The 288,358-nt window shown below is 41.4% G+C and overlaps 8 protein-coding genes and 1 long non-coding RNA gene across 11 annotated transcripts; 2 read left to right on the forward strand and 7 right to left on the reverse strand.

Moving 5' to 3' along the window:
- Positions 1 to 41,683: 41,683 nt before the first annotated feature.
- Positions 41,684 to 88,898, reverse strand: LOC131196004 (vitamin D3 hydroxylase-associated protein-like). The gene is made up of 19 exons (XM_058178368.1): positions 88,825 to 88,898; positions 88,271 to 88,731; positions 80,051 to 80,118; positions 71,273 to 71,334; positions 70,322 to 70,587; positions 68,880 to 68,993; positions 66,784 to 66,927; positions 66,152 to 66,282; positions 64,267 to 64,473; positions 62,468 to 62,505; positions 62,035 to 62,159; positions 59,689 to 59,814; positions 57,583 to 57,680; positions 56,603 to 56,702; positions 54,223 to 54,266; positions 51,130 to 51,169; positions 50,813 to 50,921; positions 49,851 to 49,996; positions 41,684 to 43,213 (listed from the first exon to the last, which is right to left on the reverse strand). Exons 5-19 carry the CDS (start codon positions 70,550 to 70,552, stop codon positions 43,079 to 43,081), a joined length of 1,788 nt encoding a protein of 595 aa, XP_058034351.1. The 5' UTR covers positions 70,553 to 70,587; positions 71,273 to 71,334; positions 80,051 to 80,118; positions 88,271 to 88,731; positions 88,825 to 88,898; the 3' UTR covers positions 41,684 to 43,078.
- Positions 88,899 to 89,702: 804 nt separating this feature from the next.
- On the reverse strand, positions 89,703 to 144,850 carry LOC131195687 (vitamin D3 hydroxylase-associated protein-like). The gene is made up of 15 exons (XM_058177791.1): positions 144,116 to 144,850; positions 139,974 to 140,087; positions 135,009 to 135,149; positions 132,953 to 133,086; positions 126,437 to 126,643; positions 123,874 to 123,914; positions 123,044 to 123,168; positions 119,464 to 119,589; positions 118,330 to 118,427; positions 117,201 to 117,300; positions 112,829 to 112,872; positions 109,960 to 109,999; positions 96,589 to 96,697; positions 92,676 to 92,821; positions 89,703 to 91,206 (listed from the first exon to the last, which is right to left on the reverse strand). The coding sequence occupies exons 1-15, from the start codon at positions 144,323 to 144,325 to the stop codon at positions 91,072 to 91,074; spliced, it is 1,770 nt and encodes a 589-aa protein (XP_058033774.1). The 5' UTR covers positions 144,326 to 144,850; the 3' UTR covers positions 89,703 to 91,071.
- Positions 144,851 to 152,470: 7,620 nt separating this feature from the next.
- Positions 152,471 to 178,122, reverse strand: LOC131195221 (vitamin D3 hydroxylase-associated protein-like). Its single transcript, XM_058176976.1, has 15 exons — positions 177,565 to 178,122; positions 175,645 to 175,758; positions 169,606 to 169,749; positions 168,294 to 168,427; positions 166,241 to 166,447; positions 165,212 to 165,252; positions 162,155 to 162,279; positions 161,453 to 161,578; positions 159,634 to 159,731; positions 158,351 to 158,450; positions 158,082 to 158,125; positions 156,548 to 156,587; positions 154,680 to 154,788; positions 153,606 to 153,751; positions 152,471 to 153,514 (listed from the first exon to the last, which is right to left on the reverse strand). The coding sequence occupies exons 1-15, from the start codon at positions 177,772 to 177,774 to the stop codon at positions 153,386 to 153,388; spliced, it is 1,767 nt and encodes a 588-aa protein (XP_058032959.1). The 5' UTR covers positions 177,775 to 178,122; the 3' UTR covers positions 152,471 to 153,385.
- A 1,184-nt stretch (positions 178,123 to 179,306) lies between these two features.
- LOC131195223 (uncharacterized) lies at positions 179,307 to 195,269 on the forward strand. Its single transcript, XR_009154381.1, has 3 exons — positions 179,307 to 179,961; positions 188,207 to 188,300; positions 195,146 to 195,269. It is a non-coding gene; the product is annotated as an uncharacterized LOC131195223 (long non-coding RNA).
- LOC131195222 (fatty-acid amide hydrolase 1-like) lies at positions 181,163 to 208,190 on the reverse strand. The gene is made up of 15 exons (XM_058176977.1): positions 207,829 to 208,190; positions 204,596 to 204,709; positions 203,366 to 203,509; positions 199,835 to 199,968; positions 198,162 to 198,368; positions 197,240 to 197,280; positions 195,297 to 195,421; positions 194,163 to 194,288; positions 192,167 to 192,264; positions 187,687 to 187,786; positions 187,047 to 187,087; positions 184,772 to 184,811; positions 184,465 to 184,573; positions 183,314 to 183,459; positions 181,163 to 182,254 (listed from the first exon to the last, which is right to left on the reverse strand). The coding sequence occupies exons 1-15, from the start codon at positions 208,003 to 208,005 to the stop codon at positions 182,126 to 182,128; spliced, it is 1,731 nt and encodes a 576-aa protein (XP_058032960.1). The 5' UTR covers positions 208,006 to 208,190; the 3' UTR covers positions 181,163 to 182,125.
- Positions 208,191 to 220,331: 12,141 nt separating this feature from the next.
- Positions 220,332 to 229,755, reverse strand: NSUN4 (NOP2/Sun RNA methyltransferase 4). Its single transcript, XM_058178111.1, has 6 exons — positions 229,132 to 229,755; positions 227,161 to 227,549; positions 226,171 to 226,325; positions 224,548 to 224,702; positions 222,505 to 222,629; positions 220,332 to 220,992 (listed from the first exon to the last, which is right to left on the reverse strand). Exons 1-6 carry the CDS (start codon positions 229,246 to 229,248, stop codon positions 220,716 to 220,718), a joined length of 1,218 nt encoding a protein of 405 aa, XP_058034094.1. The 5' UTR covers positions 229,249 to 229,755; the 3' UTR covers positions 220,332 to 220,715.
- A 690-nt stretch (positions 229,756 to 230,445) lies between these two features.
- On the reverse strand, positions 230,446 to 235,647 carry LOC131194789 (cytochrome b-c1 complex subunit 6, mitochondrial). Its single transcript, XM_058176211.1, has 4 exons — positions 235,500 to 235,647; positions 233,931 to 233,960; positions 232,018 to 232,179; positions 230,446 to 230,657 (listed from the first exon to the last, which is right to left on the reverse strand). Exons 1-4 carry the CDS (start codon positions 235,548 to 235,550, stop codon positions 230,625 to 230,627), a joined length of 276 nt encoding a protein of 91 aa, XP_058032194.1. The 5' UTR covers positions 235,551 to 235,647; the 3' UTR covers positions 230,446 to 230,624.
- A 132-nt stretch (positions 235,648 to 235,779) lies between these two features.
- LRRC41 (leucine rich repeat containing 41) lies at positions 235,780 to 252,718 on the forward strand. 2 transcript variants are annotated; one of them, XM_058176207.1, is made up of 10 exons: positions 235,780 to 236,013; positions 236,915 to 237,001; positions 238,306 to 238,376; positions 242,089 to 243,292; positions 245,405 to 245,656; positions 246,437 to 246,601; positions 246,842 to 246,940; positions 247,467 to 247,589; positions 250,050 to 250,125; positions 251,452 to 252,718. In XM_058176207.1, the coding sequence occupies exons 1-10, from the start codon at positions 235,902 to 235,904 to the stop codon at positions 251,684 to 251,686; spliced, it is 2,424 nt and encodes an 807-aa protein (XP_058032190.1). In that variant the 5' UTR covers positions 235,780 to 235,901; the 3' UTR covers positions 251,687 to 252,718. The 2 variants fall into 2 exon arrangements, with proteins under 2 accessions (XP_058032190.1, XP_058032191.1); XM_058176208.1 differs by lacking the exon at positions 246,437 to 246,601.
- Positions 252,719 to 252,853: 135 nt separating this feature from the next.
- Positions 252,854 to 276,992, reverse strand: RAD54L (RAD54 like). Of its 2 annotated transcripts, XM_058176209.1 has the most exons (18): positions 276,533 to 276,992; positions 275,380 to 275,463; positions 274,785 to 274,904; positions 274,324 to 274,384; positions 272,515 to 272,650; positions 270,818 to 270,887; positions 269,387 to 269,675; positions 268,111 to 268,235; positions 265,283 to 265,433; positions 262,861 to 262,987; positions 261,015 to 261,089; positions 258,687 to 258,817; positions 256,519 to 256,629; positions 256,295 to 256,418; positions 256,024 to 256,102; positions 255,371 to 255,550; positions 254,360 to 254,523; positions 252,854 to 253,304 (listed from the first exon to the last, which is right to left on the reverse strand). In XM_058176209.1, exons 1-18 carry the CDS (start codon positions 276,533 to 276,535, stop codon positions 253,103 to 253,105), a joined length of 2,232 nt encoding a protein of 743 aa, XP_058032192.1. In that variant the 5' UTR covers positions 276,536 to 276,992; the 3' UTR covers positions 252,854 to 253,102. The 2 variants fall into 2 exon arrangements, with proteins under 2 accessions (XP_058032192.1, XP_058032193.1); XM_058176210.1 differs by lacking the exons at positions 274,324 to 274,384; positions 275,380 to 275,463; positions 276,533 to 276,992.
- Between the last annotated feature and the right edge of the window lie 11,366 nt (positions 276,993 to 288,358).

Raw genomic sequence — 288,358 nt, forward strand, 5'->3', positions numbered from 1 at the left:
ACATTCTATAAATCCTCCCCCCCCAGTGGTGGGATTCCAATAATTTAACAACCGGTTCTCTGCCCTAATGATTTCTTCCAACAACCAGTTCACCAAACTACTCAGAAAACCGGTTCTCCCGAAGTGGTGCAAACTGGCTGAATCCCACCACTGCTCCCCGCCGCTGTCTCATTCAGGAACATAATGCAATGTTTTTACATCTTGTAATTACTGAAGTATTTAATTATCGTCTTATGTCAAGGGCTTTGTAATTAAACTGAGCAAAAATTATGTTGCTCTGAAAGCTTTCAGTTATCAGAGAACATGCCACTCTCAAAATTACTTTAGCATTTCTCAGATTCAGTGCAGTAAAATTTTGATTTTGAAGAAGAAAAATAAATAATACAAAGAAAAATTAATGAATTGTAATGTAAATCAGAAAATGGATTTTAAATATATGACCAAATCCCTATGTCATAATCTGGTTTAAAAAATAATATGTTGTACCTTTTAAAAAATGTGAAGCATACATGAATGAAATCACAGATTTTGAGTCTGAAATTATATTCTTAATTTCTTCAGAGCACTTCTCATACTCCGTTTCAAAGCTCCATCTTGAAATTGAATTGGGCAGTACTTTGAATATGTGGTCCAAATTTAAGCCATTGGAATTCTCTTTACACCATTTATGTATCTGACGTCTAACCAGATTTTGAAAACAAATTGTGTTAAAATGCCACCATGTTCATACTAATAGGTAAGGGGGAGAAAGTTCTTAAGTTGTAGTGTATCCTTTTCAGGTGCTTCAGGAGATCATTCATTTCACATTATAGGGGAACATATTGCACTGTAATTTATTTTGTAATGGCTGCAAACGATAGCGGGAACCCCTGAAAAAGTGGGGGTGACAAAAGTAAGACTCTCATCATCTGCATTCAAATCAAGCTGTTCATTCTCTTATATAACCAATGGCTTCCACTCCATGAAGATATAATTAGCCTGGGCAGAGGTGAAGGAAGTTTTCCATTAAATAAAAGATTCTCTCTCCTTCAATATCACATACACAAACGTCTTAAGAGGCTGAAAGACAGAAGCTGAGAACAAAACTAAGCTATAACCCTCATCCCTGAAATATTAGTCTTTATGTGAAGATACCTGGTGAAATCCCTTTTGCAGTCTGAAGCAATTAAATTAACTTTTTATTTGACACCTTGTCCTGAACATTTTCACAACGAGGCTATGGGGGATATTGTTAAGCTTTGAACATATCTGCAGTTACTGTTTAAACTGCTCCTGTCCTTTGTTCCTATCTAAATCAGTCTAAATGAAACACATCTGGACTGAGACAGTTTTTGGGGTTTTTTTGCATTTATATCCCGCCCTTCTCCGAAGACTCAGGGCGGCTTACACAATGTCAAGCAATAGTCTTCATCCATTTGTATATTATATACAAAGTCAACTTATTGCCCCCAACAATCTGGTTTGGCCATTGTTTACAAGGAAGATTAGACTGCAGGCTTTTGTGACCTTAAATTGGACATTTCCATGTTGTTGTGCGCTCCTACCATTTCATTGAAGGAAAGCATTTGCCAATCACTCCATCTTTCTGTGCATTTTCATGTCTGTACATAGTTACATACAAATAAATACGTTTTTGTATATGTATATGCACACATACAAATATAAATACATATATAAATTTATATATACATATAAATTTATATATGTATATAAATAATCAAAATGCACATATAATTAGATTCAACACCCAGCTTCCAAAGTAAAATTCCTTGCTTGCCAACTGTTTTACACTATGGTAAGTACCAGTGTTTAAAAAGGTTGCTGTTTCATAACCCAGCAAAATGTTTTTGTCATTATTCTCTTTCCTTGATAGCTGAGGGCTTTAAAAATAAAAGCCCAGAGTTTCACTGTTTCATTATTCTTTTTCAATCCCTGGAAATAAATGAGAGAGAGAATAAAAAAGAACCATTGTTGCTATCAAAAAGAAAGAAATTGGTAATTAAAAACACACACATTTCTAATGGGTTTGGAACCAGCAAACTCTTATTTATCAAGCCAAGCTTTTAACCACCATGCTATCTGACTGGCACTGCTGGAAGTAATGTCTTTGATCAAGGCAAGTACTGTTTCAATTTGGAGGCATTTGTTTTCCTTTGCAAAGTAGCAAATGAAATGCTGGGGTTTGTCTACAAGGAATAAAAAGCCTTCCAGTTGAAACAGACAAGAGCACTTGGATGACATAAGAGGAAATGGCTACTTTCAAACCATAGCAGGAAAAGCCCCCTTGAGGTTCAAGGGCGGAGGTGAGTAAAGGCTGACATTATCCAGTTCCGACCTCAAAATGTTTGCTGTCCCATTGTGGGAACAAGCCATTGTGGGACAGCAGCCCCCAATCTTTCAGGCACCAGGGACCAGTTCCATGGAGAAAGTTTTTTTTCCACAGATCGGAGGGGGCATGGTTTTGTGTGTTGCCTGCATCCCACAGATGGGGTTTCGCTTGTTTGAGGAGCTCAGTTGCTGGCATGCCACAGACTGGTGCTGGTGCATGGACCAAATGTTGGGGACTCCTGCTTTACAACTCCCAGTATCCCATAGCTGACAGAAGTGATAGTTCAGTAGCAACTGGCGGGCTACAGGATTCCTATCCCCTTGTATACTAGGCCCAGATATAGATTTTAGTGAACTGAAATGACTAAAGATGTTGTCTTTCAAATATATTTTTCTTCGACAAAAAAGACTGCGATCCTTTCTGATCCAAACTGGAGGCTATCAAATTTTTTCAGATTATGTAATCTGTTAGCTGAAAGAAATACTCTCATACCTAGAACTTCTGAACAGAAAGTAAGGCTTTAGTGATAAAAGACTTTCTGTGTTCAAGTGATTCCGGCCCCCCTGCCCATTTTTTTGCTTAGTTTCTTGCGTAATCTCATCAAGTTCTTGTGAAACCTAAGATTTTGCAAAACAGAGTTTGAAAAATCCTGGGATCAGTCAGGTCTATCTCCCAGAAGTCACAATTCTGTTAAAACTTCCTGAAGCTACTTTGTACAGTTATATATAAGGTACAGAACTAAATAAATATCCTGCTTTTGGTGGTAAGTGGGAACTGCCTCTGGAGTTTGTATTCACTAAATAAATAAACTAAAAATTGTATTCACTAATAAATAAACTAAAAATTTCATCAAACTCCATATTGATTATATAAAATAGTTATATATAACAATTTAAAGCCGAGAAAAAAAATATGAATGCAGAATGTTTATTAGGCCCACCCAACTACTTTTGAAAAACTTGTGCTTTTTCTAAAGCAATTCAAATGCACAGAAAATGCAAATGGTTACTGATGTATTTTTTTTTTTGTAGTGGACAAAAAGGAGAAAACAAGTTTGAAGGATTGGTATTAAACTCTACATCACTGGAGCTAGGAAATTCAAGAGAAGTCACATTTGAGAATAAATCTTTCATAAACTGATCAGTTACTATTGATGCTTAAAAATCGTCTGTGGTTTAAAAGCCAGAATACATCAATCTGGATGTTGGGGAGCTGTTTGTAAAAAGGTGATTTACATTGCCTCTATAGATAGTCCTCAACTTATAACCACAACTGAGCCCAGCATTTCTGTTGCTAAATGAGACAATTGTTAAGGGAGTATTGCCCCATTTTACGATCTTTCTTGCATCGGTTGTTAAGTGGATCATGGCAGTTGTTAAGTTAGTAACATGTTTGTTAAGTGAATCTGGCTTCCCCGTTGATTTTGCTTGTCAGAAGGTTTCAAAAGGGGATCACATGATCTCAAGACACATCAACCGTCATAAATATGAACCAGTTGCCGAGCCCCTGAATTTTGATTATGTGACCATGGGGATGTTGCAAAGATTGTAAGTCTGAAAAATGGTCCTGTCACTTTTTTCACTGCCATTGTTACTTCGGATGGTCCCTAAATGAATGGTTGTAACTTGAGGACTACCTCTACCTAGCAACTTGACCGTTGAACTACTAATCAAAATCATGCATGTTGGCCATATCTAGATAAAGACCTAAACATTTAAGGGTGGAAAAAAAACCCTGATATAATTTTCTGTAAAATTTAAGCTATAATGTAACAGTTTTGTGTTGTAGGATACACTACCTGGCAATGCAAATATGTATAATATTTATTTATTCTCTGATAGTTTAAAATAAATACAATTGTATTCTTTTGAAGCAGGCTGCAGCATGACGCCATGTAACCAACTTGTGTCCGTCTTACTTTATGTAAAATGCCTGTTATCTTCAGATAATAAAAAAAATATGAGGAAAAATATGTTTCTTTGTTGTTTATCGAAACAAGATCAACATTGGAATAATTATTGAATTGCTTTCTTTTTTTTTTTTCAAATGGAAGATTAGAAACACCTAGATGACATTTTATTGTTTTGAAGAGTGATTTTATTCAAAGTATTTAAAAAATAAATAAACACATTCTCCAGTTCAGAATCAGAGTAAGAATGGCATTACTTGGGCTGTTGGATCTGACCCTGAATGTACATCATTAAAAAAAAAAAAAAAAAGGAAAAGGAAACCTAGTCATTCCATTCAAATTTTAAAAGTCGAAGTTTGGCATCTCAAGGATGGTAAGAATCAAAGTATTTACGACAATCTCAGACTGTTAAATTAAATAAAAATAAAATATTTTTAGTCAAACTAAAAGGATTAAACCCGTGAGATTGCCAAGAAGTTGCCTGAAAATTTGCAAGATTCCAAATGAGAAAATCAAAATTTTATGAGATTTGATCAACTTGGTCACAGTATATTAGGAAACTCACTAAAAATTATCAGTAGAACCAAGAGCAAAATTTGGGAACCTCTACTTAGAATGAAGAGATTTTAAATCTCTTTTCCCAATACATACAACCTGGAATCATGGTCCCTGCTTCCGTTAGTTCTTAACAGTGTGAAAAAAGGTTATATCCAAAATGGACCTTATTTTCCTGAAACGTTTTCTATTCCCGTATTTTAATTTAGGAAAATAATAATGATATAATAATTAAAATATTTTAAATCACATATATTGTAGCATTGGAAAGGTAAATTTATGGCCCTTTTGTTCAATGTATTGAAGACCTGATTATACTTGGCCACTTATGAGTACATATAGTTGTAGATTTTTTATGGACAAGTATAATGAAATATGAACTCATTTATACAGAATGCATTAGGTTAAAAAAGGGCCATAAATGTATCAAAATTATAAATGCTTTGAACAATATTTGTGTTAAATGAATACATGTAGAATTCATTGCAGTCAATTCCAATGCTACAATATATGTGATTTAAAATATTTTAATTATTATATCATTATTAGTTTCCTAAATTAAAATATGGGAATAGAAAAGGTTTCAGTAACTGTTTATTCTCATGACAGATCATATTATTTCTTCTTTCGTTGAATTTTTCACTTTTATTCACTATAGAACTTTTTATGTAATTTTTTCTTTTTGACGACGTATGTTTCTATCACTATTATTTTTGTGTTTTGCTCTTTTTTTGGTTACTAATTAAAAAGCAATAGAACAAAATTTAAATATCACATATTTTCCTCTAAAGAGGGGAAAAATCAGTATTTCCAAGTATGAACATTACACCTTTTTTCAAATAAAAAAAATGCAGTAAAACTTCCTTCTTTTTCTTCCTCAAGGAAAAAACAGTCCAGTTTTGAAAAACCACCTTTGAGACGTCTATGACTTGGATGACTGAGAATCTCCATAGGCAGTTAACATCTTTTCTTCATGCTTTCCTCAGCAGCTTGCATGTCTACTTTAACAAGCCATAGTGCAACTGCAAGAGAGCTAATTCTCTGAAGCATCATGCAGCTAGTGGTAATCTTCATTAGGAAGGAAGAAGAATGAGGGGGAAAGGTTTGTTCTCTCAGCTTGTGGGTTGGTTTCCAAACATTTCATTACCAGGCTAGATAACATCTTCAGCAGGCTGTGGGGGATGTCAGTGTTCTTCTGTTTATAAGGTCTTCATATTGTCAGTAGGTCTTGTGATGGGTCAGGTGTGGGTGTGTTAAGTGAGGGTCTTGTGATGGGGAAGTTACATCAGGTGAAGGTTATTGGGAGGTGAAATGCTGGTTGGGGGAGGCTTGCATAGGTTGCTTGAGGGTCAGTGCTGTCTCTGGTTGGCTGTGCAAGTGATTTGTATTCTGAGGGGTTCGTAGGCTGGTTTTAGGTTAATGTGTCTGTTGAAGGAATTGCTTGTGGAGTGCTAGACTTCAATCAACTCACCAGCATGGTGGGTGATAGCATGGCTGATGAGTTTTGTGTTGCTCCAGTTGAACTGGTGCTCTTTGGTGTCAGTGTGGAAAGGAAGAAGAATGGCCATCACAAACTCATCATGAGTCATGGTGGTGCAGTGATTAGAATGCAGTATTACAGGCTAACTCACCACTCATTGCCAGACTCAGTTTGCCATCCTTCAGCTGGTAAAATGAGGATCCAGATTGTTGGGGACAATACGCTGACTGTGTAAATTGCTAAGAGAGGGCTGTAAAGCACTGTGAAGTGGTATATAAATCTAAGTGCTATTGCTATGGAATTGAACTAGGAGTGGGGTGTGTATGCAAAATCTCATCTTTCTTTCTCTCTCAGCCCAACCTACCTCCCAGGGTTGTTCCTGTGGGAAAATAAAAGATCTAGTAATACAGTACATGAATCTAAGCTTGATTGATACAGACTGATCTAACCTTTACCTAAGATTCAGTTGTCTTCTCTCTAGCAATAAAAATGCACCTGAAGATAGAAGCAGCAATCACTTATTCCAGATTAGTGCATCATCAATAAGCACTGATGCTGGCTTCACCCAGCACATTGAATCACAAATTAGTCAGTCATATTTCAGCCTTGCATGCATATTTTTTAAAAAAGAAGAAAGCTTAGCCATGACATAAAATAATGTGAGTAGAAGACATTGCAGGTAAGCAGACAGTCAGCTAAAGTAATAGGCAGGTAGCAGGGAAGCCCTGGGGAGAAATCTGAATAAAGGCTATTTAGTTTACACTCTGCATGAGATTGTTTCACAACAGTCAATCCAAGTAATTGGATGTCCTTAGTAATATATGGAAATATTCCATAAGCATCAGTAAATGGGTACTGCATTAAATCTGTTTATTATAATTGTCTCTCATTTCCATCCCTGAGATTCTTTTATTCAATTTCTCCTGGCTAAAACTAAATAATTTTTGTGGTGCCATAAAGGTCAGGTAAATATATCTATTTACTAATGTTTCTCTAACTAGGCTGTTGGTGCAATCTGAGTAATTCCTTATTTTGTCAAACTTTGCACTGTTTCTATGAAATGCTTAGTGAATAACATCTTACACATTTCTTACCGAGTGCCAGATGCAATAATCATTTATCACCTTTATCTGCATCAAGTCCATTAAACTCCTGCTAGCTGCATTAACCACAAAGTAATCAACTTAAATTCATTTTGTATAGCAGTATTTTTTCTTAAATCAGCGGGAGCAGTCAATTCCTCATTTATGTTGAATGAATCCATGTTTCAGTTGCTGTCTTTTCCCATGTATGAATAGTAAATCTGGTGTTTCAAAAGATTAGGGGACATAGGGAATGCTTGCATGATTAGATTAGCAGCCCACTTTTAATCCCAAATTATACGCTAGAATGAACAATTAAAGTAAGAGGAAATCTAAATAAAAACAGCAACAATCAAAAGAAATAAGGGCATTTCAACTCAACAGCCAAAACCTGCACGCCCACAAAAAAAACCCTGCATGCATACATATATATATATATTTTCTTGCAGATTTTATAATCCATTGCGCGTCTGCAGATGTTAAATGAGACATATTCTCCAGTTTATTTTCTATTACCATATATAAAGCTACTTTTGTTTCATAGGGTGGGAACCAAGTATAATATAAATTAATAACTTTGTTCTTTCAGATGGCTATGGCAATTCTGGTAGATTGTTTTTATGTTATCACTGGAAAAGATTTCCAAATTTAGCTTGATACCAATAGTAAAATCCCACCTTATACTTCTGTGACGCTCATCATTCTAAACCGATATTTTGCAAATCGTTGCACATTATCTTCCTAGAATCTCATTATTATGTATAGACATCACAAGACTTTGAAACGAGACTAGAACATCTCAGTTTCACACCAATGTTGGTAACTCAACTGATTCATCAAATTTGTAAGTGTCCCTCTTCTAAAATCTGCTTGCCATAAGGATAGACTTGAAATCCTGGGCTTGGAAAACTTGGAACTCTGTCGCCTTCGACAAGACCTAAGTTTAACTCATAGAATCATCTATTGTAATGTCCTTCCTGTCAAAGACTACTTCAGCTTTAATTGCAATAATACTAGAGCAACCAATAGATTTAAACTTAATGTCAACCGCTTTAATCTAGATTGCAGAAAATATGACTTCTGTAACAGAATCATCAGTGCTTGGAATACTTTACCTGACTCTGTGGTCTCTTCTAAAAGCTTTAACCAAAAACTTTCTACTATTGACCTCACCCCATTCCTAAGAGGACCATAAGGGGCGTGCATAAGCACAGAAACGTGCCTACCGTTCCTGTCCTATTGTTTTTCTTTTCTTCTTCCTATATATATATATATATATGCTTATATCTTTATATAGTATATAACCTTTCTGTATGATACTTACATATATTGTTGTGACAAAAATAAATAAATAAAAATAAAAAAAAAAATAAAAAATATTCTTGGTCTGCAAGAACAAACCAGGAGGTTAGAATAGTTTTAAGGAGGCAATAGATTGAAATTAAACTGTGCCTCTGACCGTGGCTCTAGAAGAACAGAGGATCGTGTCATTCCAGCACAATTGTAGATCACCTCAATACACTTTATAATTGACATTGGTTTGTTCACCCCTTCATTGGTTATCCAAGGCCTGGAGCTGCTGCTAAAGATCAATATGATAGAAGGGCAGTGGAATCCTAGCTAGGTAGGTCTTGGAAATAGACAAACCAGCTGAGCAGCAAATGTATTATAACTAAACCTCAGTCCAGATCAATGACAGCATATATCTGCTCTTTCATGTGAGTATTTCTTCAGATAGGTATGCAAGACAATACAAGACTTTTCCTTGTAACTACATGCATTAAAGCAAAGACGTGTCACCAAGGTTTTTGTTTCTCATCTCTGCATGTACCTAGCCATCGCTCAAAAATACTTAGATAACATTTCCCCCTGCCAAGTCCTCATGATTTTATTCTCCCTGGCTTACACCTAAGTCAACTTAAAATCACTCCTATCTGTTCCAAGATTGTTAAAGAATCATCTCCATTTTAATAGGCAGAACTTTGCAATGGGAATAACCCGACATGCTTCAATAAGTTGCAGTCAGAAAGATGAAGGAGAATTAATGCTTTCAAACAGCCTCCTTGATGCTTAGGAAGTCTATTAAGGCAAGGCTATTTAAACAGGTTCTCATGGGAGTGGGGTACCTGTCTGTTATTCACTAAAGGAATCCAACCATTGCTGAGCTTTTATGCAAGCCTAAAGGGAAGATGCTGCTGCTTTAAGAAATTCACTCATGATTTTTAATAGATCTTTCCCATTCTCCAACATGGACCTGAGAAAGCCTTGACTCATTTAATAAGAAACAAAGAGATGCTGTGTATTCATGAGATTAAAAGCAGAAAAGGGGACAGGGATAGGGATCCAAAGGGGGACACACAGTGGTGGGCCACTGCCAGTTCAAACCGGTTCGGGCGAACTGGTAGTTCCGATGATTAGCTGGATCCGCCCACCTGCCCTTGCCCTATCCTGTCCTATATTTCCTTCTTTCTGGCTCAGCTGATTCACGCGGCACAGCTGATTTCCACACCTCTGCTGTTCTACTTACCAGGGCTGCCTTAGAAGGTAAGCAGCTGAGCTTCAAATTGCTGAATTTTGAACGCTGCGTGCAAGCGCGTTAGACGCACGTAAAGCCCACGCATGTGCACGGTCATAGAACCGGTTGTTAAACCTGTTGCAGCCCGCCACTGGAGACACACACACACACACACACACAAAGTCAAGATGGTGGCCAAAACCATGCAATCAAAGACCCATCACTTTTTTCCTGCATGGAACATATGACATATATAAAATCCAGGATTTTGATTGCATGGTCTTGGCACCATCATGCCTTTTTGGATTTCACTCCACCTCCAAGGACTTCCTTGTGGGAAGTCATGCTTTGTATTTTCTCTTCCTATTTTGTCTTCACGGCAGAACAATCATAAGTGAGGGTAAGGAAGGTGACACTGATGGAAATGTGAAAAAGCCATTATGAAACTGTTGAGGGTGGTGGTGGTGGAATATATCTGTTCTGTTTCCCTTCCCCCAATACTCCCAGCAAAGAGTCCGTCAGAGGCCTTCCTTTTTTTTCCCTTTTATTTACATAGATACATGTCCTGGCCACGTCTACCCACGGGCCTGCCAAGTTTCTGGAGATAACGAGGAAATTATAGATAAGGCCAGAATTACTCACGAATATATTCTTCCCTCCATGAAATAGTTAGCTCGCGCCAAATTCATTGCTTTGTCCGAGACAAAAAACCAGGAAGTCCCGCCTCCTATTTATAGTCTCTGCAGATGTCACTGCATGACAATTATGACTTGGCTTTGTCCCAACTCTTCCGCTGCTGCGCGCCGATCAAGCCTTCGTAATCTTGCGTCCCTCCAAAACTGTTCTTGGGGCGTTGCCAAATCAGAAGAAGGCCGGGAGAATCAGGCCTTGCCAGCCCCTCCCTTTGAGTGGGTGCCAGGGAGGAGAGGGCTCAAGAGAAGCAGGGCTTGCCAGGTCTTCTCCTCATTTTCTGAATCATCCGAGTCCAGGAGTCTGGGTCCAGGAACCTGGGTCACAACACTATCCTCACCGCAGGGCCCTTCCCCGGGCTGACGATCGGGATGCGGTCGGGCTGGGTTCTGCTCATGGAAGGCCTGCACCAGGTCAGGGGCATGAGCGTCGGAGGCATCTACCCAGGAGAAATCAGTCCCGTATCCCTTCCACGCGATCAAATATTGAAACGACCCTTTAGCCAGCGAGAGTCTCAGACGCTGTGGACTTCAGATTCCTCCGACCCGTCCTCGGCGACAGTGACGGGTGCTGTTGGGCACCGAAGGGGACTCGGTGTGGCCTCAGGAACCAGAAGGGACCGGTGAAAACGGGTGGATCCGCATGGATCGTGGCAGGGTCAGTCGGTAGGCTACCGGGTTGATGACTGCCTCGACAGGGAACGGGCCGATGAATCGGTGGTCCAACTTCTTTACCGGCGGTCGGACGGGAGGTGTTTGGTGGAGAGCCACACCGGTCTCCAACTGCCAGCGGGGCGTTGCCCGTCGGGAGCGGTCAGCGGACCGTTTGTAGTCCTCCTTTGCCCGATTCAGCTGCTGGCGTACCAACTGTTGGACCGCATGCAATTCCGTCAGGAAGGTCTGCGTTCGGGAACAGGAGAGTCGGTGGTGCCAGAGGGAAGAGCCGGATGGTACCCCACATTGGCAAAGAACGGGTCATCTGAGTAGAGGTGTGCTGAGAGTTGTTAAAAGCAAACTCCGCCAGAGACAGGTAGTCGGCCCAGTTGTCCTGTTGCTGGTTGATGAAGCAACGGAGATACTGTTCCAGTATACCGATGACCTTCTCTGTACCCCGTCGGTCTCCGGATGGTGCGATGACGACAGACATACCTGCACCTCCAACGCGCCATCAGGCTCTTCCAGAAGCGGGCTGTGAACTGAACTCCAGCGGTCCGAAACCACCCTGTCCGGTAGACCATGGAGGCGGAAGATGTGCTGCAGAAAGAGGCGGGCGTTTTGCGGCTGTGGGCAGTCCGCGGCATGGGATGAAGTGTGCCATCTTGGTGAGCATGTCCACCACCACCAGCACCGTGGTGAACCCAGAGGACGGCGGCAGGTCTGTCAGGAAATCCATAGAGATCGCCCCAGGGTCTGTCGGGTGTCGGCAAGGGCTGGAGGAGCCGGGAGGCCCCGTGGCGGTCTTGGCTTGCCGGCACGGCACGCAGGATGTCACGTAGGCATGTATATCATGCCGCACTGGGCCACCAAAAGGTCCGTGTCACCAGGTGGAGGGTCTTGAAGAACCCAAAATGTCCTGCTGCAGGGTTGTCGTGGCACTGGGTCATGACGAGGGCTCGGAGTGGTCCTGTGGGCACATATAATCGCCCAAACTTGAGTAAGTCCTCCTCCAAGGTCCAAGGAGACGTGGGGCCCACCTCCGCCTCCTTTGCTGCGACCAGGCGTCCTGGCGCTGCGCCTCGCACCTGGGCCCGCAAGTCCACTGGCTCCGTGCTGCGCCAAGGCTTCTGCCGGCAGCACTGTCCGTGGAGGAAGGGGTCCTTGGCGCAGAGGTACTCTGGCTTGGACAGGGCATCCGCCTCCGGTTGTGACCGCTGGGAATGTAGGTCACGCGGAAGTTGAACCGGCAAAACAACGACCACCGGATCTGCCGCTGGTTTAACTTCCGAGCTGTGGTGAGGTGCTCGAGATTCCGATGGTCCGCTCGACCTCCACCTGATGTCGGGCCCTCCAGATGGTGTCGCCAAGCCTCGAATGCAGCCTTGATAGCCAGCAACTCTTTTTCCCAGATAGTGTAGTTGCGCTCGGAAGGGTTGAGTTTCCGGGAGTAGTAAGCGCAGGGAAAAAGTGTGCCACCATTCGTCGGAGCCTGTAGCAGCACCGCTCCCAGAGCCACATTGGACGCGTCCGTTTCCACCACAAAAGGCCGGAGCGGGTCGGGGTGCCTCAGGACGGGTTCCGTGTGAAGGCTTTCTTGAGGGCTGTGAATGCTTCTTGCTGCGGGGACCCCACCGAATGCAACCTTCTTCCTGAGGAGCTGGGTAAGTGGAGCTGTCAGTGTGGCGAAGCCCGGATGAAGGTCCGTAGTAGTTGGCGAAGCCCAGTAGGCGCTGAACATCCTTCACCCGACGAGGGGCTTCCCAGCTACACAAAGCTTCTACTTTACATGGGTCCATGGCTATGCCCTCGGGCGAGATGATATGCCCGAGGAATTCTATGGAAGTCCGGAAGAAGACGCATTTCTCCAGCTTCGCATTGAGTTGTTGCTCCATAGCGTTGCAGAACCAGACTGACGTGTCGAAGGTGGCTTTCCTGGACCGGAGTAAATCAGGATGTCGTCAGGTAGATAACCACGAACCGATCCAACATGTCTCGAACACGCTGCTCATGAAGTGCTGAAAAACGGCGGGAGCATTGGTCAACCCAAATGGCATGACAGTGTATTCGTAGTGTCCGTATCGGGTGCCGAATGCCGTCTTCCATTCGTCTCCTTCTCGTATCCGCACCAGGTTGTAGGCCCCCCGGAGATCGAGCTTGGTGAAGGTCGTGGCCTCCCGCAACCTTTCCAGTAGCTCCGGGATGAGCGGCAGGGGGTAGCGATTCCGCACCGTAATGGCGTTTAGCCGGCGGTAATCACAGCATAGGCGCAAGTCCCCTGTCTTCTTCTTCACAAAGAGGACCGGGGCCGAGAGAGGGGACTTTGAAGGCCGGATGAACCCTCGGGCCAGGTTTTTGTCCAGGAAGTCCCTGAGGCGGCCAACTCGGGCTCCGACATGGAATACAGGCGCCCCACAGGCAGTGGTGCGCTGGGCAGAAGGTCCACGGGCAATCGTGGGGCCGATGCGGGGTAGTCGGTCCGCCTCCTTCTCGCTGAACACGCCGGGCGAAGTCCGTCAGCTCAGGAGGCAAGGTGATGGCAGCGGTGGGACGTTCTGGCCGGCACAGGTGTGGCGGATGTGATCGACGCACTGCAGACTCGGAAAGAGATGGCGTTCGCGACCAGGCCACCTGAGGATCGTGGGTCCGCCAGGCCAACCCAAGGACCAAGGGAAAATGAAGGTCCGCCATGACATAAAACTGGATCGCCTCCTCATGGTCCCCAATAGCCAGGCGCAAAGGCTGGGTGGCGAATTTAATGGGGCCGGACACCAGTTCTCGCCCATCAACTGTCTCTACCGCATCGGAGGGTCCACGGAACCACGGGACCGCAAACTGGGTCACAAAGGCCTGGTCCATAAAGTTTGTTGTGGCCCTGAGTCCACCAGCGCAGGCGCCAGGAGCCCGTCCGACTGGTTCCCCAACCATATCTGTGTGTCCAGAATCAGATGCCGAGGGGGCCCAGAGTCTACTTCCGCAACGTCCAGTGGGGGCTTAGTACGTGCCCAACCTAGGGTTTCCCCGAGGTTGGGCCTGCCCGCTTCCGATTGGTCACGCTGTGATTCGGGGACGGCGTGCGTGCCCCACTTCGCTTTCTGGGGCAAGAAGCGGCGGCCGGGCTCCCCACAGTACAGGCACAATCCCCTTGGCGCCCGGTTCCGCCTCCTGGGCTGTTAGGCGAGGTCTGGCCGCCCCAACTCCATGGGCTCTTCCGCAGCGGTTACAAAACGTGGGCGACCCTGGGTGCTGGTGGTGCAGGAAGTGGGGTGCAGATGTCGACGGAGGGTCCCGGGGTGCGACGGACGGTCGCCGTTGCAGACGGGCATCGAGGCGGAGACAAAGGGCACCAAGTTGTCGAGGGTCCGCGGCGCCCACGCCGGGCCAGCTCGTCTTGCAATTCCTCTGAGAGTCCCTCCTGAACGCTGGCCCACCAGCGCTGCATCATTCCAGTCAGAGTCCTGGCACAAAAGACGAAATTCGGCGATGTACTCCTGCAGGGGCGTTTCCTTGACGGAGTTCCTTAAGGCGCCTGGTTGCCGCCAGCATTCGAACGGGTCCTCATACATGGTGCGAGGTGCTGCCAAAACGCTGTTGGTCCGCCAGCAGGGGCTGTCCTGGAGCAAGAGGGCGTGGCCCATCGAGCAGCCGAGCCGGAAAGAAGGTTAATCACGAAGGCCACCTTAGCCCGGTCGTCTGGGAAATCCTCTGGCCTCACAGCCATGTAGAGCTGGCACTGTCCCAAGAAGGTCGGGAACATCTCTGGCTGCCCAGGAAACTTATCCCGCACGGTTATCGGGCACTTGCGGCGAGGAGGAGGAGTGGGAGGATGGGGGCTGCAGGCACATTCCTGGCAGCAAGTTGGCCTGCCAAGTGAGCCACTTGCTGCTGGAGCTGTTGATTAGCCGCTGTAGCTGCTCTAACTGCTGCTGTACCTGCTGCTGGTCCATCTTTGGTGGAAGATGTTTTAGTCAGGTCTTGGACAAAATGTTCTGTTTCCCTTCCCCCAATACTCCCAGCAAAGAGTCCGTCAGAGGCCTTCCTTTTTTTTTCCCTTTTATTTACATAGATACATGTCCTGGCCACGCCTACCCACGGGCCTGCCAAGTTTCTGGAGATAACGAGGAAATTATAGATAAGGCCAGAATTACTCACGAATATATTCTTCCCTCCATTGAAATAGTTAGCTCGCCAAATTCATTGCTTTGTCCGAGACAAAAACCAGGAAGTCCCGCCTCCTATTTATAGTCTCTGCAGATGTCACTGCATGACAATTATGACTTGGCTTTGTCCCAACTCTTCCGCTGCTGCGCACGTCGATCAAGCCTTCGTAATCTTGCGTCCCTCCAAAACTGTTCTTGGGGCGTTGCCAAATCAGAAGAAGGCCCGGGAGAATCAGGCCGTGCCAGCCCCTCCCTTTGAGTGGGTGCCAGGGAGGGAGAGGGCTCAAGAGAAACAGGGCTTGCCAGGTCTTCTCCCTCATTTTCTGAATCATCCGAGTCCAGGAGTCTGGGTCCAGGAACCTGGGTCACAACAATATCTTCAGTCCACAAGAGGCAGAAAATATGCAGAGCTCGGAGTTCCATCCCAGCACCAACGGGGCAATTGAACGAATCAATGCCATGGTGGAACGAACTCCCTAATTCAGATGAGTATATGAAAGAGAGGAAGAGAAGGAGGAGGAGGAGGAGGAGGAGGGGAGGAGGAGAAGGAGGAGGACAATCAGATTTGCAATATTAGTATCGCTACTCTCAATAAAAGTTGTTTAGCCTTTTTGGGGGAATTGATTTCCTGGTCTGGTTTACCTGGTGACAGTAGACAAATAAGTCTCTTTGGCCAAGTGTGGACTGAAATCTAAACTTCCCACTCCCATAACATTTTCTCTCCTCTTGAAGTGCAAGAAATAGCTTTGATGCAGAGTACTGGTTGATTTTTTTAAAAAAAGTAAATAATAGGATAATACTATATGTATTACATAGCGGCCACATATTTTAAGCACCTGAACTTTGTGGAAACTAGAAGTCCATTGTTTGCTACCTCTTGAATAAAATTCAAGGTGAAGGTTCTCTAGAAGCAAAGAACTAAAGTTTTTAAAAATTCTTTTGCTGCCATCTTGTGGACATCCAGATTTTTGCAGCAGTCCCTCTGCTACAGAGAAGGATCAGTTTTATTGTGTCCCATTGCTTGTTCCCTAGTCAGTTATGCTTATGCTTACACAATTTCAGACTAAAGTACACAGAAAGCGGGGGGTCTCTATGAATTCAAAACTCTTGCTTCCAAGTCAGGTTTATTTAGTTAAACTCCACTTGTTGCTAAAAATAATAGGAGCTATCAGTGATGAAATCCAAATTTTTTTACTACCGGTTCTGTGGGTGTGGCTTGGTGGGTGTGGCTTGGTGGGCGTGGCAGGGGAAGGATTGCAAAATCTCCATTCCCACCTCACTCCAGGGGAAGCATATTGCAAAATATCCATTCCCACTGCACTCTGGGGCCAGCCAGAGGTAGTATTTGACGGTTCCCCAAACTACTCAAAATTTCTGCTACCGGTTCTCCAGAACCTGCTGGATTTTCACCCCTGGGAGCTATAGTCAAATACCACATTGGAGAAGGCTACAGCAGAGCCAGAATATTCCTGCAGGGTCACACACAAGGAATACATCTGTAACCTTTCATAATGTTTGGAATTGTTTTGCTTTAACTCTTTGGTTTTTCTGTGTTCGTGCCAAATTACACTGATTGGTTGGTAGGGATTCCGACCAGTTCCCAACAATAAAAGCTCTCCAGATTGGCAGGATCTGCTTTCTGACAGGTTATTGCCTGTGCCAAATGAGACAGAAATGCGCATAATCTTGTAAAATGAAAGCCAAGGACAGACCTGTCCCTGTCTTAGATGAATAAGTATCCCATTACATTGAGGAATGACAGCCCCAGGCTATGATTATGCCACCATTATATTCAAAGCATCATGGTTTGTCAGACTGAATAAATTCTAGTAAAATAAAATAAAAAGCGTCCAATGTATAGCCAAGCATACAATCTGTTATTGTGCTTCGTATCTCCTGCTTGTTTTTACAGATTATTGGATAAAATAGCCTCATGTTTAAGCATGCATTCAGGCTGCCAAACCTTGTCTTAAAAAGACATAAATAACTCCAGGAACTCTATGAATTACAGTGGTCAAGAGTCAGCAGAAGGATGATCACAAAGCAGAGCAGCAGGAAACAATATTTAGGAATCATACATGTACAATAGTCTCCCCATTTTGTTTATGGTGAATTCCGCTGCCTCAGTGGCAGATGTGGCTGTTGCTGGTTTAATATGCTATACCAACAAGGGTAAAGATCAGAAAAAAATGGAAATGCTGTATCCTTCAAATTTAGCAGCCACAAAGTCACATTTCCTGGAATATTTCCAGGAGTAGACCTGGTTTACCTCTCTCTCCACCAGTTCATGGTTGGAAAAAGCCACCAGGATGATCTTGGCAGAGAGAACAGGGTCCCATTTGATAAATTGGGGTATTGTAATGTCCCAAAGGTGCTTTTTCAAAAGACAACTGGAGTTTTCCTTGAAGACTTTTCGCTTCTTATCCAAGAAGCTTCTTCAGTTCTGAGAGTCTTCTGACAGTCAAAACTGAAGAAGCTTCTTGGATGAGAAGCGAAACCTCTTCAAGGGAAAACAAAAACCCAAGTTGCCTTTGAAAAAGGACCTTTGGGACAACCATGACGTGGATGATTTAGAATCTCATAGGTATTGTAATGCCTTCTTCATAGGGCTGCCCTTAATAGCTTTATGAAGCTATAAAATATCTCAGCTCAAGTAACCATGGGCACTTCTCCTTGTATCTATAGGCTACCACCAGGGGTGGGCTTCAAAAATTTTAGCAAGGGGTTCTCTGCCTGGTTGCTGGGTGGGCATGGCCATGGTGGGCGTGGCCTACTCAGCCTTGGGGGGGAGGGCATTTTTGCCCTCCCCAAGCCTTCGTGCATGCCCTGCACTTACCTGCATCCAAAATGGGCCGTGTGGGGACTCCTGGGAGGGGCAGGGTGGGGTGTGCAGGGCCAGCCAGGAGTGGGATTTGAGGGTTCTTTGAACTGCACAGAATCTTAGCTAGAGGTTCTCCTGAACCCCTGCGAACCCCCAGCAGCCCACCCCTGGCTACCACAGAAACTGCACTTGTTGCCAGTTATCTTCCAAACTCAATTCAAGATTCTGATTGCCACTTTTAAAGCCCTTCATGATTCATAGTTTGGATTACTGCAGGATGGCCCCCCTCTCTCTACCTGCCTAATTGTTGTGGGCTGTTGTAGGATGGCTGTTCTCTCAGTCCCTTCACTCAAGGAGGGCCATCTTCTATACTAAAATGTTTTTGTTTTGTTTGTTACAGTTGAGTAAATATAACCTATGAAATGTGCAAAAAAACAACAACTCACGTTTTGAATGCATCCTTTCAGCTTCCTTCCAATCACTCCAAGGCCCCCAAAAGCAGCCAATGGGTATCTGCAAGAACTTCCACAAACCAAGATGGCAGCTCTGTGATCCAAGCCCTGCCCCTTTCATATCCATGCAAAACAGGACTTGGTGACATCTACACCAACTTGACTTTGTTGATTTCCCTTGGGGACACCTCTGGAACAGACTGCAATCATATTTTATGAACGAATCTCATTCAGTTTGATGAGGGGGGAGCCCTTCAGCTTCCCTCATTTTGTACTACCTACACCAGGGGTGTCCAAACTTGGCAACTTTAAGACTTGTGGACTTCAACTGTGGACGGCAAAGCTGGCTAAGGAATTCTGGGAGTTGAAGTCCACAAATGTTAAAGTTGCCAAGTTTGGACACGCCTGACCTAAACCAACAGCATTGCAGGAGAAAAGGTCATGACAAACTCTCCCTCTAAGGAATAGTCCGAATTAGAAGCAGGCAAGTTGCAAATGCCTGAAAAAAAATATTTGGTACAAATAACCCCAGAATTCTCCACCATCTCAAGCTGGAAAAGGTAACATATAAAAAGTAATTCTATCAAGAACAAGCCAGGGACGTAGGAGCTTCTTTTTTGGCGGAGGAGAATTTTTACAAAAATTGAAACTCTTTGTCTTCAACACAGCATTCATGTACTGGTTCTTACCAGCCCTCGACACCACCTTACTTGATAAATGGAAATATATTCACCAAAGCCAGAATAGTCAGAATCTTCTAACTTTTGCCCTTTTCCCGAAGGAGAGAACTTTGACGAGTGACTATCCCTACTCTTGCTCCCTTGCAATGCGAGAGGGAGGGGGAAAGGCAAAAATCCCTACTCTGACAAAAGAAACCTGAATTTCTATTCAAAGCTTGACAAGCGCTAGCTGAATACGATCCTAATCCCAATTCAACATTCTTCTTGCTGCTTGGCCTCCCCATTCAGGACTCAGTTCTTTTAACTGTCAGCCCAGGAAATCCCCCAAATGGAAGAACTGGGCAGATAAGAGATAACAATCAAGGGAAGCTGAGAAAGCTACAGTAATTTCATAGCACTTTGGGAAAGAAAAAATACACGGACAGTGGCGGAGGAAACAAATAGATGGCCTACAAGCATCTCCTCTCATGCTTCACCTATCACAACCCCAAATCTATTCTGGAAGCGTGTGCATTTTCAGAGCCATCTAGGATTGCAGTAATCTTTCATTTATTGTTATGGCCAGCACACAGAGAATGTCTGAGTTGGGAGTCAAGTTGCCACTTGCATCTTCTCAATGTTCTTTAACCACTATGGGACAAACAGAAATTCAGCAGGCTGATATATACCTTGTGCTTTTTTTTTTTTTTTTACAAAGAATAGTTTCTAATTGCTGAAGTTTAGCTTCTCACATAGAAATATTTTTAAAAATCCATAGGTATCTCCCAGTAAATTAATTTAAGAACCTTAATTTAGACCCATTTTTGTGATCCCATCAGTGTACAGGATCTAGTTCTTACGTTTGTATTCTAGTCTTCCTCAAAACCTTCCAGCAGGTTGGCTGGCTCAAGATCCACAGAGCGAGGGCTGCAGAATGAAGGCAAGGTTGAGAAATTCTGCTGGTACTTTTAACCTCTACTTTTCAAATTCTAGTGGATGTATAAAAGACAACCGCAAGGACGAAACCAAAGACTGTGTGAAAACATCCAAGGTATAACAGTCATTCATAATATCAAGAGGGCGATCAAGCCTCTGGAGTCACTGAATAATAGAATCCAGCTGTGTAACACTTTGATAGAAAAGCAGGATTAAACACATTTCCATTAATGTTGTGCACACTTACCGTATATACTCGAGTATAAGCCGAGTTTTTCAGCACGTTTTTTGTGCTGAAAAACGTCCCCTCGGCTTATACTCGGGTCTATACGGCTTATACTCGAGTTGTTGTTTTTTTTTAAGCCCCTCGGCTTATACTCGAGTATATACGGCTTATACTCGAGGTTTTTTTTTTTTCTTTTTTTCACATTTTATCGGACGGCGCGGGGAAGCCCTGCCGGTGCAGTGAGAGGGCGGGGCGGGGGAGCCGCCAGCCTTCTCAGCTGAGGGAGGGAGGGTTTCCCCAACCGGTAGTGTTGTGACCCAGGTTCCTGGACCCAGACTCCTGGACTCGGATGATTCAGAAAATGAGGGAGAAGACCTGGCAAGCCCTGCTTCTCTTGAGCCCTCTCCCTCCCTGGCACCCACTCAAAGGGAGGGGCCGGCAAGGCCTGATTCTCCCGGGCCTTCTTCTGATTTGGCAACGCCCCAAGAACAGTTTTGGAGGGACGCAAGATTACGAAGGCTTGATCGGCGTGCGCAGCAGCGGAAGAGTTGGGACAAAGCCAAGTCATAATTGTCATGCAGTGACATCTGCAGAGACTATAAATAGGAGGCGGGACTTCCTGGTTTTTTGTCTCGGACAAAGCAATGAATTTGGCGCGAGCTAATTCATGGAGGGAAGAATATATTCGTGAGTAATTCTGGCCTTATCTATAATTTCCTCGTTATCTCCAGAAACTTGGCAGGCCCGTGGGTAGACGTGGCCAGGACATGTATCTATGTAAATAAAAGGAAAAAAGGAAGGCCTCTGACGGACTCTTTGCTGGGAGTATTGGGGAAGGAAACAGAACATTTTGTCCGAGACCTGACTAAAACATCTTCCACCAAAGATGGATCAGCAGCAGGTACAGCAGCAGTTAGAGCAGCTACAGCGGCTAATCAACAGCTCCAGCAGCAAGTGGCTCACTTGGCAGGCCAACTTGCTGCCAGGAATGTGCCTGCAGCCCCCATCCTCCCACCTCCTCCTCGCCGCAGTGCCCGATAACCGTGCGGATAAGTTTTCTGGGCAGCCTGAGATGTTCCCGACCTTCTTGGGACAGTGCCAGCTCTACATGGCTATGAGGCCAGAGGATTTCCCAGACGACCGGGCTAAGGTGGCCTCGTGATTAACCTTCTTTCCGGCTCGGCTGCTCGATGGGCCACGCCCGCTTGCTCCAGGACAGCCCCTGCTGGCGGACCAACAGCGTTTTGGCAGCACCTCGCACCATGTATGAGGACCCGTTCAATGCTGGCGGCAACCAGGCGCCTTAAGGAACTCCGTCAAGGGAAACGCCCCTGCAGGAGTACATCGCTGAATTTCGTCTTTTGTGCCAGGACTCTGACTGGAATGATGCAGCGCTGGTGGACGCGTTCCAGGAGGGACTCTCAGAGGAATTGCAAGACGAGCTGGCCCGCGTGGAGGCGCCGCGGACCCTCGACAACTTGGTGCCCCTTTGTCTCCGCCTCGATGCCCGTCTGCAACGGCGACCGTCCCGTCGCACCCCCCGGGACCCTCCGTCGACATCTGCACCCCCACTTCCTGCACCACCAGAACCCAGGGTCGCCCCATGTTTTGTAACCGCTGCGGAAGAGCCCATGGAGTTGGGAGCGGCCAGACCTCGCCTAACAGCCCAGGAGCGGAACCGGGCGCCAAGGGGATTGTGCCTGTACTGTGGGGAGCCCGCCACTTCACTGCTTCTTGCCCCAGAAAGCGAAGTGGGGCACGACGCCGTCCCCGAATCACAGCGTGACCAATCGAAGCGGAGCAGGCCCGACTCGGGAAACCCTAGGTCGGGCACGCACTAAGCCCCACTGGACGCTATGGAAGTAGACTCTGGGCCCCTCGGCATCTGATTCTGGACACACGGATATGGTTGGGGAACCAGTCGGACGGGCTCCAGGCGCATGCGCTGGTGGACTCAGGGCCACAACAAACTTTATGGACCAGGCCTTTGTGACCCAGTTTGCGGTCCCGTGGTTCCGTGGACCCTCCGATGCGGGTAGAGACAATTGATGGACGAGAACTGGTGTCCGCCCCATTAAATTCGCCACCCAGCCTTTGCGCCTGGCTATTGGGGACCATGAGGAGGCGATCCAGTTTTATGTCACGGCGGACCTTCATTTTCCTTGGTCCTTGGGTTGGCCTGGCTTCGGACCCACGATCCTCAGGTGGCCTGGTCGCGAACGCCATCTCTTTCCCGAGTCTGCAGTGCGTCGATCACATCCGCCACACCTGTGCCGCCAGAACGTCCCCACCGCTGCCATCACCTTGCCTCCTGAGCTGACGGACTTCGCCCGGCGTGTTCAGCGAGAAGGAGGCGGACCGACTACCCCGCATCGGCCCTACGATTGCCCGTGGACCTTCTGCCCAACGCACCACTGCCTGTGGGACGCCTGTATTCCATGTCGGAGCCCGAGTTGGCCGCCTCAGGGACTTCCTGGACAAAAACCTGGCCCGAGGGTTCATCCGCCTTCAAAGTCCCTCTCTCGGCCCCGGTCCTCTTTGTGAAGAAGAAGACAGGGACTTGCGCCTATGCTGTGATTACCGCGGCTAAACGCCATTACGGTGCGGAATCGCTACCCCTGCCGCTCATCCCGGAGCTACTGGAAAGGTTGCGAGGCCACGATCTTCACCAAGCTCGATCTCCGGGGCCTACAACCTGGTGCGGATACGAGAAGGAGACGAATGGAAGACGGCATTCGCACCGATACGGACACTACGAATACACTGTCATGCCATTTGGGTTGACCAATGCTCCCGCCGTTTTTCAGCACTTCATGAACGACGTGTTCCGAGACATGTTGGATCGGTTCGTGGTTATCTACCTCGACGACATCCTGATTTACTCCCGGTCCAGGGAAAGCCACCTTCGACACGTCAGTCTGGTTCTGCAACGCTTGCGGGAGCAACAACTCAATGCGAAGCTGGAGAAATGCGTCTTCTTCCGGACTTCCATAGAATTCCTCGGCATATCATCTCGCCCGAGGCATAGCCATGGACCCTTGTAAAGTAGAAGCTTTGTGTAGCTGGGAAGCCCCTCGTCGGGTGAAGGATGTTCAGCGCCTACTGGGCTTCGCCAACTACTACCGGACCTTCATCCCGGGCTTCGCCACACTGACAGCTCCACTTACCCAGCTCCTCAGGAAGAAGGTTGCATTCTGGTGGGGTCCCCCGCAGCAAGAAGCATTCACAGCCCTCAAGAAAGCCTTCGTCACGGAACCCGTCCTGAGGCATCCCGACCCGCTCCGGCCTTTTGTGGTGGAAACGGACGCGTCCAATGTGGCTCTGGGAGCGGTGCTGCTACAGGCTCCGACGAATGGTGGCACACTTTTTCCCTGCGCTTACTACTCCCGGAAACTCAACCCTTCCGAGCGCAACTACACTATCTGGGAAAAGAGTTGCTGGCTATCAAGGCTGCATTCGAGGCTTGGCGACACCATCTGGAGGGCCCGACATCAGGTGGAGGTCGAGCGGACCATCGGAATCTCGAGCACCTCACCACAGCTCGGAAGTTAAACCAGCGGCAGATCCGGTGGTCATTGTTTTGCCCGGTTCAACTTCCGCGTGACCTACATTCCCAGCGGTCACAACCGGAGGGCGGATGCCCTGTCCGCAAGCCAGAGTACCTCTGCGCCAAGGACCCCTTCCTCCACGGACAGTGCTGCGGCAGAAGCCTTGGCCGCAGCACGGAGCCAGTGGACTTGCGGGCCCAGGTGCGAGGCGCAGCGCCAGGACGCCTGGTCGCAGCAAAGGAGAGCGGAGGTGGGCCCCACGCCTCCTTGGACCTTGGAGGAGGACTTACTCAAGTTTCGGGCGATTATATGTGCCCACAGGACCACTCCGAGCCCTCGTCATGACCCAGTGCCACGACAACCCTGCAGCAGGACATTTTGGGTTCTTCAAGACCCTCCACCTGGTGACACGGACCTTTGGTGGCCCGAGTGCGGCATGATATACATGCCTACGTGACATCCTGCGTACCGTGCCGGCAAGCCAAGACCGCCACGGGGCCCCTCCCGGCTCCTCCAACCCTTGCCGACACCCGACAGACCCTGGGGCGATCTCTATGGATTTCCTGACAGACCTGCCGCCGTCCTCTGGGTTCACCACGGTGCTGGTGGTGGTGGACATGCTCACCAAGATGGCACACTTCATCCCATGCCGCGGACTGCCCACAGCCGCAAAACGCCCGCCTCTTTCTGCAGCACATCTTCCGCCTCCATGGTCTACCGGACAGGGTGGTTTCGGACCGGAGTTCAGTTCACAGCCCGCTTCTGGAAGAGCCTGATGGCCGCGTTGGAGGTGCAGGTATGTCTGTCGTCATCGCACCATCCGGAGACCGACGGGGGTACAGAGAAGGTCATCGGTATACTGGAACAGTATCTCCGTTGCTTCATCAACCAGCAACAGGACAACTGGGCCGACTACCTGTCTCTGGCGGAGTTTGCTTTTAACAACTCTCAGCACACCTCTACTCAGATGACCCCGTTCTTTGCCAATGTGGGGTACCATCCGCGGCTCTTCCCTCTGGCACCACCGGACTCTCCTGTTCCCGAAACGCAGACCTTCCTGACGGAATTGCATGCGGTCCAACAGTTGGTACGCCAGCAGCTGAATCGGGCAAAGGAGGACTACAACGGTCCGCTGACCGCTCCCGACAGGCAACGCCCCGCTGGCAGTTGGAGACCGGTGTGGCTCTCCACCAAACACCTCCCGTCCGACCGGCCGGTAAAGAAGTTGGACCACCGATTCATCGGCCCGTTCCCTGTCGAGGCAGTCATCAACCCGGTAGCCTACCGACTGACCCTGCCACGATCCATGCGGATCCACCCCGTTTTTCACCGGTCCCTTCTGGTTCCTGAGGCCACACTGAGTCCCCTTCGGTGCCCAACAGCACCCGTCACTGTCGCCGAGGACGGGTCGGAGGAATACGAAGTCCACAGCGTACGAGACTCTCGCTGGCTAAAGGGTCGTTTCCAATATTTGATCGCGTGGAAGGGATATGGGACTGATTTCTCCTGGGTAGATGCCTCCGACATTCATGCCCCTGACCTGGTGCAGGCCTTCCATGAGCAAAACCCAGCCCGACCGCATCCCGATCGTCAGCCCCGGGGGAAGGGCCCTGCGGTGAGGGATAGTGTTGTGACCCAGGTTCCTGGACCCAGACTCCTGGACTCGGATGATTCAGAAAATGAGGGAGAAGACCTGGCAAGCCCTGCTTCTCTTGAGCCCTCTCCCTCCCTGGCACCCACTCAAAGGGAGGGGCCGGCAAGGCCTGATTCTCCCGGGCCTTCTTCTGATTTGGCAACGCCCCAAGAACAGTTTTGGAGGGACGCAAGATTACGAAGGCTTGATCGACGTGCGCAGCAGCGGAAGAGTTGGGACAAAGCCAAGTCATAATTGTCATGCAGTGACATCTGCAGAGACTATAAATAGGAGGCGGGACTTCCTGGTTTTTTGTCTCGGACAAAGCAATGAATTTGGCGCGAGCTAATTCATGGAGGGAAGAATATATTCGTGAGTAATTCTGGCCTTATCTATAATTTCCTCGTTATCTCCAGAAACTTGGCAGGCCCGTGGGTAGACGTGGCCAGGACATGTATCTATGTAAATAAAAGGAAAAAAAAAGGAAGGCCTCTGACGGACTCTTTGCTGGGAGTATTGGGGGAAGGGAAACAGAACAGGTAGGTGCCTCATTTCCCACCCTCGGCTTATACTCGAGTCCCCAGTTTACCCCAGTTTTTGGGGTAAAATTGGGGACCTCGGCTTATACTCGGATCGGCTTATATTCGAGTATATACGGTAAACAGTTATAACATCCAAGATGCGGTGACAGCTTTGGCATAACTTGTAGTCAAATATGAACATATCAGGAAGACTGTGTCATTCTTAATATATCATTTTAGGTTCTCTTTTTTGTTGAGCGCTTTCATCATTGAGCCCTACAATATGTTGACTCATTGGAATTCCCAGGGAAGAGCAAACTAGGCCTACAGTTTTTCTGCATTGCTCACCCACTTGGTGTAGTTTAAAGTCCCCACAAACTGGGGAGCAGCAGTTGTGATAGAAACTCAGCTCCTCCAGTAGAAATGCTTTATTTTAAGTGACATGTGAATGATGGCACCGTGGAATGTAGTCATCATCACCATCCTCTTTAACGAACCCATAATCCCTTGTGGGGTGGAATCTGGGCAACTGAATGGAGAGAGTGTTTACTGGCCAGATGCCCTTCCTGTCACCAAAGCAGAGGTTTTTTTTTTTCAGCAGAGATATACTCAGTGTGCCAGAGAGAGAAATATCTGCCTCTACCTAGGATCGAACTCAGCATCCTGATTAGGTGAGAGCTCCACCTCTAGACCACTGTACCACTCAGTGGCTAGACTGCAGTACTGTAGGCAAATTCTGCCCACAGCCTGGAGTTTGAACCTGACAGGGCTCAAGGTTGACTCAGACTTCCATCCTTCTGAGGTCAGTCAAATGAGGACCCAGTTTGTTGAGGGCACTATGCTGGTTCTGTAAACCACCCAGAGGTTGTTTAAACCTCTGGGTGGTTTAAGCCCTATGGAGGCAATATATAAATTTCAATGCTATTGCTACTTTTGCCCAAAACAGAGATGTAGCTGTCAGCCTTACTAGGTAGATTAGTCAGGAAAGATGGCCATATAAATTTCTGATTTATTTTAAAACTTCTTTAACAGATTCCCGCAAGTCTGAACCTACCATTCTCCTGCCGTTACCTTGCAAGCCCTACCTGAGCTTCTTGCTCTGTCCACTGTGCAGCTCACTCTTATCTGATAGTTTCCTAGACAGCATCTCCTTGCCTGGTCTCTCAAGGTCATTCTCACATACCATGACAGCAGCAGGTTAAAATATTGGTTATCTGCTAGATTTTTGCCCTCCTTCCAATGTATTATTATTATCTATAGGCAGGTAGTACTCTAAGAACAGAAGCTGTTTCCAGGGGCCGTGGTGGCTCAGGCTGTAAGATAGCCTGTTATTAAAACACAGCAGCCTGCAATTACTGCAGGCTCGAGTCCCACCAGGCCCAAGGTTGACTCAGCCTTCCATCCTTCATAAGGTAGGTAAAATGAGGACCCAGATTGTTGTGGGGGGGCAATAAGTTGACTTTGTAAATATACAAATAGAATGAGACTATTGCCTTACACACTGTAAGCCGCCCTGAGTCTTCGGAGAAGGGCAGGATATAAATGTAAATAAATAAATAAAGAAAGAAAGAAAGAAAGAAAGAATGGGATGCGTGACTATGTATTAGTGATACTAGCAATCTCACTTGCCCAATTTTTATATTTTAATAATTTTCTTAAATTTTATATCAGACTATTTCCAAGGTTGGAGTTAGACTTATATACTGCTCCGTAGTGTTTTATAGCACTCTCTAAGTCAGGGGTTTCCAACCTTGGCAACTTTAAGCTTGGAGGACTTCAACTCCCAGAATTCCCCAGCCAGCAAAGCTGCTCTAAGTGGCTTAAAGAGTCAGCACATTGCCTCCAACACTCTGGGTCCTTATTATACCGACCTTGGAGGGAAGGCTGAGTCAACCCTGAGCCAGTCAGGATCGAACTCCTGGCAGTGAGCAGAATTAGCCTGCAATACTGCATTCTAGCCACTGCGCCACCAGTAAATCTACTCTTCTAATCCCATCTCCACAGTTCTCAGAAACAAATAGCCCTGCGAAGGCTGCTTTTTCTTAACCTTCTGGAGTCTGAGTGTAGGAGCAATTGCTACTTTGAACAAGTGGGAATTGGCACTTCTATCTAACTTTCAGAAGAGCTGAGATACCGGTTCATTTTTTTTCTCTTTTAAAACTATTTTTTTGAAAGCGCTGTGCTAAAATGTCTCACAATACTTCCTGGAATGCCTTGGAAGTCAAAGATCCAGATGGCTTTAGCTAACCTTTTGAAGCCAGAGTGCAAATGTCCTTGGTTCTTATTGGCCCACATTTTCTAAGGCTGCAAGTAGCCCTATTAAAGCTATAACTGTCAGGTTCTAATTCATCTTTTTAATGGTGTAGACTGGAAGGAATAGAGCCTCCCACTGTGGTGTAATTTCACGCTGAGGAATCTGATGGGGTTCCCTGCAGTCTGATCCTTTATGGATCAGAAAGCTCACTTTCTCTTGAGCTGGAGAGCCCAGAGATTAGCTCTTTAACCCCTTTCATGCCAGAACAAGTCTGACTCTTGCTTTTGATGACTCCCCTACCCAATGGGCCTGCTCATGTGACTCCCCCCCCTTTTTTGGGTGAAAATGTTTATTTCCCAAAGAGCAGGAAGGCAGAATAGTTCTTAATTGTTTGGAGAAAGCAAGTAAAACAGTCAGCTAAACATAGCAGAAGATAAAATTACATTAAAATAATAACAGATGCAGCAATTGTCTGTTCATTTTTATGATTATATCTTCATTTTTCTGGGGCAAAAGGGAAATCCAGAACCCCATTGACTGTGAGAGAATAATCTGAGTTTCAGGTAGTGGCGGGATTCAAATAATTTAACAACCGGTTCTCTTCCCTAATGATTTCTTCCAACAACTAGTTCACCCAACCGCTCAGAAAGTTAACAACCGGTTCTCCCGAAGTGGTGCGAACTGGCTGAATCCCATCATTGGTTTCAGGTCTAAAAATGGCTCACAGTCTCAAGATATGTATCAAGGATAACCTTATATTGAAGCAAGATGTCTATGGAGATTCTGAGTCATCCAGGTGCTCCCAAAGGTGCTTTTTTTCGGAAGACAACTGAGCTTTCTTGGTTTTTGCTTGAAGACATTTCGCTTCTCATACAAGAAGTTTCTTCAGTTTGAACTGAAAAAAACTTCTGGATGAAAAGCGAAATGTCTTCGAGCAAAAACAAAGAAAGTCCAGTTGCCTTCTGAAAAAAGCACAGATGCTTTGAAATGCAAAAATAGGCACAAATAATTCCTTTCTTTATTATCATTCTATTTCTATTATTATCATTCTATCATCATTTACTATACCTGTCTGAGAAGCTGTTTGAAGTTTCTCTTAACCTTCCACTATAGTTCTATTAGATTTCTCCAAGCTTCCTTCCTTCCTTCCTTTCTTTCATAAGGAAGAAGAAACAAACAAGCAAACAAGGCTTAATTCTGGATTATTTTAGTAAAATGGAAATGGAAAACTAGAGGGATTCCTCCAGAAAATGCATGGTCTATGACAATAATAAAGATTTGATTTGATCAGATTTGCTGACTGATCTTTCACACTATCTCTGTAGTTTAAAATTAGATGGGAATATAATATATTATATTATTATATTATATTATATTATTATATATATTATATTATATAGAATAGAATAGAATTTTTATTGGCCAAGTGTGATTGGACACACAAGGAATTTGTCTTGGTGCATATGCTCTCAGTGTACATAAAAGAAAAGATACGTTCATCAAGGTACAACATTTACAGCACAATTGATGGTCAATATATCAATATAAATCATAAGGATTACCAGCAACAAAGTTACAGTCATACAGTCATAAGTGGAAAGAGATTGGTGATGGGAACTATGAAACGATTAATAGTAGTGCAGATTCAGTAAATAGTCTGACAGTGTTGAGGGAATTATTTGTTTAGCAGAGTGATGGTCTTTGGGAAAAAACTGTTCTTGTGTCTAGTTGTTCTGGTGTGCAGTGCTCTATAGCATCGTTTTGAGGGTAGGAGTTGAAACAGTTTATGTCCAGGATGCGAGGGATCTGCAAATATTTTCACAGCCCTCTTCTTGATTCGTGCAGTATTATATTATTATATTATTATTTATATTATTATTATGATTAATAATAATAATAAATCTCCAATGAAATCACACTGTTTAGTGCTATGAAGACCTCTTCATTCTGAATTTTTTTAAAAAAATATAAATTCATAGTAAGACTATAATTAATAACAGTAATGATTTTGCAATTCAGTGGCAAAGTATCATTTTATTACGATTAAAACATCTACAGATAGATTTGAGGTATCCATAATAAAATATTAGCTTAGAGGAATCTCATCCTTAACCCAGACTGTGATTATTTTTTTATCTTCAAAAGTTCTCATATTTGCACACTTTTTAATGTACGAAGACAATATTTCTACATAAGCATTTTTTTTTGCAAAAAATGCAAAATAATATGGGTTATTTAGACTAAGAAATTAATTTTGACTTCATTTTCATTGTGTGTGCATATGGGTTGAGTATTTTTTTGGGTATCTAGCCTAACACTTAATTCATATATATGTGTGTGTGTGTGTGTGTGTGTGTGTGTGTGTGTGTGTGTGTGTGTAGGTCTTTGGTTATTCGGGTTTTCTCCCACGTAAAATTGGAAGTGTCTTGGCGACGTTTCGACGAAGTCTCATTCGTCATCTTCAGGCTTCAGCTTCGTGCTTCTGGGAGCAATTCTGGAAGAGGCACGAAGCTGAAGCTTGAAGATGACGAATGAGACTTCGTTGAAACGTCGCCAAGACACTTCCAATTTTACGTGGGAGAAAACCCGAATAACCAAAGACCTACATACAAACACCCGCGAAAACCTCAGAAAATATATATATATAGGGGTGAAATCTAAAAATTTTCCCTACCGGTTCAGTGGGTGTGGCTTAATTGGTGGGCGTGGCTTGGTGGTCAGATGACTGGGTGGGCATGGCCAATAACAAATAATAAAAATAATAAAGTATAAAAAACAATAAAAGGTATCAAAAACCAACTTTCACACTTTACACACACACAACACAACACAACTGACTCACACACAATGTAAAAGCAGCTGCACTTCACACAGCCACAAAAAACTCAAAAACCAACTTTCACACTTTACACACACACAATACAACACAACTGACTCACACACGCACAAAATGCCACATACAGCTTTGTGAGATTTTGTGTTTGTGTAGTTACAGTGAAACACTACAGAAACACACCAAATCTCAGAAAGCTGCACAAATATTTTATTTTATTATTTTATTTTATTTTATTTTATTTTATTTTATTTTATTTTATTTTATTTTATTTTATTGTGGATTTCAAATCCCAGAGTTCCTCAGCCAGCAAACCAGGAAGTCAAAGCAAGCTTTTTTTCTTCTTCAGTAGCTGAAGAAAGCATGGTGTAATTATAGGTAAGTGAGGAGGGGGAATTGGCTGGGCATGGGTGGAGGCTCTTGTAAGTGGGGGCTGTTAAAAAGTGAGTTTAAAAGTCTGTGAGGATCAGGAAACTCCTCTGGGATTGCCAGAGGAGGCTTTTAAAACCTCGGTGGTTTTTTTCTTTTTTTTTTTCCCCTTCGGGTGAAGAGGGTTTTTTTAAAAAAACTTTTAAAGGGTTTTGATGATCTCTGCTCAGCCCCGCGATCCTCAGAGGGTTTTTTTTTTTAAACTTTTAAAGGCATGTTTCAGCTGAAGAAAAGCTTTTAAAAGTAAAAAAAAACCCTCTGCTGATGGTGTGGCTCAGCAGAGGCAGGGGGGCGGGGCCAGGGATTTTTGCTACCGGTCCTCCGAACCAACAGCTGCTATCGCTACCTAATCGGGCGAGCCGGTGCGAACTGGGAGCATTTCACCCCTGTATACACACACACAAAATGCCACATACAGCTTTGTGAGATTTTGTGTTTGTGTAGTTACAGTGAAACACTACAGAAACACACCAAATCTCAGAAAATATATATATATAGGGGTGAAATCTAAAAATTTTCCCTACCGGTTCAGTGGGTGTGGCTTAATTGGTGGGCGTGGCTTGGTGGTCAGATGACTGGGTGGGCATGGCCAATAACAAATAATAAAAATAATAAAGTATAAAAAACAATAAAAGGTATCAAAAACCAACTTTCACACTTTACACACACACAACACAACACAACTGACTCACACACAATGTAAAAGCAGCTGCACTTCACACAGCCACAAAAAACTCAAAAACCAACTTTCACACTTTACACACACACAATACAACACAACTGACTCACACACGCACAAAATGCCACATACAGCTTTGTGAGATTTTGTGTTTGTGTAGTTACAGTGAAACACTACAGAAACACACCAAATCTCAGAAAGCTGCACAAATATTTTATTTTATTATTTTATTTTATTTTATTTTATTTTATTTTATTTTATTTTATTTTATTTTATTTTATTGTGGATTTCAAATCCCAGAGTTCCTCAGCCAGCAAACCAGGAAGTCAAAGCAAGCTTTTTTTCTTCTTCAGTAGCTGAAGAAAGCATGGTGTAATTATAGGTAAGTGAGGAGGGGGAATTGGCTGGGCATGGGTGGAGGCTCTTGTAAGTGGGGGCTGTTAAAAAGTGAGTTTAAAAGTCTGTGAGGATCAGGAAACTCCTCTGGGATTGCCAGAGGAGGCTTTTAAAACCTCGGTGGTTTTTTTCTTTTTTTTTTTCCCCTTCGGGTGAAGAGGGTTTTTTTAAAAAAACTTTTAAAGGGTTTTGATGATCTCTGCTCAGCCCCGCGATCCTCAGAGGGTTTTTTTTTTTAAACTTTTAAAGGCATGTTTCAGCTGAAGAAAAGCTTTTAAAAGTAAAAAAAAACCCTCTGCTGATGGTGTGGCTCAGCAGAGGCAGGGGGGCGGGGCCAGGGATTTTTGCTACCGGTCCTCCGAACCAACAGCTGCTATCGCTACCTAATCGGGCGAGCCGGTGCGAACTGGGAGCATTTCACCCCTGTATACACACACACACACACACACACACACACACACACACACGAATTAAATGCCAGGCTAGATACACAAAAAAGTTACCCAACCCATATGGCTCACACGCTACATATATATTAAGTAGCAAAGAATCCATGAAGTCATGGACTCCTTTTAAGGAACCCAAAAATATGTCATCTGTTGAAATTATAAATAGTTTGCTAATTATTACTGCTTATTAAGCTAGGATAAAACAATCTGATAAAATGAGGCAACCATTCCTAATAGCGATGTTTGCTTTTGACAGCAAAGTACCGGTCCTGTAACCGAACTGATCAACTTTGAAGGCAATTGAAACAGGGTGTGAATTAGGCTACAGCTCAATTCTTCCAGATTCCAGTTCTTCTCTGAAATCCAGGATGGCTTCCAGAGGGCTAAATTAGGCGTCTCTTCTTTCAGAAGGACATTATTTTCATCAATCAATGCTTGCTAAGCATTTTGCTGCTTGCTGAGAGTTTCAGAAAGCTGTATCTTGCAGGCAAAGGTAAGATGCTTGCCTATGTGGCTTAGCCAGCTTTGCCACCGACTTTAGTCTCTATTTTGATAGGCTCTGAAATGGAAATCCAATAATATGTTAAGCAGAGAGAGTTCTCCTGAAAGACATTTTAAATCTCTTGGCTCATCATACCTGTCAAGGAAGGAAAAAAGATTGGGGAGGGGGGGCCATGAAGCCCTCGTGTGTCTTTTTCCCTATCAGGTCCTCTTTTAGGAGCTATAGCTTTACTCCCCTTTGGCAACCTACTCCTCCCTTCCATCTTGGGAAATGAGGACAGCAGCTCTGCATCCCATTGAATAATGAACATGTAAATAGGACGTGGGGCTTTTGAGTGGCATGACCCCTAAATCAGGAAGTTCTCCAAAGCAGCTACAGCAGGAATAAGACTTTATTCCCAGTGGTGAGAATAAGTGATAGGGAACTGAATGAGAGCAGCTCATGCAAATGCTTCCCGAATTAAGCTCCGTCTGAAGTGAGAAAGGATGGGTGATAAACACCCTCAGCTTTAAAATGGCAAAATATGCTTTGCAGGCATGAAGCTGGAGCAGTAACAAAAGAATCTCCTATAATATTGACAGCAAAAGCATTTCTAATGTGCTGGACCGTGGCTACCTAAACTGAAAAAAAGTCCATTAAAGAGCCCTAACTGTTATTTACACTTTCAAATCTTAAAACCATTAACAAAAGCCACTTAATTCAATTACTTTCTCAGGGCACCAACATTATAACATTATTGGAGCGATACTGGGTTACATATTGTGTGTGGATTGGGGGGGGGGATGCAAGTGGGTGGGGGGTTTCTCTCTCTCTCTCTCTCTCTTTCTCTCTCTCATTCTCTCTCTCTCCCCCCCCCAACTCATTCTCCGTTTTTACTTTTTATTTTTATTTTTTTTCCCTGTTGCTGCTGCATTGAACTAATGGGGTAGAGTGAAATAATGCCTGTCCCCATTGACAGGTTTATGAGAATTTAATAAAGCGTGGCATGGATAAAATGAGATATTACAAGGTCGCGCAAAGCTGATTGTCTCCGACACATCAGCATTTTTACAACCGGATATTGACAATTCCCAGTCTAATCACACCATTTGGCTGCAGAAAAGGAGTGCTTATTTTCGTCGCTGAGGAAGCTCCTGGGGTTTGTCCATTTTTATTTGGAACACAACAGTTGCTTTTTCTATATATATATATGAATCAGATTGTTTTCTGAAATTGGGCTTTTAACAACTCAGAAAGTGAATTTGAAACAACACTACAAAAAAAGCAGCCATTCTTTGTATCTTTAACAGAGCACACTTCTGGGTTGCAAAACTCAATGCAGGGTCTAGAACAGGTAAATCAGGCGACAGTCCTTAGGATATCCAACCCTGCTACTCGTCTGTAGTTAACTGTATGGCATTTCTATCAAGATACAACAATTTTTTTCATATATGCTAATATATAAATAGAGAAAAAGTACAGATAGTCCATAACTTCATTTAGTGACTGTTCAAAGTTAACAGTCACTAAATGAAGGGGGGCGGGTGATCAGCTGTGGCACGTGATCTTTTTTTTTTTAACTTTTAAAAGCATTTTTTATAACCTATAAAAAAATGCTTTTAAAAGTAAAAAAAGAGAGACTCTGACGATCGCGCAGCTCAGCTGTGATCGTCAGAACCTTTTTTTTTACTTTTAAAAACATTTTTTAAAAGAAGTGGCAAGCGGGCGACTGGGCGATTGGGTGGGCATGGGCGGGGGACAAGGGAGAGAGGGGAGCAGGGATTTTTGCTACAGGTTCTCTGAACCACCCGCCGCCATTGCTACCGGATCAGCCGTTCTGGTCCAAACCGGGAGCATTTCACCCCTGATATAAACCCAGATGTGACAGTATTGTGTCTTTCACTCCACTTGGTTTCCCACAATTCCACTAAATGTCAAGCAAAAATATCACAAAGGAACTCCTGCCAATGAGCATCATTTTTCAGTAATGATGCTTCAGTTACTATGCAGGAAGAGTCCCACATGGGATAAATTGCTAATTTTCGTCTTTTCTTAGAGCACCCACTATTTTGATGGATAATTTCAAACAAGTCTAATTCGCATGCAACTCTGAGTAGTAGCAAGTATGAGCTCTTTTTCTCTAATCCTGGTCAACCTTGCAATCTATACCTATTTTATTTAAAGAGGGAATATTTAGACTGTAAGCCATGTCAATCTATATAAAAAAAATGTAATTCAAGTGCTATCTATTTTCCCCCCCATATGTATCAAACTCATTCAGGAAGGCTTTTCTTCCTTTCCAAAAAAATCCAGATCAAACCAGATCCATAGTTCTAGATAGTTTCTTTTTATTTACAGCTCATTTGAAGTTTGGCAGCAATATCTAGAACATTAACAGCATGATTTGTATTTCATATCAGAAACTCAAGTTTGCCCCCAAGTCCGTTTTCTCTCTCTCTCTCTTTTTCTCTCCCCATCCCTCTTTCTCACTCTTTCTCTCCCTCCCTCCCTCTTCCTCTCTCTAAAAAAATCCCAAACTGTATTTTCTGGTTATATGAAATCAAATGACTGAAGTGGTCAATCAATGCTTGCTAGGCTGCTGCCCTCTAGCTGAGCTTTCTGTATATGAAGGAGAAAGAAATAGAATGGCTTTGTGTTTATCCCTGAAACATTTGTTTGTTTAACCTTTGGTTGCATGCAGGGGTGAAATGTTCCCGGTTCAGACCGGATCATCTGATCCGGTAGCGATGGCGGCAGATGATTTGGAGAACCGGTTGCAAAAATCCCTGGCCCCGCCCCTTGTCCCAGCTGAGTGGCGCAATAATCAGAGGGTTTTTTTTAACTTTTAAAAGCATTTTTTCTTCCGCTGAAAAAATGCTTTTAAAGTAAAAAAAAGCCTTTGATGATCGCGCGGCTCAGCTGGAATCATCAGAACCCTTTAAAGTTTTTTCTCTGCAACCTCTTTGGGCGAAGAGGTTGTTAAAACAATCCTTTTAACAGGTTCTGGCGATCAGGCAACTTCAGCTGGGATCGTCAGAGGAGCCTTTTAAAAGCTTTTTTTCCTCTGGAGATCCCAGCTGAGTTTCCTAATCATCACAGGCTTTTAAAATCATTTTTAACAACCTCTTACAAAAGCTCCTGCCCATGCCCACGCAATTGCCCGGTCCCCACTTATCTAATTGCTGCTTCTTTCAGGCTCGCTCCTGCCTTGCTTCAGCTGCTGCAATCAATTGCATCAGCTAGCAACTGAATCTGCCTCCCTGCAATCCATCTCATCGGTGAGCAACTCAATCTGCCTGCCTCCAATTGGGTAAGTAACTGGGAGGCTTTAAAAATAGTTAATTGGATTTTTTTATATATACAGCAATTTAAAGTTAAGGAAGTTTTAAATTAGGTGCTTTTATCAAAAAAATATAAATAAAATAAAATATTTTTGCAGCTTTCTGAGATTTGGTGTGTTTCTTAGTGTTTCACTCTAACTACACAAACACACAAAATCTCACAAAGCTTTATGTGACATTTTGTGTGTGAGAGTCAGTTGTATTGTTTTGTGTTGTGTGTGTGTAAAGTGTGAAAGTTGGTTTTTGGTACCTCTTATTGTTTTGTGTACTTTATTATTTTTATTATTTATTGTTATTGGCCACGCCCACGCAGTCACCTGACCACCAAACCATGCCCACTAATTATTTATTTATTTATTTATTTATTTATTTTTCAAATTTATATACCGCCCTATCTCCCTAAGGACTCAGGGCGGTTCACAGGCAGTTGAAATACATATAAATACAAATTAAAAACAACAATTAAAAAACTTATTCTATTGCCGAATTTAAAAAACAATATAAATAATAAAAAAACCCTTAAAACCAATAACTTTAAAATCTAATCCAGTCTAATTAAGCCACTTCCACAGAACCAGTAGGGAAAATTTTTAGATTTCACCCCTGGTTGCATGCATATAGACACTGTGAGAATGGAATAAATAGCAAGCACACGGCATTCATATAGCAGTGTTTCTCAACCTTGGCAACTTGAAGATATGTGGACATCAAGTCTCAGAATTCCCAACTAGAATTTCCAGGATTCCCTATCCATCCACTGGTGAGGGAATTCTGGGAGTTGAAGTCCACATATCTTCAGGATGGCAAGATTGAGAAACACTAACCTATGGAATGCAATGTATTCATCTTCTTTGCTGCAGTACAGGACACCTTGTACAGAAGTTGTACGAATGCCTCAATAAATGTCTTATTGGAACTTGGTAGTATTTTTTTTTAGTCCTGTCCCTAAGTCAGTTCTCGAAGCTGCACAGGTTCTCAGAGCTCTTTCAGAAGTTGTCACTGAATTATTTGTGAGGTGTCAGAAAGAGGAAAAGATAAATATGTAGGATGCAGATATATTGATTGTTCTTAGGCTGCTGATCTTCACTGGTATTGAACTAGCTAAGCAGGGTAAGAAATTAATAGTACTATGCTATCCATCCAGCTATTGAAATGTTTTGTTTTGTTTTGGTATACATGAAAAGCATTTGAAAGCCAATCTTCCCCCTCACCTTTATTGTAGAGAATCTTCTTCTTCTTCTTCTTCTTCTTCTTCTTCTTCTTCTTCTTCTTCTTCTTCTTCTTCTTCTTCTTCTTCTTCTTCTTCTTCTTCTTCTTCTTCTTCTCCTTCTTCCTCCTCCTCCTCCTCCTCCTCCTCCTCCTCCTCCTCCTCCTCCTCCGCATCTCAATCAACCTTCCATTCTAAAATCCTAAATTAGATTCTCCTTTTCACTTGTGCTTTATTAGTATATACAAAATATACTTTGTTCCGCCCCAAAGAGAATGAGTCTGTTTGCTCTGGTTTTAAGGCAAAGGGAGCCTCCCTTGGGCTTGTGGGATAATCAACTTCAGCATCAATAAGCTTTTCCAAAAGTAAATGACATGTATGTAAATGTTCTATAATAAACTGTCTCCACCCGTCTCTTGTATTCTTTGGAGGGGAGAGATTGGGGTAAACACAGTGCAGTGATGCTGCGCAACACATTTTTGCTGATGAATGCAGCCAATAATAACATAGTTTTATGTATCATTAATTCTTTTAGCATCCAAAACAATAAGTTTTTCTGAATACAGATAATGCAGTAATCACTCACAATTGCCAATAGAATTATCGGCATTCAGCTGTGTAAAACAACAGCTAGAATATGAGTTTTTAGCCTTTAAAAGGCAGCAAAAGGAAATAAATTCACCCTACTCTTTTAACACTCACATTAAATGCAAAGCTGCATCAAAGCCTAATCCCATGAGTTAATGTCTGGCTTTCAAGCATTGGATAGTGTAGCAAGCCACAGTTCAAACCACTTTGATGCAAAATAGCGGAGCTTATATATTTTTGAACTGCTGCCCCTGGTTTTCTAATAAAAAAGGAATTCTTTGAGTTTGACAAACAATATAGTGTAGCTTTCTCTAATTTGGTGCCATCTAATGGTGGATTTCAACTCTCACAATGTCAATCAATATAAACTACACATATTGCTTTCACTGATTTCTATACCGTAGATGAACAGATACCTGATACAAATCTCAAAGAGAGCAAAAGGCAAGTCAGCATTGCTATCCAAGCTTTTCAGTTACAGTACTTCAGTTTAGATCAATATGACAATATGATGCCTCTTGCGCTTGGGCAAATCTGCATTCTGATTCAAAGATAATGGGCTTTGCTGCAGTAAGACTACTATAATGTGCATAAAGAGAGTATCTTTGCCCCAGGAAAGCTCTAGATCGGGCAAGTCCTTCATGATGGTCAACCCAAATTATTTATAGGGGAAAACAGCCTTGCTAACAATAGGGCCACCAATCAATATGTGTCTTGAAGAGTTGTAGGGGTAGAAAATCTTCTCCAGGAGCCACACTAGATTTCAGAGAATGAATAATAAATTTGATTTCTGAAACTAACACTGGATTTCTGAAACTAACAAACTAAACCAAGTATAGTTTGATGAAAAGAAGAACTAGGGGTTACATGATAACTGTGTTCCAATATCTCATGGGCTGCCACAAAGAAGAAGGAGTCAAGCTATTCTCCAAAGCACCTGAGGGCAGGACAAGAAGCAATAGATGGAAACTGATCAAGGAGAGAAGCACCCTAGAAGAAGGAGAAATTTCCTGACAGAGCAATTAACCAGTGGAACAACTTGCCTCCAGAAGTTGTGAATACTGGAAGTTTTTCAGAAGAGATTGGATAACCTATCTATCTATCTATCTATCTATCTATCTATCTATCTATCTATCTATCTATCTATCTATCTATCTATCTATCTGTCTGTCTGTCTGAAAGAAAGGTTTTCAAAGGTTTATCAGTAATCTGCTTACACGAGAGGCCTTGGTTAGGAACAGTAAATAAAAAAGGAGGCTCTGGTTAGGAATAGTGCATAAAAATCCTACCAAACTGAAGCTGGAATGGGAATATCGAATTAGAATTACTTCAATAAATCTGATGAAATATTCTAGAAGGAAACTGAATTTGTCTCTTTTGCTGAAAATGCCATATTGGGCCATATTTTGCCTATGAAAGAAGCTTCTTCAGAGGCTATCAGTTTCTTGTAATCACATGTACCGTAATTTTTAACATTTTAGCATAGGTTTTTTTTTTAACTGTAGGGCTCTCTAGGGCTGGTGTATTGCTGTAAACAGTCAGAATAACGTTAAGCTGAACTTATTTGCTGTCGGTTTCTAATAGGAAGTTTATCTGTTAAAAATTTTCTCAGTGAAATTCACACAAATCAGTATATTGAGTCAGAATTCTATTCACACCTTGGATACAGAAGGAAATTGAGTTTCTCCAAGTCTGAGCCTGCTCAGAGTTCAGAAAGATTGATGTTGCCTTGGTGTCTTCCTTGGCCCAATTGAGCTTTCTATTCTGCCTGACTTTGAGATTAGCTAATAGTCTTTTACCATGAGATACAAATAAACTAGTATCAGATCTGGCTTGGAAGTGGACTATGGTTTATGATTGCTATCTCCCTCACACGTATTTAGATATCTGAAGACAGCCCAATCTTGTTTGATGTAAACATATGTAATCTAAAACCATGAATGATATGTAAAAGGATATATAAAACCATGTTCTTTGCCTCCTAAAATATGGAATTACATTTATAGATCAAGGACACCAGTTCTCAGTATGCTGTATTTCATTTGGGGTCTCTAGAAAACCAGAGCAGATCATTTATAAGATAATCCACAGGAATAACACCCAGTTGTACAAAATTGTGTAAGGAGGGCCCACACCTTGGCACTTATGTCTCCTGCTAGAATTACATAGTTTTGGGATGATTTGACTTTATCTTTAACATTGCCTTTTCTAGATTCACCCAAATATTAGGAAAACAGTGAGGAAGCACGTGGGGTGGCAGATATATTCAGTAGACATATTTCAGAGGATTTATATGGAAAAATTATTCTAAATAATTGGGAGAGTTATCTCCAAGAACTAATTCCAGTCCTTGCTAAACCCAACTCTGCCTTGGCAAGTGTAGTCAGTCCTCCTGATGTCCGCTCTTTAGCCTTGCAGGAATACATCAGGATCAAAATGAATCGTTTATTTATTTATTTGATTTCTATACCGCCCTTCTCCCGAAGGACTCAGGGCGGTGTACAGGCAAGAATAAAACAGATGGTACAATATACAAATTTAAAATGCAGTTAAAAAACTTATTTTAAAATTGGCCTGAGAAGTAAAATATATAATAAGCTAAAAAACCCCATTTAAAATTAATTTCTAAGAATTTAAAAATTTGTTAAAATCAATTTAAGCCAGCCCCGCGCGAATAAAAAGATGTGTCTTCAGTTCATGACGGAATGTCCAAGGTCAGGTATTTGGCGTAAACCGGGGAAGTTCGTTCCAGAGGTGGGAGCCCCAGAGAAGGACCTTCCCCTGGGGGCCGCCAGCCGACATTGCTTGGCGGACGGCACCCTGAGAAGTCCCTCTCTGTGAGAGCGTACGGGTCGGTGGGAGGCATGTGGTAACAGCAGGCGGTCCCGTAAGTACCCAGGCCCTAAGCCATGGAGCGCTTTAAAGGTAGTAACCAACACCTTAAAGTGCACTCGAAAGGCCACAGGTAGCCAGTGCAGTCTGCGCAGGAGCGGTGTTATATGGGAGCTACGCGGAGCTCCTTCTATCACCCGCGCAGCTGCATTCTGGACTAACTGAAATGTTTCCTCATTTGTAGTCCCCTATGTCTCCTGGAGTGCTATGAAATCAAGATTAAAGAAGAACTTCACCAGTCCTCATCGGTTACTTTGTTCTCCCAGCCAGCAATATTCCAAGTCAGTAACTGGATTGAATCCTTGCACTTAATATGATTGTGATTGGTAGAGTATTGGAATTGGAACATGAGTTTTTCAGTCATTCAATAGAAGTGATATTACCCCAAATTTAAAACCCACAAAATGCTACTGAATTCCTGGAAGCCTGCCATTCAGCCAAATAAGCCATCAATAGACACATAGAAATAAACCAATTTTACATACCATTCAAAAGAGACAACCAAGAAAGAAACAAAAAGACCAGAATACATCCTCTCTAGCAGCTTATCCCCAGATAAGCAAGGATTAACACCTCACAAACAATCAAGCAGAAAACAATACCCTAATCAAAGAACTACCAGAGAGAAAACCATACTCCACTGACACTAAGAGGAAAACTACTCCATACTGCATAACAGGAGGCAGATCTCACATTCCCTATCACTGATGATGTTACCTAGTCAGGTAATGAAATGTCTGGAAGCAAATAACTAAGAGAACACCAAGGATTCCACAAATAGGATACTAAATAACATCACATACTGTAGCAGTGTTGAACCTTGTGCATGTACAACTAACTGAGAGAAGATCCCCTCTATTGGTCAGAAGAAAAAAGATATTGAAGTGAAACCTTCTGAACTCATATAGTCTCCATCTCTAACTTAGAACCATTGGCTGTCTGGGTTCTCAATTATTTAAGGAGCCTACACAAATCAAGCAAAACTTCTAACCGATGTACAATTTGATCTTGGTATACTTTATATTGCAAGGAAAGTCTTTTAATTTCATTATTTTTTTCTATGCAGTGCAGATGAAGGATGGGAATATGGTAGAAGACAGAAAGCATGAATGTCCACCCATCCCTCTCCCGTAAAGGTGAATGAGTAGAAAGAGAAATGCCTCAGTTAGGCACATAAAATACAAAAAAAGAGGATCAGTGTTTCACGGCAATTTGCAATGGTGGATAATTCGTACAAAAGGTGACCCCTTTGACAGACCAATGAATATTCTGGGATCAAACTTGCGTCAGAGATTCCTTGATATTCTATCATTTTTATAAGTCCAGATGCACCCTTGATCTGCCAAATTGCTTATCAGGTTCAGATGGCTTTCTTATGTTGCTCTTTGTTGGACAGCATCTCGACTTCTTTCATGAACCGAAGGCATAATTCCTCCTGCCATGGTAAAGCTACACATTGAACTGCCACAGGAAGCCCAACAGCACCTTCTACTGCCTGAAAGAGATAGTGAAATAAGCAAAAGCATTCAGATAGCTCAGGTCCAAAGATCCAACCAAGCATTTTTGAATGTTGCAAAGTGATCTTGAGCAAGTATCCTTGCAATATGTTTCTTGTCTCAGGTAAGTTGTCAGAGGACTGCAACCTTTATTTCTCAGATTCCTGGTGAGACTATTAATAAAACTGTTTGCACCATGTGATTCTTTCTCTCGTATGCCTGCATACAACTGCTGCCTTGGAAGCCGATCATCCCAAAGATGTAAAATATAAGACAGGGGTGTCATGTCAATGTTAAGATTTGTGGACTTCAACTCCCAGAATTCCTCAGCCAGCAAAGCTGAGAGTTGGGAATCCACAAGTCTTCAATTCTGGGAGTTGAAGTCCACAAGTCTTAACATTGACAAGTTTGGACACCCCTGATATAAGAGATAAAAGACTCTTATAGAGTAGAAAAGTGAAAACTCACACTAACTCTTAACCTTAAGCAACCATCTTTAGTTTAATGACCAGGATAGATAAACTGTTAACCAAATAGTTGCTGCCCCCCTCACCCTCTCCAATTCATTAGATTTATTTAAAATGGATTTAAATCATTTTTTACCAAGATTTAAACCTGGCCTTGGGGGAAATATAGAAAAATATTCCTTCCCTAAAACATAATGGTTATAATCCTGGATTCTTAGATTAAGCCTTTCTTAACTTCCAATTCTCAACTTGCTTGATTTTTTCCCCCTCTCTTGCAAACAAGACAAGAATTTTCAATCCATGTATTCTACAGCTGAAAATAGATTTGCTCCCAAAAAATTCTCTTCATAGCTTTCCTCTGAATTTTTTCAGGGTAATTGTTCTTTATCCACATCAGGGGTGTCAAATTCATGTTGTCATGGTGGCATCACATGATGTATCGGGACTTTTTTTCTCCTTCGCTAAACTGGGCATGGGCGTGGCCAGCACGAGACTCATCCAGCCTGTAGGCCGGGAGTTTGACAGCCCTGATCTAGATTGATGACATTTTTGCGACTCAGGATCAATACTTTATGCCAGGGGTGTCAAACTTGATTCCATGGAGGGTTGTATCAGGGTTGTGTTTGACCTTGGAAGGCTGGGGTGTGTGGCCAGGGTGGTGGTAGTCATGGTGGGTGTGGCTGGGGTGGGTGTGGCCATGGTGGGTGTTTGACACAGACTCAAGATGCATTTTTTCCCTTCTCTTCTTTCTTTCCACAGTTCTTTACTATAACCATTTTCCTATCTCTTCTACCAGATATTACTGGCAAACATTTATTACTTATTCTTCATACTCCACTAAACTTTTCATTTCTAAATTTATACCCCATTGTTTAATAGCAAAATTGCTTTTCCAGGAAGAAAATCTATTTATACTTTATTCAACTAATAATAAAAATACAATAGCATAAATAAGATGATAAGATGATAAGATCTAACAGCAGAGGCCATATGCGGTCCCCCCACGAACTGTTTTAGCTGGGAGAGGCACTACGGGCTGATCCGTTGATATTTCCAGACCAGCCCTGCAGGCCAGATTTGAGCTCCCTGGGGGCTGGGTCCAGCCCACGAGCCTTGAATTTGACACCCCTGTTTTTTGGCAATGTATTTTTATTTATTTATTTTATTTATTTATTTTATTTATTTTATTCGATTTTTATACCGCCCTTCTCCCGAAGGACTCAGGGCGGTGTACAGCCATATAAAAAATCCACAATATACACATTAAAACAAGATTAAAACAAAACATATTACAAGGTGGCCAGAATTTAAAAGCAATTTAACAAACCTTAAAATATAAATTACCCCAATTAAAATTTAATAAAACTTTTAGGCCAGTCCCGCTTGAATAAATAGGTGCTTTTTCAGCTCACGGCGAAAAGTCCGAAGATCAGGCACTTGACGTAAACCAGGGGGAAGTTCGTTCCAGAGTGTAGGAGCTCCAACAGAGAAGGCCCTGCCCCTGGGAGCCGCCAGCCGACATTGTTTGGCGGACGGCACCCTGAGAAGGCCCTCTCTGTGTGAGCGTACGGGTCGGTGGGAGGCATGAGGTAACAGCAGGCGGTCCCGTAAGTACCCGGGCCCTAATATTATTTTCAGTAATATTAAGTCAATGTCTGACAATTTGCTCAAGTTATAGTTTTTGCCAAACTTCAATAAGAGAAGGTCTACTTCTACTTTGGAAGCAATATAGTTCATCTATTTGTGCAAGAAAAATAACTACAATCATCATGAATGTTTAGTGATTGACAAGCGCTGGGAAAATCAGGAAATCCAGGCAGTTCAAATGAATATAAAAGCTTATTGCAAGTTTAAGTTGTCTACAAGAGTCTGAACTACTAAGAGTCAAAGCAAATTGGTGGCAGATAAAAGTCAATGGAACTCAAGATGGGCTGGACTCCTGAGGGCATGAAGGTACTTGGGACCGATGGTACATTTGACCCACCCCCACCTTGGGCTCAGGCAGGTCATCTTCTACAGTTGTACTATATGGTATTATATCTTCTCATGCCATAATGTCTTCATGTACATTATTCATCCATACTCATCCCTTTTTGGGAAGACTACTTACACAAGAAATGCTAAATAAGATGATATTATAATTAGATCATACATATCCTTAATTTAACTGCTGTGACCCAGACCCAAGTAGGTAATAGGAAACTCAATCAGTGAAAAAACAAACAAACTTTATTTGAACAGCTGAGAATTACTTCATTCCCAGCATAGTTCAACTAAATTAAAGCAAATTCCTCCCAACACAAATTCCTCAGTCCTATCGATCCTAAGATGGCGCCGACGAAGGCTGCCTCGGTGAAATGCTCTCTAATTGTTTCTTTATTTCTAATTGTTCTCTGTGACTCACTACGGATTTCCTACTCACGAGACCATCTGCTAAAAATTAAGAAACATTTCTTTAAGGAGCAGCTTTCTTTAATCTCACCCCCGCCTGTCTTTACAAACACGGAGGAGATTCTAACACAGGAGGAGGCAATTCCCACGGAGCCATGGATTACTAAAAAAACCAAACGACGGAAACGAAGGAAAAGAGGTAAACGATCTGGGATCTTAAACAGATTAAGAAGTCGCATTAATACTCCTCTGCCTTCAATTTTCCTAACAAATATACGCTCACTTGCAAATAAGATGGATGAAATACTCCTCTTAAACAAATACTATTCTGATTTTCGCAATTCAACAGTCCTATGCTTCTCTGAAACCTGGTTAAATGAATCAATTGAAAATAGCAGCCTGAACATTCCAGGATTTCAAATTGAACGATCAGACAGGATTCCAGAAACATCTGGTAAAAAGAAAGGAGGAGGCTTATGCCTATATATTAATTCAACCTGGTGTCAAGATTTTAACATAATTTACAAATTCTGTGACAACAATTTAGAGACTCTAATTATCAACTGCAAACCTTACTATTCGCCTCGTGAATTTTCCTCATTTCTTCTAATTGCTGTTTATGTCCCACCACAAGCCTGTGTGAACAAGGCATTACGAACTCTAGCTGACCAAATCATGGAGGCTGAAGCCAAACACCCTGACTCACTGGCCATTGTTTTGGGAGATCTAAACAAGGCAAACTTAAGGAAAGAACTACCAAAATACTTTCAGCATGTCAATTGTCCCACCAGAGGCAAGAATACTCTAGACCACTGCTACACAACACTAAAAGATGCCTATCGGCCTTTACCACGTGCAGCTGTAGGACACTCTGATCATTGCATGATTCACCTTGTACCTGCTTACAGGCAAAGACTTAAAGCCATAAAACCAATAATTAAATCAGTGAAAACCTGGACGGAGGAATCAGAATTAAAGCTACAGGCATGTTTTGACTGCACTGATTGGAATATTTTTAAAGATACCTCTGCAGACCTGGATGAACTCACAGATACTGTAACATCATACGTCAGCTTCTGTGAAGACCTATGTGTACCTACAAGGAACTTGCTAATACACAGTAACAACAAACCTTGGTTTACACCTAAACTTAAGCAGCTACGACATTCCAAAGAGGAAGCCTACAGAAAAGGTGATAAAATGCTGTACAATCAGGCCAGAAATGCACTAACAAGGGAGATAAGAGCAGCAAAAAGAAGTTACTCTGAAAAGCTAAAGAATCAGTTTTCAGCAAATGAACCAGCAAACATGTGGAAAACTCTTAAAAATACCACCGGCTATGGCACCTCCTTCCCAGGCTGAAGGTAATCAACAACTGGCAGATGACCTGAATGAGTTTTACTGCAGGTTTGAAAGGAGACTACAGCCACCTATCTCCACAACACCCATCTCAGACACACCAACAACAGCCAAGCCTCCTACAACTGACCCCATTTCATTGGGTTCACAACCCCTAGTGATCACAGAAAAGGAAGTGCAGGACCTATTTCACAGACAAAAGCCAGGAAAAGCTCCAGGCCCAGACAAGATAACTCCTTCTTGCTTAAAAGTCTGTGCTGACCAATTGGCCCCCATCTTCACCCATATTTTCAATAAATCACTAGAGATGTTTTATGTTCCTTCTTGCTTCAAACGCTCTACCATCATCCCAGTGCCGAAGAAGCCCACCATCAAGGAACTGAATGACTACAGACCAGTTGCTTTAACATCTGTAGTCATGAAAACCTTTGAAAGGCTAGTGCTTTCCTACCTGAAAACCATCACGGATCCGCTGTTAGACCCCTCGCAATTTGCATACCGAGCAAATAGATCAACAGATGATGCTGTTAATATGGCTCTGCACTACATCCTACAACATCTTGAGTCTCCAAAGACCTATGCAAGGGTCCTTTTTGTAGACTTTAGTTCAGCATTCAATACCATCATTCCAGACATTCTTCTAACTAAGCTAAACCAGCTACAGGTACCGGAACAGACTTGTAAGTGGATCACAAGCTTCCTAACAAACAGGAAGCAGCAGGTGAAGCTAAGCAAGATCACATCAAATACCTGTACAATTAGCACAGGGCCCCCCCAAGGCTGTGTGCTCTCCCCACTTCTCTTCTCTCTGTATACCAATGACTGCATCTCCAATGATCCATCAGTTAAGCTACTGAAGTTTGCAGATGACACAACAGTGATTGGTCTCATTCGAGACAATGACGAATCCGCATATAGACGAGAGGTCGAACGACTAGCCTTGTGGTGCAACCAAAACAATCTGGAACTGAACACACTCAAAACCGTAGAAATGGTGGTAGACTTTAGGAGAAACCCTTCCATACTTCCACCTCTCACAATACTTGACAACACAGTATCAACAGTAGAAACCTTCAAATTTCTGGGTTCTATCATATCGCAAGATCTCAAATGGACAGCTAACATCAAAACATCATTAAAAAGGACAACAAAGAATGTTCTTTCTGCGCCAACTCAGTAAGCTCAAACTGCCCAAGGAGCTGCTGATCCAATTCTACAGAGGAATTATTGAGTCTGTCATTTGCACCTCTATAACTGTCTGGTTCGGTTCTGCAACCCAACAAGAAAACACAGACTTCAGAGGATAATTAGAACTGCAGAAAAAATAATTGCTACCAACTTGCCTTCCATTGAGGACCTGTATACTGCACGAATCAAGAAGAGGGCCGTGAAAATATTTGCAGATCCCTCGCATCCTGGACATAAACTGTTTCAACTCCTACCCTCAAAACGACGCTATAGAGCACTGCACACCAGAACAACTAGACACAAGAACAGTTTTTTCCCGAAGGCCATCACTCTGCTAAACAAATAATTCCCTCAACACTGTCAGACTATTTACTGAATCTGCACTACTATTAATCGTTTCATAGTTTCCATCGCCAATCTCTTTCCACTTATGACTGTATGACTATAACTTGTTGCTGGCAATCCTTATGATTTATATTGATATATTGATCATCAATTGTGTTGTAAATGTTGTACCTTGATGAACGTATCTTTTCTTGTATGTACACTGAGAGCATATGCACCAAGACAAATTCCTTGTGTGTCCAATCACACTTGGCCAATAAAAAAAAAAAAATTCTATTCTAAAAAAAAACCTTGGTCCAATTAGGCAAACTGCCAAAGTCCTTTCTTGGCAAACGTTCAGAAGTCACAGATACAAAAATAAATGCAAGAAGACGAGCTACCAATGTTGTTTTCTGGCAAAGCCCAAACGCCATTGCTGGTCTGTTTTAAGCCTTATGGGAGGGGCCAATCATTTCTTGACCGTACTCCTGAGACGTCCTCTTTGCTTGAGCTGCTCTTGCCTTTTGGCAGCTCTTCTCATGCGTGCATTAGGAACAGGCTCCTCCTGTTCCTCTGCCTCACTACTATCAGTCTCTGGAGGCTCTGGAGTCTGCACCTCACTTCCCAATGGCCCTGGCCTCACCTCATCACTGTCCGACTCTGTTGCCAGCTCCGCAGGCTGCTGGCAGACCCCAAAATTAACCTTTATTTTTAGCAATTTTGGGTAGTCATAGATTAATTCATTAGAATTTAGGAAAGTTTAGTTAATCTTATTTATTTATCCAATGGTAGCAGATAATTTTCAAAACCTAATATTAATTCTTTTGTGAAATCAAATGTCTTCATGATCTCAAATATTATTGATCCACAAATATTTGTGTAATACCTCTCCTGAGTTCATACAAACCTTTTTCAGGGTCCTATCCCAGGAATCACCATAGATTTCACAGTGTTGTGCCATCTCTTCTTCATCTGCTTCTGTAACTCTGGTGACTGGTACAACTCCAGCAGGGAAGTTCAAAACATTGTACAGCATGGTATAAGAGATAGCACCTAGGAAGGTAAACACGCAGAATGAAGAGTTAGGCAAAATTAGATGCCTTAGACCAGGGGTCTCCAACCTTGGCGACTTTAAGACTTATGGACTTCAACTCGCAGAATTCCTCAGCAAAGCTGGCTGAGGAATTCTGGGAGTTGAAGTCCACAAGTCTTAAAGTCACCAAGGTTGGAGATCCCTGCCTTAGACTCACTGAGAAGAGCCTAATGCTGGGAACGATTGAGGGCAAAAGAAGAATGGGATGACAGAAAATGAGGTGGCTGGATGGAGTCACTGAAGCAGTAGGCATGAGCTTAAATGGACTCCAGAGGATGGCAGAGGATAGGAAGGCCTGGAGGAACGTTGTCCATGGGTCAGACACAACTTCGCAACTAACAATAACAAAAGATGCCTTCTCCCCTTCCCAAACCCTTCTACTGGCATAATTTAGTTATATAAGGTAGAATTGACCAACTTTCTAAAATTTGTCTGTTCCATTTTTCTCTTGGTTTTGAAAGTTTACAGTGGGCAATGATGCTGCGGTCAGCTATGCTAGTCCATCCCATGGGCAGAAAAGTTCTCCTGAAACCAGATTTTAATCTTTCTGTGAGAATTACATGTAAGCTAGTATATTCCAATATAAGAATTGGGAAAATTTCTAGATCATTCTGATCAATAATATTATTCTGCTAAGAGAATGGCAAAACCAATCTCTTTGGGAGCAACCCTAGTTCGTCCACCTGTGCAAGATTAATTATTTGGTGGATGCTCCTGAAACTTGATATTTCTTAAATGTAATGAAAAGGTATACATTATGCCACAGTAAGGCTTACCAAGTATTTTTGAAGGATATCCAAGAAAGAAGGCAGGACCCATAACTGGACACAGGACAACATCAAGTTTGTTTTTTCTCCAATGCTCAATAAACTTTTTCTGATAGACCTGAGCCCAAACAGCAATAGTTGTTAAAGTCCTGACAAAATCTAGGCTTGATAAAATGTAGCTGAGTAGTTAAAAATGTGTTGAAAGCTAGCAAAGGTTGTTGCCAGATAGGAAAAATACAATCAACGTGATCTCTTATTGGAAGGATAGAATAAGGACAGAATAAGATTTGATTTTTAAATTTTATTATTACAACAAGTGCTTTTACCATCAATTCATTTTGGATCTCCCATAGATCCTTCACATTCCTGAAAAACAGAATATGTAACATGTAAGCCAAACCTTCTTAAAATATAACAGATTGCAATTCTGCTGAATAATCAAGATGATCATGTGTGTGCCTGAAACAAGACAAGTCTAGGGCCATATAGAGCATCATTTTGAAGAAGCAGGATAGGAAGCATATTGATGCTTTTGAGCTCTGATGTTGGAGAAGACTCTTGAGGATACTGTGCACAGCCAAAAAAACAAACCAATGGATCATCAAACTAATCAATCCAGAATTCTCATTAGAGGTACAAATAACCAGGCTCAGATTATCCTATTTCAGACATGTTATGAGAAACCTGGCAAAGGCTTTAATGCTGGGAAAAGTGAAAGGAAAAAGAGAAGAGGATAACTAGATGAATGGACTCAGTTACAATGACAATGGGTGCAGTGTTGGAACTGCTGAAAGACCAAGTTAGGGACAGATTGTTATGGAGAAAGTCTATCTACATGGTTGCTAGGAATTGAAAATGACTTGATGGCACACAACCAATGAGATAATCACAGATGTTATCAATTATGTCATAGAATAGAATTTTTATTGGCCAAGTGTGATTGGACACACAAGGAATTTGTCTTGGTGCATATGCTCTCAGTGTGCATAAAAGAAAAGATACGTTCATCAAGGTACAACATTTACAACACAATTGATGGTCAATATATCAATATAAATCATAAGGATTGCCAGCAACCAAGTTACAGTCATACAGTCATAAGTGGAAAGAGATTGATTATGGGAACGATGAAACGATTAATAGTAGTGCAGATTCAGTAAATAGTCTGACAGTGTTGAGGGAATTATTTGTTTAGCAGAGTGATGGCCTTCGGGAAAAAACTGTTCTTGTGTCTAGTTGTTCTGGTGTGCAGTGTTCTATAGCGTCGTTTTGAGGGTAGGGTTTGAAACAGTTTATGTCCAGGATGCGAGTGATCTGCAAATATTTTCACGGCCCTCTTCTTGATTCGTGCAGTATACAGGTCTTCAATGGAAGGCAGGTTGGTAGCAATTGTTTTTTCTGCAGTTCTAATTATCCTCTGAAGTCTGTGTTTTTCTTGTTGGGTTGCAGAACCAAACCAGACAGTTATAGAGGTGCAAATGACAGACTCAATAATTCCTCTGTAGAATTGGATCAGCAGCTCCTTGGGCAGTTTGAGCTTACTGAGTTGGCGCAGAAAGAACATTCTTTGTTGTCCTTTTTTAATGATGTTTTTGATATTAGCTGTCCATTTGAGATCTTGCGATATGATAGAACCTAGAAATTTGAAGGTTTCTACTGTTGATACTGTGTTGTCAAGTATTGTGAGAGGTGGAAGTATGGAAGGGTTTCTCCTAAAGTCTACCACCATTTCTACGGTTTTGAGTGTGTTCAGTTCCAGATTGTTTTGGTTGTACCACAAGGCTAGTCGTTCGACCTCTCGTCTATATGTGGATTCGTCATTGTCTCGAATGAGACCAATCACTGTTGTGTCATCTGCGAACTTCAGTAGCTTAACAGATGGATCATTGGAGATGCAGTCATTGGTATACAGAGAGAAGAGAAGTGGGGAGAGCACACAGCCTTGGGGGGGCCCTGTGCTAATTGTACAGGTATTTGATATGATCTTGCTTAGCTTCACCTGCTGCTTCCTGTTTGTTAGGAAGCTTGTGATCCACTTACAAGTCTGTTCCGGTACCTGTAGCTGGTTTAGCTTAGTTAGAAGAATGTCTGGAATGATGGTATTGAATGCTGAACTAAAGTCTACAAAAAGGACCCTTGCATAGGTCTTTGGAGACTCAAGATGTTGTAGGATGTAGTGCAGAGCCATATTAACAGCATCATCTGTTGATCTATTTGCTCGGTATGCAAATTGCAAGGGGTCTAACAGCGGATCTGTGATGGTTTTCAGGTAGGAAAGCACTAGCCTTTCAAATGTTTTCATGACTACAGATGTTAAAGCAACTGGTTTGTAGTCATTCAGTTCCTTGATGGTGGGCTTCTTCGGCACTGGGATGATGGTAGAGCGTTTGAAGCAAGAAGGAACATAACACATCTCTAGTGATTTATTGAAAATATGGGTGAAGATGGGGGCCAATTGGTCAGCACAGACTTTTAAGCAAGGAGTTATCTTGTCTGGGCCTGGAGCTTTTCCTGGCTTTTGTCTGTGAAATAGGTCCTGCACTTCCTTTTCTGTGATCACTAGGGGTTGTGAACCCAATGAAATGGGGTCAGTTGTAAGAGGCTTGGCTGTTGTTGGTGTGTCTGAGATGGGGGTTGTGGAGATAGGTGGCTGTAGTTTCCTTTCAAACCTGCAGTAAAACTTATTCAGGTCATCTGCCAGTTGTTGATTACCTTCAGCCTGGGAAGGAGGTTTGCCATAGTCGGTGGTATTTTTAAGAGTTTTCCACATGTTTGCTGGTTCATTTGCTGAAAACTGATTCTTTAGCTTTTCAGAGTAGCTTCTTTTGGCACATCACAATGCAAAAAGCACCTGATTTTCCCCCCCCAAATTAATACTTGGGCATAGTGCATAAGTAATGAATTTAATTGTATTATTCCTAAAAACCGCACTGCTGAACTGCTTTTTTTGTCTAGTACAAACTATTCACTAAGTCTGCATTACTATTACTATTAATCTTCTCATTGTTTCTATCATCCATCTCCTCCCACTTATGGATATATATATATAAATATACTGGTATGACTGTAACTTGATGCTGTATCTTTATGATTTATATTGATCATTTCCTAGTATGATTTCATTGCTTATTGGTACCCTATGACTATCATTAAGTGTTTTACCTTATGATTCTTGAGAATGTATCTTGTCTTTTTATGTACACTGAGAGCATATGTACCAAAGACAAATTCCTTGTGTGTCCAATCAGGAAATCTAATCTAATCTAATTTAATCTAATCTAATCTAATCTAATCTAATCTAATCTAATCTAAAGATCAATCCCAGTAAGACATTGAAGGGGCCAAATATAAAGTTTTTATAGTGTATCGGCTAAAAATCTCATTTCGGCACATTTGTAGGAATATAATTCTGCCATTACCTCACTCCGCACAATGCATTCAGCTGCCCAGCCAGTCGGGGAAACTTGAAAGAAAAACAGCCTTGAGTGAAAAATCCCAGATTCATTAGTACTATTGCATTTGGTTTAAAAATTATACAGAATTTCAAAAACCTGTTATCTCTGTTCTATAAGGTCTGCTGAAGATACACAATGTTATGTCTGTACAGTTGCAATTTCATCTTTAATTTAAGGAGACCATTATCTACAAGTCCTGAGGAGCAGAAATTCCAATCAGACAGACCTGCTGGCTATCAGAGCACTAATCAAACTACCGGTAGTGATTTGGGCAAACAAGAGGCCATATAACTGTAGGGTTTTTGCAACAATTCAGAAACAGCCCAGGACCTCTTCAGTCTCACTATTTCTTCATTTGGGCAGATAAATTGATAATGGCATTTTTTCTTCTTAACACTGCAGCTCTGCAGGGTCTGAGGGTATGTATAGGCCATTTCCCATTAGTGAGAATTTATGTCTCCCTTCTGGGGTCTTACTTCTGTGTCAAGGTGCAGCTCTCCACATACATGAGCATCATCTTTGTATCCCAGTCCAACCGTCTCCCATTCACCCACCCACCCCTTACTAGTATGTAAGGGGGCAATAAAAACATGCTTTCTTTTCCTTTAACAATTAATCAGTGGAACCACTTGCCTCCAGAAGTTGTGGGTGCTCCAACACTGGAGCTTTTTAAGAAGAGATTGGACAATGATATGTCTGAAATGGTATAAAGGTTTTCTGCTTCAGCAGGGGGTAAGACTAGAAGTCCTCCAAAGTCCTTTCCAACTCTGTTATTCTGTACGGAGTGGAGATTTTCATCATTCTGGGACAGGAATACTGCCTGCCTGATATTCTTTGCACTCTCTTTCTCAGATGAATGGGTTGTCTGCATGCTCTCATCATTTTGAGGCTTCAAAATGTTTTGAGATAAAGTGGAATGGAAATGATAATACAGAGATCTTGTGAAGGGTCTGTAGCAGGGGTGTCAAACTGGTGGTCCATGGGTCAGATGCATCCCGCCCAGGCCACGCACACCCCACCTCTACAAATGGGGGAATCGTCATGAAACGTCACATGACGGCAATATGATGTGGCGAGTTTGACACGCATGGCCTATAGGGCAGGGGTCTCCAACCATGACAACTTTAAGACTTGTGGACTTCAACTCCCAGAATTCCTCAGCCAGCTTTGCTGGCTGAGGAATTCTGGGAATTGAAGTCCACAAGTCTTAAAGTTGCCAAGGTTGAAGACCCCTGTTATAGGGAAATGCCTAAAGTAAAGAGTAAATGCTGCATGTCCTGAAGTATACAGATCTTTTGCCAGAACTCTTCAATTAACTACATCTAACACCTACTCCAGCATCATGTGACGTATCGGCACTTTTCCCCCCTTTGCTAAACTGGGTGTGGGCATGGCCAGCGCGTGACACATCCGGCCCGCGAGTTTGACAACCCTGTTCTACTCTATTCCAAAATTGCAGTTTGATTATGCAAACCATACTCCACCTTAATCGCTTGGGAAACTTCAAGATCTTCCTTACAGAGATCTACTAGTTTGAGAGACGGCTATCCTCACACTATCTACTTTCTACCTGCTCTTTTAGTTATCTATCAATTCAAATTCATTTTTATGACTGCCCAACTCACAAATCTGGTTTTGGGCAGCTAATAACATGTTAAAATAATAACTTTTTAAAAAATCGTTACCAAAGGATAAAAACCCAACAACGGTCACTGAGAATAAACCCAGACAAAACAAACGACAAAGATCTCTAGCTTTCCTTTCCCTGATTTAGGATGATAAAAATTGGCAGACCTGCCATTTATCTATAGGCAATCAATTCAAATCATTTTAATTACCAAAAGGAACTTCATGAATGCCTTCAGGCAGGGGTCTGCAAACCTGGCTCTTTTAAGACTTGTGGACTTCAACTCCCAGAGTCCCTCAGCCAGCAAAGCTGGCTGAGGAATTCTGGGAGCTGAAGTCCACAAGTCTTAAAAGAGCCAAGTTTGTAGACCCCTGCCTTAGGGAAATGGTCAGTTGAACATTCTCTTCAGAATATATTCAGTTTAAAATTTATGTTTCCCATGTTAATGGCGTTACTGGAGTACTGAGGCATTGCTTCATATTGCCCCTTTCGGGCATGTGATGTCACAATGAACACAGAAGGGGTGTGAGGTTTGCATTGTAATTTCTCAATTCCCTCAATCTGATCCCTTTTCCTTCCACCCCACCCCACCCCAATGCTGCTACTCACAATGCAAATATGTTTAAAGACACTTTTATTTCAGTTTTTATGCCCCAAAATACAATAATTCTATCACAAATTTGACCCCATACACACCTAAAGATATCTAAGACTCACCCAGATCTTGATGAACTTGGCCAAAACTTTCTTCACCAACGTTGGGATTTTAAGCACTTTCGCCAGGTCTTTCAAAGCTGGATCCACTATATCTTTTTGACTGACAGGCAATAGAGAAGGAAAGCAAGATTGGAAATTCTCTCTCTTTGTATATAAATGTATTTACCACAATCATTTACTCTAGCAAGAACTGATGTTGACCACTTTTACAGAGGAAATTGGACACTAAAGTTATCAAGGGCTGTTCTTGAACAGACAAGCAGATCAGCAATCTTTGCTAAAGTGACCAGATTTCAGCGATGGCAAAGCGGGACACCATTGGCCGGGGGGGGCTGCGCATGCGCGCTGAGTCTTGCCACCTGCCTGAAGGAGGAGGAGTGGCTGCTGCTTCTCCTCTCTTCCAGGCAGGCTCGGCTCTCCTCTCAGCTCTTCCAGGCAGGCTTGGCTCTCCTCGGCTCTCCTCTCGGTTCTTCTCTTCCTCTCGGGTGAAGTCAAGCGGCGTCTCTCCTCCCTCTCGCGCCCCCTTCTCCGCCACTCCCCCTTTTCCACCTCCTCCTCTTGCGTTGCCGCCTCCCATTTTCAGAATGGGAATGAAACAAAAAAAATCGGGACTTTTTGGAATTGCCGCGGGACACGGGACAAATTATTAAAAAGCGGGACTGTCCCACCAAAAGCGGGACGTCTGGTCACTATAATCTTTGCCCTTCTCCCCAACATTTGCTTAAAACATATGGAGTTGGCACACTATGTGGAAATTACATAGTCACGCAAGTAGCGATATACTTTCCCCGTAATAAGAAAAGGTTAATTCGCTGACATAATAAAGCAAATGGTAATGATGATGATACTACCATCATCTTCTGGAAAACAATGGCCTTATTTTAAAATGTGGTTGATCGAGAACACAGTAATATTGAGCAGTGTCCTTATTTGCTATTCACTCTTTAAATGTTCTTTAGCATTCTCAACAAACTACTTACAACAAGGCCGAAAGACTTGAGCCTCCATCTGCAAAAGCACTTTTCAGAAAAATTTCATCGACAACATAATCCACAGAAGGTGGGTTGAAGGGAACTAGCTGCAAATAACAAAGGGGGTTTTCAATTAAACCTCGAAGGTGCCAAGTAAATACAAGTCTAGATTAACAATTTTCCTGCATGTTATTTGTCCATTCAATATGGCTTTCTCTATACATGCATACACACACAAAGGGCTCCTCCCTGTGGTTGTTAGTGCTATTCACCAGATCTTCAGCTGACAAGAAAGTGCAAGCTGGCTGATCTGTCTTCCTAATCTGCCATTGGAAGGATGTCACCAATTGCTGATGTCCAATTAAGAGCAAATTAAGGAAAGGGATTGGTGGTTTCCCTCTGTCAATAAGCCAACAGCTGGCGGGAAAGCATCCACCAGTTACTCTTCATAACTGACTTGGATTTGGACCAGAGAAAAGCAAAGTATTTTTGAAAAATAAACCAGAGGATGTAATCAAGTGTTAGAAGTGGCTCCAGGATTTGCCCAAACTTCTGGCAACTGATTGCAAGGCTGTGAAAAGTGTCAAGAGGAGGAGGGGAAACTGAGACCACAGTCAGCCTGGAGAATAGCTCTCAGGTGTGACAAGAGAGTAGGAGAAGACTATTCTTGCTAGAGCTACAGTCTCAGAGAGAGGATTCCCAAGATAGTCAGAACTGGAAGGGGTGGCAGATCGTATCTGTTCTTTTCTCACTCCATTCAGTTGGGATGAGGAGAGATGGCTTTCCCCATCAGGTTTCTTAGTCCCTGAATCTCCCATCCTGAGAGCTGATTCTACAGGTCTCCAGGGTTCGACGGGGAGGGCAGGAGATATAGGGCACCTAAACCACCAGCAGCTGTCTGAAAATCAGCTGAGTGGCTGTAGAGCAGGGGTCTCTGAACTTGGTCCCTTTAAGACTTGTGGACTTCAACTCCCAGAGTCCCTCAGCCAGCAAAGCTGGCTGAGGAACTCTGGGAGTTGAAGTCCACAAGTCTTAAAGGGACCAAGTTCAGAGACCCCTGCTGTAGAGGGAACATTACACAATATCCCACTTTAGCACATGGTTCCATTGGCAGCTACTTTTTTTTTCATTTTTAAATATGGGCTTTTCATGTTTTAGCTGCTTTCAAACATGGTAGTTCTGCTAATTCAGAAGGGCCCCGAGCCTATGTTTAAAAGCAACCCATTAAGAGGGGATGTCAATTGTGGCCCAACCAAATGAATGGTCAGGAAAGCACACCATTCTCCACCACAACTAAAATGTATAGTTTCTTGGTTGCTTAAGGGACCAGTTTAAGTTGAATATGACATTACTGTGCCTCAGGTGATACAATGAAGACAGCATCATCAGGATACAGCAGAAAATGGGGGCCACTGGGTCATGTTTATGCGGTAGCCAGGTGAAATGCTACCGGTTCTGGGCGGTTTTTCCGAATTGATAGTAAAAAAATGCTTTAAAAGTTTTTTAAAAATCCGCCAATCACGCATCGCTCAGCTGATCTTCAGAACTTTTTTTTTTTACTTTTTAAAGCATTTTTAACTACCGGTTCCGGAGAACTGGCAGTTAAAAATGCTTTTAAAAGTAAAAAAAAATTCCAATTGCACGTCGCTCAGCTGATCTTCAGAACTTTTTTTTTTTACTTCTCCTGAACCGGTAGTTAAAAATGCTTTAAAAAGTAAAAAAATAATAATCAGGAAATCCAAAAGTGCGCATTTGGTGCAGACTGCACATGTGTGTGTGTGCAGTCCGGGATGCACTGCACATGCACATGCGGGGTGCACATCTGGCGTGCACCACACATGCGTGGGCAGTGAACCGGTGGTGATTGGCAAAGGATTTCACTGCTGAGCCAGGTTCATGTAACATCCCAAGTCACATTGCCTTCCAATTTATTCCCCTTCTATATTTTCTTTTTTCTTTATTTATCAAACATCACGAAGGAGCAAAAGACATATGCCTTTCACTTAGCCATGCCAAAAGGCACCCATCCTTATAGAAGCTCTCTGACTGTTCTGTATCAAACTATTTTACATGCAAATAAGTTGTACAGTAAACAGTAGTAGCAAAGATACACACTGTATGGCCAGCTTCTTGAAGAAGCTTCCTGGTTTCATCCACAGCCCTTCTCATGCAGGATGGGAGCAGGAAATAGCCATCTGTGTCATAATACCCAATTCGTAGAGGTGTAGAGCTTGAATAAATCTAGAAGGAAAAAAAAACACACACCCTTGGTTACTAAAATTAATGGCTTAAGCCAGAGGTCTTCAAACTTGGCGGCTTGAAGACTTGTGGACTTCGACTCCCAGAATTCTCCAGCCAGTGGCTGAAGAATTCTGGGAGTCGAAGTCCACAAGTCTTCAAGCCGCCAAGTTTGAAGACCTCTGGCTTAAGAGCTAGCTAGCATGAACTCTGTGATGGCATTTTTGATAAACAAATTGTTGTGATTGTCACACTGTTAGTGGAACTTGGCATGCCGAGGCTCACAGTGTTGCATGAGCTCTGGTTTTGGGGGTGGGGTACTTAGAACAATGGACGAGACTTTTAAGTATGCTTTAGCAAATTAACAGGAATTGACCATGACGATAATTCTCAGGTGGCACTACATTCTTCTTAAATTAAGAAATTTAAGTGAAGTAATTTTAATCTAATTAAATATAATGTAATTTTAATGTAATTTTAATATGTGATTTTTCTGGAAGGTGTTGACAGGGTGGTAAGCAAGTTGCCGCATATTGCTAGTTTTGATGACAGTGCCCAGTTTTGACTGAAACTTTCTCAAGAAATTTGAAAAATCTCACAATCTTTACAATGAATCCTGCTGTGACTTAACTTTTTTGTAATGTACGTAAATCGATGCAGTATTAAGAAACTGATTTAATGTCTTTTATTAGTTGACAGCTCTGTTACTGTGAAATGTTTAAAAATCAAGCACATCTTTGACCAAATTAGTGACATTCCTAATGGAAGAAATGGCTCTGGTTCAAGAAGCTTTGAAAAGCATGACAAAGGAGGATATATTTTCTCAAACTGGTGACTATTTATTAGCTATATTAATAATGTTTTTCCCAGGAGAAATTAAATAGACTCATCCTTCACTCACATGTATGTGTGTAGATATATAATCCCAAAATTGTTCTTTTTATTTTCCTTTTATTTTCCTTTTTGTTTTGTTTTTGTTTTGGGAAGGTTTATTTTTAGTGTGGATAGGGTCTGTTATATATATATACATATACATACATACATACATACATACATACATACATACATACATATATATATATATATATATATATATATATATATATATATATATGTAGGTCTTTGGTTATTCGGGTTTTCTCCCGCGTAAAATTGGAAGTGTCTTGGTGACGTTTCGACAAAGTCTCATTCGTCATCTTCAGGCTTCAGCTTCGTGCTTCTTGCTCCCAGAAGCACGGCTGAAGCCTGAAGGTGACGAATGAGACTTCGTCAAACGCCGCCAAGACACTTCTAATTTTACACGCGAGAAAACCCAATAACCAAAGACCTACATACACCAGCGAAACCTCAGAAAACATATATATATATATATATATATATATATATATATGTTTTCTGAGGTTTTCACAATCAAAATTCAAATCAAAATTCTGAGGTTTTCACAATCAAAATTCAGCAATCACACATTGCTCCCAGAAGCACGAAGCTGAAGCCTGAAGATGACGAATGAGACTTCGTCGAAACGTCGCCAAGACACTTCTAATTTTACACGCGAGAAAACCCGAACAACCAAAGACCTACATATATATATATGCATGCAAGTCTCGGCGTATTCGGGTCATTTCCCGTGTAAGGTTGAGAGTATCTTGGCGATGTTTTGATGAGGTCCCACTCGTCATCTTCAGGCTGATGCTTACGGCTGGTATAAATACTGGTGGGGAGGTGTGGAGTGCTGGCTTACATATATATATATATTTGTCAAGAACATACTAGTTAATATATATAACTATAGGCATGGACTGGATACATAAAATAGATACAAATAGAGCAGAGGTGGGTTTCAGCAGGTTCTGACCAGTTCTGGAGAACCAGTAGCAGAAATTTTGAATAGTTCAGAGAACCGGTAGTAAAAATTCTGACTGGCCCCGCCCTCATCTATTCTCTGTTCCCAGGTCCCAGCTGATTGGGAGGAATTGGGGATTTTGCAGTAACCTTTCCCTGCCATGCCCACTAAGCCACGTCCACCAAGTCATGCCATGCCCATTAAGCCATGCCCACAGAACCAGTAGTAAAAAAATTTGAAACCCACCACTGAAATAGAGGAAATATTAGGACAGGGACGGTAGGCCGCTGGTGCATATATATATATATATATATATATATGTCAAAATCATCAATTATCATCAGCAAAGGTCCTATATATAACCTTTTTTTAAAATTTACCTCTTCATTGAATGGCATAGGTGGCACAGTAGGATCCAGCTGGAACATGTAATCACATAAGAGAGCCTTCATGCATAGAGCAAGACTATCCACATCCTTTGCCATTGGTCCTATTGCTGCTAAAACTTGAGAAGATGAATATGTGTATCAAGTAATAGCAGATAGCTAATCCAGTTTTGGATTTATTGATCAAAAGCAAAATACGTGTCAAATTAAGACCACAACTTTGATGATCATGGCTTTGTTTAAATTGCTCTACATTCATTCTTTCTGAAAAATCATGTTATATTTCCAATTTCTTGTTCATATTTATATTTCAATTATTATCTCCCCAATATCTCTTGTTCTTCAGCTCAGATAGTCACTTTTCACATTCATTCTGAACTGATCTCTCACCCCTTTCCCACTTTCCACAAAAAAGGATGATATTTACTTAACATAAGATGAAAAGGCTCCTTTACTCCAGAAACACTGTAAAACAGAGAAATATAAAATGCAGATAATACACATGTATAACATACATTCACAAATAGCCTTTTGGAGGACCTTATCAACTGAATCATCACTCAGTGACAAATGTCAGTGGGTGTTCTTGTACAAGACACATTTGCTTATATCTTTTTTTATCTGTGTATGATCTTTGTTTAGAGCAATGTTTCTCAAGCTTGGCAATTTTAAGATCTGTGGATTTCAACTCTCAGAATTCCCAGCCATGTGTTAATGTCCACACATCTTGAAGTTGCCAAGTAGAAATATAAATGGAAGGAGAAAGAAAGGAAGGACTCATTACATACTTGAATTACATGTTACAATGTTTATATAATAATAATAATAATAATAATAATATTTTAATTTGTATACCGCCCTTCTCCCGAAGGACTCAGGGCGGTGAACAGGCAGATAAAATACAGACATACACAATAGTTAAAACAACCCTTAAAAAACTGATTTAAATTTGCCCAAAAATTAAAATAATATACACCCCCATAAAATTACAAAAATTTAAAAACCCATCAAATTCAATTAAAATTAAAGGTAAAAATCAAGCTAGTCCAGCCATACGAAATAAATAGGTTTTAAGTTCGTGGCGAAAGGTCCTAAGGTCAGGTAGTTGTCGAAGCCCGAGGGGAAGTTCATTCCACAGGGTCGGAGCCCCCACAGAGAAGGCCCTCCCCCTGGGGGCCGCCAGTCGACACTGTTTGGCTGACGGCACCCTGAGGAGTCCCTCTCTGTGGGAACGCACCGGACGATGGGAGATAGAGGCCGGCAGTAGACGGTCCCGTATGTAATTCTAGGGCAAAAACACTATTTTTCTGCAACTAAGTTTAGCATTTGGTTTCCTTAGAATGAAAGCATTTGCTAGAGCAGGGGTCTCCAACCTTGGCAACTTTAAGCCTGGAGGACTTCAACTCCCAGAATCTAGAGAAATGTTATCTCACATTTACACTGGATGTTCCTAGCACCCTAACAGGTGTTCCTTTCCCAGGGGAAAGTCTAAATCAGAATACATGATATCATTACTAAAATTTGTGAACATTGATCAAGCTATTTCATAATTTCTCCAAGATCACCAATATCTCCAACAGGTTTTTCAACAGAAATTGAATGGCAGGTTTTTTTGGGTTTTTTTAGTGATTTTGTAAACACAGCATTTCAACAGCAGATTATTCTATTAGATCAGTGATGGTGAACCTTTTTGGCATCGAGTGCCAAAAAGGTTGTGTGGAAACATCACACATGTGTGAGCACGCTTGTCACACTCCAGATAAGCCAAACTTCCATGTGAACCCGACAATCAGCTGGCTGGATTGCATGAGCACACCGGTTTTTGCACTGCCACGCATGCAAAGGACAGCTGATTGTTGCACGCGCATGCGCGACAGAAACCTGAAAGATAAACAGGCAAGGTGGTGCATGCCGGGCGACATGGCTTCACATGCCACTTTGGGCACCTGTGCCATAGGTTCACCATCACAGTGTGGTAAGGTAGGTAAAATGAGGACCCAGATTGTTGGGGGCAATAAAAGTTGACTTTGTATATAATATACAAATGGATGAGACTATTGCTTAACACAATGTAAGCTGCCCTGAGTCTTCGGAGAAGGGCGGGATATAAATTCAAATTAAAAAAAAGTGTTAGATGATTTCTGAGGTCTTTTCCAACTCTACAATTCTACATCTTATCAAAGTGTGATAATCAGTTGCATAGTCTATGATAGCTTTAGTACTTACCTCAATCTACCTGCAGTTGGCTTCAGCCCACAAAGACCACAGAAGCTGGAGGGTAGACGGATACTTCCCCCCAAATCTGATCCAAATCCCAAAATGGAACCTCCTCCAGCAATTAGAGTCCCTTCCCCTCCAGATGAGCCCCCAGGAGTTCTCTTATGATCCAAAGGGTTCACAGTCTGCCCAAAAACCACATTGCTGCAGTCATAGCTGAAAGGTGATAGAAGTACATCAGATTGTGGGAACACAATATTTAAAATATATAATCTTGTTTCTTCTGAAGATACAGTTTTTAATTTACCTACAAAAAATTAAAAAGTATTCATCTCAGTGAATACTTACTGCATTGTGAGTCTGAGGTCCTTAATTCGGATATGCTAAATAATGTTCTACTCTAAAGTAGTCATATATCAAAAAGATTTAGCTGATTTCTCAGATTAACCAGATTATAATATATTTGAAGCAGAAAGCAAGAACCCTAAGCGTATCTGAGTAACTAAGGAGAGAGAAAAGCCCCAAACCCTCCCATTTCTACCAAAAGACAGGCTCTTACAACGCAAAGCATTCCTTCAACATGTCCTGACAGCTGAACATGGCTAAATATAAAAGTTTCTGGGTTCTGGCAGCTTATTATTTAAATGGATACCTAGTAATGATGGGTACTAGGATCACTGGATCTCTTAGGATCATTGTGATTCCGGAAATTTTCTTGATATATCAAGCAAAAGATAGGAATACAACAGAAAATTTCAGCCTGGGTTACTTTTTCTTCATCAAGTTTTGAAGAAAAAGAATACAGTACATATGACAACCGGCCATAGATATTTGGTACTTGAGAGTGCCTTTAAGGCTTTTCTCCACTTCTCCAGTGGGGTGGTTTCTCTCTTGTATTCAAGATGAGAGGAGGACAAAACACCTGTTCTACAGTATACTTCTTGTTGTGCCTCCAAAATGAGGTCAAAAAAGTTACTGTTCTGACTTAGGCTTCCTGATACAGTAAAAAGCACACAACCCTCTTTGTATTTCAACGGCTATGAATTCTGTTCATTCACAGTCTGTTAATTCTCAATCTGTTCATTCATGAATGAGTCACAAATAGTTGTAAAGAGTCCGACAGAAGTCTGCCACAGTCCTTCGGGATAAGGCTGATAAGCACCCACCTTTATCTCCCTTGACACACTGCCAAGACCTGATTGGCAATTAACTTTGCAAGGCCACATGAAACACAGAGTCAAAATGGAGCTGCAGAATTTAAACCTGCCAGAACAAACAACGTTGCTTCCTGCAAAGGCTCACGTGCCTTTGCTCTTCCTTTATGTCTTATGGGAGGGGCCAATCATCTTCAAGCCTTACTCCTGAGTTGTCCCTTTTGTTTTAACTGTTCTTGCCTTTTGGCAGCTCTGCGCATGCGCACACTGGGAACAGGCTCCTGTTCCTCTGCCTCGCTGATGTCCAACTCTGGAGGCTCTGGAGTCCGCACGTAATTCCCAGATGGCCCTGGCCCATCTTTGCCTTCAACACAGAGTCCTTGTTCAAGCCTTCTCCAGACTCTAGGACTGGCCCATGTTCCTCCCCAGCCTCCTCACTGTCCGACTCTGCTGCCAGCTCCACAGACTGCTGGCGGACCACAACAGTTTCTATCAGCACATGATTATATGGATCCCTTTTAGTTAAGACTTAGATCTAGACCAAGGACTGAGACATCACCCATAAATACAATCATTACTGATTATTCAAATACAGCAAGCCATGACTAATACAAGCCAAGAAAGATTGTGAACAAATAACAAACAAGTGTATGTTTTTTCAATTGCACAATAAGGAGATAAAGTTTATCAATACACAGCAGTGATCAGTAGCTATAAAAACTATTGGCATGAAAACTTACTTGAATAAAGATTGTGGCACATTGGTGAATACAAATGGAATTGCTCCCTGTTTCTTTAATACCTTGACCAACACACTGTCGTCTTCTTCCACATCAAGAAAATGAGAAAAGCCGCATGTTGTCAAATGGCCCTAAAGGTAAAGGAAATACTAAGGAAACAGGTGTAGACCAGCTATTTATCTTAACACCTAATAATAGCCTCTACTGTCTTTCCTCCTCTCCTCCTTTTTGTCTTCTGCTAGGATTATTTTTTTAATTTCTGTTTTTTAAAAAAAAACAACCTGAGGTTTCTGCTTCAGTAAATAAATAAAATATTCAAGGTAGTTTAGGCTTCCAACTAATTAAAGCTGAAGGTTTGGGCTTTCAACTATTTAAAAAGAGTGAAAAAATTGTACCGCTAACAATCAGCAACCAGATATGGCAATTCAATTAAGAGGTTCTGGATAGAGGTTGCAAAAATAGGACTATCGTGCTTGTTTTTCCAGTACACCACGGTGTCCCATCCCTTTTCAATATAAAAGGGCTATACCATAAGCATACATATCCTAGGAAGGTTTCTAGTGGTCTTCTCTTAGCAGCTGTTTCTTGTCCGCCATTTCTCAAAAACCAATGTATCCCAGCAGTGGAATCACCTTGTATGCAATGTGGTCTTTGATGCTGACGGGTACCCCATACAATAAACCTTTTTCCTTCTGGTTTTTCAGCTGCTGAAGAAATGGCTCACATTCTGGAATAAAATGGCGCACACAGTTCACCTCCTTGGTGACCGTTAAAGCCTTTTTAGGAAAAGAGTAGACAGACGAGTCAGGGAAAATAATTAGAAGTGGAACAATGTGCTTGCCTCTATTAATTACTCCCTATTCCTGATCCATGATTGGCAGAAAAAGAATCTACCGAGTCTTGCTGTTTCCCTTTCAGTATCTTCTATCACTTTACTGTCTTTCCCCCAAAATATTCTTATAGTAAATGAGAAACCACACATTCCAAATTCCAATCAACATTATAGTAGTGTTTATTGAAAAATGATGCAAGTATTTCCTCTCTACCCACCCCTCACAGGATAATAGAAAAGGAACAAATGCAAAATGCCATGGCAACATGATTCCACTAGGGGGTGCAGACTGACCTCCAAAAAGCATTTTAGTAAAAACATCATTTTACTGGGTTTTTTCCTAAACTTTTTGGTTTGTTTATATTCTGTAGAAAAAAAATTCAATAAATAATTTAAAAAAATATTTCCGCCAAGACATAAACATATACATACATACATACATGTACACATGCATACATACATACATACATACATACATACATACATACATACACACACACACATTCATTTTTTAACAGAAGGATTTAATGTTCTGGCAAAACTATGCTTTATTAAGAAAATATTGTAGATTATCAAGAAATTAAAGAGGCTATACTTTGAGATATAATACTAGGATAACTTTTATTGCCACTTTTTTCTATGAACAGACATGCATTCGGCATACATAAAAAAGAATTCTGATGCCTGCTCTCAAAAGAAAATAAATATATAACTATATACATATGTGCACATGTATATACATATGTGATATGTAATTATGGAAATTATGTATACAAAATAAAAGGAAAATAAACTGGAGCAATATTTAACTAATTCATGTACAATGTGCATACATATGTGCCTGCACATATATACATATATACATAGACATACACACATCACATGCATTTTTGGTGGAGAATAAATTAAGTAAGGGTCTGGCAAGTTTTGCAGACTGATGGGCATATTTGGCATTTTCACCAAATGGTAGTTATAGTCTTTTGTGGATGTTAGAAAGCATCTATTTTCTATGGTTGTTATAATGTTCAAAGCCATTTTGTATTTCCACTTGATTATTTTCGTTCCTATTTTTTATTATGTATTTTTAATCCCAACTGAATGCCACCTTGAGTTGTTTGCAGTTAGGAAGTTTTATATTGAATCAATAGTAAATTGCAAATGAATCAATAGTAAATTGCAAATGAATAGGGAACATTGATCTGCTATATCAACTTTCAGCTTTTCCTTCATTTTCATTATTTCAAATTATTTTGATTTAAAAAAAAATAAAGACAGGATGGGAAGACTGAAGGGTAGCCAAGTGCTGCTCGGCAGACTTTTTCTTTATTTATCTCAGGAGCATCTTCAAGTCGTAGATGCTGAACACTGAGCAGGTAAAATAAGTATAAAATAAGCCAGAAAGAAATAGCCCACATAAAAAAATGTAAAATAAAACTAAATGACATTTGCCAGTATTTGGCAACATAGACAGTGTTTCTCTCGACAGCATGAGGTCTTTCTCTGTCATGTTGAAGTGACATTTTATGCACTGTAGCCAGAGGTGGGTTTCAGCAGGTTCTGACCAGTTCTGGAAATTTTGAGTAGTTCGGAGAACCGGTAAATACCATCTCTGACTGGCCCCACCCCCATCTATTCTCTGCCTCCCAAGTCCCAGCTGATTGGGAGGAAATGAGGATTTTGCAGTAACCTTCCCCTGGAGTGTGGGAATAGAGATTTTACAGTATCCTTCCCCTGCCATGCCCACCTAGCCACACCACATCCACCAAGCCACACCCACAAAACTGGTAGTAAAATTTTTTGAATCCCACCACTTTCTATAGCATATATGAGATTGGCATACTGATGTATGTAAACAATATTTCTGTATCTATCTTCTGTGTTTCCAACTATGTTCACCTTTTCCATGTAGGTGTAGAGGACAACATCTGGAGACAAAGCGTCTTCTTTCAGCTTCTTAACTAGTTCTACCAGAGGTAGAGAAAGGATGTCATCACTTGGTAACCCAGGGTTCTGTAATGAAAGGGCAAAGTACAGCACTTCCCATAGATTTGATAGAGCAAATTTGAGAGGTGGCAGAGGGATTAATTGGCTGTTGTTGGCAAGCCAACAACCATAAAAATAATGGGTCAGATCAGGACACTGAAAAACTGAAAAAGGATGATTAGCAAAACTTTTTCAAAGAAAAAAACCCAAGACAGTCCAGTTGCCTTTTAGAAAAAGCACCTTTGGGACAACCATGACCTGGATGATTGATAATCTCCATAGACATCAGGACTAATTACCTAATTTCACTGACGTTGCATTAAAATTATTACAAGGTAGATGCTTATTTTACAGACACGCATTTGATTATTTTCCCCTTTTATCCCTTTACAATTACCATTGCATGTCATTTTTGGATGGGTTTTTTTTTTTTTTCATTTATATCCCGCCCTTCTCCGAAGACTCGGGGCGGCTTTCACTATGTCAAGCAATAGTCTTCATCCATTTGTATATTATATACAAAGTCAACTTATTTCCCCCAACAATCTGGGTCCTCATTTTACCTACCTCATAAAGGATGGAAGGCTGAGTCAACCTTGGGCCTGGTGGGACTTGAACCTGCAGTAATTGCAAGCAGCTGCTGTTAATAACAGACTGTCTTACCAGTCTGAGCCACCAGAGGCCCAGTCTTGTTCCAAGTTTTTCATGGGTCTTTTCTGACCTTTAAAGATCCAGGTTCTGCACCTCTGCTATAGAATGTAGGTGCTGCAAATCATCTGAGACATTTTTTCTGTTCTACTTGACCCAAACTTTCATTTTGTGTTTATGAAGATGATAAATTGTAAGTTGTGACAGTAGAAAACCACAGATGGATCTTCCCCCTTAATGTGGGCATCTAAGCTGCCACTTAATTCAGTAGCAATCCTTTTGGTTGAAATTGTATTTAAAAGTAAAGTTCATCCCATGAAAATTTTCAGATGTCCTTCTCGCCCTTGTGTAGTCATGAAATATCCTTCAGTTTTACTTAAAAGAGAGAGAGTGACAAAACCCAACCTTAATAACAAGAGCCAAACAATAGGGAAATAGCAGAAATCAGAATTTGGATGTAGTAAATATTAATCTGTAATTGTTTACTAAAATTCCATCTTATCCATTAGCCTATTATTCCAGCTCCCTGTAAACTCCTGAAATCTGCAGGAAAATTATCATATCTAAATACATTTAAATACATACGTACATAAACATTATATATAATAAGTAACTGTAATAAGTCCTTATATAAGTACAAGTAATACAAGTAATAAGTACTTATACAAGTACTTATACTATACAAGAAATAGTTAGGAAACATGTACCTGGTTTTTAAATGTCTGCACTGATTTTTCCATTTCTATCAAGCCATGATCCCTTTGCCTTCTTGTTTCTTCTATTTGTTTTTTCATCCTTTTCTGGCCTAACCATTTCAGTACCAAATAAGCTGCAGCTGAACCACAGGTCAGAACCATGGCAGTATGAAGATGGATTTTATCCTGAGGCCAGGATAGCTGCAACCATTCTTGGAGTGTAGTGGAAGCTTCTTTCAGCATTCTGGAACCAAATCTATGGACAATTTTTGGAGACTCTGAAATGCAAAGGAAAGTCCTTCTGAGTCCGTTACAACCAGATTTACAGCCTTGGCTTCTTCAAGTCCTAATATGTTAAAGAAAGGTCCTCTTCGTGTTTGATTACCATTTCACCATCCTTGCAACATGCTGAAGTATTTCAGGAGGAGGATGCAAAATATCTCTCCACTTTGTTGAGGAGATGCCTCTAGACAAAAGGTGTGCCTTTACTGCATTTGTGTAATTTTGAGCTGAACCTGGAGCTAACACAACCTCTGTGAATAACAATAATTAACAAGACTTCCAAGAACAGTATGGGTGGTCAGGAAAGCAGAGATCTTTGTAGCCACAAAGAACTTAATAGTCTTCCGATAGCATGATAGGATAAGAAGTATCAATGCGGACAAATGTAGACAAAAGAGCTTCAGACTGAAGGGAAGGGACCAGAAAGGTAATCTAAAACTGAAATATATCAACCAACTGCTTATTTAGTGGGGAGGAGTCAAAAAAGAGAGCCCAAAGATAACCTTACCTAACCCTGAAATGAAAAGATGGTTATAGCTTTTCCGTAAACGTTTATGGAAACTGTCAAATTTCTGAGATAACATTCTGTGACCATCAAGCAGACCATGTTTGGCTGCTGGTATCATCCCTTCTAAGAAGATAAAAAATTGTGAAACATGTCATGCTAAGGAAGTTGCTTACCTTGATGTTATCAGTCACTGCTTTCTGCCCCCCTGTTTTCACCACTTTTTTGCATTGATCACCTTAAAAGATCAGAATAGATTGTATGGTTAGGGAGTAGTTATGGATAAACATGCTTGGGAATCTTAATTAGGTCAAGGGTTTTGTCACAGTATGTGGTAAAAATCATAAGATGAATTCAACTAAAATCTGAACTTCAAAAACTCACTTCAGATTTGAATTTCTAAATAAGCCATATCACTGAGAGGAGAGACCTATGCAGGTCATCATGTTGAGCTTCTAATTCCACAACTTATCCTTTTACAGTATTGATTGGAATTATACATACAATTCCAAACACAGCCACACCATAGACCAGGGGTCTCCAACCTTGGCAACTTTAAGAATTGTGGACTACAATTCCCAGAGTTCCTCAGCCAGTTGGAGTCCCCTGCCATAGACCTTCTCATTTTTTGTTAAATAATAACTAGTGTGGGATTTAACTTCTTCAAAAATTTGAATAAATCAATTAGATAGGCATATCTAAAGGTCTATTTTGGGGGATATCCCTGTAATGTTTCTTGCTCCTTCAGTTTCCATGAATTCATGATATTTTAAAAAAAATAGCAATTGATCAATTGAGGTTTGGATTACTATTATTTTAGAAAAGTCAATAAATTACATGCTGAAGGCTTTTGCCTCCTTATCTCTAGCACATTCCTGTGTGTGAAAAAACTAGTATTCCTAATGCTGGGGAAAGTAAGTTCATTAACATTTAAGCTTAATTATATTGAAGCTATGAGTATCTTCATCCCCATGCCAACCTTTTACTTCTTGCTTTTTGTTCGATATCAAAAGCATTGTTCTTCCATATCAGTGATTTCCATAATATGGTCAATAACTGTAAAAGTATAGGTGACCATCTATCCGAATGCTGTGTGATCCCTAAATAATATTTCATAAGAGATGTTCTAAATTCCTCCGCTGGGGAAAACCTGAATAGCAGTCAAAATAGTAAGTACAGCATAGTGACCATGTAATACAGAAGCACAGCATAACTTTTAAGTTTTCTTCAGTGTTGCGTTCATAAGTTCAGTTCAGAAATCCAGTGGGTTATATGAATTATGTAGTTGTCTATGAATTTTTAATGAATCACAAACTGAGCCATAACATTTGAAACAAAGGTACAGCCCTTATTTCTGGTCAATGCCTAGAATACTCTAAATCTACAAAAGATTTCCTGTTGTAATTTCTGCAGCAATATATCATTTGGTGATACATTCATCAAACCCAAAAATCCATTGACTATACCCAAAAATAACTGATATCTTCAGGTGTTTGTCAATATGATCCAAATATACCACACTTCATGGTCCCATTAACCTATGTCCTTGTAAATATTGAGAATATGGCATTATTCCAAGTGCTGAAATGTCAGCCCCACTAGATAGACCAGGCCAAGAAATCAACTCTACAGGGGTACTAAAATTGCTTTTACTGAGTCCCAAAAGTGCTTTTTCAAGAGGCAACTGGACTTTCTGTTTTTTCTTTGAAGACGTTTAGCTTCTCATCCAAGAAACTTCTTTAGCTCTCTTCAGCTTCAGCTTTCAGAGCTCAAGAAGCATCTTGGATGAGAAGCAAAATGTCTTCAAAGAAAAGTCAGAAAGTCCAGTTGCCTCTTGAAAAAGCACCTTTGGGACAACCATGACCTGGATGACTGAGAATTTCCGTAGATACTTTTATTGAGATTGGCTATAGTAACAGAATAAGGGATGCGGTGGCTCAGTGGCTAAGACCCTGAGCTTGTCGATCAAAAGTTCGGCAGTTCGAATCCCTAGTGCCACCTAATGGGGTGAGCTCCCATTACTTGTCCCAGCTTCTGCCAAACTAGTAGTTTGAAAGCAAGTAAAAAATACAAGTAGAAAAATAGGGACCACCTTTCACCAAAGGTAAGGTAACAGTGTTCCGTGCACCTTTGGTGTTTAGTCATGCCGGCCATATGACCATGGAGATGTCTTCGGACAGTGCTGGCTCTTCGTCTTTGAAATGGAGATGAGCACCGCCCCCTAAAGCCGGGAACGACTAGCACATATGTGCGAGGGGAACCTTTACCTTTATAGTAACAGAATCTTGCAAGTCTGATTGTACTGTGTTTCCTCCCCTTATTACTCTAGGGAACTGGAGAATGTCTATTAGAGTCACTTCTGAATATAATCTCATTACACCGAACTTAAACAATATTTCATTCTTTTTGTCTAAGCAAGTGTTATTGCATGTTTTCATTAAGGTCATATTTACTATTCTTAACATGCAAACAAAAGATTCAATTTTGCACTATTCACCTTCTCCAAGCGGTTTCTCCACTCTTCTCCAGGAAGCCAGGTTAGCATAGTGGTTAAAGTATCAGGCTAGCCCAGGGGCCTCCAAATTTGGCAACTTTAAGACTTGTGGACTTCAACTCCCAGAATTCCTCAGCCAGCAGAGCAAAGCTGGCTGAGGAATTCTGGGAGTTGAAGTCCACAGTCTTAAAGTTGCCAACTTTGGAGACCCCTGGGCTAGAAACTGGCAGTCCATGAATTCTAGCTTTCATTAGGAACCCAAAGCTAGCTGGGGGATGCTGGACCAGTCACTCTCTCTCAGCCTTAGGAACAAGGCAATGTCAAACAACATACGAAATCTTGCAAGAGAATTGCAGGGATTTGACTCTTGATAACTTCTTGTACTGCACTGACTCCAACAACAACAAGAAGAAGAACAATAATAAACCCCAATCTTTTTCAAATTTGTTGCTTAAATTATGTAAGCCCACCTCAAGAATTTCCAGAATTCCTGGATAGACTTAATTTATAACACTTAAGAAACCTCTGTAATGTGGGTGTAAACGACCTGCTTTCCCAAATAATTTATTGTATCTGAACAAGGCCAGATTGTACCATGGTGATTCCTGCCAGATTACATCTTAAACACTTCTCTGAAGAAGACCAACATATTTACATATAGTTGAATGCCACAGTTTTCAAAGAAACTAACAAGTTTCTTTCTTGTTAGACCAAGAAAACAAGTTTCTTGGTCTAACAAGTGACAACTTCAAATCTCAATAAACAAATGCTCTGTCTTGCACATTGGCAAAAAAATAAATAAAATCAAAACATAAAATACAAATTAGATGGACATGACTTTATTGATGACCCTCACTCTGTCAAGGATTTTGGAGTACTTATTTCTAAATATCTAAGTGCCAGAGCCCACTGCAACAACATTGCCAAAAAGGCACTAAGTTGTTAACCTAATCTTGGGTAGCTTCTTCTCTGGTAATATTGTACTACTAACTAGAGTGTACAAAACATTTGCTAGACCAATCCTTGAATACAACTCATGTGTCTGGAACCCACACTGCATATTACAGTACAAATACAATCGAGAGAGTCCAGAGATATTTCACAAGAAGAGTCCTCCACTCCTCTGCTCGCAATAAAATACCTTATGCCACCAGACTCCAAATGTTGGGCTTAGACAATTTAGAACTACGCAGTTCTTAGGTCAGACTTCAATTTGACCTAAGCATTGTACATAAAATTACCTACCACAATGTCCTACCTGTCAATGACTACTTCAGCTTCAACCACAACAATACACAAGCAAATAATAGATACAAACTCTAGGTAAACCACTCCAAACTTGATTGCAGAAAATATGACTTCAGTAACAGAGTGATCAATGCCTGGAATGCACTACCTGACTCTGTAGTTTTTTCCACAAAGTCCCCAAACTTTAAGCTTAAACTGTCTACTGTTGACTTCACCTCATTCCTAAAATGTCTGTAAGGGGCGTGCATAAGTGCACCCATGTGCCTACCGTCCCTGTCCTAATATTCCTTTTTTACTTACTCTTTTCATGTATCCAAATTATGTTACTTTTACCTGTTATCTTATATGTGATTGACAAAATAAATAAATAAAAAATATTGGGGCTGTGGCCATATGTATCTCTATAAAGCCACAACATCTATCAAGTTTCCTCTTGTCATGGAAAATCTTTGAACAGGGCCAAAAGCCTTAAGAAATTTAGTGAACTCACCATGACTTAAATACATTCCAAGAATAGTTTGGATACTTTGTAGGTTTGCTCTAAAAGATCACCCTTAAATGGGTCTTTCTTTTCAACAATCTCTGAGCATCTGCAAAGGTGATTTTTACGATGGGGTGAATAGTTATCCTTTCTTGCAATGAAATAGCCTAGTGAAAGGTTCTATGTACAACTCTTCTTTCTAATGGTTTGTGTGAAAGAAAATTAAGGAATTTGAGTATTAATAAATATTTAAGCCTGGAGCTCTTACACATAGTCAGAGAATAAATTGTAGTAGCAAATATTTCTCTAGGAAGAAGCAGTTGCTTCATTGTACTAAATTGTTAGATTTAGATGGAAGAGGAAAAGGGTTCAACCATTAGAGCATGAGGAATGTTTTGTAGTTACATAGTGCAAAGCTGACTCACTTATATTTGTCTTTGGGTTTTTCTCTGTAATCGTTCACGTATTTATATGCATTTACTTTCTTATTTTTCAATTATAAATGCAGCCTATTTTCTTTGTATCAGGGCCTTGCCCATGGGAGTTGACTAAGCATGTCCATGTGTCCTTGATTGACCTGCCTATGCAAACCCATAGTGAAATGCTTGGAGACTGAATTATTCTTGCGTTTTGCTTGCGAAGGCAAAATGGACCTCATCTTGAGAAAAGAGAAAACTTTTAAGCTGAGATTTTTCTTCAACAATTGTAACAGGGATCCTTCACTGCAAGCCTGAATTGCAGCAGGAAAACTGAAATATTTCATGACTCATGATCGTAAGAGAGAAACCAAGAGAGAGTTTTAATTAATCAACATGTCATTGATGCATCTGCTTCCTTACTGTATTACAATCATTTATTTATTTATTTTATTTATTTTATTTTGTCACAACAATATATGTAGGTATCATACAAAAAGATTATATAGTAAATAAACACAAATATGGGTAAATATAAGGAGGTATAAGCATATATATAGGAAGAAGAAAAGAAAAACAATAGGACAGGAACGGTAGGCACGTTTGTGCGCTTATGCACGCCCCTTATGGTCCTCTTAGGAATGGGGTGAGGTCAATAGTAGAAAGTTTTTGGATAAAACTTTTAGGATTATGGGAAGAGACCACAGAGTCAGGTAAAGTATTCCAAGCACTGATGATTCTATTACAGAAGTTATTATTATTATTAATATTATTAATTATTAATCATAATTGCTTTCAGTTCATTTCCTCATAAGAGGTAGTCCTCACTAGATCTCACTTACTGATCGGAATTGAGACCAGAAACTTTGTCATTAAACAAATCAATTCAAATCAAACCTTTATTGTCAATGCACAACATGTGTAACAGTGGTGGGATTCAAACTTGGTTACTACTGATTCTGTGGGCATAGCTTGGTGGGCGTGGCATGACTTGGTGGGTGTGGCAGGATACTGTAAAATCTCCAATTCCCCCCCACTCCAGGGGAAGAATACTGTAAAATCTCCAGTCCTTCCCCACTCCAGGGGAAGGTTACTGCAAAATCCCCATTTCCTCCTGATCAGCTGGGACTCGGGAGGCAGAAAATAGATGGGGGCAGGGCCAGTGAGAGGTAGTATTTACCAGTTCTCCAAACTATTCAAAATTTCTGCTACCCATTCTCCAGAACAGGTCAGAACCTGCTGAAACCCACCTCTGATTGTGTACAATGAGATTGAATGAGCCTCCCTTGGTGCAACCCGTCCCCCCAAAAAAACACAGAATATATCTCAATAACTCAAAATAAAAGAAAAGGAAATCCCTAAACCCAAATAAGTAATAACTAACACACATTCCCATATGCATACAGTATATGGGTATAAAGTGAAAACTCACTTGACTGACAACTTAGGACATCTGTTCTGGTTGCAGTCATTAAGCAAATGACCCATGGTCATTAAGCATAAGGTAACTTGAACATGATTTGCAATTATCTGCTGGGTTCCCATTGACTTTTTTTGAGGGAAGCTGGCAGTGGAGGTTGCAAATGGTGATCACATGACTATGGGATGCTGCAACCATTGCAAATTTCTGCCAGTTCCCAAGCATCTGAATTGCTGTCACTGAGCACAGAAACACTGCAATGGCTACAACTTTGAGTATCAGTCATAAATCTCTTTTTAAAATGCCATTGTAACTTTGAACAAAGGTTGAACAAGTAATCAATATGCACGCACTAGTTGTGGCCTTCACAATTTTCCTGATCTTTCTTGTGTCACCTAGTTTGGTCTGTAGAATGCTATTCTATTTCCCAACTTTCAAACTGACAACATAATAAAGTTTTGTTTTTTTTTACAAAATCCTACTTTTCTTTTTCCTTTTTAGGAAAAAAAAAGAAAAAAAAAGAAAGAGTAAACCTAGTTTTAACTTTTAAACCTCTTTTAACATAAACATAGTTGGAAAAAAAATCTCTTATAATATAGTTGAGATGTCAGGCACAAATTTGACTTAAGAAACAGTAAGCAGGTAAGTTTCTTTAAAATTGCAAATTTATCCTAACTCTAAAACACCAGTTTCAATCTCTTTATACTTCAGCTGATTTAATATCAGTCCTAATGCTATCTGACCTGAACTGGGTTTGTTTATATCCCTATATTTGGCTACAAATGGTCTAATGCAAACTCCTGTTTTAGTCTTTCTGATAGCCTTTATGTACGCCTGTTTAATATGCCAGGTTTATTTTCTACTACTCAAGGTTGCATACAGAATGCTTCTGTCAAGTTTCCCGCAACCCTATGGAGTGAGCTGGGCTACAAGATGCTGTGTAGAGTGTAAAACCAGCTTTCAAACAAGTCCAAAAGAATTGCGACCTTTGCTACATGTTTGAAGAACAATATTCCTGTAAGTCAAGGAAGGATCTGCCAAATACTTGACAATTTATAGCCAGAAATTAATTTTTTTTCAAAGCCTCAAACAAATGTTACTATCTTAGCTGGAGAACACAGGAGAGAGATTGATCCCTTCATAGTGAAAACTGTTACTAAGAATCCTCAGAACTAAGGGTATGCAGCTTACCTAGAAATAAAATTTTGAAAAATCACTGAAGACTTTCTCAACCTTGGCAACTTTAAAATGTTTGACTTCAACTCCCAAACTGAGAAACACTGGCTTAGTGTATTAAGTGTGTTAGGTTAATTTGTAATGTAAAATAATCAGAAAGAGTTCTTAGAAGAAATTATCCAAAACTCTTAACAGCCAGCTACATTCTAAGAAGGAGACCAAAGGATCTTGCTGTCAGTTCCAACACTAAGAGAGGCAGAGATGGGGGGCGGGATCAAAAATGATGCTTTAATTTTTTTCAAAGCCTCAAACAAATGTTACTATCTTAGCTGGAGAACACAGGAGAGATTGATCCCTTCATAGTGAAAACTGTTACTAAGAATCCTCAGAACTAAGGGTATGCAGCTTACCTAGAAATAAAATTTTGAAAAATCACTGAAGACTTTCTCAACCTTGGCAACTTTAAAATGTTTGACTTCAACTCCCAAACTGAGAAACACTGGCTTAGTGTATTAAGTGTGTTAGGTTAATTTGTAATGTAAAATAATCAGAAAGAGTTCTTAGAAGAAATTATCCAAAACTCTTAACAGCCAGCTACATTCTAAGAAGGAGACCAAAGGATCTTGCTGTCAGTTCCAACACTAAGAGAGGCAGAGATGGGGGGCGGGATCAAAATGATGCTTTAATTTTTTTTCAAAGCCTCAAACAAATGTTACTATCTTAGCTGGAGAACACAGGAGAGAGATTGATCCCTTCATAGTGAAAACTGTTACTAAGAATCCTCAGAACTAAGGGTATGCAGCTTACCTAGAAATAAAATTTTGAAAAATCACTGAAGACTTTCTCAACCTTGGCAACTTTAAAATGTTTGACTTCAACTCCCAAACTGAGAAACACTGGCTTAGTGTATTAAGTGTGTTAGGTTAATTTGTAATGTAAAATAATCAGAAAGAGTTCTTAGAAGAAATTATCCAAAACTCTTAACAGCCAGCTACATTCTAAGAAGGAGACCAAAGGATCTTGCTGTCAGTTCCAACACTAAGAGAGGCAGAGATGGGGGGCGGGATCAAAAATGATGCTTTAATTTTTTTCAAAAATAAGTTTGTTAGATATTCTATTAACATTGTTCTTCTGCAAACAATACAAGTTTTTCTCATAGTCCTATAAAGGTAAAGGTAAAGGTTCCCCTCGCACATACATGCTAATCATTGCCAACTTAGGAGGTGGTGCTCATCTCTGTTTCAAAGCCGAAGAGCCAGCGCTGTCCGAAGACGTCTCCGTGGTCATGTGGCCAGCATGACTCAACGCCAAAGGTGCACGGAACGCTGTTACCTTCCCACCAAAGGTGGTCCCTATTTTTTCTACTTGCATTTTTACGTGCTTTCGAAACTGCTAGGTTGGCAGAAGCTGCTTTTGAAACTGCTAGGTTGGCAGCACTAGGGATTCGAACCGCTGAGCTGCCAACCTTTCAATCGACAAGCTCAACATCCTAGCCCCTGAGCCACCACGTCCCTAACCCATAGTTCAACCCTGAATCATGGAGACCATATCAAAAACAAAAACAACACCTTTACACTAGATCACTTCCCCATCATCATATTCTCCAAGTATCAATCTTTTCCTTCTCTGGAGCGGCAAGGTTACTTTTCATGATATTCTGTATCTAAACTGCTTATTTTCTCATGGTCCTGAATCACTCAGTGCATTGTAGTGACTTACCAATTCGACCCTGGCACCGCTGACTGTGCAAAGTGGTGTTCAATGATCCAGAAGCGGACCCTGTGCACCTGTGGGAATACGAGAAGAAGAAGAAGAAGAAGAAGAAGAAGAAGAAGAAGAAGAAGAAGAAGAAGAAGAAGAAGAAGAAGAAGAAGAAGAAGAAGAAGAAGAAGAAGAGGAGGAGGAGGAGGAGGAGGAGGAGGAGGAGGAGGAGGAGGAGGAGGAGGAGGAGGAGGAGGAGGAGGAGGAGGAGGAGGAGGAGGAGGAGATGATTATTGTAGTGAATTACCACACCTCTCAAGTTCAAAACTCATAATGTCCACATTTGTCCTTCATTCAGGTTCCTCAATGCCACTGGGAGCTTTCTACTAGATTTCAACAGATTTCAGAAGGTTTCAAGATCATTTCACCTTCTAGTGTTCAATCCTTCATTCTGTAATCTTTCTAGTTCTACCCTTTAGGACAGTGATGGCTAACCTTTTTGCCATTGCATGCTGGGGTCACGGGGGGGGGGTCACGCAGGTGTGTGCTCACATCCATAATTCTATGAACCCTGCCCCCGCGCATTCAACCCCCCGCCACTCCTGGCGATAGCCCGATAGGCCCGATTTTCTCTCTCACCTGGCTCCAGAGCCTTTCTAGGAGTCTTGGGAAGGTGAAAAGGGCTTTCCCCACCCACCCCCCAGAGGCCCTCCTGAGGCTAGAAATGGTCCATTTACCAAATTCCATTTTTTTGCTGTCCCCAGCCTCCAAAGTCTCTCTAGGAGTCTGGGGAGGGCAAAAACAGCCTTCCCCACCCACTCCCCGGAAGCCTTTCAGAGGCCAGAAACAGCCTGTTTGTCAACTTCTGGTAGGACTGTTTCTGGCTTCCGGTGGGCGGGGGGGGGGGTAGACTCCTAAAGAGATTTTGGAGGCTGGGGACAGCAAAAACCAGGCCTTCCCCACCACTATCCCGAGGCCCTCCGGAGGCAGGAAACAGCCTGTTTCCCTACTTCTGGTGGTCCCAGAAGGCCTGAAAATCAGCTGGCCAGTGCATGCATGCCCACCTTTGGCACGCGTGCCATAGGTTTGCCATCACAGCTTTAGGATATCTGATCTTTGTCAAAAAATAGATTACACATCAGATTCAACCAGAAGTGTCGTGGTGAGACGGATGGGGGAAAGTGAGCTCCGCCGAGCTCTGTGAATACCCAGGCTGACGAACTGCCATTTGAGGGGTCTTCGGACCGGAGCTGTCCTGTAGGGACAGTGAAGAAGGAGAGGCACCTTGGACGACCGAGAGGAACCGGCAAGTTCCTTGGAGGTCAGAGGAAAACTCTTCGACTCAACAGTGGGGGCAATGGCTATGGCAGCCATCACTAAGCTTGGGCAACAGGACCAAGTTTTTGAGCAGGACTGGTGATTTGGATGAAATATCAAAGCCAGGTAAGTGAATACCAACTCACAAAGAAGCACTTTAAATTTGACATTTGAAAAAAAAATTGGCGGTGGAATAGTGGCTAAATTAAGAAGGACTGTAAACATTGCAAAATAAACAATGTTTATTTATTTATTTATTTATTTATTAAATTTTTATACCGCCCTTCTCCCAAGGGACTCAGGGCGGTGTACAGCCAAAAGATAAAAAACATAAAAAATATACAATTAAAACAACAATTTAAAACTGAGCATATTAGAAAAAATGGCCAACATTAAAAAATTTAAAATTTAAAATTACGAACCCTAAAATAATAAAACCCCAGTTAAAAATTTAAAAATATTAAGCCAGTCCCGCTTGAATAAATAAGTGCGTTTTCAGCTCACGGCGAAAGGTCCGAAGATCAGGCACTTGACGTAATCCAGGGGGAAGTTCGTTCCAGAGCGTAGGAGCTCCCACAGAGAAGGCCCTGCCCCTGGGGGCCGCCAGCCGACATTGTTTGGCGGACGGCACCCTGAGAAGACCCTCTCTGTGTGAGCGTACGGGTCGGTGGGAGGCATGAGGTAACAGCAGGCGGTCCCGTAAGTACCCGGGCCCTAAGCCATGGAGTGCTTTGAAGGTGGTGACCAAAATCTTAAAGCGCACCCGAAAGACCACAGGAAGCCAGTGCAAGCCGCGCAGGATTGGTGTTACATGGGAGCAACGAGTTGCTCCCACTATTACCCGCGCAGCTGCATTCTGGACTAGCTGCAGCCTCCGGGTGCACTTCAAGGGCAGCCCCATGTAGAGAGCATTGCAATAATCCAAACGGGAAGTGACAAGAGCGTGAGTCACCATGCATAAGGCATCCCGGTCAAGGAAGGGGCGCAACTGGCGAACCAAGCGTACTTGGTGAAAAGCCCTCCTGGAGACGGCCGCCAAATGATCGTCAAACGACAGCCACCCATCCAGGAGGACGCCCAAGTTGCGCACCCTTTCCATTGGGGCCAATAACTCGTCCCCGACAGCCAGTTTAAACAGAAGCAGTACCCAAAGACCTGAGAGAAATTTGATTTTTAAAATTGAAGCAGAGACCACTCAAACAAAAAACAAAAAAAATAAGGAACCCTTAATTAAAGCTGGAAAATTTGGAGACTTTTAAAACTTGTTACAGACTACAAAAAAGGGGGGGGGGAAGAGGATTTAAAACTACAAGGTGGTGGAATTTCTCTGATTTTCTTTTCTCTCTATGAATTGGAATTAAGTAAATTGGGACACAGATCTTAAATGGGACTAATTGGAAGAACTAAAAAGTTAAAGAAAACCAAAGCGCAAATGGACACATTCACTAATTGTTGATTAGAATTGTGAACTGGAAAGTGACACCCTCAGGTGTCATGTTTGCTGTGGAAAATTTCTTTACTTCAGTGATAAGGCTGGTGAGAACTGAAAGGGAGGCTTTTGCCAACAAACTGTTTGACTTTGATAAAAATAAGAACTACAACCCAGGGGAAAAAATGGCACAGGGAATAATTGAAATAATGAAAAAAATGCATATGACTTTTAAGCAAGAAATAAAAGAAATAATTACAAGACCTTATGGAAAGCAGGAACCAGAAGAAATAAGAACTGGACCGGAACTGACAGCAAACAAAAAATCCATTAAGCAAGAGAGGGCATTGGAAGATGAAGAAAAAAATATTATTAAATGATTGTGAAATTTTAAAACAGTTTAAGGGGAGAGGTGAAGGGATTTCCAGAAAAGGGGAAAATAAAAAAGGAAATAGCACAAAGAAGTTGAGGAAAGTAAATGGAAAAATACTGAAAACAAGAAGGGGAAAAAATTGTGAGGGAAGGAAGAGACAAGGAAAGAAAGAAGGGAAGGGAAAAAACACAAAGTCAAAGGAACTTTTGTCTGAAATGGTGTCGGGTTTCCTGCCTGGGCAGGGGGTTGGACTAGAAGACCTCCAAGGTCCCTTCCAACTCTGATATTATGATAATGATGATGATGATGATGATGATGATGATGATGATGATGATGACGACTACATAGGGACTAATAGAGAAAAACAAAAAATTAGATTTTTTGATTAGATTTTTAAGAGAAATGCAAATAGGGAAATAAAAAAAGGAAGGAAAATATATTGACGAAAGCATATAAAAAGTGTTGGAAAAAACCAAATTGGATGTAAACATGTACCTGGCTGATATTTTGTTCAGAAAAGATATATTGTATGTTGTTTGTGTGTAAAAAATAAAAATAAAAATAGATTACACGTAAGAGAATATTAACACAGTCTGCCAGTTCAACCAACTCAAGGACAGGATTTCAACAACAGCAGCCTCTCCTGCAACCCATCAGCTCAAACACAGAAACATTTGATCCTGTATTTCTCAACTTTGTCAACTTTGAGTTATTGGCTGGGAATTTCTGGAAGTTGAAATCCATTCATCTTAAAGTTGCCAGGTTTAAGAAACTCTGCTCTGATGCCTTCTTCCTACCAAGCACTGATTCTTTTTTTGGAGTATAATACGCACCGGAGTATAAGACACACCTTAGTTTTTGGGGAGGAAAATTTAAAAAATGCTGATTGGCAGGTAGATTGGCCTCCCGGAATACCCTCAATCAGCTGTTTCAGAAGTGAATTTTAGCAACAGGTTCCTTGGTTGTGAGCTCTGTGCCTTGCTTTTTTTTTTTCTGCCTCTGAAACTTCTGAAACTCTGTTTCAGAAAAAAACTTTTTTTTATGCCTCTGAAAGTCTCTGAAACAGTTTCAGAAATAAAAAGTCTCTGAAGCTCTGTTTGGGGGCTTCTTTTCTGAAGCTTCGTTTCTGATGCTTTTTTCAGCCTCTGAAACCTCCATTTGAGAAGCTGGGCGGGGCTACATTCGCAGTATAAGACGCACCCGGATTTTCACTCTCTTTTTGGGGGAAAAAAGGGCCGTCCCTTTTATACTCCGAAAAATACAGTAAGCCACCAGTAGTGGGTTTAAAAATGTTTTACTACCTGTTCTGTGGATGTGGCTTGGTGGCATAGCATGGCTTGGTGGGCATAGCAGCGGAAGGAAACTGTAAAATCTCCATTCCCTCGACACTCCAGGGGAAGGATACTGCAAAATCCCCATTTCCTCCCAATCAGCTGGGACTCGGGATGCAGAGAATAGATGGGGGTGGGGCCAGTCAGAATTTTTACTACCAAACTACTCAAAATTTCCAAACTACTCAAAATTTCCACTACCGGTTCTCCAGAACTGGTCAGAACCTGCTGAAACCCACCTCTGTAAGCCACTCTCAGTTGCATTATCATTATCAGGAAGGCAATAAAAATCACTGCATACAGTAACAAGGCAGGCAATCAGCCTAGGCCAGAGGTCTGAAAATTTGGCTCTTTTAAGACTTGTGGACTTCAACTCCCAGAATTCCTAGCCAGCTTTGCTGGCTAAGAATTCTGGGAGTTGAAGTCCACAAATCTTAAAAGAGCCAAGTTTGCAGACCCCTGGCCTAGGAAACCAACACAGTCCAGGAATTACATTAGAAGACATTTTGTGTCCAAGATTGAGGAAGGCAGCAGAATCAGTTGTCGAGACTATATATTTCAGGCTGGAAAAGGCGTGCTTGCTCTTTAGAGCACTTTTTGTATCTTTTCTAAAAATGTTTCCTTTCAAATGCACTTATTCCCTGTGCAAAGCGTTGATCATCTAGCTCTGTTTTGTTGCACAGGATGTTTCCACCATCTATACCCATTGTAGAATTAGGAATCTTTTTTATGCAAAACCGGTGCAAAGTCAGTGAACAGCAACTAACAATACCTGGAGGCTGCTGATAGATTTTAAAACCTTTACCTTACACAATAATAAGTATCTCGATTATTCAGATCATTTGTAAAAAAAAAAAAAATCTTCCCGTTATGATGCCGAGGGAGAAAAAGGCATGAAAATTAGACTTTTCTTCTCTCCTGCTCTCTTTATATGGATTACCTCTACTTTTTTTACCGTATATACTCGAATATAAGCCGATCCGAGTATAAGCCGAGGTCCCCAATTTTACCCCAAAAACTGGGGTAAACTGGGGACTCGAGTATAAGCCGAGGGTGGGAAATGAGGCACCTACGGTTGAAACCCTCCTCCCTCAGCTGAGAAGGCTGGCGGCTCCCCGCCCGCCCTCTCACTGCACCGGCAGGGCTTCCGTCCGCAAATGTGAAAAAAAAAAAAACTCGAGTATAAGCCGTATATACTCGAGTATAAGCCGAGGGGCTTAAAAAAAAACAAAAACTCGAGTATAAGCCGTATAGACCCGAGTATAAGCCGAGGGGATGTTTTTCAGCACAAAAAACGTGCTGAAAAACTCGGCTTATACTCGAGTATATACGGTACTTCTTTGGTATAATTCATCTATTTTTAGTGGTCATTCAACTCGTAATCTGGTCTTTAAGATGTTCTTTGTTGTGATTGTAGAATGATAGTACGGAATACAAGCATAGCATAAGCAAAATTCTCTGACACTTTGTATCTTGACTTGGAATGTCTAATTTTCTGTATTTATTTAAAACAGCTACCCATCTTACACAAAACTCTGGGTGGCTTCCAACCAACAGTTAAAACAGTATCATTGTACAATTAATATAGATATATACCGATTAAAACCACAAATAGTAAAAAAAAAAACTGGCACCCTAATTTTTTATTTAAATTAATATTTTATTGTGTTTGGGTTTGCGCATTTCAGATTTCTTTTCCAGTAAGCATAGCTTTTCATCCCTTTAGTGTGTCCACTCATCCTACAGCATAGAACTAGTCTCTCAGCTGTAAGAAGCATGCAGAAAATACATTAACATTGCTACAGAACCTGCATTATAAAAGCTTACCAACCCTACTAAGCTTCCAAGCCTAGACAAATCTGACCAGGTTTAGCACCTGTTGAGGTCAACCCAAAATCAACCAAAAGTTAAAAAAAAGTAACCAAATTCTCCTCTAAACCCAAGAAAAAGCCACCCAAATTACACAACCCATTCTGTGTTAATATCCAACTATTTCAATCCTTGCCTTCTCAAACCCTCTAAATGCTACTCCAACTTTCAAAATGTAGTTCAGTCCTGTGGTAGAAGCTCACAGGATGACAGCCGCTTTTCTCCACACATAACACAGGGAAGAACAAAAACCACACATTTCAGTTATCTTTTGTAAACCTAAACACTAGCAGATACATCTTTCTTTTTTGAAGTTACCTTTCAGTAGAAGAGTTCAGCTAAGAAGACAGAATGCATTGCATTTGCTGGCTAACGTAACTGTTGGGTGGAACCAATTAAATTTAATAATTCAAACACACCCAGCTTTCTAAAAGGAGCCTATTGAAGCAAGTTTGATAAGATTATAACTACCAGTTATTCTGTTATCAGTATCTTGCTACATATAACAACACAGGTGCATGCATGGGGGAGGGGGGTAATCTTTGCAATAATGTGAATAGGTAGTAGGAAAGCAAGGGAACCATGCTTCATCTAGCCTGAGCAGAAATCAGAAGAATACTCAGAGAGAAATGTAAGGCTTAACTGAAACATGAGCTTTAGGGTTGAAAATTTCACAGACTAGCAGCTGCAAAGTATAATTTTAACTGTTAGCCAGCAGAAAACATAGTTGCCTGGAAGCTAGGAAAATCTGATAGTCTTATCAAGCCACTGGACCCACTGGAGAGGAGGAGTCATGCCAGACACAGTATCCTAGTGTTTCTCAATCTTGACAACTTTAAGATGTCTGGACTTTGACTCCCAGAATTTCTCAGCCAGCAAGCTCTGAGAGACACTGTTGAGGTTGAGAAATACTGGGGTAGCCAATCAGAGCTGAGGCTTCTACACTAGAAGGACATGAAATTCTGGGCACTGTCTACAGAACCCTAAAGAGCTTAAGGCAAGTCAAGCTGGAGAGCAGCAGTTTTGAATCAACATTGGGGTGTGTACATTTGCAGTGGGCTAGGAATGGGAGGAAGACTAGGTCATCTGTTCTGCTCTCAAGAAACAGGGAGTTGGCCATAGTGACAATAGCCCAGGCAGAATATATGAATGTTGTGACCCAGGTTTCTGGACCTGGACTCCTGGACTCGGATGATTCAGAAAGTGAGGGAGAAGACCTGGCAAGCCCTGCTTCTCTTGAGCCCTTTCCCTCCCTGGCACCCACTCAAAGGGAGGAGGAGGGGCCGGCAAAGCCTGATTCCCTGGAGCCTTCTTCTGATTTGGCAACGCCCCAAGAACAGTTTTGGAGTGATGCAAGACTGCGCAGGCGTGACCGGCGTGCGCAGCAGAGGAAGAGTTGGGACAAAGCCAAGTCATAATTGTCATGCAGTGACATCTGCAGAGACTATAAATAGGAGGCGGGACTTCCTGGTTTTTTGTCTTGGACAAAGTAATGAATTTGCGCGGGCAAACTGTATCAATGGAGGGAAGAATATATTCGTGAGTAATTCTGGCCTTATCTGTAATTTCCTTGTTATCTCCAGAAACTTGGCAGGCCCAGGTAGACGTGGCCAGGACATTTATATATATGTAAATAAATCAGAAAAGGAGGCCTCTGACTGACTCTTTGCTGGGAGTATTGGGGGAAGGGAAACAGAACAATGAATCTGTGCTAAGGCTAAAGTTGGGTTAAACATTTAAGGGAAATGTTTTATAGATGCCTGGTTTGAGCACTTATCATGGGATGTAGCTACAGGCACAGGCACCAAACCCATTTGTTTGTACCAAAAATCTGTTAAGGACAAGCATAAGGTGGTTCTTTTATTGTCCCCTGTCCCCTTTTGATTGTACAAAGTAGGGAAAGATAATCACGCACTTACTTTTTTTATGCTCCTTTTCTCCGTTTCCCTTTAGCATGCTCAGACCAGTCCTTCTCTTGTGTGCATTAAGAAATCAACCAGGATCCTTAATGACCACTATCTAGTTAGGAAATGTGGCATTATTACACAGTGTCAAAAAAGTATTGGAGGTTGAGAAAAATATTTCTAGGCGTTGGCTTTCCCAATGTTCAGGCAGTGCTGGGGAAAGAATGCTGAAATGAAAATGTATCAGCATAGTCCACAAAAGCTGATTGTCTCTCCTTTCAAAGGAACTGTGTTTAATTTTGAGCTTTCAACTCAAAAGAGAAACAAATGGGGTGGGTGGAGGGCAAAGGGACACTTCACACCATTAGGCTTTTCAGTTTCCAAACCTTCAGAAGCAGTTTGGCAGTGATCCACATTTGCAATGCGTTATTGAAAAAGACAAAAAATACTGGTCAGTGACTGGTGGTTCCCATCTCCTGCAACAACAAGAATTTCCATTCAAGTGAAAGAAAGAAAAGGAAAAAGGAAAAGGAAAGACAAATGTGCTTTGCATCCAGCTGAACCCTTACCGAAGAACAGTAGGGAACTGGTGAAATCTACTGGCTACTGAGGAGGATCTGCCAAGCCACAAAACCACAATTTCCTTTTGAAGAACAGACACTCAGAAGCCAAGAGGAAGCAGGAGCTCTGCAGAATTCCAGCCTCTAAAACAGGGGTCTCCAACCTTTGCAACTTTTAAGACTTGTGGACTTCAACTCCCAGAGTTCCCCAAGCTGGCTGAGGAACTCTGGGAGTTGAAGTCCACAAGTCTTAAAGTTGTCAAGGTTGGAGACCCCTGCTCTAAAATGAATAAGCACACTCAGCTGTCCAACACTGCTGGATGTTATCACTCTCAGAGACATGCAGAGCTGCTTTCAAACTAGCCAAGAATCCTTGAGTGTGTGTGATAAAATTGAGACACTGATGTGCATGCCATCTAATCCTGAAGAGTGTCCTGTGTCGGAAACTTTGGAGAGGATGACTAATGCTCCTTTCTTCCTTTCTCTTCCCTCTGGGTTTTTGTTTGTTTGTTCTTTTGTCTTTGCTGTTGTGGAGGGTTTTTTTTGTCTTTAGCTCTGTTTCATGTTTTTTTCCTATTGTTTTTTGTCTTTCAATGTTTTAACATTTGGGAGTCAGGCAGCATGTAAATATAATAAATTAGTACTCATTATTATTATATGCTTTAACTAAGTTAACAAAATATCCAGCAAACTTCCTCATACTCATACATTTCTTTGTGACTTGCTAAAGAGCAAAAAATACGGTCTGTGTATTCATCAGCATGAAGCCAAATTGCACTTCCCAAAATGTGTTTATTGTCACCTCTGATCCTCTTTCAATCACAATCCAGGGACACTTAAATGAACCCCTTATAATTTTTGCTTTCAGTCTTACTATCAGTATTAGAGAACAACAATGGCACTCTTCCGATTGTCAGGCATGTGTGTGTCTTTATACACACATTAAACAAGTCGTGGCATTTACATTTATTAAATAAATTAAAGAGGTTGAACAGACATAAAGAGTAGTTAGTAAACTACATCTATATTTAAGCATATACAGAGTTACCCTTGCAACCATACCTTTTAAAAAAACCATTTTCACAGCATTTATGATTTGCTTTTCACCATATTTTTCTTGAATGCTAATTCTAGTACTATTTGTTTCAGTTCCATTCTTTGACACACCACTATTTTCCAAATGCTCCTTCCAGCATTTTTAATTCTACTTATTTTTCTGTACATTTCTTTTGTAGCCCACTTCACCCACTTCCAAAGTAATATTTTAATTCCGTCTTGGTCTGAGAATCAATCTGCATTTTTCTGTCTACCATTTTCATTTTAACCATGCCTCATTCTCTTTGACCTATATTCTTTGGAACTGTATTTTCTCTATATGCACATGAATCTATCTTTTATGTTCATTTTAATATCATTATATTCATTTTTCCATCCTTCTACAACCTTTTTTTACTTCATCACTTCACCAAATATCCTTTTCCAAACCTCTTTTAGTATACATCTACAAATGATTGTGACGTTCTGTATTATAATTCTTTTTACCATGATTCAGGCAACTTCCAGATGATCTTTCGTTCTGTGTACTTTCCATTCGTTGTTTTGGAAGATCAATCTATCTTGCAATGTTTTTTTCCATATAGAACTAACAATTTCATTTCAGTTTTGCAAATAATTTTTGGGATTCAAAGGCCCTGGGTGGTATCAGTTACGATACTGATATCTTAGATTACTGGATTGATTTTAAATTGTCCCAGATTTATCTGTTCAGGTTTACAGAAAAGGTTTTTATTGCACAATCAACTTATCTCATCCACAGAATTTTATAGTACAGAATTTGCTGACACCAGCATTTCCCATTTACAGTCTTACTATAATTTCATTTACAGCTTTCTTAAAAGTCTATAACTTTCATTTACAGCTTTCTTAAAAGTCCCAATAGTTGATGAAGGAATGACAGAATAATTGTATCATACCTTTGAAATGATACTGTAATTCAAAGGGGTCTGTCTGAAAGATCTTGTTGTCCAAGATCTTTATGGACAATTACAAAATATTACCAGAAATTCTCTACTAATTACAAAACATTAAAATTAAAAATTCTCTACTTTCTAAACCATATCTTCTAATCTCTCTATATCTTATCTTGCTGAACATTGGTGAAAATATAACTGAGCTAACCCAGCAATAAACCGCATAAGTCAATATAAAGTTTATTTAGAAAGCTCAATGTTCCTTGCAGCCTTCTTTCTGACAGAGTCATATTTTTCTCTTTCCCCATCTCTCATGGGAAACTCTCTCCACTTCTTTCATGAACCGAAGACACAATTCTTCTTGCCATGGCAAGGCCACGCACTGGACTGCTACAGGGAGCCCCACAGCATCTTCCACAGCCTATAGGAGAAACACAAACAATAAGACATTACTCAACGTATTCATCAGTCTTCTTGACTGCAAATCAGTCCTTGAATTCAATGTGATTTGAAACTTAGCAGAAAGTAAGCAGAAGTACTTTCTTTTGTCTAATGGGAGACACTGATCCAGCATCTACCCATAACCATTGGCATGTGAATGCATGCTTACAAGGGCTAGACTATTAGAGATTTTGAGGTGTACAACATAGGGCTGCCCATAAAATATGGATCCCGATGCTAAAAGAATTCTTTAAGCAAGATCTTGCAGCAAGATCAAGACTATGTAGCCAGGTAGGTAGCAGCTTCTAGTCACTCTTGACTGACCATTAAAAAAAGCAGATTTAGTATATATAGTATCTACCAACAGAAAATATTGAAAAGTAGCAACAATAACAACAACAACAACAACAAACTAGGCAAAGGAAGTGGCTGATTATTGCTGCCAAGAATGAATGGATGGATGGATGCATCTTTGTTGCATTCATCAATCAGAAAAATAGAAGAAAACAAATGTGAATATGAAAACAATTATTCTTTTAAATAAAGTTTAGCAACCTTTGCATATTACATTATTTGAATCTGATTATAAAGTTGTACAGGCCTGAGCTAGAGGTATACCATAAAGGCATAACTTCTTCTCCAATGAGCATTTTCCATAGCAAAAAGGGCTCAAATGCAAATGCAGTCTGACAATATTACTGCCAACAATATTGTCAATGAAGTCACCAGAATTCCCAGCCTATTCAAAGCTATAGTTTTGGCAGATACACATTTTGCCATGTTATAGCTCAAATTCCCTTAAAGTCCTTTATAACTCAGTAGGACCTATTTCAATTAAATAGACTCATGCTCAAATCAGAAAAAAATCTTAAAGTACAGTTTTCTTTAGTAATAATAGGGATCCAACTCAACCTCAGTGCAGCCAGTGAACAAAGCGGGTCTATGACAATTTGCCACAGCCAACTCACCGTGGCCAACTTACCACAGCCAACTTGCCTTGGCCAACTTGCTATGGGACAACTCGCTGCAAGAGAAGCGTTACACTAATATCAAAGAAAAGATGGAATACAATCATTAAAGAAAGGATGGACAAGAGTAGAGAATGAAATGTATGACAAAAATTTAAATATTTGTATTTATTTTAAATAATTAAATTAAATTGTTATAATGTCCCATGGCAAGTTGTTCCATGGCAAGTTGGCCATAGTGAGTTGGCTTCAGGGAGTTGGTCATGGTGAGTTAGCGCATTCTGGAATGAAGCAACTTTGAATTTTTGTCAAGATACTGTTCCACAAATTTCTTCAAAGGAAACCAGTCACCAAATTTCACCGGTTTCAGAGGAGCAGCCAGGAAGGATCCATTCTGCTAAAGTTTTGTACTGCGAAGGGAAGATTTCGGCAATATCTTGACTCCCATATATGGCAATTGCATTTCTTGCTGTTAACTAACCTCCTTCATCCTCGTATCCCAGAAATCGCCATAGTGCCCTTTGTAATGCTTCAGTGCCTCTTCGTCTTTTTGGGTAACTGTTGTGACTGGTACAACTCCAGCAGGAAAATTCAAGACATTATATAGATGGGTATAAGTAGTAGCCACTAGAAAAGATACCATATACAAATTATTTATTTCTCAACAGGATCTGGCCATTGTGTTGTGACTATAACATATTAATAGTGTAACAGTACAATCCGTACTGCAGTCCACAGATGCTACTCAGTTCCATCCTCCACAAGCCAGGAAACCATATGGGATGAATGCCACCAGTGCCATTACAATATGCTGGCAGTGACGCAGTTGCTCCCACCCAAGGGGTAGGAGGCTGTGGCTTTTATGAGAAAACCAGCAAATAAAATATGTTGAATATGTGTTCAAGAGTTGCCAGCATCGTTTGTAGCTTGCCCTGAACGAGGGAGGATGAAAACATAATGTTTTCACAACCATTTTCCTTCTTATTAGAGTTGAGGTCCACAACTGCTATGAATACAGTAACAAGAAAGCTATGCTTCAGGGTAATAGCTTTCTGATGAGGAAATTGGAGCAATTTACAAGTGCGGGAAAAGATCTAGTGCTTGCGGAGAAATTGCATCATCGTCTTCTCTTCAGGGATGTTTTTTTTTAAATTTTTGAGGAATAAGGAAATGAGCCTTAAATGTCAGGGCTGCCAGTTGCTTGTCTTGCATTATTTTATCATTTGATAAATCATGACTCTAAGAACAGTTTCAAAATTATTTAGGATTTTAGGGTTGTGCCACTTGGCAGCCATAAACTGCTTGGGCCTCAAGATAAATCCGGTGGGAAAAAGCTAACTTAGCCTCCTCTCTGAAGCCATAGTCTGTCCCTTCACTTGGCAATGATCTGTTTGGACTACAGTTACCATAGCATCCGACTGATGGGTTTTCTATCTATGCCAGGACACCAAGTGTTTTCCTTTCTAAGGATAGATCTCTGTGACACATACTTTCTAGTTGCAGATCTTTTGTTGGTTCGATCTTTAATGTGAGACCTTCAACCTTCCCTATCCCAGTTCATCCAATGTTTGATGTTTCTCATTCATTCATCTAGCATTTTATTGATCCACTCGTGAACCCAGTTTCAATTAGAAAGGCCTTGCAGTTCACCAGTGAACCCTAACACTAACCCTAAAACATCATCAAAAAAGCATATCAATGAATGTTCTTTCTGCGCCAACTCAGAAAGCTCAAACTGCCCATGGAGCTGCTGATCCAGTTCTACAGAGGAATTATTGAGTCTGTCATCCGCACCTCTATAACTGTCTGGTTTGGTTCTGCAACCCAACAAGACAGACACAGATTTCAGAGGATAATTAGAACTGCAGAAAAAACAATTGCTACCAACCTGCCTTCCATTGAGGACCTGCATACTGCACTAGTCAAAAAGAGGGCTGTGAAAATATTTACAGACCCCTCACATCCTGGACATAAACTATTTCAACTTCTACTCTCAAAATGACACTACAGAGCACTGCACACCAGAACTAGACAGAACAGGTTTTTCTCGAACGCCATCACTCTGGTAAACAAATTATTCCCTCAACACTGTCAAACTATTTACCAAATCTGCACTACTATTAATCTTCTCATCGTTCCCATCACCCATCTCCTCCCACTTATGACAGCATGACTGTAACTTTGTTGCTTGTTTCCTTACAATTTATATTGATATTGATTGTTTCCTGATTGCTTATTTGTACCCTATGACTATCATTAAGTGTTGTACTTTATGATTCTTGATGAACCTATCTTTTCTTTTATGTACACTGAAAGCATCTGCACCAAGACAAATTCCTTGTGTGTCCAATCACACTTGGCCAATAAAATAAAAATAAAAATAAATAAATAAAACAGAACTCTAAAGGGTAAACCCACATCCCTGGAGTTATTCAGTTGTGGAGTATCAGGTCCCCACACATGAATGTTGAACCTGTTTCCCAAATCATTGGTGATTTTATGTCTATACAGGAAGTCAGTCCAAAGCTTGGGATGGTCTTGTACATCTAAGCACACTTTGGGGTCATGTGGAAAGGGCTTTCAGAAGCAGGCAGGCAACAAAGTAACTCATGGAAAATTGTCCTCACCACAGTGCACACTAGCCTTTTGAGCAAGTGTCTTGACAAAATGTAAGAATGGACCTCAGGGCACCCTTATGCTGATAGAAGGTAAAAAAAACAGCCCTTCTAATGCACAGCAAGAAAAGATGGGTGGAGATTGTCTTCAAAACAGGCTGGGGACAAGGTTCCCACCCTTGAGAAACAGGAAATGGACTATCTACTCACAGGACCAAGCAGGATATGAAGGTGAGTAGATAGTCCAGAAGTGAGTTTACTCAGCTGATGTACTCACCAATAGGTACCCCTATCAACCAAGGTCAGTAACATATAGTATGTATGTACTTATCAGTAGTGGGTTTCAATTTAGTTTGCTACTGGTTCACTTGTGTGTGCGCTCACGCATACATGATACTTCTGCACATGCACAGAAGCTTCTGTACATGTGCAGAAGTATCCGGGCAGGTGGACAGAGCCTCCCGCCACTGTCCTACTGTTCGCCCAATCCGGGGCAAACTGGTAGCAACCCACCACTGGTACATATGTATGCATTTTCTGATTTGCCTGATAATGTGAAGAACTAAATTGGTCAGTTCTGAATTGATTGTTGTTATGCTTTATTATTAATCTATCTATTCTTTTATCCCATTACTGCCTTTATTATCTAGAAAGCAGCTCTATTTCCTTTACAATGTTACCTGCTAGGGTATGCTTTCTCCCTTTTATTTCACTCTGCTAGGAAGCTACAATTTGATTATATCTGATCACCCAGCCAATAGCCTGCCCGGTGACAGGTTCCTTAATTCATTCTACATGCTTTCTTGCAAAGGAGATTCGAGGGCACAGATTGAAACTGGGATTAATGAGCACCTAGTTATAGAGCACTGAGTGCTCTATAATTTGATAGTTATAAGATTGCAGAAAATATGACTTCTGTAACAGAATCATCAGTGCTTGGAATACTTTACCTGACTCTGTGGTCTCTTCCCATAATCCCAAAAGCTTTAACCAAAAACTTTCTAATATTGACCTCACCCCATTCCTAAGAGGACCATAAGGGGCGTGCATAAGCGCACAAACATGCCTACCGTTCCTGTCCTATTGTTTTTCTTTTTCTTCTTCATATATATATATATATATATATATATATATATATATATATATATATATATATATATATATATATATATATATATATATATGTGTGTGCTTATACCTCCTAATATTTACTCATATATATGTTTATATACTATATAATCTTTTTGTATGATACTTACATATATTGTTGTGACAAATAAATAAAATAAAATAAAAATAAAATAAAATAAATAAAATCTTCTACATACTAATCTTTTATGTTCTCCTGTACTTAATGCTCCTACCCCTTACAGTTTGTTTATATGTTGTGTATGTGTGTGTGTGTGTGTGTGTGTGTGTGTATACATACACATTGTTTTAATATCTTCTAGTTTTTTAAAAAAAAATTAAGACTGTGATGTATCTTCTAGGCTTTTTAATTGACTGTACTCCTCTCTTATGCTTGTTTATGACCATAATAAAGATTTGATTTGACTGAAATTCGGTTTACTGACATCTGGGGCCTCATCTGACAATGCCCTCCTCCCAATCAATTCAGGAGCTGGAGTGAACAAAAGAATGGTGTCAGAGCTGCAAAAAGAAGGAGCAGTACACACAATCCACCTTGCAGGGATTTTTTCCCTGGAATTTAACCCTTCTTAGAACAGGCAAAAGAACAAAGTACACAGAGAAAGTTATAACGGAAGTATGATTTGATACCAAATAGTTTGCCAGCATATCCTAGATTAAAGGCTGGGCCCAAAGCAGGACAAAGCACGACATCCAGCTTCAATTTTCTCCATTCTGCAATGAATTCATCACGGTAAGCCTGGAAAGAAAGAAAATAAAATAAAAAGTGCCTAATGCTAGTAACAGCACAAAGGGATCAAAGTGTTCAATTTCAGCCTCCTTTATCCCATCTAGATCCTAGAGCTTCTAGACACTAGATCAGGGGTAGTCAACCTTTTTATAACTACCGCCCACTTTTGTATCTCTGTTAGTAGTAAAATTTTCTAACCGCCCACCGGTTCCACAGTAATGCGCCGTGTATCATCGTCTGCGCATGCCTCTCATGCATCGTGGATGGGGGGGGCGCCGGCTACCAGCTCTGCTTGTCTGTTACAGCTGGGTAGTGTGGGGGGAGATGCGCAAGCTGTTCTGGGATGAGGCTCTTTTGTTTGCAGTTGCACTATAGCACCATTTAGTTTCACTTACATAACGTGAACTAAACTTATGCACGGGCTATACAAATAGTTTATTTTCAGAAATTTAAATTGTCATGGGGAATTTTATGAAAACCTAATGAAAATGTTTTTAAATAATGCTGTGAATTTTTTTAAAAAAGTCAATTAAATTAAAAAAAAAAGGAAAGTGCTTCAGTATCGGACAAAACCCCTACCACCCAGCATGAAAGCTGGAACGCCCACTAGTGGGTGGTAGGGACCAGGTTGACTACCACTGCACTAGATCAAGACTTCCATGGAAATGCCAGAAAAATGCAGAATGGGGATATACCATTGGATATATAATCAGCATATTGTGACGATAATACTCTACTCAGAAGGATGACTTCTCCAGCCGCTTCATGTAGGTCAGGGGTGTCAAATTTGTGGCATCACATTGTCGTCACATGACCTATCGTGACTTTTTTTCCCTTCACTAAACTGGGGGTGGGCATGGCCAACATGGAATGCATCCGGCCGCAGATCGTGAGTTTCACACCCCTGATGTAGGCATTAAACAATAGAGGCAGCTACTTATAACTAGGGCACAAATAAATAGTTGCTGGATCAATCTCTTTTTCCTTCCTACAATTGACTGGAACTGTCAACTCAGGAAAAAGAATCCCTGCAAAATAATACTTCTAATTCCAAATTTCACAGGCAGTTCAGAAAGGTTACCATGGTTGATTATCTTGAAATCTGTTCAGATGTTGATTGTCCCTAGGAGTACAATCATTTCAATAACCATCTACTAGCACAACCAAGGCAGTTTCTTCCTGTGGCCAACAACTAATGGAAAGGAAATCAGATAACCCATTGGGTAGGGCAGGGGTCTGCAACCTAAAACACTCAAAGAGCCATTTGGACCCGTTTCCCACAGAAAAGAAAACACCGGGAGCCACAAAACCCTTCCCGTGCCTGACTATTTCTTGAGCAGCCACAAAACTAGCACATATAGTTGAAGTAAATGTTCTGTTTTCTTCTGAAACTCTTCTTTTCTTGGATTTATCCATGGTTGGTCTACCCGGGGTTGAAAAGCTCAATAAATTGAGTGTCGGCGGGTGTCGCACATAGGCAGTTGTGATGCATATTTTGAGTGACAAGGAGCTGCAGCAGAGAGGTGAAAGAGCCACTTGCAGCTCCAGAGCTGCAGGTTGCTGACCCCTGGGGTAGGACATTCTGTAGGTGATTTGCAACCCTCTTCTCAATAACTTCTCCTGCAAAGGGAGATTGGAGACAGGGCAATAATTGTTAAGGATGCCTGAATCCAAAGAATGTATCTTAAGGATGGGAACAAACCAGGGCTTCCTTCAAGATTGCAGACAATGCAGACAAATAAAGATAGAGAAGCATTGGCTTCCCTATAGGATTCTTGCAAGTTAGAGTAGAATGTTAAAAAAAGAAAAACACTGAAGTTTCTAGCTCTCAAAACTATGGATAAAAATTTATTGAGTGCTAAAGAAAGCTTCGGGTTTAAGCATGTGCCACAAGCAGCAGTTAGTGACTTCAAGCACAGAGACACTGAAAGGTCTTTGAGACTTTATCTCTTTAATTTCTTTTCCCCGGGATTTACCTATCTCTGTTTTATACAGCTAATACCTTTCATTAGTTCACTTTGGGATAAAATATCTGTTCTTCCCACCAAATCAAGCCTTACAGTCAGTGGTGGGATTCTGCTGGTTCTAGGTGGTTCGGATGAGCCGTTTGTTAAATTGCCGGTTCACCCCTCCCCTTGCCCCTCCCCTCCCCACCATTACTTACCAGTGTCGCGGCACCATTTGTAAAATTGCTGGCTCGCACTCTCCTCCCCCCTGGGAGCACACCTGAACCGCTTGTTAAATGTCTGGCTCAGCCGCCTACCACTCTGTTCCCCATCTCGGACTGCCCACCTCGGACTGCCCTGACCGCTCCAGCAGCAGAAGGCAAGTACAGCCGAGTGCTGCCCCTGGGGAAGCGGGACTGGGAAAGATGGTTGACCTGCGCCCACCCGGCTGCCGGCCGTGACCTACCCCCATCCAAGCACCTCGCTGGCCACGCAGCCACCGACCGAAGCCTGCCTCCATCCAAGTTCTCGCTGCCCACTCGATCCAAGTACCACGCGGCCGCCGACCGAAGGCTGCCTGCATCCAAGCCTCTTGCTAGTCAGCCGATTCAAGCTCCTTGCTGACCATGTGGCCAGCGAGGCGCTTTAATCGCTGGCTAGAGAGACGCTTGGATGCAGGCAGGCTTTGGTCGGCAGCCGCATGGCACTTGGATCGGGTGGGCAGCGAGGTGAATGGATCGGGTGGGCAACAGCCATAAGCCAGTGAGTAGCTTGGATCGGGTGGGCAGCAAAGCATGTGTCAATTGCCTCGGCCTGCCGCCCACCTAGCAGGACTGTCCGGCCGCCTCCCACCCATGCAGCACCAGCCTACCCTACCCCATCTGGAGAAAGAGTGATGGAGAGAAAGAGGGGGTCAGAAAATGATGAAGGAAAGAAAGAGAGAGGAGAAAGATGAAGAAGAGAAAAGGGGGGAGAAAGATGGAGAGAAAGAGAGGTAGGGAGAAAGAGAGATTAAGGAGAGAAAGATGGAGAGAAAGATGAAGGAGAGAAAGAGAGATGAAGGATAGAAGGGGGAGAAAGATGAAGAAGAGAAAAGGGGGAGAAAGAGAAGGAGGGAGAAAGAGAGATTAAGGAGAGAAAGATTGAGAGAAAGAGGGGAAAAAGATGAAGGAGAGAAAGAGGGAGGGAGAAAGAGATTAAGGAGAGAAAGAGAGAAAGGGGGAGAAAGAGATGGAGAGAAAGAGGGAGGGAGAATGGATTTGTTCTGGTAATTGTTTAACAAGCATGGCACTGAAAAAGTGACTTATGAACATCTTTCACACTTACAAACATTGCAGCAAACAGTCATTAAGACAAAGAAGCTATGTCACATGACCACCTGGACATGCTCACCCGGTCACATGAAGCACCGCAGTTGTGACATGAGTGACATGGTTATTAAAAATGCTGCAACAGGGATAAATGATGACCAGTCATAAGTGTGAAGACTGATCAAAAGTGCGAGAACCTGTCAGAAATCACTTTTTTCAGTCCTCTGGGTAGTCCCTATGCATATAGGGAAATCACTTTTTGCAGCCATCTGGGTAGTCCCTATGCACATAGGGACTACCCAGAGGGCTGAAAAAAGTGATTTCTGACAGGTTCTCACACTTTTGACCAGTCCTCACACTTATGACCAGTCATTTATGCCTGTTGCAGCATTTTGTGCATAGGGACTACTCAGAGGGCTGAAAAAGTTATTTTTGACCTGTCCTCACACTTTTGACTGGTCCTCACACTTACAACTGTCCTCACATTTTACATTTTTCACCCTATCTTGTAACCGTGATGAAGAGAAGCAGTTGTGAAATGAGTGACATGGTTGTTAAAAATGCTGCAATGGGCATAAATATGAGGATGGTCATAAGTGCGAGGACCGGTCAGAAATGACTTTTTTTAGCCCTCTGAATAGTTTCTATGCCCATAGCCAGGGCCACCCGGTCACATGAGCAGCTAGGCTCGCCCACCCAGTCACATGAGCAGCTAGCCACGCCCCAAAATAAGTCATGTTCACAGAACCGGTTGTTAAAAAATTTGAATCCCACCACTGCTTACACTCTAACCGCTCTCAAAAAAAAAAAAAATAGAAATATATAGTCTCTCAAGACTGTTTGCAGGATCATTTCAAGATTTCAAATGTGAACTCTAATTTAATTAGCAAAGGAAAAATGGCCCTAATTCCAAAATAGGCACAAAAGTCATACCATAAATATTATGTTATCTCAGTTATTATCAGAGATAATAATCTGAGATAATAACTACCAGCAAATGCTGTGAATGTTTAACATGCATCATTTATCCAACTGCATGTTATCTGACACTCCCAGTATCAGAGGGTACTGCCAAATGCATTTTTTAAAGAGTTGGAGGTCATACCAAGCCTTGATCTGAACAAATAAATCTCAGAAGCTCAACTAAACCTAAACTTTGTGCAGATTAATTTTGCGGTAATGCTAAAGAAGCCTGCCCCAGTCTTCTACCCTTTTCAGAAGTATATAGGATATCTATTATCTAGGATCAGGGCCGTCTTAACTGTTTTATGGGCCCCCAGGCAAAGCAGTGTACTGGGGGCCCTACAACAACTACTCACAGGAATAAAAATGTAAATGGTCAATAAAATTAAACATACAGTACATTTGCATGTTAGTATTAAAATGCAGTAAAATGTACCATATTTTTCGGCATATAAGACACACCTTTTTACCCCCAAAAAGAGGGTGAAAATCTGGGTGCGTCTTATATACCGAATGTAGCCCCGCCCACCTGCCGGCCCCCACCCTTTGGACATTTTCGGCAGAGGTGAAATGCTACCAGATAGGTAGCGAAGACTGGGGCTTGTTCACTGATCAGGGTCAGGGGCTGGGGCCCAGGGACGCCCCATTTCCCGAGGCCCTGGAGCTGCCCACCTGCTTGCCGCTTGCCTCAACCAGGTCGGGGAATCCACCATTCTCCAACTCCGGCCTTTCTCTGGAGCTGCCACCCGCTCTTCTTTCGCCATGCGGACAGGAAAGGCAAGCATCCGAAAGTTACCGGGGCCGCTCTCCTTGAAAATGCTGCCACCATCGCCGCCTTGTTCTATGTGGCGGCTAAGCAAGCGCACGCCCAACCTGCTGCAGATGAATGAATGAAATAAATGGTGTGCGCTTGCGCAGCCGCTACATGGAACAAGGCGGCGATGGTGGCGCCATTTTCAAGGAGAGCGGCTCAGGTAATTTTCAGACACTTGCCTTTCCTGGCCATGTGGTGAAAGAAGAACGGGCAGCAGCTCCGGGCAAAAGCCAGAGTTGGGGAATGGTGCATTCCCCGACCTGGTTGAGGCAGGTGGCGAGCAGGTGGGTGGCTCCGGGGCCTCAGGGAATGTGCGGTCCAGTTGTGAGGAGAATTTTTCTCCATTGCCTCCAAGGCCGTGTCGTTCACCAGACGGTGGAATTGGGTCATGTGGCCGGCCAAGCTCAGGGTGCGCGGGTGGAAGACGACATCGTAGACCAGGCGGTGTGGCCCACACGGCTGTTTGTGGCTCAGTTCCTTGCGGCCCAGCGCTAAGGAGTGTGACAGTAACCAGCAGAAACCTTCAGGATCTGGCCAAAGTTCCGGCTTCCTGATTAGCCGGTTGCTGCAGATGTTGATGGAGCAGTGCCAGCTACCAGCCTGGCTCGTGTGCAGGACCCAAGACATATGCATTTGATACATAAGTATTTCAGGCTACCCAATCTGGGCTGCAAAAATTTGAACTGCTGAAATCTTTATGTACTCCCTTCTGGGAATCACTGGACTTTGAAAGCACAGCTAGTGCAGCCCTTGTGTTTTATTGTTTTTAAATAACCTGCAGGTTCTCCAGACATTTCTGAACTCCACTCCCTGTCAAATCCAACCAGCACTGATAGAGATAAGCAAATTAGGAACTGCCTTTTTACATAATTAATATTAACCAGTTAAATATTAATTGATCTTAACTGTGAATAGCAATCATATTAATTAAATCAGTTTGACACAAAATTTTACACACATTTTAAAAAACAAGAAAAAAAGAATTCTGCCTCTGCCTACCAGCATCAGGATCATGGTAGGCAAAGGCAGAATTCTTTTTTTCTTGTTTCCCACCCTCCCAAAAAATTAAGGTGCGTCTTATACCCCGATGCGTCTTATATGCAAAAAAATATGGTAATAAGTACGTTGTTGTATTTATATGATACAAGGTACATTAAAAGGTTGAGATACACAGATTAGTATGGGGCCCATGGGAGAGTGCCTATCAGGCCCATGTGTGTTAAAACAGCCCTGTCTAGGATTGTGGGAGTTGTAGTCCCACACAACTAATGGGACGATGTTGAGGACCTCAATGTTCCTCAACATTGGAAAAACAGAAAGTTAAGATGGAAGACAAGTGCTGATCGATTATTGTATTGAGGGCAGGTTATGAGTTAATAAATAGCAACAATGGGTAATTATCTGAGCCGTCTGGGCAAACAGATGTTGAAATGCGATAATGCAATAGCAATTGGCATGTTTACTTCTGCTTAATTAGCAACTTTGCATGTGCTTAGGAAAAAGTAGAATGAGAAAAGCATGGAGCTCTACTGCAAGAAAGCCAATTAGGACTCTGCATGTGATGGCATGTGCAGTTAAAGAGTCAGAAAAATGTTGGCAGTAGCATTGCAGCTTCCCAGGGAGGAGGCAGCACATTCCAGAGAGAGTCCCAAGATAGTGGGAGTGTGTGCAGTCCTAAACTGGATATGGGATGAAAGGAAAAGGTTTGGTGTAGCCATAACCTAGAATCTTCCCCGGGTATATCTATTAGGTCAGAAGGTTATAGCTTTAGTCTGGCAAGTTTCTGTGTATTAGGTATAAGCTAATAAAAACTGGATTTGATGCCGAGCTTGTTGATCAGAAAGGTCGGCGGTTTGAATCCCTACTGTTGTGACCCAGGCCCAAGTAGGTAGTAATAAACTTAGTCTGTGGAAAAATAAACTTTATTTGAACAGCTGGGAATTACTTCATTCCCAGCATCGTTCAACTCAAAGTAAAACAAATGCCTCCCAAACACAAATTCTTCAGTTATCTTAGAAATCTTAGTCCAATTAGGCAAACTGCCAAAGGCCCTTCCTGGCAAATGTCCAGAAGCCACAAAAACAAAGACGTACATGAAGCAGAGGATGCAGCTACAACGTTGTTTTCCAGCAAGCTGAAACACCGGTGCTGGTCTGTTTTAAGCCTTATGGGAGGGGCCAATCATCTCTTGGTCCTACTCCCAAGTTGTCCTCTCTGCTTGAGCTGCTCTTGCCTTCTGGCAGCTCTTCTCATGCGTGCATTAGTAACAGGCTCCTCCTGTTCCTCTGCCACACCACTATCAGTCTCTGGAGGCTCTAGAGTCCGCACCTCACTTCCCGATGGCCCTGGCCCCACCTCAGCCTCATCACTGTCCAACTCCGTTGCCAGCTCCGTAGGCTGCTGATGGACCACAATACCCTAGTATAGGTCTCCTGCATGAGCAGGGGGTTGGACTAGCTGACCTCCAGGGTCCTTTCCAACTCTGTTACTGTTACTTCGAGATCTCACTGTATCGGCTTTGGGTTTGGGTCTGAGATGAATTATCCAAGGAAGATGGCTGAAGGGACAGCCAGTTAGTTAAGTTAGGATCTGGGATTATTGATATGATGGTTAACATACTGTATAAGTTAAATTTAATTGGAATTATCCCTGACGAAGAAGTATGAAATAGCTTTCCACTTGCAAAATAGTATACTCAATTTAATGAAGTTTTTCTCAGAGTTAATCTAGGTCTTCAGGTACTGAAGGTACTGAGCATGTCCAAGATGGCGCCGCCCTGCTGATCGGGGAGCGGCAGTGGGCCTTTTCGGGCCCTGTCCGGTTCTGGGGGGGGCCTTGGTGACATCTTGGGCCCCCGGACCTGATGGAGGAGCATCCAGTCACCCGGAGGAGGGGTGACTTGGCGCAGGACGACTCCGGGGGGCGTTGGGAGGAGCCCCGGAGCGTCCTGCTGCAGCGGTGGTCATGGCGGCTGGCCGGGCGGCTTGCCGGCTTGCCGGGCGGCCGCGGCTTGCCGCCGGCCTTTTTCGGCAGTCTGGCGGCGGCGGCGGCGGCGGCGGCGGCGACGGGGGGTCTCTGATGTCTAGGCCCCCTTGGACCCCGCCCGTGGGAGGAAGCAGTGGCGGCCCTGGCAGCTAGCCGGGCGGCTTGCTGGGCGGGCTGCGGCTTGCCTGGCTGGCGCCGGGCCCTTTTGGCGTTCTGGCGGCGGCGGCGGCGCGGCGGCGGGGGCCTTTGACATCTTGGGCCCCCTTAGATCCCCCGCCCTGATGGAGGAGGCTTCAGTCGTGGAGGAAGATGGATGACGGGCGACTTCAGGGGCGAGGGGAGGAGCCCCGGAGCCCCGGAGGAGGAGTTGTGCCCAGTGGAGATCTGGAGGGCCTACCGGGCCCCCGTCGGCCTTTGTTGGTTTTCTGGCAGCGGTGGCGGCCTGGCTTTTTCGCCTGGCGCTGGCGTCGGTGGAGTGACTGGCGTCCCTTCCTAGTTGGGGGGGGATGTCGGTGGCCTCATGCGGCGGCGATGGGACGCTTTGGTGACGACGGCCGGGCGGAGGTGGCCGGTGGCGGCGGCCTACCTCGGCGCTTCAAGGTGGCGGACGGCCTGTTTAACATCTCTACCATCGGTCCGCCCCCCCCCCTCTCCTTCTTCCTTAGTCCACCCCTGACTATTTATAGGTGGGTGGCGAACTGACTGAATGAGTGGTTTTGTTTTCTACCCCACGAGGATCACTATTGACTGCTTCCCATCAGGACTGACTGACAGACCGGTTGTGGTCACTGTATCATCTGTTACCATCTTGACCGGCCCAGGATGGGCCTCCTGCCGGACTTTCTTGGTGATGCGAACGCCACGGCGGCTGACCTTCTTGCCCTGCGAGACGCCTCTCGCGGGTTTGGCCTCCATACTATCGAGGGCCCACCTTGAGGACGGGCTTTGGAGCCCCGAGAGGTGGCATGCTAAAAATAGGAGGCTTAGGGGCTTTTTAATTAGTTGTTTTAAGAAATTTTTTAAGGGGAGTTTTAATGGGGATTTTAAGGGTTGGGAGGGGGGGAGGGATTCGACGGGTAGGGGAGAGAACCCGTCGGGGAGGGGGGGTGGGAGGGTTAGGGCGGGTATTGGGAGTAGCCCGCCGGGTGGGGAGCCAGTCCTTGCGCGCGCTCGTGGCGGTTTAGTAATGGGTTCGGAGGTTATAGGGGGATTACGCCTTTGGTGAGGGTGGTTCCATTTGCACGGTAAGTGGAGGGGCAGATATGGCGGAAGGGGGACCGCATCGTTTGGGGGCGCGCCGATGTCTGCAGGCGATCGCGCCCGATCCCTCCCTTCTCCCGTTCCCGGATGGTCAAGACCTCAGAGCCTGGGCCTTCGCCTGATGTTATGCAACGCACGGTCCGTGGCCAATAAGGCCCCTAATACATGATCAGATTCAGGGGTGCCGCGGATATTATAGGCGCACGGAGACCTGGTTGGGCACTGAAGGGGCGTGCCCTGGTCGAGATGTGCCCACCGGGTTTCCGTGCATTCCATCAGCCGAGGCCCAGGGTAGGGGTGGTGGGGTGGCGGTTGTTATTAAAGAGAGTCTAGAGCCGAGGGAGACCACTGTACCTCAGATTGCCGGGTGTGAATCCTCTTGTGAGGTGGGGTCATAGGTGTCAGATGGGCTTGCTGGTCACGCACCTGGCTCCTTGCTGCGTGACAGCCGCCTGCCCGAGCTCCTGGAGGTGCTGGCTGGGGTGGCAGTTGAGACCCCAGACTTTTAGTCATGGGGACTTTAACTTGCCATCTTCCGCTCGTCATCGACGGCAGCTCGGGAGTTCATGGCTTCCATGACGGCCTTGGACCTGACCCAAGTAGTTGATGGCCCTACTCACATTGGGGTGGCACTCTGGACCTGATTTTTGTCTCTGGTCAGTGGTTGAGAGATCTGGACTTAAAGGAAATAGTCATTGAACCTTTGTCATGGTCAGATCACTCTCTTCTTCGCCTGGACTTTCTGACCGCCATTCACCAGCGCAGGGAGACGGAGCCGACACGTTGGTTCCGTCCCAGGGGCCTGATGGACCCGGATGGGTTCCGGACGGAGCTTGGGCCATTTCCTGAGGTCTGGCTCACGGCTCGGTTGAGGAACTTGTTGCGGCCTGGGAACGGGCGCGGCGGGGCCTTAGACCGTGTCGTGCCTTTGCGGCCTCTGACCCGGCGCAGGTCCCAACCGGCTCCTTGGTTCTCCGAGGAGCTGAGAGGATGAAGCGCGGAGAAGACGCCTAGAGAGTTCCTGGAGGTCTAGCCGCTCAGAAGCTGATCGGACACTAGTGAAGTCCTATACTAGGACTTACCTAGTGGCATTGAGGGAAGCGAGGCGAGCTACGCCTCCTCATTGCATCGGCAGATAACCGCCCAGCCGCCCTGTTTGGGTGACCTGCTCCCTCCTACACCAGGGGAGCGGGATGACCCGCTGCAGGACGTGCTGAGGAGTTTAACGGTTATCTATACGATAAAACTGCTCAGCTTCGGGATAGTTTGGACCAAGATTGCGTGATACGGGTGAGACGGCTGAGGGTGGTCTTGGTGACATTTTATGGGATGAGTTTGACCCTGTTGCTCCCGAGGACATGGACAGGTTGTTGGGGAGGCTGAATGCCACCACATGTTTACTGGACCCGTGCCCTCCTGGTTGGTGCTGGCCACGCAGGAGGTGACCGAGGCTGGCTCCAGGCGATTACGAGCGCTTCTTTGGTGGAGGTGTCTTTCCGGCCGCCTTGAAAGAGGCGGTGGTGAGGCCCTCCTCAAGAAGCCTTCCTGGACCCGCTGTTTTAGGTAATTATCGTCCGGTCTCCAACCCGCCGCGAAGGTTGTTGAGAGTATGGTGGCATATCAGTTTCCTTACACCTGGATGAAACTGTCTATCTAGACCTGCTCCAGTCCGGTTTCCGCCCGGTTACAGCACGGAGACGGCTTTGGTCGCGTTGGTGGATGATCTCTGGAGGGCCAGGGATAGGGGTTGTTCCTCTGCCCTGGTCCTATTAGACCTCTCAGCGGCTTTCGATACCATCGACCATGGTATCCTGCTGCGCCGGTTGGAGGGATTGGGAGTGGAGGCACCGTTTATCGGTGGTTCTCCTCCCATCTCTCCGACCGTCGCAGTCGGTGTTGACAGGGGCAGAGGTCGGCCCGAGGCCCCTCACTTGTGGGTGCCGAGGGATCGATCCTCTCGCCTTCTGTTCAACATCTACATGAAGCCGCTGGGTGAGATCATCAGTGGGTTCGTGTGAGGTACCAGCTGTACGCGGATGACACCCAGCTGTATTTTTCCACACCGGACCACCCCAACGGTTATCAAGTGCTGTCCCGGTGCCTGGAGGCCGACGGGTCTGGATGGGGAGAAACAGGCTCAAGCTCAATCCTCCAAGACAGAGTGGCTGTGGATGCCGGCATCCCGGTACAGTCAGCTAAATCCGCGGCTGACCATCGGTGGCGAGTCATTGGCCCCGATGGAGAGGGTGCGCAACTTAGGCGTCCTCCTGGGTGAACGGCTGTCTCTAGAAGATCATTTGACGGCCGTCTCCAGGGGAGCGTTCTACCAGGGTCGCCCGGTGCGCCAGTTGCGCCTTTCTGGACCGGGAGGCCCTTTGCACGGTCACTCACGCCTTGTGACGCCTCGCCTGGATTACTGCAACGCCTCTACATGGGGCTTCCTTGAAGGGCATCCGGAGGCTGCAGTTAGTTCAGAATGCGGCTGCGCTGGTGATAGAGGGAGCCCTCGTGGCTCCCGTGATAACACCCATCCTGCGCAGGCTGCACTGGCTACCTGTGGCCTTCCGGTGCGCTTCAAGGTTTTGGTGACCACCTTTAAAGCGCCCATGGCATAGGGCCGGGTTATCTACGGGACCGCCTACTGCGACCAGATACCTCTCACCGACCCGTGCGCTCTCACAGAGAGGGACTCCTCAGGGTGCCGTCAGCTAGGCAGTGTCGTTTGGCGACGCCCAGGGGAAGGGCCTTCTCTGTGGGGGCTCCCACCCTCTGGAACGAACTCCCCCCAGGACTCCGTCAACTTCCTGACCTCCGAACCTTCCGTCGCGAGCTCAAGACACATTTATTCATCTGTGCAGGACTGGCTTAGATTTTTAAATTTAGAGGGGTTTTAAATTGATTTTAATATTTATATTTAATATTTATATTTCTATATTTCTATTTTTAATAATTCGGGCGCTAGAATAAGTTTTTTAAGGATTATTTTAATTTGTATATTGATATTGATGTTTTATATGCCTGTGAACCGCCCTGAGTCCTTTGGGAGATAGGGCGGTATATAAATTCGAATAATAAAATAAAATAAATAAATAATAAATAAATAAGGTCCTAGGATCTTGTCTTTAGCATTGAAATAAACCTGATCAGGGAAAGAGGACTCTTCACAATCAAAGGAATGTATCCTGATATCTTTGGGTATTCAAATATAAGTTTTGCCCTATCTGATGAATAATCAGAGAGCTTACTAATAAAAAGACAATGTATTTTTATGAAGTTCCTTCACCCCCCCATACACACAAACAAATCTGGCAATTTTTCTGTTATAGATACCTGATGTACATCGTACTGATAAAAAAAGTAGAAGGCTTGGTTAAGTCCTGAGCTTCAACTTGTCTTTCTATTGATGTCCCACAGAACACATGTAATTGCTCCCAATTAAATTGGATCCTGGAAGTCCTTGTGCATAAGAAGAAATGCAGGACTTTCTGTCTGTCTTCTCATTGTTTGAATATTAAGAATAAAACCCACCTTTTCACTAATTCTATTTACTTTAGCCATGAAACTGTTGCTTTGCAAGCAAGCTGAGGAATGATTGGGGGGAAAATTGAGAAACTTCATATAGTGTTTCTCCATTTCACCATCCAATCCAATTAAGTCATCACGTTTGACCACTTTAAAACTATCTGGTGACATGTGTTACAGGAAATAACAACAGTCTCAATTGCATACTGATGTGCCATACAAAAACTATTAAGGAGTTTGCTTCAACTATAACTCTAGAATCCATAATATACGGGGTAACCCTATAGGAAGATTGTGCAATGTAAGGGGCTTTGCTAACTATTCTTTTCTATTTTTTTCTGCTCAGTATTGAAAAGTACAAAAATAAACCCAGGGCTGCATTCATTTAAAAAGAAAGAACTCTTTCGTTTGTTCTGGTTGGGAAATATCTGATAGAATTAGAATCTTTGGCCAAGTGATTAGCTGACTCACCATCCGATCCACATTGTTCTTCCAGAGGTTTTTGACTGACCTAGAATTTGCAGAAATCATGAAAATCAACATTAGCATACTGAAAAATATCAACAAAATAGTTATGCCATAGAATCAGAAAATTGTACAGTTGGAAGGGACCATAAAGATAACCTCATTCAACTTTACGTAATAGAAAAAAACAACCAAATTATCTTGTCCAGCCTACTCAGACTGCTATTCTTCTATTTCTTCTATTTAGGAATTCTTTTCTTATATTGAAATGAAATCTAGATAGCTGCAACTTATACCTATCATTTCTGATCCTAGTCTCCTTGGCAGTGACCATTTTCTCAACAATATATTTCTGTGTACCTGAGCAGTGAGATCCTATCTCCCTCAGTCTCCTCTTCTTCAAATTAAGTTTCCCCGTTATCCTTGCATAGTAGATTATGTCTTGAAATCCCTGCATCTTTGCCACCCTCCTCTGAACCTGTGCACCAACTGTTCAACAAGTTAGACAGCTTATGCTCTGTGTGTAAGCAGGTGATCTATTCTCACTGGAAGGGATTTTAAAGGTTTGTCCCATTCCCTAATTCAGCAGCCCATAACCTTTTGGGCACCAGGGACTGGTTCCATGGAGAGAGGTTTTTCTGCAAACTGGAGGGGGTGTGGTTTTGTGTTCTGCCTGCATCCCGCGGATGGGGCTTCGCTTGTTTGCGTGGCCCAGTTTCTGGCATGCCACAAACCACTACCGGTCCATGGACTGGAGGATGGGGACTCCTGCCCTAAATCACACTTAAATACAAAAATTGACAGACCTATAGATAACTAGCATTTTCATGGTCTTATTGCACAGAAGAAGTAGAAGTTGCGTTCAGCTTACAATCACAAGTGAGACTGGAAATTCCATGTGATTGTTAAATGAATCACAGCTCGATTTTATGACCTTTTTTGCAATGGCCATTAAACAAATCATTTTGCAGTTGTTAAGCAAATCCCGTTTCCCTCATTGACTTTGCTTGTTGGAAGCCCCCTGGGATGGTCATAAGTAACCATGGGGTGCTGGAATCATTGTAAAATGCCTGCCAGTTAACAAGTGCCCAAATTTTGATCATGTGACCACAAGGACACTGCAACAGTTGTAAGTGCAAGGACCAGTTATAAACTACTATTTTCGGTAATGTAACCCTAGTTAAATTGTCATAAGTCACTGCCTACAGATAGGGCTGAACAGTATGAGAAGATGGAGCACGATATTCCATTGCTGGCTAAAAAAGAGCACCAGCTGATTGACAGTTCTCTGTGATGCACAGGATGTAAACATGTCTACCTCAACAGTGTTTTGAAGTCTAAATAAATCTGAAGAAAATCAGGACAGCACAAGACCATTTTAACTGATTTTGGAATTGCTAGGAAAGATTGTTTGAAGGTTGCTGTCCCAACCCATTTGAAAGACATTCATGATGCAGTCAGGATTTAACTGCATTTCATATCCTTGTTTGCTTCTCCACATTAAATAGAGTACTTGAACCCAGTCTCTAGGATCTCAGTTTCAACATGTCAGTTATTATCATATGTAAATCCAAAGATCTTGATTGTTCCAAATCATCCAAATTAAAATACTTTCCTATGTCCAACTTCTGTGAAATGCAGTACAGTGGCCAATGTAATGCTGTCCTCTGCTGGAGAGAATGTAGCATGACTACTTTTCAAAGTTTAAACGTTTATATTAATAACCCAAAGATAACTTCTTAGTATGGCTGTGAAAGTTGGACCATAAGAAAAGCTGAGCAACAAAGAATTGAGGCCTTGGAACTATGGTGTGGAGAAGACTCCTGCGAGTCCCTTGGACTGCAAGGCGATCAAACCGATCAGTCCTAGAGGAAATCAACTCTGACTACACTTTAGAAGGCCAGGCCTTGAAGATGAAACTCAAATACTTTGGCCACCTAATGAGAAAGAAGGACTCACTGGAGAAGAACCTAATGATGGGAAAGATTGAGGGAAAAAGAAGAACAGGACGACAGAGAATGAGGTGGTTAGATGGAGTCACTGAAGCAGTAGGCGTGAGCTTAAATGGACTCCAGAGGATGATAGAGGACAGGAAGGCCTAGAGGAACGTTATCCATGGGGTTGCAATTGGTTGGACATGACTTCACAACTAACAACAACAAACTTCTTAGAGCAGGGGTGTCAAACTCGATTTCATTGAGGGCTACATCATGGTTGTATTTGACCTCAAGGGTCGGAGTGGGTGTGGCCATGGTGGGCACGGCCATTTTGACATCACTTGAGTCTGGAGTGCCTGTGGGGACCTGAGCGCTCTGCCAGTGAAAACGGGCTCCCAAGCTCCATTTCTGGCTGCAATGGCCTCCTGCAACCCACCGCCAGAGAAGACGGAGCTCATGGAGACTGCTTCTCAAATTTGTACTTGAAGTGGAAAAGAATGAAACTTTGATCTTGGGTTTTAGCGATTAGATTGATTGATCTTTATAGAAATGGCTTGTTCTGAGAGCATATGCACCAAGACAAATTTCTTGTGTGTCCAATCACACTTGGCCAATAAATTTTTTTATTATATTTATATTATTATGAAAAAAACAAAAAGTTGTGATTTGATGTCTCATGACATTAGGCAGTCACTCGAAACAGCTGTGCAAAAAATGATATATCCTTTCAGAAAGAAGAGGTACAGCTGGGAACCAGAATTTTACTGCAACAGAGAGAGTTGGACGTCAATGTTTCTTTTTCTCTTATTTTTTTCTCTTCCCCCTCTTCCTCCCCAACGTTTTCCTATTTACTTTTCTATTTTGTATCTTAGTTTATCTTATAATCTAATATAAATGTTAAACAAAAAAAGGAAGAAAAAACCATAAAATTCTCTTACCCTACTCCAAGGAGGGCACGCAGATGTCGGGAGATTCGTGGGAACTAAAATAAAAATGCTGCATTAGAAAACCACATATAGGAAGAGGTTATTACACATATTAAACAAACCCACTGGCCTTTGAAGTTTACTGTTTGGCAATTCTATGGCTCCTTCTCCTTATTCTGTATCTTCCTAATTCTCTGGCTGCTGGCTTGGAGTGAAGATACCAATCTATCTTAGTCAGTCATCTTTTCCCAAAAGGCCAGAAGCTATTGGTCTCAGTTCAGTGTTTCTCAGCCTTGACAATTTGAAGATGGGTGGACTTCAAATCCCAGAATTCTCTAGCCAACAAGCTGGAGAATTCTGGGAGTTGGAGTCCACCTATCTTCAAGTTGCCAAGGTTGAGAAACACTCAGTGGTGGGATTCAGCCAGTTCGCACCTATTCGGGAGAACCTGTTGTGAACTTTCCAAGCAATTGTTGGAAAAAAATCTCCTTTCCCCCCCCCCCCACTTTACAGGGCTAATCCTGTAAGGAAGGCAGGAAGGAAACATTCTGGTGTTGTTTCTAGCCTAATCTTTATTACCCTGCTTACAGAAACTACCTCTCTGGTTAACCCTTATTACATTGTAATAGCTAACGTGAAGCGCCCATCAATGTGAGTGACATTGAGTTGGCCATGCCCACACAGTCACATGACCACCGAGCCACGCCTACCCAGCTGGGCATTAGGGCAGAGAACTGGTTGTTAAATTATTTGAATCCCACCTCTGGAAACACTGCTTTAAATCTTCAATTCATAACAGTGTTATAATCTTCCATGGAATCAATTAGCATGCCTTCTAACTGTCTAGAAGATGGAGACAAACTAAGGTTACAAGCAGATTGTCTGCTCCTGCTTTGATTCACTGCTGTGTTCATATTTCATGTGATGAAAAAAAAGAGGGACAGTTTTTGAGCAGCTAATGATGGTAGAGGGACACTGGCCAGATACCCCATTGCTTAAGCCAGAAGAGGAGAGATGTTTCTGCCAATGGGTAGCCATCTGTGTCCTCAACTCCAGTAGAAATGCTGCCATTGGTTGTTAAAACACTCCACCCTATTGTACAAATTACTCATCCCTTTCAGGGGTGAAATGCTACCGGTTCGAACCGGTTCACCCGAACCGGTAGTAATAAAAGCTACCGGTTTGGGTAAACTGGTACTAAAAAAAATGCTACCAGTTCAGATGAACCGCTATTTCTGATGATCAGCTGTCCACACAATTTATATTTGCTAGAAAGCCAGAAATCCTGCTTTCTAGCGAATCTAAATCATGCGGCACAGCTGTTCCCCCTCCTTTGCTGTTCTACTTACCTTAGAAAAGGCTTCTTAGTCCTCCTTTTTCAGTGCTGTGCGGTAATGTCTGCGGTGTGCATATGCACAAAGTGTGCATTTGGTGTGCACTGTGCATGTGTGCATGAAGTGCGCATTTGGCATGCACCATACATGTGTGCGTACAGCAAACTGGTAGCGAAGCGAACTGATAGCAGACTTCATAGCATTTCACCCCGATCCCTTTCATCTGATTTGCCCATATCTCATGACATTAGGCAGTCACTCGAAACAGCTGTGCAAAAAATGATATATCCTTTCAGAAAGAAGAGGTACAGCTGGGAACCAGAATTTATGGTTGTTAAGTGAAACATGGCTGACTTTATGACCTTTTTTTGCCATAGTTGTTAAGCCAATCACTGCCATTAAAGGAATCACTGCAATCATTAAGCGAATCTTGCTTTTCCCATTGTCTTTGTCAGAGCTGGCTGGGAAAGATGCAAATGGTGATCACATGACTCTGGATGCTGCAACTGTTGTAAAATACATGCCAGTTGCCAAACCTCTGAATTATGATAACGTGACAGTAGAGATGCTGTGACAGTCATAAGTGCAGTTGTAAGGATCAGTTGTAAGTCACCTTTTTCAGGCCTGCTGTAACTTGGAATGATCGCTAAATGAATGGTTCTAAGTCAAGGATTGCCTGTATATTCCCCCAGTAAAATCAGTGGGGTTTTAAAAAGTGTTAATTATAGGTGATGGGTGCCTGTCATTTTTCACTGTTAGTTGAAGATTTTTCTCATAGTGGAGTGTCAGGTGTGCATCCTGTCCTATTATTTCCTTTCATTATATCCAATTAATATGGTTATTACATACTTATGCTTATATATATGCTTATATGTTATATAGTTATTTTCATGCTTATGCTTATATGTACTGTTGTGACAAAATAAATAAATAATTAATAAAATAAAATAAAATAATACATTCTATAACAGGGATTCAATAGAGGAGGGCGAATTCAGAATGAGAATTAGAACCACAGAAAAGTTTTTGCAGAAAACGATTTAAGATTTGCAGGCATCCTATTTTCTCTGAGCTCCACTCTGCTTTTGACCCCATCATTTCATAGGGAATTGAATCATCAAACAGCAACATGTGAAAACTGAGCATGGCTGTATCAGGGTCATTATTCTTAGATTACGATTTTCACCTGGGTTATTCCACTTTATAAAGAAGAGAGCTAGAGCTTGATATCTGTTAACAAGATTGACTGAGGCGACCGAGCTCAAAATGGAAGTCATTTTGAGTTAGTCTACGAAGGAGGCAATCCAATATATGTGTTTCTATTGCAATTCAGCTTTGACTTCAAAAGAAAAGAAACATGACTTTCTCTAAAGATCCAGCATCATTTCTCTGATTTAAATACAACAATAGCAAATGGATGGAAATGAGGAGAAAAATGCTCGTAAAAGCGTTACAAGCCAAAGAAGCAATCACATTTTCAGTTGCATATCAAGGCCTCTATTTCCAAGGACTTGAGCAGCCTTGCAGAATTATTCCTGGCAATGAAAAACATCTAAACTTTAGGTAGTTTTGAAACACTGACCAGAATATTAAAACTGTCCTTTTTTATATCTATCTATCTATCTATCTATCTATCTATCTATCTATCTATCATAAAGAGTTTCATTTAATACGCTCATCTTCCTGATTTTCCTACAGGACAATCAATTTATTTTATTTATGAATAAAAATAATGATGCTGAAAAGAACAAACCCTCAAATTAGAACCATTCTTCAGGGGTTGCTTCTTCCAGCTGTATTGGTACTACAATTCCCAGAATTCCCAGTCAACTTGAATTCTAATCCCAACTCAACAGGAAGATGAGAAAGGCTGGTATATACAGCAAGTTTCCCTTCTAGTCATTTGGCCTGTCAGATAGTTTACTCCTTCTTCATTTGTGAATCTTTTTTTATTGAAGTTTAAGAATCACCTTATTCTAGCAGAGAAGATATCAATGTATAATCCATTGGCTGCAGGGGTGAAATCCAGCAGGTTCTGACAGGTTCTGGAGAACCGGTAGCGGAAATTTTGAGCAGTTAAGAGAACCGGTAATGGAAATTTTGACTAGTTCAGAGAACCGGCAAATATTACCTCTGGCTGGCCCCAGAGTGGGGTGGGAATGGAAATTTTGCAATATCCTTCCCCCAGGAATGGGGAGGGAATGGAGATTTTGCAATATCCTTCCCCCAGGAGTGGGGAGGGAATGGGGATTTTGCAGTATCCTTCCCCTGTAGTGGAGTGGGAATTGAGATTTTTGCAGTATCCTTCCCCTGCCAAGCCCGCCAAGCCACACCCACCAAGCCACACCATATCCACCAAGCCACGCCCACAGAACCGGCAGTAAAAAAATTGGATTTCACCACTGATTGGCTGCTTTATAAGCTTATCACATTTAGCCTAGTTAAGAGAACCTAAGCTTTACTTTCCTCGGTCTTGCTAGAAGCCTCTGGGAGTTGAAGTCAAATGTATCTGAAGGACATCAATTTGGAAAAAGCTATTTCAGTGTTTGCATTCACTTCAGGCTATTATTTCCTGTCCGCATCTATCTGAAAGCCTTTGACATTTCCCTTGATCTTACAGGCTAAAACATCACAGCGATTGATCTATCAACAGCAGCATCAGGAATTTCTGAATTGCATTTCGAGGGATTAGCCTACAAACTTGGGTAATGAGGAGTGGAATCCATTTTTTACCGATCTACTTCAGTAGAACCTGGCTGGCATTGCTATAGTGTTTACCTTTAATCTAAATAGGATGACGCTGACGCAAAGTAATGGGAGGAAAAAAAAACCTGAAACATCACCCAGAAGTTTTTAGACACAGAAAAATCCCAGTAACAAGTTAACGTGGTTTGCCACTCATATGAAAGTACCAGAAAGAATCCTATAAATTCTTACTAGCCTATTGTACATTCCACCTTCATCATTTCTGCTTATGGATAAAATGAGACCCATTCTGAACATTAGTATTGTGTATTTGCGCAGACAGGAAAAAAAAAGCAAGAACTCACCACAGGCATTAAAAGGAGAGCCAAGAGTCTCTTCAGCAGGTCTGGCATTCTGTAACAACGAATCTGGTTTGTCCAAGTGGAATCCACAAATTCACCATCACTGAAATAGTATAAAGGGAAAGAAATCAGACTATTGTAGCGAGTATAAAGAGGTAACAGAGTGTTCTTCTGGTAAGGTAAAGGTTCCCCTTGCACATATGTACTAGTCGTTCCTGACTGTAGGGGGTGGTGCTCATCTCCGTTTCAAAACCGAAGAGCCAGCGCTGTCCGAAGACGTCTCCGTGGTCATGTGGCCGGCATGACTAAACACCAAAGGCGCACGGAACGCTGTTACCTTCCCACCAAAGGTGGCGCCTATTTTTCTACTTGCATTTTTTTACGTGCTTTCGAATTGCTAGGTTGGCAGAAGCTGGGACAAGTAACGGGAGCTCATCCCATTACCCGGCACTAGGGATTCAAACAGCTGAACTCCCAACCTTTCGATTGACAAGCTCAGAGTCTTAGCCACTGGGCCACCACGTCCCACTGTTCTGGTACAAGGACACAAATTAGAAGATGGGAAGTTGGGAGGAAAAGAACTATTCATCTATTAGTTCAAGATCCCTCACAGGTAGAGTGTTGCACTCATGTCAGAAGCACCAAGATGTCTCCAGGTTGAAAAGATTAGCTGGTGACATAATTGTTGCCTGGGGGATGCCCAGTTGGGAGCTCTTTTCATGTCCCTGGCAGGAGATGAAGCAAAAGACGAGAGCTCACCCCACCCCATAGCAGCACATGGGTCTCAAATGAGGGTTTGCTAACCTCCAACCCAATGTCCTAGCATTATGCTTCTCTCACAGGTAGATAAGATTCTAATTTAAGAGAAGTTGTGTTGAATAACCTCTGCTGCCACCTGTCACATGATTCTATGAAAAGCCAAATAGGAAAAGGGGAAATACAAAAGATTCAGGCACTTTCTTTCCAACAATCAAGTGACCAAATATTCATGCTATTGGAAACCATAAGCTTTATTTAGTCTGTTTCTTGCTGGCAGGATTTATAGATTTATATACCAATTGATTTATAGGAAGGAAACAATAATAAAAAGACTATAAAAATTTCTATGAAATTTTAGTGTTTAATCACTCACAATTTTTCTAATAATGTGGAACTTCCATCAGCATAGAGGCCTTTGGTAAATAGTTCATCCACCAGAAAATCAATGCGAGGTGGAGTGAATGGTATCAGCTGAGAGGAAAGAAAAACAAAATCCATATTTAATGGCACACAATAAACTTATACAAAGAGTTACTCTGCTTTTAAAAGTTGAGCAAACATGAATCTGTTTATGGCTTGCAATTACTTCATCCCCCAAATCTGCCAGAAGCCATGTGTTCAACCATAGAATGAATGAAGCCAATTACATGTAGGAATACAGCACAGATGCACAGCCTAAGGGTCACGTCCTAAAACTATCAGATGGAGCTGTAAAAATGTGGAACATTTTGTGGGGAGCAAAAAACAAAAATTCTCTTTATCTCTCCACTAGCATTTAATAGTCATTTAGACTTTTGCAGCCCAAATATAGTGAGCCTCCAAAAAGTGCAATTGTAATTTTTAATATGACTGAAGAGAAAAATGATTGAATATATGGAAACCATCACACTAGACAAGTTTGCTTCTATATGAATCTAAATACAAATGAAACCAAAACAAAACAAATTAGGCCACTTACAGTCTGACCTAAGCGTAGTACACAAAATAGTCTGCTACAAGGTCCTACCTGTCAAGGACTATTTCAGCTTCAACCGCAATAACACACAGGCTAACAATAGATACAAACTCAAGGCAAACCGCTCCGAACTTGATTGCAGAAAATACGACTTCAGCAACAGAGTGGTCAATGCCTGGAACTCACTACCTGACTCTGTTGTTACATCCTCAAACCCCCAATACTTTAACCTTAAACTGTCTACTGTTGACCCCACCCCTTTCCTAAAAGGTCTGTAATGGGGCATGCATAAGCGCACCAGCATGCCTACCGTCCCTGTCCTATTGTCCCCATTTATTCATACTCATTTCCTGTGTTCATGTCCATGTTTATACTTATACCTGTTTTCTCATACATGTTTGGCAAAATAAATAAATAAAATAAATAAAATGAGACAATTGCCTTCCATCTGTTGCTTTTGGAATGCCACTGGCAGCATGCCATTCAAATGCCAAGGCTATTGCCGCCACTGTCTCCACCAAAAAAGATCTTTAATCCTAGTGTAAAGCTTACGGTATGCCCTGCCTCCTGTAGCAGTTTTTTGGTTTCCTGCACAGCTCGTCTCATGCTGGGAGAGGGCTCGAAATAACCATCTCCATCGTAGAATCCAATCCTAAGGGGGCAGGTATTCAAGTAAATCTGAAAAGACACAAGTCTTCATTTAGTCCAGTCACTAGGACAAGAAGAGAGCTAGATATGTTTTTTAACTTTCAAATCCGGGTATATAAGGACCTGGCCTAAGATCTAACAAGCATTCAGAAAGTGCCAATCAGACTTTATAGCAGGAGTCTCCAACCTTGGTCCCTTTAAGACTTGTAGACTTCAACTCCCAGAGTTCCTCAGCCAGCTTTGAAGTCCACAAGTCTTTTTTTTTTTTTTTTTATTCCAAAAAGTTTTTATTGGTCAAAAAAGGTTTATACAAATACATATCAGGTATGGTAAATTTTCATTTTTCTTATACAAGATAAGAATTTTACTCAAAATTTTAAACACATACAACAGCCATATGGCAAGCAGGTGATACGAAGTAGCTAAGTTTATCAATCTTACATACGCAATAAAGAAGGGTCAAGAATAATCAGAATATCATACAAAGGAGAATAAGGAAAACCAACACAATACCAAATATCATTGTCACTTCCTAGTTTTGGATCTCAGAACTCTGGGTTCAGCCTGACCCAACTCCAGGGCCGCAACAGCGGCAGCCGCCTCCGCCCCATGGTCTATAACCTCCCCTTCTTCAACTCCTGGGTCATCTAATTCCAGGAGGGCTTTGTGTTCCTCCACGAGGCCGCAGCCTCCGCAATTGTACTAATTTTTTCGTAATGCCCTCCCGGAAAATCATCAATCCTCTGGCATCAGCCATCTGAAGCCTACTCCTTCTGGTACAATTTGCTTGACAAAAGTAATATTTCTTTCTCATTTCACGACCTGTCTGGGAATCTGCCTCAGAATGGCTATCTCCTGCCCCTATAAGTCAGTGCCCCACTCCTATGTTTTCTAAGAATTTCATCTCTCGCCTCTTCTCACAAATTTGACATGAACCTCTCTAGGAACTGCATGCGTATGCATATTTTGAAGTAACTCTATAAACTCGCTACACATCCCAATTCATAAAGTCAACACCTCTTCCAAGAAATTCTCCCTACAGTTTAGTCACAACATCTCTCAAGTCTTCTTGGTCTACTTCTTCCAGATTTTGAAACCTAAGGAAATAAGACATTTTATCCATCTGTAGTCCAAGCACAGCATTGCCTGTCGTCTCCTCTCTTTTCTGCACTGCCCGCATCTCACCCTCCAGACCTTCCACTTTCTGCTTGTTTTCTCCTGAGACTTGTTGACTGTCCTTTAAAATCCTTTTGGATAGTCACAATTTCTGCTCTTATTTCATCCAGTTTCTTGTCCATATTAGATAACTTTTCCAAAATTCTCCATTTCTCCAGCAGTTGGTCTCTGACCTTTGCCATTTAAAAAATTTTAAAATCCTCAGGCAAGCACAGTATCCTTGTAATTTCCTCCGGATCCACCAGGGGCACTCACAGGAGCAACGAGTCCAGAGTACAGTTAGTCAACCAGGAAGTCAAGGAAGTGATGTCATCAAGATTCTCATAGTGAAGGCGGAAGCTGGACGCCACCATTGTTCCTCAGAGGAGGGGGCCTCAAACCTCCCTCCTAAATTTCTCCATCACCTCTTCTCTCCAGAGCTCCACAAAACCGGTAATCTTGTTATTTTAAGTTCTCCTCTCTCCAAAGTGATTCGTGCTCCTTCCAGTCGCAGGGGAGAGAAACCCCCCCGCACTCCGGAGCACTCCACTCACATTTGCCGATATCTCCTTCCCTTCTCCATTCCTCAATTCTTCTCCGTTCCCTGTTCACCACCAGGCTGCTGCAGTTATAAATCCAAAGCCCCGGTGTCACCGGGCACAGCGGCCCAGGCGACGACCAAAGTAATGGCCGCGGCCTGAGGCCTCCGAACCCCTCCGAGCCTAGGACGCGCCAGCATCGGTCCCCCCAGTCCTGTATATCGGCTGGGAGACCCCTGGCGAGCCGTCCGTGCGGCAGGTGTCCTTTTCGGAACACCTGGCCCCTAAGGGCCTCGGAGGCGGCCGGATTCGGACACTGGAGGCAGGAGAGGCACCTCCAGATGTCCGTTGCCGCCGGATACCGGAAGTCGTCCGAAGTCCACAAGTCTTAAAGGGACCAAGGTTGGAGACCCCTGCTTTATAGGTAGTCCTTGGATTACAATGGCAACTGGGACAGGAATGTCCATTGCTAAGCAATGTGGTCATATAGCTTGACATACATAGCTTAGTGATAACAATCCCAGCAATCCCCATTGTCATGGTTAAGCAAGGATCGTGTTGATCATTAAGTGAGAACCTCATGCAAATTTGACATGGGAATAGGTGAGAATCCATAAGCACTTGTTTATGCAGAGGAAACTTCATCCCAAGAAAGCAGGTGAGGCTATAGATAGGCAGGTTGGTGCTATGGCATATGAGCAGGTAGAGTGCAAGATCCAATGCTGCCCAGGGGGTCCTCGGGAGCAAAAGCATCAAAAACAGGAGCGACTTGAAGCCTCCTGCTGGCTTCCCCATTGACTTTGCTTGTGGGAAGCCAGCAGAAAAAGATGCAAATTGTGATCATGTGACCATGGGATACTATAACCGTTGTAATTATGAGCTGGTTGCCTAGTGCCTGAATCTTGATCATATGATTAGTGAGGACTACCTATGCATAGGCAGAGGCCTGTACCTGTACAGAGAAGTCAATTTTTTGTTGTCTCCATGTAAGGGATGGGAGCAGCTGTCTCTGCAGTAGCCTGAAGTGGCCAATAGGGCTTAGCCAGATCCCATCCTCTGATCACAACATTGATGAAGCAACCACAAACATTAATAACAATAACATTTAGACTATAATAGCATTTACAGAGGGTATAACCGTGCTTTGCAGCCCTCTCTAAGCAGTTTACAGAGTCAGCCTCTTGCCCCCAACAATCTGGGTCCTCATTTTACTGACCTCAGAAGGATGGAGATTTGAACTGCCAAACTGCAGTCAGCCAGCAGTCAGCAGAAGTACATTGTACTGCATTCTAACCACTACGCCACCATGGTGGCTCAAGGCAAAAGTTGTGGCGAGAAGACTATTTTAAATTTGGAAAACTACAGACCACCCTGTCTTCATTGTAGACTAGGAGAAAGACAAAGGCATAAAGAGAGCATATCATATAACAGCTACCAGGAAATATTTGTGTTATGATTAGTGGGTGTTGTGGGGGGGAATCCTTAACATCCTTGCTACTTCTACAAGTAATATCGAAGCTAATTAAAAGCACACAGAAGAAGAAGTTGTTAGTATGAGCATCAGTATGCCTCCATGGGGAGGATATTCTATAAGTCGATCTTCACAACCAAATACTGTAGCTTAAATTCTTCTGGTGGGAATACTTAGAGGAGGACCTCCAAAAATGATTGAAGTGCCTATTCAGTTACATATGGGAAAGGCGATCCTTGAACAATTATAAGAACTATAATCAGACCACCACCACCTACACATATACAGCCTGATTCATCCTTATATCCAGTTTGATTACCTTGTCATTAAAGGGAAGTGGGGGCACAGCTGGATCCAGACAAAACATCTCATCACACAGTAGGGCTTTCATGCACAACACCAGGCTGTCCACATCTCTTGCCATTGGTCCTGTCACAGAGATGACTGGAACAAAGAGAGAAAGGTCTCTGGTCTTGGTAAAGGAAGACAGAATGTGGCTTTGAAGTAAAATAAAGCTAAATACGTCCCCTGAGAATTGGCTTTCTAATAATTAGAGGATTTTGAAGTTATACAATAGTTTACTCAAGTAGCTTGATTTATCTAGCAGTTTTTGACAAGGAAAATACGCTATTTTTATTCCTTTAGTTTTCTTGTGTTGTCATCCCATCCTACTACACTTTAAAATTGTAAATTACTACATCCTTCTGAAATAGATCTATAAATGTAAATGAACCTGAGATCTTATTGTGCAACAATAAATAAATCCCAAATCAGCAGGGAAGCAAACAAACACAAAAAGACAGTGCGGTGTGACTGAGCAGTGATGGGACAGTGGTCCCAGACAGTCCAAAGGCCACTGGATGAGGATTATGATGCAGTAATGTCAACTGATGTCTCCCTTTTTCCTGTACTAAATCCTTTTAAAATGTATTTGTCTACCATGAAATTAGAAGTGGCCAATAAGTTTTTAATAGCTAGGCTCTTCAAGAAAGAACATGAACGATTTTTGTGGAGAAGGAAGGAGAAAGCTTCACTGCGATTTTGGATGGTTGATTGATTAGCAGACCTACATATATATTCATCAGGGAGCTTTGGCTTTTTCTCCATGAGCTGAGTAACAAATATTTTATCAACCATAGATTTGCTCACCTGAGTTCATTCCAGCTACAGGAGTGGTAACACCTTTGACACTACACAACAGCAAAGGAGAAAAGCAAATTAACGATAGGCAAAGCCAAATGAAAAAGAGACCCTGTTACGAAATGCAGGTGATATTGTTAAAGGATACTAATGATACCCACAACTGTTGGAAAGACACTGAGAATGTTTTCAAGGTGATTCTTTTCACTTAAAAAAGTAATAAAATCATAGGCACCTTTCATTGTCCCTACAACATTGTACTTTGGCCATGTAAAGCTGTCCCAGAGTACACTATCTGGTATATATATTTACTAAACCACACCTTGATTGTTTAATTATGCTGCTTGAATATACTTTGAATTCAAGCAACTTGACTTTCCTTCTTAGGAATTTGGACTAGAACTAACAACACTACCCAAATAGATTTGAGCTTTAAGAGAAAATAGACTTTAGACCTTTAGACCAATGAAAACTTGGCAAAAAAAGATTGTCCACTCAAGAACTGAGAAATGGAGAGCGAAGAAGTAAAAGAGGCGGTGACATCATTAAATAGGAGACAGTTTCTTCTTTTCTTGTGGGTTAAATGTCTACTACACAAAGCAGCCAAAGAACTCATTCTTCCCAGTAAGAAAATACCATATATTGCATTTTAAAAAAAAATAGGGAAACCTCACACTTCAGCTATCTTCAATCTGGGCCATTCCAAATCGATGGCCTTTCAAAATTCCCAGCCAATATGACCATTCACTGCCATCCACACCATCTGAATGCTATATATATACACCCATCTGGGGAAAAGTGTCAGGAAAAAATTCTTGATGAGTTGGAATGAAACAAAATGTTAAGAGTGAGGGAAGAGAATTAAATATAAAGGCTAACTAAGTGAAATATACCATTGTACATAAACTCTTCAACATATGTTCTACGGTTACTTGATGGTTATTTATGGTTAACACATAAATATTGGAGAAGTAATATAAATCTTTGGCATACGTATTTTGGGAAAGTTGAGGGGGTATAAAACTGTGGTATTGTTTAATATCTATACCTTAATCTCAATTCTGATTTCTCTAAACTTCCTATCCTAGCTGTTCAATTTAGCAGTGGTGAATATCTCTTGAGGCTGAATCAATTCACCTGGTGATTTCCTGCTCCAGACGGCGTAAACAAGTCACTAACATTAACTGGTTTGGAATACATATTTGTTGAGTTTGTAATATTTAGCTATATCCTGATTGAGGCAACATTTTCTCCCTGAAGTTTTTCAAGTGTTTAGAACATTAAAAAGAGATTCATTCTATTGCTGTTCTGTGAATGAGGTAGAAAGGCCGTGGCTGGAATATGAATGAGGAGGATGAATGCTTGTGTAGATGAGATGATGGTAAATGAAAGAATAAAGGAGAAAATGAAGGCATAAATAAAAGGGACAGGGACAGAACAAGCTATATTTTACTTTTCACTAGATTCATCACCAGTTTATCTGAAGAAACATGACCTCATCCTTCCTTTTCGCAATTCTTAATTCAGTGGTGAAATGTAAAATTTGTTACTACCGTTTCTGTGGGCGTGGCTTGGTGGGGGGATAATGCGACTGGGTGGGCGTGACCAACTTTTTTTTTTACTTTTAAAAGCATTTTTTCTACAACCTCTTCAGCTGAAGAGATTGTAGAAAAAATGCTTTTAATAGGCTCCTCTGATGATCCCAACCGAGCCGCGCGATCATCAGAGGCTTTTTTTTTTACTTTTAAAAGCATTTTTTGGCCGAAGAAAAAAATGCTTTTAAAAGTAAAAAAAACCCTCTGATGATCACGCGGCTCAGCTGGGCGGGGGTGGGGGGTCAGGAATTTTTGCTAGCGGTTCTCCAAACCAACCACTGCCATCGCTACCGTATCAGGCGATCCAGTCCGAACTGGGAGCATTTCACCCCTGTCTTAATTCCTAACAAATGCCTTCCTATCTAGTAAGGGTTATATTTATAATCTAGGCTGCTAGTTTCCTGTTGGTTTCTGAAATGACAGTCACAACAGAGAACTTATTTTGAACATGTACTGTTTATTGGCATACCATTCACCCTTGACAATACATGATATATTACCAACTGCTTGTGAAAGTTGTGAAGAGAGCCAGTTTGGTCTCGTGCAGTGGTTCCCAATGTGGGGCCTATGCCCCACAGGGCAGCAATTTGATTTTTGATTGGGGGCAATTTGAACCTTGTTTAAACCAAGTTAGTGGCCTTTTAGGCTTCCTCCATATGAGTAGAGTTCACTTTTTGAGTAAAGTAAGAATTATATGTCATGGGGGGGAGGAGCATTGGGATTTTAGAGATGCTTAGGTGGGGCACGCCCCCCCAAAAAAGATTGGGAATCATTGGTCTAGTGGTTAAGGCACTAGGCTAGAAACCAGGAGACTGTGAGTTCTAGACACACCTCAGCCATGATAGTTGCACTCTCTCTCAGCCTGATCCATCTCACAGGGCTGTTGTTGTGGGGAAAATAGGAGGAGAAATTATATATGTACCTTGCCTTGAGTTATTTATAAAAATAACAATCCAATAAATAAAAATGAAACTTACCTCACTCTATAGCCAGTTGGTTTGAATCCACATATCCCACAAAAGCCACATGGCACCCGAATACTTGCAGCCACATCTGTCCCAATGCCAAGGATGGATCCTCCCCCTCCAATAAGAGCTGCTTCCCCTCCACTGGAGCCGCCTGAACTTTTCTTGTGGTTGAAAGGGTTCAAGGTTTGTCCAAAGACTGTATTGCCACAGTCAATGCTGCATAGGAGGGGAAAGGACCCATAAGCAAATCGAAAGCATGCGGAAGAAATTGATTCTGCTTATGGTGGAACTAAGACAAGAAATTCCACTTTCGTGGAAGGCACAGAAGACATCATCACTAGGCCTTAGGGTAGAATGGAACTAAACATCTGTTAGATTTGGTTTTGTCTGACATGATTTCTATTTCTTTGAATGCATTTTATTATTTATTTATTTATTATTTAAATTTGTATACCGCCCTTCTCCCGGAGGACTCAGGGCGGTTCACAGCCAAGTAAAAATACAATACTATAAATACAAATTAAAATACAATTAAAAAACTTATTAAAATTGGCCAGAATTAAAATTTAGAGCTAAAACCCATTAAAACCCATTAAAACACTAACCCAGTCCAGCGCAGATGAATAAGTAAGTTTTAAGCTCGCGGCGAAAGGTTCGGAGGTCCGGAAGTTGACGAAGTCCTGGGGGGAGTTCGTTCCAGAGGGCGGGAGCCCCCACAGAGAAGGCCCTTCCCCTGGGTGTCGCCAGACGACACTGTCGCGCCGATGGCACCCTGAGGAGCCCCTCTCTGTGAGAGCGCACGGGTCGGTGAGAGGTATTCGGTAGCAGCAGGCGGTCCCATAAGTATCCCGGCCCTATGCCATGGAGCGCTTTAAAGACATTCACCAACACCTTGAAGCGCACCCAGAAGGCCACAGGTAGCCAGTGCAGCCGGCGCAGGATAGGTGTCACTCAGGAGCCACGAGGGGCTCCCTCAATCACCCGCGCAGCTGCATTCTGGACTAACTGTAGCCTCCGGATGCCCCTCAAGGGGAGCCCCATGTAGAGAGCATTGCAGTAGTCCAGACGAGACGTCACGAGGGCGTGAGTGACTGTGCACAAGGCATCCCGGTCTAGAAAGGGGCGCAATTGGCGCACCAGGCGGACCTGGTGGAAAGCTCTCCTGGAGACGGCCGTCAAATGGTCTTCAAAAGACAGCCGTTCATCCAGGAGAACGCCCAAATTGCGCACCCTCTCCATCGGGGCCAATGACTCGCTCCCGACAGTCAGCCGCGGACTCAGCTGACTGTACCGGGATGCCGGCATCCACAGCCACTCCGTCTTGGAGGATTGAGCTTGAGCCTGTTCCTCCCCATCCAGACCCGCACGGCTTCCAAACACCGGGACAGCACTGATGGCTTCATTGGGGTGGCCGGTGTGGAAAAGTACAGCTGGGTGTCATCAGCGTACAGCTGGTACCTCACACGAAGCCACTGATGATCTCACCCAGCGGCTTCATATAGATGTTGAACAGAAGGCGAGAGAATCGACCCTGCGGCACCCCACAAGTGAGGCGCGCGGGATCGACCTCTGCCCCCGTCAACACCGTCTGCGACCAGTCGGAGAGATAGGAGGAGAACCACCGATAAACGGTGCCTCCACTCCCAATCCCCAACCGCGCAGCAGGATACCATGGTCGATGGTATCGAAAGCCGCTGAGAGGTCTAATAGGACCAGGGCAGAGGAATAACCCCTATCCCTGGCCCTCCAGAGATCATCCACCAACGCGACCAAAGCCGTCTCAGTGCTGTAACCGGCCGGAAGCCGGACTGGAGCAGGTCCAGATAGACAGTTTCCTCCAGGTGCAGGGGAACTGATATGCCACCATACTCTCTACAACCTTCGCGCGGGCGGGTTGGAGACTGGACGATAATTACCTAAAACAGCGGGTCAGGAAGGCTTCTTGAGGAGGGCCTCACCACCGCCTCTTTCAAGGCGGCCGGAAAGACTCCTCCAACAAGGAAGCACTCGTAATCCCCTGGAGCCAGCCTCGTGTCACCTCCTGAGTGGCCAGCACCAGCCAGGAGGGGCACGGGTCCAGTAAACATGTGGTGGCATTCAATCTACCCAGCAACCTGTCCATGTCCTCGGGAGTCACAGGATCAAACTCATCCCACACAACATCACCAAGACCGCCCTCAGACGTCCCGTCCGAATCGCTGCAATCTTGGTCCAGACCGTCCTTCAGCTGAACGATTTTATCGTATAGATAACCGTTAAACTCCTCAGCACGTCCCTGCAACGGGTCATCCCGCTCCCCCTGGTGAAGGAGGGAGCGGGTCACCCGAAACAGGGCAGCTGGGCGGTTATCTGCCGACGCAATGAGGGAGGAGGCGTAGCAACGCCTCGCTTCCCTCAGTGCCACTAGGTAGGTCCTAGTATAGGATCTAACTAGTGTCCGATCAGCCTCTGAACGGCTGGACCTCCAGGAACTCTCTAGGCATCTTCTCCGGCGTTTCATCCCCCTCAGCTCCTCGGAGAACCAAGGAGCCGGTTGGGATCTACGCCGGGTCAGAGGCCGCAAAGGCACGACACGGTCTAAAGCCCCAGCCGCAGCCCGTTCCCAGGCTGCAGCTAGTTCCTCCGCCGTGCCGTGAGCCAGACCCTCAGGAAATGGCCCAAGCTCCGTCCGGAACCTCTCTGGGTCCATCAGGCGCCTGGGACGGTACCAACGTAATGGTTCCGTCTCCCTGCGGTGTTGGGTAGCGGTCAGAAAGTCCAGGCGAAGGAGAGAGTGATCTGACCATGACAAAGGTTCAATGACTATTTCCTTTAAGTCCAGATCTCTCAACCACTGACCAGAGACAAAAATCAGGTCCAGTGTGCCACCCCCGATGTGAGTGGGGCCATCCACTACTTGAGTCAGGTCCAAGGCCGTCATGGAAGCCAAGAACTCCCGAGCTACCGTCGATGACGAGCGGCAGATGGCAGGTTAAAGTCCCCATGACTAAAAGTCTGGGGTCTCCACCGCCACCCCGGCAAGCACCTCTAGGAGCTCGGGCAGGGCAGCTGTCACGCAGCAAGGAGCCAGGTACGCGACCAGCAAGCCCATCTGACATCTAAGACCCCACCTCACAAAGAGGGATTCACACCCGGCTATCTGAGGTACAGTGGTCTCCCTCGGCTCTAGACTCTCTTTGATCACAACCGCCACCCCTCCACCCCTACCCTGGGCCCTCGGCTGATGGAATGCACGGAAACCCGGTGGGCACATCTCAACCAGGGGCACACCCCCTTCATTGCCCAACCAGGTCTCCATAACGCCTATAATATCCGCGGCACCCCCCTGAATTAGATCATGTATTAGGGGGGCCTTATTGGCCACGGACCGTGCGTTGCATAACATCAGACGAAGGCCCAGGCTCTGAGGGTCCTGACCATCCGGGGAACGGGTAAAGTTAGGGGGATCGGGGCACGCGATCGCCTGCATACATCGAGCGCGTGACCCCCTATGTCGATACGATCCCCCCCTTCCGCCATATCTGCCCCTCCCACTTACCGTGCCAATAGACTCACCCTCACACAAAGGAACACCCTCCCCCCCCATAACCTCCGAACCCATTTGATAATCGCCACGAGCATGCGCTGGAACTGGTTTCCCTCCCGACGGGCTACCCCCATCACCCGCCCTACCCCTCCCACCCCTTAAAAATGCCCTGTCTAAAAAACCCCAAAGGCTCTTTCTTCTCGCATGCCACCTCTGTGGGTCCCAAGACCCGTCATTGAGGCCGGCCCTTGGTAGCGATATGGGCCATTCCTGCAAGGCGGGGGCACCTCGCAGGCGCAAGAGTTCACGTGCAGTGTAGCGCATAGGAAAGTGCGAATCGGCGAGGGATGCTAAGATGGTAAAATCCCAAAGTAATAGAAATGGTGAGTCTTCCAGCGGGAGTCCAGTTGGTCAAAGGACAAATGGAGTAGGAACCGGATAGCGATGACAAAACAGGAAACAGACAGGCCGACAGTCTCCATAGCGTGCCTATGGGGAGCAGTTCTACAATAGATCTTAATCAGGTAGACGTGGCTAGCGGTCTGCCCAAGTCCCTAGACCAGTCCAAGCTAGTCCAATCCAGTCCAATCCACTCCATCCCGCAGATGGACATGCATGACCGCCCAGTTTAGATGACCCATGGTCCGGAATAGGGGGGGGCGGAAATAAAATGGAGCAAGCCAGGCCATAAGGCCACAAAGGAAAATACGATGGAGCAAGCCAGGCCACCAGGGGCCATTCGATGACACGCGATGGAAAGATGCGACTAAACAGGCCACAAGAGGGGACAAACCTCAGCCACGGTTCCGGCCTCCTCTCCCACCGAGGCCTTACCACACCCATCCTCGGTGGGGCTGCCAAATACAGGGCGCCGTTGGACAGGCGCCTCGCGGTCCACACAGCCTCGCCGGGCGCAACCAGCGCCGATGGAACTGGCGCCGATGGAACTGGCGCCGAAGGAGCCGGTAGGCCCACCAACAGGCAAAAACGGGCCGGGATTCGCGCCAGCTGAAACCAGGCCGAATCCACACCCCGAAGCCGTCGGAGCCGTCGGAGCCAGGCCGGGATCACCGACGATCTCACGCCGCTGGAATTTGGCCAAGATCGCCGGGGTCGCCGCTGGACAGGGCTCCGCTGGGCAGGGCTCGCCGCTGGGCCGCTGGGCAGGACTCCGCTGGGCAGGACTCGCCGCTGGGCCGCTGGGCAGGGCTCCGCTGGGCAGGACTCGCCACTGGGCCGCTGGGCAGAGCTCCGCTGGGCAGGGCTCGCCGCTGGGCCGCTGGGCAGGGCTCCGCTGGGCAGGACTCGCCACTGGGCCGCTGGGCAGGGCTCCGCTGGGCAGGGCTCGCCGCTGGGCCGCGCTCCGCTGGGCAGGACTCGCGCTGGGCGCTGGGCAGGGCTCCGCTGGGCCGCTGGGCTGCTGGGCAGGACTCCGCTGGGCCACTGGGCAGAGCTCCGCTGGCAGGGCTCCGCTCCGCTGGGCAGGCTCCGCTGGGCCACTGGGCAGAGCTCCGCTGGCAGGGCTCGCTGGGCAGGGCTCCGCTCCGCTGGGCAAGGCAGGGCCAGAGCCGAGGCCGAAGCCCACAACGAACAGCAGGCCTCCCTCGCCTCCATCGCCTCCATCGCGTCTTCGCTTCCTCCAAAATGGCCGCCCTCTTCCAGACCGCCACTCCGTCCCTCGGCCCGTTCTCGGCTGTCGCATGTCCGAGAGGCCACAAACCTCTCCAGCGGCAGCCAGACAGATCGAACCACACACCGAGGGACCGGAGAAGCCTGGTGAGTCAGCCCGAAATCTCCATTTCAGGGAAAGCCGCCATCGCCGATTCGGGCTCCTCTAAGCAGCTACCATTCTCGCGCATGCGCAGAGCCAATCTAAGCCATCGCCGATTCGGGCTCCTCTAAGCAGCTACCATTCTCGCGCATGCGCATCTCTCTTTGTCCTTTGCTTATCTTGTTCTAGCTTTTTATGGTATAAAGTGCCCAGAAATCTGGCTTTTGTTTTAAAAGACCTATGCATAAACCTCACACTCAACATCATACTAAATAAACAAATAACATACTCAACATCAAATTAAGGAAAGCTTTTCTAACAGCTGAGCCATACATATCTGGAGTGAAACCCAGGGCTTTCTCATAATTAAGTGACCAATTTCATCGATGAAGAAAATTTTTGCCACTATAGTGAAAAACAGCCATACATTTATAGCGTCTAGAATCTAGACACTATAAATGCTAATTAAAAAAGCAGTCTAGTCTATATGGGTTTTGGAACACTGATTTTGCTGTCATATCACTCATGAAAGGCAGCCTCCTCTTCATGTACTTTCATGCTGGGAAACATTTCTAAGAGCTGCTATTTAATACATGATGAAGGGCACCAGATTGGAGACAAATTGTCAGGGTAATGATGATTTAAAGCTGACCAGCCCTGTTAAGATTGAGGATGAATCAGCAGAGTTATTGCCCTTTAAGAAGCTGTCTATATAAAGGAGGCCATTAGAGGGCATCATTCTCTCTCATCCCATATCTTTTTCCTTGTGTACCTGCATTGTAGCTCTCCGTGTATGCTTCCTGTTATAGTTGAAGATTGATTGCTTGCTTGCCTGGCTTTGCTTAACACGTGTATGTATATATATAACTTGTAGATAAACCACTGTTTGAAAAACCTCTGTATACTGTATTTTGCTCCTGGGTGGTCTCAAAATAGCAGTCACGCTATGCACACTCTGACACCAATGAATTAAAACATGGTTTCTCCTTCTTCAGGAAGGCAAAAACTGTTTTAATGATACCCAATGGAATATAGCTAAAATCTAGCAATCTTTTTTTTTCTTCTGGCAAAAAAGTTATGCTGTTCAGAAAAGGCTACTTTTTAAATTTGATTATAGGATATTATTTGAGATAGAAGAACCACCAAAATGATGAGTCTATTTTAACAGATAAGAATCAGTTTTTGCTTTTAAGAACTACACCTCCCCCAGAATTGAGCAAATGCTTACTTTAATATGGCTTGTGATGTGTTGGTCTTTACAAATGGAATGGCCCCTTGTTTCTTAAGAACTCTGACTATTACAGAGTCATCGTGCTCGGGAGAGTCCAGAAATTTCACCAAGCCAAGTGAATTGGGGTATCCCTTAAAAAAGAGAAATAAAGCAAATGATGAAAAATGAATGAAAAAGCGGAGCAAGAAAATGTGAAGGATAGTGCTTCATTCAAGGACTGAAGGAAGGAATGGAGGCTTGACGGTAAAGCAATAACTCTTTATTAACGACTAACAGGCAAAAGGAACAAACGAACGGCAAGTAAAAGGCAGTATTACCGAGAGTATGCAACTTTCTCTCACAGCTGCTATTTATATAGCAATAGTCAACTGTTGGCCAATGACGGCCGCTCATTTCTCCCGCCGGCTAAGGGGAAACGTCACAGCCAATAGGCAACGATTCTCTGTTGCCAAAAAGAAGCGTGGCTGCATACGCTGCAGATAGCATGTTCCAAATCAATAGGAAATGCTATCAAACATCTACCATATCTGGACTGGATGACCACTAGATGGAAACAGTAAATTAGAATTTTATGTTCCTGGTTGATGTAATCTAGCTATCTTCTGGACTTTGGACCCTAGACATAGTAGCTCTAGCATTCTTCTTTACTTACCTCTAAGTATAGCATGAACTAATAACTGTTTTTTTCCCTCTGCCATATTCCCATGATACGGTCTTTTGTTCAGATCCAAAGCAGCTTAAAAACATCCTTAGCTGTTCAAGTTTTTTCTGCCTTCTTCCAATACATTTTTTTTTTTTTGCTATGGAATTATCTGGCATGCTTTGTTGACCATTAAGAAGGTAACTTGGGTCAGGAGTATGTAGTTCCCAAGAGGCTTTTCATGAAAAAGCATTTAAAGACCATCTTTTACACATGGATTTACTGCTATCTGAAGAGAGTGTTAGTCCTGTGCTCCACTGAAAATCAATTTAACTAGGAAAGGTAGCAGGTTCTGCACCTGTGGCATTGTTTTCCTACTAGCAGGTGGGAAGGGAAATAAAGTCTGGAGAATCCACCAAGGGGATGCTCCCTCAGTGGTAATGTCTCCCCATTAAAAACAATATCAGAAGTGGCTAAGAGTCCGTTATTATGGAATTGATCTGAAATCTGAGGGATGGAAATCAGAACCTGATGGATGGATTGCAAGAAAAATTGACAAGCTCACCATCAGGGGTGCTATTCAGCAGGTTCTGACAGGTTCTGGAGATCCGGTAGTGGAAATTTTGAATAGTTCAGGGAACCAGCAAATACCACCTCTGGCTGGCCCCAGAGTCGGGTGGGAAGGGAGATTTTGCAATATCCTTCCCCTGGAGTGGGGTGGGAATGGAGATTTTGCAGTATCCTTCCCCTGCCATGCCCACCAAGCCACACCACACTCACCAAGCCACGCCCATAGAACCGGTAGTAAAAAAAATTGAATTCCACCACTGCTCACCATGGTATTATCCTCCCCAAGGACCATTATAAGCAGAGCTGTATGCAAGTATTTAACTTGACATGAGCAGAACTATATCAGGCTGGCCCTGTTAAATCTCTGTCTAAATATTCTGATTTTTAGCATGAAAATCTACAGTAGATTTTAAAAGTGTATTGGTCCAAATGTATGTTTTACAAGGCTCCTAGATCTGGATCCTTGGTCAGACCAGTGTTTCTCAATCTTGACAACTTGAAGCTACGGAACCTTCAATTTCCAGAATTTCACAGTCAGCCTTGCTGGCTGTGGTATCCTGGGAGTCGTCAACTTGCCAAAGCTGAGAAACACAATCTTTCCTGATCATAGGACTTCTACAAGCACATCTAGTCTAAGGTGCTTATAGAACCTCTGCCACGTTTTGTGCTGAATGCATCAAGATGGAGAAAGTAGCGAGGTATGCTGAGATGTTTAGGGGTGGGGCTTAATTTGCTAATTTTCCCCAGCCCAACTTTGCCAATCTGATCTGAAGGCATAGAATTTAACCTCCTGAAGGATCCCCCTCCCCTAACCAATTGTTGATGAATAATTTCCAAAAGTACCTTGCAAGCAATATTTTCCTTGATGCTGACAGGGATCCCATAGAGTAACCCTTTCTCTCTCTTTTTAATTTCTCGGAGCTGTTCTTCACACTCTGGGAGGAAATCTGTCACACAGTTGATCTCCCGGGTTACTGCTAAAGCCTTGGTTAAAGCAAAAAGAAGAAAAGCAAAAGAAGGATGTAAACAATAGCACTTAGACTTATATACCGCTTCACAGTGCTTTTACAGCTCTCCCTAAGAGTTTACAGAGTCAGCATATTGCCCCCAACTATCTGGGTCCTCATTTTACCCACCTTGGAAAGATGGAAGGCTGAGTCAACCTTGAACCTGGTGAGATTCAATCTGCCAAACTGCTGGCAGCCGGTGATCAGCAGAAGTAGCCTGAAGTACTAGCAGAAGTAGTACTTCTACTGAAGTACTAGCAGAAGTAGCCTGCAGTACTGCACTCTTAACCATTGCGCCACTGCGACTCATAAGGCTCATAAGAATTCATAAGAACTGAACTCAACAAAGAACCATTCCTCTGTCCTGGTCCTATTAGACCTCTCTGGTCCTATTAGACCTCTCAGCGGCTTTCGATACCATCGACCATGGTATCCTGCTGCGCCGGTTGGGGGGATTGGGAGTGGGAGGCACCGTTTATCGGTGGTTCTCCTCCTATCTCTCTGATCGGTCGCAGACGGTGTTGACAGGGGAGCAGAGGTCGGCTCCGAGGCGCCTCACTTGTGGGGTGCCGCAGGGGTCGATCCTCTCGCCCCTTCTGTTCAACATCTATATGAAGCCGCTGGGTGAGATCATCAGTGGCTTCGGTGTGAGGTACCAGCTGTACGCTGATGACACCCAGCTGTACTTTTCCACACCGGGCCACCCCAACAAAGCTATCGAAGTGCTGTCCCGGTGTTTGGAAGCCGTACGGGTCTGGATGGGGAGAAACAGGCTCAAGCTCAATCCCTCCAAGACAGAGTGGCTGTGGATGCCGGCATCCCGGTACAGTCAGCTGAGTCCACGGCTGACTGTTGGGGCGAGTCATTGGCCCCGATGGAGAGGGTGCGCAACTTGGGCGTCCTCCTGGATGAACGGCTGTCTTTTGAAGATCATTTGACGGCCGTCTCCAGGAGAGCTTTTTACCAGGTTCGCCTGGTGCGCCAGTTGCGCCCCTTTCTATACCGGGATGCCCTATGCACGGTCACTCACGCCCTCGTGACGTCTCGCCTGGATTACTGCAATGCTCTCTACATGGGGCTCCCCTTGAAGGGCATCCGGAGACTGCAGTTAGTTCAGAATGCGGCTGCGCGGGTTATAGAGGGAGCCCCTCGTGGCTCCCGTATGACACCTATCCTGCACAGGCTGCACTGGCTACCTGTGGCCTTCTGGGTGTGCTTCAAGGTTTTGGTTACCACCTTTAAAGCGCTCCATGGCATAGGGCCGGGTTACTTACGGGACCGCCTACTGCTACCGAATACCTCTCACCGACCCGTGCGCTCTCACAGAGAGGGACTCCTCAGGGTGCCGTCAGCTAGGCAGTGTCGTCTGGCGACGCCCAGGGGAAGGGCCTTCTCTGTGGGGGCTCCCACCCTCTGGAACGAACTCCCCCCAGGACTCCATCAACTTCCGGACCTCCGAACCTTCCGTCGTGAGCTTAAAACACATTTATTCATCTGCGCAGGACTGGACTAGATTTTAAATTTATAGTGGTTTTAATTGGTTTTAATATTTATACTATTTTTTAATAATTTGGCTTTTAGAATAAGTTTTTTAATGGTTATCTTAATTTGTACATATATGTTTTTTACTTGCCTGTGAACCACCCTGAGTCCTCCGGGAGATAGGGCGGTATACAAATACGATTAATAAATAAATAAATAAATAAATAAATAAATTTTTTAGTTGTTCAGAAAAGGAATTCTGTGGAAAAAGTGCCTTTTTCCCCCATTGCTGTACTTTAGTACAAGGCATGCAAATTAAATAAGGAATGGACAATATACAGTTGGCAAGCTGTACAATACATATAACTCACCTTCATAATCCTGTCTTTTTTTGACAGACATCAAAAACTGAACTACGTTATTTGGGCTGTAAACTTAGAAAATGATGGCATGAAAACAATTGCATATATTTTATTTTAGGTTTAATGCAACACCCCTGCTAAAAAGGCTCCTTGGAAGTCCTGCCATAATACCTGTGTTTCTCTGAAAATAAGATGGGGTCTTGTTTTCTTTTGAGCCCCAAAATAAGCACTAGGGCTTATTTCCAGGAGGTATCTTATTTTTTCCCCCATGTATGGGAGGCCCACTTCTTCTGCTTGCTTGCAGTGGGGCAGGAGGCCATGCACTGCACCAGGGCCACTGCTGTGAGGTGGGGGATGGAGCTGCTCCACATACCTCACACTGGCTTGGCTCAGGGCCCTCATAGCCAGGCCGTCAATGCCGTGATATTTGCCTCAACTCACGGTCCCAATTCCAGCAGCCCCGTCCAGCAGAACCCCGCATGGCTGCCACAACGGAGCAGGAGGCCAAGCAATGTGTTGGAGCCCTGGCCACGAAGTGAGGTGGGGGTGGTGGAACTGCCCCACACACCCCACACCAGTTTACCTCAGGGCCCCCTCAGCCAAGTCATCCATATCCCAACACCTGCCTCACCTTGCGGCTGCAGCACTAGCGCGTTGCTTGACCTCCTGCTGCGTAGTAGCCACGAGCAAGTAGAAGAAGTGGGCCGGTGCCCACATGGGCTCCTACTGCACATGGCTGCTGGTGCTGCTGTCACAAGGCAGATGTTGGGGCAAGGATGGTCTGGCTGCAAGGCCCTGAGGTAAGGTGTCCAGGCATGGATGGCTTGGCAACAAGGGTCCTGAGGTAGCTGCACAGGCTCTTAAGTAGGGCTTATTTTGGGGGGTAGGGCTTATGTTAGGCGCACACATGAAAACATGCTAGGGCTTATTTTCAGGATAGGTCTTATTTAGGGGAAAACAGGGTATATGTTTTGGAGCTTTCCACACTATGACTTTGCCCCAACCAGATTTTTGCTGGTGCTTTGCTTCCTGGAAAGGAAGAAGGAAAGAGATTCAGCAGGCCAAGAAAAGGATGCAAGATCCACCACTTGTTGGTTTTTGGAGGGCAAGCAGAGGCTTAGACAAAGCAGAAAAAAATAAGCCAGAGGAAAAAATCCAACACTGCTGAAAAGAAAAAAAAATACAGCAACCAAAATATAACAATAGTTAAAGCAGTGTTTCTCAATTTCAGCAGCTTTTAAGATATGTGGACTTCAACTCCCAGAATTCCCTAGAAAGCCATTTTTGTCTAACGTAGACTAACCTGGCTCTCCTGAAAAGTTTAGTTTTGGGTGCTGCACATGTTTAATTTTTTCTTTGTTTCCATCTCAACTTTTTATATACCGTTTTTATCATGGATGTATCATTTTATATCCTATGTCTTTGTGCACTGTCCAGAATAATCAATATACTAGGTAATATAAATGCAATAAATAAATTCCCAATATCCAATACATTCAAGTGTCTTTTTGGTGCACTTATATCCATACCTTCCACCTGCCAAGCAGACAACTGCATTCATTCAGTCCTTCATCATCTCTCTACAAGTCTCAAAGTCACACTGTTCCAAAAATGGAATTCCCTTGTAACTTAGCTGCTGGGAGTTGTAATAAATCTTCCACAGCTGAAAATAACTCCATGGATCACATAAATCAAAGATTCAGGGGGCTAAGAAAAGGATGAAAGTTCCTCTTAACTCTTGAATTGCTGGATGAAATTTGCCTAATTGGGTGCAGGTTGCACAACTGGGGAGAGATTTGAAGCTGAATTGGGCTGAGCTTCATTTAAAATATCTTGGTATGAGTGTGGACAAACAAATGCATATTTAAAATATTGCGGAAATTAATTTAATATTGTAAACTATTAGCTTAGCCAGCTTTCCCTCAGTACTTGAAATCAAATAAAATGGCTTCTACATCATCTCCCGAGTACCCTAATGACCATGCTACTTTGAGTATCACAGTATCTGTCAGAGTTTGTTGTAGCACACACAATTAGACAATTCAGCAGGATTCAAAACTTCTTTATATACAGTATATACAATATCCATGCTGGTTTTTCCAACGTGGTAGAGAGGAGAGATTGTAAGTAGGTACAAACACAGGTCAGGACAGCATAGACAAAGCAAGTCTCCTATATAAAGAACAGTTGAGCTGAGTCACGCTCAAGCTCCTAGCTGTCTGAACCACCAAACAGCCCACATTGGCTGACCTTGTTGCTATGCCTATTCCAACTCATGAACTCTCTCACACACTGACAGTAACCATGTTCTCTTGACTGCTTCAGTTTCAGGGTCCCAATGCTTTAAGGATTCTGTTTCCATGGGAAGTCATCTCTGGGGATTGATGCTGTTTTGGTGATATAAGACTTTACAAAATATGCACAAATGTTGAGGCTTAGGCAACAAAAGTCAAGACCACCAGGCTTCCTGTTCCTCAACAGTTTTCTTGAGGAACTGATGATGCCATATGCTTTTCTACAAAGGACAAAGTAACCCCTCTGTTTCCTAATCTGTTTCCAGATTAACTCCCAGCATAGATTGACTAAAAGACTTGGCTTGGTTAAACTCCTCACTTTCTTCTAGTGAGATAAAAGAACAGATAATCTTCTGTCCATCATTTATGCCTTTTGGGTCCATTAAAGCATCATTACAGCAATCAGCTGTCCTTTGTCAGATCTTTAGACTGATCACTTCTAGCTATCACCTACTAGCTCAGATTACAGAATCAGGGAAAGGTACAGAGATAGAAGGGATTTAAAATTTTTAACTTATGCCTAAATCAGTAACAATATTTACGGTGCGAGATGTCAATGGTTTGTATTATCCAAAGGATTTTGATGTTTGCAAGATAGGAAAGCAGGTTTTGTATAAACAATGCATCTCCATATTGGTATTTAACATTCAAAATCAATCTTACCTTTTCCATATAGGTGTATAGAACACTTTCTGGAGACAAGGAACCATCTTTTAACTTTGCAGTTAGTTCCACAAGAGAAAGAGATAGGATTGGAGCAGCCTTTATTCCTGGGTTCTACAGCAAGGGACAAACATACTGTCGGCATATTATTGCAAAATGGATATATGTTAGACCAGTGTTCTTCAGCTACATTCTGCAGATTATTGATGATGCATGGAGGTTCACCAGCTGGCTCATCACCTACATTCCTTAGCCATAATCTCTACATTCCTCACCCATTATCCCCACAATCTTCTGGATGCACTGCTAGTTAACTGACCTGCAAAAATGGTTGAAAACTGGCTTGTTGAAGCATAAAAGTAGCAAAGTAAATGCTAAAAATTTAAAAATGTACACAAGCCAGCCGTTGTTATTAGGGCATGGAGTATATTAAAAATGGAAGCAGTAAATAAATACTTAATTTAGATTTTTCCTACAAAAATGTATTTTAAAAATCTTTTAAAATGGAGGAAATGGGAAGGCAGCAATAATGATTATCTTATTTGCTGAAAAATGGAAACTCTCATCCTCTTAAAAATAAAAATGTAGAAGGAGAATGTTTAATTGGATGGTCCCCATATTTTGTAAATGTTTAGTTTGTGGTCCTCAATAGTAGATAGTTGAAGAAACACTTTGTTCAATCATTTGTTTGTTTATTCAATCAATCAGTCAATCTATTTTGAGACTAACTACAGCAACATTGGGCAGCTTAAAATTAAAAAATTAGCTTCAGACAAACAGGTTTTAGATCAGGATATTCCACCATGGATTAATGTGCAAATTTGTACCATTTAGCTGAAAAACCCTTTAGCCCTACCGAACGAACATTTTATGTTGCTGTTATTTATTTAAGAACAGCTTTAAATCCAATTCTTCATGAGATACTATGGAGGAAATTAGCTACAACATCCATTGAACCACATCTTCTCTGGTTCATAACTCTATTACATCAAAACAGATAGAGGCTGTTGTGATGGTGATTCAACCATCTCCTTCCTTATCTTCAGATGAGTCAAACAGAGCTATATTCTTGCTCCCTTATTGTTCAACTTCTATATTAATGATGTTGTTTATATAGAAATAAATGTTTGATCTAGTGCAGTGATGGCTAACCTTTTCTGCCCAAATTGTGCACGTGTCCAAACCCCCAAGATGCAATGCGCGCCCAACCCCCATGCATGTGTCCAACCCCCCATGCATGTGCGCGTGGCCCCCTTCATGCGCCCTGCCCAAGCGCATGCATGCACTCCCCCTGCATGCACATGCCCCCACACATGCACACATGCCCCCCCGCAATGCTCCGCCCTGCACATGCATGGCAGAGACCCAAAAACCAGCTGGCTGGTGGGAGGGGTGCGCGCATGCACAGCAGAGCGGAACTGGGGTGATGGCTCGTGTGCCATCAGAGAGGCAGTGCCACCTCTTGCACATGTGCCATAGGTTCGCCATCACGGATCTAGTGCATTTAACCTTTTTTTAAAATAGTAGATCCTTAATGTTGGGTAAGATGACAGGGGAAGATAAAAATCTTCATTTTGATATTCCAGTTTATTACTTTTTCACAAAACTTCAGTTTCTTTTTCCCTCTCCTTTTGTTCAATTATGTTCAATTCTGAGAGATTCTTATCAGCACTGTTTTGCAGAAGTGGTTTGCCAGTGCCTGCTACTCAGACTGAGAGAAAGGACTGGCCAAGGTCACCCAGCTGGCTTTGTGCCTAAGGTGGGAGTAGAACTCACGGTTTCTAGCCTGATGCCTTAACCGCTGCACCAATCTAGCTGTCCTCGGTTAAGATAGTATTTCAATACATCAATGAATTACATACACACACTGTCATAAAGAGGAGTTTTTAAACAGCTTTGTTCATAACTAATTATTCATCTTGACACAGCAAGGCAAAGATCCAGTTTTGCCTCCATTAGATATCTGATTTCAGCACTTTAACTCTCCTGCCAAAAAATGAGGTCAAGGGAAGGTAGGTTGGGAAATGTATTTATATATTTCATGCGATTGCTGTTCCCAGTCTGTTTAAAAGACAGCCCCAATCAGTTTGCCCTTTTCATTTCTTGTGAAGTGTATGGCTCCCCTACTCAACCATTTATTTTATTTTATGATAATACATACAACACTGACAGTACTTTTGTCCCACTGTTGTTATCAGTGTTGATACTTAAGGCTTTGGGCTGAATCCATGTTGAGTATAGACAGATGGGAAGGATGCTAGGAGCTAGGAAAAGGGTCCCTGGGAAGGAGCCAAGATAAGAGATGATCTCACAAATCTAAGTTGAAAGTTATTGTTCTTCCACCTAAAGATGGCAGGTAAGCAAATGATCTGTTCACAAAAAAGTGTGCTTTCAACTTGTTATATTCAGTAGTTCCCCAATTGTAATGGTATGTTGGAATGACCTTGGGAGACAGAAGACGGGACTTGTCCAAGTTTCTTGAATTGTAATGGCAATTTGCTCCAGAGTGCAATGTGCTGTGCAGTGACAATGTGCTCCAACAATGAAGATTTTAAGAAGAGATTGGATAATCATTTGTCTGAAAGTGTATAGAGTTTCCTGCTTGAGCAGGACTAGAAAACCTCTAAGGCAGTTGTGAAATCCTGCCAGTTCTGTCCGGCTCATGCAAGCCGGTAGCAGCGGCAGCACGTGGTTTGGCAAGGCTCCGCCCACCCACCCGGACATCGTTACTTCCTGGTTTTAACTCTCTGTGTATATGCAGAGGGTCAAAAATCAGATGTGACAATGGCCCATACACACTTCGAACCAGTAGGGAAGGTAAGTAGATTTCACCCCTGCTGTGTTTTTCTGTTATTTTCAGATTTACAAGATTATTGTAAGCCTTATGAAGTAGTCCAATTATGAAGCACACCTAGAAGTACCAGCTCCAAGTGTATTATAAGGTTATATTAACCCAATCTTGCAAGCATACTTGCAAATGCAAAAATACGTTCCTTCCCCCTTGCTTTACAATTCCAGAAACTATTGTCTAATTTAAGACTCTTCCTTCCATCTCCCTAGGCTATTCTCACATACCACTACACCAACTGGGATTCATTGGCAATGCATAGCATTGGAATCCACAATGCTTCAGCAAACCTTATTTTCTGTAACTGGTTAAGATACAGCCCCCATAATCTCACTTTTATTAAAATAAAAAACGCCTTATCTCTCATTGTTAGTCTTTCATTTTATGTTTTCTATCCATGCTGCACGTAATCTGATCAAGTTCCAATTTCAAAGCCTCCAGTTAGGATTTTGCCCCCAACAACCAGCAGTAGCTCTTCATGATATAAATAACTTGATATAGAAAATTTCTGTTTATACTGAAGCATAATGAAGGGAGCAAGAGTTCTTTCCAAATGAGGGCTAGTTCTATATTGCATTGCAGAGTGAAGGCTGCACAAAGAGCACTGATGGTCCCAACTCAGCATGCTATTCTCTTTCTTTCCCTCCCCTCACATTTTTGTATAAGAAGAAAGACAAGAGGTTTGTTCTTTGTACCTAGGCATACTGACCTCAGCATAATCCTGACATGTGTCAACAGTCACTAGGCAAATGTTAAGCTCAAATATCCACTGGTTTTATGGTGGATGATTTGTTACCATCCTGCTAAAAAAAGTGGGCAGAGACAGCTGCGTTAAGAAGGCAGCTTAAATGCCAGGAGAGAAGGCAAAAAAAATCTTATGCCTTCTCCCACCTCCCTCATGACACAAAGTATATGTGACCATTAAGAGGCTCCTAACGTTAAATAGGAAACACAGAGCAATAGAGCAATAGGAACACAGAGCAATAGGAACCTTAGCCAAAAGATATGGGGGGGGAAAAATAACTATAGCACTGTACAAAATTTGCAGCAAACTATTACTTTCAAAGATGAAAATAACTACCTTAAATATAAAACAGATCTTGGCAAGCAAGGTACCATATCACCACTATGTAGTATAAAATGCATGTTCGTATTTGCTTAAGCAAGACAGAAACCATAATGCAGAAATCATGGGCCAGTGAAGTATTTTTGCATGTAAATCTGTCTCTAATTTTCTAAAATTAAGAAAAAGAAGGACATCTGATTTTTAAAAAAAAATCAAATGCCATAATACCTGCTGTTTAAACTGCTTTGCTGCCTTCTCCATTTGCTGAAACCCGTGTTCTCGCTTGGTCTTGAATTCATCAAGTTTCTTCTGGACCCGCATCTGGTTCATCCATTTGAACATCAGAATGGCAGCAGCTGAGCCACAAAGCAAGCCTGAGACAAGGCGCCTGTCAACCTCAGCCTCTGGAAAGAGTTCCTTAACCTTCTCTAGAGCCATAGTGTGAGGGTTTTATTTCCTCACCGTTCAGAATCAGAAGAAGCTGCGAAGACTGTGTTCCCTGGAGCTAATGGAAAAGACAGAAAAAGGAAGTGGGTGGCGATTCTTAAGCCCACCCAGATGCTGTCAAGTCCAAGCAACTGACAGATAGATGCATGTCTAATAAGGAATGAAGAATTTCCAGAAAAGTATCCCTGTAGAAGAATCTTTCAAGTGACAATTGTTGACTTAGCCGTCACAACATTCCGATGTACTATACAACATGTCACTTTAGCAATATAAGATGATCCACCTGCTCTATTCTATATTCCATCAAACGTTACTGCATCCATCCATTCATAGAGAATAGAAAGAAAGAAAAAACCCACCCAGATGCTATGAAATTTGATTTTCTTTTGTGATCTGGTCTAGATACGTTTTCAAGGACTAGCTATTGCTAATGACAAATGAAAGACCTATGCAGCAGACCCAATAATAAAAAAATCCTACCATGAATTTTAGTCCTCTTTCATTTCTAAGATATAACTGTGATATTATTTCTGATTAACAGACTTGCTTCTCTGTGCTCAAATCTATAGTAACTATTCCACTGCATACACACACTTATCGTCTAAGGCAGGGGTCTGTAAACTTGGCTCTTTTAAGACTTGTGGACTTCAACTCCCAGAGTTCCTCAGCCAGCAAAGCTGGCTGAGGAACTCTGGGAATTGAAGTCCACAAGTCTTAAAAGAGCCAAGTTTGCAGACCCCTGGTCTAAGGGATGGCATACCAATATTTCAAATCTGAATGTATAAAAAGAGTCTTTACAAAACCAAGGTCATGTTGGCTATTTGAGGGATATATATACACACACACATACAAACAATGTGAACATCTATGCAGTCCTCAGGATGATTGGGCAACGAGAATATTTTTTTAGTCCTTGTTTTGTTGCAAATGCTTATGTTCTTTCTTCAGTTTGCCTTTCTGGGCATCTAACTTGCCTCTGCAAGAACTTGGAAACAGCCAGTGTACTTGTGGCTGTTAATCTCAATCCACTTCATGTAAATCCCCTTTAAATTTTATTTTCACCACCCCTCATTCCAATCACCAATTGTCATGTTTCTGGCTTTTTTTTTTTGATGATTTCACCCACCACTTGTTCTATCACTCAAAAAAGAAAACATTTATTTCTTTTAAATCTTAGACCTTCTTAGGTTTCTAAAACTTTCTCCATGTATCAGGTTGCAATGCCATTCTTTAAAAAAAAAGGAAAAGCATTACTACTGGCTAGAAATAATTCCAATTAAAGTTAGTGGGACATCCGAATAGACATATGAAGGATTGTACCACCAGTTTCACATTAGCCTTGCTTTTTTCTTTCTTTTCTTTTTTTTTTAAAGAAAGGCAAATGAAGGAGAGAAGTGATATGGCTGAGAAAGCTGGAATTAAGACCCAAATTTATTCCTTTTTTAAGGAGAAATAAAAAAAGATAGTTCTACCTTTCTGTTTGTTGCACACTGCGTCTACTTTGAGGCCATTATAGCAAAAGTGTGCACAAGGGAGAATATTAAAAAAAAAATCCTTCAATATGGCAGTCACATCCATGTCATCAAAGCCCCACTTCTTTTGTATGTGTGTCATGCGTAGGGCATTCTGAGGGGGCACATGACTTTTTTGACCTGTCCCGCATGCCCCACATTGCAGCAAATGTGCCGTGTCATGAAATGTCAGCAGTAATACATCAAATGTAAATCCTTCTGAATATGCACAGCTTTTTTCCACAAGAGATCTATAGTTTAGATTTACTTTTGCGCACAGATCTGTAATACTAGGAACAGTTTCATTTACTGGATGTGGATTTTTTTTTTTTGCTGGAATTTTTTTTTCTGAAGCTGTGCAAGGCTGCACATTTTTTAAGTAGATAGTTATTTGCATTTTTTTAAAAAAAACCCATAACTCACTTGCTGGATTACAACCTGTTAAGTAAACCAGAACAAAATTCTTGACTATAGAGCTAGCTTTCTTCAAGTCAAACCAGTTTAACAGGCTACATTTTTACTGACCAATGAATATTCCTATAGTTGTTCCTCCTATAAATGCTAGCAAGGATACGATGAAAAGAAATATTGAAGAAATGCCACAAAACAGATCTGAAAAATCTGGAAGGATTTGTATAAAGATTTAAGTAATTTTTCTCTGAGTAGACATTTCTTAGTTTTTGTGTTTTGGCAAATGAATCCAAAAGTAAATGAAAATGCCTAAGACATATTTGCTAATTTTTTAAATACTGATTCTGTAGCATATACAATTTAAAGACAAAAAGATGCCAGTATTTTTACTTTTCTCTCCATGTAGTTTTAGAAAATGGGTGCCCTAAAAGAGGACCTAAAAGACCAGGGTAAAGACAAATCATGATGACGAAAATACGTTCTCTGTGATTCCAAAGAGTTGCCACTGACACTTCCTTAATTATTTTTGCTGTTATGGATTTATATGATTTCCCCAGGAAGTGGGGGGGGGGAACCTCTATAAAAAGGCTCATTGTTTCTTGTGGTTCTGCATTGTAGCGTTTGCTAGCAATTACACTGAAGATAAAATTTTTCCAATACTTTTCGGTATTCAAAAGCCTCATGCACTTTTCTTTCTAATCTCACTTTTGACAATTTCAATTTTAAGGGGTTTTTTTCCCCCACAAAAGAAAAGGAAGGCTGGGAGGGGTATATTTAGTATCTCTGGTACCAGAAATAAACAAAAGGATCTATTTAAGAAATGTGACATGGATAAATAAAGGTTGAAATTGCTGCTGTATCCCTTGGCAACCATATTTTGTGCTGTGGATTCATTAATCTTCCAGTGAGGAAGAATACCACCAGTTGCCTACATTCCTTTCTCCACCCTAGAACTGAGGTTACATTTCATAAGCTATTTTCCATCTTCCTACTGTTGTTGCTTTCACTCTCCCACTCCTAAATTCTTTTCTCTCCATTAACCCCATTTCATTTATTCTCAGATCTCAAGTGAAATTTAATTCATTTCCATATCTGCAAGTTTGAGGGATACTGCAGGTTGCAACATAGATAAAACGCTTTCCCATGTTAAAGAATTCCTGGACCACCCATGTCTTGGGAACTTTGAAAATTTACTGTGACTATCAACCAAAAGAGCATATGTATAGACACCACCACCACCAAAAAACCCTATAAAATAATATGAAAAAGCAGAATTTTCAGAATGTCAAATAAATTCCTCCAATTGTCTTGTCCTGCCCTCAGGTGCTTTGGAGAATAGGTTGTTCCTTTCTTCTCTGTAGCAGCCCCTTAAATATTGGAATACTGCTACCATGTCATCCCTAGGTCTTCTCTTCATTATACTACATTGTGGTCCAGCTATTTAAAACACTCCTTAGAAGTATGGATAGGTCAGAAGTACATTTATTTTTGAAAAATATACAAAGTGACTGATGAATCCTTTCCAATCTTGGTTAATCTTTAAAAAGCCTTGTGCGCTTACAGCAGTCCTGGTTTTTCTACACAGACAGAGAGACATTTCTCTTCTTCAGAACTTTATGGAAAGAGGCTCATAATTATAAAACTTTACATGATCATATCAGCCTTATTCAGTTGATATACTGTATCTAGTATATGGCTTAGGACCGGGATACCTTCGAGACCGCCTTCTGCCACCGATTGCCTCCCAACGACCTGTGCGCTCCCACAGAGTGGCCCTCCTCAGGGTGCCGTCGACCAAACAATGCAGGTTGGCGACCCCCAGGGGGAGGGCCTTCTCTGTGGCGGCACCAGCCCTGTGGAATGAGCTTCCTCCTGGACTACGACAACTCCCTGACTTCCGGACCTTCAGACGTGAACTGAAGACTCTATTATTTCAGCGTGCGGGACTAGCCTAAGAACAAAATGTTTTAACCAAATTTTAATGGGGGTTTTATTGGTTCTTATTGTTTTAGTGATCAGGCTTTGATAATATTTAGTTTTAATCTGGGTTTTAAATGTTTATTTATTATATTGTTTTATATTGTTTTAATATGCCTGTGAACCGCCCTGAGTCCTATGGGAGATGGTGCGGTATATAAGTTTAATAAATAAATAAATAAATAAATATAAAATTTGACATAAAAGTGAGCAGTCTGTCCCCTCCGAAATTCTGATAATTACAATGAACAGTCAGTTCTCCTGAGATATAACATAATTGTATTTAGTGGGGAGCTGTACGTGAAAGGACTCCATGCTGTAGACCTTTTACACTATTTGTGAAGAGTGCCTTTCCTGGGACCTGAACAGGATGACTTGAAGGGAAGAGTTGCACATGGCTTCTCATGCATTCAATTCTACCTGTAAACACATTGCTAGGATAGGACTATCCATATTCCAACAAGTGGTGGAGAAATCAACTACAAACCACCCACTGAGATATATATATATCAGGACCCCTGGTGGAGCAATGATTAAGTGCAGTATTGCAGGCAAATTCTGCCCTCAGCTTAGAGTTTGATCCTGAGGAGGCTCACGGTTGTCTCCCATCCTTCTGAAGTTGGTAAAATGAGGATCCAGATTGTTGGTGGCAATTTACAAATAATGCTGTGTGGTAAAGTATATAAATCTAAATGCTATTGCTATTAAACATAATGGAGAAAAGGGTAAATCCAGCCAGACCATTATTATTGCTAGAGAGCCCTGAGGGAGCAATTTCTCCATCCCTAAAATCAGGACTGGCATCATTTGAGAGGTAGGATTCTTAACTTACCAACCTTCTGGAGAAATATTCACAGCAATTACCAGAGAAAGAGTGGTGGTTCCCCCCCCCCTTTTTTTTTTTTCCTTTTGGGAGGTTCAAGGTAGGACTAGGAGAATGAGGTCTCTTAGGAACCACTGTGAACCACCTGCGAAAAACAGGCTCAAATCACTTCATTGATTTGATCACTCCATTTTTCTGGAGAACTTCAGTTAGGCAATCATAGGATGTGAGGGCTGCCAACAGTCTGTCAACTTGGAACTGAATGGGGCCACAACCATCTTTCTGTTCCTCAGTTGCCACACAGAGGGGGAAGGCGGTTGGAATGCATTACTAGACTCAACAAAGAGCTTTCTTGTGAGAACCAAGGTCATCAACTTGGTTGGGCACGGAAGGGGGGGTTCCCCTCGTTGAAATGTGCCCTCCGGATTTCCGAGCATTCCATCAACCGAGGGCCCAAGGTAGGGGTGGTGGGGTGGTGGTTGTTATTAAGGAAAGTCTAGAACCGAGGGAGACCACTGTACCTCAGATAGCCGGTTGTGAATCCCTCTTTGTGAAGTGGGGTCATAGGGTTCAGATGGGCTTGTTGATCACATACCTGGCTCCTTGCTGCGTGACAACAGCCTGCCCAAGCTGTTGGAGGTGCTTGCCGGGGTGGTGGTTGAGACCCCCAGACTTATGGTCATGGGGGACTTCAACTTGCCATCGACCGGCTTGTCATCGATGACGGCTCGGGAGTTCATGGCCTCCATGACGGCCTTGGACCTGACGCAAGTAGTTGATGGCCCTACTCACATTGGGGGAGGCACACTGGATCTGATTTTTATCTCTGGACAGTGGTTGAATGATCTGGATTTAGGAGATCTAGTCACCGAGCCTTTGTCATGGTCAGATCATTCTCTCCTTCGTCTGGACTTTTGGACCGCCACTCAACACCACAGGGAGACAGGACCACTATGTTGGTTCTGTCCCAGGCACCTGATGGACCCGGAGAGATTCCTGACGGAGCTTGGGCCGTTCCCTGAGGGTCTGGCCCATGGCACAGCTGAAGAACTTGTCGCGGCCTGGGAACTGGCCACGGCTGGGGCTCTAGACCGTGTCGGGCCTTTGCGGCCTCTAACCCGGCGTAGGTCTCAACCAGCTCCTTGGTTCTCCGAGGAGCTGAGGGAGATGAAATGCCAGAGAAGACGCCTAGAGAGTGCCTGGAGATCCAGCCGTTCGGAAGCTGACCGGACACTAGTTAGGTCATATAGTAGGACCTACCTAGTGGCATTGAGGGAAGCGAACCGTCTTTACGTTTCCTCCCTCATTGTGTCGGCAGATAACCACCCGGCCACCCTGTTTCGGGTGACCCGCTCTCTCCTTCAACAGGAGGTGCGGGAGGACCCCTTAAAAGGGCGTGCCGAGGAGTTTAGTGGTTATCTATATGATAAAATCGCTCAGCTTCAGGATGGGTTGGATCAAAATTGGGTAGATCCAGGTGAGAGGTCGGAGACTCGTCTTGTTGAGACTGTTTGGGATGGATTTGACCCTGTGACTCCTGAGGACATGGACAGGTTGTTGGGGAGGTTGAATGCTACCACATGTTTACTGGACCCGTGCCCCTCCTGGCTGGTGCTGGCCACGCAGGAGGTGACACGAGGCTGGCTCCGGGGGATTATTAATGCTTCTTTGTTGGAAGGGGTTTTCCCTGCTGCCTTGAAAGAGGCGGTGGTGAGACCCCTCCTCAAGAAGCCTTCCCTGGACCCAGCTGTTTTAGGAAATTATTGTCCGGTCTCCAACCTTCGCTTTGTGGCGAAGGTTGTAGAGAGTGTGGTGGCACGTCAATTACCCCAATACCTGGATGAAACTGTCTATCTAGACCCATTCCAGTCCGGCTTTCGGCCCGGATACAGTACGGAGACAGCTTTGGTCGCGTTGGTTGATGATCTCTGGAGGGCCAGGGCCAGTGGTTATTCCTCTGCCCTGGTCCTATTAGACCTCTCAGCGGCTTTCGATACCATCGACCATGGTATCCTGCTATGATGGCTGGAGAGTTTGGGAATGGGAGGCACCGTTTATCGGTGGTTCTCCTCCTATCTCTCTGACCGGTCGCAGACAGGCAGGGGGGCAGAGATCGACCGCAAGGCACCTCATGTGTGGTATGCCACAGGGGTCAATTCTCTCGCCTCTCCTGTTCAACATCTATATGAAGCCGCTGGGTGAGATCATCAGTGGTTTTGGGGTGAGGTACCAACTGTACGCTGATGATATGCAGTTGTACTTTTCCACCCCCGGCCACCCCAACGAAGCTATCGAAGTACTGTCCCGGTGTCTGGAAACCGTACGGGTCTGAATGGAGAGAAACAGGCTCAAGCTCAATCCCTCCAAGATGGAGTGGCTGTGGATGCCGGCACCCCGGTACAGTCAGCTGCAGCCGCAGCTGACTGTTGGGGGCGAATCATTGGCCCCGATGGAGAGGGTGAGCAACTTGGGCGTTCTCCTGGATGGGTGGTTGTCTTTTGAAGATCACTTGACGACCGTCTCCAGGAGAGCTTTTTATCAGGTCCACCTGATTCGCCAGTTGACCGGGATGCCCTATGCACGGTCACTCATGCTCTTGTTACCTCTCACTTGGATTACTGCAATGCTCTCTATATGGGGCTCCTCTTGAAGAGCACCCGGAGGCTCCAATTGGTTCAGAATGCAGCTGCACGGGTGATAGAGGGAGCCGTTCGTGGCTCCCATGTAACACCACTCCTGCGCAGGCTGCACTGGCTACCTGTAGTCTTTCGAGTGCACTTCAAGGTTTTGGTTACTACCTTTAAGCGCTCCATGGCTTAGGGCCAGGTTACTTACGGGACCGCCTACTGCTACCGATTGCCTCCCACCGACCCGTGTGCTCTCACAGAGAGGGACTCCTCAGGGTGCCGTCCGCCAAGCAATGTCGGCTGGCGGCCCCCAGGGGAAGGGCCTTCTCTGTGGGGGCTCCCACCCTCTGGAATGAACTTCCCCCAGGACTTCGTCAACTGCCTCACCTTCGGACCTTCCGCCGCGAATTGAAGACTTACCTATTTATTAGCGCAGGACTGGCATAGAAATTTTTAGTAGTTTTTAATATTTTGATGAAAATTTTATGGGGTTTTTATGGTTTTAAATGGTTTTAATTTTTTAATTATTGTTTTATTGTGTACATAATTATGGTTTTATTCTGGCTGTGAACCGCCCTGAGTCCTTCGGGAGAAGGGCGGTATAAAAATCTAATAAATCTAATCTAAATCTAATCTCTACTGGCCAACAGATAAGGTTGGGTTGGGGAAGGAGTGCCTGAAGAGCCCACCAATTAACCCAATTGGCCAACTTTACCTGTGACACTTGGGGATGGAGTTATTTCCTATTTTAATTAAACTGAAACTGTGGGAAAGATTTAGATTTGGTTTTCCATTGATGCCGATATGATGTACTCATTAAAGAAGATCTTTGAGAAAGAGCCAAGTTTCAAAGTTTTGATTTGCTAGGGTTCGTTAGTTGGAGCCTTGACACAGTCTATAAATTGTCTACTTTTGCTTAAACAAGGCTAGTCCTTTCTCCAATTTTAATCTGCCAATGTCTTTTCAAAGTCAATGTTATCAGTGGCATTTTTGCCTCAGTTTTCACACATAATGTACAATGTAGAGAACTTGTACATTTTGATCCACAATTTCAAACTAAAGATGAGAGTGCTTGTGTACCTATATTTGTCCCTACCACAATCAAAACAAATCTCTGTGCATAGAAACTTGGTCGAAGATAGTAAAAGTCTAATCTAGCCTTTTCTCAAACATGATAGTTTTTTCCTGGTGATTTCAAAAGCCAAACAAATGGGCACCCAAACAATTATTAAAAATAGTATCATTTGGATACAGACTTGTCATCTAACTTGCTGCTTGGGAGAACTAAGTCATACTGATAAATAGGCTTCCTTTGATATATGCTCCTTTTGAATTCTTCAGATGAGTTATATTTTAAAAAAATAATAAAGTCAAGCTCAGTTCCTGGTGACTTTGTGAATGCGTACTTGTAATTTTCCTGCAGTATTATGGAAATGGTTTGTCATTGTCCTCTGCCAGAAAATAGCTCACTTATAATGTCTCTTCCAAATATTAACCAGGCTTTGCTCTACTTAGCTTCAAAGTCTAAATAAGATCAACCAATTTCTGCCATATGCTAAAGTAAGGTATACTTGACCATACTGTACAAAGAATTTATAGCATGTTCCAGTTCTGATTGTGCCATGTTGAATTGTTTATTATTTTCCATTTTGCTGCACGAGGCTATCCAATCTGAAGAGAAACCATGAACCTGGGCAACAGATTATGCTTTCAGTCTGTTCTTGCAGGTGAGGGTCTCCACTTCCTTCATGAACCGAAGGCACAGCTCCTCCTGCCAAGCCAAAGCCACACACTGGACAGCTACAGGGAGACCCACAGCATCCGTGACAGCCTGAAGATAGAGGGACAGTCAGAACAGGAAGAAGCAACTGTATGATGAATTTTCAGAAAAGCAGCTTGTTTCTTTCCGCTACCATACAGACCTCTTTCAGCCGTTTATCCCAGGGGTCAGCATAATGACCTTCATATTTTTTCAGCTCCTCTTCATCAGCCTCGGTGACAGTTGTGACAGGCACAACCCCAGCAGGGAAGTTCAGGACATTGTATAAATTGGTATATGAAGTAGCAGCTATAAAGAACAGAACAAAAGTTAATCAATCAAAGTTCTACAGATCATCCAGGAAAGATTCTTGTGGCCATGGACAAGACCTTGTGGGGTCCCCTTTAGCATTCCTATTCTCCAGTCATTGAAACAGAACCAGGTGTTGCTAAGCTTTAGTTTGGATTTGTGTTTTCCATTTGAAAAGATCCTTTTCCTAGATCTTTTGTAGAGATCTGTAGAGAACATTTTGGCAAGATGGACTAAGCAATCCTAGATCTTTTTCCCTCCAGCTAGACCAGGGGTGAAATCTACTTACCTTCCTTACCGGTTTGGAAGTGCATGCACTGCATGCACAGACCTTCTGCGCATGCGCAAAACACATTACTTCCTGTTTAAAACCAGGAAGTAATGATACCTGGGCGGGTGGGCGGAGCTTTGCTCCGCCATTGCTACCAGATCGCCAAACCACCAGCCACAATCGCTACCAGATCACGTGATCCAGTCTGAACCGGGAGCATTTCACTCCTGAGCCAGACTAATCCACAGTGAAGTAACTACATTTTAGGTCAAGTGCTTTGGGAGAAGATTAAAGCAAGACTTTTTAGATGATTCCCAATGCTGAGAAGAAAAATTTAAGACAAAGCTATTTTTTAATTGTCTGTTGATTCTGGGAGAAATTTTTCAATTTTGATATTTAAATTTTAACATTTAAATATGTAAGTGTAACTAAGGAAGCAATGCAAAGTATAAAGTGCAATAGAAACAATGACATAGTAATTAGCAACCTGAAATATTTCTAAAGATTAATTTGTTCAAAATTAATGACTAAATATTTTTCTGAACCTTTGCAAGCACTTGGCAAATAGCTTTTTTAAGATTTAAGAGGCAAGCTTGTGTTTAGCGTTGTTTTCTGAAACCATAAATAAAAGCCAAGAAAAGTAAATGGATATTATACCAAACAGTTTCCCAGGATAGCCTTCATTAAAAGCTGGTCCTAGGACTGGACAGAGGATGACATCCAATTTCAGCTTCCTCCACTCAGCAATGAATTCTTCACGGTAAACCTGTAGAGAACATTTTGGCAAGATGGACTAAGCAAAACATTTCCTTCAATCTCCCCCAGACTCCCTTTAATTGCCTATGTAGTGGGCAATTTTGAAGCAAGTTTTATTTCATGAATGAAAGTAAATATACATGTCCCAGGATAATGACGCGGGATGCAATCTGGATCAGTCACAGGGATCAGAATAGTGGTGGGTTTCAACATTTTTTACTAGTGGTTCTATGGGTATGGCTTGGTGGGCATGGCTTGGCTTGGTGGGCGTGGCTTGGTGGGCGTGGCAGGGGAAGGATACTGCAAAATCTCCATTTCCTCCCAATCAGCTGGAACTTGGGAGGCAGAGAATAGATGGGGGAAGGGCCAGTCAGAATTTTTACCATGGTTCTCCGAACTACTCAAAATTTCTGCTACCAGTTCTCCAGAACTGGTCAGAACCTGCTGAAACCCACCTCTGGACCAGAGATTTAGTTTTCCAAGCTTTTGGACTTATGCTGGAGCTCATCCTCAGGGAACTTCTCTCTAGCACAATAGCCCAAAGCACAATAGCCCAAAGCACACTCTCTGTTACAGAGAAGTTCCCTGAGGATGGGCTCCAGCACAAATCCAAAAGCTCAGAAGACTAAACCTCTGGTCCCTGTGACCAACCCAAATTGGATCCTGCAACCTTTCTTTAGACACAGCCCACTTACTAGAATCTTTATTCTGAAAATAATTATGCTTGCCGCCAAGTCTGTTAATTCCCCCAGGGCCCAGGCAGTGTGTCGTGTCCCACTCCTCCGCTGACGGCCGGGTCAGGGAAATCCGAATCAGGCTTGCCTCTGCAGCTCTGCCCAAAGTCCTAGCAAAGTCCTCAGAGCAGGCAGGAGACCAGTAAGTGACTTCAGCAAGATAAGTTCGACTTTGCCTGACTCAGAGACTGCCAGAAAGCAGATCCTTTATATAGGCCATGGGGTGTGGCTCCATGACTCAGCACTCATTAAGGCCTGCCCCTCCCTTCCTTCTGTTGCCTCCGCCTATCCAATCTTCTGATGCGAGGGTCACTCCAATCAGCTGTTGGAAGTAAACTTTCCTCAGGCTCACATGCTGTGGAGGAGGGGGAGGGGTCTAGCTGTTCCGTTTGCCTGGGCATGGAGCCAGGGCTGGGGCCGGGGGATGCTCCCTCCTCTGCAGCCTGCTTGGGCATGGAGCCAGGGCTGGGACCGGGAGGTGCCCCCTCCTCTGCAGCTTGTCTGGGCATGGAGCCAGGACTGGGGCCGGGAGGCATACATTCCTCCGTGTTCGGGAGCAGATAAGCAGACCCCGGCTGCGGTGAGAGCGGACAAGACACAACACAGTGGGGCCAGGCTGTTTGTTTGACAACCTTGGGGTGTATGTATCTCACAAATGTTTTGTAGTTTTAATGGGGTGGGGGCTTAACCTGCATTTTATTGTTGCTTTATTGCTAATGTTTCATATTGTATGTTTCATCATCCATTTTTATTGGATAGATGGGTGGCCTTGTAAAATTGATAAATAAATAAATAAATATTGGAGTTACTTATTTAGGCAATGCATTTCAGTTTCTGTTTACAAAAGCTACTATACCGTGAGACCCTTAGTTCAATTTACCATATTATGCCTACGTTTGAATCCATTTTGGTGCTGAGAAAATACTTCTAGCATTAAACATTACTAGTGGTCACTGACTAGAACTTTAGTTGACAGCTTAATCATTATGTAAAGTATTATGGCTCATGGGCATGATACCAAGATCTCAAACTCACCGCCACTGCTGCATGTTGCTTCCAAAGGTTTTTGGCTGACCTACAAACATTGAAATAATTAATTTCCATGAAGAGTCCCAGTTAAAATGATGATTAAAGTATATCTTCATGAGAGGAAATTTATGGGCTAGTTAAATGGTGATTGTGTATATCAACTGCAATCTAGCTATGTATTTAGGGATATTTTGGTGAATTGTGACAGTCCTTGGATAATCCAAATCACTGACACTACCAATGCCACGATCCCTGTGCTTACTTTTGTAGTTTGGCCAAGTTGTATAAAGCTTAAGTATTGCAAAATTTAAACGTATAACCAAGGCTTATTGTTTGAACTGTAAATTAACAGATAGTTAACGATTATCCAGATTTTCTGCTGTCCTTTCTGGTTATGCTAACGCATGGTTTCACCGCTGTTAACTACTTTGCGAAAGTGTGTTTGAATTATTGAAATGAAGGATACCATTCCTTGTTGATATATTTCGTTTAACTTCCATGAGAGTTTCTCTTCTCATAATATAGGAAGAAGGTTTATTTTAAAGTATAATAATCTTATGTAGTATAGATGCATTCAATTGTCAAACTTGTCATATTGAAATTTGACCTGGTTTTAAATGATTCATACTATTTGAGAATGTTACCAGAAAGGAAAGTATCAGAAGTCAAGCTATGAGTGCTTCCACAGTAATTCAGAAGAGGCGCTTCAGAACGTATGGGAAAATAAGTGGTACACCTCTTTAAAGCACTAATATCATTTTTCAGATTTCCCTATGAGCCTGAGAGATGGTCCTATGCATTCTGAAAAGCCTCTTATTTTCAAAGCAAAAACATGTTTAATTCATGGTGCTTGATATTGCTGCATTGAAGTCAAGCTGTGGTTTATTTATTCTTTTTATTTAAAAATATCATATTAAAAATATCATATTAAACTGTGACTGGAGGAGCACTTGGGATCATGGGATCACATCTCACAGCTTTGCTGGCTGGGGAATTCTGGGAGTTGAAGTCCACCAGGCTTAAAGTTGCCAAGGTTGGAAATCCCTGTTATAGATCAGCTTTGCCAATGCCGCCATATGTGTTGGACCACAATGTCCAGAAATACAGTCAGCAGGTTAGAAACAAATGGGTCATTCTATAGAAAGTAAGGATAGAGAGTCTTATTGGAGATATGCATACCAAGGCAATAGAGATGAAGCATTTTTAAGGCCAGAATATCCAGATAAGGTTCAGAAGTGGCTCACATAGACACCTGCCTGACTTTGCTAAATTTCTTCCTCTTACTTAAAGTTCAGTGAATTAGAGAGATATCTATTTGAGCTACTTCAAAACTTTATCTGAACATCTGACTTTAAAAATGTTTTATCCTGGCAATGGAGCCTGCATATCTCTGTCAAAGTCATCTTCCTTACTCCATACAATTCTTAATTTTATTTGGAATTCTACCATTTGTAGCCCAACAGATCTGGAAGACACCAGAGGGGAAAACGGTACTGTCTGCACTAGATGCTGAAAATAATTTTAAATTCTTATTCCTTACCCAACTCCACACAAAGCACTGAGATCTCTGGCAATCCGGGGATACTAAAGGGAGAAACACAAGTTTCCTTATTTTTATTGTATGTAATCACGTAAGTTATTCCTTAAGGATGAACGAAATTAGCTAGCGCACCTCCAACATAGACCCTCTGACTTGGATTAACACATTTGGATACACTTCCGTATCAGCAAATCTCTAACTTAACAAGTTAAGCTAAGCATGTTTCACCTTTTTGTCATTACAGGGTAAGAAGTAAGCCAAATACTCACCACTGGTTTTAAAATGAGTGCCAAAATCCTTTTCAGTACAGTGGGAATACTGTAGCAGTTAATCTGGGATTTCAAACCTGGATCAACAATGTCCCCTTTGCTGGGAGATGAAAGGAAAAGGAAACCAAGTCCTTTTTCATAGTAAACAGCAATGCTCTCTAATAACCAATATTACTTATTGTAGATGGTAGTTCTTTTGACTAAATTCATAGAAATAAAGAAGTACTAATTGTGAGCCACTAACTCACAACTAGTATACAAAATCAGTCACTTTCTCTGATTTTATATTATTCAGTCTACAAATTTAGGTTCCCGAGAATTATATTCTTCAATTACATGCATCCAAATGAAAATATAGTAAAAGTTAAGACCATTTGTTCCTTACCCTGATCTTAACATCACTCAGAGTGTCATAAAATATCTTGCAGCTGCTGTTTATTATGGGAAAGATGGTCTTAAATTTAGGATTTTAGAACAATGTGAAACATCTTTTTATGTTGCTTCTTTTTATCATGTGGTAAGTCTCTACAATAAAGCTGTAGAGTAGATAGTAAAAATACATATGGTTCTAATTTCTTAGTTTGGATGTTAAGATAGGTCAAATAAGCTTGGTAGTAAGCACAAATTTTATCCGCAAAGTGCCGACAATATTGGAAAAAATGCCAAGATATACAGTAGAAGCAAGATTGTGGAAAGATCTGTACCAGACACCTTAAAAGGCACATGTAAATCAATGCTGAATGAGAGATTATCTACTTCAATGTTTCCCAACCTTAGCAAACTTTTGCTAAGATTTGTGAACTTCAACTCCTAGAATTCCTGGGCCAGCATGCTGTCTGGGAAATTCTAGGATTTGAAGTTCACCCATCTTAAAGTTGATAAGATTAGGAAACACTGATCTAATGTTTGATCAGGAAACTATAAGATCTTAAAAGCTTTAATTTCTTTCATATGTTACATCCTTTGAAGCACAATTTTTGTAATTCTATTGTCTTATTACAACATTGGAACTTTTTGCAAGGTTGTGGCAGATTAAAAATATAATAAATAAATTTTCAATTATCGGTAAATATGTTCATTTCAGTATAAATTTTGATCTTAAAAAACATGACATTTTATTAAACTATTACTTTTCATGCAGTTTTTTTTTTCACATTCAAACTAAGGATTCTCAAAAAAAACCTAGAATTTCTTATTACATTGAATTTTATATTGTTTTAGCATAGCAGTGCCCAGCATAGCCAGAGTTCAAGCCATGCTTATATTCCAAGGTATCTACTTACAATTTAGCCAGTAAATTTGCAGCTCCATCAGAAAAGATGCCTCTAGTGAAAAGCTCGTCCACTACATAGTTAAGTCGAGGGGGGACAAAGGGGATGAGCTGCATAAAAAAGATAAATGATAATTGTTGGTTAGTTGTTTTACAGTGGACAGAATGATATGAGCCCCATATACGGATAATTTAATTATCCTCCAGAAGTTTTAAGAACTACCTAAAAATGAATCCTTCTTTATGAAAAGTAGATAAACAGAAACAGATCATTTATATGTTTTCTCCTTATTAAACTTGCTTGCATTAAAATGTGTAACCATCCGTTAGCATCATGATGGCTTCCAAACTGATTGTGGTCTATGGTTTTCTAGTCAATATGGCTTTTTAGTCTTGGTTTACTAAATAGGCTATGGGCCTATTCATGTTACGCTAACTTAGCATATATCCAAGATTTAAATATAGATTTGGAAGTTAAAAAAACTGAAGACTAGAAATTAATAAAGTATGTAGTGAGAATTAGTACTTTTATCAAATTAACAATCCCAGTGATGTGCATTTTTGTTCAACATAAAAAAACAAACTTTCAATTTGATTTATATTAGGGCCACAATGTATTTCTAAGTGGGAAGCTGTGCATAGTCATTAAGACCTTAATATATACAATGTGGGAGAACTGTAGGTTTATGCCTTTAACACACATGATAACATATATTAATTTTTCTGCTAGGTAGTGATACTGTATCGATACTATCTAGACCAGCGGTTCTCAACCTGTGGGTTGCGACCCCGTTGGGGGTCGAATGACGATTTGCCAGGGGTCACCTAAGACCATCAGAAATATGGGAAGTATAATTGCGATTTGAAGAATCGCGCTCCAATGGTTGACTCCACAAGCCAGTTGCAGGCTCTTCAAATCGCTAGCCGAATTCAGCTTCAGGCGTGATAAATTTAAAAAGAGAGAAATCTTTGCTCTGATGTCTCCCTCTCAAGCCAGCTGCAATCACTCCCAATCGCTAGCCTAATCTGGCTTCAGGCGCAATAAACTTAATAGGAGAGGAGTCTCCGCTTTAATGCCTCCGTCCTCAAGGCAATTGCAAGCAGTTCAGATCACTAGCCAATACGGCTTCAGGCGCGATAAATTCAAAACGAAAATAATTTTACGGTTGGGGTTGCCACATCGTGGGGAATTGTATTAAAGGGGTCGCTACATCGTGGGGAATTGTATTAAAGGGGTCGCAGCACTATAAAGGTTGAGAACCACTGATCTAGACAGTGGTGGGATTCAAATAATTTAACAACCGGTTCTCTGTCCTAATGATTTCTTCCAACAACCAGTTCACCAAGCTGCTCAGAAAGTTAACAACCGGTTCTCCCGAAGTGGTGCGAACTGGCTGAAACCCACCACTATATCTAGACTATATTACCATGTTTAAAGGTGATTTAATGGCATTTCTTAAAAACTTTGTGAACTACTAATAGAGCACACAAACATGAACAAATATACATGCTTATAAATATTGTCTAATTTATATGTTTGTAGACTTGCAAAAATGCATATCCTGGAAAGATATTAGCAGACTGAATAGATTCACTAATATAAATATGACAATTAAATTTAATTAACTTAACTTGATTGATTTCAGTGGTCTATTTTAAGCACAAATATACTGGTTCTAAAGCAATGTACAAGGAGTATAGGCATTCAGGCATTTTATAAAAAATTGTGAGTAATGTGTGTCACAATGTTTTTCTGAGATATACATGAGGCACAAATATCAGAAATCTTTTCAACTAGAACACAAGTGAAAAAAATTAATAAATGCATGTACTGTGTGTCCTGCAGCCTGAAGAAGATTTTTTGTTTCCTGAACAGCCCTTTTCATGCTTGGGGAAGGCTGGAAGTATCCATCATCTTTGTAGTATCCAATCCGAAGGAGATTTGAACTGGTGTAAATCTGGAGAGAAGGAGAAAAGACAAAGATTTGAAATAGCTATCAAATTTCACCATCCCTAGGCTTGACCTGGCTGAATATTCTTGGATGAGAAGCGAAATATCTTCAAAGAAAAACCAGAAAGTCCAGTTGCCTCTTGAAAAAGCACCTTTGGGACAACCATGACCTGGATCAGGGGTCTCCAACCTTGGTCCCTTTAAGACTTGTGGACTTCAACTCCCAGAGTTCCTCAGCCAGCTGGGAGTTGAAGTCCACAAGTCTTAAAGGGACCAAGGTTGGAGACCCTGACCTGGATGACCGAGAATCTCCATAGACATTTATCTTTATTTAAGAATTCTTTTACTACGTTTACTTTACATTTTTAAGTTATGTTTTAACAGAGGTTCCTAACACTGTTTTCATTTACACAAATGTCTTTTTGGATAGTAAGCTCAAATATGGATGTTTGAAAGTTATATTTCTTATAAGTTTACAAATTAATGATTTGCTGAAATGTTTATCCATGGGGTTCAATCTTTCTGATGTTCTTTCTTGGTTGCCGTCATTCATTCATTCATTCACTTTTCACATTTATATTACCTCTTCCCTGAACGGCAAGGGTGGTACTGAAGGATCCAGGTGGAATAACTCATCACATAAGAGAGCTTTCATGCACAGAGCCAGACTATCTACATCTCTTGCCATTGGACCAATAGTTGCTGTCACTATAAACGAAACGGAAACTCCAATGAAATGGATTGCATGAAACAAATCGGGTAAAGGGTTCTTGCTGGTAACTAGGCATCCATCAATAATAGGCTAGAAGGATAATTAATTTGACCAGACATAATTCCCAATGTTAACTTAATGGAGTCAGAAGTGCAACTGATGGAGAGATATATTGGATTTCAGATTATTCATATATTTCTATATTTCCTATAGAACTGTATCCCACAGCAGTTTATAATTTTAAAAATAAATAATAAAAGTAATACACTAAAATAACATTCCATAAAATACAAATAACCACCCAGATCAAAAACAATAAAGTGTTATCTCAAATATCCTGGTGCTAGTTCCTTGGAACCAGAGTTTTGAACCTGGCTTAATAATTAATTGGCAGCCAATCAAGTTACTCAACAGGAAAAAAAAATCTTCCCAGTGTATTCTCATTCTCAGCCTCCAGATCAAGGGCAAGGTAGTCTCTCATAAAGCACATTAAAGAAATCTAACTGTAAGGTTACAAAAGCATGAGTAGCAGTTCATCTGTCTGGAACCCGCACTACATATCAGACTTTCATACAATTGAACATGTCCAGAAATATTTCATAAGAAGAGTCCTCTACTCCTCTGCTTGCAACAAATACCTTATGCCACCAGACTTGAAATTCTGGGCTTAGAAAACTTAGAAGTACGCCGCCTTCAGTATGACCTAAGCGTAGCTCATAAAATTATCTGCTACAATGTCCTACCTGTCAATGACTACTTCAGCTTCAACCACAACAATACATGAGCACACAATAATACAAACTTAAAGTGAAGTGCTCCAAACTCGATTGCAGAAAATATGACTTCAGCAACAAAGTGGTCAATGCCTGGAATGCCCTACTTGACTCTGTGGTTTCATCCCAAAATCCCCAAAATTTTAACCTAAGACTGTCTACTGTTGACCTAAGCCCATTCCTAAGAGGTCTATGAGGGGCGTGCATAAGAGCACCAGCTGTCCTAATGTTTCCTCTATTTGTATCTATTTTATGTATCCAATCTATGTTTATACTTATTACCTAATTCGTTCTTAATAAATAAATAAAATAAATAAATAGCATAGCTAATTTGTTCTTATTCAGAAAGAGATGCACAGCAATTGACTACCAACTAAAGGTTCTCCTGTCCATAGAAGTCACGTGTCTCCAGTGACAATTATTATGCTAAGAATGCCTCCAAACTCCATCCTGTTCTTTCTGTCCTCTATAGAACAAAATTCCCAGATACTAGACCTGGAAACAAGGTCAAATTTCAGTTTTAGTTTATTGGCCCTCATAAATTAATTACAAGCAATGCTACTACATCTTTCTTTAATGCCCTCGTCACTTCCTGTCTGGATTACTGCAATACTCTCTACATGGGGCTCCCCTTGAGGAGCACCCAGAGGCTCCAACTGGTGCAGAATGCGGCCGCGCGGGGGATTGAGGGAGCTCCTTGTAGCTCCCATGTAACACCTCTCCTGCGCAGGCTGCATTGGTTGCCGGTGGTCTTCCAGGTGCGCTTCAAGGTGTTGGTTATCACTTTTAAAGCGCTCCATGGCATTGGACCGGAATATTTACGGGACCGCCTGCTGCCAACAGTTATCTCCCATTGTCCGATACGTCCAGTGCGCGCCCACAGGGAGGGTCTTCTTAGGGTGCCGTCGGCTAGTCAATGTCGGCTGGCAGCCCCCAGGGGAAGGGCGTTCTCTGTGGGGGCCCCGGCTTTATGGAATGTGCTGCCGGTGGGACTCCGTCTCCTCCCTGATCTCCGGACCTTTAAGCGCGAGCTCAAGACTTTCCTTTTCACCAAGCGGGGCTGGCCTGATTGATTTTAGTATGGGGGTTTTAGTGGGTTTTAATAGGGTTTTACCAAGGTTTTAGTTTTGATAAATTTTAGTTAATATTTTAAGTTACAGCGATTGAATCAGTTTTTTAAATTTGATATTTTATTTTAAATTTGTTGGGATTCTTGTCATTTTATTGGCTGTACACCGCCCTAAGTCTTCAGAGAAGGGCGGTAAAAAAATATGAATAAATAAATAAATAAATAAATAGCAGAAAACCAGTCATTGGATCCATTTTATCACTGAGAGAGGCAACCAGGGTTTGACTGGGGCTCAGACAAGTTGATATGCTATATATGAAGCTATTTTCAAGAAGACAGAATTTCCCAATAGTGCAGATTGCAGCCACTAAATGTTTGTTGTTGCAAAACTATTTTTTGTTCATTTTGCACCAGTTGCTCTATGTCTGTCTGAACATAATTCAGAGTGTTGATTTTGACCATTGATGTCTGAAAAGCTTAGGAAAAGGTTATTTGTAGGCTCACCTTTTTCTCCAATAAATTTGTCCAACAATTTATAGTCAGTATTGTTTGCTCACTTTATAGACATGGCAGATTAACTCAATAAGGCTTTTCAAAGGTCTTTGAAAACTCACTTCTTTTACATGACTTTGAATTAAGTAATTCATTAATTTAATTGATTTACTTTAATTAATAATTTAATTAATATTTTGCTTACACAACACAGAGGTTGTAATATCATAACATTTTGTAAGAATGTCATATTATTATGTAGATATTTGTCCATGCACCATCTTGGTAGATTTTTGAACTAGAAAAGTCATGTATACATATTTAAATAAATCAATTTTTGGATAGCTATTTATTACTTGAAAACAAATTGTGTGAGGGTTAAAGGCATCAGGCTAGAAACAAGGAAAGTTCTAATGCTGCCTTAGATACAGAGATCAGTTGAATGACTTTGGGGTATTTGCTCTCTTAGAAGAAGGTAAGCAAATTCTAAAAATAAGGCCCAGAAAACTGCATGGACTTGTCTAGGCAATTGGTAGGAGTCCAGGCTGACTTAAAAGCATCAAAACACAAACAAAACCCACCGTTATTACTCACCTGACTTCATGCCTGCCACTGGACTAGCAAGACCCAGAGTGCTGGAAAATATATAAACAAGACAAATAATGAGATGCTTGCTATCAACACTGAAATAATCCACTCATGCATTAAAAAAAAATTCTCAAGAAAGGAGCTGAACTTCAGATAACAATCAAAGCTAAAATAATATTTAAAATGACAAATGTGTTCATAATGAGAATTATAATAAAGGCACCCCCAACTACAGGACGTGTATTCATCAGAATATTTATAAATAATAATAATTATTATTATTATTATTATATTATTATTATTATTATTATTATTATTATTATTATTATTATTATTATTATTATTATTATTTAATTTCTATACCGCCCTTCTCCCGAAGGACTCAGGGTGATTTACAGCCAGATAAAAATAACATTTATAAATACAATACAATAAAATCAGAGTTAAAAAACTTATTCAATTTGGCTGATAATTCAAATGTAAAATACATAACATCATAAAAACCCCATTAAAATCCTAATAAAACCCATTTTATGCCAGTCCTGCGCAGAAGAATAAATACATCTTCAGCTCGCAGCTGAAGGTCTGGAGGTCAGGAAGTTGACGAAGTCCTGGGGGAAGTTCATTCCAGAGGGCAGGTGCCCCCACAGAGAAGGCTCTCGCCCTGGGGGTCGCTAGCCGGCATTGTTTGGCTGACGGCACCCTGAGGAGACCCTCTCTATGGGAGCGCACCAGTCGGTGGGAGGCAAGTGGTAGCAGAAGATGGTCCCATAAGTATCCCGGTCCTAAGCCATGGAGCACTTTAAAGGTGATAACAAATAGCAATTTGTGAATGCAACTGCAAAAAAGCAATTTGTGAATGCAACTGAAAAAAAGCAATTTGTGAATGCAACTGAAAAAAAGCAATTGTGAATGCCTATTTTCATGAAATGAAATGAAACATTTCCTAAGAATGCTTTTAAATATGTGATCCAATCAATATTAGCATTCAGACATTGGGATATTTATCAGCCCAAAGAAGAATGTAGAACCGACCTTAACCGAGAGCCTGTTGGTTTGAGTCCACAAAGCCCACAGAAGCTGGAGGGCAGGCGAATGCTTCCAGCAACATCTGTCCCAAAGCCCAGGAGGGATCCACCTCCTGCAATCAGTGCCCCTTCTCCTCCAGAGGACCCACCAGGACTTTTCTTGTGATTCAAAGGGTTTCTTGTTCGACCAAAGATCAAGTTACTGCAATCATAGCTGACCAAAACAGAAAGTAGATTGGCAGTTAATTTTTTATTATTTTATTTATTTATTTATTTATCTATTTGTTAAGAATGTATTAGGTAATAAGTATAAGCATGGATTGGATACATAAAATAGATACAAATAGAGGAAACATTAGGACAGGGACGGTAGGCACGCTGGTGCTCTTATGGACGCCCCTTATAGAACTCTTAGGAATGGGGTGAGGTCAACATGAGGACCCAGATTGTTGGGGGGGCAATAAGTTGGGGGGGCAATAAGTTGACTTTGTAAAAAAATATATATATACAAATAGAATGAGACTATTGCCTTATACATTGTAAGCCGCCCTGAGTCTTCGGAGAAGGGCGGGGTATAAATGTAAACAAAACAAAAAAAAAACAGTAACCAGTCTAAGGTTAAAATTTTGTGGGTTTTACGATGAAACCACAGAATCAGGTAGTGTATTCCAGGCATTGACCACTCTGTTGCTGAAGTCATATTTTCTGCAATCGAGTTTGGTGCGGTTTCCTTAAATTTGTATCTATTGTGTGCTCGTGTATTGTTGTGGTTGAAGCAGATAGGACATTGTAGCAGATAATTTTATGAGCTACACTTAGATCATACCAAAGGCAATATAGTTTTAAGTTTTCCAAGCCCAGAATTTCAAGTCTGGTGGCATATGGTATTTTGTTGCAAGCAGAGGAGTGAAGGAATATTCGAGAATTGGTCTAGCAAATGTTTTGTATGCTGAGGTTAGTAGAGTGGAGAAGAAGCATTGGGCCAAAGAAAGAGAGGTGGGTGGGTGGGGGGAAAACTATATAATAACCAATCAAATAATAATCAAATAATTAGCACTGCAAAAACAGTGAGTGAGGACAGATGCCAAAATATGACACAAAGATTGGAATCTGATGCCATTCAGATCTTTTGAGATTGCAAGTCCCAGAATTCTCAGGAAGAACAGTGACTGGGTATTATGGAATTACAATCCCAGTTGTGGAAAATAAAGCTAATATAGAATAGCAAACAACCCCAACCGTCTTGGTGAAAACAGAGGAAATAGCAGAGCTCAACAATCTCTATAGCTATGGGCATTCAAGTGTTCCAGAGGCTTTTTCAAGAATGGCATAACAAAGGGAACCATGCCACATTGTTCCCAATACTTAATACTTCTGACCATTGTAGCCATTGTAGCCAATATCCAGGCCTGATCCATGCTGAAATTAAGGTGATAGAATATTGAGATAGCAAAATTTTGTACTGTAAGTAGGAGTCTGTTATGTTGAATGCTCCCTCAAAATAATAGTAGCAACAGTTTTTTTCCCGAACGCCATCACTCTGCTAAACAAATAATTCCCTCAACACTGTCGAACTATTTACTAAATCTGCACTACTATTAATCTTCTCATCGTTCCCATCACCCATCTCCTTCCACTTATGACTTTGTTGCTTGTATCCTTACAGTTTATACTGATATTGTTTCTTGATTCCTTATTTATAGCCTATGACTATCATTAAGTGTTGTATCATTAAGTGTTAAATTTGTACCCTATGACTATCATTAAGTGTTGTAAGTGTTGTACTTCGATGAAGGTATCTTTTCTTTTATGTACACTGAGAGCATATGTACCAAAACAAATTTCTTGTGTGTCCAATTCTATTCTATTCTATCACAATACAACATTGCTAACTTGCAGCCTTCTTGTTTCTGTTGCAGTAATACATATTTTTCTTATTTGTTTTAAACCTTATGCGAAAGAATCTTTCATGCTGCTTTAATCTTTCTTCCATTAACCCACCACACTAGATTCCCAGGTTATTATCAATCAATAAATTTCTAAAATAGAGGAAAAAATACTTTATCATGCTCTGGGGAATATTCGTTTTCACAAATGGAATTGCTCCTTGTTTCTTCAAAACTTTTACTATCACGCTGTCATCAGCCTCTACTTTGTCAAGGTATTGCACCAAGCCACAGGTAGAGATGTGTCCCTTTGGGAGACAAAACACAACTTGCTTGATATAATGTTATGTCAGAGTATGTATATTATATATAAGAAATGTACTAATATGTTATACAGAACTTCAAGTTATAAGGACTTATCCAGGAACAGGCTTTAATTATCAATATCTCCAAAACCACAAGCAACTATTTCCTCCTAATGCAAATACAGTTAAGCTGAAGAGAAAGAACTATACAAAAGCACCATATATGGAAAGTTATCTAAAGTCCTTTGCTAAGGTATCAGTTTTCATCTAATAATTAGATTCCAATACCATGTGACATCTCCACTGTATGCAGAGTGCTATGCTATGCTGTGAAGAGAGCTATGCTTTTATGAAATGACAAATGACTTGTCATACATTTCTCATAAAAATAGCCTACTGTGCTTTAGAACCTCTATGCCTATCAGAACCCAGAGACATCTGTTGAGGTCCATTACCGGCTGCTATTCCTTGCTTAGATACCTATGTTGGTATATATGTGCATGTGGATATTTTAAGACAGGGGTCTCCAACCCTGGCAACTTTAAGCCTGGAGGACTTCAACTCCCAGAATTCCCCAGCCAGCTGAAGCCAGTTGAACTACACCGGGCTTAAAGTTGCCAAAGTTGGAGACCCCTGTTTTAAGAAGTAACCCATATATACATAAGAGCACAAACAGCATGCTAACTGTTATTGGAACATACATCCAGTGCCCCCTTTCATGTAAGGGTTCAGGCTGGTGAGGTTGGAAGGGTGGAAGAATTGTGGAGTTTAATCCTAGAAAAAATATATTTCTGCACTGCCATGGGTAATCAAACATTAAGTGTGTGATACTTCATTCTTATCTGCAATGGAAAGAAATCTAATGAAATGGTTTAACTTTATTTATTGATTTTAAAGCTTTTACCATGACATGTTTGTTGTTAAAGTACGACTAAACGTTTTGTTGTTTTCTTGTAAAAGAATAACGTGGCTGCTGTCTTGGAATAGTTGCATAGAAATGAAACAGGAAACTCAATCTCAGCCTTCAACATTTCTTTAACCTCTATAGCAACTGGATTGAAATTAGAATGTCCTGTATTTTAGCTAAAGATGAGGAAATATTTTAAGCAACAACATCCCCTTCGTGATACTTCTGACACTTTTTCAGCAGCACGTATTTCAAAAGATAAAGGATGAGGCACCTTGTATCCAATGTGTTCCTTAATGCTGACAGGAATTCCATACAGCAAGCCTTTCTCTTTTTGCTTCTTTAGGTCCTGGAGCTGTTCCTCACATCCGTGAAGAAAATCTGTTACACAGTTCACCTCCTTGGTTATTTCAAGAGCCTGGTCCAGAGAGGGAAGCATGATTTATTCAATAAACCAAAGTAAGCTGGAGTCAAACTTTGTTTTCAGGAAAATCCATACGTTAATCCTGAGGGCAGATGGATGCGTTTGCTATGAATTACATGTAGCAAAATGCTACTGTAGCATCTCAATTTAGTTAAAAATTGACTGGGGAATGGCCTTGAAAGAGAGGAAGAAGAGCTCTTACAAAGATAATGATCAGACAAGTGGAACTTGAGTCCAGGCCAAGAAAATACCATAACTTGAGAATATGTCTCAGAAAAGACACCCCAATCACCCCTAATTCACATCAAGATAAAGTGAAGGAGGAGGAAACGCATTCAGATTCACAAGATTTTGCTGTTACAGTCAAAGTAGTTCTGACCCATATGGCATTGGTTTAGAAGTCTGGTCTACCTTGTTTAACAGACATCGCCTTTCTATGAAATTGAATGGATTATTGTCTCTCTTAAATCCACCAAAGTAAACTAGATAGCACCTGCTTAGATCTATATCTTGTTACCAGTCTGTTAGGTATATATTAATGTCGGCAAACAATTTTCTTGTGGCTGATAGAATTCATTGATTGTTTGATAGATTGGTTTTCTAAGGACCCCAGTGAATATAGCCAATGACAATTGCATAATATTTTGGTGCTTTGGAGAAAGGTAAAGGCCCGAAAAAAGGTGATCTGATTCACCTTAAAACCCACCAATGGGGGGAAAAACAATTGAGAAGGGGAATGTTTGTTTAAAAAGTGAACCATGTTTCTTACATTTCTGTCTTCAGGCATCGATTTTAGCCTCCAAATTCTGCCCAAGCCTCAAACATATGCAAAAGCATCTCCAAGTTCCCAAATGCAGGATATTCTGAGGGCTGCAAAAAGGTTCTGGGAAAATTGTTCACCTCTCTGCTAACAACATATCTATAACAATGTTCTGTAATGAGTAGTGAAAACTATTCTCCTGAATAGTTATTTTAAAAAATGAGATTGTTATCTGCACAAAGATGGAAAGATTTGGCATTACCCACAAGGTTGATGGAAATAATGTAATTTTCTGAGGTGGCCAAATTGACTTCTTTGAGGAGAGAATATTTTTCTTGTTTACTGGAAACCCTGTATGGACTTTATACAGAAAACAGAAAAATATGAATATATGATTTATGGTTTTGCTAATGATACAGATTATAGAATGAAGAGTCCTGTTGAGCTCCTTAGAGCTAAATTTATAATTGTACTTGGTTGTTGTTAGTCACAAAGTTGTGTCTGACCCATCACAACCCCATGGACAATGTTCCTCCAGGCCTTCCTGTCCTCTACCATCCCCTGGAGTCCATTTAATCTCATGCCGACTGCTTCAGTGATTCCATCCAGCCACCTCATTCGCTTCTTTTGCCTTCAATTTTTCCCAGCATTAGGCTCTTCTCCAGGGAGTCCTTCCTTCTCATTAAGTGGCCAAAGTATTTGAGTTTCACCTTCAGAATTTGGCCTTCTAAAGAGCAGTCAGGGTTGATCTCCTTTAGAACTGACCAGTTTGATCACCTTGCAGTCCAAGGGACTCACAGCAGTCTTCTCCAGCACCAAAGTTCAAAGGCCTCAATTCTTTGGCACTCAGCCTTCCTTCTGGTCCAACTTTCACAGCCATACATTGCAACTGGGAAAACCATAGCCTTGACTATACGCACTTTTGTTGACAGGGTAATGTCTCTATTTTTTAGTATGCTGTCTATTTATTTATTTATTTATTTTATTTATTTATCAAATTTTTATACCGCCCTTCTCCCGAAGGACTCAGGGCGGTGTACAGCCAAAGATAAAACACAGAATATGTACAATTAAAACCAAATTAAAAAATAGCAAATTACAAAAAAAGGCTGATAATCAAAATTTAAATTTAAAATTTTTTAAAAAAATATTAATAAAACCCCAATTATCTATTATCAATCAACTATTATGCCAGTCCCGCTTGAATAAATAAGTATGTTTTTAGCTCACGACGGAAGGTCCGAAGATCAGGCACTTGACGTAGGCCAGGGGGAAGTTCATTCCAGAGCGTTGATGCTCCCACAGAGAAGGCCCTACTCCTGGGGGCCGCCAGCCGACACTGTTTGGCGGACGGCACCCTGAGGAGACCCTCTCTATGAGAGCGTACGAGTCGGTGGGAGGCATAGGGTAACAGCAGGCGGTCTCATAAGTACCCGGGTCCTAAGCCATGGAGCGCTTTAAAGGTGGTAACCAAAATCTTGAAGCGCACCCAAAAGACCACAGGAAGCCAGTGCAGACTACGGAGCAGTGGTGTTACGTGAGAGCCACGAGTGGCTCCCATTACTACTCGCGCAGCCGCATTCTGGACTAACTGCAGCCTCCGGGTGCACCTCAAGGGCAGCCCCATGTAGAGAGCATTGCAGTAATCCAACCGAGACGTAACCAGAGCATGAGTGACTGTGCATAAGGCATCCCGGTCAAGGAAGGGACGCAACTGGTGCACCAAGTGAACTTGGTAAAAGGCCCTCCTGGAGACGGCCGCCAGATGTTCATCAAAGGACAGCCTACCATCCAGGAGGACGCCCAAGTTGCGAACCACCTCCTTTGGGGCCACTAACTCGCCCCCAACAGTCAGCTGCGGATGCAGCTGACTGTACCGGGATGCCGGCATCCACAGCCACTCCGTCTTGGAGGGATTGAGCTTGAGTCTGTTTCTCCCCATCCAGACCCGTACAGCTTCCAGGCACCGGGACAGCACTTCGACCACTTCGTTTGGGTGGTCCGGGGTGGAAAAATACAGCTGAGTATCATCAGCGTATAGATGATAACTCACCCCGAAACCACTGATGACCTCACCCAATGGCTTCATATAGATGTTGAACAGGGTAGGCGAGAGAATCGACCCCTGAGGCACCCTACAAGTGAGACGCCTCGCGGACGACCTCTGCCCCCCTGTCAACACCGTCTGCGACTGGTCAGAGAGATAGGAGGAGAACCACCGATAAACGGTGCCTCCCACTCCCAATCCCTCCAACCGGCGCAGCAGGATACCATGGTCGATGGTATCAAAAGCCACTGAGAGATCTAATAGGACCAAGGCAGAGGAGCAACCCCTGTCCCTGGCCCTCCAGAGGTCATCCACCAACGCGACCAAAGCCGTCTCCGTGCTGTAACCGGGTCGGAAGCCGGACTGGAACGGGTCTAGATAGACAGCTTCCTCCAGGTGCCGGGGGAGCTGCCACGCAACCACACTCTCTACAACCTTCGCTGTGAAGCGAAGGTTGGAGACTGGACGGTAATTTCCCAAAATAGCTGGGTCCAGGAAGGCTTCTTCAGGAGAGGTCTCACCACTGCCTCTTTCAAGGCGGCGGGGAAAACCCCTTCAACCAAAGAAGCATTTATAATCCCCTGGAGCCAGCCTCGTGTCACTTCCTGAGCAGCCAGCACTAGCCAGGAAGGACACGGGTCCAGTAAACATGTAGTTGCATGCAACCTCCCCAGCAACCTGTCCACGTCCTCGAGAGCCACAGAATCAAACTCATCCCAAATGACCTCAACAAGATGTGTCTCCGCCATCTCGGTTGGATCATCGCAATCTTGGTCCAAACCGTCCCGAAGCTGAATGATTTTATCGTATAGATAACCGTTAAACTCCTCAGCTCGACCCTGCAGGGGGTCATCCCGTCCCTCCTGTTGAAGGAGGGAACGGGTCACCCGAAACAGAGCGGCTGGGCGGTTATCTGCCGATGCAATGAGGGTGGAAACGTAGGAACGTTTCGCCTCCCTCATTGCCACTAGGTAGGTCTTAGTAAAAGACCTCACTAGTGTCCGGTCAGCCTCGGAACGGCTGGACCTCCAGGTACTCTCTAGGCATCTTCTCCGGCGTTTCATCTCCCTCAGCTCCTCGGAAAACCAGGGAGCCAAGTGAGATCTACGCTGGGTCAGAGGCCGCAAAGGCACGACACGGTCCAAAGCCCCAGCCGCGGCCCGTTCCCAAGCCGCAACCAGTTCTTCAGTCGTGCCGTGGGTAAGATCTTCAGGGAACGGCCCAAGCTCTGTCTGGAACCTCTCCGGGTCCATCAGGCACCTGGGATGGAACCAACGCATTGGCTCCGTCTCCCTGCAGTGGTGAGCAGCGGTCCGAAAGTCTAGGCGAAGAAGAAAATGATCTGACCATGACACTGGTTCTTTCACTATATCTCCTAAATCCAGATCATTAACCCACTGACCAGAGATAAAAATCAGGTCTAGCGCGCCTCCCCCAATGTGTGTAGGGCCATCAGTTACTTGAATCAGGTCCAAGGCCGTCATGGAGGCCTGGAACTCCTGAACCACCGTCGATGACAAGCCGGCCGATGGCAGGTTGAAATCCCCCAAGACCAAAAGTCTGGGAATCTCAACCGCCACGCCAGCGAGCACCTCTAGTAGCTCAGGTAGGGCTGTAGACACGCAGCAAGGAGCCAGGTACGTGATCAACAGCCCCATCTGATTCCGATGGCCCCACTTCACAAGGAGGGATTCACAGCCAGCTATCTGAGGAACAGTGGACTCCCTCGGCTCTAGACTTTCTTTAATCACGACCGCCACCCCCCACCCCTACCTTGGGCCCTCGGCTGATGGAATGCACGGAAACCCGGAGGGCACAGTTCAACCAGGGGTACACCCCCTTCTGTGCCCAACCAGGTCTCCGTAATGCCCATAAAGTCCGCGGACTCCCTCTGAATAAGGTCACAAATCAGGGGAGCTTTATTAACCACGGACCGGGCATTGCAAAGCATCAGCCGAAGACCCAAGCTCTGAGGGTCTTGACCATCCGGGGAACGAGTGAGGACTGAGGGGCCGGAGCACGTGATCGCTTTTAAACATCGAACACGTGCTCCCAAAGGACGATACGGCCCCCTGCCTCCGCCATATCTGCCCCTCCCACTTACCGTACAGATGGAATAACACTCTCTGCTCTGTACAATCCCTCCCCCCCCCGTCTTCGGACCAACTAAAATGGTGTCGTGAGCGCGTGCTGGGACTGGACATACCCTCCCCGACGGGTTTCCCCCAACACCCGCCCTCCCCCCCAACCCAAACCCGTCAATTTCCACCCTCCCCTTAAAATTCCCATTAAAATTCCCCTTAAAAAGACGGTTAAAACAATTAATTAAAAATCCCCTGAGTCTCCTATTTTTGGCATGCCACCTCTCGGGGTTCCAAAACCCGTCCTTGTCTAGATTTGTCTAGATTTGCCATAGCTTTCCTACCCAGGAGCAAGCGTCTTTGAATTTCTTGGCTGCAGTTCCCATCTGCGGTGATCTTGGAGCCCAGGAAAATAAAATCTGTCACTACCTCCATTTCTTCCCCATCTATTTGCCAGGAATTGAGAGGGCCAGATGCCATGATCTTAGTTTTCTTAATGTTAATAATTGTACTTATAACTGTTGTAAGGAAGATTAGAAACTACTTTTTTGAATTTTTCTTTTCTAGTCTTCTTTTACTTTTTTCTTGAATTTTTTTTTATCTGAGTTTATATCCCACCCTTCTCCGAAGACTCAGGGCGGCTTACACTGTGTTAAGCAATAGTCTTCATCCATTTGTATATTATATACAAAGTCAACTTTTATTGCCCCCAAACAATCTGGGTCCTCATTTTACCTACCTTATAAAGGATGGAAGGCTGAGTCAACCTTGGGCCTGGTGGGACTTGAACTTGCAGTAATTGCAAGCAGGTGTGTTAATAACAGACTGCTTAGTCTGTTGAGCCACCAGAGGCCTTAGCTTTCTTTCCAGTTCTGTCTTTTTCGTTTCTTCCTCTAACTTTATATTGGTTTGTATTAGATTTCATCTTCCTTTAAAAAACTTTTAATCTATAGATATATCTGTAAGCCTGAAAATATTCCAGTGGCTCCTATTGAACTTACCTTTTTTATATAGGTATACAGGACACTCTCTGAAGTAAGTTTTTCCTCCCTGAGTTTTTCTGCCAGTTCAGTTAGTGTCAGAGAAAGGATGAATTCAGATTGGATTCCAGGATTCTGCAAGTAGAAACAGCCATGTCATAAAGAAAAAGCAGGGGAACAGCCCTAAATTTATGTCACAAGCCAGGAGAAAAGATATACTGCTGTAGTTCTTCATGACAAATCAAGAACACAAACTGAAAGAAGAGAATTAGAACCTACAGACTATATATAATACATCTGAATGCAGTTCAGAAGAGAATTCTTGGGATGTGAGGTTAAAACTTTATTCCTAAATCCACTTTTCAGCCTTAACCTCCACTTTTCCCCAGATCTCAGTCGCATTGCAAAGTTTCATGTATTTTAACAAATACATGCGTAATTTAAAAATGTGAGGTATCTTGACTAGTTTTAGGTACTCTGCTTTTTGGATTTGGGTTTCAAAGTCCAAGGAAATATAATCTGTGCTTTGCAACACATTGTTGCTTATCATGAGGTATGCCTGTTAAAGCATTGGCTTTAGGTGCTACAATGATTCAACAGAAAGCCATTTATAAATTCTGGTATTCACGTGCTTTTACTACAAGCACAATTGCTCTTCTTCATATAATCCAGCAAACAGCAAGCACAATAATTTCCTTATCCTGGCTGATCTGAAGTCCTTGACAGCGGCAGTATAGGGGCTGTTACTCCTTTGTAAGAATATAGATATAAATATGAAACCTTGGTTGAGAGTCATATTTTGAGCTCACCGATGAGCAAAGTGAATCAAGCCTAGAAGACATTAACTAGCTTCTTAGAAACCATTGAATTGTTTCTTAGATTCATATTCCATCTTTCTTCTAGGAACTCAAGGTAGGTAGCACCCTGTTACAGATTTTCCTCACAATAAGAATTTTGTGAAATGGGCTGCGTTAAGACAAAACGACAGAGTCTCCCAGTGTTCTTCCATTGCTCACTTAGCCCTGGATCACCCTGGTCCCATCCCACTTGATCACAGGGGTGAAATCTACTTACCTTCCCTACCGGTTCAGAAGTGTGTTCGATTTTGGACCCTCTGCGAATGTGCAAAGCCTTCTGCACATGCACAGAGGGTCAAAAACGGGTTACTACCTGGTTAAAACCAGGAAGTGTTGACATCCAGGCGGGTGGGGGGAGCTTTGCACTGCCGCCGCTACTGGTTTACTGAACCATGCGCTGCCACAGCTACTGGTTCGCTCGAAACAGTGCGAACCAGTAGCATTTTACCCCTGTGTTATCACCCTGGCTCTCCTCCTAGCCTGGTCTCCAGAAAAGATATAGAACTTTCCACCAACTGATGTCCAAGTGGTAACATAAAAATCTGATCAGATATAGGTGACTGTGTTCTTTGAATGGGAGAGAGAGAGAGACAGAAAGAGAGAGAAAGAGAGGGAGAGAGAGAAAGAGATGGAGGGAGGGAAGGAAAGAATCACATATAATTATTGTACTTTGTTTATATTACGGATGCAAAAATTAAAATTAAAAATAGCTTCCATGCTGTATTCTAGCTACTTCAAAGCACATGAAGAGGAGTGCACAATAAATACATCAGGGTTTGCCCATAAAGTAGTGGATACATTTGTTTTGATTTAAGCTGTACAAAAGGTTTCATTGATCCTCACTTCCCATAAAAGAACACAGAAAGTATGACATGACAAAATTTAAGAAAAGATGCAACCTATCATAGATACTGACCCACACTTTGTAAAACAAGAAAATCCATAAATTAGCAACACTGACCTAAGTTTCATCATTCAGATTAGAGAACAATTCAAAGGTCTTTATAAAAACAGCAAAGCTTGCATTTGGAAGAGCCCTCCATAACACACAAACACAACTCTTCCCTCCCCAAGAAAAACGCACCTTCTGTTTAAGCTTCCAAGCCACTTTTTCCATTTGTTCCAGGCTGCCATTTCGCCTTTGACGGGCTTCTTTCATTTTCCTCTGAATCTCTCTACGTATCACCCATTTCCATAACACAACCACTGTGACTGAGCCACAGGCAACAGCAAGTACAATAGGTGGGTTGATTCCATCTTTGAGCAGAACGTCTCGTAGCTTCTCCTGCATCATGGTAAATCTTTCTCTGTGTCTTCGTAAGTATGGTCTCGTTGATACCCACCAGAGGTTGTATTGTTAAAGCATTGGCTATTAAACTATCTCAAGTTACTGGAGACCTCATAGTTGTACCTTGGACTCCTCCCAAGGTGTATTTAAAGGATGATTTATCTAAATTGTTAGATAATCTTAATTAAGGCTTCAACTGATATCTTCAGGACAGCTTATTGAGCTCCCAAACTCAGCAGCTATAGCAAAAGTCTTTTTTTTCTTATTTTAGTAGAAAACTCAGCAGCAGCTGCAGTTCATATTGTTGTGATCTGTATGTATGTGTGGCACAGTCATGCAATGTGAATCCACGCTTCCATTTTTGTTCTGGGAGTTGTGAGTTGAGGTAATCAGTCAGTTACTTGGATTATGCTGAGATTGGTAGTTGCCAACAGCAAAATGACAATGTTGCTCTGCCTCTGGAAAGCCCAAAGACTGGTGGTGCCTTAGCATTTCAAAGGTTCATATAAAATAGATAGTAATCAAACTGAGAAGACTAATCAAAGAGGTTGTTACATACTCACATTCGTTTCATGAACAGGAGGAATGACTAGCTCTATTGAGAAATAGCCATTTCAGCCTTTTCTTTATTATCTTTTGCTCACCACATTATATGGGTTTGGGACTACAGCGTATCAGTTTAGATTTTAATCACTGCTATCAAGACTTTGATGAGACCCCTGGGGCTGTTTTCACCCCCTTTAATTTGAAATGGTCTTTACTAATTTCATTTATTTTTATGATGCAGCTCTACTGAGATTGTATTTGGTCTGGAGACTTAGTCTCTCTCTCTCTCTCTCTCCCTCCCTCCCTCTCTTTCTCTCTCTCATACACACACTCCTATTGAGGATTTTAATTACAATAGTAAAATCTCATACAAACAAAAAGGAAGAAAGAACAGAAGAATGGAAAGTGCAAAAGGGAAAAAAACAAAAAAGAGAAAAAAGAGAGAAAATATGTAAAGAGATGACTTTCAATCTTCATCACAAATATAAATAATTTTTGTAACTTTTTATCCCCTCTTAGTTTACAGCCAATGATCTCCTCATCCCATACCCAATCCCTTATCTATAGACAAATCCATAAAGCTTCATCTTTTTTCAGTTTTAATATCAACAGAAAGTCACATAAGCAAATATGGCTTTCCTTATCGACTTTGCTTCTCAGAAACCCCCTGAGAAGGTCATAAATGGTGATCAGGTGACCCAGGGACACTGAAACCATTGTAAATACATACTGATTTCAAAGCCCCTGAATTTTGATCACTTGACTTTGGGAATGCTGTTATAATCGTAGGTGCAGGACCATTTGTAAATCACCTTTTTCACTGCCATCATAATTTTAAATGGTCATTAAATGAATGGGCATAAATTGAGAACCACAAGTCTGTATCAGAAATTGTGATCACGTATATAGCAATATAGCATGTACATTTTAAATTCTATATGGGCTAGGCACAGTTCTCTTTTGTGATTTTAACAATGTCTAGGACGGGGACATTGAGCCATTATATGCCTTTCCAGTTTGTCATTGCTTAAAAGCTTAACATGAGATTCCCAACAGTTGTTCATGTTGAGAATAATTTACTGACGGCGGTAGCCTGTGTCGAAGTGAAAGAATTCTTACAGCTTGCATTCTCACGATTGCAAATTAATCTTTTCCGATGTGCCATGTGAAGATGTCACCCAGATTTGTTAGTTTTTCAGTTCAGCATTATCTTGGGTACCTTGCTTTGTATTTGGTCATGACTGCCAATTCAACCTTAGATTTAAGTATCAAAATCATCATATGAAATTCTCCTGCATGTTTGTGTATTGGTTGGCTATATTCTCAGGAACCATTGGGCAATGATTCAAGGTGATAATTCTGTTGCCCTTGACAGAGATAGTCAACCTTTAATCAGGCAAATATACATGCAGGTTGCCAAGAAGCTATTTTGGGCCTTAAAAGTAATTTCAGAGGGTAATGCCAGCCATGAACACCAGTTCAAAAATCCATTTAGGATTGGATTGATAACTAGTTTGCCCTTGTTCTCCATTCAAGTCTATATTTCAGCACTAAGGTAATAAACACTCTGGAGCTTCTGCCTTAACCAGTTTGCTTCAAAGGACTTTATCAAATCTTTACATGCCATGTCCAGTTCTTCTACTTACGGTAGGTACTAAATTGCTAATTATATAGTTCTTTTTATAATTGCTTTATAACTGAATAACAGAATAACAGAGTTGGAATGGACTTTGGTCTTCTAATTTAACCCCCTGCTCGGGCAGTAGATCCTATACCAGGAGTGTCAAACTCATATCATCACGGTGGCGTCATGTGACGTATCGGGACTTTTTCCCTTTTCACTAAACCAGGCAGGGGCAGGGCCAGTACATAACGCATCCAGCCCACGGGCCTCAAGTTTGACACCCCTGCCCTATACAATTCTGGACAAATGCTGTTCAATTCTTGAAAACCTCTAGTGCTGAAGCCCTCACAACTTCTGGCAGCAAGCGTTCCACTGGTTTATTGTTCTCATTGTCAGGATTTTTTTTTAGTTCTAGATTGCTTCTCTCATTGATTAGTTTCTATCCATTGCTTCTTGTACTGCCTTCAGGTGCTTTAGAGAATAGGTTGACTCCCTCATCTTTATGGCAACCCCTTAAAATAACTGTGATATAGTAGATACAGATATATCTAATGCTCCCGAGAAGTTGAAAATTCAGATAAAGACTTCTTAATGTATTATGGAATGGCACACTATCAATTGAGAAGGATCAATGAAAAAATGTGACTTTTTTCAGTAGTACTACAATTTTTGGGGGGATCCAATATTGGCAAAAGTACCATGCATTCCAACATTGTTTGTCCAGTGATGTCTGGCATCATGGGGAAATGCCAATGCCTGCATGGATGGATGAAAAGAAGGGAGGGAGGGAGGTTAGATATTATTTGGATCACTTGGCTTGGAAATAATGCATATAGTGTGGATTTGGGTGTTCAAATGGATCACAAAGACAAGGACTAGATTCAACTGCACAACTTGGAAATTTACTGGATGATTTTGGATCAATCACTACCTCTCAACTCAATCTACCTCAAAAGAGTTGTTATAAGAAAACAACGGAAATGCTATATATAGGCTGTATATTAGCCATGAAGTCCGGCCGGATCTATCCGGCTTGTGTGAGACAGTAGGGCTGGCAGCGGGAGGCTCCGCCCACTGTCATTATATCCCATTTTTGACCGTCTGCACATGTGCAGAAGAGGTGCGTGCACTCACATTTCTGATCCGGTAGCGAAGGTAAGTGCATTTCACTCCTGCTGTATATATACTGTTTTGTGTTTCGAGAGAAAATAAGGCTATATAACCTAATAAATAGAGATTATTTATTCACATTGCAATTTGACTTTATAGGCTTCCAGTATGTTGAATGGAGGAAAACTGAAAATTGGGCAGAAACATGTCAGATAGGAATTGAAGAAGAGATGAAGGGCTTGCTGCAGAGATGCAAGACTGGGAGGAAACGTTACTGTTGTATAAACACTGGACATATCATTTCTCTATATGGAAATAAATAGAGGATCTAGAGAATCAAAGCTAAGCAAAAATAAAGGGATAGATCACAGGTATTTGTAATTGTGATAAAAGCCATGCCATTGTTTCACAAAAAGTTGTAATTCCAAAAAAGAATGTTGTATTAATAGCAAACGTATCAAACTGAACAAATACATTTAGCTGAATTGTAGTGAGTTTTAGGAACCTAAAAAACTGGTCCTGGAAAAAGAATGTGTGGACTTCAGCCTGTCTTAATCGATGCCAAGAGTTATTCATTTTCAAACTTAAAACCACTTGAAGATTAATCTATTGCTAAGTTGCTAAATAACTGACAAACATACTCTCACCTCTGCCCAGGGAAGATTAGGGAAATTTTGTTTTTATGAATACATTGCATTGGAATAATATCACACCCATATACACGATCAGATGTCTGACTTTTCTGTCCATTCATGTACATAATTGCCAGGAAAAATCAATTCTTCAAATGTTTCCTATCTGCTCCATCCACAGACACTCTGATTCCAAAAGCACATTAAAAACGTCAGTTTCATTATTTTAGACCTGATAAGTTTTTATATCTATTGGGCTGGAATGGCACTCAATATTTTAATGGAAAGTATTTAAAGGTATGCAGCTCAACCTAAATTATTGTTCCCCTTACATTTGCTCAACATATTCATCCATAGTGATTTCCCTTAGTTGTATAAACTAAATCAGTCCCCAGAGTCCATGGTTAGTATGGAAGAATTCCATTCTGCTTCCTGTGATATCGTATCATTGTTTCCTTGATTTTTCTCTGCTTAGCTTCTCCACTTCTTTCATGAACCGGAGACAGAGCTCTTCTTGCCATGGCAAAGCCACACACTGGACAGCCACAGGAAGCCCCACAGACTCTTTCACTGCCTACAAGGATAGAATAAAGAAAGCAGCTTTTTACAGCAAATGTCAAATACAGATAGTTCTTCAGATAACAATGGTCACTTAATAATCATCTGAAGTTACAACAGACCTCCTGAAAGCTCTTTACCAACCCCCTTTTGAACTTATGGCTCCTGCAGCACCACAACAGTCCTTAGCCCTTATGACTGACAGAAAGGACACTACAGCACTCCCCCATCTCTCTCTCTCTCTCCCCCCATCTCTCTTTCTCTCTCCCCCCTCCTCCGCCCAATCCTGTTCCACTGGGACCCTGCAGGCCTTGGACTACTCCCCACACGTCTGTCATCCATCACACCCTTACCTTTCAAAGAGCTCTTTTTTTTGGTCAAATTTTATTTATGCAAGTTGGCCAATCACTCACCTGATAGCAATACTCCATTCAAACATCGCACCTGCACATATCACAAGTCTGGTTGCCCCAGCTTAGAGTGGTCGTTTTAATGGCTGCCATCCCTGCCGCCAGATCAAAGAGCTGCCTCCGACCCTTCAAGGAACTTGCCTGTTCCCCTTGGTCGTCTGAGGCGCCTGTCTTTCTTCACCATCCCTCCAAGAAGGTTCTGGTCCAAAGACACCCCACCCGACAGCGGTTTGTCTGGCTGGATTTTCGTGAGGCTTGTCAGAGCCCACTATTTTCCAGCCAGTCTTGCCGCGATGCTTCCGGTTTTCCATCTGAGCCTCATGCTGGAGAAAGAGGACAGGCCACATGGCTGCCCTTAAGAAGGAATTGCCATTTTCAGCTTGCCCACAATTCCTTGTGGTCACACAAAGGTAGTGTCTCAGGGTTGGAGAAGGCCAGGGCAGGTCTCTAAGGCCCTATATCTAAAGTAAACCATGTTCCACTTAATAACTTGCCTTTTTGTTTAACAGCTGCATCAGAGAGATCAGGGTATGGGGGTTAAATGAGGCCATCTCGCTTCACGGCCATCATGACATGCGACCATAATGGACAGGTTCCACTATGGTCATATCTCAAGGATTACCCGTAAATGCTGCTGGCCACTGTCATGAAGCAATTCCAAGTACCTTTACAAAGAGTTTGTCCCCCAAATCATTGTAGTGTCCTTTGAAACTCTTTAGCTCCTCTTCGTCCTCCTTTGTCACTGTTGTAACTGGTACTACTCCAGCAGGCAAGTCCAAGTAGTTATATAAAATGGTATGAGAAATGACCTCTGTATAGACAAAAAACAGAAGGGAAATTAAATGGCTACGCAGCTCTCTTGAGCAACTTGCAGTGATTAACAGCACATATGAAGACAGTACTTCATAATTCTAATCACATATATCTCCTCCCCAATCTACATATGAGAAAATTATTTGAAAAAACTGAAGCCGATCTCGAGCAACTAAAAACAGACACAGCAGGTTTCACGTTTACAGCTCTACGTGTTGTCTTTAACATTCCTCTCTTTAAAAACACACTTGAAACAGTTTTATTCTGGAGGCTATATGGATACTGATGACTTACCTTAGAGACTCTATTGTTAAATTAGATTTCCGAAGTCTGCAATCCATTTAAGAAGTATTTTAGAAATACAGTCTGCACTGTCACAAAAAGTGTAGTTATGCATTCTCAAAATAATGAATGTGTACTAGTTTGTGAAGGCTGACTGAAGGAAAACTGCCATCCATCAGCCTTTAAACTGGCTCTTAACTGATGGAAAAGCAAGATTGAACATTATGATTCCACAAAGAATTATTTGGTCACTCCTAGATGAAGTTTTTTGTCTAAGTGTACAGAGAACTAGACAGACATTATTAAAAGCATATTTGAATTGTTAATGAGATAAGATGCTTAACATCAACACGAAACATGCCAATGTGAACTCTTTTGCTTATAAGCCAGGATGGGGCAACTTATGCAATATGGCAAGATCCATAACAGGAGTATATTAGGATTGTGCAGTGCTTCAGATTCAAAAGTGCAAGCTCTTTAAGCAGCCACCTCTTTTCCTAGGGACAGTACAGCCATAGAAAAGGTAGTTCAAAGGGTTGCAAACAAGCACCATATTTGCACTCCCCTGTGTTATTCCATGAACTTTTTGCCCAACCTCAAAGCACATCCCAACCCTAGGATTTAGTCACATCTGGTCGAATAGGAGTAGGACACTACATGGGATCTAAAGAATACCAACATGCTTTTTAAAACTTGGTTTTCCGAGTTTTTTAAAAATTACCTGGGACTTTTCCAGCAAACCCACTCTTAAAAGCAGGACCTATAGCAGGACAAAGCAATACATCCAGTTCCAGTCTTTTCCATTCTTCAGTGAATTCTCTGCAATATTCCTAATGATAAGAGATGAATATATATATCAGGGATACCTTTATTTTTCAATGTATAAACCTGGCATCTAAAAAATAGAGCAGGAATATGGTAGGGGCAAGAAGACAGATAGCACAGCAAAGGTGGCTCTTGAGTTGCTATTCTTTGAGCAACTATTTTATGAATGAACAATGCAGTTTGGAAAGATTAAAAAAAAATACCTCAATTTCCGAGTGACATTTCCAGAGTTCTTTTACAGACCTAAAAAGTCAAAGAAAATATATGAACTGCAGATGCATGGAATTGGCTGCCTATGTTCATGGCTTGTAACAGCTTTCCCCAACTGATGGTATACAGCTATGCTGACTTAATTCTTCTGGGCAGAATGGAATTGAAAGTCTAACTGGGCCCAAGACTAGAGTATATTAATGGCAGTAAAGTTATCACATTAACTTTGGCAAAATAAACCAATGGTTGCCGAGATCATTAATCATGATCAAGACCATGTGGCGGCCGTCTCCAGGAGAGCTTTTTACCAGGTCCGCCTGGTTCGCCAGTTGCGCCCCTTTCTGGACCGGGATGCCTTATGCACGGTCACTCATGCTCTCGTCACTTCTCGCCTGGATTATTGCAATGCTCTCTACATGGGGCTACCCCTGAGGTGCACCTGGAGACTTCAGCTAGTCCAGAATGCAGCTGCTGGTGATTGAGGAGCACCACGTTGCTCCCGGTAACACCACTCCTGCGCAGTCTGCACTGGCTACCTGTGGTCTTCGGTGCGCTTCAAGGTTCTGGTTACCACCTTTAAAGCGCCCATGGCTTAGGGCCCGGTACTTACGGGACCGCCTGCTGTTACCTTATGCCTCCCATCGACCCGTGCGCTCTCACAGAGAGGGTCTTCTCAGGTGCCGTCCGCCAAGCAATGCCGGCTGGCGGCCCCAGGAAGGGCCTTCTGTTGGAGCACCTACTCTGGAACGACCTTCCCCGGTTTGCGCCAAATATCTGACCTTCGGACCTTTCGTCGGGAATTAAAAACTCATTTATTCATTCAAGCGGGACTGGACTGATTTTTTAGATTTTTTAAATTTCTAAATTTTAAATTTTAAATTTTTAAATCTTCTGTAATTTTATATGGGGTATTTTAGGTTGGTCAATTTGACGGTTTTAATTCGGCCACTATTGAATAGGTATTTTAAATTGATTTTTAACTTTGTATACTTATTGCTTTTTATCTTGGTTGTACACCGCCCTGAGTCCTTCGGGAGAAGGGCGGTATAAAAGTTTAATTAATAAATAAATAAATAAAAAAATAATAATACGGAGATCAAGAAATATTTGTAAAAAGCATCAGCAGAAGGAAAAATCCCTTCTGATAAGAAAAATCTTCCTATACTCTCTGTGTGTGTGTAATTTTTTTTTATTATTAGCTCAAATTATTTCCTTCTGTAATTAGAAATAAGAAGGAGAATGACTAGAAAATATCATACTAAGAATGGATTAAGCAGTATTCCCAACCCACAACTCCTCCAGCCCATATTTAGCCTATAAAGGCAAAAGGAATGGTATCTGAAAATGACAATATACGGAAAAATATATGAAAGTAAAAAGTACACAAAATATTTTAGGAAATGTCAAAAGGAACCATGCATCTGATCCAAAACAGGTGCTGACTAGAATTGTTGGCTTCGACAGTATATTATGGGTGGTAAAATTAATGGAATTGGATGATGGCAAAACTAACTAGCTTGAGTAAAGAAAAGATTTTGTCTAGCTTTGTTTCTACATGGAAATGACTTTTGGACTTTTTGCTTGAGAGTGAAAGAAATGCTATATTTTTTGAGATTTGCCAATTAGAACTGTTTATGGTAATTATATAGTGCATTACTGAATTTCAGATCAAAAGATGAATGAATTTTAAATTTGTAACTGTATTGAAGAAATACTATTTTTATTTTCTTTCTCTTCCTTTTTCCTTTATCCCTTGTACTTTGCCCCTCCCTATTTTATTTCACAAAATGATAAATACACAGAAAACTAGTGTTAGCAGGGTTAGCAAAATATTCACAAAATGGGCACTCCTGCAAGATTTTTCATCTTCCAAGTGCTAAAAATAGATTCAAAATAACATTAAGTTATTCTGTGACACCCTATAGCCTTTCCAAGATTTAAGAAATAAAATGTTCTTTTAATTTTGGGATAGATGGGAGCAATCCATTCTAGCTAGTTCTGCACATACATAGTCTCTAACACTCTACAGTTATATCATAGTTCTTTAGGATCACATGCAAAATGCAACTCATAGGTCCTTGTTTTATACTAAACTACTGCTGGAAAACCTTTACCTCAGATGCAATCATTTCTGCTTGGTTAAAAGCATATTCATCACTAATTCCATCCAAACAGGAACTATAAAATCAGGAAGCAAAAAATCAACCCACTTACTACAAAGGCAATATTAAGAGATGAAGGCCTTAATCTCCCATCAAAAATATTTACCTTTGTTGCAGGTTGCTCAAACTTTTTGACTGACGAATAATCTAAGGAAAAATAAATGAAAAATTTGGGTTTGATGTAAAAATAAGTGGTAAAGTCTCTTCAATATTATATACTCCACCAAAAACGTAGAATGAAACACAACTAGCCCAAGAAGCACAAATCTACTTCTTTAGCATTCTCTGGCTGGAGAACAATAGTCCCAACCCATTTGGAAGATTGAAAATAAAGGTGGCTCAGTTGTTTCAGTGCAGCCTGATATATACCCTACATTACTTTAGTACAAAGCCATTATATTAATTATGAGAATGCCAAAGCTAGAATATTTACAGTTGGTGTAGGGTGGTGGTTAAAATCACAGGCTAGGACTATGGAGACCCATGGATGCAGTCCACCATCGCCTACGAAAACTGGGAGACAAACTGCAGTGACTGGCTGACAACTCTGTCATCCAAAATGTGGAGCAGGGAACTAAGCTATACTGAACTTAATTCTTACTAATAGGGATGAAATGTTTGATGGAGTCGAAGTTATAGGAATTTTGTGTGAGAGTGCCATGTTCACCTTAGAACACACCAATAACTGAACATAGGTTGGGAAACCCTGCTCCAGGTAAATAAAGATAGTAAGAGATATTACTTACTATTGGTTTTATAATCCAGGACAAGACTCTTCGCATCCAATAAGGTAATTTTAGGATCAGTATGCTATTCCTTAGTTTCGGATCTACAGGTTCGCCTTCACTGAAAGACAATCCAGACAATCCAAACACATAAATAAAATGTTAAGATAATTTTCAAAATGGAAGTTATCTTCCAATTTCAGGCATCGGCTAGCACTACTGGCATCCAGAAATGTCTGTTTGCCATGTTCCGATTAATAATTCTGATTAATCTGTAAAAACCAAGAGAAGAATCCTACTAAATCAGATAGCTAGTCCTTGAGTCAAAACTGTTTGTTTAAGAACAGTCTGGAATTACAGATGGTTTTGAAAAGGGTGCTTAGTGGCAGTGGTGAAATCTAACGTTTTTCCTACCAGTTCTGTGGGAGTGGCTTGGTGAGCGTGGCTTGGTGGGGTCATGTGACTGGGTGGACGTAGCTATGTAGTCATGTGACTGGGGGGTGTCAAAATACAGAAACTCACTTTAACTATGTCCTGCTAGAGCAGGGGATTGGACTAGATGACCTCCAGATCCCTTCCAGCCCTGGATTGCTGTGCTCTTTCAAGGTGTCCTCTGAAGCTGCATCTAGTGCCAGGTTTGTGGCCCTTCCTTCCTCTCCTTTTTCCCTCTCTCCCTCTCTCCCTCCCTCCCACCCTCCCTTTCCTTTTCTTTCTATTTTTCTCCCTTCCCTCCCTTTCTTTCTCCCATCGCTTCCATCCCGCCGTCCCCTCCCTCCCTTCCTTCTTTTTGCAGCACTCCCTACCCCCCCCCTCGTTTTTGGCCTAACAGACCCCCAATAGGTAGTAAAAAAAATGTTTTAAAAAGTAAAAAAAAAAAAAGTTCCGAGGATCACGTGGCAAGGCTGATTGTCACAGCTGATTGTCGGAACCTTTTTTTTTTTTACTTTTTTAAGCGTCTTTTTACTATCTATTGCCCGAACAGGTAGTAAAAAAATGCTTTAAAAAAGTTTAAAAAAAAAAGTTCAGATGATCAGCTGTGCCACGCGATCGTCACAACTTTTTTTTTACTTTTTAAAGTATTTTTATACTACCTGTTTGGGCGAACCAGTAGCATTTTCACCGGTAGCATTTCACCACCCCTGCTTTATGGCCAACAAAGCTCTTCCAGCAATCAGAAAATGTTGAACTATCACCCCGCAGTCACATGATCGCAATCTGTGTGCTTGGTAGAAGCAGGATTTATGTAGAATCTTATTTCTTTCCATTGTAAAAGCTAGCCATTTATTCTAACCTTCATCCTAAACTTTTTTCAACCTATTACTGATTTATAGAAGGACCTCTTTTCTCATTACCTCTAAATTTCTGCAGGGGTTTTCAATGAAGCACTTTTATCAAGAGCTGTTTGGGAAGTTCAACCATAATATCCTAGTGTTCTGTCAGATCCTAGTATATATATAAGCTATAGCAGCTCAGTACATCTATCACACTAACCCAGAATCAAACACGCTACTATATATTATGCATTAAAATGATATGCAAATCTATCCAATCTCTATTAAATACCCAATCAACATGTTTGGTGGTACTCTCCAAATCATTTTAGAGGGATAACAAGGGCAAGTCTTTTCTACGGAAAAAAGACCCTATCCAATCATTCTTTAACAATGTTTTCACTTCTGTACCTTAATTGTATTAATTATATTTCCATTTTCCTATGCAAGATAGACATTTAAATTAACTCACAGTTAAATTTGGCAGCCCCTAGGATCCATTTTTCTTCCCAAAAGTTATTACAATTAACTCTTAACCCCAACTAAGAAACTGACTTCAAGTACAAACTGCCTAAAGTTGTCACCAACTAAAAATTCATTAAAGACTCTTATTTCTTACTGGTTCCATGTCTTCCTACTTTTAAAAAGCACATTCTAACAACTCCCATAAAATGGTTCAAGCTTTTCAACAAGTTGTTCATCTGTATTGAAAACTGATTTGAATACATTTAAGTATCTCCTGGGCTGATTTCTTGGTTCTGTTATACTGAAAGCTTTTTTTAATCTGAATTTATTTTAAAAGCAATTTACTTGCTCAAATTCACGTTTTGCTTTTTTTAAAAAAAAAAAATCTATCATCTATGTAATGTAGTTTTTAAACAGGTGAATATTTGTCTCTGTATGTATGTCTTCCTCAGTTTTTTTACCTAAGGAAGGTCCTTTTTAAAATGAGAGTAACTATTACTCCAGTAATAGTTAAAATGCCAAACTGGCCTGGGAAAAGACCCAGATTCTGGGTAGATTCATTTTGAGCCACAGAAGCTCACTGGCTCAAATAGTGGCCAATCACTCTTGCTCGCCCAATTTTGGACTGCTGTTGGGCAGCAGAATGCGGGAGGAGCATTGTGTATGTCACCTTGGATACTTGGAAGAGAAGTGGTATACAGGTAGTCCTTGACTTACGACCACAACTGAGCCCAAAACTTACATTACTAAGCAAGACAATTAAGTGAATTTTGCGTTGTTTTACTACCTTTCTTGCTACAGTTTTTAACTGAATGACTGCAGTTGCTAAATTAGTAATATGTGAATTTGGCTTTCCTATTGACTTTCTTTGTCAGGTGATTACATGGACCCGGGACACTCCATTGTGATAAACACATGCCAGTTGTCAAGTGTCCAAATTTTGATCACGTGACTACAGGGATGCTGCAATGGTTGTAAGTGTGAAAAATAGTCATTAGTCACTTTTTTCAGTGCCATTGTAACTTCAAACATCTATTAAACAACTGGCTGTAAGTTGAGAACCACCTGAATGTATCTAAGAAATAAATAAAAATGTTGCCCAAGACTTCTACCTATTGCGCCCTTCTTTCTAGGCATTCATATTCTGGCATTCATTCAGATTTGTATATACTTTTCTCTTACACTGGCAGCAATGTTCCATTTGAGATTTCATTGCCCGATTTAAGCCTCTCACCTATATTGATGTGTTGCCGATACATAAATATCATACAAGAATTCAAAGTAATGTATCTTGTTCCCAGCTTTTAATTTTTAACCTGACAACAATCCTGGAATATTGGGACTAGAGGCACTAAATATTGAGATTTAAGATTAAATGGAGATTTGAAGCTGAATTTTCTCTATTTAAACATTGTAGAATGCTAACCTGCCTGTATTACTGCAGAAAGCTTTTTTATATAGTCTTACATCCCTTCACATACACACATACAGGCGGTCACCATTTACTAATTGCCTTGTGTAGCAACTGTGTGAAGTTACAAAAGTGAACCCCCCCCCCTTTTCGACCACTCTTCACAGTTACGATCATTGCAGGGACATACGGTCTTATGATCCTGAAGCAACTCCAAAGAAGCAGAAACGTAACACCAAGACTGATATTCAAGAATGTTATGTATCTTCTTTCCGAAAACCTTTGACTCAGTTAACTAATCGAATTCACTGCCTTGATGGTAATAAACATGTAAGTGACATTTATGCTTTCTTAAGATTTGGCACAATTCTTTTACTCTTATTGGATCATATCTCTTTTATTGATGACTCTGGCAAAAGAGAGACTGCATCATAGAGTGAATTTACATATCTCTTGTATGATGGGAGATCTAAGTTGCTCTTTAGTTTTGTACCTTAGAATATTTTATATATTAATGAAAAAAGATTTGGACTTTTAAAATCTTGGAATGAGGCATAAATGGTTTACGCCAATTGCCTGATCTTCGGACCTTTCGCCGTGAGCTGAAAATGCATTTATTTATTCAAGCGGGACTGGCTTAAAAGTTTTATTAAATTTTAATTGGGGTTATTTATGAATTTTAGGGTTTTAAATTGTTTTAAATTTCGGCCATTTATGTAATATGCTTGGTTTTAAGTTTTTGTTTTAATGTGTATATTGTGGGGTTTTTATTATTTGGCTGTACACCGCCCTGAGTCCTTCGGGAGAAGGGCGGTATAAAAATCTAATAAAATAAATAAATAAACTATTGTACAACCTGGCTTCCAACAAGATAAAGCAGGAGTAAAATTGCAAATCAAAGTCTCGTGATGTCTCCCTTAATGATTGCTGTGTGTGACAAACGCGAAGAGACATCGTAAGTTCATCACGGTCATGTGATTTTTCCATTTAGCAATGGTAGCGCTTAGTGATGGAGTTGCCAGTTATAATTTTGGTCACTAAGTGAGGACTACCTCTAGTATCCTAGATCCATAATAAAAATAAAGCTTCCAGAAGAGTTAGGGATGTTGTTGTTTGAAGCAAGGGGGGGAGGGAAAAAGATTCAAACAGCTGAAATTCACTAGTCCCAAATGTTTCATTCATAGCAGCTTTCAGCATCACAGAAATTAAAACCCTGCCTCTCCTATAGAAAATAATTGGAAACAGAAGAGAAGAAAAAGCGAGGGTGGGGGGGAATCACATTCACAAAATAAGCCTTCTATTACTCTTATTTCCTCACATATACACTTCAGACCATAGAAAGTGCAATACTTACAAAGACTGCAGTAAAGTGGCACCATCATCAGCGAAAAGTGTTGCAGGAACTAAGTGGTTCATAAAATGGGCTACGTGAAGTGGCTTAAAGGGAACCATCTAAAAAGAAATGAAAGAACTTTTACAATAAAAGGTTTTTTTAAAAAAAAAATCGGGGGAAATGCCTACAGTCAGAAACATGACTGAGGGAAAAAAAAAAACAATTCTCTAAAATCAATGTTTTTTCAAACCTGGCTATTTTAAGATGTGTAAAATTCCCCAGCATGCTAACAAAGGGAGTTGAAGCCTATGCATCTTAAAGTGGCCAAGTTCAAATACGTTGCTCTAAATGATAAAAATGCATTCATTTGCATGTGATTCAATCTTACACTTGGGGAAAGGTTTGCACAACTCTACTAAAATAATTCCCTCAACACTGTCAGACTATTTACTGAATCTGCACTACTATTAATCGTTTCATAGTTCCCATCACCAATCTCTTTCCACTTATGACTGTATGACTATAACTTGTTGCTGGCAATCCTTATGATTTATATTGATATATTGATCATCAATTGTGTTGTAAATGTTGTACCTTGATGAATGTATCTTTTCTTTTATGTACACTGAGAGCATATGCACCAAGACAAATTCCTTGTGTGTCCAATCACACTTGGCCAATAAAATTCTATTCTATTCTATTCTATTCAAAAGTCAATACAAATGGCAGTCCTGTGTAACTAACTACCACCTGGAAACAATCTGAGGGCCATCCCATATATAAAGGCTCTCCTGTGTTAAGCAAATCCAATCAATTTTTTAAAACTCTGTATGGTGGATACCAAAGCTAGCATAATAAATAATTAATAAGCAAATTACAGAGATGAAGGCAAAGTGAAGCAGAATACAATATTTAAATACTCAAAAGCAAAATTAGCCAAGTTGCTTTTTGCATGAAACTCCACCCTTTATTGGCAACAGGTAGTGCAGCGGAGTTAGTAGGAAGGGAGGGAAAGCCCAGATAATACCTATGTGAAGTTTTGCTCTCTCTTTCTCTGCTGTTGCACCCTCCGCAAAAATCTCTTACATCTCTAAAGTACTTTAGAAGTGCTAAACAGAAATATAAGATGGAATGAAGAAATAAAAGGGATGAAAATCAAAAAAGAGGAATATAAACTACAAGCTTTTGCAGATGATTTAGTATTTAACTTGGAGGAACCTCAAACAACAGGCCCTAAATTACTAGAACAAATAGAGAATTATGGAGAGGTTGCAGGTTTAAAAATAAAGAAAGAAAAAACAAAAATATTGGTGAAAAATATTGCAGAAAAGCAAAAGAGAGAAATAAAAGAGATACTAGATTTACAAACTGTGAAAAAAATCAAATACTTAGGAATACAAAAATCTCTTACACCTACTGATGTTGCCTTCTGAAACAGACATCCCCTTGGTACAGGGATGAAATGCTCCCAGTTCGGATTGGATCGCCCGATCCGGTAGCGATGGCGGCGGGTGGTTCAGAGAACAGGTAGCAAAAATCCCTGCCCCCTCCTCCATGCCCAGCTGAGCCACGCGATCATCAGGTTGTTTTTTTTTACTTTTAAAAGCATTTTTTCTTTGGCTTTTAAAAGTAAAAAAAAGCCTCTGAAGATTGCGTGGCTCAGCTAGGATCGTCAGAGGCTTTTAAAAGCATTTTTCCTACAACCTCTTTGGCTGAAGAGGTTGTTAAAAAATGCTTTTAAAAGGCTCTGACGATCCCAGCTGAGTTGCCTGATTGTCAGAGGCTTTTTTTTTCTTTTAAAGGCAAAAAAAAATGCTTTTAAAAGAAAACAAAAGCCTCTGACGATCAGGCAAGTCAGCTGGGATTGTCAGAACCTTCTAAAAGCATTTTTTTTACAACCTCTTCAGCTGATGTTGTACCCCACCATGCCACGCCCATAGAACTGGTAGTAACAAATTTTACATTTCATATTGCCTTGGTGAAATATACCTCTCTCTCCCCTAATAAGTATACATACCACATGCCCATTTCTTTCCAGAAGCTCCTTGGTTTCCAGCACAGCCCGTGTCATGGAAGGGCTTGGCATACTATAGAAATTAGTCACATGATACCCTATTCTAAGGGGCGCAGAGCTGGTATAAACCTAGAGCAACAGAAGAACAAGAGAAAATTTCAGAATAATTAGTCATAGTAGATGCCTTAAAAGCAGGACACCACACTCGATAAATCAGCACTACATTAGCTACAGAAACATCCATTTCTCAAACACTCAAGTTCTTTATCTGCTGATATAAATATCTACCCACTGGCTTAACTCCAGAGGCTAGTAGTCAAGGCTGCTTAAGCCAATAAAAGTTCCTTAGGCAACAGTTCTGAAGAACAGGACCAAATTATGAAATGTTTTCCCAGGACATCAATGCCTGAGCTCACTAACACATGTTTAAAGGGGATGCTTATGATACCTTGGAAGAGACTTGGTTGATATTTATGATGCTGCCAGCAACCCGTATCAACCATTAGCACCATCCAATGGTATTTGTGATGCATTTTTGAATGTTCAGTTGACTGAGTTTCATGTTTAATGAATAAAGTAAATAATAATAATAGCTTATCCATTTTAACAAACCTCCCTTGTATCATTAGTCCTTTTCTTATATTTCCTTGTTTCTAACTTGTTTTTATTAGCTAACCATTGATAAAATAGGTTCCATGTCAAAAAGTATTCAGTTTCTTTGTTTTCCTTAATTGTAAGTGTTAGTCTATCCATTTCTGCACATTCTAGTATTTTTTTTCACATTTACATCTGTAGGGATCTCTTCACTTTTCCATTGTTGTGCAAATAAAAATTCTAACTGCAGTTAATGCATGTAAAATCAAAAATGTATTCCCCTTGTTATACTTATCTGGTAAAATGCCCAACAAAATATTTCTGGCTTTAAATCTATATGTTGCTTTATCATTTTTTCCAACCATGTATGTATTTTTGGGGTTATTTTTCAGGGATGATGCCATTACTACAGGAGCCCTGGCAAAGCCACAGCATCTTTAAGGGAGTGGTAATGGTTATGGCAAGGGCACCCATGTTTTCTCCAAATAACTTGTTATTCTGATTTGAAGATCTCTGCATGGTTAGTAGGATCACTGATCTTACTTGCTCATTGAAAGGAAGAGGTGGCACCGTGGGATCCAGATGGAACATCTTCTTGCACAAGAGAGCCTTCAGGCAAAGGGCAAGGCTGTCAACTTCCCTTGCCATTGGTCCCAAGCCAACAAAAACTGGAAGTAAGAAACAAGTAAACAGAAAGCATTTAATAGCAGCTTTTTAGGACTCGGGAAATTCTGAGAGGAAGGTTTCAACCCCTGAAGCTCACCAAAAAGCGATTAACTCCTCAAGAGTCAACTCATTCCCTACTTTTCAGAACGAATAACCGCTCTTCCCCATTTGAAGTCTTCATAACACTATAAGAAGAGCAACTTTTCAATACAATAGGATCAAAAAAAGGCTAAATCAAAATACATTTGTTTACTCTTCTCTATTTTCAGTCTTCTCTTTTTGGGGGGAACTTTGTTGAGAAGGTGGTTGGTTTGCAGTTCCAGAAAGCCCTGGATGGAAAGGGCTTAACAGTACTCTTTTCAATCAAGTTTCAGACAGATGAAAGCCCTTTTGAGGTAGTTCAGACAAGAATTACGAAACAGGAGTACTAAGATTGCAGCAACAGAAGCCCACGTCTGAAAGTATCTCTTTCCTCCTTTACTTCTACTCTGCTAAAAACTAAGAACTTTCTCCACCTTCTCCTGCTGATTGTAATCATTTATCAAACCACTGTCTAGCATACAGCTCTCTCCTGTGCCCCAAGGTCAATTCCACATACCATTACAGAAGAATAATTCATCTCACATATGCTACAGTACATTCAATGTCCTTCAACAGTTATGAAGGAAGATCTCAGGCTGGCGAGAGAAAATGCTGTCAACACGCCCCTATCCTGGACAAATGTCATTCAGTTTTAATCCTATTTATTCTACAAATGTTTTGCACGTGTTACATTTCTATGACCTATTTTATACCTATTTTATTTGCTGAATGTTAAATGTCTCAAATTTGTAAGTGTTTCTGACACAAATGAACCATTAAACCAGTGTGTAATACTGAGATGGCACTGATCACAGTTTTAGATTATCTCTGGAGCAGACTGAGAGATCTTGATCTCTCAATGGCCTTTGATCATGGTATCTTTTTAGAACAACATTGGGGGCTTGGAGCGGAGGATACCAGTGTTGTAGTGGTTCCCCTCCTTTCTCCAGATCCAATTCCAGTTAGCGTTGTCAGGATGAGAGAGATCTAGCCACAGATCCTGAGTTCGTGAAGCTTTCTGGATGAGGCCATCTACTGGCAGGGAATTAAGTGTCATCAACATACTGATGATACAAGTAGTTCTCAATTCAGCCCAAAATTTCTATTGCTAAGCAAGGCAGTTGTTAAGTGAGTTTTGCCCCATTTTATGACCTTTTTGCCACAATTATTAAGCAAATCACTGCAGTTGTTAAGTGAATGATCCACCACAACAACCACAGTGACTCACTTATTGACTGTCATAAAATCAAATCTTGTCATGTAGTGGACTTGACTTGTGACTGGAATGACTTATGATCAAATGTTGGTCTCAATTATGGTCACAAGTTAAGGACTTCCTGTAATCCTTTGTAAGTCACCCAGAGTCATAATTTGCAAATTGGGCAGCCATATAAATTAATTAAATAAATTAAAAAATACCCTAGACTAGGAAACAGCTAGCAACATCATCAAATCCTTTTCTGGTAAGTTGTTACAATACCCCATTGCTAATTTCAAAAACGTTTTCTTTTAAAAGACAAAGTGACAATAAAACATTCACGTAACAGAGAATGGTTGTTACTGGCATTAAGTCATTAAGCTGTGTTCATACTTTTTTGAAAAGCTACCAGCTGCCAACATTTTCAAAATTTACTTTGTAATTTACTTTGTAAATTGATGAAACTGTTTTTGGGAGAACAAGAATGTCAAAAGATAACTTATTCACTTGAAGCAAACTTCCCGTTTATTTAATCAATTACCTCCTCTCTGACCGGCGACACATGGAACAATTCCTTTTTTGCTATAGAGACATCAAAAGAGTAGTTTTAGCAAAGCTGTCAAGATTCCCAATTTTCAATATCAGTTCCTCTTTCTTTACATTCTAAAGGGGAACTCATTTCAGCACTTAACACAGATGATATATTGAAAACATTTCTGGTTTACCTAAATGAATAGGGTTAGTTCATACGAACTAAAATAGCTAAGATTCCAGCCAAGCCTATTAGACTAGCAATAGCACTTAGACTTATATACTGCCCCACAAATTAAAACATAATTGATAAACGTTGGAAGTTCACAACTTTTTGATTAGGGTAAAGGTAAAAGTTCCTCTCGCACATATGTGCTAGTTGTTCCCAACTCTAGGGGGCATGCTCATCTCTGTTTCAAAGAGCCAGCGCTGTCCAAAGACATTTCCCTGGTCATGTGGCTGGCATGATTAAACGCCAAAGGTGCACAGAACGCCACTCCCATCAAAGGTGGCTCCTATTTTTCTACTTGCATTTTTTACGTGCTTTTGAACTGCCAAGTTTGGCAGTGTAAGTGCTAGGTTGGCAGGCAGGAACCGCTAGGTTGATTAGGGTACAGCAGAGTAAAACAGGACAGCCTATTTCATATGTTAAACAGAATTCACTTAAAGTGGACATAAGATTGCAGATGTAAAAAGCAATTCAACAAAGATTGAATGAAACAAGATTTTACCTAGCCAATTATCAGATTGATTAATTCTCACTATTTGAATTAATTATTAATTCCCCTTTTCTTGGCAACTCTGATATACAGTTATAGTAAATCAGGAAGCAATATAAAGCTATAATAGATCAGGAATAGATCAGGAATATGAGAGAAATAAACCACAACATTTTAAAATCTGTATTTTAAAGATTAGAGTTTGTATACAACCTAATTCTGTTGCTAGTGGTTTTTAAACCACAAATTCCGCAAAAGGCACATGGGATACGGATGCTGCCTGCTATATCTGTGCCAATGCCCAGAAGTGATCCTCCACTTTTAATAAGAGCTCCTTCCCCTCCTGACGATCCACCAGGGCTTTTTGTGGGATCCAAAGGATGCGCTGTTGATCCAAAGATCGGATTGCTGCAGTCATAACTGAAAAGACAAAGAATATTATCAGCAATTGGTTTTGGAATAGTTCCAAATATTTTCCAGGTTGGGATCTAAGAATATGATTCAATTAGCCTTTTTACAAAATTATACTGCATCCCTTGTTTAATCTTAATCCGAAACAATGGTATTTACACTATGTCTCTTTGTAAGGATTTCTCTTTTCTTTTCAGGTAGTCACCACAATGTAGAAAGGCCTAAAAAAACCCTTGCAGACAGAAACTGGCAACCTTTTCTGATATCAGCACTGGGCCCCATATATACGTACATTTCTGTAATATCTTAAAAATGGTCAGGGTTTTTTTTGGTTGTTTTTTTTTTTTGCAAGATTGTCAAATTACAAGATTTCAACAGTTTCACTTTCACATTTCATAACATTCTGGCCAGATATGGAATAAATAAGAACAGTGAGCAGTAGCAAGTGCATTTCTTTCTCACAATCATTAAAAAAACCCAAATTTCTTGATTTCTGAAGAGGAAATGTTGATTATCATAATCAATTATTAACTCCCAAGCATTGTAAAAACTTAGTCAAGTTCAACTCTTCTACTTCTTAGAAAATATATGCTTCCTTAAGCTTTAACAATTATCACTTACACAGTACATGGTAGAGATAAGGGGTACTATTACCTGGGTGAAAATACTAGTCCTTTGGACAATTTGAATAACCCACTTCAGTATCATACAGTACAGTCTAGTCACCTGATGACAAACAAATTTGTGCAGAGCCAGTAACATTATTTGCTTTGTCCTTGTTTTATCACCACCATTTCAATGCAAGCACTGCAAACATGCAATCAGTTTTTAAAAACTGTGCTGGGTGGATTGCAGTGCCTTGAACAACTGGATGCAGCTTACCCATTAGACTTAGCCTGTTTGAAAACAGATCTGTGAGATGCAAGAAAAGCTGTTGGAAATGTTGAGGATAAAAGTAAAGAATGCGGGGGAGGAAGGAGTTATAAAAAACGGGTAGGAAAGGAGGGGGAAACAGCAGAAATGGGAATTTTTGAAGCAACCAGGGGCAGAAAGTTGGAAATAGAGATGGGTGTGTGTGCAAATGTGGTAACAGGTGAGAGATTAAGGAAAAAACAGAGAGATGGGATGGGATGGTAGCAGCATACTTGGTCAGCAGCAGGAGGAAGAAGATGGCAAAGGTCAAGTAGGGGGGTCAGAAGTCCAAAAGGGAGGGGGAAGACAGGGAAGGTGGGAAAGAGTTGAAACTCTCCTGCGACTGTAAATGCAGGTGAGCTGCCAAACACATGAACTGTGATCACAAGACCACAAGAGCACTGCAACAGCTATATCTTCAAATGATTTACTTGGTCATAAATCCCTTCCTTCAGTGCCGCTGTAAGTTCCAATGATCGCTGAATGAATAGTTTTAAATCAAGGATTACCTGTATATAAAAGTCAAAACAGAGACAATCGCGAAAAAAAAATACATGATTTACTTCAATAGAGATTGGGGAACATTTGTTTTTACAAATGGAATTGCTCCTTGATGTTTCAACACCTGCACTACAACAGCGTCTTCTGCTGCTGGCTGGAAGAGACGCTTTGCAAAGCCCAAAGTAGTATCATAGCCCTGTGATGAGGAAAAAGATATGAAGATGAGAAGGCAATTCAGGTTCCCCATAGAAACATCAGACATCGTTCAGTGATGCTGGGTTTAAGATGTTAAAAAGCAGCAATAAATTGGTAATGTATTTATTAGTTTCCCTGTGGAACATTAAGAATATTATTATACAGAAGGTCCAAGGATAAATTCTTGATAGAAAATTTCTACCTGAAATCCTGAACAGCATAAGAATTGCCCAAAGTAAACTAGATTAATTAACAGTATAACTGAATTTACTAGGCCAGAATAATGCTAGGCCAGTTTGGTTTTAATTAATTAACAAATTAACAGAGTTGGAAGGGAATTTATAGGTCATCTATTCCCGCTGAAGCAGGAAACCATATACCATTTCTGAAAAATGGCAGTCCAATCTTTTCTTGAAAGTCTCAAGTGATGAAGCTCCCACAACTTCCAAAGGCAAGCTGTTCCATTGGTTGATTGTTTTCACTGTCAGAAAGTTCCTCCTCATTTCTAGGTTGAATCTCTCCTTGGTCAGTTTCCATACATTATTCCTTGTCTGGCCTTCAGGTTAGTAAGTTAGTAAGTTATACAATGCAAGACACTGTGGTTTTTAAACCACGGCTTCTGATTTAAATTATATGACTCCACCCATTTCAAGAAACCGTAAGCTTCTAGGGATGGCAGATAAACGGGTGGGAAGAAAACATTGGGCTTTGTTCTTATGTACAACATTGGCTACAAGGTTGCTATACAAAGATGGAAAGAGGAGCACATACCCACAATTGAAGATTAGTCTTTGAAATTAATGGAACTAGCTAGATGGTGAAGTTGACTGCTTTAATTAGAAAAAAACAACTTGACTAACTTTCTTGCAACATGGAGACCACTGGTAGATTTCTTACAAGAGAAGGACAAAAATCAGATTTTGACTGAGTTTTGAGGACAAGATTTTATTTGACTAGAAAAATACTGAAACCTAATTTTATTCAAATTCATCAGTTTATGATAAGTTAGACAAAAATTAAATGAAGAATATATTATGACTATTGTATTTTTTGTATGTCAGTCATCCCGGATCACAACCGAGGGGACTGAAAACTTTTTTTTCCTTAACGATGTCGGAGCATGAATGCGAAGCTGATGATGAGCAGCTGGCAGACATCTCATCCCAGGACTATCCCAGAGGAGTTGATAAAGAATCTTTTCTGGGTACAGGGATTGAGACTAAACTGATTCTGAATTTAATAACAGCAGCAAGACTGTTGATTGGACAATATTGGAAGAAAGAAGAGGTACCTACAATAGAAGAATGGATACTGAAAGTCATTACTTTGGCTGAGATGGCTAAAATTTCAGCTTTTTTAAAAGACAATACGCAGGAAAGATATTTAATTGAATGGAAAAAATGGATTGATTATCTACAAAACAGATATCAGATTAAGAAATATCAGATTGCCTTTGAATAACTAGAAAGTTATTTTATTTAATGGGGAGGGGGTTGGAAGATGAAAAGCTTTGGATGAGGTTAATTGGATTGGAAGGGAAAATTTTATTCTATGTTTGGTTTATGTATAACAATACCTTGTGATTGACCCGGGAAGCCGGGGGGGGGGAAGGGAGGGGGGAAGGGGGTTTTCTGGGAGGGAGGGGGAAAAAAAAGGCGAAAATGTTTTTGTTTTTTTTTAAACTTTTTCAATAAAAAAAAAAAAAAGAATCTTTTCTGGGGAGAAAGCCAACCCCAGAAGATGAGCTGGAGGAGACGGGCCCTCCCAAATACTCAGGAATTTCTGCAGAGTGGTTGGAGAAACTGCAAATAGAGGAGAGACGGGAGAAGGCCAAACTGGATTTTGGAAAGCTTCCAGACCTGGGGGAACTACAATCCGGAGTTAGTAGATGTAAGCCAAAAAAGAAACTCTCTGCTTGGCAAAATGAACAGCTAATTAAGGATGAATTACAAATCGCAGAAGCTGTCAGACTGTATCGTGAGGTGATAAAGCGACAGAGAGATCTTGAAAGGTATGAGGTCCCCACCCAAAAGCCCTGGAGAGAGGGGGAAGAAGTGGAAACAGAAATTTCGATGACCACCGGGGGAGCAGCATACAGCAGAGATATTCTGGAAGAACAAGAGCCTGAGCTACGTTCTCCAGGGGCTGCAGATTTTGATAGAGGCCAGGGGACTCCTGCTGCACAAATGTTACCTCGCAGAAGGAAAAAACCTAAAATTCCCCCAACTCCCGGGAAGTTTGATGGAGACCCTAAGGAATTAGGTTTATTCCAAGCAATAGTGGACAGCCACATGCAAGAATGGGGTGAAAATTATTTGTCAGAAGCCTCTAAAGTGAGAAACGTGACCCAAGTCTTGACTGGAAGGGCGGCTTCCTGTTACGTGTCCTTGTACCAAGAGAATTCCCCTCTCTTGAGGAATTACCACCATTTTATGGCAGCCCTGAGAATGAGGTTTGAGGACCCCTTGGCAGAGCAGAAAGCCAAGATTCGCATGAGGTCCATCAGACAAGGGAGGACACCAGTGGCTGACTACAACCAAGAGTTCAGCGATCTGGTACCTCTCATGAGAGGGTGGTCGGAAGTGGCTCTTTTGGACATATACAAAGATGGCCTAAACGGGGATTTATATAAGTTGTGTAGAGCCCGAGCGTCCCCGACTACCCTGCATGGCTGGTACACCCTGGCAGCAGAAATGGAGATCGACCTAGCCAAGGACCGCCTGCGAAGTGATCGTGGTTGGAGGCAAACCAGAGGGAACTGACCAAAGATTCTGTTGCAGTGGAGGGTGGGAAGAAGAAACCCACAGGCTGTTTCAGATGTGGAAAGGAAGGCCACCAAGCGGCTGATTGTTGTGCGAAGCTGCCGCCAAAGACCCCTAGTGGGAAAAAAGCAATGGCGCAGGCAGAACCAAAACCGTGAGAGGTTGCAAAGAGGGGAGCGGATGTCGCCAAGAACATTCCTCCCATTAAGGAGGAACTTGGGACTCCTTCCGGGTCAGATGACAGCGAGCCATCATCGGAATCAGATGAAGATCTCCTGGTGAGTTGGAAAGGGGGGCCCCTTACCGTTCCAGTAAAGCTGTGTGTCCCATCCTCGGGAATGAAAGGGGAAATGCTAGCCCTCTTAGACTCTGGGTGTACCCGATGTATCATCAGCCCTGAGGTGGTAGAGAAAATGGAACTAAGACTAAAAACACTAAGCAGGCCCATAGCCTTTTGCCAGCTAGATGGGTCAAGAAATTACCAATTTCTTCAAAATGATGTTTTGGGTGTTTATTTTCTTAAGCACTGATCTGAGGCGAGTTGACACCTTATTATATAATGGAGTACAAGTTGCACATTGTACTTTGGCCACACAAAAGCTTTGCATACCCAGCCAAGGCCCATCCCAGCTATACCTTGCAGTCAATTGAATCCTTTATGCTGACGGGAACTCCATACAGCAAGCCCTTTTTCCCTTCGCTGTTCATACGTAGCAGCTGGGATTCATTCTCTGCTATGTAATCGACTATGCAGTTGACATCTGTAGTCACTTTCAAGGCCTAGAGAAAGCAGGGAAAGACAGCATCTTTATTTCTCCCATGAAATGAAGCCTACCTTTACAAGAGGAGAAAAAAATAGAAACTTGAAGGCAAGTCTATCTGCTCTACTAAGCTACCTCATGTCTAAAGACAATTGGTTCCTCTACCTCTTTATTTTCTCTTGTGAGTTGTGTTACCGTTTTCTGTTTCTCAAAAAGGTAACTAATTCTCTGCTACATGGGCTTTATTGTTCAATGCCAATGATTCTCATATCTAAAGTGCCCCAATGTAGAAGCTAAGTAGGTTCTGAATATTCCTAAGTAAAAAATTTTCACCCAGCAGGTATATAATCAGTCCCAAAAGATTAAAAAAAAAAGAATATGATTCTTGATTCACACTTCCCTCTTATGGTCAAGAGGCTGAGGAAAAACTGACTGAATGACTCTTTGAATCAGGGTCAGCTGTTAGTGCTTCACAATCACATTTAATACCTGATTTTGGTAACAATATGAAATATTACTACTGTCTTCTTCTAGGATATTTTTTCAATTTGCCAAACTAGCTTACAGCCCTAATTTTTTTCATGTTGGTCTCCCATCCAAATACTAAAACCAGGTTTCACTCTGCTGAAGGACAGGTAGGTATTGCTACTTTGGATCTATTTCTGGTATAGGCCAATTTCTTCTTCCTTACTAGAAGTTTCACTTCTATGTATTTATTATAAAATTATTTCTTTCTTGAAAAGATTATCTCAATGTTGGCTTTTTTGGGGAAATAAACTATATACTCCTACCTTGGAGTATTAACCATTGAACTCAATGAGTGTTTTTTTTTCTGGATAATTAGCCAGAGAATCTGTTTACTGCTACAATGACAAAATGCTTTCTATGCATGAGAGATAAAATTTGCTAACACTATTGAGACCCTTATAACAGCAACAGGAAAGAAGATGCCATAGAAATATATGACCCACAAGAAAAATGCAGATTCCTAAAACAATTTTCAAATCTACTTTTTAAAAAATGTTTAGGGATCCTCAGAAAAATCATAATAATCCTACCCTACACATATTTCTCATTTTTGTTGGCTTAGGAAATGATGCCTCACCTTATCCACATAGGTGTAGAAAACACTCTCAGGAGTGAGTGAACCATCCCCAAGTTTCTGACAGAGGTCATGCAAACTCAGTGATAAAATAGGTTCTGGTTGGTGATTTGGATTCTGAAAGAGAAAAAAATCCCCGTGTATAATAAAACACCGCTTCTTTTAGATACATATATAATCTATCTATAAACATCTAGAATTTTTGCAATATAGCTGAAGGCGAGTCCAGTAGAAACTAACCAGTCCTATAATTGATGCTCTGATCCATATTAAAAACAGTGCTAAGCAGATTCAACCTTATACATTTAAAATCTGTGTTTCAGAAAAAATATTAATGTGACTCTTGCTCAGCCACATTTTTAGAAGCGATTAAACACAGGATAATTAGGAAAGTATTAACACATTATCATCAGTTTATCTATGTTACTAAAATTCTTATTGTTATGATCTTTAACTGGGCGAAATGGTTCACCATGGGGCAACAATTTTTGAAACAAGGTACCTCAAATGATCTAACTTACAGAATGTGTCCAAAATCTGGGACCCATGATTCCCAAAGTATTAAAATTTGGGGAAGCTGTAACTGCTACTGGCTGCTGGTGCAATCTCATGATCTTCATTTTTAATGTTCCATGACAGTTTCCCAGCCAATCTCACAATCTTGTGCTCCCTCTCTCACCCAGCAGCAACCGCTTACTGTCAGTTGGGAAGGGAAGAACAAGGGAAGGGAAAGGACTCCATTTGTTTGATCATATGTCTGTGGGGATTAAGGAGGTTTAAGAAGGCTTCATTTGTTTGGGAAATCTTTATAAAGATTCTCAGTCATCCAGGTCATGGTTGGCCCAAAGATACTTTTTTTTAAAAGGCAACTGGATTTTGTTTTTGCTTGAAGACGTTTTAGAGGATGAGTTTTGAAGAAGCTTCTTGGATGAGAAGTGAAACATCTTCAAGGAAAAACAAAGTCCAGTTGCCTTTTGAAAAAAGCATCTTTGGGACATTTGCGAAGCTTCTTTAAAAAGGCAGCTCCTACAGGTTCACAAGAATAATACCTGCTTTGCAGGCTGGCTCTGTCAGAAAGCCAATCCTATACCGGGCCCAGTGCCTCTCTCAAAAGCTGCTAAGAATGGAAAAGTAAGTTGGGTACTGCTGGGTGAGAAAGACGCTGGAGGCTTGCAAGCTCCAGCTGGCTACAACCACTTTATCTCCCTTGGGAGAATGATTGGCTGCAGGGACTCAGCGGGACAGGATGGGTGTGTGGGTGAGTGATTGCAGTGGTGCTACAACAGCCATAACTTTAAAACCGGGTCACAAATAGCTTTTGTCTGTCATAACTTCGTATGGTCACTAAGTGACCAGACATAAATTGAGGATTACCTGTACTGCCTAAGAAAGAATAAATACACCAAATGTATCAAGAAATGGTATCACTGATGGATTACATGGATGATTATTCAGAGTAAAAATACATTTAAATAGTTATATCTATAAAACCCACCCAAAATTATCAAGCGCAAGCTAATGTTTTTAGAGTTCTATAGCCAGCAAACCTACACATTTTCTTCCCCTGCCCCTGCCTGAAGTTAGGTTACCTTCATCCCTATTATTGTTTTGGAAGTTTCTCAAGACCTGGGAGTCCCAGGGAACCAGAGACATTCTTTGATGGCTCCATTATGGTTGATCTTTTTACTCTCTCCATGCAATTCATACAGGTCACATTTTTATATAGTGTTTTTCTCATGTTTACTATGACTTTCATATTTTTATAATGATTGGCTTTTATATTTGTTTTATTCATTTACTCATTTAGCCAGACTTGCTTCTTCTTGTGAGATGGGCAGCCATTGAAGCATGATTAATATATTCATTAGAAGTAAATTTTACTTAATTCAATGAAATATACTTCTGGGAAAATACATGTGATTTCAATTTTCGATTGGGAGCTGCCCAGAGTTTTTTTATAAGATGGGTGACTATATAAATGTTTAAATAAATAAATATGCAAGCATACACTGTTGAATGGGTTAACACAAGTCACTTCACAAGGGTTGCTTTCTGCTTTCTTCATTTTAATTTTGAAAATGAAAATAGCCTTTTACTCAAGACAAATCCTTGACTATATGATGAAATGCACAAGCATGTGCATGTTTCTAATTATGCATCCTGTGACTAAGATTCTTAACAGATAAAACTACAAAATAGAACTGTTTTATTAGACAAGGCCACATACATTATATAAGATTTTGGTATATTTATTTTAATCTCGTTTTAAGCACTGCTACCCACCCACCCTGTCCTCAGTTTGAGATAGGTGCCCATATAAATTGAACAAAAAAATAAAAATATACTTGACAAACATGTGCATATCAAAATCTTCTAAATTCTCCACCTCATGTGCCTTTAATATAGTGATCTCCAGCAACTCAGAATAGTCAAAATAGTCAAACTGAACTCACAGGGAGACAACTTTAAACCTGGAGAATTCAGGTACTCAACTTCTCTTTCAGTTATTTGCTGCCCTCCAGCGATCTTGCTAAACTAGTCTGTATCAGGGGTCTCCAACCTCGGTCCCTTTAAGACTTGTGGACTTCAACTCCCAGAGTTCCTCAGCCAGTTTTGCTGGCTGAGGGACTCTGGGAGTTGAAGTCCACAAGTCTTAAAGGGACCAAGGTTGGCAACCCCTGGTCTATATAGCATAAAACAGCAGAGTGCTACATGTACCTGTTGACACAAGCGGTTTGGGGCTAAACCTATTTGCCCCACCCAACTAGAAATCTGGATTTGGTTGAATCTCATCGACCTATTCAAGTCTGCTCCGGTTGCACCAACCAGGATAACCATCTACTTCCACATGAACGATTTTCCTTAAGTGTGGAATGAAAAAACGAAACTTAAGGAACTTTGTTCCTTTAGAAAAAGACTACAAGCTTTAGAACAGGGGGGTCTCCAACCTTGGCAACTTTTAAGCCTGGGGGACTTCAACTCCCAGAATTCCACAGCCAGCACAGGTTAGGGAATTCTGGGAGTTGAAGTCCCCCAGGCTTAAAGTTGCCAAGGTTGGAGATCCCTGCTTTCGAAGAAAGGTAAATCTCCCCAAGCAAGTCCATCTACATTTCGAAGCTCTTTCCCCCGCCCCCCGCTTGCTTCTCCCTACGGCTGTGGACGTGGGGATGGTCTGCTCATTGCACAGAGTGGCAGAGCTAGTGGGGTGGGGTGGGGGGAACGGCTTCTCCCCTGACCTGTTCTTGGAAGCGCTGTGCGGCTCTTCCCATTTGCTGGAGGGCGCCCTCCCGCCGGCTCCTCGCCTTCGCTATCTTGTCCTGGACCTGCCGCTTCCTCCGCCATTTCAGCAGCAGGAGGGTCGCTATCCAGCAACCCAGGAAAGCAGAGACCAGAGCAGTTGCGTTCATCCTCATCGCCGAGCTTGCAGTCCGTGGCGCTGCCGTCGCTTTTGTACTCCGAGTCCTCCTCCCACTCGGCTCTGGGGAAAGATGCGAACGGGACTCCGCCCCCTTGCAAAAAGTTGCCAAGGCTTCTCCGGAGGTGGTTCATTCGGGATTCAACCTGAAGCGGCGTGTGTGCCAGAAACTAACTCACTCAGGGGTCTCCAACCTGGGCAATTTTAAGACTTGTGGACTTCAACTCCCAGAATTCCTCAGCCAGACGTGTCCGTTTCTTTTTCTCTTACCTGCCAAAGTGGTGAGATTCCAGAGGAAGGGATTGCAAGAGAGTTAGCAAAGCTGGCTGAGGAATTCTGGGAGTTGCAGTCCACAAGTCTTAATGTTGCCAAGATTGGAGACCTTTGAACGAACGAACGAACGAACGAACGAACTAATTATTTATTTATTTGGCATAATGTATAAACCATTTGTCTGAAATGGTGTAGGGTTTCCTGCCTGGGCAGGGGCTTGGACTAGAAGACCTCCAAGGTCCCTTCCAACTCTGTTGTTGTTGTTGTTGTTGTTGTTGTTGTTGTTGTTGTTGTTGTTGTTGTTATTATTATTATTATTATTATTATTATTATTATTATAAACATAATTTGAATACATGAAAAGAGTTAAGAGTAAAAAATAAAAAGGAATATTAGGACAGGAATGGTAGGCCCCCCTGTGCACTTATGCACGCCCTTGCAGACCTCTTAGGAACGGGGTGAAGTCAACAGTAGACAGTTTAAGATTAAAGTTTTGGGGGGTTAGGGAAGAAACCACAGAGTCAGGTAGTGCATTCCAAGGATTTACCACTCTGTTACTGAAGTCATATTTTCTGCCATCGAGTTTGGAGTGGTTTTTCATTTTGTCCCGATGCCTTTTCTTTCGGAAATTAGCGTGTTAGTCACGCCTGTTCTTATTATACAACACAGGTACGACCACAACGGAGCCCAACCTTTCTGTTCCTAAGTGAGACATTTGTTAAGTAAATTTTGCCCCATTTTACAACTTTCTTGCCACCGTTGTTAAGGGAATCTCTGCAATTGTTAAATTAGTAACAATGAAGTGTTAAATGAATCTTGGCTTCCCCATCGCCTTGGCTTGTCAGGAGGTCACAAAAGGAAATCACATGACCCACCCACTCCCAGGACGCCGCAACTGTTATAAATATGAGTCAGTTGCCAACCATCCAAACATTAATCAAATGATCATAGGGATGCTGCAATGGTGGTGAGAAAGTCTTAAATCACTTTTCTCAGTGCCGTTGTAACTTTGAACGGTCACTAAATAAACTCTTGTAAGTCAAGGATTATTTGTACAGCTGTTTCAGAAAGTTTTGCTAATATCCTAATATTCCAATCCCTAGTTTTATAAAGCAGGGGTCTCCAACCTCTGCAATTCTGCAAAGGTTGCAGCAAAGCTGGCTGAGGAACTCTGGGAGTTGAAGTCCACAAGTCTTAAAGGGACCAAGGTTGGAGACCCCTGTTATAAAGGACCCACTTTTTCAAGCATCCAAAAAATTGTAGGCGGGAACCTTCAGCTTCCCTCCTAACGCAGCTGAAATATAACTACCAAATCCAGCTCTAACAACAGGAAAATCCATGAGGATTAATTCAACTGGAGGTGGATGGGGAAGATTTATGATAGGGATGCTGATATAATCATATAATTCCTAACATGCTTGTCCTCACTCCCAACAACACTAGAACATTATGAAAAGAAAGTTAAAAATTCCGGGATTTCCATTTATAACATTTCCAGGTCTTTTTTTTTTATTGAAAAAGTTTTACAATAAATTTTTTTTTATAATTATCTCCCCCCCTCCGCCTTCCCCCCTCCCCCCCAGATTTCCCAGAGCAAAATACAGGGTATAACATCTAACAAACATACGCTAGGATACTACAAAAACCATAACCCATGATCTCTCCTCTCCCTTTGCTCCCTTAACTCCTTTCCCTTTTAAACAAATACACAAATACAATACATTTCCTACAATCACTCATAAGCTATTTGATACTTTTTAGTCTGATACTTATTTTGAATATAATCAATCCATTTTCTCCATTCTACTATATATCGTTCTTGTGAATAATCTTTCAGGTACACAGAAATTTTTGCCATTTCTGCTAAATTTGAAACTTTGAGTGTCCATTCTTCAATTGTAGGCAATTTTTCTTTCTTCCAATATTGCGCCATCGTCTTTTTTTTTAATACTATGCTTATTAATGTTGAATATGAAGCTGAAAAAATAAAATCAACCACCAGAAGGCAGCAGAATAGTTTCTGTATCTGGTGGTATTTTAACAACTTTATTATGGGTTATCTGATAACTATAGGAATTTGCCCCCAATTTAATGGTCCAACTCTAGAGTACATTGCACTTTTAACATCAGATGGTAAATCAAACAGCCAATTCTGAACTTCTTTCAGTTCAATTATGAAGAAATCTTCTTTCCTGAAGTAGCCTGATCTTATCAGTTTCCTAAATCGGCAAACATGGCTAGCAAGCTAGAAAGAGAGAAAGTATATTGGTATTTAACTGTAGAATTAATGCTGCATAGCATACAGTAGACAGACTTTCATAAAAACTCCATTGGTCCTTAGAAAAAAGACTGGCTCTTCACAACTTGTAAATGGGCTCTAAAAATATTAGTGTGGAGACTCTGTTCCGGCAAATACTTATACAGACAAGAAAGCAATTGGGAAATAGTACATATAAAAACAACAGGGCAGTGCAAAGTCTTCCAATTCAAAAGCTTAAAGATATATTTGGGAGCACTGAGGAATGTAAATGTAGCACCAGTCTTATAATCTTTAAGGCTTAAAGTTTAAGCCAAACAGAGGCTTAAAGTCAGCCAGACTCATTTGGCTGACTTCCACAGCTCTCATGCAATCCCCTTTTTTAAAAAACCAACCAACCTCAAATTTAGGAAGTGGCAGATGAGTCCTATGCCTGACCCCCACATGCTCTGTAGCATGTTTTTACTTTTTTATCTGAAGCCTTGTACAACCCTAGTAATTTGGGCATCTTCAAGAAGCTTTATTTATTTATTTATTTATTTATTCAAATTTGTATACCGCCCTATCTCCCGAAGGACTCAGGGCGGTTCACAGGCACATAAAACATTTATATACAATTAAAATAACTATTAAAAAACTTATTCTAATGCCAAATATTAAAAATATAAATATAAATCTTAAAACCAAATTTAAACCCCTGTAAATTTAAAAATCTATAAATTTAAAATCTAAATTTAAAATCTAAAAATCTAAGCCAGTCCTGCACAGATGAATAAATGCGTCTTAAGCTCGCGACGGAAGGTTCGGAGGTCCGGAAGTTGACGGAGTCCTGGGGGGAGTTCGTTCCAGAGGGTGGGAGCCCCCACAGAGAAGGCCCTTCCCCTGGGCGTCGCCAGACGACACTGTCTAGCTGACGGCACCCTGAGGAGTCCCTCTCTGTGAGAGCGCACAGGTCGGTGAGAGGTATTCGGTAGCAGTAGGCGGTCCCGTAGGTAACCCGGCCCTATGCCATGGAGCGCTTTAAAGGTGGTTACTAACACCTTGAAGCGCACCCGGAAGGCCACAGGTAGCCAGTGCAGTCTGCGCAGGATAGGTGTCATACGGGAGCCACGAGGGGCTCCCTCTATAACCCGCGCAGCCGCATTCTGAACTAACTGCAGCCTCCGGATGCCCTTCAAGGGGAGCCCCATGTAGAGAGCATTGCAGTAATCCAGGCGAGACGTCACGAGGGCGTGAGTGACCGTGCATAGGGCATCCCGGTCTAGAAAGGGGCGCAACTGGCGCACCAGGCGAACCTGGTAAAAAGCTCTCCTGGAGACGGCCGTCAAATGATCTTCCAAAGACAGCCGTTCATCCAGGAGAACGCCCAAGTTGCGCACCCCTTCCATCGGGGCCAATGACTCGCCCCCAACAGTCAGCCGAGGACTCAGCTGACTGTACCGGGATGCCGGCATCCACAGCCACTCTGTCTTGGAGGGATTGAGCTTGAGCCTGTTTCTCCCCATCCAGACCCGTACGGCCTCCAAGCACCGGGACAACACTTCGATAGCTTCGTTGGGGTGGCCCGGTGTGGAAAAGTACAGCTGGGTGTCATCAGCGTACAGCTGGTACCTCACACCGAAGCCACTGATGATCTCACCCAGCGGCTTCATATAGATGTTGAACAAAAGGGGCGAGAGGATCGACCCCTGCGGCACCCCACAAGTGAGGCGCCGTGGAGCCGACCTCTGCCCCCCCGTCAACACCGTCTGCGACCGATCGGAGAGATAGGAGGAGAACCACCGATAAACGGTGCCTCCCACTCCCAATCCCCCCAATCGGCGCAGCAGGATACCATGGTCGATGGTATCAAAAGCCGCTGAGAGGTCTAACAGGACCAGGGCAGAGGAACATCCCCTATCCCTGGCCCTCCAGAGATCATCCACCAACGCGACCAAAGCCGTCTCAGTGCTGTAACCGGGCCGGAAGCCGGACTGAAACGGGTCTAGATAGACAGTTTCATCCAGGTGCAGAGGAAACTGATATGCCACCATACTCTCTACAACCTTCGCCATGAGCGGGTTGGAGACCGGACGATAATTACCTAAAACAGCCGGGTCCAGGAAGGCTTCTTGAGGAGGGTCTCACCACCGCCTCTTTCAAGGCGGCCGGAAGACTCCTCCACCAAGGAAGCGCTTGTAATTGCCTGGAGCCAGCCTCGTGTCACCTCCTGAGTGGCCAGCACCAACCAGGAGGGGCACGGGTCCAGTAAACACATGGTGGCATTCAACCTACCCAACAACCTGTCCATGTCCTCGGGAGCCACAGGGTCAAACTCATCCCATAAAATGTCACCAAGACCGCCCTCAGCCGTCTCACCGCGTCACTACAATTCTGGTCCAGACCATCCCGAAGCTGAACGATTTTATCGTATAGATAACCGTTAAACTCCTCAGCACGTCCCTGCAACGGGTCATCCCGCTCCCCCTGATGTAAAAGGGAGCGAGTCACCCAAACAGGGCGGCTGGGCGGTTATCTGCCGATGCAATGAGGGAGGAGGCGAGCTACGCCGCTTCCTCAATGCCACTAGGTAAGTCCTAGTATAGGACTTCACTAGTGTCCGATCAGCCTCCGAACGGCTAGACCTCCAAGAACTCTCTAGGCGTCTTCTCTGGCGCTTCATCCCTCGCAGCTCCTCGGAGAACCAAGGAGCTGGTTGGGACCTGCGCCGGGTCAGAGGCCGCAAAGGCACGACTCGGTCTAAGGCCCCCGCCGCGGCCCGTTCCCAGGCCGTAACAAGTTCCTCAGCCGAGCCGTGGGCCAGACCCTCAGGGAATGGCCCAAGCTCCGTCCGGAACCCCTCTGGGTCCATCAGGCGCCTGGGACGGAACCAACGCATCGGCTCCGTCTCCCTGCAGTGGGGAGTAGCGGTCAGAAAGTCCAGGCGAAGAAGAGAGTGATCTGACCATGACAAAGGTTCGATGACTATTTCCTTCAAGTCCAGATCTCTCAACCACTGACCAGAGACAAAAATCAAGTCCAGAGTGCCACCCCCAATGTGAGTAGGGCCATCAACTACTTGGGTCAGGTCCAAGGCCGTCATGGAAGCCATGAACTCCCGAGCTGCTGTCGATGACGAGCCGGAAGATGGCAAGTTTATTTATTTATTTTATTTATTTATTATTTAAATTTATATACCGCCCTATCTCCCAAAGGACTCAGGGCGGTTCACAGGCATATAAAACATCGATACACAAAATTAAAATAATCTTTAAAAAACTTATTCCAATGCCCTATCATTAAAAATAAAAATATAAATATTAAAATCAATTTAAAACCCCTATAAAATTTAAAATCTAAGCCAGTCCTGCACAGATGAATAAATGTGTCTTGAGCTCGCGACGGAAGGTACGAAGGTCCGGAAGTTGACGGAGTCCTGGGGGGAGCTCGTTCCAGAGGGCGGGAGCCCCCACAGAGAAGGCCCTTCCCCTGGGCGTCGCCAGACGACACTGCCTAGCTGACGGCACCCTGAGGAGTCCCTCCCTGTGAGAGCGCACGGGTCGGTGAGAGGTATCTGGTCGCAGTAGGCGGTCCCGTAGATAACCCGGCCCTATGCCATGGAGCGCTTTAAAGGTGGTCACCAAAACCTTGAAGCGCACCCGGAAGGCCACAGGTAGCCAGTGCAGCCTGCGCAGGATGGGTGTTATGTGGGAGCCACGAGGGGCTCCATCTATCACCCGCGCAGCCGCATTCTGGACTAACTGTAGCCTCCGGATGCCCTTCAAGGGGAGCCCCATGTAGAGAGCGTTGCAGTAATCCAGGCGAGACGTCACGAGGGCGTGAGTGACCGTGCATAGGGCCTCCCGGTCCAGAAAGGCGAACTGGCGCACCAGGCGAACCTGGTAGAACGCTCTCCTGGAGACGGCCGTCAAATGATCTTCTAGAGACAGCCGCTCATCCAGGAGGACGCTGTTGCGCACCCTCTCCATCGGGCCAGTGACTCGCCACCGATGGTCAGCATGATTTAGCTGACTGTACCGGGATGCCGCATCCACAGCCACTCCGTCTTGGAGGGATTGAGCTTGAGCCTGTTTCTCCCATCCAGACCAGACGGCCTCCAGACACCGGGACAGCACTTGATAGCTTCGTTGGGGTGGTCCGTGTAGAAAAGTACAGCTGGGTGTCATCCGCACAGCTGGTACTTCACACGAAACCACTGATGATCTCACCCAGCGGCTTCATGTAGATAAAGAACAGAAGGCGAGAGATCGACCCCGCGGCACCCCACAAGTGAGGCGCCCGGGCCGACCTCTGCCCCCTGTCAACACCGACTGCGACCGGTCGGAGAGATAGGAGGAGAACCACCGATAAACGGTGCCTCCCACTCCCAATCCTCCAATCGGCGCAGCAGGATACCATGGTCGATGGTATCGAAAGCCGCTGAGAGGTCTAATAGGACCAGGGCAGAGGAACAACCCTCATCCCTGGCCCTCCAGAGATCATCCACCAACGCGACCAAAGCCGTCTCCGTGCTGTAACCGGGTCGGAAACCGGACTGGAACGGTCTAGATAGACAGTTTCATCCAGGTGCAAGGAAACTGATATGCCACCATACTCTCTACAACCTTCGCCAAGCGGGTTGGAGACCGGACGATAATTACCTAAAACAGCCGGGTCCAGGAAGGCTTCTTGAGGAGGGCCTCACCACCGCCTCTTTCAAGGCGGCCGGAAAGACTCCTCCACCAAAGAAGCGCCAGAACGCTTGAGCCAGCCTCGTGTCACCTCCTGCGTGGCCAGCACCAACCAGGAGGGGCACGGGTCCAGTAAACATGTGGTGGCATTTAGCCTCCCCAACAACCTGTCCATGTCCTCGGGGGCGACAGGGTCAAACTCATCCCATACAATGTCACCAAGACCGCCCTCAGCCGTCTCACCCGTATCACCGCAATCTTGGTCCAAACCATCCCGAAGCTGAACGATTTTATCGTATAGATAACCGTTAAACTCCTCAGCACGTCCCTGCAACGGGTCATCCCGCTCCCCCTGATGTAGGAGGGAGCGGGTCACCCGAAACAGGGCGGCTGGGCGGTTATCTGCCGATGCAATGAGGGAGGAGGCGTAGGTACGCCTCGCTTCCCTCATTGCCACTAGGTAAGCCCTAGTATAGGACTTCACTTTTGTCCGATCAGCTTCTGAACGGCTAGACCTCCAGTTAAAGTCCCCCATGACTAAAAGTCTGGGGGTCTCAACTGCCACCCCGGCCAGCACCTCCAGGAGCTCGGGCAGGGCGGCTGTCACGTAGCAAGGAGCCAGGTACGCGATCAGTAATCCCATCTGACACCTATGACCCCATCTCACAAAGAGGGATTCGCACCCAGCAATCTGAGGTACAGTGGTCTCCCTCGGCTCTAGGCTCTCTCTAATCACAACCGCCACCCCTCCACCCCTACCCTGGGCCCTTGGCTGATGGAATGCACGGAAACCCGGCGGGCACATCTCAACAAGGGGCACACCCCCTTCCGTGCCCAGCCAGGTTTCCGTAACGCCTATAAGGTCCGCAGCGCCCCCCTGAATAAGATCGTGTATTAGGGGGGCCTTATTGACTACGGACCATGCGTTGCATAACATCAGCCGAAGGCCCAGGCTCTGAGGGTCTTGACCATCCGGGGAACGGGAAAAGGACGGGGGATCGGGGCGCGCGATCGCTTGCAAACATCGACCGCGCGCCCCCCCAAAACGATATGGTCCCCCCCTTCCACCATATCTGCCCCTCCCACTTACCGTGCAAATCAGACCACCCTCACCAGCAGGAACGCAATCTCCTCCCTAACCTCCGAACCCATTAAAAACTGTCATGAGCACGCGCAAGGACTGGCTCCCACCCGACGGGCTACCCCAACACCCGCCCTACCCCTCCCACCCCTTAAAAAAGCCCTATCTAAAAAACCCCAAAGGCTCTTTTTTTTCGCATGCCACCTCTGTGGGTCCCAAGACCCGTCATTGAGGCCGGCCCTTGATAATGCGGCGGGCCATTCCTGCGAGGCGGGGGCACCTCGCAGGCGCAAGAGTTCTAAAGCAGAATATCGCATAAATGTTCAAAAGCATAAGCAGGAGAAAGAAGACAGCGAGAGGTAGTAGTATAATGTCTGGGGTGGCAGGATGTAATGCCAAATCCTAATGGATACCCATCTGCCAGAATATCTTCGGATGGTGGCTGGCTTAACGCTGACACAAGATGGTACAATAAGCAGATGTAGTCTGATGGTAGAAAGTTATTACTACTCTGCACCAAGCTCAGTCCTAAAATCCATAACCTAATAGAGGTGGTATTCCTCTCTCCGTCCATGGCGTCTCAGCTATTTCCAAGGTAGATGGTTCCACAGTAGATGTTTCAAGATAAAGTCCCACTGCAACAGTCGGTCTCCAATCATCCTCCCGGGAAGTTCCAAAGATGGCCGAACCCAGAAAACTCCGGCCGGCCATACAAAGTGCAAGATGACAAATGCAGGTGACAATGTTACGGATGGCAATGTAACTTCCTGGTCCGGGAAGAAGCAGGCCTAGCTAGGCCCAACCAGGCCAAACTAGGCCAGGACACCTCCAGCAGGGGCCACCAGGGGGATCCTTCACAGCCCTTCGCCCCATGGCCATCCACCAACTCCAGAACAAGACCAGGGGAAACCAAGGAGAGCTGGTAAGCCCCCAAATAATCCGAAATAGCCCGAGAGCGCCAGATGTCTAAAAACAGGGAGAGAAACCCAGCCGCGGCTTCCCAACAACTAATTACAAGCCGCGGCCTCGTCCGTAGTCCAATGGCCGCCATTCGCCGCTCGCCCATCCCCGGTCTCATTCCCGGCAGCCGGGAGTCCAGAGAGGCCCACAGGCCTCTCCCCCGGCTGCCCGAAAGATGATATACCTGACCGGGGGGCGAAAGCCGCTCGGCAAGCCATCTGGGTCCCGGCGTCCTTTCCTCCATTACCCAATTGTTTCTTTCTTCGGCTCCTGCCCGGCCAGGTGGTAAAATGGCCGCCGTTCGCAGCTCGCCCTTCCGCAGCCCTGGTCTCGGCAGCCGCGCGTCCAGGGAGGTCCCGAAACCTCCCCCACGGCTGTCCAGAAGATGATACGCCAACCGGGGCGAGACTGTTCGGCAGGCCGCCTGGGCGCCGCCATCCCCGGTCTCATTCCCGGCAGCCGGGAGTCCAGAGAGGCCCACAGGCCTCTCCCCCGGCTGCCCGAAAGATGATATACCTGACCGGGGGGCGAAAGCCGCTCGGCAAGCCATCTGGGTCCCGGCGTCCTTTCCTCCATTACCCAATTGTTTCTTTCTTCGGCTCCTGCCCGGCCAGGTGGTAAAATGGCCGCCGTTCGCAGCTCGCCCTTCCGCAGCCCTGGTCTCGGCAGCCGCGCGTCCAGGGAGGTCCCGAAACCTCCCCCACGGCTGTCCAGAAGATGATACGGCCAACCGGGGGGCGCAGACTGTTCGGCAGGCCGCCTGGGCGCCGCCATCCCCCTCCTCACATAATCCTCGTTGTCTCCGAACTCCGGCTAGGCTGCCATCTTGCGCATGCGCAGAGCCATATGACCATGGTTACATGCTCAAAATTATGAGGATTTATTCACCAAGGAGCAAAATTCCTTAATAAACAGTGATCACTCACTGTAGGTTAAACTGGCATTAACCTATACTTACTTACTAGTTGATTTTCTTGAACCCAATGGGAGGTTAGGATTGATTTTGACACTCGATATATGTAAAAATAATAAAGTGCTTTAACGGAGGCTATGTTACCAAAATGGTTTTTTAAAAAGTATCTTAATGATAGACGTTTCATATTCATTCTTCAATATATCCAGGTACAGTGGAAAAATTATCTGAAACCTTGAAGAGTACGGCTTCTCAGCGCTTACCATAGATAGCCAATTGTGATCTTAGTTATACATTTTGCTAAGTCATTGCCCTCCTTTAATCACTCTTTATGATGCATAAACCAGAGCATAATAAAGCTTTTTATATTTCCTTGGAATGTACAAAATACTCGTGATGCTAGATATTCTTATTCAGAAGCCTCCACATCCCAAGTTAACCTTAAGGATTAGATTTCACATTAAACCAGGATTTTTCATTTCCATAAAATATGAGTTTCACTGTACCAGAAGCCAAGACGTCCCGATTATCAATGTCAGCATAGATCATTTTATTTTTCTTAGGTTCTCAGATCTGAAACATCGTTTCTGCTTCGTGGAAGATATCTACTGTAATGGTAACCACCCAATCACTGTATATCAACGAACCAGATGCTTGTTGGGAAGGCTTCAGAAATATATCCATTTGGTCTCTATGTTTCTTGATAGTAAGGGGAATTGTTAAGATTACTGTATTTTCCAGTCTATAAGACGCACTTTCCCACCCCCAAAAAAGTGGGTGGAAATGTCCGAGCATCTTATAGAGCGAATGTTGCTAAAGCCCCGCCCACCCGCCGGCCTCTGTTTGCCTCATTTTGGCCTCTGTGCATCTCATTTTCTGCGCGCCTCGCCGCCTGGTACAGGCCAAAAACAGGACACACAGAGGCCAAAAACGGGATGCGTGGAGGCTGAAAATGGGGCGTGTGGAGGCGGTGATAGGCAGCAGCGATCTCTGCAGCCTGGAACAGCTGATCAGCAGTATTCCAGGAGGCTGATCCAACCGCCAATCAGCTGCTCTTGCTAAATCAGGCTGCAATAATGTACTGAAGCTGACCAGGCTGTTTGCTGTTTGCTGCAAGGATGCTAGCCAGATGAATACCGATGGATGCTGGGAGGCAGAGTTAGATTTTTTCCCTTTGTTTTCCTCCCCAAAAGCTAGGTGCATCTTATGGTCCAGAACATCTTATAGTGCAAAAAGTATGGTACTTTCTTTGGACTGCAAAACCGTACCAAACAGTAGGTGGCAACAAGAAAAAAAAAAAAATCCACCAACCTTCCAGCCAGACATGCAACCATAAATTAAGCCAATATCAAATTGAGATTAGCCCTGAAAACCAATCATTAGTTTAATCAATGGATATTTAGAAAACAGTAGTATTGACAAGTCATTGGCTTGCAATCAAAACTGAACCCTGAATTTCCAGTGCTAAGCAAGGCAGTTAAATGAGTTTTACTCCCATTTTACCACCTTTCTGGCCAGTTATTAAGTGAATCACTGCAGTTATTACTAACATGGTTGTTAAATGACTTCCCCATTGACTTTGCTTGTCAGAAGTTGCAACGGGTGATCACATGACCCCAGGGCACTGCAACCATCATAAATACATGCCAGTTGCCAAATGTCCAAATTTTGCTCATGTGACCACAGCAATTCTGCAACAGTCATAAGTGTGAAAAATGGTCACAAGTCACTTTTTTCAGTGCTGTTGTAACTTTGAATAGTCAGTAAATGAATGGTTGTAAGTGGAGGACTACAGATTAATACACTTTATACTTGATTATAGAGACATTTGGGTGCACCACTGGAAGAACCAGACTGGCCAGGTTGGGAACCTTCTGGAGAACGAACTCCCCCCAGGACTTCGTCAACTTCCGGACCTCCGAACCTTTCGTCGCGAGCTTAAAACGCACTTATTCATCTGCGCGGGACTGGATTAGATTTTAAAGTTATTGGTTTTAAGGGGTTTTTTATTATTTATATTGTTTTTAAATTAGGCAATAGAATAAGTTTTTTAATTGTTGTTTTTTAATTTGTATTTATATGTATTTTAACTGCCTGTGAACCGCCCTGAGTCCTTAGGGAGATAGGGCGGTATATAAATTTGAAAAAGAAAAGAAAAGAAAGAAGAATATGTTGACATCATCTTGATGCAGATAATCAATCACTTTCCCAATATTTGTTCTTCATATTGTGTTTGACATTTATCTTTAATGTTTTAAATGTTAAATGTATCATACTTCTGTTTATGAAAACCTGATTCCGCAGACATCCAACAAAATGCAGTTCAATAGTGAGAAAGGTAAGGTTTCACAGTTAGGCAAGAAATACTAAATTCACAGATATAGAATATCTTCAGCAGTATATCTTCAACAGCAGTAACAGCAAGATGGATCTAGGAGTCCTAGTGTGCCATCACTTAAGTATGAGCCAGTAATGTGCTAAAGCTGCCAAAAAACTATTATTTGTGGCTTTTTGTAAATTCCATTATGTCTTTTGGGAAATCCCTTTCTTCAATCTAATTTATTCTGTGCAATTTGCAAAAATACATGGGTCCAAAGTTAGCTGTGAGGTGAGGCAGGATAAGTTCTCCAAGTCTACAATTTGAATAGAAAGAAAATGTGTTCTGGAACAATCTCCGAAAATGGCTCAAGTCCTCTACTTTCACACTGATGCTGTACTGGATATTTAATAACTCCACCGCTCTCTCAACCACATACTCATTTTGGAGCTCAGACAGAGAGCATGTGGAATACACCACCTCTCCTCCTGGTTTAGCAGCAAGCACTCCAGCTCTGGAAAAAAGCAAGAAAGAAATTATTGTGAGGAATGTCTCTCAACTGTACTGAGCTACTTATTCAACAGAGTGAAGCATACACCATATGCCAGTGCAAGAATGCACAGGGAATCCTTTACCCTACACTATATTTTGGGCTCTAGATATACACTGAATCAATTCTCCTTTCTCTGCCTTGTTAATATGTCATTAATTTACTGAGTTCCTAGAAATAATGCTTATAGGCACCGATAGACCCAGACATCTGCCATGGAATCCTATATGTCACACTTGCCTTTTTTGCTTTGTTACTAGGTACACCAGTGTTCTGCAATTTTGTGAATGGGAAACCCCTGCATACTTATGCCAGCCCGACCTCAGTTTCTCAAAACTCAAATCTGGCCTCCAGCCAAAGAGAATGAAATCCTTGCCAGCAGTATTGTTTTCGCTTTGCCATCAAATAATGAAAAAGCATAATTGAGTATTACGGAATTTTCAAAGAATTTAGTTCAAGAGTGGAAGACTCCCGGGTATAAGAATATTAATGTAGTTGAATTTCCAGATTCATAACGGGTAATATTTTAGTTGTTTGGTCATTCCATCATTTCAAGCTCTTTGTCACCCAATAGATAATAAATCACCAGTATTGTCTACTGCTTTTCATTTTTTTGAAGCTTGGGGTCTTTTTCAATGACCTTGCCTTACATTATACATCTCAAATATTTAACTTATAGCTTAATTATTAGTTCTTCTAATTAATAATCTGGTTTTACTTTTATCTAGTATTGATTCCTCTTGCCAATGAAGGTATTCCAATAACCTTCTCCGGAATCACAATTCAAAAGCATAGATTTTCTTTGTTCTGCATTTATGACAGTCTAGCTTTCACAGCTATCTTACGATTGGGAAGAGAAGCCTTGATAACCATGTACCATGGTTGGCAGTAAAGTGTCTCTATAAATATACATCTAGATGTGCCATAATATTTCTCCTAAGTAGCAGACATCTTTTTTTCCTTTTGGTTACAAAAACCATCTCTGTGCAGTTTTGACCTTAAGAAAATAATGTGTGTTACTACTTCTTTCCTACTGGCAATGGGTTGACACTAGCAATTGATACAATTTTAGAATGTTGGGTTAAAAAACAACAACCACCAAGCATCAGACTGGCTTTTTTATTCCCATCTTTCATCTTCAACACATGATTTAGTCTTCCCCACTTCTACCCATTAATGTAATATCATAAGCATATTTGGGGTTATTTATATTTATTCCAATAGTTTAAATTTCAATTTCTGTTCTATTCTGGGGGCAATTGATTGGTTTATGTAAGTGAATTCTCTGAACTATTTAAAAAATCTTGGAATTGGAACACCACAAATTGATCCCTGTTGGTAGACTTTACTTCTGGAAATTGCAAGACCATCTTTGGAATTGCATGACCCAGGGCAAGAGAGGAACAAAACATTTTTGAGCTGTCTAGAACATTCTTTTCTTGAATCATTAGTAGGCAACACATTATAATCACTCACATGAGCAATTGCAGCTGAAGCATTGGCAACATCTGACGTTCTCCTTTTCTTGCATATGTGAAGATATTGTTCTCATCTTCCAAGACCGATTTTCGATCATTTGTGCATGGCACGTCAACAAGTACCTAAAAGGAACCAAACAAATATTCTCTCTGGTAAATATTTTCACAATTTCCTTACATTAAAGATAACTTTACATTATACTTTAAATTCTATTTCCATATTCAATGGAAAGTCAAGCAAAGTTTTGAAGCTTTAGAAATTGAAAAGACAGGTTGTTAAGTTGGAATGGTTGGAAACTAATCAAAGAGAGAAGCAACCTGGAATTAAAGAGAAACTTCCTAAAAGTGCCTCCAGAAATCGTGGGCGCTCCATCATGAAGGTTTTTAAGAAGAGACTAGACAAGTCACTTGTCTGAAATAGTATAGGATCTCCTGCTTGAGTAAGGGCTGGACTAGAAGACCCCCAAGGTCTCTGTTCTGTTCTGTTCTGTTCTATTCTATATGTTTTGGAAAAAATATGACAGGAATATTGATCATCTCTTGCAATTCTATTTACAGCAATAACTTCTTAGATTCAATGTATATAAACAAATGTTCAAAACCCATTATGGTGTTATGGCTGCTGTGTTAGACCAAAACTGGGAAACCAAGGTTCACATTTTAGCCTGCTATAAAGTTTTCTGAATAAACTTGGAACAACCACCCATGGTTCATGGACTGGTACGTGGGAACCAGCCATGCAAGGGGCAGGCGAGTTTGTGAAGCTTCGTTCACACAGGCAGCGGGCACACACATGAAACCATCCCCTCCCTCCTGCCGAGGCCAGTCCACAGAGCCAGAAAGGTTGGGGACCACGGCTTTAAATGACAAAACCAAGTAAGCAAGTTCTATTCTGATAGAGCATTTCTTGAGCTAACCCAGTGTTATGCCATGTAGGGCTTCAAAGATAATGTCCAGCATTTGAATTCAGTCCAGAAGCTGACTGATAACCAATATCGTAAACTTAAAATAGGTATTACTTCAGACTGGAGGGATTGCTTCTGTTGCTGCATTTGAGGCAATTAGTTTCACAGGGAACTAAATCAAGACATCAGTTACAGGTAGTACTCTACTTACAACAGTTCATTTAGTGACCGTTCAAAGTTACAACGGCACTGAAAAAAGTGACTTATGATCGTTTTTCACCTTATGGCGGTTATAGCATCCCCATGGTCACACGATCCAAATTCGGATTCTTGGCAACCGACTCACATTTATGACAGTTGCAGTGTCCCAGGGTCATGTGATATGTTTTGCAACCTTCTGACAAGCAGAGTTGATGGAGAAGCCAGATTCAGTTCATAACCATATTATTAATTTAACAGTGATTCACTTAACAAATGTGGCAGGAAAAGTTGTAAAATGGGGCAAAACTCACTTAACAAATTTCTCACTTAGGAACATAAATTCTGGGCTCAATTGTGGTGGTAAGCAATAGCAATAGCACTTATACAGCTTCACAGTGCTTTTACAGCCCTCTCTAAGTGGTTTAGACTCAGCATATTGCCCCCAACAATTGGGGTCCTCATTTTACCCACCTCGGAAGGATGGAAGGCTGAGTCAACCTTGAGCCTAGTGAGATTTGAACTGCCAAATTGCAGGCAGCCAGCAGAAGTACTGCACTCTAACCACTGCGCCACCATGGCTCCTGTACTAATTGCAGAGCATAAATAATGAAGGATAGATGATCAAGGATTTTATTACAGCATTCTTAAGAGGATATTGTTAATTTTAAGATTAAAAACTCCAAAAATCTGCTGTATCAGTCTTGGCTATAAACTCCCTGTACTGCCGCTATAGGGAGAATTCTAGGAATGATCTAGTAAAGGGGAAAGGACTAGAAAGAAATGAAAAAAAAAATCTAAGAAATGAAAAAAAAATGAAGAAATGAAATGAAAAAATACCTAAATGATTCTAATTGGCAAATGGAACCCCAAATTCTGGTTTATTAAGAAATAAAGGTTTTTCAATTTCCAATAGCAAGAGTTAGAATAATATTTACCTTATCATAAGTACCTGTTTCTGTATGACACCAGTTTCTTCCGTCACCTGAAGTAACCCGCACTATATTTTGGATCTCTTTGGGAAAATAGCTGCGAAGGACATTACGTAGCCGGACCGTGCGAGACATAGAAAGATCATTAGCTGTCAGCTCACCTATTTCAAGAAGAAAGAAGCTTAAACCAAGGACAGCATACCTCAGACTGTGTCAAAAAGATATAAATTTACATAGAAATGAAGGCTATCTTGCTATATAATGTATGTGATCTCTCTAAAGTATCTATAGATCATTCTCTTTCACCCTTTTCCCACTTACAAGTACATATAACTATCTTGCCTATCAAACCAATGTCACATATTCAGATGCAGTAATAGAGGAGGAAAATGAAGAATTGTCCTTTGACTCGTCATCAGTTATACCCAGTGGTGGGATTCAGCAAGTTCGCACCACTTCGGGAGAACCGGTTGTTAACTTTCTGAGCAGTTTGGTGAACTGGTTGTTGGAAGAAATCATTAGGGCAGAGAACCGGTTGTTAAATTATTTGAATCCCACCACTGGTTATACCCTCATAAAAAATAATCTATTTGAACTCTATGCCCCTTTGGTTGAGATGATTGCCATCCTCTGGCTGAGAATGCAAATGTAAAAGCCCTGGTGGAATCTAGATTGCCTCTGGATCTTGAGTAAATTCACACATGGATACAATCACAAATGGACTATATTGTTTTATGATTTAATTTAATATGATATGTGACTGTAGTCGTGATACAGTTTATGAATCCATGAGTCAAAAATTACTTACATGAGATGGACTGCTACATATATTCAAGAAACAAAGAATTCAATAAATGTACCACAAAGAAGAGCATTTTTGCATGATTAGAAGCCATAGCAAGTAGGGGAACTGTTGGTTGGGTTGGTGGGTATCTTAGTCTTTTAAGTCTTGTTTTTATTATTTTAAGGGATTATTTTTATTTTATTTTATTCTAATATTTTTTGTGTGTGTTCCCACTGCTTGTGTCTTAGAAAATTGCAGTACAGAGAAAGATACTTTTTTACTGAGACAAAACAACTTACCTATTACATATTTTCATAGAAGTGTTTGCAGTGAGTTTTCCTTAGCAGCTGTACCTGAAAGTAGTATGGATGAAATCTGGGACTTTTCCCATGCAAAACATGTTTTCTACACCTGAGTTATGTGGCCCTTCTCCAAAGAGAAGACATATGAGTATCTTCTCCTCCAAAATCTTTCACTGGAATGACAGCCTACAAGTCGTAAAAAAAGCCAAGGCTGTAGCACTCCATATATAAAAGTGAAAGTCACTTTTGTGTATTGTTATAGGCTATCACTTTTCAATCAATATGCACAGAACGTGTAATATTCCCAACTCTATATTCTGAATGAAAAGTATATTTTCACAAGGATATAACCCTTACTGGTTGTGGAATTCTGGAAGCTGAAGTCCACATTATCTTAAAGCTGCCAAATTTGGAAGGTGCAGATTTATTCTACCTAAAAATTTAAAAGAACAGTTTCACCAACTCATCTGTCTATACTACAAATGAAATATCTAAACTTGGAAAAGCAACAAGTAACACATCAAAGTAAATCATGCTACTTACGACAATACCCAGTCTGTAAAAGTGCCAGTGTCTTTCCACCTGGGGCTGCACAAAGATCAAGGACTATGTTTCCAGGCTGTACATTGAGAGCCAAAACAGGTAAAATTGAGGCAGCATCCAGGATATAGTAACCAAGAATTCCTAGGATGTCTGGTCTACAAGTCAAAGAAATATATTAGGCGAAATATACAACAAATATTGCAAATGCATACTTACTAGCCCCAAATAGTTGAATATTCTTGTTGTAACTTGATTTATGTTTATACACATTACTGCTTCTGAAGATTTGTAAAGTATATGCTATGTCTTATTTTCAAAAGTCCCAGGTAAATGTTAGAAAGCTGTTGTTGCTGAGATAAATGGACCAGAATATCAGGAAGGTTTCAAAGTAATTTACCTTTTTAGAAGCAACCCAGTATGTTAAGAATTTAAGGTATATATTGTGTCTTGAAAAACAGTTTTATGCCACCTTTTTGTGTTTCGTATTTAACTTTTTTCTGTTTAACTTTATACAAAAAAGTATAAGAATACAAGACCCTCCAAATATTAATAGATCACTTTCCATCCTATCTGATTACTACCTATATTGATTGGGGCAGAGGAGAAATGTTTTTACCACAGGTGTCTTGCCCTAGTTTTAGAGACTGAATATGCATCTCAACTATTGCTAATATAATACTTTGAGAGATTTAGTTTATCAGAAGTTTTGATGTTATATAGATTATAAGTATAATGTGTTGTATTTTGAACATTTTATCAACTGTCTTGATCAGGCTTTGGAAAATGACACATACATGCCAAAATAAATATATGATCTGTAATAGTGCATTTTTGATGGTGCAGCCAGGAACAAATACATTTAAAAACCATGTTCTTTTGTTTTCTGAAATTAAATTAAATTAAAAAAACTCTCTGAACCAAATAATAAGTTTAAGAAGGACAGAAATGGCTATTTCAGGAAAATTTTATAAACATTCTAAAAATTCATACCTAGCTTGACGAAAACGACTGATGTCTCCTTTGGGGAATGTGTAACATTTGATGTTAGGATTGACAGAAGGAAAATGCTGTAGTTGAGTCTTTGAAAGTTCTATCTGAATTTGGAGAGATGAAGTTGGCACACTGTCTTCGTCAACGGAGGAATCTAATTCTTCGGTGACTTTCTGAGATTCTTGGATGAAATCTACAGCACTCAGGTCTTCCAGACTCTGAATGACTTGTTCTACATCAGAGAAATTGTTGACTAGGGCCCCATATTTTTGCATTGACAGAAGACTAATGCGAATTGAGGGCCAGAGGCTGCCAAACTGATCTCCATAATTCATGTCAAAGACCTGGAGAGCCACCCTGGTACTAGTTGCCTGAGGAGCAGTGGCTGCCTATACAACAATTAAAAAAAAAGTCACGCAATGTAAACATTTTATAGTTGTCACCGATAATGACAAAGCATAATTTTCAAACTGGAATTGCCTACTGAGTTCTCCCTCATGCACATATAGTAGACATATTTCAACATGCAATGCCCCACATGGTTGATAAATGTGAATGAAAACTGTAATCATGGAGCTAAGCCCACACCATTATTTTCTACTTACTTTGAACTAAGAAAATCCCAGATTATAAATTCCACGCATTCCCTCTTTTTATGCAAGAAACTCTAGAAGAGGTTTTCTTGAGCAAGAAAGACTGTATAGGTAATTCTCAACTTACAACAGTTTGTTTAGTGACTGTTCAAGTTACAATGGCACTGAAAAAAGTAACTTATGACCATTTTTCAGACTTACGATCACTTCAGCATCCCTATGTTATGTGATCAACATTAAGAGATTTAGCAACTGACTCATCTTATGATGGTTGCAGTGTCCTGGGATCATGTGACCACCTTTTGCAAGACAAGCAAAGTCAATGGGGAAACCAGATTCATTTAACAACTGTGGCAAAAAAGGTCGTATAATGGGGTAAAATTCACTTAACAAATGTTTCACTTAGCAACAGAAACTTTGGGCTCAATTGTAAATGTAAGCCCAGGACTATCTTTATTCAAGAGTCAAGTTCAGTCAGCTGAGTTAAACTATGTGTTAAATGAATATTCTTCAATTGCAATTATTATTGTTGAAATTATTTATCCCATTACATTCCACATATCTAAATCAAAACGGGAAAATCCTATTACCCCAAGATATGCATCTCCTTTAATAAAGAACACTAATAAAAGAAACCAAATTTAGATTGCTGATAAGACTATAATCTGGCTTTAAACACTACACATCACCATCTATTTAAATAAAATGATACAGGCTCAATAATAAAATTATTTGGAACTTCCAAAAAAAATCATGCATAGGACTGGGCTTCAGGAGGTACATTTGTTTAGGCAGAATAATCAGTGTAATCCAGTGCAAAATTACTCATCCTACTGTAATTTCAATGCAAGACCATCCCTTTCATTTGGAAACGCAGGAGTTTCCCTTTAAATCACCAGGAGGACATGGTCATGGCCCGTCAGAGTCTAGCCTATAGTATTTTTTTCTACCTTGGCCACTTTTTAAGATGTGTGGACTTCAATTCCCACCACTCCCTAGCTAGCCATGCAGGAGAATGCTGTGAATTGAAATTCACCGATCTTAAAGTGGGCAAGTTTGAGAAGCACTTGTCTAATACAACCAGGGTAGGGTTAATTTTAATAAAGAGGAAAGAAAGGAAGGAAGGAAGGAAGGGAAGAGTCTGAGACAGAGGTCTTCAAACTTGGCCGCTTTAAGACTTGCGGACTTCAACTCCCAGAATTCTCCAGCCAGCTATAAGAGAAGACCGGGAAGGGAGGAGAAATTAGGTCGAGATGGTTCCGTGGGGTTACGAAGGGCTTGCGCTCTAGCTAAAGGGGGCTAGCATGTTGATGAGGCGGGGAGACGGCGAACGCGCTTGTGCGAGGGTGGCGCCCCGCTATCGCTCCTTATCACCCACCCATTTCTTCTTGTAATGGCGATGCCGGCAGGGTCCCAGGGCAAAAAACGAAGGCGAGGTTTTCCGCAGATACCGCAGGAGTAACCGCTTCCCGTTCGCCCCGTGTGCAACCGCCATGTTCGACGGCGGTATCTAGAGCCGGCGGAGGGACGGTCTAGCAACAACTCCTCCTCCAAGAGCCACACCGTTTTAAGCTCCCCTGGCTGATGTCGACGCGCAAAATCGTTCCGTCGCACGTAAGAATAACATAACCGGAAACCGAGCAGTTTAAGATTCGGAAGGACAAGCGTCGAGTGTTTTGTTTTGTTTTTTAATGTTAGTTATTGGCAGCATCTCGGTGGAGAAGGCCAGAAAATTACACATCCGTTTCCCACGTAGCTTCGTTTGGGGCAAGGAGTTAACGTTTTATTCGGGTCGGTGAATGGCCGTTTAGAACTCCTCGGCGAGATAAAAAGGCAAAATGCGCTTTTCCAGAACCATTTCCAAATGTCAGGCTCTTAGCAGTTGTATATTAAAAAGTTATTAATTAGTTTCAACGCAGAAATGGAATATTGGCCATAAGACCATCTGTATTTAACTGCAAATTACAATGTTGACCGAGATTAATGTGTTTTCTGCCCTTTTTATCCATCTCTACTTTTGATCATTTAGGGCTTTTTTGCAAACTTGCAATTTCTGCATTGACAAAGGAGGTTGTACTGTACATGGCAGAGACCAATCAAATAACAGGAAACTTCTCTCCCCCCCCCCCACTTCTTAATGTTTTCCTGCAAGTGCCAGGTCCCCTTCCCCCTCGGATTTTGAATAGGAATTGACTGGCCCACTTGTCTCTAGAAATTGACATCAAGGAGACTTATATGCAGATAGATTTTTTTTTTCCCTTATTAGGATTTCTTCCCATTTGGGCCCACCTGTGGAGGTTGTATATTGCCTTATTTGATAACATGCTCCCCACCACTGCTTGCAAGCATCAGTAACAGGAATTGCAGATACTAATAGGGTGCTCTATTTAGCAAATCCTTCCCTGCCTCTTTAGTCTTTGGGACAGACTTTCAACGGACCGAAATGATTGTAAAAGCTTTCTCTTCTCTAAGACATCTTGACCTCATCATGTTAGTTGCTTTTCTAGCAGCAGTTTCCACTTATTTTCTCTAGATTTTCTGGAGTTTTAAAATCTTACAAACTCAGGAAATCTATCTCGTGCTCTCTCTCACTATCTAAACATACATATGTGGTTAAAATTCTCAGTGACTGAATATGCCATAATTTTTCTGAATGCTGTTTTAAACCAGGACATGTTATCACAACTGTTTTTTTACAGTAAATGTTTAATGTGGAAATGTACAGAAACAGTTAACACTGCAAATTGTCCACAGAATACAGAAGTACTATGATGCAGTAACAAAAAAAGAGAGATCAATCTGTCACAGAAGCAGGTAACGTCTGTGAAGTTTTCATCAGATATGAAGAAGTTGACATGATTGAATAAACATTTATTTCAGTTTGGAGAAGAGTTTGTGAGCTACCTGTAAACCAAGAAATTAACAAATGAAAACAAGAATTTAAGCAAAAAAATATATCGTTCTACTTCTTGCACAATATATTCTTACAGTTTACAGTTTACTTACAGAACTTTATTTACAGTGTTACAAACTGCGGATCCATAACTATTCTAAACCGTAAGAGACAACAAAGTTTGAGAATTATAACTTCATTTGTTTCACATAATAGAGCTGAGATGGCGTAGTGGTTAGAGTGCAGTACTGCAGGCTAGGTTGACTCAGCCTTCCTTTTTTAAAAAAAAAATTTTTTATTACAATTTTTTTTCATAACAATTGTATATATTCAACAGAGCTTTGACATTATTGTATATTTCGGATCTACCTTCCACATAATTTCTATATACATTATATACATCTAATCATCAATAGTCTTATATATATATATTGTTTTCTATTTCTATTGATTGTCCATGTGTACCAGTTTTCCCAGACAGCATAGTATTCTGAATCTTCTTTTTCTTGTAGTTCTATGGTAAGCCTGCCCATTTCTGCACAGGCATATACTTTTTGGATAATCAGACACTCTGGTGGTATGTTACTAAGTTTCCAATATTGTGCGAACGCAATCCTTGCCGCTGTTAGAATGTGCAAAATCAAGTATTTTGGTTTTTTATCTAATTTTGTCTTAAGCATTCCCAAAAGAAATGTTTCTGGATTCAGTTCAATTTGGCATTTTGTTATATCCTGTAACCATCCCTGTATCTTAATCCAGTACTTTTTCGCTTCAGGACACATCCACCAGGCATGAAAGAAGGTTACCTTGATGTTGATTACATTTCCAGCACTTTGGACTTAGGTTCAGGTACATTTTGGCCAACCTATCTGGCGCTAGGTGCCAGTGGTAAAGCATTTTATATTGATTTTCTTTGTAAGTAGTAGATTTGGTTAATTTTAAATTTTTATTCCAGATTAATTCCCAATTATCTAAATCTATATTGTGCCCTATATTCTTTACCCATGCAATCATCGGTTCTTTCACCACCTCTTCCATTCTATCAAACTCTAGTAGGTATTTATATAATTTAGATATTAATTTTCCTTCTGGGTCTATCAATAATTTGTCTAGTTGGTTTGGTTCCAAATCAATTCCAAATTCTTCCATGTCTTTCTTATATCTGGATTGCAATTGTAAGGTTGACTCAGCCTTCCATCCTTCCGAGGTGGGTAAAATGAGGACACAGATTGTTGGGGGCAATATGCTAACTCTGTAAACTGCTTAGAGAGGGCTGTGAAGCACTATGAAGTGGTATATAAGTCTAAGTGCTATTGCTATAATTATTATTTTACACAATCTTGCATAAAAGTCATGCTAAAATCAACTTACACAATGGTCTCTAGCTTCCAGGAAGTCAAAGAGCTCCTCTGTACACTCTTCCAGTGTTTGAGATCTGGAGGATACTCGAGAATTACACTGCTCTAAACGTTCCAGAGCTTTTGCACATTCTTCTATTTTTGCACATTCTTCCCTGACTATTGTTAAAGGATCCTGGGGAAAAAAGCATCACATACATAATTAATGCTCTACTAAAGACACTACCAAATGAGAGAGTAAAACTTACTCTTAAAGCTGGCATACAAAAATCTATAATTACCCAGACAGTTGGTAATCATAAGAAATTTAAAAACTCTAATTATAAATTGTAGCCATTCCGGGGGAGTATCATTCATCCTCATAAACTGTTAACATCGAGGACGTTTTGATTTTTTTAAAGGTAGAATTTCCCTACTAGAGCTAGCCATGTTTGGCAACTACTTTCTGTCTTGTACTCAAGATGTTGGTGGTAACTTGCTGAAATCCATACTAGCAGATTAAAGTCAACCTTAGTAGTTTCATTAAAGTAATGCTTTCTTTCGTAAACAGCCAATAAACCTGTTTTATCACTGACTTTTGTCACTGGAATTATGAAATGAATCCTTGGTAGAATCATCTTAAAACTTATTGGACACTTTAGCTGGTGCTGTCCCATCCCTAGTGGGCACTGTCCTTGAGGGCCATTCTATTCTGGTGTGATGGGAACTTAGAATAACTTTATTTTCATTTTGAATGTACACTAATTGGCATAAATTAAAATGAAATTTTGTTGCATACAGCTGTCAAGGGTCACCACCTCCAATATACACTACACAAACATGACAAAATAAATAGTATGTGGCTGTTTTGAAACAAGCTCTCCCCATATATCTGTTGGTCTCTTAGCTGTTTCCCTTGTTTATAGAGAGAAATCAGCAGCTGGGGTGGAGGCTCAATGATAAAGCAGAACAGAGCAGGCCAGTTTCATGACATAGTCTCCCTACTGCATCTGTCAGCTCTGTTTGGACTGCTTTTGACCATAGATTTTGTGCACTTCTGTTCTATGTACCACAGAAGGATATGCTATCTCAGCCACCAGTACTAACCCTGACAGGCTGAAAGATAGGTAAATAAAATGAATTCTGACAAATTGCTAAACCCACAAATCTGGCCATTTGTCAAAAATATTGCCAATTATAGCTATATTATGACAGGTGGATTGATATCCTGCTAATGGCATTGTTGAGGTGGCTTGAAGACTGACTTTTCTGCAGAAGAAATAAGGACACTACTCTTCAAACCAGAACAAAGGCAACTGATATTAGTAATATGGAACAACAAAATATGTATTGGTGGGTGTTCTGCTACCTCTCAAACAGAAGAAGAGCAGTTTAACTGAGCCAGGAAGAATTGTAAGCCTTGGAAGCAAAGTCCATATTAAGTTTGTCCATCTTTGTTCTTACTATAGGAATCCTAACATTCAGAAGAAATCACATATTAAAACAAGGTTGGGATGTTCTAAATACAATAGTTCAGAATATTTTATTAAACAAAAATCAGGCACAAAGATGGTATATTAAGACCACATAAACAGTAAATGGACATGGAATTTATCAGAACTAATCTGCCCAATTTCTATCATATTTTCCTGAATTATTGGTTTTAGTAAAAAGAACATATCCAACTGAGCAAACGAGTACATCAGAAACAGTTTGTTTCTACCACAAATTCTTAGGCACTTATGATCAAGGAAAATAATTGATTTGTTGAAATTTAATCTACTTGTGAACCCAAATAATCCTTCCCACTATTATATATATTTTTACCCTTTTTTAAAATTTTCATCCAGACAAAATACTATAAGTAGCAAGATACTTCTAAAAAAATATTGTTGATTTAATGTTATGGATTACTTCTCTTGCTCAATTATCCATAAAGTTACATACCACAAGTTCTTCTTCCTCCTCCTCCTCCTCCTGTACAGGTAAAAAAGAATCGTAATAGATTCATTAATGTTCTCATATCTACATAATATGAAGTAATTTAATTACAAAAAATCAAAGTACTTTCAATTACAGGTAATGCTTGATTTACAGCCATTTATTTAGTGATTGTTTAAAGACACAATAGCATTGAAAAAAGTGACTTATGACCATTTTTCGCACTTAACAACCATTGCAGCATCCCTATGGTCATGTCCAAAATTCAGACACTTGGCAACAGACATGATGGCTACAGTGTCCCAGGATCATATGATCACCTTTTGCAACCTTCTGACAAGCAAATTCAATGGGGGAAGCCAGATTCATTTAACAACTGTAGCACAGAAGGTCATAAAATGGGGTAAAATTCACTTAACAACAGAAATTTTAGAGTCACTTGTGGTCAAATTGAGGATTACCTGTACTTAATTTTTTTTATGTAGCCCCTTTCATAAACGTTCTTTCAATGTTTATTATTTTATTTTGTAGACTAATAAAGCACAGATATGTATATAGCATAAAAGACAAGGAAAAACACAAAAATAATTTAAAAAAGAAAATGGGAGAGAAGATGTGGAAATTATATTACAAATAGAACTCCAAAAACTTTCAGCATTGATGAAAATACTTCTTTATGAAAAATATATGACAAAAAACAGATAACAATTCACTGCTAAAAAAAGAGTTGTGTTATTTTCCTTCCAATGTTTTATAATTTTTTCTGCTAGTTCCCAGGACTGAAAAATCCACATGGAATTATATTTAAAACAAGACTTTTTAAAAAAAATATTTAAGCCACTCAGTCCTGGACTGGAATAGTAAGATCACTGTACTAGCTATGGAAAATCACCTTTCAGACCACCATAAATAAATATTAATAACATTAGAACTTTTTGCAAAAAAGGGATGATTATAAAAGAGTGTCATATGCAATGAGGTTTTTTTAAAAAAAATTATATTTTTACAAGATAAGAAAGACATTGAACTTATAAAACTGATAAAAACTTAATTCATGGATAATAAAGTGTTGGTAGAAACAGAAGGGGATATTATAATCAAAAACAGAAGCCCCAGAGACATTCAAACGATATGCACAGAGGTATTATTTAAAGTATCTATATAATGGCCAATATTTTACACCTTAGAAAGAATAAGGAAGCGCAGCCAACCATATATAGCTACACGAGATTATTTTTCAACCAACACTAAGCATTGTAATGGGAGTTGTTGTCTCCCAGATCTGTAAGGCAACCAGATGGCGAAATTTGCAGCAGAAAAAAAAAATTGTGCCTTCATACGCAACTAAACTAAGGTCCGCTATGTTCAAATGTAACTCGCCACGGGTAAATGGATACACGGCTCTAATATTAGCTACTGAATGGCCTTCCGATGAAATGAAAAGCCCAAATCAAGGAAACCAGCAGGCCTCAAACGGGGGGGGGTGGGGAATGCGGGGGCTGGGGAGCGAAGGACATGCGATTTTGAGATGCGGGAATAACCCCATTCCCCTTGTCTCACTGCAGCGCGGCTCACCTCAGGGTCGTCGCGGCGGCCCTCAACTGCCTTTTCGTCCTCCGTACCCATTTCAGCAACTCTTTCTCAACCCGGGTTTAGCTACAGCAGAAGGACGCGCGAGGGTCATCCGCATGTCAGCGGAAATCCCGCCTACCCCCAGCCATCGTCCGATGGGAGGTTTTTCATGCCAGCCGACCTTCTTAAGATGGCTCCTGTTTTCTCCCAACCATCGCGTTCCCGTCGCAGCGTGCGAGCCTTGGCAGCGGTACTAGTTCCCCCACATGGCACTGGGGGGCGCTCGACTTAATCAGCATCACACGGCCGCCTAACAATGAGTGACCTCCCAAGATGGCGTCATTCCGACGGTCTGTGGTTTCTGTGTTTGTTTTTTAAACACAGTAGACCCGCCGCCCGAAGAATATGGAGATCAAATCTGGGGAAGAAGTCGGCAGGGAGAATCCACTCCGCCTGTTTGAGCTAAGTGGGGCGGTAGTCGGCTCCATCATGGGACAAGTTGAAAAAGAAGTTTGGGGTAAGATGAAGGAGGGGCTCAGCCGTATTTCTCTCCTCGTTGTGACCCACAGCCAAACAGATCTCTGCTACGAAAAGGAGAATCTCTTGCCCAGTTGAAGGGATCCCCATCGGTAACGGTGTTGAGATGCTTTGAGATGCCCTTAAAAAGTTTCTTCGGCATGCACAATAATAGGCAATATACAGAGATGCTCCAACCACAATCGGACAGGAAAAGCCTGTAGAAATTCATACTTTATAAGATATTTTTATAGATTTATTCCTTCTATAAAGGAATAAATCCTGCTGGATAAGATGGGGAAGGATTCCAGAGTAAATTAGCAGGCATAAAGTGATAATATAAATGTCAGTTGTCATTACTGGCACATTGTCCCATAGGATGGAAATCCATAACCCATTGAATTAGAATTTGGTTAGACTGGATAAATATGACTAAAGCCATATTTAGACAGGAGTTGTGGTATAGTAAAATATTTTCAGATTCAGAACTCCTAGCATCATGAGACAAAACGGATAAATCTTTCCCTTAAATCCTTTTTCTTGTTTAAAACAATATAAGAAGGAATGGAAACAATTAGAGGCTTATTTAAAAGAAATATACTGTTATCTAAATGATACAGAGTAATATAGAATAATGGGAGTAAAGATAAAATTATAATTTACTAGTATAATAGTTTGATTGTAAGATTTACATTCATGTGGTAGAAGAAAAGGTCCCTGAAACTTTCTAAAATGAATATTGTTTGTCTACTGTGTGTAAACTGGAGTAGGAGCAGAGTACCTGCTCTCTGGAGTTTCAGTCCTGGACTATAAGCAGCATCTAAATATGCTTGTACCAATTCATTTAAACTACTTTCTGTGTCATTAAAATACATTTTTATATTGGTTTCTCCCTACCAAAGAACTTCCAGGTCCTATACTCCAGGGTATATTGCCTCTGCTGAACATATATTATCTGGAAAGAATTGAAGAGACTGCTGTGAAAAAAGGTCAGTTACAATGATTTCATATGGGGAGGAAGGTAACAAGGAAAGCCAAATGGTAACTAATAATGTTCATCCTGGGAAATACAGTTTCCACTTTCATGCATGGCAGAACTATTTTATTGTTTAGCAGACATTTGTACTTATTATTTCTCCATTTCCCCAACATATCCAAAGTTGGATAAATATGTTTCTGGTTCTTAATAAGATGGGAATGTATATCAGCCAGACGCCAACTAGACCAGGGTGAAATGCTCACTTTTTGTAAAAGTTACAGTATGTGCAAAATCATCAGAATCTTTGAGCACAAACAATGCTTTAAGAATCAGAATGGTATAATGAATAGTTGCTTTACTAAAATCAGAACCATACTCAAATATTTGGGCTCTATTGGCTAGTCATTAAAGTCTTATATTTACCTAAATGTTTACTCTGAGCTCATTTCATATGTTACAAATATATTTTATTAATATTTAGATATGATTGCTGGAAACTTATAGCTTGCTTTCACCAATCATTGCAGAGGATATTAGGCTTTTCTATGGGGATGAGGAATCTGGAATGTGTAGATACTTCAGAATTCAGTTCTGAATATCTCTGGGTAGACAATGTGTGTATGCCTTCAGAATATTATTGACTTCTGCGATTGCCTGGACAAGTTCATGCAGTTTTCATGACAAGTTTATCAGAAATTGTTTGATGCTGCTTTCTTCATAGGGCTGAGGGAAAGCCTGCTAGCTTTGTGCCTAAAGCAGGGCTTGAACTCATGATTTCTAGGCTAGTGCTGCTTTAAGTTAGTTATTAAGCTAAAACACATGAAAGGCATCAGTTTGCCTATCCTTTTCTTAACTGTTTTCTGTGGGATAATAAAAATATGTTGAATAAAAAATTCAACATATCTGAATGGCAGCCAGTTAGAGAAGGCGATAATACTACAATATTAAATATCAAACAATATCATAAAATAAGCAATATATGCAAATTTACAGCTTAAATGTTGAAGCAATATTTTAACACATTTTTGTGACTTCCTGCTTTGAGACAGATGCTTTTAACATCTATGGATTTTAAAAAGATATTTCTGTGTGTATGTGCGTGCATGCATAAATAATGTTACATTACAATTTTATGCATGTCTGGTCAGTTAAAAAGTAAAATGCTTTGAGATCAATGGGATTTACTCTCAGATAAGTATATGTAGATACAATCTTTGTTTCAAAACACTATCAATAGCCGCACAATTGTTTTTGTAAAACTAATGACAGTTATTAACTTAATAGTTACTTTAAACATGCTATATATTTCTGTAGGACTCTCAACTGAACCAATATGGTGCAAGCTATGGTTTGACATCATGAAAACAAGACCTTCTAGATTAGAGGTGGGTTAAAAATATGAACTGCAAATTTGATATAGCAAATGGGATTATGCTCTTACCTTCCTGGTTAACTTCATAGAATCTCTTGAACAGGGATCTTCCATAGCTGCTTTTGTTAAATTTTGCACTTCAGTCCTTCTGTGCTTTTCAGATATTTCTTATGCTTTAATTTCTTCTTCTGGGTACTGTCACAGAAATAGTAGTTTCCAAATATCTGTTTATTGCCCAATGACTGTTCCACTAACCAGACAATAGCAGAAAAAGGAGTATTTTGTTTTTCAATTGCAAAACAATAAACATTCAATCAAATGTGGTGCGTAACCAGCAAACAAGCTGAGTGAAGGACAAAGTTACCAAAACTCTCATGCTAAAGAATATGCAAATATAATTGCATCAAGGTTTCTATGGTGAAATCAGGCTATCTTCAGAAGTAACATTTTTACTATTGACCTTTAGGTGTCAGGGCTTCCCATAACTGTCATGAACTCAGTTTTTTAATTTAGAGTTAACCTAATGTCATTTTTAAATTCTCTAACAATATACTGTACATACTGCTGTCATCTAGAACCTTAGATTCACTCACGAGACCTCAGATTGCAGCATATAAATTAATCAAGTTTCTTCCTCAAAAATACAAACTCTGCAGTGGAATGCAGCTGATGTTTGAAAGTTAGGAGCTAAGAAAAAATAGTAAAAAAACAAAACAAAACCCAAGAGCTTGTTCTAAAATAATCACCATAATTTCAACAAGGAATCAATTATGTCGGTGACAGATAAAATCTTTTTGAACATGAAATTTTAACGCTAGGTAGGGGCAAAAAAAGGAACAAGAGCCAAATCAATATGTCTGAACTAAATTCTAAGCTAAGAGTGTATGTGTATGTGTAAACACATACATACACATACATACATATATACACATACACATACATACACACACACACACACTATCTTTGAGAGCGGGTTTTCCTCCCATCTTTTCCAATCTTATTCACATTTGGATTTAACAACGTTTTTCTTACACATCCTGGTAGACACTTCCTCTGTCAGATATTCTGAGCCATGTTCCCAAATATGATAGATGCCTTCCAAATTCTGCATCTGTCTAAAGATGACTTTGAAACTTCCTTTCACCTAGACTTTTCACATAGGGTCTGTTTTCCCAGTTAACTGCTCTGGCCCCAACATTCCACAGGGTTTCCTTCAGTTGGTTATTATTTTCCAGGGGTGATGACATCTTATCTACTCTGTTTATTTATTCATACCTACGTACATATAATCTACAAGGCAGGGATGTCAAACTGGTGGCCTGCGGGCCAGATGCATCATGCACAGGCCATGCCCACCCCAGCTCCACAAAGGGAAAAACTCGTGAAACGTCATATGACATCAACATGATGCCACAAGTTTGACAGCCGTGCTATAAGGCCTCCCATAAATTTGTTCTCCAGGGATGATGATACCACATCTACTTTATTCATTCATTTATACCAGGGGTGTCAAACTGGTGGCCCGCGGGTCGGATGCTTCAGGCATAGGCCACGCCCACCCCAGCTCCGCGAATGGGAAAAACGCTGTGAAATGTCACGTGATGGTAACATGACACCGCGAGTTTGACACTCGTGATTTATATAATATATAATAAGACTGTCCACCTCCTAAAGGTGATTCTGAATGGTGCGCAAAGATTAAAAACAATCACTGCCATTTAACAACTCCCAAAGCAAAAATCACAACCCAATAGGGCAAAGGCCACCTAACTATATGGCTCAAACATTAAAGTTAGGTCTTTAATGCTGTACGTAATGAGGAGGAAAGGGTTAAACCAATCCCTTCTCTGAGGTTCTTCAGTTCTGAGGTATCCCATGCCTATGGGCGAGCAGCAACTGAAAAATTAGGTCCCTTTGCTGTCACCCCCTCTTTTCTATAAATCTGTTTCATTCTTCCGCACCAACTCTCTAGGGCAGGGGTCTCCAACCTTGGCAACTTTAAGCCTGGCGGACTTCAACTCCCAGAATTCCCCAGCCAGCTGGCTGGGGAATTCTGGGAGTTGAAGTCCGCCAGGCTTAAAGTTGCCAAGGTTGGAGACCCCTGCTCTAGGGAACCAGGAGAGGATTTTAAGGCAAATGCAGGGCCCATTCTGGGTGCTGGCCAAATTCTGAAGGGGAAAGCCAACAAAAACTATTGCTCAGCCAAGCTGAGGTGGGTGATAGAAGGCAACTGATCGATTCCAGGATTTTAAGCAAAATTCGATTTTATGAGACCCAGTTTGGGGAAGGCGATCAGGTGCCTAAAAACCAGGAGACCCCATGTTCTAGGCCTGCTTCAGGCATGAAAGGCAACTGGTGATTCTGGGCCAGTCACCGTCTCTCAGCCCAACCCACCTCACAGTTGGTGTTGAGAAAATAGGCAGTAGTAGTAGTAGGCAGGTTCACTACCTGGAGTTATACAGGTAGTCCTCGACGTACGACCACAATTAAGCCCAAGATTGATGTTGCTTAAGTGAGAAAAGGGTTGAGTTGTGCCCCCATTTTACGACTTCCCTTGCCACATTGGTTAAGTGAATCACTGCAGTTGTTAAATTAGTAAAACACAATCGTTAAGTGAATCTGGCTTCCCCATTGACTTTTGCTTGTCAGGCGGTCACTAAAAGGGGATCATAGGCCCTCGGGACACTGCAGCCGTCATAAATATGAACCAGTTGCCAAGCATTCGAATGTAAATCAAATGACCATGGGGATGCTACAACGGTCGTAAGTCTGAAAAATGGTCTGAAGTCAATTTTTTTCAGTAACTTCAAACGGTCACAACTGTTGTACGTCGAGAACTACTTGTATATATATATAAAGGCAAATAAACATAAATATAAATAAACATAAATAAATATATATATATAAAGGCAAATAAACAAACAAACAAACATAAAGGAAGAGAATACAAATATTATAACAATAAATTTCAATCTTGCCTGATCCTCATCCAAGATTCAGCCAACTCCCTCACAAATTCCTCAAATTCACCAAATTCCTCCCACTCAAAACTTGACAGTTCCTCCTTCTTTTCCTCTATTGGCTGTCATGGGTCAGGTGACCTGCCTTATAGACAGTTGCTCTGCCCTGCAAATGCCTTGTGAAAAACGAACAGGCCAAAACCATTCCAATTTTCTTGTGCATTCTATAAAGTTACAACAGACTGCTAGGCAAAATAATCTGAACCAATTTAAATAAAAAGTGTACTTTCTGAAGAGGTATCATTCAGTTACACCCCCCCACACCAATAAGGTTTTATCAACATCTGCAAGATTATCTACAGCCAGCTGCGCCTTGAGAACTTAATCTGCAGCAGTTAAAATCAATTTTTAAAAAAATAAAAATGAGCCAAACAATATTCAGTAAAATCAGCATGGAATTCTGGGTTCTTCATAGCATTTTTAAATTTGCCAAATAAGAAACTGGGCACACCTCTCCTGCAAGGACATTTCAGAAGGATGGGATCACCAACCTCGCTAGCCAGCTTATCAATATAGTAGTGGACTCCTGAGCACAGAGTCTACTGCCGATTTAGTCAATTTATGTAATCCTAAGTAAACCTTTAAATTTTAAAAATTAATTGTTCAGGTATGAACCCAGAAATACACCTCTGAAATAAGTTTGAAGTACTTTTTCTAGAGTATACCTAATACCATCAGCTTGCATTTATTTCTATATGATTGCAGAATATCAAGTGTTGGAGGAAGAAGTTCCTTGAAACTTTCTTCTCAAATGTGCTGCGTGGGATCTTGGATGTGTCATCGCATCAACGCTTGAGTGATCCTTGTTTTTTGCCCCTGCTGTATACGTCACGGCACATATCTGAACTTACTATTTACAACATGCTTGAGGGTATCTCAGAGCTGATGTCTGAACACAATCGGTGTGTCCTTGAAAACTTGGCTGTCTCACTTAGAACTCTGACCTTCCGTCACCTTCTTTCCTCCAGTCTGTCTACTAGACATCAGTTGAGTTTATTCCTTCATCGCCTAATTCATCATGGGGCAGTGAATTATCTATCTATGTACTCATGGCCTGATCCTGACCCGGCACTTCTAGCTCTCATTCTGAAAATGAGTGCTGGAATTTGGAATCCTGGTAGGACATTAATGAATGCAGAATTTTGCCATCTGTGTAGAGAGAAATTGACTGTACAGAGCCAAAAGCTGGATCAGGAATGTAGGCCTCCTTTGGGTTCAGACCAACTGTTTCCTACAGCAGCATCTGGCCAATTTAGCGATAATGAGCTGAGGAATATGAAAATCTTGCCCAGTGTGCCTCAAGAATTTTCTTTGGGATTTGAAGATGCTGGAGAGCTATTCAGAACCAGCAATAAAAGCTTTAGTGAACCACCAGATTGCCAATTGGGTAACAGTTCCTACAAAACTCATAGGCCGCACAATACTGGCTCAAAAGATTTTAATGCTGAAGTAGCATCTGTTAGCTTTTCCCCAGCAAATCCATCTCAAGACAACCTTGCTTTGGGAAAATCTCCAAAGAGGCGCAAAGCTGTAATAACAAAGAAGCACAGCATCCATAAAAAAACTAGCGCTATCAGCACCGAGATGGAAGACCTGTATGACTTTGTCTTCACAATTGCAAAGGAAGAGGAGGAGATGGCATTCTATCACAAAATAAGGAATGTTGACAAGGAAGAACATTGTGATAATGAACCCTCTCTCCCAGCAGAGGCTTCCAGTGTGACTGATACAGTTTCCTTAGGGGGAACTCAAACTATTGGGTTCACTTCTCTAAAGGCAATTAGCCATTTTCGAAGCGTTTCCACATTGGAAATATTCTCTGTCCCGCTGACCAAAAATACATGCCAGATGCTTGGTAACCTGTTGAGCTCTTGGGTAGCTTTAGAAAAACTTATTCTTACTTTGAACGGTAAGTGATAAGCCAAATCTTTGCCTGCAAATGTTAATCCCTTGTGTAGAATCTTCACATACAGAAGTGGATAAATGGCAGCCCCTTGGACTCATTACGGGTCTATTGCTATCCATTCTGTTCAGTCAGAAGGATGTAATTTTTAATATTTGACATCTGGATGACCACAGCTTCTTTACATGTGTTTTGCAATATTCAAATATATTATGAAAAACATTTGTTTTTAGAAAAGGAAGCGCTTGCATGAGAAATTAGGAATACTCCTACTGAAAACCAAAAGCTTTCTTAAACGGGGTTTTTTTCATAGTGGCAAATTAGATGCCTCTGAAATATTTGATGGCAGGTTGGTGAAGATAAGGGTAGTCCTCAACTTATGGCCCCAATTGAGCCAAAAATTGCTGTTGCTAAGCGAGACAGTTAAGTGAGTGTTGACTCATTTTATAAACTTTCTTGCCCCAGCTGTTAAGTGAATCACTGCATTTAAGTTCATAACCTGGTTTTAAGTGAATCTGGTTCCCCATTGACTTTGCTTTTCAGAAGATCAGCAAAGGTGCTCACATAACTCTGGGACACTGTAACCATCATAAATATGAACCATTTGCCAAGCATTGGAATTTTGATCACGTGATCATGGGATGGTGCAGTGGTCATAAGCATGAAAAACAGTCAAGTCACTTTTTTCAATTCCATTGTAACTTTGAAACGGTCATTAAACGAATGGTTGTAAGTCGAGAGCTACCTATATATCCTGTCCTGCCATTGTTCTCCAACAACTGATATTTGGAATCCTACTACCACCAACCAAGAACCAATATTCTGTTTGCACAGAAAGTTTCAATAGGCATCTTTCAAGTTACCAATTTGTACTTGAGATTTGAACTGGTAAAAAAGCAGCAGTCAGGTAATTTGGACAGACTATTCAATTTTGATCTGACTGCATACAGTAAAAATATTTGTTAACTTTAAAAAATAAAGCCCAAATTCAGGCTTCAAATACTTTACCAGATTCAGAGATTGCCTGTATGTTGAGGGCAAACCTAAAATGCCTATTGTGCATAAACAAAAATACCTTCATGCAAACTTCAAAACAAAGTTTTCCTTCTACAATCACATGTGTCCTTACCATTTTAGAATATTTTATCTAAGACTCCTTGTCTTAATCCATATCTAAATACCAGATGAATGAATGAATGAATGCCACATGTATTATGACTCGAGAAACCCAGTTCGGTGTAGTGGTTAAGGAATAGACTAGAAACCAGGAGACTGGGAGTTCTAGTCCTACCTAAGGCACAAAGTCAACTGGTGACCTTGAGTTAATCATTCTCTCTCAGCCTAAAAAGCATGCAATGGCAAACCATTTCTGAAAATGTTGCCAAGAAACTGCAGGATCTTATCCAGACAGTCACAAGGAGTCAAAATTGACTCAGAGGCACACAAAAAAATTGACTTGGAGAAATTAAAGCAAATTTGACAAATTTTAAGAGTATGTAATGTGTTCATTGATAAAACCTGCAACGTTACTTATACAAATTCAACTAGTATTTGGTTACTGGAAAAAAAAACCCAATTCTATTTCTGAGCTCTTAAGATACAATATAGTGTGGAAGACTAGAGCAAGTTTGATAGCCTATTCTGCCAATGTTTAAAAGATAAAAGGTAAAGGTTCCCCTCGCACATATGTGCTAGTCGTTGCCGACTCTAGGGGGCGGTGCTCATCTCCGTTTCAAAGCCGAAGAGCCAGCGCTGTCCAAAGACGTCTCCGTGGTCATGTGGCCAGCATGACTCAATGCCAAAGGCGCATGGAACGCTGTTACCTTCCCACCAAGGTGGTCCCTATTTTTTCTACTTGCATTTTTACGTGCTTTCGAAACTGCTAGGTTGGCAGAAGCTGGGACAAGTAACGGGAGCTCACCCCGTTACACAGCAGCACTAGGGATTCGAACCGCTGAGCTGCCGACCTTTCGATCGACAAGCTCAACGTCCTAGCCCCTGAGCCACAGCGTCCCTATGTTTAAAAGATACTGGACACTTATTTAAAACCAAGTAGTAATTTTGCTATGCATGCATATTTTCAATTTCTCTTTTTTTCCTTTTAAAATTGTGCTTCAGGCTTAGGCTCTGGTATCTTCAGCATCCTTTCTGGGCTCCGAATTCTTTCTCAACACAACGATTACTGCCTCCGTGTGGTACGCATCAGTGATATGTTTGCTCATGTCCCATGTATGAATCTTGTCCATTCTCTTTTGAGTGCTGTACCATTGCTTCGGGTGCTCCTGGTCAGCTTTGATCTCAAAACTGCAGCCGAGTGGAATAGACTGGAAGAAGACATGGGCTCATCATCCTTAGTAGAAAAAATTCCAGGTACAACATAGATCTTCAGCTTCACTTAATCTACAGCAGGTTTAGTTTTACATGTGAGAATAATTAAGTCATATTTATTAGCCGCTAAATTTCAAAGAATTCTTTGATTCTGCTTTGCCTTCTTGTTAAAAGTCTTTCCTTGATAAAATGGGTGGAGCCAAAGCTTATCAGTAGAGCATATGCTTGTGTGCAGAAGATTTCAAATTCATTCTCAAACTGAATATATACCTGTTTGTGTATATCTCTGTGTGTATATATCCACCAAGGTTACTCCGAGTTCAGAAATGATTGCTCATAAGTTAGCAACCATTTAATTCATTTTGACAAGTAAGATTATTGCGTAACAAAAATATTTTTATTAATTCTGGTGATAAATTGAAGTTTTTCAGTTTTCAGGAAATGCACAGAGGTTCCTTGTTCTAGATAATGCCTGTACTTTAGGAAAAATATTTATGAATTCAGTGTATATGGAAAGTTGGAGTGAGCCTCCCCTTGCCCCTGACACTGTTCAGGCCATATGGTACATATTTCATGCTTACTATGAGACTGGAAGTGAGCTGCTATGACTGCTTCATTTTCTGACTCAGATCCCTTAACTGATTTCTTCCTGATCAATTAAACTATGATTTGGTAACAATTGGCACATTATAGTCTGAGGAATTCCTCCAAACCTGTATCACAAACTAGGCTGATCTCAGTTTGTAATTTTTGTCCAAACCATGTTTGCCAGCTTCAGCCTGTGAATAGTTCTCTTTTACTATATTGACTTTTCCCACCTAGAGACTTACCTGGAGCAGCTTGAGATCAGGTTTCCCAGAGAACCTCTTCAAACTAGTCTTCTGGTGCCTGTACTGAAAGCCTCAGGGTCTCTTCAGAGTCTTTCTCTAGACAGTGTTGCAATTTCCTGTCCTCAAGAGGTTTGGCTGCTCCTGCAAGCCCTCAAAGGTATGGTGGAAGTTATTTGCTTGCAGTAAGCTAAAAAGCAACCGTACTGTACACATTTAACAGGAATATTAACATATTAAGCACTTTGTCAGAGGTGTAAAAAACATGGCCAGAATTAAGTTGTAAAATATACTTCAAAAAGATGTTGGAACCATCTGCTTCTTACACATAACCAAAGAGGAAAGTTTTAATCAGTGAAAAATTTCAAGACATGTCATAAGTTCTTACTTATCTTGGTAGAATATAACCCAAGCCTGAAGAAACTAAGTTTTCATGATGTCAACCTTTCTGAACATTCAAAAGAAGTCCTCCTCATTCTACAGAGCCCAACTCTTCAAGGTATAATTACATTATTTTTTCCTATTCTAATTCTATAACTGCTGTTGCACGTAAGCAAAAATAATGGTGTTTTTGGAGACTTATCAATAATGTATGGGATAGCCTAAGTCATAAATTTGGCTAAGGTACTGAATTTGTTCATTTTAGAGAAGATCCCCTCCAACTATTATGGGTGGGATAAAAAATGAGCAGGAATGAATGAAGGCCTAATATTGCTCTGTCTGCATGAATGGAAACTGCTACTTCACATCAGCTGACATCCTTATGGAAGGGAAAAAATGGGTGTGTGACAAACAGCCACCTCCCAGCCTCCTTTGTTCCTCGTGTCAAACCCAGCTTCCCTGTGTCATATGCTACTGGCATACAGAGTTAATAGTCTACCAGTTGTTTTTGTTGGGACAAGTACAGTCATCTAATACACCTTTCCAACTTTTGTTCATTGTACATTCAATTAGGCTGACTTCACCTAAGGAATCAAAGGAAGAAGGAACACCTACATTAATTTTAGGTTTTGGTTTTCCCATAGAGATCAGTTTTTCATTTTGTCGACTGTTTGAAAACTGTACAGCTGAGCTTCTGACTGAAATGATTACAGCCATGAAGAAGAACTCATCGTTAACAACCCTCAAGCTCCCTGGAAATAGGCTGGGTATGTATTGGAAATGTAGTAACTTTCTTGGAGTGCTTTCTTCCCTTTGTGGAGAATGAGTTAAAGCTGCTCTTAGATTTAGTTTTGATTGTTGACAAGATAAATTCCTGCCTGTGATGATTCAGACGAAAACCTACTGATAATTGTATGTATTTGCCTTTTCAAGAATCTAGCCTATTGTCCCAAGGTGCTTTCTTTCAAAAGGCAACTGGATTTTCTTGTTTTGGTAGAAGATGTTTCACATTTCATCCAAGAAGCTTCTTCAGTTCTGACTGAATGGTGGAAGCCCATTCCTTGCAGTTATCTGTTCAGTTATCTCACTCTTTCTGAGTGTCACTGAGGCCTCTTGGAGGTTTATCTGTGCCCTCAGGGTCACGTGAATGCTGTAGTCTGCAATTTTTTTTCTGGAAATTCATTTATACTTCATCAATTGAAGGGTGTTCATCCCAAATTGCATAAATAAGTGTCTATAGAGGTTCTCAGTTGTCCAGGAGGATGACTGGATGAGTGATAATCTCCATAGACAGATTAGCCTATTCTATATTTCATACTACCGGCTAAATTGTTCAGTGTACATAGGTTCCAACATGTTTAATTTGTTTTATTGCTACTTTTGTAATACAGTTAGAGCAACTAAGTTTAGAAAGGGATGTACATATCTCGAATTACAACTTTTGAGCTTGTAGAAAAACGAGTTAAGGACTGTTTTGCTGAAAATTATTCTGTTTTAAAAAGAACAAAATGTTCAGGTAATCCTGTAAAAGCAATAAGCAAGTAGCTAAGTGGGGAGAAGTTTTATCTTTGATGTAGTCGGTGTCTGTTTTGCTAGAGATTTTGTTTTAAATATGGTGAAAGCATTTCAAAGGAATTATGGTTGGATATTACATACTGATTTGTGACCTGCAACTATGAACTATTCAAAAGATAGAATAGGTCCGTGATGGCGAATGTATAGCACGTGTGCCAGAGGTGGCACGTATCTCCAGCTACTCCTCTAGTTTCTGGCGCACGCATGCACACCAGCCACCTAGTCTTCGGGTTTCCGGGGCTCCGGTGCACGTGTTCCAGTTTGGGCACTCAGTGCCGAAAAGGTTCGCTATCACTGGAATAGGTGGTTCTTTCATGATGATTTTGTAGCCCAACAGATGAGAAACACACAAAAAAAGAGAAAACAGAATACAGAATAAGTATAAGTATAAGAACCGTTTTGTGTCAATTAGGGTTGTACAAAGACCAACTAATCCAGTGTTTCTCAATCTTACTTAATTAAGATGTGTGGACTTCCAAGTCCCAGAATTCAAATACCAGAATTCCCCAGCTAGCATGGTTGGGCCCCATTTTTAAACCTCCTGACCAATATCAATTTAAAGGGAATTCTGTGGCACACTTTATTAATTTAAAATATTGCTAAACCACCTGCCATGCCATGGGTCATTAGGAAGTGCATTGCATTATGTATTTATTTATTTATTTATTTATTTATTTATTAATCATATTTATATACCGCCCTATCTCCCGAAGGACTCAGGGCGGTTCACAGGCGCTTAAAAACATATAAATACAGAATAAAAACAATTAAAAAACTTATTTTAAAGCCCGTTAATTAAAATATACAAATAAAACCCAATTAAAACCCAGAAATTTAAAATCTAGCTCAGTCCTGCACAATTAAATAAATATGTTTAATTTGAAATATGTATAATTTGAAATGCAATAATGTACCAATAAAATTAAGTTTTGTACATATTGGCCACAAGTCATTGAGAGGTTCCATCATTAAATATCAAATACTAAATATTAATGTTTTCAGCATGTACTGTACCTAAATTGAAATAAAGCAACTTTATTTCAATTTAGGCACATGCTGAAAACATATATAATTTACTTTATTTAGCATTTGACATTTATTTCCTTTTTCCTTTAGGGAAAAACTTTGTTTGCAAAATGCAATTTATAAATAAACTTCCTGTTTGACACTAAATTAATGGTTATGATTACTATTATAGTGGGAAATAAAACAAGCTGCTCATTTTCTTTTTTTAGTACAATTATTGAAGCTATTTAATTCCTATTGAAGGACAATTGGTCCCTAAAAGGTTCTTTTTAAATGATTTCTTAATGAATTTTGTTCTTGGAAATGTTTGTTAATTTACTCTGTGCCTTTGGGTTGAGAAAAAAACTTGTAAATGGAAAGTAAATGGAGAAATCTTTCCAGGCAGACATTTTTCTACCACTTTTCATATTGGAGGATGTTTACTAAATCTTCATTAATGGATCTGTGTTTATATAGTATGGAATGTACAAAATATTTCATCAAAGAAGACTCTAATCTTGAAATATCCAAGAAAGCACTTGTCTGAAGGTTATGTTTTATCCATGAAAAGGCATTTGGCATATTCCTATTATTTAGACTTTGCTTTATCACATCCCCTCGTGCTTTGCTTTTTCCCCTGTTATTAGGGAATCATAGATTGATTGCACTGGCTGACATTTTTGCTGGAGATTCATCCTCTTCTGTCAGTCATCTGGATGTAAGGTATGTATGTAAACAGAAGTAACCTCATGCAGGCCTATGTCAAAAAAGATAGCAATGAAATTAGTTAGAGAAACAATGTTTTTTTAATTCATTCCCCCCCTTCAATAGCTTTTTGCATTCAATAGCTAGTGTCAGTTTGCAAGAAGAAATCACTGTAACTTCAATCTGTGGAGATCATTACAGTCATACTTCAGCACTCGACTGCTTCAGAACTCGTTCAATTCAGTATTCGACCCACTTTGAAGCAGAAATTTTGTCCCAGTGCTCGTCTTTCTCCCAGTAGTCAACACGCAAGGAAGAACTTGCTGATGTCAGCTGCCTCATGAATCTCTTATTTCTTCTGGCTGAAATAGCAGGTCAAATGGTAAGGTACATAGTTTTCTTGGTACCCATCAGTTTTACTATTCAACACATCTTCCGGAATGGAATACCGATGGGGACCAAGGTACCACTGAATTCCCTGACTTGTTTCCCTCCTAGTTGTTGGTCTACCATTCCCAGAAAGTTCAGAATTATAAATCTAATTAATCTAGAAGATGGATAGTGAACACTACCTTACATATTGAGGTAAAACTTTGTCAGAAGAAATGGTAACTGGGACTATATAAATATATATATTTATATATATATATAATATATATATAGCCTGATAAAGGATCCTTTAATAGGACTGTTACAGTTCACACACTACACACATGGAGAATAACTGATCAAAGTATAAGGTCATCTGAGCCTCTCTTCCCCACAAACTTAGGAATGATTTGTTGCTGCATACATCTCATCCAATTTCACTTTAACAGAGGTGCTCTTCATGCGCAGGCTCCTGAATAATGCTCCTGACCCTCCAATTGCGATGCTGGGAAATGACTGCCAGGCAAAAGGCACCATCTTGCTGCATTGGCTTAGGGTTGCTTAGCATTATCACTGTGGACTGAACTCTTGTCAATCCTGCTCAGTCTGTGCTGTAGTGACACCCAAGTGACTCTTGCTGCTGCTAAGCCAAGGCAATGAGCTTATGCAGGATGCCTCGAGTCATGAGGCTAGAATTTTATGTTAAGTAAAATTATTATTTATATGCAATTTTTAATGATATGCACAGATTCCTACAGGTTTTGCCATAAAGTCTTAGGTATGAACATATGGTCATGAACATGTGCCCATGTCAAAAAATTCAAATTCTGCTCTGATATATAACTATATATGGTAATCATTCATATTTTTATTCAGAATAAAATCTGTTTGCTCGCTAACTACTGTGATTATTTCATGTTCTAAGTCATAAATTGCAATGAGGTAACAGTAATATTGTGTTAATTTCAATTCTAGCTCCAACTGTATTAAGCCTGATGGGCTTCTGGAATTCACCAAAAAGCTGGAAAGTTACACAGCTGAACGCAGAGAATGTATCAAACTTACTAAACTGTGCCTCTATCAGAATTGGCTGGACCAAGATGCTGTCACTGCTCAAGAAGCCCTTTCAAGACTGAAAGCTATATGCAATGTAGTTAGTGATGCATGGGACTCATCACAGGCCTTTGCTGACTACATCAGTGTGATGTGAGAAGCACTTTAATGGAGAGTGTCTTCTAATAAATCTGCTTAACATTTTTTATTGGGACTTTATTGGGATATTTAAGTACCAGTTCTAAATAGGACTTCTTGTATTGTTTTGTTTGTGTTCAGATTTCTCTGATCTCTGTGTTTAGCATGAAGTAAATGTTAGCAGAAAGGTCTCATTTCGAAAATAAATGTTATCAAGTCCATAAAGTATGAGGTTAGCAATTATGTTGAAGCAAGATTTAGTAACAGAAAACGTATTAGGTTAAAATTGAAACCTATCTTGTGATCTGTAGATGAAAATATCTAGATCAGATGCCCACCAAATGCACCACACACAGTTTGTTGTTCAGATACCTTCTGTATTTTAGCAAGAATTTTAATGATACTTCTTGCTTTCTGAACTATGTTTACTATTTATGCAGGCCTTATGGTTAAAATAAAAAGTATTATAGCGATAATTGTATTATTATTTGAATTAACTGCATATTATTGGGCAACCTGAACATCCATTGTTTTTTAATCCTCATGTCCTAGAAAATATTATTTCAAGCATCTGCTTGTAAAGGTTTTTAATTTTTCATATAACCACAGTAATTCAGAAGGCCATTCTAACATAAATACAATCCTTTGGGATTCTTTTCTTGGTCATTAGTCTTCCCATACAAAGATTCCACATTTATCTTTCTCAATATATGAGAATAGTTAAATAAAGCAAATGCTTTCCCATCTTCGTAAAATAAAGACCTTAGTCTACCAGAAATTACTATATTGGAGCAAAAACAATTTTATATACACATGTACACCATTTTGTTACTTTCATCTCATATACATATCTTGTGATATACTATATGTACCCAGTTGGAACAATATTATTTCCCTTTATTTATTAATTTGTTGTAAAAACACATGAAATTTTTGATTTTATAATTGAAGATGATCCTGACTAAAAATTGTTTGTGTAGTAGGTTTAAAACTGGATGATGCAGTATTAGTCCACTCCAATAAATTTTAAAAATGATGTCACAAATCACAATGATATGTGGTAGTGATTCTGCTTTGAGCTTTTTCTCTGGAGGTGATATTTGTTAACGGTTTGGGGTTAAATAGTCCATCTGACTTACGTAGACTTCATGATGCCAAGACATTCTAGAGGTGAAAGATTACAGCAAATTTAGTATCTCTGCTATTAGAATATTCTGTACACATTTAGCAGATTGACAGTAAAAGCTCAAACATACTTTTTCAGAAAAAATAATGTTTATGATGGTTGCTTGTAACCAAATATTTTAGCAAAGTATGAAGATAGTCTATAATATTTATACAGATTGAGACAAGAAAACATCCAATCCTAATGTTGCTGATATAGAGGTATCAAAAAAAATTCATCTTTTTAAGAAAGAGCTTATTGAACCAATGGTTATGGTATCCCTCGTTGTTCTTCATGTGATTGATGATAGAAGGTGAAAGTGACTGCAGCATCCCAGGCGGTCTTGAGGACAGTGTCCTTGAGACCACGTTTTTCAGCACAGTGATGCCACTGAGAAAAATCAGAAGTACAGTCAGATCCCTCTGGAGGAGGTCTCACTTGATGGCCGTTCACACAGCGACGACATTTGATCCTGCAATAAAAAGTGCATTTGAATTCACCCCCGTTACAAGCCATGATTTCATGCTATTTTATTTGAGCTACAGGACTTGGTGTTTGGCAGATTTCCCATGCTAGGAACAATATAAATTAGGATTATTTTATTTAAACAGCTTCTCGTAGCAATGACTTCAGGTGGTAGGAATACAAAATAATCCTCTCTTTCAAAAGCCAACAATGGGAAAAATGGATCTATGGCACACCAAGAAAACCAATATTCTCAATTTGTGAAAATCCACCAATTAGAAGCCTTTACTATGTATGTAAAATATTATGTACAATAGTAGAATAGAATTAGAATAGAATAGAATTTTTATTGGCCAAGTGTGATTGGACACACAAGGAATTTGTCTTGGTGCATATGCTCTCAGTGTACATAAAAGAAAAGATACGTTCATCAAGGTACAACATTTACAACACAATTGATGGTCAATATATCAATATAAATCATAAGGATTGCCAGCAACAAGTTATAGTCATACAGTCATAAGTGGAAAGAGATTGGTGATGGGAACTATGAGACGATTAATAGTAGTGCAGATTCAGTAAATAGTTTGACAGTGTTGATGGAATTATTTGTTTAGCAGAGTGATGGCCTTCGGGAGGACTTAAAACACTTGTTTTAAGATGGTTCCGAATAAATTAAACTTCTCTATCCTTTAATTTTCTATAGCTGATTGGTACACGAGTCCTGTTCCAACCAACTCATTCATCTTCACATTCATGCAGGCTTAAAAGTTCCCAGGTCTAGTCTATCTGAGCTGTACATTACAAAATTTAAGATTAAAAAAATTCAAATATTGGTTTCTACAAATGTGGACTTCTATATTTATGCTAATTGCAACACTGGCGGGCTGTCAAAAACCTCTTATCACTAATGTTTAGATTCAGTCTTCACATCTGCATACAGCTTACCTTATTCTTTTTTGCTTGTTTGTTTGTTTTTTAAGCAATACTAACATTTCCATCTATGTCCCCTAATCTCTGTCTACACAATTTAGCTACCGGTATCTAAGGACTGAGACTTACTTGTCATGGGTATCACTTATAGTGGTCTCATTAAGTGTGAATAGCTCTTTCAGTTCCCCCAGAGAGAAGTGTCTTTCCACATCTTGTTCTTCATCTACTACACAGCTGCTAAGTGCCTTCTTGTGTGTCTGCCGCTGGAAGATCTTTTCTTCAATAGTCCCTGTCTACAAAATAAATATATATCTGGTGACATTTTGCAGTGCGACCTGTTTGAGTCTTAAAATCACTGCACATTCCTTAACATGATTTTACAATCTAATTAGCTTCAGCAGAAGCTATCGGTCAAAGTTGACATTAACAATTCTCTCTAAGCAAATCCTTAGTCAATTCATAAGAGATAGGATGTTCTGCAAATGCTTTATTTAAATCTTACTTTTGTCTGCCTAAAGATCAAATATTTAGCATGTGAAAAAAAATAGCTTCTAAGTACAGTCCTGCTTGTTACCCAAAAGTTGGCTACTAGCACTATGTCAGGCAAAGATGGTGTTGTTTTAGATGCATAACGTAACCTACATGTTTGGACTACACACACCGAATTCTGAAAGTTGCGATCTCAACCCTCATTTGCGTAAGGCTGATATAACTGTAGCTAGATAAGGTCTTTGCAAAAGACAAGATACATCTCTTAATATAAAACATTTGAAAGATCAGACTCTTAGAAAAAGGTCATGTTTAATAAACTGAAGGGTAAGTTTTCACTCTCCTTTCTCAAGCTACCAGTCTGAAACACTAATAATTTCCTTCTGGTTCTATTTGGCAAGATTCAAGAATACTTACATAATTCACGTATGTTACCTTACTTTGGACATCATAAGGAACTCTAGCCCAATAGCAACTTAGATGTTAAAGTGAGTTGGGCACTATATAAATTTGTGTAATAATAATAAATAAATAATAAGACACCTGCTACAAACTTGTTTCTTCCCTGTAAAAAACTCAAGGCTTCATTTTATGAGGCTCCAAGGCTCCAAGATACTAATGTCAACAGGGAGTTACATAGGTCAATCTTACTGAAAGTAATCGATAGATATAGCATGTTTTCTTTTGGCCATCTCTCCACACTCGGGCCATAGCTTGTTCATCATTGGCTGGATTCCAATCAGGATCAAACATCACAAGCCTGTTTGCTCCAATCAGATTTAAGCCACATCCCCCAGCTTTGCTACTCAGCATGAAAATGAATTCAGGACTCTGTGAAACCAGGAAAAAAAATTATCAAGCATAGGTGACAGTTAAGTACATTATCTGTAGAACAGCAAATCTCAAAAAGTCACAAAATAGTATTGCTCCATGGGTGTATGCCTCTGCAATGGTCCAAGCATGAAATTACCAAGACATGAGTGAGCAAGGCCTTCTGATTCAAGAGCAGGTGCAGGCCTCCCTGCCACTACAATAGCAACAATCTCATCTGATACTTAGAGTCCAACCTTAACAGAATTTCTGGTACTGCAATTAAGACTATAATAATGAAAGCACACTCTTTTATACAGGGGTTATGACTTTTTGCAAAGCACATTAAAACAAACTTATTAACATTATTGTTTTGTAGCTACATCCTTACGCCAAACTGAAGAACATCACTTTCAGTTAAAACTGACATTATATAAAGACGGGCTTTTGTACTAAAAATCTCCATGAACCTGATATTAAGAAACTTCACTTACAGAAAGATTGTTGAAACGCTCCACTATCTTTGCTCTCTTTTTAATGGACATGGTACCATCCAGACGGACATACAAATACCTGATACAAAAATAGGACATGAAGCTTAATATAAATATCTTATTTAAATAAAAATGACTTTATCCCTTATATAAGGAAAAAGATTCTCCTTCCTTCTCTCTCTCTCTCCCTGTCTCCCCCCACCCATGATAATTTTTTTTGAATTCCCCCTCATTTCATTCCCAATATATACATTAGCCTCAGTCATTATACCTCCTACTTCTGCAGAGTTTCTCAAAAAGGTCAAGGGTCTGTGTGTAATTGGACACCAGGACTACTTTATCATCACTAGTGCTTCTAGTAACTGCCAGAATGTAGTCCAGAACCAGCATCTTTCCTGGAAGGAAACAAAATGAGTGTATGCATATTTTCCATAGGGTTGAGAAATCACCTGTCCGTGCAGACAGAGTACAGATTGATCTTGCAGTTATACTTACCTGAGAGCTGAGGTTCTAGAGACTTAACACTGTAGCCAGATGGAAACAACTGCAAAGCTCCAGCAAACCCTTCTTCCTCTTCTACACACTTTTCGTAGATCAAGGCAGGGTCTGCAGAAGAATTCAGGAGTCACTGCATAGAACTGGTAGCTGCCAAGCACTCCATTTAATGAGGTAGAATTGTTTTAAGTTAGCCTTAAAACAATGGAGAGCCTCCATGCCGTACTATTCCTTCTCTTAACAGATACGGTCAGAGTAACAAGACACAATGAATAGGTTAACATACAATACTAAAATATTTAGACCCCTCACATCCTGGACATAAACTGTTTCAACTCCTACCCTCAAAATGACGCTATAGAGCACTGTACACCAGAACAACTAGATATTTATTTATTTTATTCATTTTTTTACATTTATATCCTGCCCTTCTCTGAAGACTCAGGGCGGCTTACAGTGTATAAGGCAGATACAAGAACAGTTTTTCCCCAAACGCCATCACTCTGCTAAATAAATAATTCCCTCAACACTGCAAAACTAGTTACTAAGTCTGCATTACTATTAATCTTCTTATCGTTCCGATCCCCCATCTCCTCCCACTTATGACTGTATGACTGTAAACTTGTTGCTGGTATCTTTAAGATTTATATTGACTGTTTCCCTATGACTATCATTAAGTGTTGTACCTTATGATTCTTGACGAATGTATCTTTTCTTTTATGTACACTGAGAGCATATGCACCAAGACAAATTCCTTGTGTGTCCAATCACACTTGGCCAATAAAGAATTCTACTCTATTCTATTCTATTCTACTCTACTCTACTCTATTCTATTCTATATAAAAAATGTACAAAAGTGATTTGCTTCTCTTTGACTTTTTTTAACTTATCTAGACTCAGTGCTGTGACCAGTTCCACACTGGCTAACAATCCAAGGATTGCCAGTTATAAATCTATGACAGCCTCCCTCTAATGACCTCTAATACTTTGATTTCTGCTCTAACTCCAAACTATCCAGATCTCATTTAAAAAAGAAGCATATTTGACTCAGATTTTAATGCACAAGCAGATTATGCAATTTATGAAAGCTGCTGAAGTAATGATGACATCAGACACAGATTATCCATAATGCAGATTAATTTCAAAATACAAATTTAGGCTCCATGAAATAGCATCTAGAATATAGGTTACTAGAGCTGCAGAGGAGCAGGTTCCTCACTATAGCTATTTTTAATCCAGTAACATCATTTTCATTGCCTTCTACTATATATGTTTAATTTTGGACCCAAAATAATTACTTCAAGGATAAACAGATTTCAGTAATAAAGAATATACCTATATAGCTCAGGATTGAAGTGGGGAAGCCAAATTCCCACCAAGACTGGTAGGGCAAGTTAGCATATATATATACTTACCTCTATGTGTCTACTGTTGCTTGATTGGCCTCAATGCTAAACTTCCATAAATGTTTAGATTTGGTTTACTCTAAAACATTAACAATTTCCCAGTTGAAATTGTGATTCAATTTGTCTATTTGTTGAGAGTTTAAAAGATTTCCATCATGTCTTCAGACAGGCAGAAGACTTCCAAGGTACCTACCAGCTATTATTCTGTTCTATTCAAATGATGGTTACATTCTGCCTGTCTGTCTTACTATAGTAGCTGTTACAGTTCACACACACTGTATGTTGTAAATGACTCTTGCTTTTTTCTTCTTTGGTAACTGGGTGTTTAAGTTTGCTTAAGATGTTTTGTTGGTCTGCAGGAAAACAAACAACCTCAGAAAGTATCAAGAACCCAATAAACTGGTTTCAAGAATATAATTTGTTTCCATGGAAATTTAAGTACCCAAAGTCACGTAGATAAGAGCAAAATCAGAGGGCCAGAATTGGGATCCTTGGAAATTTTAGAGACAAGAAGTATAGTTTGGAACAATTGCTGTACACAGCCACTGCTCTAAAGAATATGCCTTAGCTCTCAAGACACTTAATTAACTTTTACCTTCTTGCTCACTATGCAAGTACAAACTCTTCAGATTCATATTCCAAAGCCTTCAAGGACAGATTGTTTTCTTGTTACTAATTTTGTCATATTCCAGGAATATGGGCCTGAGATGGGAATAGGCGGCGGCATAAATATACATAGACGCGATTGTCAGAATTACTCACGATTACAAAGCTTCTTCAGAGATGTGATTGAAGAGAGAGATGAAACATTCATCTTCCCCTCTTTCAGATCTTCTGCAGGCTTTGCTTGCATCAGAAAGTATTTGTATAACTCTGCTTGGAGGGGAGTCAGCCTGACGCAGAAGAGAAAAATAAATATTAGATAATTTTAAAGATAACTCATGTCATATCTACAATATGATTTAGTTTCAAGTGAAATATGATGCATGATTAATACAGCTCTGAATCTATCAGACTTTTTTTTTTTTAACTATCCAAATTTAAATACTAAAATTATTTGCTAGTATTTGCTACCCAAATACTAGAAACACAGTAGGGGAAAGAGAGGAAATTAGTTTTCAACTGACTTTGGTAGGAAATCAGGTAATTTCATAAGCCTTCAAGAATCCTATTTGCTCAGTTCTGGAACCTTAATGAAATGAATTCTACTTTTAACAAATATTCTCAAAATTGCACCCTTTTCAAATGTCTCGTGAGGAGTCTCATACAATGGCCTTTTTTTCTGGGCACAGAATACAGTTCTAAAGAAAAAATTAGGTTGAAACATCTGACCATTATCATTTTCTATGAATATGGAACAAAATTCTATGTGTATAGAAACTCCTTAGGCACCTTCAACACTTTCAAACAAATGCTGGTGGTAAGTGATATTTTGTGGCATATCACGTTCCTGTCTAACTGGCTTTCTGAATTAATCTTATAAAAAGTTAATATGAGACAGAAAGCCCTGTGGGTACCAAGAGTATTTTAGCAAGCAACGCGCTGGACACCCTAAGTTGAATTTATACTTCAATAAAACACAATGAAGTCAGTTAATTTAATTAGCCAAATGATAGGCTCTTTGGTTTTAGCAGAGCTGCTCTAAGCATGAACAAGTGCAGATCAAACCTACTATATCTCATTTGTGTCACTGTTCATAGTTACCACCCCTATCTGACCATATGAGTAAATGTAGAGGATTCTAAATCTCTAAACAGAAAGACCAGCCCATCACATTTATATATACTATTATATATAATAGTAGCTAATAGAGTTGGGTTTCAGCAGGTTCTGACCAGTTCTGGAGAACTGGTAGACGACATTTTGAGGAGTTTGGAGAACCGGTAGTAAAAATTCTGACTGGCCCCGCCCACATCTAGTCTCTGCCTCCCAAGTCCCAGCTGATCGGAAGGAAATGGGGACTTTGCAGTAACCTTCCCCTGGATTGGGGAGGGAATGGAGATTTTACAGTATCCTTCCCCTGGAATGGGGTGGGAATGGAGATTTTACAGTATCCTTCCCCTCCCCCACCCACCAAGCCATGCCACGCCCATCAAGCCACACTCACAGAACCGGCAGTAAAAAAATTTGAAACCCATCTCAGCTGTTATATAAAGCCCTATATGGCATAGGGCCTAGCTACCTGAAAGGCTGGCTATCCTGTTTGCTCCAATGGATTTGCTTACTCTGAGTCCCATCAATTAAACAATGTGTTTCTCTTATTGCATTTGCGCTTTGTAGCAGCTTCTCCCCAAGGATCCATATAGCCTCCACCTTGCCCACCTAAAGTCAGATTCCTTTATGATGATATGCGCATAGGTATTTCTGTGTTATTGTAAATATATGTATACACGGCAATAGCCAGTAGGATGGAGATACTGTTGACAAAAAACAACTGGGGTTGCTGTTGAGGAACACAGATAGACACGTGGTTCAAACTCATTCACTGCATAAAGCAGACAGGGAAGAAATGTGAGGATTAAAGGGAAGATTTGTTGCTTTTAATTCATTAATGCTGATCATTTTGGGGAAAGTGCCATTGTTCTTTGAAAACCAGAGGAATATTAATTATTAAATAATATTAATTATTGTTCTCTGAGCATGGATATGGGATGAATGTTTCATGTCTAAAGTAGAACAGTTTTTTAAACTGATTTAACTGCTTTAACCACTGGGAAAGACATACTGCTTACACCCACCCTCTTGCACAGTTTTTCCCAGATCACTTTGCTTCATATGGAAGAAAATGTCCATTAGATTTCAATTCTAACAATTCTAAATATAATATTCACGGTAGCTTCGATTATGCTAATTCTATAGAAATCACTGAAAGATTAACCAGACCTTAACAACAGCAAACGTAACTGTTTTGCCAAAGTAGCCTTAAATGTAGCATATAATACCAACCATAAAGTTTTTAATAACTGCAACTATGGTTGGGCTATACGTTCATCTTAAATTCAAAAGCCTCTATACACCAGTGAATCCCTCTTTTTTCCATTAAGCAAGAAACTTGTTCCTTATTGTACATCTTGCTCTTTAATTTTATACCTGCAACACACCACCTGCTCAATTTTCACTGGCAAGTATTTGGAGAGAATATCTGATGTTCTTCTTATTAGACATCTAGAAAGGAAAGACAAAGATAACCTTAATATTGTTAACACCATGGCCTAATTTCCTGACCAGATTTCACCAATATTTCTTCCTAACGCTAGTAGAAAGACCTTCATTCAGAATACTTAGCAATACTTTCAGGATTCCTTTTGTGGTAAATACATGGAATAAATGCTTTTCTTGATTGAATCTTGCTAACTGGCCGCCATCAAATCAACTTTCTTACTGATTTGACCAACTATACAACAAAGAAAGCAAGGAAGGCAACAAAATAAAAGCAGTACAGGTATTCCTCGAATTACAATCTGTTGTGTAAGAACCATTCAAAGTTACAGTGGTCTCAGAAAGAGTGTTTTTAGACTGTAAAGCTCACCTGGCCATTATAAAACGTGCTGTCCCCAGCATTTTGGGTGGTTAGCAACTGGCTTGCATTTACAAGTTGCCTAGCACCCAAGAATCAGCTCTACTCCTGCAGCCCCACAAAAGATTCCCCTCCATACACAGAGAAAATCTTTTGGCAGGCTGCAGGACTGGAGTTGAAATCTTTTGAGATTTCAACTGTTTCTGTAGCCAAAATATTTTCCCTCTACGCATGGATGAATTTCTTTGATGAGCTGCAGGGACATTTGAGAGTAACAGTCTCCCATGTGGAGCGGAACTTTTCCCAACAAGCAGCCCTTTTGCTTTGTCTACTTTAATAGCCACAACTGGTAGTGCCGGGATTAGGACTATGGTTGTTAAGCAAAGCAGCCACATGGACAACTTGGAAAAGGACTGCTTTGCTTAATGAATGAGACTCCGGTCCCAATTGTGGTCCTAAATCAAGGACCACCTGTAGTGCCATGATATGATTACAGGAAAAAAAAAACTAGGACTATCAGTTCTGACTTGCAAAAATGGGACCTCTAGGGGCAGCAGAAGGATACAGAAAGCTCTAATTCTGTGCTGTCATCTACTGGTTGCCTGTATGTTTGCAACCCAGAACTGGTACTTATAGTTATGAGATGAAACATACAGAGAAATTATATAATGGTGATTTAAAGAGAATAATTGAATGAGCTGAAGGCATTCTAGGACACAGGTGTCAAACTTGATCACGTGACGTGATGTATCGTGACATTTTTTTGCCTTTGCGGAGCCAGAGTGAGCGTGGCCTGTGCATGATACATCCAGCCACCAGTTTGACAGGCCTGTTCTAGGATAACAAGCATCTCGTATTATTATTATTATTATTATTATTATTATTATTTATTAGATTTCTAGACCGCCCTTCTCCCGAAGGACTCAGGGCGGTGTACAGCCAAGATAAAACATAAATCATGTACAATTAAAAATAAATTAAGAAACTTATTATACAGTTGGCCGAAAAATTAAAATATTTAAAATCTAAAAACCCCAATTTAAAACATAAATAGAATTTAAAATTTAAAAAATCTAGACAACTTAAAAGAAAAGCCTTAAGCCAGCCCCGCACGAATGAACAGATGTGTTTTCAATTCACGGCGAAAGGTCCGAAGGTCAGGTATTTGGCGTAAACCAGGGGGAAGCTCGTTCCAGAGAGTAGGAGCCCCCACAGAGAAGGATCTTCCCCTGGTGGCCGCCAGCCGACATTGTTTGGCGGACGGCACCCTGAGAAGTCCCTCTCTGTGTGAGCGTACGGGTCAGTGGGAGGCATGGGGTAACAGCAGGCGGTCCCGTAAGTACAGAATCAGGATAAGAACTTAAGAGAAAAAAAGGAAAGACAGTATCCTAATAGAGATAAAAGGATGCTCAACTTCACCTGTTAACAATACTAATCAACTCTTTCAGTCTCTCTTCTCCTTTTTGCCTTCCAGCCTCATTTGCATCTGCATCCCTGCCTTTTAAAATGGGGATTTCAAAGTGCTTTTTAAACTCCTGGGCTGTCCCTGTACAAAAACAGATACATTTTGGAATTAAGTTTCTGCTGTCCTAAAAACACGTTTATTCCTCCCCAATTTTCAGTTGAAAAGAAGGGCAGACAGAACCTTCACTATCTAACGTTTCTGACATCAAAACCATTGCTGACACCATATTCATAATTATTGAGCTCTAATATACCTTACAGAATATATTTTAGAGTGTAATGTACTTTAGGGTATATTAAGTACAAAAGGATTACGAAATATAATCAGTCATTTTTATGCAGGAACTAGCAAAGTAAGATTAGCTATTACATCCATACAAGCCCCGGTGGTGCAGTGGTTAAATTGCAGTATTGTAGGCAAACTCTGCCAACAGCCTGAAGTTTGATCCTGATAAGGCTCAAGGTTGACTCAGCCTTCCATCCTTCTGAGGTTGGTAAAAGGACCCAGATTGTTGTAAACCACCTAGAAAGTGCTGTAAAGCAGGGGTCTCCAACCTGGATCCCTTTAAGACTTGTGGACTTCAACTCCCAGAGTCCCTCAGCCAGCAAAGCTGGCTGAGGAACTCTGGGAGTCAAAGTCCACAAGTCCTAAAGGGACCAAGGTTGGAGACCCCTGCTGTAAAGTACTATGGGGAGGTATATACGCCTAAATGCTATTGATATCGTCCTACACAAAGAAAGTGTTCCATACAGAACTAATCAGAAAATGATGTCTCCACGGCTTATCCTGCAATGAATGACTGTGTGAGAGGAGGCTGGAGGGAATTGTTCCCCCTTCTTGTACACAGAAAATATATGATGCAGTGGAGGTTTCCACCCAATGAATGAGACTTTCCCAAGCTCTCAGCTATCTGCCATTCACCCCAACATATAAATAAATTCCCACCCCGATATACATACATACATACATACATACATATATACATATATATTTGTTTTCTGAGGTTTTAGTGGGTGTTTGTATGTAGGTCTTTGGTTATTTCGGGTTTTCTCCCGCGTAAAATTGGAGCTGTCTTGGCGACGTTTCGACAAAGTCTCATTTGTCATCTTCAGGCTTCAGCTTCGTGCTTCTGGGAGCAATGCTCTGGGAGCAATGCAATGTGGGTCTGGTGTCATTCCTCGTGTTAAGGACTCGTTTGTCAATATAAAAGGCACCACAGACAGAATCAGCAAGATCCTCCACAAACATAACATCAAGACAGCATTCTGCACAAACCAAAAAATATCCACCATCCTAAGAAACCCCAAAGACAAAATTGAGTTAGAAAATCAAGGAGTATATGAAATCCCATGCACCGCCTGCCCCACCACATACATCGGACAAACCAACAGAAGAATAAGTGCACGCATTGAAGAACACAAGAACTCAGTCAAAAAAGAGGAACCAACTTCTTCCCTGGTCCAACACCTTAAAGCCACAGGACACGATATTGACTTTAAAAAGACCAGAGCTATCGCCAAAACTGAACACTTTAACAGCAGAATAATCAGAGAAGCAATCGAGATAGAAAAACGCCCACACAGCATGAACAAACGAGATGATACCTCCCGCCTACCAGCCATTTGGAAACCCGCCCTTATTGACAAACGAGTCCTTAACACGAGGAATGACACCAGACCCACACTCACGAGGTCCACACAGGATGTCACCACCACACATCCACTCAGAAAGCAGACCCAAACCCACACTGATCAGGAAGCACGACCAAGGACCAAAAGCCAGACCGCAGCTGCAACATTAGCCATTTCAAACCGCTCCAATCCATACATGCAGCAGACTGACACCCACTACGAAGATGTAGCACGACCACGAACACGAAGCCAAACAGCAGCAGTGCAGCTCACCAGCTCAAATCCCCTGCAACTCAGACTAATCTGAGCACAACCAAGCCCCCACCCAAACAGGACACCCCCAGCCAATCAGAGCACAAAAAAACCCCATCCAATCAGAGCACAGCCAAGCTCCCACCCAATCAGTTCAAACCCCCACTAGCAGTTAAAAAGGAAGAAACAGCTGCAATCACACATTGCTCCCAGAAGCACGAAGCTGAAGCCTGAAGATGACGAATGAGACTTCGTCGAAACGTCGCCAAGACACTTCCAATTTTACGTGGGAGAAAACCCGAATAACCAAAGACCTACATACAAACACCCGCGAAAACCTCAGAAAACATATATATATATCTTTGGTTATTCATTATATATAGGTTTTCTGTCTGTCATTCTTTCCCTATGGCTAGCCAAATATTGCATTTAAACTGGGATTGCCAAGTTAGGGTCTTTAATTTATATGATTGCTTTATTAAGAAGTCCCCACCTAGAATGCCTGAGTTGACAAAATGTACTAGACTGAAATATTCAAGGAGATCATTTTGAATGGGAGTGCCAGAAATGAGAACCCGGCGTGGTGTATTCAAGCTGTTGAGAGCCTGGTATGTTTGGTTATCTGAGTTTTTCAGCCGGTGCCCCTGAAAAAAAAAATTGAAGAGAAAAAAGATCATCACGCATGGACAGAATAAAAAATAAGTGTTTTTAAAAGGCCACTTAATGCAAAGAATTATCTCAGTTCAATGATGCAAAAAGATAGGAAATATTTTAGATGCACAAATGCTCATAGTCAAGGCAACAAGCAGTATCATTTGTAATGTATGTGATTAAAAGAAAACTATATTTAAGAGATTTATTCATTATTGATTACTCTGCTGCTAGAGTTAATTAACCAAATCTCTCATTTAAAAAGTTCAATGTACAGATACATACATCTGTCTTCTATCATCAATATTAAAATACATTAAATCCTCTTAGTGCCACCATTGCTCAGGTTATATATAGGAGAAAGCATATGCACACTTGTTTGCTTCTGATCTCCAGTGAACATGTAAAATATATGCATGTTTGGCAAGCAAAAGATCCCATGTTCAAATCCACAGAATAATAATTTTCACTGATGCTATCCAGCTTAGCAACAGAAGCATCGGTTTAAGTCAGATATCATTAGTTTAAATGAGTCCATTAGTCCGGAATATATTTAATAGTTATATTTCGTTTCTTTCAAAATTATAAGATTGGATTTATCCTATATTTAATCAAGGAAGAAAGTGATAATTACTTCATGTCACATTTCATTTTTAAAACCCATCACAAACAGTTAACTTTTCCTTGACTGGAATGGGGAAATCATGTTCTGAAGTCTACTTTAGAAGGAAGAAAAGAAATAACCCCATATAATAGCATTGCCAACAGCACTGATCTTTTCTTCAAAGAGGATTTAATTCTCAACACAATGGGCCATCTGCCTGGACCTGTCTTTTCTTTCTGTTTCTTCAGTAAAAAGGTTCCAGCCAAGCCTATTGTATTCACCTGGTTAAGCAGAGCCTAATGTTTTGTCTCCTGCTAATGAAAAATGGGCAGAAGCACAAATGAATTGAACAAGGCCATGTTTCGGGAGACAAAGCCAGCAAAAGAGAGAGAAAAGCTATGGAAGATTGTACCAATGAAGGTTGCCAATGGTCCCAATTTCATTATAGTGGGACAAAACACTGAAGGAGGCTTGGATGATCAGATTGGTCTTCAATTGGGATAGTTATTTTGTAAAGCTTTGATTTGAAGATTTGATGATCAGTTTGGATTTTGCTTAGAAATCCAAGCTTCTATGAATACAAAATTGTGCCTGTATCCATAATATCTATTTCTTTGTGTAATTCTCTCATGGGTTGAATAGATGAGGCTAGAATAGATCATTAAATTATTTTTGGGGTGACAGTCTTTTCTGCCCTTGTGTTTTATATTTTTACTGCCTGCACATCAGTCTGGGGAGTTATCTGCCACAGCTTGCCAAACTACTAGTCACCTTAGTTATTTAAGTTATACGAATATTAAGAAATAGCTGACTAGTAGGAACAGAAATTGGAATTAAAGAATTCCAATGCTGGAAGAAACACCAACAATGTCAAAGGTGCTAATGATATTACTCTGACAGCTGGAAATGGGAAAGACTTTTTTTTTTTTAACATTTATATCCCGCCCTTCTCCGAAGACTCAGGGTGGCTTACAGTGTATAAGGCAATAGTCTCATTCTATTTGTATATTTACAAAGTCAACTTATTGCCCCCCCAACAATCTGGGTCCTCATTTTACCTACCTTATAAAGGATGGAAGGCTGAGTCAACCTCGGGCCGGGCTTGAACCTGCAGTAATTGCAGGCTACTGTGTTCTAATAACAGGCTTCTAACAGCCTGAGCTATTCCGGCCCCTCCTGAGGAAAGTTATGGTACATATGGAAAAGAAAAAACCCAATATTAAAAAAACCCGACACCACGACATCCTAAACCTATGCCAATTGGCAGTGTGAATCTAATGCAAATAAGTCGAGAAGTAGTAGTAAACAAATGTTACCTTCCTATATTTAAATGTTCTCAGGGATGGTGACTGCAGTCAAGAAATAAAGGAACAGCTACTTGGGAGAAAGACTATGACAGATCAAGACAAAACTGTCAGGGTTCTATCAGTTGTAAACATGTAGCTTAAGAAAATTGAATTCTCAGAAAAAAATTGAAGTATGCCTTAGAATTGGGACGATGGAGAAAAAGTGTTTATAGTAACTTGCAAGTTACTATACCAGTGTTGGCGAACCTTTCGCGTTCTCGCGTGCCGCTCACGTGCCGGAAGTGGTACGCGAAACCGTCCTGAGGCAAATGCACGGCCTCGCCGGCTCTCATCGCGTTCCTGTGCTCAAACGTGCACTGGCCAGCTGGCTGTTGCACACGCAGTGCTGGTGACCCCGGAAGTGCAGCGGTCCATCGTGCATGCATGTTGGCGAACCTCTGGCATGCATGCCGCCTCGCGCATGCATGTTGGCACATTTGAGCACAGGAACACGATGAGGAGCCGGCGAGGGCACGCATTTGCCTCGGGACGGTTTTGTGTGCCACTTCCGGCACGCGTGCCATAGGTTCGCCAACACTGTACTATACTATACCAGGGTCTGCAAACTTAGCTCTTTTAAGACTTGTGGACTTCAACTCCCAGAGTTGAAGTCCACAAATCTTAAAAGAGCCAAGTTTGCAGACCCCTGTACTATACCATTCCTTCACTGCTGATATTTAGGTTATTTTAAAAACATGGCTGTTCCAAAGAACTCATTACCTCATCACATATGACTAACCCAACACTCCCTTTCTTGAGAGCTTCTGCGTGGAGACGGAAAGTTTCGTAGGATATTATCAGGATGGGGGATGGGATTCTACGGCCTCGCTGGTTCACGAATCCAACTATCAGGAAAAAAATAGAAATGGCAAAGGAATAAAGATAAAAAAATGTATTTAAGGGCAGGGATAGTTTAATAAATACAAAGGGGAAGTAACTGAAAGTAACTTGCATCCAGGCATTAGAATTTCTTAAAATGAGTGATCATCCCCTAAAGGTAACAGGTGTTTACACTTTCCATCCCTGCTCTTTGATAAATCTACTTTCTAATATTCCCTGACTTCTGCATTGCTTTGGATCTGAAAAATACTGTGTAGCATTCAATTATTCAAAGTACCATATTTTTTGGAGTATAAGATGCACCTTTTCCCCCTAAAACAGGGTGAAAATCTGGGTGCGTCTTATACTCCGAATGTAGCCCCGCCCAGGTTCTCAAACGGAGGTTTCAGAGGCTGAAAGAAGCTTCAGAAAAGAAGTTCCCAAACAGAGCTTCAGAAAAGAAGCTCCCAAACAGAGCTTCAGAGGCTTTTTTTTCTGAAGTTCTGTTTTGGAGGCTTTCAGAGGCAGAAAAAGGTTTTTTTCTGAAATGGAGTTTCAGAGGCAGAAAAAAAAAAGCAAAAAAAAAAAAAAAAGGCACAGAGCTCACAACCAAGGAACCTGTTGCTAAAATTCACCACTGGGAACACTGGGGGTATTCCGGAAGGCCAATCCACCTGCCAATCAGCTTTTTTCTTATTTTCCTCCCCAAAAACTAAGGTGCGTCTTATACTCTGGTGCATCTTATACTCTGAAAAATACGGTAACTGAACAGTTTATTGCTAAGTCAGGACAGAGCTCTGGCCTATCAATCTATCCTTAATTTACCATGTACTATTATATCTCTGCCTCTTCATGCTTTAGTTCAAAATCAGATTTTGCCATCCTCAGAATAAACCCATGAATATCAACATACTTAAGTCTCATTTATTTCAATGGGATTTCTATAAGCAATTTGACGAGTGCACCAGATAAGATGCATTTTCTATATATGCTCTTTGTTAATTCACAACTACAAAAGTTGCTAATTAGACCATTTAACAACCACAGCAATCATCCCCAGCACAGTCTGATAAAAAAAAATCTCTATCATTATATGGTTTAGTCTAAAACCTATGGGCAGTTTAGTTAAAGCGCTCCCCTTGCTTTGCAGCAGCTGCATATTGTGTAGCATTTATACCTAGCTTATTATCTATGTCCTCTTTAGAGCCTCCATCGATAGCCAGTGGCTGGACTCTTCCTCCAAGCCATTTGCCCACTTCATTGTACCAGTTTTTCACCAGGCTGGAAGGCGCAACCACGATTGCCTTGTCAATTTCAGGCTTGCAGTCCGGACTTTGGCGCAAAAGTGTCCAAATCAAAGTGATACATTGCAAGGTCTTCCCTAGACCCATCTCATCTGCCATGATGCAGCCATGACTTCCAGGGATCCGACGGCTCGTAACACATTCCCATAGGAACTTCACTCCCTGCATGAAAGTGCCTGAGTTCAATTTAAATAGGTATGCAGAATATTTAAAATCATATTGAGTTACCTAACTGAATTGTAGAGCCCAATATCTAACCATTTACAGGAGCAATGAACAATCCCACACGGTGGAAATCACATACTTAGCCAGAAGATTATCATTAGTGAAATTCAAAATTATAGTATTCAAAAGATCTCGAACTTTCAAGAAGCAGCACCTGTGTAAACAGTGGCCAGTTATGCCTATAATGTATGGACTAGAACATCAATGAATTGTTTTACTTTATCCCAAGCAGAAATAAATCAAGATGACAAACGAAAAAAAAAAATCATAGCAAAATTGCTAGCTACACTTCATCTTGCAGTAGTTTGCAGAAGAACTGCCGTGCCATTATTTTCTGCAGGATAGACTAGTACAGATAAGACCTAAACTTACGACCACACCATCATCATATTTTTTTCAACACCATTGTAACTTTGAATGGTTGTAAATTGAGGTCCACCCATAGGCACTGTAATAGGTAAAGGATCCCTTTCCTCAAAAATAGGCTTTTATCATCATTATAGCAGTGACAGTTACCACAGTTCCAAGTTTGATTCTAGTTGACAGAGGAACTCCAAATGCTTAGTCATAATGAAAAATGTTGGTTCCCTCCCCCATGAAAGCTTGAAAGCAGGAAAACATAAGAAACTATGGAACAATTCCTACCCACCTTAGAGTTTTGTGTTTGATATATATTGTATAGATATCAATAATTGCATAACCTCAGTAATTATGTTTATTCATAGATATTGTTTTTGAAAATATGCAATGAAATTAAAACAAAACATAATAATGTAAGCAGAGTACTGCTGATGTACTTCTTAAAATTGGGAAATAAATATGTCTATATTTGTATATCAGCCTACATTTATCATAGTTAAAAAAATTTAAAAGTAAAAAATGAAAAGATTTTGAATTTTTTAAAATAGATATTGCCATGTTTCTCAGAACAAGGGCTTCCCCAGGACAAGCAGAGTAGTTGGAACTTATTTATGTAGCATGAGGCCAGGCATTCCTCGGATTTGTGGTTTAGCAGGAATTACAGTGTCTTTAATGTCTATATATAAATACCGTTATAGTTAGCTTCCCACTGTACTCACCTCTCTCTGATGAGGTCGTAAAACACAGCTAAGACAAGGATCTACCACAACATGAACAGGCATTTTATCCCTTCAAGAAGCAAACAGAGCACAGATCTAAGGAAATATAACACTTAAAAAGAGATATTCTGGGAAATATCTTCAGGGGATATGGGGATGACTGCTGCCAATGTTTTAGGCTTGTATAACACAGTTTTATTCCACTCTCCAGAATTCACTGGGAGCAATCCAGTTCAAAGCTAATAGAAAACTTAAAAAGAAGCTTAGCATGTACCCAGCAGCTGCTTTAAACCATTTCATTACCAGAGTGCACATAATTCAGAAATCAAAGACAGAACATCTTGTGCATCATAATTGGTAAATGATGATTACTAACAAAGGATTTGATCAATTTCATCTGCAGATTTACAGTACATATTGGTGCTTCTCTGAATCCATCATTTAATTTTGAATTTGTCTTATTTATTTGTTATATTTATTTGGCAGTTATATCTCACCACGGGCCTATTCTAAGCAGCTTACAAAAATGAAAACAGAGAAATGAAAAGAAATGTAAGCATGACGGTAATAAAGTAACGGAACAATAAACAATGAAAACGAAAACAATAATACAACCGTATGAAAATGAAGGATGGAAAGGTGGAGTTTGTTATAAATCTAGCAGTCATCTCCATTGATACTCCTCCAGTGGGTGCCCAGGCCAACCAGCCAAGTCAAGTCTCTGGACTGTTATGGAAGGATAGGTGGAGACCAATCTCATTTTGAAGGGTAGGATATTCTGAAGGGCAGGCATTATGGCAGAGCAGGATCTTCTTCAGGATCCCAACAGTCAAGAGTTCTTTGACTAATGAGATCCCCAGGAGACTATCCCTACCAGCACGAATTGGGTGGACTTCTCCTAACAAGACAAGTTGGTTCATCAGGTAGCCCTGACTTATGTCATTAAGGGCTTTAAAAATCATAACGTTCAACTCAGTGGTGGGTTGCCCCCGGTTCAGACCAGTTCACAAGAACCAGTAGTAAAACCGGTGGGGGGCTCCGCCCACTGACCTGGATGTCATCAGGAAGCTTCTGGGCATGCGCAGAAGCACACACGCAGCCCCGCATTGCGAACCGGTAGTAAAGGTAAACACACCCCTGCTTCAACTGCACCCGGAAGAATACTGGTAGCCAGTGTAGTTCACAGAGCAGAGATATAATATGGGCCATTCTAGGAGTCCCTAAAAGTGGTCTTGCTACTATACTTTGAACCAGCTGAAGCTTTCTAATGGATTTCAGGTGTAGCCCTATATAGAGCATATTGCAATAGTCCAAACAAAAGATAACCAGGGCTTGAGTGCATGGAGTCATGATCCAGGAAGTGTCACAGCTGGTGCACAAACCAAAGCTGTATAAAGGCTCTCCTAGTCCTGCCCACGACCTGCTCTAGTAGGAGTTCTAAATCCAGTCTTAAGTTGTGAACTGGATCTGAACTGAGTAGTGCAGCCCCATCTTACAAGAAATGATAATTTCTTGTAAGTGCAGTTCTTAGTGCAGCCCCATCTTACAATAAACCTAATACTTATGTTATACATGACTATTTATACTAAGCTTACACATCAGTTCAGGGTTTAAATTTAAATCAAATTCTAAATGAAAACCAACTTAAAGTGACTGAAAAGTACTATCCCTGGAATAAGTCAAGCATGAAAACTTACTTGTCTACTTTCAGTTGATCATGAGCACTCAAAGGTGGCGGTTCATATAGAACCAGAGCCCCCTCTTCAAAAGGGTCATGGAGAGCATGCCTAACTCCTGCACGTTTGATGCCCAATGCTCGCAATCCCAGGGGGCCTGAAAGATCATTCAAAGAAAACAGTTAATCTAACCATTTCATTTGCAATATATGAAATCAAAACTGAGATTTCAACAACATGTTGACTTCACTTTCAATGAAATTGAGCTCTACATGAGAGATATGTCATCACGACTGCTTTCTGGAACAAGGTCCTCCCTGAAATCTAAGTGGCTCCCAACTTTATGGTGTTTTTGAATACCTAAAATGCCCAATTGTTTCTCCAGGCCTTAGGCTAGGATGGCTGGGTGGCCTTGTTGGATGTGGTTGGCATGTGTTTTATATATATTTTGGTACTGTGGGGTCTGATTGTCTATCTAGTCAACTGAGGTCCATTGAATTTAATCTTCGTTTTATACAGGCAGAGTTGGTGTGAAGTCAGAAGACACTAAAATGGAAAAAGACTAAGTGAACTGCATTTTATAAACAGGATACTATATCATTTTCATTAAGCTTCTGACATTTTCATGTGGCCATGTAAGTAGACAGCAGTGAAAATTCAAAAATCCCATTCTTCATTTCATGGATGTCTACCTACAAGCCACTTCAATTGAAAGAGGGGACTAACATTAATTAACCATTTCCTTTAACCTACCAAAGTTTCTTTCACTAGCATGGATAATTGTTTATCACTGATGAAGATCCAAGGGGGTGGGGGAATGACCTTAGTTACAAGGCCAATTACTTGTGAATTTTAGGCTAATTCCTTAAAAGTTCTGTTTATGTAAATGAAACAATAGGTGACAGATTATGCTAAGAATCTGTTTTTGTTTTGCTAATATTATGTGAATTAATGATTTAAAACTCAAAAAAGGAATATTGTAATAAACCAGAAAAACTCTAAGAGACATAAACAGTTTTGCAAAGAAACTTGGGAACCAATTCAAAACCCAGAGTTTAAACACCAATAATAATCAGTATAATTATATCTTAGAAAGTTTCTTGGACAGAGTTGTAAAAAATTAATATCAAAGCATAACAAAATACAGAGCATCAAGATGGGGAAATTTTAAATAGCACTTTGCTTACATAATCTGTCTCAGAAAATAAATGACATGAAAACTGATTAATTTATAATTTGGTTGTGTCTGAAGTTAAACAAGCTCATGTTTTGTTTATTAGATCTTTATCCTGCCTTTATTATTTTATAAGTACCTCAAAGTAATGGACGTACATAATACTCTTTCTTCCTTCTTCTTTTCCCCACATCAACAACTCTGTGAGGTGAGTGGAGCTCAGGGAGAATGACCTGCCCAAAGCCACCCAGACGGGTTTCATGCTTAAAGTGGACAAAGCTAGAATTCAGTTTCCTGGTTTCTAGCCTGCTAACCTAATTTTGGAGGAGGGGAGAATTTGACATCAATCCTTTTTTTTGCTTTCATTATTCCTATGTATGAGGTGTATTAATAATCTACCAGTAACACTAATGCTTTATGACAATAGATTTCAGTTTTTTTCTTTTGTGTTATAAACACAATAAAATACACATTTTCGTTCAGAGCAAGATTTATAAATGAATTACTATGTATTTAAGATCCCAGGGGAGTATGGCAATCTAGTTCAAGTGAAACAGAAATTTGTCCACATCATTGATTTTTTTAGACTTTAAAAAAATTTAAAGAGATTAGAGAAGTAAGATTTGATGCTTAAAAAAGAAAAAAAAACACATTACCTGTATAATTTGGTATAGGAACCTTAAAAGGTTTTGATAAAATGCTGCGGATAAAGGCTTCCTAGAATTTAAAGCAATAATCATTAAAATATCATTTAAGCTCATCAAAAAGTAATCTTAGAGAACCTTGCATTGACACCTCTAGATTTATGTTGAGGTAAATACATTTAAGATTGAAGAGACACATGTCATTAATTATAGTGTGAAGTTTGAACAGATCTGCTATATGTGATTTATGTCTCATTCCAAGATTTTAAAAGTCCAAATCTTTTTTCATTAATATATAAAATATTCTAAGGTACAAAACTAAAGAGCAACTTAGATCTCCCATCATACAAGAAATATGTGAATTCAGCTTATGATGCAGTCTCTCTTTTACCAGAGTCATCAATAAAAGAGATATGATCCAATAAGAGCAAAAGAATTGTGCCAAATCTTAAGAAAGCATAAATGTCACTTACATGTTTATTACCATCAAGGCAGTGGATTCGATTAGTTAACTGAGTCAAAGGTTTTCGGAAAGAAGATACATAACATTCTTGGATATCAGTCTTGGTGTTACGTTTCTGCTTCTTTGGAGTCTAGAATAGATCAGACAAATTGCATCAAGATTTGTCTGCCTGCAATGAAGTATAGCTTGAAAATCTACCTATGAACTCTTCTTTTTTAGCAATATATAAAGCTAAACAACTACAATACCAAATGATTATTATCACTACTACTACTTATTGGAACTTCATAAGCACTGTAAAGAAAGCCATAAAGATCTAGTTGTAAAACTTCTTTGTTACAGACCAGCCCATATCAGAATTTATATCTGATTGCTCCATAGTCAGATCTGTGTAAATCTGATATATCACTCATCCATAGAGTAGATCTAATTTCACAGGGAGGACTATTAATATTTAGAGAGTACAATAAAAGGAAAGGATAAGATAACTGATTAAAGAGTCAAATCTAGTCAGTGTCTCCCTGGAAACTTCACATTGGCCTCTTTCAATGTGCTGACAGAAGAGAAACAGCATTTAAATGAATTAATTAAGAAAGGATATTTACTGCTTCAGGATACCAGTCCTCGTCTTCAGAGCCATCACCTCCAGGTTTTCTCTTGGCCAGCTGACTGGGAGCTAAACTTTTCCTCTACAAACAGAAACAATTAAATCTGTTTATTCTGTAGAAAACATTGACCATAATTCAGAACATTTGAATTCATATATGAAGTAGTTGGGCTATACCTTAGAATGAAAGCACATTTATTATTATCATCATCATCTAACAATACCAGTCAGTCAATGGGCAGCAGATGGCAGACATGGCCTACAGGGCCTCTGCGCACTGTGCATCAATTACACAATTCTGAATTAGAAGCCTAGCTCACAATCACTTATGTTTTACTTTAGTTAGACTTTTGCACTGCACTGTACATGGGATCGCCTTTGAACACTACCCAGAAACGTCAACTGTCTAAAGCACAACACAGATAATTATGGGCACACCTCACTATGTCCATCTACCATAACTGTTCTGTGAGCTGTATAAGCTCCCAATAGGCTCCTGGGTGCAATTCAAGGTGCTGCTAATCACCTGTATAGCTCTACATGGCAGAGGAATAGGTTACTTGTGGGACCATCTCTCCCAGTCATCTCTGCCACCCAGGAGGTGGCACAGAGTGGGTAAGCACCAGCTTTTCTTCTTTCAGACAATGCCACCTAATGGGACCCAAGGAGGAATGCTTTCTTAGGAGTTGCATCTGTCCTTTGGAGCAAACTCCCCTTCCAGTTCAGATGCCAACACTCTTCCACTGAGCCCTAAAGTCGTGGTTCTTCTCCTAGGCAACAGGTGTAGATAGAGGCTCTGTAATGTACCTCCATGTGTTTTCTTTATGTTTTTGCTTTTTGGGAGGGGGGAATGGTAGTGGTTCATTATTAATTATTTTTTCTCTTTTGTACACTGCCCAAAATTACAAATTCTGAGCAGGATGGCGAAGGAAGGAAGGAAGGAAGGAAGGAAGGAAGGAAGGAAGGAAGGAAGGAAGGAAGGAAGGAAGGAAGGAAGGAAGGAAGGAAGGAAAAAGAAAGAAAGAAAAAAAGAAAGAAAGAAAGAAAGAAAGAAAAAGATAGATAGATAGATAGATAGATAGATAGATAGATAGATAGATAGATAGATAGATAGATATTCGGAGCTCCTTTCCCTGGGAAGCCCCCCTTACCATGTTCTCCCTGCAGAGCTATGTCCCATTTGCGCAGAGCTTTAGGGGCAGGGAAAGAAGACGCGTTGCACCGGCGGCATTTAGAGTCGCAGGAAAGGAAATTCGTGCAGGGAAGGCGAGAAGGGAAACGACCCACCGTCGCCCCCGGGACAGAGAGAAACGCTCCAGAGGAATCACGAAGCTTTTCCGAACAGCTCCGGAAGGAGCAAGAACTGCTGGCAGCAGCCTCTTAAGCTACAATGGAGAGGTGGAGATATCCGACCGCAGCAATTAAAAGCGGAGCGTCTGGCGACAGCTCTCCAACAAAGACGGGGGAAAAAGAGGACTCGGACGGTGGGCCACGAAGACGATCCCGCAAAGTCTCCCAGCAACCAGGCTCGAGAACCGAGACAGCTACCCGAACGCGCCGGCTCCTTTTTTTTTTCCCCCGGTTGGATTTGCCGCGCAAAGGAATCCGGGCCTTTGCCCCGCCCCCGCAGCTGAACCTAGGCACGGCCGATCGCACGCCGATCAGACGGCTTGCATCGATTAGCTCTAGGTTCCTTCCAAGCGGAGAGGATGGGCTCTTTCAAACGGATTCCGAGCTTAGAAAGGGAAGGAAGGTAATCGAGCGAGCCAGTTTATTAGCAACATCAGAACTAGTGTGAAGGGCGTGGCTTCCGAACTACAGTTTATGACTGTATAACTGTAACTTTGTTGCTTGTATCCTTACGATTTATATTGATATTGATTGTTTCCTGATTGCTTATTTGTAGACTATGACTATCATTAAATGTTGTATCATTAAGTGTTAAATTTGTACCCTATGACTATCCTTAAGTGTTGTACCTTATGATTCGTGATGAACGTATCTTTTCTTTCATGTACACTGAGAGCATATGCACCAAGACAAATTCCTTGTGTGTCCAATCACACCTGGTCAATAAAAAATTCTATTCTATTTAGATCAGTGTTTCGAAAAGTTGGTAACTTTGTAGATTCCATATGGTAAATAAACATAAAGTAAATCAAAATAAACCCCAGAATTCCAGCTGGGGAATACTGAGAATTGAACATGTTAAAGTTGCCAAGTTAGTAAACATTGGCTTAAAGATTATTTGGGATTGAAAGGCTTCCCCCCCTCCCCACCGCCAAGGTTTATTGGGTTTTTATTTTTAAACATATATCAACATAAACACATGAATAGTGTGGCCTCTGGATATTGTTCATGTTAATACAAATAACAGTCAATTGTTACAATAATCAAACTTATATATTAATGTACTTGATTATTTTTAAGTAATTCAATATTTCAATATTCGATTCTAATGTCAATTATCTTCTTGAACATACATAGCAATATCTTTCCAACCTCTCACCTTTCCATCTCATTATTACTTATTTTATTTTATTTTTTGTTTACATTTATATCCCGCCCTTCTCCGAAGACTCAGGGCGGCTTACAATGTATAAGGCAATAGTCTCATTCTATTTGTATATTTTTTTTTTTTACAAAGTCAACTTATTGCCCCCCCAACAATCTGGGTCCTCATTTTACCTACCTTATAAAGGGTGGAAGGCTGAGTCAACCTTGGGCCGGGCTCGAACCTGCAGTAATTGCAGGCTCTGTGTTCTAATAACAGGCTTCTCTACTGCCTGAGCTATCCCGGCCCCTGGCCGGGATATATAATTATATATATAAATAAATATATATTTATTTATATAATTATATATAAATTATAAATATATAATTTATATAGAAATTATAACTACTAATATTCCTCCTAATTCTAATTTTTTATTTCTACCTCTATTCTGGCTTCTAGTCAGGTTACTTTTACTAATCCTAATGTTAAGACTCATATTTATGTTAATACATAGTCCTTTATATCGTTTTTAATCAGGCCATCATTATATTAGAAAAAAGAAGAAAGAAAAAAAACTAGCTCTATTCTATCCATCATCCTTTGCCCTTTTTAATACTTCAATTCTTATTCATTTTTTTGGCTTTCCTCCCATTCTCCTCTCTTGGATCTTTGTCTCTGTCAACAACTATATCTTCATTATTCCATCTAAATATTTCTGCCATCTTTATCCTCCTAAACTGCCAAATCTCCAGAGTATCCACCCATACTTTTATTTGATGATTTGTCTGTTCTATCTTTTCCTCCATTCTTTCTGCCGCCTCTTCTCTTTCCTGGACTCTTCGATCTTCATTCATTGCCAGTTGTATCATATTTTCTACTTTGTCACTTATGCCTTGGATTAAGTCTTTTATCTCTCTTTGGTTCTTTGTCATGGTCTCCCTAATGCTTTGAAACATCCATGGTATTTTTCTTGAAATCTCACTCATTTCCCCCTGAAAAGGCATCTTGTCTTAGTTTAATAAGTCCATTTTTAGTCAGGGCCACAAACAATATATTTTATTCCAGTTTTGCTCATCAAAGAGTTTAATAAAGAGTTCATTGCAGCACTGGTCAAAAGAGCCCAGCAGAGACTTCTCAGGAAATAACTGAATGAAAAACTGCTAATGGCCTTCTACTGCTGCACCATACAGAGTACTTTAACTTACTACATCTGTGTATGGTTTGCCAATTGCACAGTGGCAGATAGGACAGCACTCCAGAGGGTCAACGTCATTGCTCAGAGGATCATTGGTTGCCCTCTCCCCTCTTTGGAAGAGCTTTATAGCTCCCGCTGCCTTAAGAAAGTTCAAAACATGCTTAAAGATCTATCTCATCCTGGCACCCTTTTTTTGAACTATTACCATCTGGCAGACAGTACAGGATAATAAAAACAGGGATAAATAGACTGAAAAACAGCTTCTATCCCAGGGCAATAACCATATTGAATTCTACGGTATAGTGCAATATCGGGTTTTCAATTTCAATTATATAGAATGTAAAGGATGTATGTTTTTATTTTTATAGTTATAATGTACACTGAAGATGGCATTTAATTTTGTTGTACCATGTGCAATGACAATAAAGTAAACTAACTAACTAATAATCATAGCTCTTTACATCTCAGGGTTATTAATTCCATTTAAATAGTCTACACAGTTTCCACACAACAAAAGTCTTAAAATTTACTTAAAAGTCTTCCTTATCACAATAGTAAAGTAATTAATTATAGGGCAGTTAGTATCATCACAATCCTTCAAAAAGATGTTGCTTGTTTCTTCTGTCAAAATTTTCCTAGATTTGTAGAGGTGTAGTATATTCCATTCACCAGTAGATGGGAGATTAAAAGGCTTGAGAGCCTCCTCAGTTAGGAACCCATGGGTTGGTCATCCTGGACATTTCATCTTCTTTAAGGTTATTGTGAGACTAATGCAGTAAAAATCATATTGGGATTGGGATGGGAATATCAGAATTTGTTTACAGTCCTGGAGAGTGTAGCCGGTTTGGTGCAGTGGCTAAGGCACTGGGCTAGAAACTGGGAGACTGAGCTCTAATCCAACAGTAGGCTCGAAGGCACTGGGTCACTTTGAGCCAGTCCATTACCCTAGCCTAGGAAGCAGGCAGCGGCAAACTATTTCTGAAATCCTACAGAGAAAACTGCAGGGACTTATCCAGACAATCACCGGGAGACAAAAATTGATTTGAAGCACTGGACACCTGATGCCCTTGAGATACTCAGTATATGAGTGGGAAATTCAAACGCAAAATGTAAAAAACTGTAATAGAGAAAAGAGTGGTGGTCTGTTTTCCTTTTAGCAGTGAACTGACAGGATCCTAAAAGAAGGAAACCCTCAAGCTCTCAACACATTGAAAATGCTTCACTAGTGAAATCCATGTTTTATAGACTATCTTCTCCTAAATGTGCAATATCAGTGATCTCCAAAAGGAACAATTGTACTTTATTTTTTAAAAAATGCTAACAGGCTAATAGGTATCAAAAAGCATAATGGTAATACAATAATGAAATAATCTAGGTTCTGTCTATAGGCTTATTGTAGCAGTTTTATTGCTAGCTTTTTGTGGTTGGCTTTCTCTGGATACTGTTATAATTTTCCATAACCAAATGTTAGCTATTAGGTGTTTGAAGGGGAAAATGAGGTAAAATAATATAAATACAAATACTTTGGGAAACAATTTACACCAAATAATAAAGATATGACTGAAGATTTATCTCTTATTTCTCTGGGAAAAATAAGTATGGCTTCTACAAAATAAAGTATTTTCAGTAATTGCCTCTTCTCCCCCACCCTTCAAGTCCACGTTGACTCCTGGCAACTGCTTGCAGTTTTCTTGGCAAGATCTCAGAAGCAGTTTGCCATTGCCTGCTTCTAGGGCTGAGAGAAAGTGACTGACCCTTAGGTACTAGCTGGCTTTGTGCCTAAAGTGGGACTAGAACTCCAAAGAGCTAAAAAGCTTCTGATGAAAGCCTGTTTTTTTGAATTGAACACAGCACATGGAGGATAACAGGAGTGTAAATCAGTATTTCAACAATCTTCATCTTAGCATTGGTTATAGTCTTCCTACAGATCTTTTCTCTCAACCTGAGAAGACTGGTTGCCCTTCCAGATACTAATACACCAAACACTGAAAAGGATTAAGACCTTCTTTTTCATTTAGATAGTCCTTCCTTGTAAAGAATGTGGAAAAATCCACTTCAAGAGGATAAAGGGTTAAAGGAAAATCTTCTGATCTCTCTATGCAGGTAATATGAGGAGAAAGAAAGGAAACAAAACAAGACACAAAGGAGCTAATCAGAAGGGTGGGTTTCTTTTCTTAGGTGGGTATTTATAGGAGGAGGGGACGCCTTCCTGTCTTTCTCTTTTGGGGTGTGTTTTTCTCCTCAGAGGCTGACTGAAAATCAGGTAAGGACAAAGCAAGCAGCAATTGGCCTGGAATGTAATAAATTGGAACAAAATATTATTGTGCATAAGCGCACAAACGTGCCTACCGTTCCTGTCCTATTGTTTTTCTTTTCTTCTTCCTATATATATATTTACTCATATATGTGTTTATATGCTATATAATCTTTTTGTATGATACCTACATATATTGTTGTGACAAAATAAATAAATAAATAAAATTAGAATTGAGGAAGCTATACTACATTATATAATACATGATAACTTCTATTCAATTTACTGGATTGAGATCAGAGCTACACTATGTGAATTTGTTCTGGTTTGTGTGGAGAGAGCAACAGACAGGGATTAGACTTTTCAGAAAACCATTGTTTATTTGTTCTCTCCTTTTTTTTTTTTCTTCCTTCCTTTCTTTTATATTTTTAACTTTACTATATCTCATAAAGTTTTAGAATTCTTAATCAGTGATGCTCATTGGAGGAAGAGGGATCTGTTGTCTTCTTTGTCAGCCAACTCATCTTAACATTTTTCTCATTACCCTCAGACTGTGATCCAAATAGTTTTCAATCCTCATTCCTTAACACTTTTTCCAGAATTTGTTTTTCTCAAAGTTTAGGAAACTCCTGTCCATAAACAATAAAGTAATAAAATACAATAGTTGCATATGTATATTTATTTTACAAGTTCATTATGAATTTTTAGATTCCTACTTGCAGATTTTATTTTAGTATCGATTTCTGAGAACCATTGCTAAAAAAAATGATAAATGACTCCTTCAAAGTCAAAAGCATATTTTATTCTCCTTCCAGCATGTTTGCATAATCTATTTAATTAAAGTAAATCCAAACTTAAAACATGACTGAGCATTGTATTTCACACACACCTGAATTCTAATGTTGATTGCAACTCAGGAATGCTTCATTAATTCTGTGTAATTATATCTGACAATGTCCATTGGAGTCTCTGTTTACACAGTTGAAGTCTCACAGCTGCCATTTTGAGGAAGAATTACATTTTTTATTTTATTTAATGTTAGGCTGGTGGTTTTTTGTTCCTTACTGGCAACTCTTTACACTCATAGGCAGAATAATAATGCACACATTTGCAAGTAATAAAGCAGGCTATTTATCAACTGATCTGGAGACAGTGGGCTGGATCCAGACTGACTGCTTCGTCAGTGGAAGAAATAATTATATTTGCAGGAACAATCTACACTCCAAAATACGGTTTTTTGTTTGTTTGTTTTATTTACATTTATATCCCGCCCTTCTCCGAAGACTCAGGGCGGCTTACAGTGTATAAGGCAATAGTCTCATTCTATTTGTATATTTACAAAGTCAACTTATTGCCCCCCCAACAATCTGGGTCCTCATTTTACCTACCTTATAAAGGATAAAAGGCTGAGTCAACCTTGGGCCAAGCTTGAACCTGCAGTAATTGCAGGCTGCTGTGTTTTAATAACAGGCTTCTTACAGCCTGAGCTACCACGGCCCCTGAGCTACCTAACCACGGTGTTCTGGAAGGGAGACATTTTTCACTGATTTCCCCTTGCAGTCCTCCATATTGCCTCTAACACTGGGGAATTCCCAAGTGCTCTAGAATAGATTTTGGGAAACTACTGGAATAAATAAAATATCAGTCTTTTCTACAATTAATCAAATCTTTATTATATGGTCATGGACCAGCATAAGGAGGGTGGTGTACAGTCAATTAAAAAACATAAAAGGTACATCAGAATCTAAAATAATTTTTAAAAGCTAAAATATATATTATTTTATAATAAAATATAAAAACAAGAGTCTGAAAAGAATCTAAAAGCTAGGACCATTAGATGGATGCAGGGGAGTAGAAAGGTTAGTATATCTACCAAATTACAAAGCACTCTAGTATGATGAATTAGATGCTCATTTAGGTCTAGTTTGTGACATAGGTCATCATCTGATGGATTTTAAGCACTGCTGTGCAGAACCTAGCAACATTATATAATTCTATACCTTCCTGCTACTTTCAGATATCTTTCACTACAACTGCAGTTGTTAAATTTGGATCTAGTGTGATCTAACTATTGAAATTTGCTTTGTAAATATCAAGACCCATTCCCAAGGTTCATAACAGCTAAAAAAGTGAAATTCATACTTTAGTTCACAAGGAGGATTTATTATTTCAAAGAAAGGAGGCTGTATAGCAACCCTTTGTAAGGTAGATAGACAAGCAAATCCAATGGATGTATAATAATAATAGCCAGAAGCAACCAAAAAACCCAGAAAAATTTCTCTGCTAGTAGAACTCAAAACAGTTTTTAAGCCCTGTAGGATGAAACATGCTCTGAGTGTTCAGATACAGAGATTTTGTAGAACAGGAGACAGAATAGTGGCTCCCTAATGGGCCGGGGGAAAAAATCCATCTATGTTCTATGAGAAATCACAAAGAAAAATCACAGTAATTGATGACTCATTACTATGAGGACTTAAACATATACTGACTGTACTCAGTTGCTTCTGAAGTGTACATTCTGCCAAGAGCAGAACTCAAGGGAATGGCAGAAGAACTTCCCAGAGTCATCAAAGTCCATTTTATTTATTTATTTATTTATTTATTTATTTATTTATTTATTTATTTATTTATTTATTTATTTATTTATTTATTTATTTATTATTTGCATTTCTATACCGCCCTTCTCCGAAGACTCAGGGCGGTTTACAGCCAAGATAAAACACATATACAAAAGTTAAAACACAATATTTCAATTAAAAATCTGATTCAATTGGCCAAAATATTAAAATAACGAGTAAAACTATAAAACCAAACTATCAATAAAACCACCCATTAAAATTGCCATTAGGCCAGCCCTGCTCGGTGAAACAAAAAGGTCTTGAGCTCGTGCTTAAAGGTCCGGAGGTTGGGGAGTAGGCGTAGCCCCAAAGGTAATTCATTCCACAGGGCAGGTGCCCCCACAGAGAAGGCTCTTCCCCTGGGGGCCACCAGCCGACACTGTTTGGCTGACGGCACCCTGAGGAGGCCCTCTCTGTGAGAGCGCACAGGCTGTTGGTGACAGTAGGCGGTCCCGTAAGTAACCTGGTCCCATGCCATGGAGCGCTTTAAAGGTGATCACCAACACCTTGAATTGCACCCGGAAGACCACTGGCAGCCAGTGCAACTTGCGCAGGAGAGATGTTATATGGGAGCTACGAGATGCTCCCTCTATCCCCCGCACAGCCGCATTCTGTACCAGTTGAAGTCTCCTGGTGCTCTTCAAGGGGAGCCCCATGTAGAGAGCATTGCAGTAATCCAGGCGGGAGGTAACGAGGGCATGAGTAACCGTGCATAATGAGTCCCAGTCCAGGAAGGGACGCAGCTGGTGAATCAGGTGCACCTGATAAAATGCTCCCCTGGCGACGGCCGTCAGGTGCTCTTCTAATGACAGCCGTGCATCCAGAGAATGCCTAGGCTGCGAACCAACTCCCTGGGGGCCAGTGACTCGCCCCTCACAGTCAGTGACGGAATTAGCTGACTGTACCGGGATGCCGGTATCCACAGCCACTCCGTCTTGGATGGGTTGAGTCGAAGTCTGTTCATCCCCATCCAGACCCGAACGGCTTCGAGGCACCGGGACATCACATCGACAGCTTCGTTGGGGTGGTTCGGGGTGGAAATGTACAGCTGAGTATCATCAGCGTACAGCTGGCAGCTCACCCCAAAACCACGGATGATCTTCCCCAGCGGCTTCATATAGATATTAAACAGGAGAAGCGAGAGAAACAACCCCTGTGGCACCCCACACGTGAGGTGCCTTGCGGCTGATCTCTGCCCCCCTTCCAACACCCCCCTTCCAACACCATCTGCGAGCAGTCGGAGAGATAGGAGGAGAACCACCGAAAAAAGGTGCCCCCCACTCCCAAACCCCCCAACCGCCACAGCAAGATACCATGGTCGATGGTATCGAAAGCCGCTGACAGGTCTAATAGGACCAGGATAGAGGAACAACCCCTATCCCGAGCCCTCCAGAGATCATCAACCAACGCGACCAAAGCCATCTCTGTGCTGTACCCAGGCTGGAAGCCGGACTGGCACGGGTCTAGATAGACAGTTTCCTCCAGGTACCGGGGAATTGACAATTATCCATTCCCTCTGAGATATATGAATCCACTACAGCTGTTTCACTACATATTTTGAAAATCACAGGATGTCAAGACCTTGAGACTTGGGTTCAATTTTCATCCAATCTTCCCATCCCTGAAAGACAATTGAAATGAGGAACAACAATATGACAAGACTTGCTACATAAATAACATTGATGGAAGAGATTTGGTTTCTGGGTTCATGATCTATGATATGTATTAAAATGATGAACTGCTGCAACAAGATGGGTTGCATACCACAATGACTGGTAAAATGTGTTTGGTCAATTCTTGGTTGAAGGAAGTCATTTGTTCAAACGAAAGAGTGGTTTATTAAGTAAAGTTTCATTATTGTGTGGAAAATTCTTGTTCTGCTTAGAAAAGTAATTGAATAAACTTGGCATTGGTGCAGAGAGCATCTAAATGGAGGACTAAATAAAAGCAATTATGTTGTTGGTCCTATCACTGTCTTCTGAACCAAAGAGACAATATGGATTTATTTATTTTATTTATTTATTTATCAAACTTCTATACCGCCCTTCTCCCGAAGGACTCAGGGCGGTGTACAGCCTTCATTTAAAACAATTAATATACATATTAAAATAACCATTAAAAAGCTTATTCAATAAAAGGCCAAATTAAAACCGTCGGTTGACCATAAAAATACCCAATAAAATTACCATTAAAAGTTTAAAATTTAAATTTAGAATTTAAAAAGTCAGGCCAGTCCTGCTTGTATAAATAAATAAGTTTTCAGTTCCCGGCGGAAGGTCCGAAGGTCAGGCAATTGGCGTAAACCGGGGGGAAGTTCGTTCCAGAGAGTAGGTGCTCCCACTTTGGATCCATACTTTGGATGGAATTCTCCAAAAACAAACTGCAGAACTTTCAAAGAAGGGCAAAGCTAAAGTGATGAGATATTTTAATTACTCCGATATATACTGGGAGAGAAACTCTGCCAATCATATTACTTCTAGGAAATCCCTGATTCTTTTAAAGTTTTGTGTTGAAGTCTTTGTTTCAGAGAGTGGAAGAAGACATAAGGGAATTCAGCTATCCTTGACTTGGTATTAATCAATAGAAAAGACTTAGTTTAAGATGTGTAAGTACTGTAGTAAGGTCATTGTAAGAAAATGATAATATAATGCTAGAATTCCTGATTTTAAGGGAAATCAAAATTAAATGTAGTCAAGCATGTACATTGTACTTCAAAATAGCACATTTTAATAATGTCTGAAAGTAGGACACCAGACAGGAAAAACTACTTTGAACAAATTGGTGGGAGTTTGACAAGTATTAAAAGCACAGTTGTAAGCAATTCCAGTGAGAGAGGGAGGGGAAAAACAGAAGATAGTCAAAGAAACCAATGTGGCTTCCTAAAGAAGTTCAGTGAAGATCTGAAAAGAAATATAAGAAAAATAAAGAAAGGCAGATCACAGTGAAAAAATATGGGCAGGTAGCCTAGAACTGTAGAGAAGGTGTCAGGATAACTAAATCTCAGAATAAACTGAAGCCAGCAAAATATGCTAAGAATAAATACAGGGGGAGAAGGTATATAGAAAATATTTTTTTTTAAAAATCAATATACCAGCCAGTCAACAAAAAGGCAAACTATTAGCAGGTAACAAAGAAGATCCAGAACTGTACACATCCTGTTTCATTTCAGTCTTTTTTTTTAAGAGCATGTTCCTTCATTTAATTGTTAAGTGCAGAATAAAGGGGCAGGTTTGATGCTTGAGCTTGATAGAAATTTGATAAATGACTCCCTCTTTCCTTGAATTTTAATCTCTAGGACCAGATGAATTGTATCCTAAATACTGAAGGAACGTCTGTGGCTGAATGGTCAAACCCTTATATATCATTTTTGAAAATTCTAATAACCCTAGAAGACAGAAATAATATTCCAAATTATTTTTAGAATAGTGAAATTTAACAGACTAGAGTGTAGTTACTTACTTAGCAAACAAAAATCACACTCAAAGGTAATAGTACTTAAAAAAACATTGGAATTTCAAGCTTCTCACCTAGGCTCAAGCTGTTAATATGTCACACTTCAAAGTAGGCCAGACAGGGAAACCAATGTCATGCAGGTCAGTGATAACTTTTATTATAATTTTGCAAGTCTTGAAAGCACTTCCCCACTCCTTGCTTTATCTTCATGTGAACTAGGCTGGGGCTTGCCTGAGATATTGACTCACATTATTTTCCTGGCCCGAACTCAGACCTCTTTTATCTGACCATTGCTCTTCCCTGTGTCCTTCAAGGCCATTCCCTCTGTCCTCTTCAAAAGCCATTTATTCAACTCCAGAAATTGCTCTGCTAGATTTGAAGCTTGATTTCAGACAAGAATTAAGACCTAAAACAAAATGTGATTTGTATACTGTGTAAAAAAAAAGGATCTCTGCCCAGAATGTAAACTCCAGGCTTTTCCCTTCTAATTTTCCAAGTTAATGGATTCTTGGCTAATCTCTTGCAGCCTTTGGGAGTCAGCTGAGAAAAATATAAAGAAACTTCCCAAACAAAATTCTCACCCTACTCAGTTCTTTCCACTATTCTCTAGACTGATATATATTTCTGGGGATTGGGGGTTTTGTGTACCTGTTTTTTTTTTTAATTAAATTAAAAGGAGTAGCTCTGCTCTTCCTGTAAGAGAAAAGAAAAAAACAGCCAAAATGGAGCAGGACTTTCCTTGTTTAAAATCCCATCTGAAAACAGAATCTTTTTAGATTTTCTTTGAACTTTTTTATGCCTCGACTTTTAGAAGAGAGATTTTGCCTCTTCCACAATAGTTTATGTAACAGCTCTTTCTAAATTGGCAGCAGTTGGTTTTTGCCTGATATATAGCCCTTGTGGTTATTGATATCTGAATATAAGTCTGCAGTGTGATGTGCCTGCAAAAAAGACAATTGC

Source organism: Ahaetulla prasina, chromosome 3 (assembly GCF_028640845.1).
Source record: "Ahaetulla prasina isolate Xishuangbanna chromosome 3, ASM2864084v1, whole genome shotgun sequence".
NCBI classification, from domain to species: Eukaryota; Metazoa; Chordata; class Lepidosauria; order Squamata; family Colubridae; genus Ahaetulla; species Ahaetulla prasina.

Bases quoted from the DNA above. Each gene is read 5' to 3' on its own strand.
- NSUN4 (XM_058178111.1), bottom strand. From the start codon at position 229,248: ATGGCGGTTGCACACGGGGCGAACGGGAAGCGGTTACTCCTGCGGTAT. The intron at 224,703-226,170 runs GTAAGTAGCATG...TTCTTGAAATAG, and splicing joins TTTACAGACTGGGTATTGTC to GTGAGCTGACAGCTAATGAT. The intron at 220,993-222,504 runs GTGAGTGATTAT...GCTTTTTTCCAG, and splicing joins CTTCAGCTGCAATTGCTCAT to AGCTGGAGTGCTTGCTGCTA.
- RAD54L (XM_058176209.1), bottom strand. The intron at 272,651-274,323 runs GTAATGTGTTTT...ATGATCTTTCAG, and splicing joins TCCTATACCAAATTATACAG to GCCCCCTGGGATTGCGAGCA. The intron at 268,236-269,386 runs GTATAAATGCTA...TTTTCCTGATAG, and splicing joins GGACATAGATAATAAGCTAG to TTGGATTCGTGAACCAGCGA.
- LOC131195221 (XM_058176976.1), bottom strand. From the start codon at position 177,774: ATGATGCAGGAGAAGCTACGAGACGTTCTGCTCAAAGATGGAATCAAC. The intron at 162,280-165,211 runs GTGAGTAATAAC...TTTCGTTTATAG, and splicing joins AGTGGCAGGCATGAAGTCAG to TGACAGCAACTATTGGTCCA. The intron at 158,451-159,633 runs GTAAGTAGATAC...TTCATCTCCCAG, and splicing joins GCAAATTTACTGGCTAAATT to CAAAGGGGACATTGTTGATC.
- LRRC41 (XM_058176207.1), top strand. From the start codon at position 235,902: ATGGAGATCAAATCTGGGGAAGAAGTCGGCAGGGAGAATCCACTCCGC. The intron at 246,602-246,841 runs GTATGGTGGAAG...TTATCTTGGTAG, and splicing joins GCTCCTGCAAGCCCTCAAAG to AATATAACCCAAGCCTGAAG. The intron at 250,126-251,451 runs GTATGTATGTAA...TTTCAATTCTAG, and splicing joins GTCAGTCATCTGGATGTAAG to CTCCAACTGTATTAAGCCTG.
- LOC131195222 (XM_058176977.1), bottom strand. From the start codon at position 208,005: ATGAGGATGAACGCAACTGCTCTGGTCTCTGCTTTCCTGGGTTGCTGG. The intron at 198,369-199,834 runs GTAAATCATGTA...TTGTCTTTTCAG, and splicing joins GTTCCCCAATCTCTATTGAA to TTATGACTGCAGCAATCCGA. The intron at 184,574-184,771 runs GTATTTTTTTTT...TCTTATCATTAG, and splicing joins AATGTCACTCGGAAATTGAG to GAATATTGCAGAGAATTCAC.
- LOC131195687 (XM_058177791.1), bottom strand. From the start codon at position 144,325: ATGGCTCTAGAGAAGGTTAAGGAACTCTTTCCAGAGGCTGAGGTTGAC. The intron at 135,150-139,973 runs GTAAGATTGATT...GCTTTAACCAAG, and splicing joins TATACACCTATATGGAAAAG to GCTTTAGCAGTAACCCGGGA. The intron at 133,087-135,008 runs GTACTTTTGGAA...CTCTTTTTTAAG, and splicing joins AGGAAAATATTGCTTGCAAG to GGATACCCCAATTCACTTGG.
- LOC131196004 (XM_058178368.1), bottom strand. From the start codon at position 70,552: ATGCTGAAAGAAGCTTCCACTACACTCCAAGAATGGTTGCAGCTATCC. The intron at 51,170-54,222 runs GTAATGGCAGAA...TCTGTTTTTCAG, and splicing joins AATGCATTGTGCGGAGTGAG to GAATGTGAAGGATCTATGGG. The intron at 49,997-50,812 runs GTAAGCCTTACT...TTACCTTCCTAG, and splicing joins ATATCCTTCAAAAATACTTG to GTGCTATCTCTTATACCATG.
- LOC131194789 (XM_058176211.1), bottom strand. From the start codon at position 235,550: ATGGGTACGGAGGACGAAAAGGCAGTTGAGGGCCGCCGCGACGACCCT. The intron at 233,961-235,499 runs GTGAGCCGCGCT...TTACCTGTACAG, and splicing joins GCCGCCGCGACGACCCTGAG to GAGGAGGAGGAGGAGGAAGA. The intron at 230,658-232,017 runs GTAAGTTGATTT...CTTGGTTTACAG, and splicing joins TGGAAGCTAGAGACCATTGT to GTAGCTCACAAACTCTTCTC.